The following is a 288358-nucleotide window of genomic DNA, read 5'->3' as shown; positions in this document are numbered from 1 at the left end:
GAGGTGAATGAGGTATTTGAAATACAAACGGAGATTATTTTTGTAAGGCGGCACAGCAAGTGCCCTGAGGCAGGAAGGTGCTTGATGTTTGAATGACAGCAAGGAGGCTGGTATGACTGGAGTGTTTGAACAAAGAGAAACACAAAGGAGAGAGAAGTGAAAGACGAAATCAAAGAGGCAACTGGAGGCTAGATCACGTGGGATCATGTAAGGTTAGAGTAAGAACTCTGACTTATATTTTGACCAGATTTATAATTTAAAGGGATCTCCCTGGGTGCTGTGTTGAGAATAAATCGAAAAGGGTGTGAAGAGAAGGTGGAAGACCGGTTGGGAGGCCACGGGAAGAATCCAAGCGAGCAATGACGGTAACTTGGACCAGGGTATTTGAGTGGGGGTGGTGAAAGGTGGATGGATTCTGCAAACATTTTAAATGCAAGGGTGACAGGATTCCTTGATGGATTGGATATGGGTTGTGAGAGAAAAAGAGGGGTCGAGGATGATGACCAGTGTTTTGGCCTGAGCCAAAGGATGGAGAGTGTTACCATTGACTAAGATGGGAAGACTGAGGGAGAAGTAGGAGGGTGAGGATGGCAAGTTCTCTGTCAGAAATGTGGCACACACTCTGTGAAGGCAACTGCAGAGGTCCCAGCTGGAAATACACTTTGGGAGTCGTCAGTTTATAAATAGTGTGCAACGCCCTGGGATTAAAAGAGCTCACTGAGGGAGTGAGCACAGAAAACGACACAGTCCTTTTAGTTGTTTGTATCTTCAACATCTAACTCAGCACCCAGCTTGCAATAAATATTTTTTAATTGAAGGAAAACGTTTCTACTTGTCACAAGGGGACAGTAAAAAACCCCTTATGGAGCAGCCACACACCATCCTTTCCCAGCTAGTCTCTGAGGAAGTGGTAAGCCCTCTTGTTCTATGCTCATAGCTCCCTGAAATTTTCTTTAGATCACTGATTTCAGTTTGCAGTTGTATATTTCCTTGGATGATCATTTCAGGTCTAGCTTTCCTCTCGGCCACGTGAGGAGAGAGACCCTATCTGTTCTAGCCCCTTTCCCCCAGCATCCAGCACAGTGTCTAGAAGGTAATAACTGCTCTACTCCTGCATGTCAAACAAAAAATGACCAGAAAATAATTTTTTGTATCAAGGTCATTTTATTTGGATTTACCTATTGAATGAACTCTCTTGGACTCTCGAAATCTACTTTTCATCTAATGAGGAAACATATGAAGACTTGACCTAAATCCGCCATATCAACTAGTAGCACTAAGCTGATCATGCTTCCTTCTCTGTCCGTCGGCCCATCGCAATCATCCACAGTCCCCCTCAGCCATCTTTTCACTGAGTCTGCACGAAGCCTCACGTAACCTTCCCGACCCACTGCCCCAGGTGCCCACAACCACTTGATCTGCTTGGACCTCACAATTAAACACGTCTGCTGCCTTTCATCTAAACTAAATCAAAGCAAATGACCTCAAGTCAACTTTACGCCCCCAGTGGGTTAAATCCACAAAAATAATGTGACATTTATGGGTATTAAACCTGATAAGTTAACACGATTGATTAGCACCCATGTATAGTACTCACAGTCTATCAACTGTTTGCTGTTCTTGCTTAAAGGAAGATCTTTGCTATCATTGGGCCAGCTCTCACTTAAGAGTAGTCTGCCTATGATGCTACTGCAGCAGATGCTTCTCCTCACCCTCAAATAAAACCCCACTACTTGGGGGCCAGCCCGGTGGTGCAGCCGTTAAGTTCACACGTTTCACTTCCATGGCCCAGGGTTCACCGGTTTGGATCCTTGGTGTGGACTGGACCTATGTACCGCTTGGCAAGTCATGCCGTGGCAGGCGTCCCACATATGAAGTAGAGGAAGATGGGCACGGATGTTAGCTCAGGGCCAGTCTTCCTCAGCAAAAAGAGGAGGATTGGTGACAGATGTTAGCTCAGGGCTAATCTTCCTCAAAAAAAAAAAAAAAAAAAAACCCCATTACTTAGTAAGGGTTCTTCTGTGTCTAGGTTTTGCAGTTCAGAATTTCTGTTGTGTTAGAACGTTAATACATTTCATGAAAACTGTGCTTTCTGAGATGTCTCTGTTTTCTCTAATATCATGATTATGTGTTGTGTTAGTTTTGGGGAGTTTTTGACCCCATGTAGCAAGCATAGTATAGGTCCACTGCAACCCCCAAATTACGGGATCTGTTCTAGCTTCCTCTCATTCCCAATAATTCTAACCCTGAGAAAGCAAGAAACAGGACTCGAATTTGAGTGGGGCAAATTCAAGTGTTCTGCAGGGCAGGCTCTGAGAGGCTGGGAGGATTTGACTTGAAAGTCATGTCTGGGTGGAGGATGCTTGGGGCACTTTGGGACTCTGGTCAAAGAAAAGATGACATGAAGTCCTGAATGAATGTGTGGTGGTCATTATTGCTATTTTGGCTACTACTGATTGTATGTTTGCTTTGTGCTTAATAATTGCATGTATTTTATGGTTCGATCCCTTTACCAATCCTACATACAGATACAATGATTTTTTCCCTACTTTACAGATGAGGAAACTGGACACTGAGAAGTTAGGTACTTTCACAGAGTTGTAGAAGTAGCAAATGGTATAAGCAAGATGTGAACCAGATCTCAGAATTTGTGTTCTTAACTGTTTCCCTGGGGTTTTGCTACTGAAGCTGCACCTTAGAGTACAGGATGGGGAAGACTAGAAAGACACACAAGTCCTCCTTCCCTCTTTTCACCCGAGGAGGGTCCTATACCCTTCCCCAGATAAAGTGGAAAGGCACTGAACTTTCCTGATTACTGCTGTTCCAAATACCCAGACAGCACCTGACACTCAAGTGCTCAGGAAATATTTGTGGAAGAAATTAATGACTCAGAATCTGACATTTGAAGCCATCTTCACATAGTCTTTATTTCTAGCACAAATATTTCCATAAGATTTTAAATGAGGATTTCAATGAGGTTGTTTTTTAAGAAAAGAAATGGCATTCAATGGCTAACTATGGCTCTCCCAGGTCCCGCTGCTCAGGGTGGATTCCTTGCCGAGTTCACTATCTGAGAACCCCTGTTTATCAGCTTCTGGAGAGATCCCTGTGGTCTTCATTGGAAATGGTGCTCTTCGCTTTGTTCTAAACTCCAGCATAACACACTGATGATGTTTAAACAGTTGCCTGTTCCCACCCTGGAGGAGTCTACGTGTCCTGGATGAACAAGTCAGTTCCTACAAATAGGGCTGAGGCAGAGCCTTACATTGTGCTGGTGTCAGCTGAGTCACAAGGCCATCGTGGAACTCATTGCTCTCCCAAGCTCCCAAGAGTTTAGAAATGTCCTCCATACCATTAGTTAGAGAACCTATCTGTATCTGATTACTTCCTGGTTTTGACTCGATGAATCCAACTACCAAAATCTCCTGTCCTGAGCGCAGGCTATCTTCTAACATTTCAGATAGTTTTGCTGACAGCTGATGTTTAAATGAACCTCCTAAAAATTTAGCAATATCTAGAGACATTTTTGGTTGTTACAACTGGGGGTATGCTACTAGAATCTACTGGGTAGAAATTAGAGACACTGCTAAACATCCTGCAATGCACAGGACAGCCCCTGCCACACACACACATACACACACACAAATGATCCCTCCCGAAATGTCCATTGCTGCTGTTGAGAAACCCTGCTCTGGAGTCTTACTGATATTAATATCCTGGTGACCACCATAGAGACATTGCTTGTTTTTATGGCTCTTCCTTGACTTACGATGGGGTTACGTCCCGATAAAACCACCATAATCTGGAAAAATCCTAAGTCAAAACTGCATTTAATACACCTAACGTACTGAACATCCTTTGTTAGCCTTGTCTCCCTTCAATGCGCACAGAACACTCACATGAGCCTACGGTTGGGCAAAGTCATCTAACACAAAGCCTGTCTTATAATACAGTGTTGACTTCTCATGCGATTTACTGAGTGCTGTGCTAAAAGTGAAAACAGAATGGTTGGATGGGTCCAGAAGCGTTGCAGGTGTATTGGTTGTTTACCGTCGTGACCCCAGGCCTGATGGGGAGCTGTGACTGGCTGCCTCTGCCCAGCATCACGAGAGCTCATCATCCTGCATACCGCAGTTCCAAGCATGGCTTCTGCTAAATGTGATTGCTTTCACACCATTGTAAAGTCAAAAAATTCAAAGTGGAACCATTGTGAATCAGGGACTGTCTGTATTTATCAAATTTAATTTTATTGAGATTAAAATAGCAATCCTGGTATTTATAAATGGTAGAAGAAAACATGACCATTTAACACAAATGATAGAGATTAGTTATTAAGTGCCTACTCTGTGCTAGGCATTATGTCATTAAAATTCTATGAAACAAGTAAAGTACTCTTCACAGGGTGGAAGTGGATTCAGAGAGATGTTGATAAACACACTTAAGGTCACAAAGATAGAAAAGAGCCAAGTCATGATTTGAATCCTGGCATGACTCCAAAGTTGGTGTTCTTTCCACTCTAGCTTCAGAATGATCCTTTCCCATTGGGAAGGAACGCACAGAAATAAAATCCTCAAAATTTTCAATCTTCTCCTTGAATAAATCTTCTCACTTCCTGAAATTCCAATTCCACAGCCAATCAGGCAGATGACGCCATCCCCTGACCTGCTATCCCCCACTTGCCTTCCAAATGTAACCCTCCTGCACACAGAGAAACTGGTGCAGAGGGGCCCTCCACATTGATGCTGGCGTTCTACCCTTTATGCAGCGCTCTGAAATCTTCAGTTTACTTAATCCTTTGGTAACCCTGTGAAATAGGCAGGATGGATATTTTCATGCCCCTTTTAGGGATGAGAAAACTCAAGTTTGCAAGGGTAGATTGCTAGCAGGCGTGTGGCTTGTAAAGAGCAGAAAAAGAATTAGAATCCAGATTTCGACTTCTCATTTGTGCATTTTTCTTGCACTTTGAGGCTAAACTGCCTCACTGAGCCTCCCTGTAACTCCCTCCCAGCTTGTTTGGGAGTAATCTTGTGGCATTTATCCCAAAAAATGTCAAGGGCTGCCATTTGATGTCCCATGACTGAGGCAACGCACTTTGTTTTCATTTTCTCATCTAGCGAACATTGCTGGGAAAATGTTCAGCCAGCTTCTCTCTGCTCCTTCTCAGAACATCTGTACAACTATGTCTAAATAGGTATGGACAATCTACAATTCACCTTAAAAATTGTACCATAAGGATGCATACTCTTTTACATCACTGCAAATGTTTCTTCTGTTTTCCCCAGTACCTGGCAGCCGTGAGCAACATTTCAGAGGGATCCCTCTCTTCTACTGAAACTAAAATCCTGATTCTTGTGCTATGACATATTGAGAATGACGAAGTTGGCTAAGTTCTCTTGGCTGTGGCCTCCCAGGTACAAAAGATCTTATAAGATTGCCTCTTTGGCAAAATTTTAGTTGAAATTCTCATCCACATCTTACACCAACATAAATTCTGGAAGAGTTGTGTAAAGAAATGAAACATAACTAATACCAGACAAAACTATGGGTGAATACTCATTTGATCTCCAAAACAAGAAAGATTTTATGTGTACAAAGCAGGGAAAGAATTCTCCAAGGAACAGAGCACCAAGTTTGAGAAACAAAGCCTGGGAACATTTTCTTCATCAAAACATAAGTCAAATTAAAAAGCAACCATGGAGGTAGAGACTGGAAGGGGCAGGGGGCTTCTAGGGGACCTCTGCGGTGTTCTTGAAATGGGTCTGGTTACACGGTGAATACACCACTTCTCACTGAGCTGTACCTGTATCTTATACTCATATGTATGTATGCATATATCAATGACAAGTCAAAGACAAACAGGGAGGGCAAGGGCACACATATATTTCATGAGTATGACAGATAAATGTGAAATAATAACAAAAACTCGAACAATCCAAAAGAAAATTCACCAGAGAAATAGAAATGACTAATAAACAGGGCAACATTTTAAAGTATAAGTATTTATAATAGTAAAAGCAATGCATGAGTATGACAAAAAAAATTTCAACAATACAGGATGATATAGAATAAAAATTAAGGTTACCTCATTCTTCGACTCAGTCTTGCTCCTCCAGAGGAAATCACTATCAACAGTTTCTTCATCATCCTTCCAGAAATAGTCTATGTATATTATAAGTGGAATTATACTACGACAATGCTCGTGTTGTTATCCTTCCAGAAAATTTCTATGCATAAACATACATACAAGTTTAAACCAAATAAAATCATACTGCAGTGCATATTCCATTTTTTTTTTTTCACTGAACAATGTCTCCTGGAAGTCTTTCCTTATTAGTATATGAAAATCTACCTCGTTCTTTTTCATGGCTTCACATTATTCCGGTGTATCTTTGAGCATTTGTTTAAACAATTGTCAGAAAAATTACGAGAAATAGAATTGCTGAGTTAAAAAATCAATATCCTTTACATTTTGCAGAATATTTCCAAATTGCTCTGCAAGGAGTTGGCTCCATAATACAGTTCTGTGAAAATTGTGTAACAGTGCTGCCTTCCCATACATTTACCAACACTAGGTATTATCAATCTTATCAATCTTTGACAATCTAGTTGGTTCAAAATGGCTTTTTATTTTATTTTGTTTTTTATAAAGACAATTTGTTTAGAGCAGTTTTAGGTTCATAATGAAACTGAGCGGAAGGTACAGAGATTTCCCATATACTCCCAGCCCCAACACATGCACAGCCTCTCCCATTATCAACATCACTCACCAGAACGGTACATTTTTTACCGAGGATGAACCTCCATTGACACATCATAATCACCCCAAATTCATAGTTTACCTTAGAGTTCACTCTTGGTGTTGTACATTTTATGGGTTCGGACAAATGTATATCCATCATTATAATGTCATACAGAATATTTTCACTGTCCTAAAAAGTCCTCCATACTCTATTTATCAATCTCCTCCCTAGCCCCATCCTTAGCAATCACTGAACTTTTTTTCACCCCCTTCCCAAAGCCCCAGCACATAGTTGTATATTCTAGTTGTAAGTCCTTCTGGTTCTTCTATGTGAGCCACTGCCAGAGCACGGGCTACTGACAGATGAGTGGTGTGGTTCTGCATCCGGGAACTGGAGCCAGGCTGCCCAAGAATGCGTTGAATTTTTTTTTTTTAAAGATTTTATTTTTTCCTTTTTCTCCCCAAAGCCTCCTCCCCAAAGCTCCCCAGTGCATAGTTGTATATTCTTCGTTGTGGGCCCTTCTAGTTGTGGCATGTGGGACGCTGCCTCAGCGTGGTCTGATGAGCAATACCATGTCCGCGCCCATGACTTGAACCAACGAAACACTGGGCCGCCTGCAGCGGAGCGCGTGAACTTAACCACTTGGCCACGGGGCCAGCCCCCAGAATGCGTTGAATTTTAACCCCTAGGCCATCAAGCCTGGCTCACCACTGAACTTTTTATAGTTTCCATTGTTTTGCCTCTTCTGGAATGTCATATAGTTGGAATCATACAGTCTATAGACTTCAGATTGGCATCTTTCACTTAGTAATATGCATTTAAAGTTCTTTCATGTCTTTTCATGGTTTGATAGCTCATTTATTTTTAGCATTGAATAATATTCCATTGTCTGGAAGTACCATTTATTTATCCATTCACCTACTGAAGGACATCTTGGTTGCTTTCAAGTTTTGGCAATTATGAGTAAGCTGCTATAAACATCTGTGTGCAGTTTTTTGCGTGGGCATAAGTTTTCAACTCCTTTGGGTAAACAAATACCCAATACTAAGGAGCACGACTGCTGGATCCAATGGTAAAAATGTGTTGAGTTTTGCAAGAAACTGCTGAGCTGTCTTCCAGAGTGGCTGTACCATCTTGCATTCCCACCAGCAGTGAATGAGAGTTGCTGTTGCTCCACATTCTCGTCAGCATTTGGTGTTGTCAGTATTCTGGACTTGGGCCATTCTAATAGATGCGTAGTGGTATCTCATTGTTGTTTTAATTTGTATTTCCCTGATGACATAGGATGTAGAACATCTCACATGCTTATTTGCCCTCTGTATATCTTCTTCAGTGATGTGGCTGTTAAGGTCTTTGGCCCGTCTTTTTTTTTTTTTTTATTGAGTTAATGATAGGTTACAATCTTGTGAAATTTCAGTTGTACATTAATGTTTGTCATTCGTGTTGTAGGTGCACCACTTCACCCTTTGTGCCCACCCCCGACCCCACCTTTCCCCTGGTATCCACTAAACTGTTCTTAGTCCATAATTTTAAATTCCTCATATGAGTGGAGTCATACACAGATTATCCTTCTCTGTCTGGCTTATTTCACTTAACATAATTCCCTCAAGGTCCATCCATGTTATTGCAAATGGAATGATTTTGCTCTGTTTTACAGCTGAGTAGTATTCCATTGTATATATGTACCACATCTTCTTTATCCAATCGTCGGTTGATGGGCACTTAGGTTGCTTCCATGTCTTGGCTATTGTGAATAATGCTGCAACGAACATTGGGGTGCATAGGACTTTTGTTTGGCCCATCTTTTAATTGGGTTGTTCGTTTCCTTATTATTGAGTTCCAAGAATTCTTCATATGTTTTGGATAACAGTCCTTTATGAAATGTGTCTTTTGCAAATATTTTCTGTGAGTCTGTGGCTTATCTTCCCATTCTCTTGACATTGTCTTTCACAGGGCAGAAGGTTTTTATTTTTTTATTTTTTTGCTGAGGAAGACTAGCCCTGAGCTAACATCTGTTGCCAATCTTCCTCTTTTTGCTTGAGGAAGTCTATTGCTGAGCTAACATCTGTGCCAATCTTCCTGTATTTTGTATGTGGGACACCATCACAGCTTGGCTTAATGAGCGGTGTATAGGTCTGCGCCTGGGTTCCAAACTCATGAACCCCAGGCATCTGAAGTGAAGCGTGTGAACTTAAGCACTATGCCAGCAGGACGGCCCCAGAAGATTTTGATTTTAACGAGGTCCAGTTTGTCAACTATTTCTTTCATGGGTGGTGCCTTTGGTGTTGTGTCTAAGAAGTTATCACCATACCCAAGGTCATCTAGGTCTTCTCCTGTGTCATCTTCTAGGAGTTACTTATAATTTTGCCTTTGACATTCGGGTTTGTGATCCATTTGAGTTAACTTTTGTGAAGGGTGTAAGGTCTGTGTCTAAATTCATTTGTTTTGCATGTGGATGTCCAGTTGTTCCAGCACCGTTTGTTGAAGAGATCTCTTTGCTCCATTGTATCATCTTTGCTCCTTTGTCAAAGATCAGTTGACTATGCTTATGTGGATCTATTTCTGGGCCCTCTGTTCTGTTTCGTTGATCTATTTGTCTATTCTTTCACCAGTACCACACTGTCTTGATTATTGTAGCTTATAGTAAGTCCTGAAGTTGGGTAGTGTCAGTCCTCCAACTTTGTTTTTCTCCTTCAATATTGTGTTGGCTATCCTGGGTCTTTTGCCTCTCCATATGAACTTTAGAATCAGTTTGTCTATATCCACAAAATGATGTGCCGGGGTTTTGATTGGGATTGCACTGAATCTGTAGATCAGTTTGGGAAGAATTGACATCATGACAATATTGAGTCTTCCTATCTATGAACAGGTATCTCTCCATTTATTTAGTTCTCTGACTTTGTTCATCAGCGTTTTGGAGTTTTCCTCATATTGTACATATTTTGTTAGATTTATACTTTATTTCATTTTGAGGGGTGCTAATGTAAACGGTATTGTGTTTTTAATTTCAAATTGTACCTGTTCATTGCTAGTATATAGGAAAGCAATTAACTTTTGTATATTAACTTTGTATCCTGCAATAGTGCTATAATCACGTATTCATTCCAGCAGGTTTTTTGGTCAGTTCTTCCAGATTTTCTACATAGAAAATCATGTCATGTGCAAACAAAGATCTTTGGACTTGGGCCCAGAGTTATGCCATTGTCTCACCCCCATCCCATTTTTGGGCTCAGACTGGAATCTACAGCATCTACTCCCTTGATTCTGAAGCCTTTGAACTTGGACTGAATTTCACCACTGGCTTTCCTTGTTCTCCAGCTTGCAGATGGCAGATTGTGGGACTTGGCCTCCGTAATTGCATGAGCAATTCCTGTCGTAAATCTCCTCTTATATGTCTCCATATATTCTATTGGTTCTGTTTCTCTGGAGAACCTTGACTAATACACATAGGTTATAAAGGTCATTTCACAGGATTGAGCTTTGCTCCCAGGAGCAAGAAATTGCTAAACCTCTCTTGTCCTGTTCCTAAGCAGCTTTGATTTCATTTGTAAGGAGAGTTCCATAAAGTCAATTTCCAGCTCTCTGCAGCCAGGAGACTCTTAGAGACACTCACCTCTCCTCTTGTATTTATCTGTCTCCCTTTGAGTTTTCCTGGCTCCTCAGAGCAGTGACACTAGCTGAGAAACAAAGCCGATGAATATTCCCATCAGTTCGACAGCCCATGGCCAGGTGATTGTTCTCATTTGGTCTCCGGCTCAACTCATGGTCTTCTGCCCTGCCTGGATCCAGCTGGGACTCTGATGTCCTTGATTTTACAATGCACCTCACTCCCCCTCTGGCTGTGAGTGGAGATTCTCCCATCTGCTTCTTACCCTCCTCCTACAACGTGAATATTTTCTGTAAGTTCTTGCAGCTGACCTGGGCTACCGACTCAGTCTGCCTGCCCAGCTCTGCTTCCCTGTAATCACCCCTTGGGCTCTCTTCCTTTCTCCCTACTTGGAACTCCATCTCTTTCTATCCCATCTTTTTTCCCAAGCTCTGCTGGGGCTTGCTCAAGCTGCTTTAAATTCCATGGCTTTAACTCTGCTAAGGACTCTCTCATTATCTCTCTTGATGATGATGAAGTGTCCTCCTCCAGTTTCTCAGGCCAATAGAGTAGTTTAGTGGGAAGTGGTCTGGCATGATGGGAAGGGAGGGAGCTAGGAGAGAGTAGGAGAAAGGGGAAGAGAATTGTCATTCATTGACATTAATTAATTGTGCCAGTCACCATGCTAAGGTGTTTTATATGTTATCCTTTAAACCTCCAAAACTTTGAAAATAGGTTATTGTTATCTCATTTTACTGATAGGAAAATGAAAGATCACAGGGATTAAATTACTTGACCTTAATCATTCAATAGGAAGGACTGAAATTCTGCTATGTATGAATCTAAAGCTTGTTCTCTGTTTACTATGTGAGGAAGCTGTTTCTCTTAGGCTGGATCACACATTTCTATTATGGCAGCTTAAAACCCCAGAGATGCTTTTGTTGATTTTTGTTAATTCTGTTTTTGGAACCATAGCACATTGCAAACTGATTTTTGTGAAGTTACTTAAAAACGTTCTTACATGAATGGAATTATACTGAGAATATTGCTTTCCAGCTTTAACCTTCTAGCAATTATTGTCCACTAAGACCTTAGACAGTTTTTCACCTGGGCAGTTGCAGAGACACCTGTCCCTATCCTATACTTGGTGCATTTGAGGCTTTCTTTTATCTGCGTGAGAGTCCTTTTGTTAGTTCTTACTCTTATAATTTCTTATATTTGTTTGAGGAACTTTTTTTCTTAAAAATTTTTTAAAGTTTTGAAAAGGTAATATAAAAGTGAGAATGGTATTTTGTTATAGTTTTATTTTGCATTGGCTCTAATTCTGAGCGAGGTTAAGCATTTTTTGAACATTTAAAAGCCGTTTGTATGTTGTGAGCTGTCTACTCATGTTTTGTCCGTGTTTCTAGTGGATCATTGGTCTGTTCTCATTGATTCACAGAAATTCTTCATATATTAAGGAAATTAGCCTTTATAATGTGTGCTGCAAACATTTTCCCCAATTTGTTGTTTTTACTTTGATCTTTATTTTTTTATACATACAAAACTTTCTGTCTTTATGTTGTCCAATTTATCATTCTTCTCTTTTTTGACTTCTGAGTTTTATGACATACCTAAAAAGCATTTTCTCTACCTAAAACCATAAGATCCTTTCAAATTTTCTTCTATTATTTTTAGACATTTATTGTTTATCATTATTTTGGCATGATTTTGTGATCACTTTTAAATAAATCTCTCTGCCTCCAGCTACAGGACCCCTTGAATCCAACTTTCACACTGCAGTTACAATGACGTTTAAAACGCAAGCTGAGCCCTGTTACTTTCCTCAGAAGGGTTCATGGTTCCGTAACCCGCAGAGGAAGCTCAGCTCTTTGACGTGGCTCACTCAGTGCTGTGACCATTACTTTTTCTCTCCCAGTAGATTCTTCCAGTGATCAGTCTGTTCCCTCTGACTTCCCTGACTATCCACATGATGTTCCTTCTGTCTGGCAGCTTCTGCTCTGCACCAACTCGAGCCCCGAGTCCTTGGAAAACCCTCGCTGGTTCCTCACTATCCTGCTCTGCTCTCCCCTCTTTCCCGAAGCCTGTGGGGCAAGCCTTCCCTTCCCCAGCTCCAGCACCTCGTCTGCGCCTCTGCTGTGTGTGCCTCCTGCTGTGGCCCTGGCCGGTGTGCTCACCTTTCCCACTGTCGAGGCAGGGGGCTGTGTTATTAATATTTCCACTCCCAGCACTCGCTCAGATTTTGAAACACAGCTCCAGCTCAACCGCGGTTTGCTGGAGTGGATGAGGTTGCTTGTTTTCTTTCAACACTGCTCAAAGTAGGATTAGGAACCACTTGCGTCAGAATAACTGGGGGTGTTTATTAAGATTATTGGACATTATTGGGGGGAAAATTACTGGACCCTCCCACCCCCAGACATACCAAATCAGACTCTCTAGGGAAGAGGCCAGGAATCCTCACTTTTACTAAGCCCGCAGGCGATTCCTCCTCAGCCAAAAGTTTGAAAATCACTGTTCTTGCTTAGACCTACAGATGGCTTTAAACATGACACGTGAGAATGGAGGACCACCTGGAGAAGAAAAGCAGTAAATATTAGGATAAGAGGGAAGATAAATGAGTTTAGGGTAGGTTCACAAAATTCAATATTATGCAGCTGTTAGAATTCATGAGCTAGATATATTTTCTCTTATGAAAGTTCTCCACAAGCTATTGTTACTTCAAAAAAGAAAAGCAAAAGACAAGACAGTTATGCATATGCTCAGAAAACCTTCTGGAAGTTTATACAGACAACTGGTAATAATGCTGTTCTCTAGGGAGCGAGACTGAGGGGCTGGGCAGTTGTAATTGCGCACCATTATCTCTACTCTCCTATCCGTACTGTTTGAACTTTTTCGTGTGCCTGTTTTACTTTTATAATAATATCATTTAAATTTAAAATCTTTCTTGGTGATTCACATATTGTACTAATAAACTGCTTTTCTATATCTAGCTTAAAAATGTACTAGAATATCACTTATTTTTTCCTACTTTCAAACTTGGCAAACAACTAATTCAGTGAAAGAAGCTCAGGCTCTGGAAGTCAAAAGACTGGGCTTCCTTTTTTTAAATTAAGGTGAAATTCACTTAACATAAAATTAGCCATTTTAAAGTGAACAGTTCAGTGGTGTTCAGCGCATTCACCATGTTGTTCAACCACCGTGTCTACACTTCCAAAACCTTTTTATCACTGCCAAAGGAAACCCTAGTTTTCTCTTGGAATGCAGTATTCCTGGCAGCCAATAATCAGTGTTCTATCTCTATGGATTTACTTATTCAGGACATTTCACGTAAATGGAATCATGCAATATGTGACCTTTTGTGTCTGGCTTCTTTCACTCAGTGTAATGTTTGCCAGGTTCATCCCATTGTAGCCTGCACTTCGTGCCTTTTTATTGCTGAATAAAATTCTATTGTATAGATATAAACCCTGATTTTGAGAAGAGGCTCCTCTTAGTTCTTGGCTTCAGATGGGTAATTCACTTAACCTCTCTGAGCCTCAATTTCCTGAACTCTAAAATGGGGATGGTACCAAGCATTTGGACTCTGCATCACGGAGTTCCGTGTGTAAAATGAGGGACTGCCCATGAGAGTGCCTGCTGGGTGATGAGGCTGAGTGGGAGGTGCTGGACCCCAACGCAGACCCATGGAAGTGGAGCTGGAGGGAAGGACTGCGGATCGCAGGAAGAAAGAACGGACGCTCTGGGGGTGGCTGTTTAGGCAAATTGTCAGCATCAGAGAAGTCTGGCAGAGAGGAATGCAGTGTCCCACTGATGGCTGGACCACAGCCTCGGGGCACCTAGGAATCTCTGAATTCACGAGGAGACAGCACCCTTTAGGCTTAGGGGCAGGCCTGTTGACTCAGTGGAGGTCAGGCAGGAGCTGTCATCGAAGTAGGAACTCTGCTTCCAGAGAAGCAGACTCAGAGTAGGTCACAGACATGAGGGAACAAGCAGAACTCTGCAGTTAGAAAGAGGGTCCCAGTCAGTCTGGCTCTAAGATTCGCTGATGCTGAGCGTTGAACTAGAGTTTACTCCCTGCCTTCTTGCAGGGGCAAGACTGATCCCAAAGACCCCTTCCTTGGGAAGCGCAGGGAGCCCTGGCGGTGAGGCAGGACACTTAACGTGAGCAGCATTTTACACCGAGCTTCAAGTGATATGTGGCCACGGCTCTTTCTTTTCCTCCTCGTACCTCTGTATGTTACATAGATTGTCCTTTCATAACGTCACAACAGCCAGTTCAACCAGTGAAGAGTAGGTTAGTAAAACTGGTTATTGGACAAGCAAACTCATTTAAGGATTTTTCCATTATTTAGCTATTGTTTCTAAGTATATTTATTGAATAACAAAAAGGCCTGTAATTCCTTTAGATTATTTAACGGCTTATGTAATTTAAGAATGGTAAGTATTTATATCAACCTCCCCAAATCCACAAACTCAACATCAGAAGGGGAGGCAGTGGGCTGGAGGGGCGGCAGTGACTCCGTCTTCTTGTTTAGCATCTTTGCTTCAGGAATTACTCTCTGGTCACTGGATGATGTGTGTGCAGTGGAATTTCCTGATCGAGGACAACTTTGCTTTTATGAGCATTCACTTATGGGACAGTTAATAATCCTGTACCTGCTTCCTCATTCAGCTGTGACAAGACTGCTCAGGGGACTCCGACAGAAGGCCTCTGTGCTCCTCTCTGGTTAATTACACTCTGTGCTCCCTGAGAGAGGGAGTGAGCCTTCTAACCTGACCAAGCTTGTGACCACAACCTGGACCCTTTGTCCTATTGGTGCCATGGCTCCTTCAATCATATTGTGCTTAATCAGCAGTTTGGGGTCAGACATTATTAGCATACACTACACACATAGACTTGAATTAGACACGGTCAGCTTATCTACAGATTCCCCTGAGCTCACAATCTTGGCTTTTTTTGTACTAATGCCTGAGATAACTGCATTCCCCACCTCTTAAACCTGCTCATTCTCTGAGGCTCCTGGACTCTTACAGATCGAGTATAATAATGATTACAACTACCGCTGAGCTGAACACCCTGTGTGCTAGATACATCAATCACGATAGCCATCTCTTATTGATGGCTTACCATGTGCCAGTCATGGTTCTGAACACTTTCCATGTATTATCTCGTTTAATCTTCCCAGCAATTCTATGGCTAGGTACGAGTACCAGTTCCATATTGAAGATGGTAAAACTGAGGCCCAGGGAGGTTGAGTAACTTGCCCAAGGTTATATGCCTAGTAACTATTAGGGCTAGATGGGAACCCGTGGGTCTGGTTTCTGAAGCTGCGTTCTTGACTGCTACACTCCCCTGTTCTACTTTACAAATACTGTCCACTTCACACTGAGCATCTACCACGGGCAGGAAACAATTCCTGCTGCTCGGAGAGTAGAAATGGGAATTTTTTAAAATCCCTGTCCTCATGGAACTTCCATTCTAGTTGTAGAAACAGACAATAGCAAACATAAACACATAAAATGTATAGTATGTTAGCTAGAGACAAGTGCTAAGGGGAAAACCGAAGGCAGGAGAAGTATCGGAGGAGGCCTGAAATTTCGACAGCGTCCAATCAAAAGATGTACCACATTCCGGGGAGGGGAGGCTGGTGTTGAAAGATGTCAAGCTCCAATTAATAAAATATTCCAACACAGTGTTTCATGGAAACAGACCATCTGACTCTCACATTAATCTGGGAAAGAAAAACAGATAAAAAGAGCCAAAATTATTTTTAAGTGAAGAAGGAGAGACTGGCCCAATCAGACACCAAAAGCTTCTATAGAAGGATTCCAAACAGCAGGGTATTTTTTCAGGAATACATAAATAGATAAAATAAAAACAGAGTCACATACAGAAATATCAAAAAGTCGCATTTTAACTCGATAGAAACATGATGGTCAATTCAATTTTTATTGAATTTAACTTTATTGGGACAACCAATTATCCATTTTTTTAAAAAAGATACTTACTTTATATCACTTAAAAATACATTTCAGAAGGAATAAGGAGGTAAATTTAAAATCAAAATTATAAAAGTGTTAAAATTCTTATGTGTTTGTCTAACATTGGGGAGATAAGGCCTCTTTAAAGAAGACAAATTAAGAATCATAAAGGAAAAAATGAAAAATATTAAATTGTGATAAACAAAAGACACTAAAGACTAAGAAAAATATATGCGACATATAAAACAGACAAATATACATTTAAAGAATATATTTTTTAAAAACCCATAAATCAGCAGGGAAAAAATTATCTTGAGAGGGAAAAAAAAAAGCAAAGAAAAAGAAGTCACAAAAGTCATAAACGAGAAAGTTCCAGGGCCAGCCTGGTGGTGCAGTCGTTAACTTGGCGCATTCCACTTCTTGGCGGCCTGGGATTCGCTGGTTCGGATCCTGGGTGCGGACATGGCACCGTTTGGCAAAAGCCATGCTGTGGTAGGTGTCCCATGTATAAAGTAGATGAAGATGGGCATGGATGTTAGCTCAGGGCCAGTCTTCCTCAGCGAAAAGAGGAGGATTGGCAGCAGTTAGCTCAGGGCTAATCTTCCTCAAAAAAAAAAAAAAAAGAAGAGAGACAGTTCCAATGGCCAATAAACACTTATAAATGTGTTCAATTTTGATGGCAATCAAGGAAATTAAATTTAAAACAAACCATACCATTTTACTCATCAGATTGTCAAAAATTAAAGAAACAGGGGGTTGGCCCCGTGGCCGAGTGGTTAAGTTCGCGCGCTCCGCTGCAGGCGGCCCAGTGTTTCGTTGGTTCGAATCCTGGGCACGGACATGGCACTGCTCATCAGACCACGCTGAGGCAGCGTCCCACATGCCACAACTAGAAGAACCCACAACGAAGAATACACAACTATGTACCGGGGGGCTTTGGGGAGAAAAAGGAAAAAAAAAAAAATTAAAGAAACAGTCACGTCAAGAAATACTACAGACGTGGGAAATATGCGCTCATACTGTTGGTGTAACCACGACAAAAATTTTTTTGGTCTACAGTTAAACAGTGTCTGTTAAAATTCCTAGGGGGTAAGACATTGACTCAGCAATTTAATTTCTAAGCATCTACTTAGAGAACTTGGAAATGTGCATAAGGAGTCTTAAACAAGAGCTTTTATAGTAATAATGCTTTAATCAGGCCAAGTTTGGAAAACAAACCAACACAAAATACCTAAATTTCTATCAACAAAATAATGGTCACATGATTTTAGGGAACAACCGTATTACAGAATAGTATGGTTTACTTTAAAAGAAGATTTGCCTGTCTATCTTACACATAAAGATCTCCAGGAAATATTGTTAAATAAAACAGAGTAGCTAAACAATATATACAATATAATGTCATTTTAAGAGGGAAAAGTAGCACCCAACAAAAACTAAACGAGTGTGGTTAAAGGCGTATAGAAAGGTCTAGAAGAATATGCGTTCTCTGAGACGAGGCCTGGGAGTGGAGGTTGGTCAAGAGAGCACATTTCCTTTATCCAGCTTAACACTTAAAAATGAGACTGTATTTGTGTATTAATTGTATAATTAATAAACTCATAAGTAAGAGCAATGCATACTCTTGCTAAAAAAAATGCAAACAAAATGTAAAGAAACGTATTAAATAGAAAGTGAGAGTTCCATGTGGAACTCTAGACGTAACCACTCTAAAAACCCCGCATGTGTCTCTGAAAGATATTTGTGCACATTTGAACAATTCCTTTTTGTTTTAAAGAAATAGGAAAATGTTCTAGCTCCTGATATTTTACCTTCTCAAATCTGACATCTTTTAAAAAAAGGATTTGTTCCTTTGACAACTGTCCGTTGAACACCCTTGTAGGCCAAGCCCAGCTTGAGTGTTGGGCGCTGTTCTAGGCATGCGGATCCAGCTCTTCCTTTTGTGTAAAGTTGCACTCTGTGCTTTATATCTAACCAGTACCTGGTTAATGGAAATTGAGGTGGTTCCTATTTTTCTATATAAACACATTGCTGTGATGAATGTCTTGTTCAGAACTTGGACAAACATCTTTGCACACTTGGTTAATTGTTTTCCTAGAATAAATTGCTCACAATGGAATTGCTAGACTGAAGGGAATGCACAATAAAATATGGTGCATATTTCCAGATTGCCTCCAGAAAGCTTGTAGGACCAAAGCAGGAGAATTCTTAATCCCAAATGCCCTTGACATTAGGAAAAATTATGTATCTTCTAAGTTTTTGGCAGTATGGTAGGAGGAAAATTATACGTCAGCTTTCTTAATTTGTGCGTCCATACTGATAAATGTGGTTGAGACTATTTTAAGGATTTCTTGGCCATTTATAGACTTTCGGGAGTTGCCTGTTTGTGTCCTTTGTTTTCTGTTGGAACAGTCATCTTTTTCTTATTAAACTATTGTAAAATTATTAGCCTGATGCCAAATATTTTCAGAATTCTGTCCATTGAAGTTTTGTTAGAGCTCACTTTAAAAACATGCATGGGGGGCCGGCCTGCTGGCGCAGTAGGTTGAGTGCGCACATTCTGCTTCGGTGGCCCGGGGTTCGCTGGTTTGGATCCCGGGTGCGGACACGGCACCACTTGTCAGGCCATGCTGTGGCAGGCGTTCCCACATATAAAGTAGAGGAAGATGGGCATGGATGTTAGCTCTGGGCCAGTCTTCCTCAGCAAAAAGAGGAGGATTGGCAGCAGATGTGAGCTCAGGGCTAATCTTACTCAAAAACTAAAAATTAAAATTAAAAAGTGAAAAAAAAATGCATGGTTGAGGCTGGCATGATGATGATAGGATAACAGTTAACTCTAAGGGCCTGCCTCCCAACACAGAGGTTTTCTCACTTTACCTCCAGTGCATAAAAATCAGACATAAAAAATATTAACATTTTGGTTTGGGTGAGTCGGTCATTGTTTTACTGGCTTATGGGAGCAAAGTGTAGACAATGTTATTTGCCAATATTTTAGAATGTTTCTCATGAAGCCCTTAAAAGCCACAAATTCTTGGCTAAGTCTTGCTAAGTTCTCTGAATTCCAAGGTCCTAGATATTGTAGAGCTTTGAATTAGTTAGAATTCTTTGGATTACAAGTGACAGAGAACTAAATTGAATCACTTTAGGGTAAACAGAGGCACTATCAGAAAGACCCTAGGACCTGTCACCATCTGTGGGACGGGCTGGCACGTGACTGGGGCTTAGGGTCTTGATCACTAACAGCCCCTCATCTCTCACTGGGATTCTCTCCTGTTGCAGGTCAGTCCCTCAAGCTGGCGGTGTGAATGGTGGACCAACAGCTCCTGAGCCTCACGCTCCTTGATTTCTACCACCGGAGAGGGGCCTACCCACTCCTTCTCTAGTCTTGAGTTTCAAAATGGCAGAGAAGGATTATAATTTATGAGTCAGCTTCAGTCTGGTGCCTACTGCTGGACTGTTAAAACACAGTAGCACCCATCCAAGCTGTGTGTCTGGACTGGGGAAGGACATTTCCCAGGGGAAACAGAAGAGGGATTCTGTTAACAAAAAGAAGAGGCACCTGCCACCATCCCAGTCTAGGCAACTCATATGCTCATCTTCCCACACCGATTTGTTATTTGTTTTAGTTTTCTATACCAAATGTACCTATTCATCTAGTTCAGGGAGAGCAAGTGCTGCCTGATTAGTGGCTATGTCGCAGACTGGGATGAGGAAAGTTCTGAGACCTCAGAAGAGGAGAGTGCACAAAGAAGTTAGTTATGTCTGCCATAAATATGAGAAAGGCAGGGGCAGCATTGCCTTGGGTAACCTCTGTACCTATTCAAGCTCTCTCATAAATCTAGTCAAAAGGTTAAAAAAAAGAGAAGAGCTTCATGTTTTTCCCAGAAGGATCACGAACAGTAAGAATGTGTCCTATTGAGACCTGGACCTCTTCCCATCTCCCGGCACATCAGTGTCAGTCTGCAGACAGCAGGAAACGAGACGAGGGGTGGGCATGACAGAGCCTGCACAGGTGACTTTGCATATGCTATTGTGAGCACTTGCAGAGTGAAACACAGAACAATACATTGTGCAAGATCCCGGACTCATTAACTTCATTATGTTACTTTTAAACTTTTATTCAGCACCCCTCCGTGACAGACACTGTGCTGGGCTCTGGGAATGAAAAAGAGACAAAGAAATAGCCGCTATCCTTAAGGGGCTCTTTGTTTAATAGCGATGAAACTTGAGAGATCAGGAGTGTCCAGGGGTCAAGTAGAGTGACTTGCTGATAGAAGTTTGGGTGGTGATTCAGGAGCAGAGGGCGGGCGGCTAGGTCAGACAGGGGGTTAAGGAGGGCTTCTCTGACGGGTGACACCATAGCAGTTTGGAAGGACAAGATGAAGAAACAGTAAATTGAGGAGGATGAAAGGGCATCCCAGAGGAATTCCAGAGGGACACATTAACCTTGATTTCTTCATAGTATATTTTCAATCACTTTGAATATTGTGAAGACAAAGAACAATGTCCAAGCATATAAGCGATTAAGATGATGTGATCGGAGATGGGGAGAGATTAGAAATCTAAATATGGCATCGTCAGGATTGAGGTGAGAGGTGAAGGTTCTGGAGTTTGAAACTGAGAGAATCAAGTCTGTGAGGGGGAGTCTCTGGAGGAAGAAGCAGAGTCAGTTACTGCTTGAAGACACTATTGTTGGGCTATGCAATCAGAGAAGAGAGGCAAAAAAGTAAAAGAATAAGAAGTGAATACTCTTAACCCAAATGGTTTATTTCCAGACACACACACACACACACACTTTTTAGGAATACATGTAGATGCAATGAACCCAAATATCGAAGGAAACAAGAAGGAAATGATAAACCTATCATTCGGCATGATGGTTAGCAGGGAGAGTTGAGCCCAGAGGGTGGGTGGCGGGGACCACGTGTTTATTTGTAGCAGGTTATGGAGCGGGCTCTCGTTTTTGGTCTGGGTCAGTGGTGCTCTCACAGGTATTTGTTATTTTATTCGTAATAACTCATTTACAAAAATGGATACCAAAAAACAACTAAACTCCAAAAAAACAGTTATTATGGAAGAAAGAATTTTCAAAACAGAGAACAGTAAGGAGGAAAAGACCAAAGTTACAATATGAACAAAAAAGATAAACTCTTCAAAATAAATTTAACAGAAATATGCATTCTTAGGGCCCAGGGGATTGGTGTTTGCATGTCAGCTTTGGAAGTGGTGCCATTTTTCTGGGCTCTGTAACCTCATCTGTGAATAGGAGAACCAGGTTAATGATTTTAGGCTCTCTTTCAGCGTTAATACGCCATGTCTATGGTACTTTCCCATTCAAGTCTTCAGTGAACTTGACTGTAGCATAAGCATTTCCATGGTCTCTCATTGCCTCTGGTAAATATCTTAGATAATTGTCCAGAATGTGAAAAACAAAAGAACATTGCTTTTAAAACCTGAACAGGGAAAAGAACTGTTTAAATCAGCTATCCTTGCCTTTCTCTATTTTATTTGGGGGAAATAAAGATCAGGGTTCCTGGAACTTGAGATCTCTCCTGGTGGCTAGTACGATTTGTGGTGCTTCATTCCTTCTGGCTTTATAAGAATGTACTTCTGGAAGTTATGAATATACTTCTGAAATTATAATTGAAAGTGGTTGTTGTGTGATAGAAAAACACATTTAGATTCAAAAGAACTATGTTCAAACTCTAGCTTTGCTGTTTGCGTCCATTTGACCTCATCTAAGTCAGCTAACAGTTGAACAGCAGAGTCCTGTGTTATTGTAATAATACAATCAAATTGTATATTATTTCATTATAAAGTGAGATGATAATACAATCTTTACAGGGTTGCTGTGAAAACTGAAAGGAATAATATGATGTCACTTTGTAAAATGTAAAGTGCTATAATCTGTAAACTTTTTCACTGGTAGATTATAAAAATTCTGCTTTGAAGTTTTCCTAGGCATGCATATCTTACTCAAGCAATGAAGCGCACTATTGTCTGGGCAGCCCCCGGCTGCTTGGCCCTGTAGCCCCAGAACTGAGTGTTCTGAATTTTCAGAGTAAGTCCCTCTCACTCTCTCTCTCTCTCTCTGATTTTGCTGTTAACTAGATGAGTTGATGAATTCAAATGTCTCTTCTGAATTGTCCTCTAAGAGTTTTGAAAAAGAATGCTGCTTATTTGCAAAGTTGTTACAAAATGGAAAGCCAGCATTTCTGAGAAAAGATCCTCATGTGCCTAGCATTGGCAAACAGCGGGGTCAAGACTACTGGGATTAGGGTTTCCATCATCTCCATTTCCATGGAGAGTTTTCAAACTCAAATGCCTCGGGGTTTCAGGGCCAGGCAGGTAATGCTTGACAACCCCCAGAGTGAGAACATCAACTTCCTTCTTAACTGAACAGCAATAGAAGCACGAGCAGAAGCTCACCGATAAACGTCCACTGGCACTTTGGTTGGCTGGGACAAGAGCGAGTTGGAGGTGTCACAATCAGCTCCAAATGCCTGTCTCAAGGTGGGTGGCTGCTCCCCAGTGACGGTAGATTGTTGCCAATCTGATTTTTCAGGAAGGACTAGATATCTTGATTTTTACGTTTTATTTCCCAGTTTTATTTTTATTTTTTTTTTTAAAGATTGGCACCTGAGCTAACAATTGTGGCCAATCTTTTTTTTTTTTGCTTTATCTCCCCAAATCCCTCCTGGTACATAGTTGTATATCTTAGTTGCAGGCCCTTCTAGTTGTGACATGTGGGACGCCGCCTCAACGTGGCCTGACGAGTGGTGCCATGTCCGCACCCAGGATCCGAACCAGCGAAACCCTGGGCCGCCGCCTCAGCAGAGCGCGCAAACTTAACCACTCGGCCACGGGGCCGGCCCCTATTTCCCAGTTTTAAACTGCTAGTTAACAACTCAACTTTTGACGATCTCTGTGCTGACCAACAACGTTTGTGGGGGAAAAAATGTCCTGTGCTGGCTTCCAGTGGCCGGTTAGTGATGACCGGGTTAGAGCGATGTGGTGGTGGAGCAAAACATCACATTTTTGCCATTAATAAGAACCTCTTTCACATTCCCTGTCTGTCTAGAATTCTCTCTTTCTTGTTTTGGCTCTCATAAAACTGAATCTATAATTGTCCGTTAAATGCATTTTCTTCTAGTTTTCTGGCTTTTTGTTAAAGATTGGCACCTGAGCTAACATCTGTTGCCAATCTTTGGTTTTTTTCTTCTTCTTCTCCCCAAAGCCCCCCTGTACATAGTTGTATATTCTAGTTGTGAGTGCCTCTTGTTGTGCTATGTGTGACGCCGCCTCAGCGTGGCCTGATGAGCAATGCCATGTCCGCGCCCAGGATCCGAACCGGCGAAACCCTGGGCCACCGAAGCGGAGTGTGCGAACTTAACCACCCAGCCCGGGGCCGGCCCCTAGTTTTGTTTTCTTGGCTAGAAGGTAAATTGGATCGGGCAAGAATTAGAGTTCTGAGGCCCCCAGGTCAGTGTTTCTTAAACATCAGTTCAGCTGAAGAGTCTCACAAGGTCTCACCCACAGAGATTGCAATTCCTTGAATCAAAGGTGAATCCCAGATATGCACATTTTTCTTCTACAATCTCAAGATGATCTGGTTGAAGAATAATCCCATATGACAATTTGAAAAATGTTTCCCTAAAGCCCTGGTTGTTCCACCATTATTCTCCACTGGCTAGGACCCGTGGACTATTCAGTTTGCACAAATTTCCCTAAATACATGTGCTCACTCACTCCCGGTGGGCCGGAGATAAAGAAGGCTAAGGGTTTACACAGTACTCCTCCCTGCTCCTTGACGGGGTGGCAGTGGAGGTGGGGCCGTGACAACTGGGCTCCTTAGACCCACTGTTCCAAATGATCTAGCACAGAGTGGGGAGCAATACAGGGTATTTTTTTTTCTTTATTGTTATTTTATTTTAAAAATTCCCTGTTGTGCCCGCGCAAGATTTTTTAATCTTCAGTTACAGAAGAGTAAGTCAATTTGCTTTCTTGTTTCCCTGGTTTCTGCCAAGAATTCGTGTACGATTTGAAGGCTCCTCAGCATATTAACTAACACAAAGCATTGGAGATGCAGAGAAAGTAGAGCCCTTCAGGTATGGTTCTAGTTGTTTCTGGAAAAGGCCAGTTCTGTCTGCTGTTATTTCCCAGGATTAAAATTTTTTCTTCAGTAAACTAGTGCTATTCTTTATTTCAGACTGAAAGTAATATTTGTGTAAAGCAGCAAATATTTTCATTTTATGGTAAAAAGAGATACAGTTTATTTACTTGTTTATTTATTTAGTTTTTAAAGATTGGCACCTGGGCTAACAACTGTTGCCAATCTTCCTTTTTTCTTTTTTTTTTTTAAGGATTGGCACCTGGGCTAACAACTGTTGCCAATCTTTTTTTTTTTTTTTTCTGCTTTATCTCCCCAAACCCCCGCTGTACACAGTTGTATATCTTAGTTGCAGGTCCTTCTAGTTGTGGGATGTGGGATGCCGCCTCAACGTGGCCTGACGAGCAGTGCCATGTCAGCGCCCAGGATCCGAATCCAGGGCCGCCGCAGCGGAGCGCGCAAACTTAACCACTCGGCCACGGAGCCGGCCCCTGAGATGCAGTTTAAATCTGCCAAGAATTGAAGTAATAAGTATGCAAATATGACATAACTCAGAGTAAGATACTTTGTAAAGATTCATATGGGAGATTTTACGTTACCTTTTTGCCAACAAGGAAGAAATGTTGCCAAAATTAGTCTAGCACAGTAATAAGTAATAAGGGGGAAAGTGTATTTTGACAATTAAGCATAACTTTATTTACAGAATCTTTGATTAAATGATTGTCTAACACTCCATCTTGTCATCATTGGCCAAGTCACTAATGTCCAATTTTTCATTGCTAATGGGCTACTTTGACATGGAAATTCACAGCCTTTCTTTCCATGTATGCTAGGAACTTTCACAGAAATGCTCACCTAATTCCAACAGCAGCCTGGAATGAGGGTTTTGTTCCTCATTCTACAGGGCAGGATGCCAAGCTTCGGTGAGGCTAAGCAAGTTTTTCAGAATCACAAATCAAGTCATTAGAGGAGCAGACATCAGTCCTCAGTGTTTGATTCCAAACTTAATAATTCCTGTAGCTGTGCCTTAAGAGGTGGCTGCTCTATGGTACTTTGCAGAGGGCATGTAACTTGAGATTCTGGTACTGCAATTAACAAGAACCAATAAGATTTTTGCAGTGGAAAACTCATAGAGCGGATGGAAAGTTAGAGAGCTAGGTGGGACCAGACAAAACCAAGACAGGGCTTTAAATAGCCAGGAGGACATACTCTACTTTACAATGAAAAGCTCCAAAAGTTGTTGCCATCATCTTAATTCAGTTTGCTTGCAATTCAAAGTCCCAGGGGAGAGATTCCTCTTGGCCCAACTGGAACTATGTGTCCCTTGGCTAGGGGAAGGCAGAGATCCTGAGGGCAGTAACACCAAGACTGCTTATACCTGGGAGAAATAATTCCCCCAAAGGAAATAAGGGTGCCCTTAAGAAGGGAAAATGGGTGCTAAGATATCCCCACCCCAAAAAAGTAAACAAAAGTCCACATACAATTGTCCTTCAGGACATGAACCTCACATAATACTAAGAATAGTCCTTAATTTCGCTTAGTAATCTATCATGCAGATTTCATATATGGTTTTAATCAGATCTTTCATAAATTTCTTTTATATTGAGCCATTAGCACGGACTCTCATAAAGTTTCTACCAGTAGTTTTTACATAATTACTTCATGTAAAAAATAGTATTTTAGGGGGCTGTCCCCGTGGCCGAGTGGTTAAGTTCGCGCGCTCCGCTGCAGGCGGCCCAGTGTTTCGTCAGTTCGAATCCTGGGCGCGGACATGGCACTGCTCGTCAAACCACGCTGAGGCAGCGTCCCACATGCCACAACTAGAAGGACCCACAACTAAGAATATGCAACTATGTACCGGGGGCCTTTGGGGAGAAAAAGGAAAAAAAAAATAAAATCTTTAAAAAAAAATAGTATTTTATTTCATCTAAATGACCACTTTTAAGATTCTAAGAGTGTCTGTATTCACAACGTGACAAGTAATGCCTTTTATTCACAGCTTTTGTGATTGGTAGAATGTGTTGATGTCCTCTCCTGTCCTTGGAGGTTTCTGTCATATTTCTGGTCTTCTGCATGTTCTAGTCAACGGCAACAGGGATGAGGTGGCCTGGTGACAGCTGAGGAAGATAGAGCCCCACGCATCTAAGCTGGGAAAACGCAAAACATTCTGTCCCAAGGGTGTGGCCATAAACTTCCAAATGAAACTGGTGAAGAGTGGTGATGGGAAATCTCAGATCAGGAGACACCCTTCATTTCTAGGCAGGTTGAGAGTCAATCTCGGGAAACTTCTCCCAAGGGACCCTCTAAATGCCTCCTGGGTGTACGGAAAAGTTTCCACAGATCTGTGCACTCTGACGGTGGAAATCCACCAGACCACCTCCTCCTTGATTCACCCTCTCTTCCCTTTTAGCCCTCCTAACTCGCTGATTTCCTGCATTTGGACCTGTGCCTCCGCCTTCTTCACCTGCTCTGGCTTGCTCTATAACAAGCTCCTGGCTTGGACTTTGGTCATTTGTCTGCTCTCCATTTTCCAGCTCCCAGGTCACTGTGGCCCTGGACAGGTCACTAGGTGCGCTCTGCCCTGGCGCCTGGCTGGGCTCTCCTTCAGCTGGAGGAAAATCAGACAAGGAGGAGGAGGCCAGCCTAGGGAAGCGGGGTTCCCTCCTGCTGACCCTCCGCACTCATCCTAGGGCAGGAGCTGTGTGGAGAGGAAGAGAGCAGAGCCCTGAAACGGGCCAAGGCTGGACACTCGAGAATGAAGAGCCCTGAAGCCACCAGGCTCTGCTCTGGGTCAGTGCTTCAACCTGATGGGTTATTTTATTATATTTCTCTGACTTCACTGGCTCCATTATATCTTTCCTAAGGTGCTGCAATCACAAGTTTACATAGTAATCGAGGTACAGATCAGCCGTGTTTGCGAACAAGGCTGTGCTAAATGATTGAAGATATTTATTATACTTACTTAAAATTGTCATTCTGTCTGTTCTGCTTTCTCTTGAACAGGGTGTTCTGTTTATTGTCTGTCTGTCTGTCTGTCAGATAGCTCTTGTTCCTCAGATGTCACATAATTTTCCACTCTGAATTTGTCTTTATTGCTTTGAGACAACAACAGCCCCAATCACATGGCAATACTCTGATGTTTTTAATATAAAACATGTAGAATAGTGACTGGTGAAGAAAGCAGTCCATACTTGCTAGCTGCGGTGTATTCGCTTTCTATGGCTGCATAAGAAGTTACCCCCCAAAATATCCCTTTACTATCTAATAGTTTACAGGGTAGAAGTCTGGAAGGGCTCAACGAGGTTCTCTTGCTCAGGGAATCAAAGGCCAGAATCAAAGTGATGATGAAAGACTATAACCGTAATTTATAGAGTTTGGGAAAGTTCCAGATCCTGTAACACTTTAATGAGCTGGAAGATGAGAAGCACTTTAGGCAGATCCTCTTCAGCAATAGGTTAAGTGGTTGCAAGATGGGGACAGGAACCCATAAGGAAGAAGCAAACGAGCTGCGGAAAATGAGAAAGAAAAGAGAAGACACACGGGCTGCCGAACCTACCAACTGGCACCACTGCTCAAGAACAGGGAGTCGCCAGAGCCGGCAGGTGGCTGCAAACTGAATGCAGAAAGTATGAGGGGAAAGAGCTGTGCAAGTTTCCACAGCTGCCCTGCTCACCTGCAGGATCCCTTGACAACATATTTCCTGACCTCAGATTCTCGGCAGGAAAGTGGTTTCTCTGCTGGGAATAACAAACAAGCCGTTCTCAGCAGCTCCTTGGGCACAGAGGTTTGCCTTGGAGGGGTCTGCTCTTTTCTGTATCTTGCAGAATGCCTGGAGAGGAGCACTGGATCCTCTCATGCTTCTTCCAGCTCCTGGAAAACATTAGCACTGTAATTTAGAAGTGCAACCTATTGAAAAGATATGCTGGCATTAAAAAACTTAAGGAACAATGCTGCAGAAGGCAGTTTCTGAGAAAGCCAGAATTAACTAGAATAGATTTGGCCCAGGCATGTTCTCTCATCTGAGAGGACAGAGTTTGGAATCAGGCCAAGTGACCTGGGTTACTACTGTGGCTCCCACCCTTTGAGCCATGCGAGCTTGAGCAAGTTACTTACCATCTGTAAGCCTTCGTGTCCCTTTCAATGAAATGGGGACAATAGCAGCACCTGCATACCTCGTGGGGGTGGGGTTGCTATGAAGATTAGATGAAACCCACCATCAAGAAACGTTAGCTAGAATCCTTATCCTCATCATCATGCTCTCAGAGTCTCTTCAGACCCAAACTGAACATTTTCAGAACTAATTTTTAAAAGTAGAATCTTTCTTTTGTAAATCTGATACTGAATATAAAGCTTTTTAGTTTAATGCTCAATTTTGTGTCAGTTGTATTAACTCTCCCAGCATCCTAAAATTATATCCATATTCAGGAAAAGATTGCTTATGAAATTTTCTCAGGTTAGAAATCTTTACTTGAATCTGGTAAATTCTCTTAGTATGAAGGTGGTCTGATTCAGTGGGAAGAATGCTAAATCTGACCATCAAGAAACTAGATTTTATTCGAGAATGTTGTCACTAACCAGCTGGATGGCCTCACACTAGTCCCTTAACCCTTGGTTTCCTTCCTCATCGAATTTAGTAACTAATGATGCGTTGCTGGGTAAGCAAAGAAGATTCAGAAAAAGAGAGCCTCCATTTGAACAATTGCAAGAATAATAATACCTCTGACCAAATTATGGAAGTCAGAAGAAAAAACTAGCCTGTTATAGAAGAAAATGAACCTGCTTTTTAAACATAGTGAGTTTGAGGACGGTGGTGGAGCATCTGAATGGAAATGTCTAGAAATCAGCTGGCAGTTTACAACTGGATTTCAGCAGCAAAGTGTGGGGACCTGGAATTGGCCACCCCAAGATGTGTCTCTTTGGCATCAGGATTATTTGAGGCTGATTGCTTTTGATAAACTGGGACAGGGGAGGAGGCTCTGAGGGGTGGAACTTGCTTGCCCTTTGTTAGGAGACATTTACATTGTAAAGGAAATCTCCATCTGTAAAGGTGCCTCCCTCTCTGTACCAGGCAGAAGAAAGGAGATGACCTTCTCTCTAGAAACTCTTAATCAATGCCAAAGGCAAGGACTTAAACCTGCATTTTATTGTGCTTGTCTGGTAACCTCCTGAAACTGACTTCCCACCCCCTCCCAACGGTGGCATTTCTTTAAGGATTAAGCATCTTTCCTTAGGCTAGGAACCGATTGCTGCGCTCACCTGTGACCGCCCAGCTCAAGACAATAGACTTGCCTCCTGCTAGGCCCTCTGGGACAGCAGACCCACTGCCTGCTGTGTCCATCAAGCACTGTGCTGACAGGGCAATCTTGTGACTATTGTGGGAGGGACATTTCAATCACATGTGAAACACCCTGTTTGGGGGTATATAACCATTCTGTGCACTGCACTTCTTTGGTGCCCTTTCTTCCTGTGGGAAGAAAGACCCCGGGCCATGGTTCCTCATAAAGCTTTGTTTAATTTTCTCTTGCAATTCTGTCTCATGTGAATTTAATTCGTTCTCCGGCCAGATGAACCCACATTTGGGGAGAGGAAATGTCCTCCTCTCCTACATGTATTATGTACTATTTGAAAGTTTGACAGATTCATGCAACAAAAACTGCATTTGGAATGACAAGACCTACATTGGGAAAATTACGTACGAGAAGATTTGGGTGTATAACCCCAATATCTGTCATTAACAAAAATATGCAAATTGGCAAAACAGAAAAATCTGCTTTAGGTCTTGAAAGTTTGAGGACTGCTTAAAAAAGGGTTGACTTTTTCTGTCATATAAAGAAAAAAACCATGTGTACTAGTAGTTGGCTTGTGAAATTTGGTATTTTCTGCCCACCTCCTAGGAGAATTGTCTTTGCTGAACCTATCATGCCAGCAGGGTTGTAGTAATCAGCATGAGAAGAAAGGTCAAAGAGAGGATGCAATATTTCTCAATCAGATCGTATTTCATGCAGTATTTCTCAATCATATTGTAATGTTTGTACTTTTGTAAGAGTGGCCTTTAAGGATAAACAGATTAAATTATAAACAGAGAGGAGGGAAGGTACACTTTTATATCCTAGCATTCTCCTTTCGCCATACTGGGCTACTGTTTCTAGCTTGTCCTTTTCTCCAGCAGGCTTCTTTTTCACAGGCAGGCTAGTAGAACTGGCTTTTTTTTAATCAGCAATTTTATTTTCTATTTGATCTTGCTTTTTTCTGTCAGAAGGGCTAAGATTTCCCTTTCTAAATAAACAATGCCCTTTGCCTCATCTATAGACCCAAATGTCGTGTATTTATTTCATTACGTTATCTTGGGTCTTTTAGGGAAGCCAGATTCATTCATAAATATCTGAATTAAATGTGTTGATAAATCAAGCAGTTGGGATTCAGTCCACGGTGACAAAATTTGCCAAGGGCCTCAAGGTGGATGGTACACCAAACTCTGGGCCAAGCTAATGTGGGGTTAAGTGCACATCATAATTGGGGGATTTCCTGAACTTACTTCACTTTAGGACAGGCAGGAATAATTGGTGCTCTCTTCATTTTATAAAGGTCATTACCCTTCAAGAAGAATCTGATAGTGCAAGGTGATCGGCTTGCTTTCCAAAGATTTTAATTCTGAATGGTTATATGTTTTGCTGGTGAGTTACTTTAAGTGATCAGATTGTTTTTAAATGTGTGACTGTTGTATCCACTGGAAATTTACTGCCAAGTCACATCATCTTTTTAAAATTTGAAGTATATGAACATTCAAACCAGATTTGGAGCCACCAAAGTAAAACAAAATATACTTTTGAACAATCTGTCATTTCTCAGGAAATTTAAATGGACATTTTTATGTCTCAGCAAACATCCACTCTAACAGAAATAGGAATTGAAGAATCACATATCCAATCTGAGCCAATGTGCTTATCTGCAAATATAAGAACTTTGCCATTTGAAATAAAACCAGCTTGTTTTCCTCATTTCAATGAGCACCCTTACTTATCCAATAGTACTACAGAGAATAAATGACCAAGGCCAAAAAAACAATCCCTCGTGGGATTGCCAATTTTCTAGAAAAATATTAAATATTAATTCATGAACATTAATTCTCTTTTTGAATAAGATTTCTCTGAAATTAATTGTATTACTACATGTTTGGGGTTTTTTAAGCTTTCAGATGTACATCATAATATATTTCAAATTCTGTGTAGATTACATCATGTTCCCCATCCAAAAACTAATTATAGTCCCTCCCCTCCCATGTGAGCCTAATCACCCCTTTCGCCCTCCTCCCTCCCTGCTTCCCCTATGGGGACCACCAATTCAATCTCTGTTGCAGTGTGTTTGTTTGTCGTTGCTTTTATCTTCTACTTATGAGTGAGATCACAGGGTATTTGACTTTCTGCCTCTGATTTATTTCACTCAGCAGAATACCCTCAAGGTCCATCCATGTTGTCACAAATGGCTGGATTTCATCATTTCTTATGGCTGAGTAGTATTCCATTGTGTATAAATACCACATCTTCTTTATCCATGTGTAGCCTTGGTGGGCACCTAGTTTGCTTCCGAGTCTTGGCTATTGTGTATAATGCTGCAATGAACATAGGGGGTGCATGTATCTTTATGCCTTTGTATTTTCAAGTTCTTTGGATAAATACCCAGCAGTGGAATAGCTGGATCATATGGCAGATCTATCCTTAATTTTCTGAGGAGTCTCCATACTGCTTTCCATAGTGGCTACACCAGTTTGCACTCCCACCAGCAGTGTATGAGGGTTCCCTTCTCTCCACATCCTCTCCAACATTTGTTATCTCTTGTCTTGTTGATTATAGCCATTCTGACCAGAGTGAGGTGATATCTCATTGTAGTTTTGATTTGCATTTCCCCGATAGCTAATGATGTTGAGCATCTTTTCATATGCCTGTTGGCCATCTGTGTATCTTCTTTGGAGAAATCTCTGCTCAGATCTTTTGCCCGTTTTTTAATTGGGTTGTTGGATTTTTTTGTTGTTGAGATGTATGAGTTCTTTGCGTATTTTGGATATTAACCCCTTATCTGATATGTGGTTTGAAAATATCTTTTCCCAATTGTTAGGTTGTCTTTTTGTTTTGTTGATGGTTTCCTTTGCAGTGCAGAAGCTTTTTAGTTTGATGTAGTCCCATTTGTTCATTTTTTCTTTTGTTTCCCTTGCCTGGTCAGACATGGTACTTGAATATATGCTGCCTAGGCCGATGTCAAAGAGCCTATGTTTTCTTCTAGAAGTCTCATGGTTTCGGGTCTTACATTCAAGTCTTTAATCCAAAATTGAGTTGATTTTTGTGCATGGTGTAAGGGAATGGTCTACTTTCATTCTTTTGCATGTGGCTGTACAGTTTTCCCAACACTATTTATCAAAGAGACTCTCCTTTCTCCATCATATGCTCTTGGCTCCCTTGTCAAATATTAGCTGTCCATAAATGTGTGGGTTTACTTCTGGGCTCTCGATTCAGTTCCATTGATCTGTGTGTCTGTTTTTGTGCCAGTACCGTGCTGCTTTGGTTGCTATGGCTCTGTAGTATATTTTGAAATCAGGGAGTGTGATACCTCCAGCTTTGTTCTTTTTTCTCAGGAATCCTTTGGCTATTCGGGGTCTTTTGTTGTTCCATATAAATTTTAGGATTCTTCGTTCTATTTCTGTGAAAAATCTTGTTGGAACTTTGATAGGAATTGAGTTGAACCTATAGATTGCTTTAGGAAGTATGGACATTTTAACTATGTTAATTCTTCCAATCCAAGAGCACAGAATATCTTTCCATTTGTTTGTGCCTTCTTTGATTTCTTTGAACAACATTTTATAGTTTTCTGTGCACAGGTCTTTCACCTCTTTGGTTAAGTTTACTCCTAGGTATTTTATTCTTTCTGTTGCAATTGTAAATGGGATTGTATTCTTAATTTCTCCTTCTGCTATTTCGTTGTTAGTGTATAGAAATGCAACCGATTTTTGTGTGTTGATTTTTTTATCCTGCGATTTGACTGTATTCATTTATTGTTTCTAAAAGTTTTTTAGTGGATTCTTTAGGGTTTTCTCTGTATAAAATCATGTCATCTGCAAAGAGTGACAGTTTCACTTCTTCTTTTCCAATATGGATCCCTTTTATTTCTTTTTCTTACCTGATTGCTCTGGCTAGGACTTCCAATACTATGTTAAATAAGAGTCGTGACAGTGGGCATCCTTGTCTGGTTCCTGTTCTTGGAGGGATAGGATTCAGTTTTCCTCTGTTGAGAATGATATTTGCTGTGAGTTTGTCATATATGGCCTTTATTATGTTGAGGTATTTTCCTTCTATACCCATTTTATTTAGAGTTTTTTATCATAAATGGATGCTGTATCTTGTCAAATGCTTTCTCTGCATCTATTGAGATGATCATGTGAGTTTTATTCTTCATTTTGTTAATGTGGTGTATCACGTTGATAGATTTGCGGATGTTGAACCATCCCTGCATCCCTGGAATGAAACCCACTTGCTCATGATGTATGATCTTTTTAATGTATTGTTGTATTCGATTTGCTAGTATTTTGTTGAGGATTTTTGCATTGATGTTCATCAGTGATATTGGCCTATAATTTTCTTTTTTTGTGTTGTCCTTGTCTGGTTTTGGTGTCAGGATAATGTTGGCTTCATAGAATGAGTTAGGAAGCACCGTCCCTCCTCTTCACTTTTTTGGAAGAGTTTGAGAAGGATAGGTATTAAGTCCTCTTTGAATGTTTGGTGGAATTCACCAGGGAAGCCATCTGGTCCTGGACTTTTATTTCTTGGGAGGTTTTTGACTGCTGTTTCGATCTCCTTACTGGTGATTGGTCTATTCAAATTCTCTACTTGTTCTTGGTCCAGTTTCAGAAGGTTGTATGTTTCTAAGAATTTATCCGTTTCTTCTAGATTATCCAATTTGTTAGCGTATAGCTTTTCATAGTATTCTCTTATTATCTTTTGTATTTCTGAGGTGTCCATTGTAACTTCTCCTCTTTCATTTCTGATTTTATTTATTTGAGCCTTCTCTCTTTTTTTCTTGGTGAGTCTAGCTAAGGATTTGTCAATTTTGTTTATCTTTTCAAAGAACCAGCTCTTGGTTTCATTAACTTTTTTCTACTGTTTTTTTAGTCTGTATTTTGTTTATTTCTGCTCTGATTTTTATTATTTCCTTCCTTCTTCTGATTTGGGGCTTTGTTTGTTCGTTTTTTTTCCATTACCTTTAGAGGTGCTTTTAGATAGTTTATTTGGGATTTTCTTCTTTGTTGAGATAGGCCTGAATTGCTATAAACTTCCCTCTTAGAACCACTTTTGCTGTATCCCATAGATTTTGGCGTGTTGTATTTTCATTTTCACTTGTCTCCAGGAACTTCTTGATTTCCCCTTTCATTTCTTCATTGACCCAATGGTTGTTCAGTAGCATTTTGTTTAATCTCCACATTTTTGTGGCTTTTCTGGTTTTCTTCCTGTAGTTGATTTCTAGTTTCATACCTTTGTGGTCAGAAAAGATGCATGGTATTATTTCGATCTTCTTAAATTTATTGAGACTTGTTTTGTGGCCTAATATGTGATCAATCCTGAATGTTCCATGCAATGTTCCATGGGCATTTGAAAAGAATGTGTATTCTGTGGTTTTTGGATGGAGTGTTCTGTATATATCTACTAAGTCCATCTGGTCTAATGTGTCCTTTAAGGTCAGTGTTTCCTTATTGATCTTCTGTTTGGATGATCTATCCATTGGTGAAAGTGGAGTGTTAAAGTCCCCTGCTATTGTTGTGTTACTGTCTATTTCTCCTTTTATGTCTGTTAATAATTGCTTTATATATTTAGGTGCTCCTATGTTGGGTGCATAGATATTTACAAGTGTTATATTTTCTTGTTGGATTGTTCCCTTTATCACTATGTAGTGCCCTTCTTTGTCTCTTGTTACAGTTTTTGTTTTAAAGTCTATTTTGTCTGATATAAGTATTGCTACCCTTACTTTCTTTCCTTTGTCATTTGCACAGAATATATTTTTCCATCCTTTCACTTTCAGTTTGTGAGTGACTTTAGGTCTGAAGTGTGTCTCTTGTATGCAGCATATATATGGGTCTTATGTTTTTATCCAATTGGCCACCCTATGCCTTTTGATTGGGGCATTTAGTCCATTGACATTTAAAGTAGCTATAGATAAATATGTATTTATTGCCATTTGTTACTTTTTTTTTCTGGGTGATGTAGTAGTTCTTCTTTGTTCCTGTCTTTTTCTCTTGCTCTCTTCCCTTGTGGTTTGATGACTTTCTTTAGTAATATGCTTGGTTTCTTTTGTCTTACTTATTTGCTTACTTATTATAGGTTTCTGATTTGTGATTACTGTGAGGATCCTATGTAATATTCTATGTATATAACAGTCTATATTGAGTTGATAGACTCTTTAGCTTGACCTCTTTCTAAAAGCTCTACTTTTTCACTCCCTCCTCCCACACATTTATCTTTTTGAAATCATATCTAATCTCTTGTTTAGTGTGTGTCTATCCATTACCCTCTTATCACTGAAATAGGTAACTTTAGTACATTTGTCTTTTAACCTTCATATTGTCTTCAAGGGTAGTTGATGTGCTACCTTTACTATATTTTTACCTTTACCAGTGATTTTATTGCCTGGGTTTTTTTTTTTATATATATATAATTTTTTTATCCCTATTTGTGGTCATTGCTTTCCTACTTAAATAAATCCCTTCAGCATTTCTTGTAGAACTGGTTTCTTGGTGATAAACTCCTCTAATCTTTGCTTGTCTGGGAAGCTCTTTATCTCTCCTTCCAATCTGTCCAACCTTGATGGACAGAGTATTCTTGGCTGTACGTTTTTTCCTTTTACTACTTTAAATACGTCATGCCATTCTCTTCTCGCCTGTAAGGTTTCATCTGAGAAGTCTGCTGATAGCCTTATGGGCTTTCCTTTGTATGTCACTTGTTGCCTGTCTCTTGCTACTTTTAGGATTCTCTCTTAGTCTTTAATTTTGGACATTTTAATTATAATATGTCTTGGTGTGGGCCTCGTTGGGCTTATCTTGTTTGGAGCTCTCTGCGCTTCCTGTGTTTGCATGTCTGTTTCCTTCCTTAGGTTAGGAAAATTTTCATCAATATTTCTTCAAATAAATTTTCTGTCTTTGTCTCTCTCTTCTCCTTCTAGGACACCTATAATACGAATGTTAGTGCCCTTGATATTGTCCCAGAGTTCCCTTAGACTGTTCTCATTCTGTCTAGTTGTTTTTTCTGTTCAGCTTGGATGATTTCCTCTAGTCTTTTGTCCAGCTCGCTGATCTGTTCTTTTGTATCCTCTACTCTGCCATTGAGTCCCTCTAGTGAATTTTTCATTTCCAGTATCGTATTCTTCATTTCTGATTGGTATATTTTCCAGTTATTTGCTGATGAGCTCACTGTGTACATCCAGTCTTCTCCCAGGATCTGTGAGCATCCTTATGAGATTTTGTTTGAACTCTTTGTCAGGTAGGTTGCTTATTTGTGTTTCATTTAGTCCTTTTTCTGGGGTTTTGTCCTGTTCCCTTGCTTGGAATATATTCCTTTGTCTCTTCATTATGCCTCTTTCTCTGTATTAGGTGAGTCGGCTATGTCTCCTGATCTTGGAGAAGTGGCCTTATGTAAGAGACGCCTTTATGAGGTCCAGCAGTGTGCTTCCCTGTTGTCACCAGTCCAAATGATCCAGGAGTGACCCCTTTGTGGGCTACTTGTGTCCTTCTGCTTCTGCTTTGGCAGGGTTGCTCTTACTGCAGGTACCCTGGGAGTCTAGTCTTTCCTTCCCTGGCCAGCTGTTTGTAAATCCGGTTTGGGGAGCCTCAGCACCATTGACTACAAAGTCTGACAGCACACTCCTGTTACAGTTTTCCTGTTAACTGGGGAGGTACCCAGTGTAGCTGATTGCTAGGCTCAGGGGCTTACAGTTGCTATAGGCCTCAGGCCTACAAGGCTGTTGTCAGTTCTCTTAGGAGTGCACTGAGTGGGGCTGGCCCTAGGCATGGGGGCACTCAATTGTTTCAGGCTTTGGAAGGTGGGGCTGATCCTTTTTATGGCTGTTTGTGAAGCACAGGTCTTCTGCGGCTGATAAGCCTCACCCCCCACAGGACCACACACACTGTCGACACAGTCCTGGTCGGTGCACGCTTCCCAATCTCCTGGAGCGTACCCTGCCGCCCCACTGCAGAGGTGCCCACCTCTCCACCAATGTCCCCCACAGTTCCCCTGGACCTCACACAGGCCCTGCCCCCCAGAGGCCGACATACTTGCCTGCCAGTAGAGGATAAGTGTGCCCAGTCAATGCAGTCAGACAAGTAGCCTGAAGGCTTGCTGTTGGGTGGGGCCGGTCTCTAGGGCGGCTGCCTGCCCTGGCTGAAACTGGATTAAATCTGTGCTCTAGTGGGAGTGGCAGACAGGCCAAGGGAAGAACCTCAATGGTGTCCACCGGGGTCCGTGTCAGCACGCCTGGACCAGGTCAGATCAATGGCCCCCACCAATGCCTCATTCTCCAGAGAGGTCCCTTCTCTCACTGAGGTGCCCCCAGAGCCCACCAGGTGAGTCTCTTTTCACCAAAGGTCTGTCAGCCTTCTCTCTGGTGATTTTAGGTTGCTGAGATGGATGAGTTTGTGAGTGGGCCCTTTAAGACCTGGGTCTTTTCGGCTTTCATCCGACAGCTTTTCTTGGGGTATCCTCACTGCAGTTAATAGCCAGTGAAGCCAGACAGTAAGACCCCCGTCTCAGTTGGGCTGAGTCTGAAGGATGCTTGTAGCAGTATCGGCCCCTGCTCCAGACCTCACTCCTCCAGGGAAGGCTACGTACCTTAAGGTGTCTCCTGCCTGGCCAGCTAAGTTCCGCTGCTCCCGAAGGTGGCTTTTTTCCTCTCAAGGAGGAATTTCTGCCTCTTCTGCCTTAGTCAGGACTGTCCCTTGTTGTGGGGATTCTTTTCATCCAGTTTTCAGTTTTCAATCCAGGGTAATTTTTCCAAAAATAGTTGCAACCTGGTTGTGTTCGTGGGAGGAGATGAGTTCAGAGTCTGCTCATGCTGCCATCTTGGTGAGATCTACTATGTGTTTTTCTACCACTATAATTTTGATAATTTTATATGTTTATGTTTTAAATCAAACACGTAAGTCAACTTCGTTGTTAAGCATAGAAAAGTATTTATGGTATGACCATCATGTTTATAAGCACACATGTTCACTAAAATACGTAATTTGCAATGAACCATTATTTCCCTTTTTTTTCAAAGATGGGCACCTGAGCTAACATCTGTTGCCAATCTTCCTTTCTTCTTCTTCTCCCCAAAGCCCCCAGTACGTAGTTGTATATTCTAGTTGTAGGTCCTTCTAGTTATGCCATGTGGGATGCTGCCTCAATGTGGCTTGATGAGCTGTGCCATGTCTGTGCCCAGGATCCAAACCAGCGAAACCCTGGACTCCTGAAGCGAGGCGCATGAACTTAACCACTCGGCCACGGCCACGGGGCGGTTCCTGAACTATCATGTTTGAAAAGCATTCCAGGTGATCTTATTTAGGATCAAAGTCTTCGGCATTTCCCCAAGGTCAAGAAGAAGTCGTTATCAGATAAGCTCCGAAGGATCTCAACAGATATTGGTGAGTAATTCATCTATAACTGATAAAGTATATTGCTTGCTATTTCATTGTACAGGGTCCTTTCTATTCTGAATATATATAAACCCATCACACACCAAATTTCAGATATTTAAAAAAATTCTTTCTAACTTTGTCATTTCTCCTACCATAAAAAGTGTTCAGCATGTAAGTGTATGGTATCTAAATAACTGAAGAAAAATTGACTCAAATATTTTAATCAAATCCATTAATATAGATAACCTATTCAGTGGTGTACTGGAGAGGAAACAGCATTTATAGCTCTGGGCAGGAAAAACTGCCCTGAAAAATTTGGCTGATATTGTGGTTCAAATGGTTCTTAAAATTGTGATTATCCACAAAGGCATACACCACAATGACTTACACTAAAGCCACGTCGTAGAGTGGAAAGGTACAGCTTGGTGAGTCAGTGGACCTGTTTGACTCTCATTTTGCCAAGTCTTCATGGATAAATGGAGATAATACTACTCATCTGTCAGAATTATAGAGAGGTGGTAAATAATGCACAGGAAATTGCCTGCCACATAATCAACTCACAACAGATGTGACTTTCTTTTGCTTTGAACAATAAATATAAATGGAATGTCTCCTGATTTTTCAATCCAGTAGAATTCCTTTTCATTCATTCTGCAAATATTTATTAAACAATTAGTTCAGGGTTTGGACATGAAAACAGACAGCACTCAATATATTTCAAGTATGAATATTTTTAATGCAGGGAATTAGAAGATTACACAATGGTTGGAAGGGTGGGAGAATCCAAGGTCTGTGAGGCTGTCAGTGATAGCGTCAAAGTTTCTCCAGAGCTGGCACACAAGACTCCTTGCATATTAAGCAACTGTGGGAGGCTCCGTCCAATCCCTCAGCCTGCAGGATTAACTCAGGGCAAACGTTCTTCTCTGGGAGCTCACCTGGAAGCTGCGTCAAACATCTGCTTGCAACCGCCTCCGGAAAACAACAGCCCCTTCTCTTCGAACATTTGTGCAGATGGCTCACACTGCAACAGGATTCTGGGAACCATAGTTCTCAGCGGGGTGACCTTAACGGGGTGGCAGTGATACTGAGGTAACTCCTGATAATCCAGCACACCTCCTAAGTGCAAGGCTTGGTGCTCAGTGTTGGAGGGAACACAGTGATGACTCATTTGTGGATCTTGTTCTCACGCCGCTCCCAATCTGGCAGGGGTAATAAGACACATGAATAAGAACAGTAGTTTAAGGCAGAAGACTGGAGTAGATGCAGATGCAGCAACAATGCTGAGTAATTCAGAGAAAGAGAGATGGTTTCCAGCTGGGGAAGAGAAAATCAGGGAAGGCTTCATGGAATAGGTGGACTTTAGAACCAATAAGTGAAGAACCAATAAGTTTGGAGCATAAGGAACATGGAAAACAGGGAATTCCAGGGGCTTGAAAATGACCTGAAAAGAGGCACAGAAATAGAAAAGAATGTCGTGAGCAGTGGGAACACTGAGGATTTTTTATTAAGCTGAAGAAAAGTGTTACTGAGAAGGAGCAAAATGGAGGGGAATCCCAGAAACCAGTTTTTGTTTTATCTTGGGACATCACTGCCCAATACGAGGTTGAAATCCTTTTAAGAGGAAATGGGCAGGAGTTTCAGGTTTGGAGAGGATCACAACTAGTTGCCCATGAGGGTAAATCCTTGCCACATCTCCATCATGCCGGTTTCCCTGCAGGACCCTGCCAGCCCAGGACAGGCACTGCTTCCCCTGGTGGTGCACAGGCACCTGTCCATGCCCCTTGCAGCGGTCGGTAGAAGAAACTGGGGTTAAGAAAGGATGTGCAACTGCCCAAGATCACACAGTTGATGGACTTTGAGGCTTGCGGATTTTGATTACAAAGCTAAAATTCTTTCCACATAACTGGCTGTATCCTACCCCTCCCTGCATTCCCACCAAATTTTAAAAAATTCCCTTCAACTGTTTTCTGCTTATTTTTTCTAACTATAGATCTTACCCTGAAATTCCGAGAAATAATCAGAGGGTAGTAAAATTTGCTGCAGCTGAAGATCAAACTTACGACCCAGGTTTTCCCTCGTATACGTATTACAGTAAAAATGTACAGTTTTATGTAATGAGAAGAGAAGATTTTGAAAGTTACTCTTCATTCAGTATAATATCAAAGACATGCATTCAACAAATGCCCTGGTAATGCAAATACTCTCAAACCACATCCTTTTGGTGTAAAAATGGTTCCGGGTTAAAGGTGACCACTCTGCTTAGTGGATTATCTAACTAATTTTAAAAAATCATTTAGTCTTTACTTATATAAGCATTACAGTCCCATCACCATGTTCAAGGGGAATTAATCTCCTGTCTTGTAGAAGTTTACAATCTGAAACTGTGGCCCAAAACATTTCTGACCTTATTTATCAGTATTTCCCTTCTCCTGCTGGCTCTTTTGACTTTGTGCCCCAAGATTTCTAACTTCCATGCTAGCTTCTCTACCTAAAATGCCCATCTCCATATGCCTCAATTCTACTCATTCTTTAAGTCCCAATATCATTGCTATTTTCGCCAGGAAGTCTCTGTTCATTCATTGCCCATCAGCCCTCTGAGTCCTCCTTCCTCTGATACACCCAAACCACTTATCTGAATCACTCGAGAGATGTCCACCCACAGTGTAGTTATTTGTGTACACAGTTTATCTTACCCACTGGTCCAAAAGGTGCAGGAGGGCAGGATCTGTGTTGAGCTTATTTCTGAGTGCCTTCACTCCATTTAGCAGGCTGTCTTAAAGCAGCAAGTGTTCCGTAAAGATCCATTGTGTTTGGTAGCATCCGTTTGCTCTTCCAGACCCACTCTCTACCCTTCTCTACCCGTTCTGGGCCCCAGGAAGCTGACAAGTCGGGTTTGGCCACAGGGGAGGAAGAAGGACAGTGAGGTTGGGGTATTTATCCTCCAGCTCTCTCCCCGCAACTACTAGAAGTTGGTCCTTCCCCTTAGCAAATGTCACAGTTTTTTAAGGCAGCTTCTCCCATAGCCTCAGGTTTCAGCAACTGCTCAAGCCCTTCAGTCCTTTGAGACTCAGAGATGTAATGAGCCCCAGCCCCAACAGCCCTGAGGTACTGCCCCGTCCCTTGTAGTTTTTCTACACCTGGGGTGGAGGTGAGTGCAGGCAGAAATAAGGGAGTTAGTAATAAGAAATAAGAGATTTAGATGTTTAAGGACAGGAGTTTGAAACAGAGTTCCGTAGAACAGAAATTGAACACGGCTGCTTGTTCTTCATAACCAAGGCCAAACTTGCTAAGGCAATTAGTACATCTGTCTTAAATTTACCTCCTGAGAGCATGATTAAAATAGCTCCTACTTCTTTGTCAGCAGTATCCCATTAACTCTTGTAAAGAATAAAATTAGCCTTGCTTCTTTAACTCCATTCTCTAACTCAGACTCTGTCAGACTGGACTTGTCTACAATTGGAATGAATAAATAATATAAATAGTAAATACTTAATATATCTGGTCTGAGCACTTTACTAAACAATGCATTTAATACTCACAACAACCCTGGTATGTAGGTACTATTAATTTCCCCATTTTACAGATGGGAATCTGAGGCCCAGAGGAGTTAAATAACTGGCCCAACATCACACAGCTAATACTTGACAGAACTGGGATTCAGAGGCAGTTTGGCTCAAAGTTGGCTCTTCCAATCATATTGGGGGGTAGGGTTTCAATGTATGAGTTTCGGGGGAACACAAACATTTAGTCTATAACAACAGATGAGTCCGATGCACAACCAAAATTAAGAACAGCTGCATTCTCTGTAGTGTTTGGAGTGATATAGAAGTATTCTTTCTCAATTACACAAACACTATAAAAAATTTTCATTGAAAGATTCAAACAATGTAGGAGTATACAGAGCAAAACAAATATCAACCCATTTCCATGGATCGTATGCTCTGTTATCCTATTTCAGGTATTTCTAGCACATGTTCTTACATCCACCAAGTAAAACAGTTCTGTGACATAGACTCAGGTTGCTTCAAAGGTAAGATGGTAATTCTGCCCCTTGGATTGCATCTGTCCGTTGGTGGAGGACCTTGTATCTCTGTGCCTCCTGTCCCCTCCTCGTAGATGAGATTATCCACAGTCAAAGTCCCTGCTGACTGTGGAATGGGCCGTGGGACTCTCAGTGGGTTCCTCTGAGACTTGGTCCTCACTCAGCCATTCTTGGCAGGACCTGTTGCTGTTTGTAGCTGTCTCTTTTCCCCATAGGCTACTTACAAGTTTGGCTTAAAATAACTCACCTTTTCTCTAACTTCTGCAAGGTATATTAATCAATCAGCCGAGCTCATTTTGATTTTACCAAAACTTACATTGACCACTCTACCCTGAGACTGGAGATGGAGAGAATAGGGCACATGACAGAGACAGCCACCCAGGAGCACACCCTGACTGTGCTGTGGCCTGGGTCGGGCAGCTGCCCGCCATATTGTCCTTGAAGAGTTCCCGAGCACCGTGGGAAAGGGACGGAGGCTCCTGCAGCCAGCTTAGAGACTGATCCAGAAAGGGTTCCAGGAGAGCCAGTGGGTCACCAGCGACCCACTGGATCATCCTAATTCAGTGGCTTTTGTTCTCCTATACTTCATTCATTCTACTCTGAAGGAAGTCCTTTGGTACAATTTTATAGTGTTTCTTTAACCAACAATATCTGGTCAACAAAAGAAACAAACAAACCAAGTTAACAGTCTTTCCAAGAAGTAATGAAAACGCTGAAAAGTGCTATTATGCCCCAAATAAGGTAGAAAACCTGAATAAGGGAGAGTATCCAGGCCCCATCCAGAGTCCCCAAGGTCAAGAGCCCTTCCATATCCCTGTCCAGATCCGGACTTCCCCACCTGCTCTGTACCCTGGCGGGGTCGTCTGCGTGGTGCATCATTGCCCCCAGGTGGGGACTATCATAGGGACCACAGAAGACCAGCAAGAAGAAAGACAGTGAAGTTGAAGTATCTATTCCCCTGGGTCCATTACTCTAGGGTCACCAAGGACAAGCTGCACCCATGAACCAAAAGACACAATGCCAGCTAGGTGGCCCTGCCTACACAGTTCTCTTTTTCTTCACATTTTCCCCAGAGAGTCCCTCTTCTCTCCCTTTCAGTCCTTGGGGACAGCAGAGCCCTAGTGTTCCTCGCACTGAGGTATAGCACTCTACCAGGTCATTTCTTTACATGCTGCCCGTGCCTTTGTAAATCATCCCTTCATTAACTCCTCTTCTTAAATTGCTCTATTTCAGCATGACATCTCTTTCTGCTGGGACCCACATAAAGCAAATCCAGGACATCCCTGCACTTCTCCAAAACAGTCCAACAATGCCTAGAAGCAAACTTGCATTTTAGATTATAGAAAGCAGGGAGCCTGGAAGGATAAGCAACAATATCCTCTCTCAATCCCAGAAAGATGTGCTAAGGTGGCTGTCACATACCCCGTGCTTCTAATCACATCTGAAGGAACTTCCCCCTCATGAACACCAGCCCCTGGCATGACAGCTATTTATTCCTCCCGAAACTGAACTCTCAGGTTTCAGTAACTACACTTTAGACGACCCACCAACAAATCGGTCCAGTTTCTAAATTCCCTTTTCCCATTTTATTGATGAATATATTAAAGACAAATTCACTGGTTTTTAAAAACAACAATAAAATGTTGCTCTTACCACAACAAGAAAAACCAGAATGATAAAAAAAAAATCATAACTTTTCTGGAGAGTTGAGGTAATGAGGCAACCACAGGAACTGAACTCCAGAGAGCAAGACTCCCTCTGTGAGACAAGGACACACGGACTGACTCATCCCTGGCCATAGAAGTGAGTGAGAAGACATCAGAAAAAAATTAACAAAGCCCTAAAGTCTGGGGGTACGTTAGCGTATCACTTCAGAATAACAGGAAGCGCCAGACATGGGGAAGTTTGCACTCGCTCTTGAGCCCTTCTGCACGAGCCTCCACAAGATGCTTATGGAAGAGATTACGGGCAGGGCAGGAGACCGGAGCAAGCCCCCCTCAATGGCACAAGACTGCAGTGGGGACCTGGTGACACTGAGGAACAGGAACAAAATACTACCTGCCTCCCCAGACCCTCCTCTCATAGAAAGCAAAAGCCTTAAGCTGCTGGGGAAGGGACAGCGGACATTCTTACCCCTGTGGCATCTTTTGGGGAGGGGGGGTAGGAAATCCTCCTTCTTGCCCCCAAGGAAAAAGGACAACATGCGTGAACAGATGGAGAATCTCAGAAAGGAAATGGAAACTACAAAAAACGCCAAATGGAAAAAAAATCATGATGTAAGAGATTATGAATTTGATAAGCACAGCTGAAGAAAGAATCAGTGATTTTAAAGATAGGGAGATGGAAATTATCCAAAATTAAACACTGAGATAAAAAAGAGTGAAAAAAACAGAAGTGAGCATCCAAGAGTTGTGGGACAGCAACCCATCTAACACAGGTGTAACTAGATTCCTAGAGGGAGGAGAGAGAGGGAACAGGGAAGAAGAATCATTTAAAGAGATACGGCCCAGGTTTCTGAAACTAATGATAGCTAACAAAGCACAAACCCCAAAAGAACAAAGAACCCCGAGCAGGATAAACACACACACACTCGCACACACAGACACAAGTACAACATAGTCAAAATGCCGAAAACCAAAAATAAAGAGAAAATTTTCAAGGTGACTGGGCAGGGGGCGGGTGTGGGAAATTATTACACAGAGAAGAATGACAGCAGACTTTTTGTTAGAAAATGTGTAAGCAAAAGACAGTAGAGCAACATCTTAATAATAGCGCTGAAAGATAAAAGCTTCCATCCAGGGAGAATGACTTTCAAAAATGAAAGTGAATACTATCTACATCAGTAGAGTTTGCTTTTGGCATTTACATTAAAACACTGAAAAGTGCCCCACTTGCCCCACAGTACGGCACAATGCGTACTGACATACTTGGACCCTGTGCAGTGCTGTGGGCTACTCAAGGACAAGAGACTTTTTTTTCCTCTAGTTCCAGATACAGTGCCTGGCACCCAGAATGTGCTCGATAAGTGTTTATGATTGACCAAATCAACTTAAATTTGCATCATAAGGTAGAGCATCTAAATAATCCCTATTAACAAGTATTTACAATGCCTACCATGTGCAAAGCAGCATCTGTTAAATTGGGAGTTAAAGCCATTTATTGAGATAGTCCTCTAATTTTTTAGTGTGAATAATATCTTCCTATCTTTACTACCGTTATTTCTTCTATTACTGCTACTGTAAGATGTTCTGCCTGTGTTATGCAGAACACGGGGCAGTGTGGTCTAGGGACAAAGAGGGAGAGAAAAGGCAAGATCTCTTTCTGGAACAGACTGTCAGTTTAAGAAAAGATACAGGAGGGGCCAGCCCAGTGGCGCAGCAGTTAAGTTCACAGGTTCCACTTCTGCAGCCTGGGGTTCGCCAGTTCAGATCCTGGGTGGGGACCTATGCACTGCTTGCCAAGCCATTCGTGGCAGGCGTCCCACATATAAAGTAGAGAAAGATGGGCACAGATGTTAGCTCAGGGCCACTCTTCCTCAGCAAAAAGAGGAGGATTGGCAGCAGATGTTAGCTCAAGGCTAATCTTCCTCCAAAAAAATAAAAATAAAAAGAGAAAAAAGGAAAAAAAAAGAAAAGATACAGGAAATATCTAGGCAGTCTCTACACATCTTGATGCAATAACTTTTAATTAAATTGGTAAGTTGAGATAATATCCAGCAATGTGATAGTCCTAGACGGTCGGCACTTGTGTTTCTTTTATTTGTGCTATAGGATATCTCAATTCAAACAGTTGTTCAGGCTGATGTGCTTCAGAAGCGACGCTACCGCTAGCTCCACGTAACACATGAAAAGGGGCAGGATAATAGAAATGATAAGGTAGGAAAGAGGTCAGACTTATCCACTGAAAGTGTGCATGCATCTAGGTATATGCATATACATATGTAAGCTTCAGTCTCCTTGGTGTTAATCATACATTTTTCAGTTTTATCACGTTTTGTATAAAATTAAATATTGCTGTGCATTCACATTAACGCATGATTACTACTTTAAGTAACTTTCAGGGCCAAACATTCATTCAGTGACAACATGAGTGAAGAGGTGGAGAATCTCAGAAAGGAAGTGGAAACTATAAAAAATGCCAAATGGGAAAAAACAGTGACAGTGGACTACACCACAATTGCTACTTGAGAGTAAATTTTGGTGATGCTCGTCCAGTGGTTTAGGGATTTCCAGGAATAGAAAAACATCTCAAATGTTCATGTCTGTCACAAGATGCCTTGTCCGTTTTCTCCAAACCTCCTTTTTCTTGGACATTCTTTCCGTTTTTCTGATTACACATAATAAAGATATGGGCCGTATCTCTTTAAATGATTCCTCTCCCCTGTTTTCTCGCTCTCCTCTCTCTTGGAATCTAGTTACACCTGTGTTAGACGGGTTGCTGTCTCACAGCTCTTGGATGCTCACTTCTGTTTTTTTCTGATATTATTTATCAACTCATTATGCAAAGGCAAAACAGAAGCAAGGAAGGACTGAACAACTTGCGCCATCACACGCCTAGCTATCCAAGGGATTTCCTCCGACAGGCCAGAGCATGGGCGTTAACCCTTTCAGATGGCGCCTCAGTCTCTAATGTAGACCAGCGTCAGGCCCTGGCAGAGGAGAGCCACTGAGACCGGTGTTGTTCGTCTCCCTTACGCAGGGGGAAGTCAGTCTTAGAGAGGGATAAAGTAATTTCAAGTAATAGCCAGTAACTAGCAAAACGAGGCTTTTGAACCCTGATGACCCAACTCCACAGCCATTGACCCACTGCATCTTTAACTCACTGCTTCCCCCATCAGTGCTTGAGGGCACAGTCCTTCTTACACAATGACTTTACAGAGGAAGAGAAATCCGCAGTTGCGCCAAGAATAAAAATAGCTAATATCTTCGGAACACTGACTAAGTGCCAGGAAGTGTTCTGAGTATTTTAGATGTGTCACCACCTTTGAGGCTTGGAGTTACCCTGTGAAGGAGGTGTCGCTGGAAGCACAGCACCAACATGCTCCTTTAAGCCTCACAACCAAGACCTTTGTGAAGATTGTGGGGATGTTATCTCAGGAATATGGGTCATACATGCAAATGAGCTAGAATGAGCCCCTTAACCGAGCGCACTCCTGAGGACCCGCACTGACACCCCAAATCCGTTGATCACAGAACATCCTGCCACGTCGCCTTCTACTTGGTGCGGCAGCAATAAACCTTAATCTGGTGGTTTGAGAAGACTGGAAAAATTATTTGCTTCGGCATAAAGTTAAAAAGCATGGATGTGTTGTTTTTTTTTTTAAATCACCAATTTTGGGGCTTCATAATAAAACTACACTTAGTATTTGCTTTCTTCTTCAACACACTTCGTAGTCACGTGTTTTTATTTGAAACTCTAGCTGTTGAATGCATATTGCCAAATGAAAGAGGCCAATCTGAAAAGGCCACACACTGTACGATTCCAACTATATGACGTTCTGGAAAAGGAAGACTTTGGAGACAGTAAAAGGATCAGTGGTTGCCAGGGGTTCTGAGGGAGGGACGGGGGGGGGGGGGGGTGGGGTGGGGAGGAGCAGAGGGTAAGGAAGGAGAAGGGGTAAAGAGAGAGCACAGGGGGGTAGGGCGGTGAAATCATCCTGTGTAACACTGTAATGCTGGCTGCATTGCATTATACATTCGTCAAAATCCACAGAACTTACCAAGAATGAACCCTGGTGTAAATGTGGACCTTACTTATTAATACTGCATTAATATTGGCTCATCAGCTGTAACCCGTGTACCACACTAACGCAAGATGTTAATAATAGGAGAAACTGGGGGCGAATGAGGGGACATGTGGGAATTCTCTGTACTTTCTGCTGATTTTTCTGTCAACCTGAAACTATTAAAAAATAAAGTCTATTAATGTAATATTTTATATATTTTTAATTTAATTATATATATATGCTCTCTACATGCAACAAGTATGGGAAAGAAAAAACAGTATTTACATCGTGCTCAGTGCATCACATGGTGAAATACCCCTAAATTTGGCCTCACTGGTGCTGAGGTGCAGGGCGGGCCTCCCCAGCATGTGCAGCATTGGCACATGGAGTATTCTGAGCCGAAGGCAACTGAGACCCTGCAGACTCAAGAGAAACTCTCACCTCTCCTGAAAGAATTTAAATCGAGGGCCTTGCCCATAATGAGAGCTATTATCAGAAATGACTTTTTATGACCTATCTGTACGGCAGGGCAAACCTCTAATTACTGCTCTTCTTATCGTCTGTGAGTCACTCTCCTCCTCTCTGAAGCTCCAGGCTCCTATCCCATTCCTTAGCTTGAGGTGGCATAAATACCCCATTTTACCTTTCTGCCTCTGAACCGCTCATGTATTTGAGATCTCTGACTTTCTCATGTATGTGGGGTTACTGTGTGTACCTAATAAATTGGATTTTCTCCTTTTAATGTCTTGTTAATCAGACATTTTAATTATTCTACCAGCCGTAAGAACCAAGAGAGGAAAGAGGGGGAATTCTCCCCTCTCCCACACTGGGTTTCTCAGTTAAGTTCTCGTAAACTTATTCCTAATGCACCACACTGATTCGACAGAGTTGACAACAGGAGAGGCCATATCTCATAGCAAAACTAACTAGGGGGAGTTTCCCTCTCTGTAAGGAAAACGGCAATCTAGTTGTCTGAGGGAAGTGGCTTCGTGTACTTCCCAACTGAAATCAGGAAACGTTCGTGCAACAGGACAACCTAAGTCATTGTCCCCTCAGAAGGACTGACACAGGAAAATGTCCCTGTGGCTTTACACTAGGCGTACTTGCTCTTCAACCAAAGTTTCTTCTCTCGACAGTAAGTTCTTGCAGCAGGGAAGGTCCAGGTACACTGCAAGGGCAGTCACAACAACCCATACCGGCCTGGAAGCCAAGGTGAGGGTCATTGCCGAGGGCCCCTGGTGCCCCCATGCTCCTGGGAGCATGGATGAAAGGTCTCCCAGATCAGTTAGTGGTGCCTGGCAAATGTACATACTTGGAACCTGGGGCGTCGTTAGGCCATTAGCTTATTTCACTTCTTTTCCTTTCAAAGTCTAGTTGAGTCACGAACATTATGAGATGGGAAAAAATGTCAAGGAAGGAGGTTTTGAGTATCAGTTGAGAAAAACTACACACACAGACACACACATGCGAGTAAGATTTTGTCAGGGTATACTTAAGAACCCTGGAGATGACAGGGCCTGGGCATGTGGAGGTGGGGCCAGAAGGTCAGTGGCCCTGAAAGAAGGACTAGAAAGAAATGAGAAGATCCTATTAACAAAGTTTGGTGGGTTCTTTGGTGGGAGGAGGTGGTGGGATGGATGTTGAGGGGTGGGCTAGGGACCCAGTGGAATTTTGAGATGGAGATAAACTCGTGCCCCAATAAACACACACACTATGCCTGGAGCATTTAATTGTTTCTCTAGGGTATAAACTTTAAGAATGGAATTGTTGGATCATGGGACATGCAAGTCCTCAAATTTACTAAACAAAATCAAGTTGTTTCTAATTTTGTTTCTTCTAGTCTATAGCTTGCTTTATCATATTCTTTGTGGTATATTTTGAAGAGCAGAGGTTTTTAATAAAGTCCAATTTATCAACTCTTTCTTTTATATTTAATACCTTTTGTGCCCTAAGAAACCTCTGCTTGTCCCAAATATTTTCATCTAGGAGTTTCATAGTTTTAATTTTTTATTCAGGTCTCTGATCAATTCACATTATTTTTTTTATATAGTAAAGTATTATGAGTCAAAATTCATTTTCTTCTATACAACTGGTATCTTCTATCCAGTTATTTCAGTACTACTTGTTAAAAAAATTACCATTTCTATATGAATTATGTTGATATCTTTGATAATTTTTACTGGGTAAAAATTAACTGTCTATATGTATGTAGATTTATCTCTAGTCTCTTTATTCTCTTTCATTGTTCTATATATCTATTCTTATATGAATACCTCATGTTTTCTGTTACTGTAGCTTTATAACAAACCTTGAAATCAGGCAGTATAAATTCTCCAAAACTTTGTTCTCTCTCACAATTGTTTTGGTGCATCTAGGTTTTTGTGTTTTTATATCAAATTTTGAACTGGCTTTAAATTTCTACCAAAAAAAGCCCATTAGGATTTTGACTGGGATTGAGTTGAATCCCAAGATCAATATGGGAGAAGTGACATCTTAAAAATATTGTCTTCCAATTTATGAACATGGTATATCTATCCATTTATTTGGTGACATTAATTTCTCAGCAAAGTTCTATGACTTTCAGTGTACAGGTTTTGCACACATTTTGATAAATTTATCCCTCACTATTTAATGTATTTGGAAGCTAGAGAATGGTATTTTTAACTTCAGTTTTCAGTTTTTATTGTTGACATATAGAAAAACTGTTGATTTTTGTTTATTGACCTTATTTCCTGCAACCAGCTAGATTAATTTAGTGATTCCCTAATGCAGTGCTCTCAGCTTTCATTTCTCAGGCTCCTTGTTAAATTTCTTGCTGACCTGCTGATCTGTTACTTGTTCCAACCAGTGTGATCTCAGACCAAGCCATGTTGGCCTCCCTGCATTTCTGCAGAGATCATTACTCTTTTTATCAGTACCCCTAGGCATGTGTTTTTCTGCATTCTATTCCAAATCAACTAGCCTGCTGAGGCCCTGAGGCTGCCTGTCTTCGCAGCCGGCCCCACCCTTGCAGAATTCTGTGATGTGGAGCTGATGGGGCCTGGGACACAGACTGGAGGCAGCCCCGCCTGAAACGCCACACTCCCACCATTCTTAGAGCGGTTCTGTAGTTTTTCTTCAACCAGAGCTTCTCAAGTTGTTGTCCTTGGTCAATTTCCAGAGTCTTAAAATTGTTTTTGCAAATTTTTATCTGGTTTTATTATTGTTTTTTAGGACAAGTATGTGCTAAGCTTCTCTCTGAAGAAGAGAGACTCTTGTTTCTGGCCATTCTGGAAGTCCTGCCTCCTGCAAGGCCTTTTATGACATAGTCTTTAAAGCCACACAACATCACTTCTGCCTCATTCTATTGACGAGAGCAAGTCGCGAGGCCAGCCGTATTAAGAGGATGGGGAAATAGGCCCTCCATCTTGATGGGAAGAGTGGCAAAAGTGACAGTGCTAAGTGGCAAGCATACATGGACAGAAGTACTGTTGCATTCATCTTGCCAGAATCTATCACAGTGTGAAGAGAGAGACAGGGAGAGAATAGAGAGGGATAGACAGTTGTGTGGGTATGGACACAGATGAGCGTATGGACATAGGCATACATGTAGACAATTAAGATAATGTACTTATCCTTACCCCAACACTCAGTGAGAAGCAAAGGACGTGTTGAAGAAGAGACAGGAGTAAAAGGTGTTGGTGAAACAAAGCCTCTGTTTCAGATCCAGCTTACAATCAAAGTCTTAGCAAAGCCCAAATTAAAGTAAATTTAAGTAAAACAGCCTGAGGGAAAAAAAGAATGCTTCTGAAGGAATATTGATCGCTAAAATTTCATATTCTGATTAACTAGCACATTTGGCTTTAGTCCTAATGAGGCAAAATTGTCAAAGTCTCCTGTACAGAGAAAAAGACTATTTCATCCTCCCTCATAACAACTTGAGGTAGGTAAATGCCACTAACGAGGAAGTAGAGATGAGGTTGTGGACATAGCTGACGAGCAGCGGAGGCAGGATTTAAACCCACACAGTCTGTTTCTATGGTCTATGCTGCATCCCTAACAGTCTTTTGCAACACTACTCACTGTTTGGTCCCCCTGGGACCTGACAAAGTCCCCTAATTATACCCAAGAATTTGCAGGTGTGTGTCCCACGCTCATAGCACTATTAGCTGCTGTGTCATAGCCAACATTTTCTCCACTATCCCTGCTCTGTCCTGGCTCCATGGTTACGGCCCCAGAATCCGCCCAGCGCCATGATGGCACTGGCTGTTGATGCTGGCCCTCCCTGCCGTGCTGCAGCCGCCAGCTCAGACGCAGCCACTAACACCCAGAGGAACAGTGCCACCAGCGCTGGCAAAATCTTCCGCTGCTGGCGGATGTCACACCCTGATCCAGGCCCCTCTGTCTTGCTGCCACCCCATGGCCTCAGGCAAAGGCCAGGGTAGGCAAGCGGAGCCGAGGGACAGACGCTGCTGTCTTCAGAAGTCATCCTCCTCCTGACGCGAGTACTCGTCTAGGATACACTCGAGGGCCCCCCCTCTCTTCCTGTGGGATAAATTCTTCTTCCGGAGGTAATTCAATCCAGATGCAAACAGGCTCTTGGCGGGTCTGCAACACAGTCCTCAGTCTCTTGACTCACTAGATAAGTTCAAGACATTTTATTAAGTTCTATTAAATTTAAGCTGAGATTCCCCACAATAACGTCATCCTCACAACCTAGCCGTGTTTGGCACTGCTCAACAGACACATGTCTTTGTGGGCTGGGCCAATACGTTGGCACCAAACTCCCACGTAACTAACACTATTATTCAAATCATACGAATAGCAATATAATTAAAAAGTATTTTTTCTGGTGATTCGGATTCTGATAAATTATATTTTCGTACACAGGAAAGAATAACTTTCATGAAAAACTTTAGGCTGACTTTACCTTGATATCTTGAAAAATTGGTTTTGGTATTGAAACTTGGAATACTTCATTTTGGGGAACTACCTGTTTAGTACAATTTGCTGCTTCAGTGTTTTGTTGGTCTTTTTTGAGGAAGATTAGCCCTGAGCTAAATCGGTGCCAAGCCTCCTTTTTTTTTTTTTTTTTTTTTGCTGAGGAAGATTGGCCCTGAGCTAACATCTGTGCCCATCTTCCTCTATTTTATGTTTGGGATGCCTGACACAGCATGGCTTGATAAGCGGTGCATAGGTCCACACCTGGGATCCAACCAGTGAACCCCTAGCCCCCGAAGCAGAATGTGTGAACTTAACCACTATGCCCCTTGGCCGGCCCCTCAGCATGATTTTTAATACGTTATTTTTCTTGAAGATTAAGGCATAATCTGTTGGAATAGTTTATATTAATATTTTAAAGTAAAGATGATAAGCAGAATTATGGTTTTTGTTTTCTTTTCTTGGTCATATTTCTGTGAGTGAATAAGCTATTTCTCAGGGCAAAGTGAGCTTTTTACTAATTTTTCCTAATTTTACATACACTTTTCAGGCAAAGAAAGTTTCACTTAGTACACTAGGGTTGAATGTTAGTAAGTGGCCTAGAGGAGTGAAGATCCTTTTAACAGGTTCTGGCTCTATTGAGGGCTAGAAGAAAAGCACGCAGAACTGAATACTTAGTTTTCCCTTAAATCTGAAATACTATAGCACCTGATTTTTTTAACATAATCTGTATCTGTGAAAAGACTAGCAATAGGTAAAGAATACAATTACCTGAGAATTTTATTGTTTTAATTAAAATACTTATAAAAGTTGCTTCCATATTTTCAGGGTTTTATAATAATAAAACTCATTTGATGTTGAAAATACAATAACTCAAGAACACCCACTGATGAGATGTTTCTTTTAAAAATGCAACTTACAAAGACCCCAAACCCGTTAATTGTCAAACATTAGTATATTTGCTAAGTTATCGTGTTTTAGTTCTTATGCTTTTGGAATTATTCACATAAAAAGCTATTCTTTGAGTACAAAAAAAATTGACATTGGCATTTTTACAAAACAGATAAAAGGAAGGTATAGTTGACATTTTTGCTTTGGAGTATAGGACTGTATGCAGCTATATAAATCATAATTAGGGAGTCTAGAATTTTTTTAATTTACAAAATGGTTGGAAACAATTTCCATTGTAATAAGGCAGAAAACACTGCCTATCAGGAAAGAGATTTACTTGAAAATAACAAGCTGTTGGACTCCTTGAGATTTGCATGCTTGGGCAATTCTGTTCAAATTAAGACCATCCCTTTCTACCACTCCCACTTAGTTTCATTTCTTTCATGTACACTTTAGGAGCAAGATTTTTTTATAGATGTAATGTTTTATGTGGCTTTACATAAAGTTACAACTATCTTTGTGTAAAAAGCCCTGAATCATTACATTCAAGTGTAAGCACGTCTGAATGATAAGGCTTTTGTGAAAGACAATGCAAATCAAGACTCATCATGTGAAATCTTTAAGTAAGTCATTTTAATTCTGCATCAAGTTGAGTCTTGTACAGACAGCATTTTTTTTTTAACTACATTCTGTATTTTTCCCGCAGGAAATGTTTCACATTCTAATGGTGTTTTTTTAATGAGTAGAGAGGGCTAGATTTGAGGCTTTTTGAGCGAGCTGTATTTAGTGACTTAAGTCAATGTGTAGACCAGTACCTGGCACTTACTAAATCCATGTGTGCGTTAGCTATAACCCTTCAAAATAGTGGGAGTAGATAAAACGAAGTTATGGAATTGAGTAAGAGTTATATATTCATCTCGACTGACAAATCGACAATGTTGTGACAACTCACAATAAAGCAAAATAATACATGAAGTTTAGTGGAATCTGAGGGCAAAGTTTAAATTGGGCAGAGTTTCCAAAAATCTCCATTCTAGGACTATTTGTTCTTGTTTATTGTGGTACTTTTCTCTAAAAACATTTTAGCAGGTAAAGAGTTAAGAAACATGCCTTCGATTTCTCCTATGTAAGTGGAGTGCCCAAGTTTCAGTTTGGCGAATAATCTCCCAGGACGAATCCAAAGTGCAACACTCATGCCCGCGTTAACAGGAAGATCATAGTCTCTTTTCCACTAGGTTCTCCTATCTTGATATGTCCCAGAACCCCTCAGGAGGCTTACTCATTATGAAAGACCAGCCATGCTTGCCTTTGGCTTGGTGCTGGAACCAGAACTCAGATTGCTCCTTCTCTAAGAATGATGAACTCCACAAATTCTATGAGAAGCTGGGTGTCCAGAACGTGCTGTGTCGCTTCTGCCTGTTAATGCAGCCAAAACCTGTATAATCCAGGGAAGCTCTCCACCCGTCCCAGCCTGCATTACATCATGCTACTGCTGCTTCATGGTGATGGTTGCTGCAATCAACAAGTGATTCTTCTGGGTGCATGAAAGGATAGTCGTTACTACAGCCATGAATGTTAGCATTAAAATTGGTCTCAGCCTCCACTGCGACAGTTCTTAATGTCACTCAGGCCACCACTCTGTAAGTGCAAAAGCCCCACAACTGCCAACCCCACTAAGGTGGATGACTAATTTGGGAGTGGTTCTAGTGTCTGCAACCCTGTAAACTCAAATCTATAGTTCCCTCTGACTACACACTCAGAGCAAGGATCAGCTCACCAACTCTGTCTCTTTCTACCTTCACAGAAGATTTTCCCCCAGGAGCTTCCATGCCATTCCTTGACCTAGTCAGAGTACATGGATCCATTAATTTTTTATTCTTTCTATTGTCATGCCTTCAAATTCACTAATCTTTTCTTCTGCAATGTCTAAGCTACCATTAATACTATCAATACTAATGCAAAATACTATCCAGTGTATTTTTCAACTCAGACATTGTAGTTTTCATCTCTAGAAGTTCAATTTGGCTATTTTTATTTCTTCCATGTCTACTTAACTTTTTGAACATACAGAATACAGTTGCAATAATTGTTTTAGTGCTTTTGTCTGCTAATTCTAATATGTGTGTCAGTTCTGGTTTCAGTTGATTGATTTTTCTCCTATTTTGGGATTCTATTTTCATGCTCCTTTGCATGCCTTGTAATCTTTGATTGGATGCCAGACATTGTGAATTTTATTGTGCTGAGTGCTGGATATTTTTGTGTTCCTATCAATATTCTTGAGCTTTTTTCTGGGGTACAGTTAAGATAGTAGGAAACATTTTGATCCCTTTGGGTCTTGCTTTTAAGATTTATTAAGTGGAACCAGAGTTATGCTTTGTCTTTGGCTAATTATCCCCCACTGCTGAGTCTAAACACTTCTGAACAATCTATCCTATGCCCTGTGCATGTCAAAGTTTTCCAATCTGGCTGGTCAGAACAGGAGCCTTATACCCAGCCTTATGTGAGTGTTTGTACTCTTCCCTCTAATCCTTTTGGGGGATTCTCTTGCCTCTGATAGTTTTCTCACACACATGCACTGATGAGTACTCTGCTGCATAGTCAGGGGACGCTCAGTAGATCTCTGGCTTTCTGACTCTCCTCTTTGGTACTCTGTCCTGTGACCTCTACCTGTCTTGGTCTCCCTGCATTCTCAGCTCCATCTACTTAACTCAGGGAATCTACCCAGCTCCTGGTGTTTCCCCTCTTTGCATCACAGCCTGGAAATTCTCTTAAAGCAGTGCGCTCAGGCAAATGTAGAGTTCATCTAATTTGTTTCCTGTCTTTCAGAGATAACTGTCCTATGTTGCCCAATGTCTGATGTCCTGAAAACCATATATTTCATATATATTTTTCCTTTTTTTTTGGTAGATTCAGATGGAAGGATAAATCTGGTCCCTGTTACTCAATCTTGGCTGGAAATGTAAGTCCACTTAAATTTTAAATATCAGAGAGACTTCAACAACTTTCCATCTCAGAGAAAAGCATTTGAAATGGTATTTTGAGAATGTCTAAATAAAAAAGGTTTAGAGATAGCAATATTATCGGAAGAGATGGCAATCTTAAAGCTGTGTTTGCTTGGCACATTACATAATATTGAAAAATCCACATTATATCAAATAATGAGGCAGATTATGGGGAGGCAGCTAAACCTGCTCTTGGTGCTGCCTTTGGAGTGGGGTCTCAATCTATTTTCTACTAATAAAACTCTTGCTCTTATGCAAATATCTCCTAAATCCCCACATATGTTTTATGGTTTTTATGAAAAAGTTTTTACCCACACAGAAATAAAATTCTACCCACCCCTTCTCAACAGCTCAACCCATGGGGAGGAGAATGCCTAGCAGAATATGAAAAACATAGTGGGTCTTTCTGCACTGGAACTTTGCTTAGTCTGACTGCTTCCTTGCGCATCTGGGCTGGAATGTAGGAGGGACCACAGTGTGGGATAGCCTAGGAGCAGGATAAAGTGAACATCCCTGCTGAAAATGTACGGTCACATTTGCTAGATTTATTGCACTATCCATATCTCAAGTGGATATCAAGCAGCTCCACACAGGCCAGTGTGGAGCCTGGGGGATTCTCCAGAGCAGGGTTGTAGGGAACATCAGAGAAAGACAGAGAGCTATTCTCCCTTCCACACATGAGGATGCACTGATCTAAGAAACCTCTGCTCCCCACGGGAGTTCTTACAAAGACTACTGTTTCTGGCACCTTAAAGTAGACATCATACTTTTCAAGAACTTAGAGTTGCTCACATGGAAATATATTCATCTTTTAATTTTAAAAATAACTTCACACAGATGACAGCTTTAGATGCTTCAGGGAATATAGATGTTTCTGACATGGAAGTGCCTGTGACATGGTTGGGAAGTAGTCATATATTTATTACAAGTAGTACAGGGGAAGAAAAGGTAAATAAGAGGTAAAAAAAAAAAACCCAATATAAAGAACCAATACAAGAATGACATTGCTCCTAAGGCGGATACTGTTTCATTGAGTACGTAATACTGTGAGGAATCACCCATCATTCTGATCATTATCAAATAAGTGGTAGGGAAAATAACCAGACTTTTAAGTTCAGAGGGATGTGAAATCACTAGTTGGGTTGGTTTTAAAAGGCCTCATGAAAGAAATGGAACTTGTGTTGTGCTTGATAGGATTTTAATGAACAGATTTTGAAGTTTTTTCCCTATGAGATTCATTATGACTCGTTTCCAGTTAACTTTCATTTCACAGATCCCCTTCAGAGGTAAAGGAAAGTGTCAAGAAAGGGAAGGTGGCAACAATGATAAAATTCAGCATTCCCCACAGTAGAAACTCTAAATAAAACATTACATCCTAGAGATAGCTGAATCCCAACTGCTCTGGGCTCTCCAGCTGTGAGTCCTACAAAACTGCTTCTAGACTCTTACCTCACAAGGTGGGGAAGGAGAGACATCGTTCAGAAGGCGGATCCCGTTTCATTGAGTACTTAATCATACGAGGAATCGCCCCTCACTCTGATCATTATCTGATTCAGAGAACATGACTAACAGGCAAGAGATAAGGACTTTCAAAACTGCTGTGTACGTGCATGCAAGATTGGTAGCATCATTTTTCTGCTGTCTGTAGAAGTATCTTACAGACCGCATGCTAAGAAAACTGCTGAATGTAGCACTGCTTGCCAGTGAAGCAGAGGGAGTGCGCTGTTTACTCGCTCCTCTCCCCAGGATACAGAAGAGCAACAATGGTCTGCACATGTCAAGGGAAATATTAAACAGAGCCGGTGAAAGTTCAGACTCGTGGAATTGGACAAACAAAGACAATTAAACCTATGAAGAAAGAGTGCAGTATTTCAGAGCAAAGATGAATCTGGGCAAGTGAGAGAAAGGTACGTGCAGCCAGTGAGGGAGCCGTGGAGAGCGCTTCCTCCAGTGAGAACACAGCACACGCTCCTCCACAGCGTAGCTTGTAAGTGCAGGCCAAACGCTCCCTCGGATCGGGGACCGTTTCCTGACTTGGCTCCATTGCGTCATTCAAGACATAAAGCGTAATTTCAAAATGTCTTAAACAAAGTTGGGCATTTTATTTCAGAAATTTATAGTCACCATTATACTTCCTTTGGAGAGTGAAATCTCAGGAAATCTTCTTTATTTCCTTCCCACTTCCTACAACACCTGCCTTTTAATGTCAGACTGAACTTTCTTCTCATCATGCTATCATATAAATTTATAAATTTATCCTATAAATTTTCGAATACTATGAGTGCATGAATCAAGGATTCAAAGATATTTTTCTCCCTGTAATGCCAGATCTTTGTTTTTATTTTCCAGTGTCAATCAAATATTTTTAAACGATTTCTACATAAAAAAGAAATATTGATCATTAAATCCAGGAATTCCATCTTAATTGTTTTTCCTTATAGAAATATCTACCACTAAGGAAATGAAATAACATTACTGCAGCATGCACACACAAGTGGAAGTGTCTATGTTGCATCGTGAACGCTGAGATGGATCCACGTGCCAGGGTGTGTTCCTCACGCACAGGGGACTGAAATGAAGCACCAAAGAGTCTGGTCACCACAGAAATGACCGTTGTTGAAGTCATTGTCTGTAACAGCCATGCTTGTGTTTTGCATCCTCAAAAGACAGAGGTAAATGGAAAGCACCAGGACATTATAACCACTATTCCAAATTGAAGCTGAATCCTAAACCCAAAAATGTTTCTGAAAACTTCATGTTCACTGTTCATTTGCGTATTATCAGCTTGACTGATTGCCTCCTATGTGCCAGGCACTGTGACAGAGAAGAAATTTTTAGTTAATCCTATAATAAACCCTGAATTTTATTACCCATGGTGAAAGAACCTTGGACTGGTGTCCAAATGTGGCTCTGCCTTCCCCTGGATTATGACCTTTGGAAGGTAGCTTAACTTCACCCTGGGTTTTACTTTTCTTATCTGTACACTAGATTATCTAAATTGCACTGAGGCTCTACATTTCCATGTTTTTATGAAAGATAAATTTGCCTTTATTTTGAAATCAGTGAAAGAACAGACAGTTATGGTTGAATAAAATTTGGGGACGAATTAGAAAAGTTGGTTAGGCCATGATGCTAATGAAACCACGGTCATAATTCCCTTTTTGACCGAAGTTCTAAAACAGACTCATAAAGATCCTCCTGACCAGCCTGGCAGAAAAATGCTCTGATTCAAGGTTAGGGCATGGGTGTGATAGATAAGTGACAATTCAACTAAAAGCACAAGCCCTGTTGATGATGGCACCACAATTTCACCTCTGTAGACTGAAGGACAACACTGAGATTCATTGATTAGGCTGATTTTTCATTACACAAACTAATAGGAATCTCTCTAGGAACTTGGTCAAAATTAGAGGGTAGAGGTGAAATCAGGACAAGTGCCCTTTTGGTGGTAGCTTGAAAAGGTGCTGGTAATTTGAGAATGGTGACAAAGAGAAGCTGAAGAACTGGGAGAAAGGACTTTCTCTGCTCAAAGATGGAAGGTGGCTCCTTCTGTCCTGAGCAGCTGATCATGCAGCCATTTTTAGAAGCAAACAAGGCAGAGGTACTGTGCATTACTCACAGCCAATTTTTATTTAGATCCTCAAACAAGAGACATTTATTTTGTGCCTACTGTGTACCTGGCACACTTCTAGGCAATGAGGATACAAGAAAAAGTTCCTGCTCCTCATTCTCATTGGGGAGACAGACAATACACATTAAGGAACAACTAAATGAAGTAAGTTCAGGCGGAAAGAAGGCTGTGGAAGCTGTGAAACTGTGTAAGGGGATAGAAAGCGCCAAGGAGCAGGGAGAAGGGCAGGCATGAAGCTGAGGGGTCCACAAGGTCCTCTGTGAGGAAGAGCTGTTTGAGATGAGGCGTGGATGGTGAGAAGGAGGCAACCTTGACGAGGTGTTGGGGAAATGTGTTTTGAGTAAGGAAATAGGCCAGAAATGGGACTCCAGAGTGCTCAAGGAAGAGGCAGAAAGTTCAAGAGAATGGAACTTAGGGGATAAAAAGAAACAACACCTCGTAGGTGCTCGTAGGTCCTTGGAAAGTGTTTCAACCACATTGGGAAGCTATTGAGAGTTTTAATCAGGCAAGTAACACGATTTACATGCCTTTTTTTTTTTAAAGATTGGAACCTGAGCTAACAGCTGTTGCCAATCTTCCTTTTTTTTTTTTTTCTGCTTTTTCTCCCCTAATCCCCCCAACGCATAGTTATATATCTTGGTTGTGGGTCCTTCTAGTTGTGGCATGTGGGATGCCGTGTCAAGGTGGCCTGACGAGTGGTGCCATGTCCGTGCCCAGGATCCGAACTGGCAAAACCCTGGGTCATAGAAGCTGAGTGCGTGAACTTAACCAATCAGCTACAGGGCCATCCCCACAATTTATGTTCTATAAGATTACTATGGCTGCTGTGTATAGCGTATTGTTGGGGAATGAGAAAGGAAAAAGTAAACTTTATATAGAAAAACTTCATAAAGACTTTAATAAAAAATATCAGATTTAAAAATGGGAAGCATTTGCTGTATCTCCACGTCCATCTGAATATCAGATGTCTTCAGTGAAAACTTAGTAAGGTGTATTTGTTATTTGACGGTTCTGTAATCCATGTTGTGAAAACAATCTCCAAGGGAAGGAGTAATGGTTAATAACGCCTGAAAGAGGAGCCCGGGAGGGGCGGGAGGGTAGGAAGTGGGAAAGAAGATTGATGGGAGTGGATAACCCACGGACTGGAAATCTCAGCACAAATAGGAGGTCAGTAATCAAAAACATGATTCACAGAAAAGTGCAAAACAGGAGAACCAAAATAAATAATTAAACTTCTCCTAGAAGTAGGGAATGATGACGGGAAATGGATTTGTATTTTCTCTGCTGTATGGAGACAGCATAGACATCTTTTCTTAGTTTATTTAACCTAATGGATCAAGATTTGGAGGGAGACAACTATTACTGTGCAGGGAAGTGACACATGCTAATAAACACCCAGATTTCCTCGTGACAGACTTGACCCAGCATGACGCTATGTGTGCGTGTGTGTGTGTGTCCATTTTTCACTAAACACTAAAGTGAGAGATCTTCAGGAAAACACTCTAAACAAAACAAAGTTAAAATAACACAAACTGCAAAATAATTTTCCTATAATCTTATATATTACCAAAGAAAACCACTGTTTTTAACATTTTGATTTATGCTTTCCAGTGTTTTTCTATGTATATATTTTTACAACAGGAGATTCATATTGTACATATCATTTTGTTGTCTGCTTTTATCACTTAATGTTTGCACACATAGATTACATTATGTACATTTTCTTCTTTTTCTACAATAAACCTATATTAATTGTAATTAAAGCAGTTAAATACAGTATCAAAATAAAATTGATTAACATTTTAGAGAGGAAGCTGGTAAAATGTTGTTATTTAAACAGTTAGGGGCCAGCCCATGGCTGAGTGGTTAAGTTCGTGCGCTCCTCTTTGGCGGCCCAGGGTTTTGCCAGTTCGGATCCTGGGCACGGACATGGCACCACTCAGTAAGCCATGCTGGGGCAGTGTCCCACATGCCACAACTAGAAGGACCTGCAACAAAGATATACATCTATGTACTGGGGAGCTTTGGAGAGAGGAAGGAAAAAAAAAAAAAAGAAGATTGGCAACATACGTTAGCTCAAGTGCCAATCTTTTAAAAAAATAGTTAAATTTTTAAATGTATAATTAAAAGAGGAAATGAGTTTTTCCTTCAACTTAAGTTTTATCTGAGCATCATTTTATCCACTCATTCTATGTCGATAATATCTTGTATGAATTTGGCACTATGCAATGCAGCGTGTGGAATGCAAAGGAATTAGAAAACACAGTGATTGACCCTAACCTCAAAATACTGTATGGGGGGAAAATTACATCTTATGTCAAACAAGTAGAAAACAATTCAAAGCAGCAAGTAAATCTGACAGTGTACAATATACATTCTGCAGCCCTTTCGAACAGAGACAGGCCGATCCTGTGAGAGCAAGGTTAATTTCTTCGGCCAGACACATTTGTGTGCCAGACATTGTGCCAAATACTATGAACACAAACAAGCACAAGATGAAGTCCCCAAGCTCTGGGGCTGCCCTGGCCGCTAGGGTGACCACAAGCCATGTGGAAGCATTGGGCACCTGAAATGTGGTTAGTCCACAGTGAGGTGTGCTGTAAGAATAATAAAACACACAAGATTTTGATAGTATGAAGAAGTGTAAAATATATTATTAATTTTTACATTGAAGGCATGTTTTTATTTTGAGTTCATGAAATGTGATAATATTTTAGACATATTGGACATACTGTGTTAAATAAAATACATTAAAATTAGTCTCACCTGTTTCTTTTTCATTTTTTATTGTGACTACTAGAAAATTGAAAGTTGCATATACGGCTCACATTATATTTCTATTAATCAGGGTTACTCTGGATTTTAAAAATCTGAACCAGAAAATGGCAAATTAAAGTCATACAAGACAACCTACACAAAGTGCCAAGAAATGGGAGAGGGAAGCTGTCATGGCAAGCTCCTGCAATCCACACAGATAATGGCCCCATGTTTCACTTTAATGCAGTATCTCTTAGAGTCCTTAGTTAAAGATATGCTAAAGGATAAGTTCTTCAGCTCTTGATAGCTTAATAAATAGAAGATAATTTCTTGCTCACATGAGGATCTATTGGTGATGTGGAGTTGGAGAGGGGGATGTGGTCATTCGGAAGCCCAGACTCCTGCCATCTTGTGACTCTTCCATCTTCAGTATGTGTCTTGCCAGATTTCCCTGGGGGTCAGCATCTAGCTGGGAGGCAAAGGTAGACAGAGCATGGTTTTTATGGATCAGTTCTGAAGAGAATATATCACTTCTCTCCACATTCTGTTAGCCAAAATGGAGTCACCTTTCCACTGCAAAGACAGCTGTGTGCCCAGGAGCAAAGGGAAACACGATTCACCAACAATTAGCCAGTCCCTCCGATAAGCCTAAAGTCACCTTGGATCTCAAATGTAATCTTGTCCTCAATTATCAGATGTGACTATCTACATGAGTCAAACTGATAGAACTGTTAGATAACGCCACCCCTATCTTATGGCCACGCACAGACACGACTGCTTTAGAGTCAGCAGTATTGAGCTTCAGTCGCTAAAGAAAAGCAACAGGACAAATACGGGATTCTGTGCTGAACGACACACATTTGTGATGCCAATGACTTTATCAGTGGTCGGGGGAGATGAACAACACTGGCCTTCAGAGAGGCACAGAGCAGTGTTGCGGTACAACTGAAATCACAGATTGGTTGGGGGCCTGGACTCACAGCCAGAGTGACGTCAGGAACCTGACGTGGCTGGCTCTGAACGGGGATGTGGTACAGTGACTTTATGTTGATAACCCTGTAGTTCAGACACACAAAACATCAATCATCAGGAAGCTGAAATAGCCTTCATTAAAATCATCCGAAATGATAACTCAGCTTCTCAAATCTAAGACTTATTTGAAAAATAGAGTAACAATCATTTTGCATTAAACAGCATTAGCACATCACACTTATTTTACGTCTTTGCGGTTCTAACATTGGTCATTGTTTAACTAATAAGCTAGGCAGTACTTACACTACCTAGATTATGAAGCTAATTTCTGAACACCCCAGGCCGATAGGAGCATGCCTGGGGCACTGGAGGCCAAAAGTAATGCCATCGCCACCCCAGCTTGGCCCACGTGGGGGTGGGGGGTGCATCTCATGGGCACTGAGAGGCTTCACGTCCAGAGGAACAAGTGTGTCTTGTGTGTTGGATCTTGAAGTACATTTTTCCTTTGAAGTAGTATCTAAATGTGATTTGTTGCCTAGGCTACCTGCAAAGATCTCTATAGCTCGTAATGTAGCTAAAATACAAAATTATTCATGGAGAAGTCTGGACTAGCCCGTAAACAGGATGAAATTCCTTCTCTTGGATTTGGAGGCAGCACGGTGTGGCAAGTAGCAGCTGGGGCCCATCATAACTAACTCCTAGCACTGCCAGAGGCATTAAAAAGCCAGCCAACAGAAGATGCCCGGCCCGAGGATGCACCAAGAAGGCTGCTTCTATGTCACTGCACTGCCTTCCTCTTTCTTCCACCTGAATGCAATTACCTTTGCTTACATTTGTTTCTCCAGTATTCTGAAGTGCAAGAAAATGCCATTTTGGAAAATAAAACTGGGAGTTGCTGTACCTCAGCCATCTCTGGAAGCAGTATGGGACGCCGGGTGAATCCCTTTGCGTGCATCCCCCTCACAGTAAAACAAGCCTGTTCAGGAAAAATCAAATTAACATAAACATTCAGAGTGGCCGCAATGGAAAATAAGCCTGTCGCTGAGTTGTTTTTATACCTGTGTGAAGAGAGAAGGCACTTTGCCTTGGCTACAGCCTCAGGGCTCCATAAAGAGGTCAGCGGCATTTTTCTTCTACTATGACCTTCTTCTTTTTCTTCTTCTTCTTCTTTTGAGTCACTGCATCGTACCAGCAAAATAAAGCCTCAAATGCGGGGGGGCTGGCCTGGGGCAGCGGACCACCAAAGGCACGTGCTCCTCCCCCAAAGGGTGCAATGGGTGCTGCCTGCGCCTCCCAACCCCTTGCTTCTAAGAGAAATCAGGCTAGTTCTGGCCAATGTGTGTGAGCAGACGCAGAGCGTGTGGCTCCAGGCCAAGGTGATGAGAAGGCCAGCCTGACTTCCTTGTGCTCTCTTCACTCTCGGTGGCAACCTTGGAGCCGTATACTGCAGAGGGCAGCACCACAAGATGCAAGGAGCCTAAATTCCTGAGCCACTACTTGGAAGAGTGCTGTCCAGGGGAGTTTGCTAACAAAAATTCTCCATCTTGGGTGTGGCCCGAGTGAGAAATAAATAATACAGCACAGATCTATGGGTACTGTTGTCTGGGTAGTCAGACTACCATTACTATTACACAGCACAATTGGCCAGATGGGATTGGTCTGAAGATAAATAACAAATGAATGATACCGAGAATAAATGTTTACAGGAGCTTAGGGAAAGATTGACCACTGTGGTCTGTTGGGGTCAGTGAAAGTGTACTTGAGAAGACAGGTAGCTGGGTCCTGAGAATGTATTAAAGAGAAGAAGCGGACAGAAACCTGCCAGGAGCACCAGCATAAGCAAAGGCACTGTGGCAGCACTGTGGAAGGTATGGCTATAAGGCAACAAATAGACCAGGTTGACTTGGGGGTACATTTGAAGAAGGATTTGGACAGGTTAGGAATATTCTGAAGAGAATAGAAGTGGAGCATAGACTACCATGCCACAAACCTGATCCTATTGGTCAATGGGACTCACCAAAGAATTTTGCATAGTGCCATGGCAACGTGAAAGGTGATTTTAGAAGAAGTGAGAAGATAGGAGAGCCAAAAAAAAAAAAGTTAAGGTGCTGGGAGGATGGAGCAGCAGGCAGAGAAGCACAGGACGTACTAACTCTCCGCTATTCTCAGATCTGTCCTTCCCCCTCCAAACATGGTACATGCAGGCCACGTCCGTGCCCCTTGATTGTGGGGGCAGACTTCCTTGTCTACCCAACACCCACTTTCCCCTTCTTATAGTTCAACACACAAGCTGAGTTTGTGGCAGCAGTGTGTGCTGTTCTGGAGATGGACTGTTTCAAGTCCTTTTTATCACATTCCTCTCTCCCAGGTGAAGCTAAGGACCAAGTGAGGCAGGACTGCTGAGTGAGATGTCAGGGAAGTCTGCTGAGGACTTCTGGGAAACTCTTTTCTTCACTGATAGAAACAAAGAACCGCTTAAGGAAAGAAACTTTTACTCTTCCTCCCACCCCCCACTCTTGCTTTTCAAACTGATTGTCATGGCTGAGCTGTGAAAATCAGCTTGAGACTCCCCGAACAAGGCGGAGGAACGGATGGAGAGGCACATCTTAGTGTCTTGATGACATTATTGCTGCCAAACCATGGTGATAATTCCTACCGCCAGACTTCTAGTTACATTGTCAGATAATTACATGTCTTTATAGATAAAGCCACAATTAGCTAAGTTATCTTTAGTTAGAACTAAAAGCATTCCTGACTTACAAATTCCAAAATAAATTCTTTCTCAAAAGGCATCTAACATTTTCATATGCTCCAACCCATGGTAGCCTGTCCCTGCTGATTTAACACATGGAGACGCGTCTGAATCCTGAGTAAAGAGATCTAAGCAGTCAAGCTAAGACTCTTGCAATATATGCGTATAAATATCTTAGGTCCAGATATAAAAGATACCAGATAAACAAAGAATGAAAGAGTTACCTGAAAACCCTTTAAAAGCTGCATGGAAATCAAGACATCAAAGGAAAGTATCTAACTGCAGAAGTCAAATAATTCACCAGATTACTTTCAATGACAAGAGCAGAAAGAAATGAGGCAAAGCATTCAGAAGATAGGAGGAAAGTACCATATCCACAAGATATAGTGTTATTTTGCCTTGGATTTGTAACATCCTTGACAAAAAAGAAAAGTATCTAGAATTAAAGCTTCCAAATCAGACAGCGAACATAAATTTTTCCCCAGACATAAATTTAATAAGTGATTTAAGTAAATTCAGTAGGAGTCATACTGTTTATAAAGAAATACATACATCATTGAAGAAGTAATTCATCAACCTTGTTAGCAAATATTCTATGGAGAATGCAACTGGAAAATAAATGCATAAAAATTTTTTAGAGACTTTAGTAAAATCTCTATATGTCCCAAAGAACAAAAACCAAGTTTGGAGGTGTCTCTCTAGAAAATGAGAAGTGAATGAAAGCAGAAAGTATGCTATTGTGCAAAAAGCCAATATTTTATCTTATTCCAACATCTTTCTGCTTGAGAACAACCATTCTGTCCTGAGACTATGTTTGCATTTGTGTTTTTATTCAGTGCTTTTTCTTCAGTTGAAACACCTGGCACACTGTGATTCTCAATAAATGTTTGTTGAATGAGTACTTGTGTTGAATGAATTCCTGTGGCTGCTATAGCAAATTACCACAAACTCAGTGGCTTAAAATAACAGAAATATCTTCTCTCATATTTCTGGAGGATAGACTCCAAAACTAGTGTGACTAGGCCAAAATCCAGGTGTCAGCAGGGCCACACTCCCTCCGGAGGCTCAGGGGAGAATCTGCTCCTTGCCTCTTCTAGAAGCTGGTGGCTACCAGCATTCCTTGGCTTGTGGCTGCATCACTCCAATCTTCAAGACCAACATCTTCAAATGTCTCTCTGCTCTGTGTGTCCGTGTGTCAAATCTCTCTCTGCTTCCCTTTAATAAGGACACATGAGATTGCATTTAGGACCCACCTGATACTAATAATCCGGGATAATCTCCCCATCTCCAGACCCTTAACTTAACTACATCTGCAAAGACCCTTTTTTTTCCTTACCATGTAAGGTAACATTCACAGATCCCAGGGATTAGGATGTGGATATCTTTTGGGGGGATCATTTTTTAGCTTAAGACAAAAGCATCCCAGAAAAGTGATAAGTGAAAAACAGAAGAGATGCCAAGAAAAAAGAGCACCAACAGGAGAAATAACATTCCTATTACTCATACAGATGACTGTGATCATCTTAACAGAGTTAAAGTCTCTACTTCCAGAGAAAACAAAAATTAAAGACAACTTTATTTGTTAGAATTAATGTAGTAATAAAGAAAATTTCAAAAAAACAGCCAGTGCTAATAAATAAAAATTGAAAAATTACAGCCCTTTCCTTGACTTAAGGTGAAGAATGGATCTATTAGAATTTTCGTGGGGAACGTGATCCAAAATCATCATTGCTGGGGTAATCCACTTGGGCTTTTTATGGAGTAGAAGAACAGAGAGCGAGCTGGTCTCCCTACACCAACGTCATCTTCGCAGACTTCTACAGATACAGGAGAAGAGAGAGAAGAAAAGATGGCCAGGAATTTTGACACTACAAAGGCTGACAGGAACTGTAAGCATTTTAGGAAGTTTTAAAACTCTCTCAGAATATAGAGTTATTATTCAGTGCACTGAAAAAATATATAAAGATAATTTTGAAATTCTTAGAATAACAGAAATCTAGACGATTTTGTCACTGTTATTCTTCTCCTGCTGTTTCTATATCCTGCCACTTTCTCCCAATGTATTATTGCACATTTGGGAATCCAACACAAAAGTTTAAAATTATAGGAATAATAAATCAATTCATTTTATTTTGTTGGCTTTTCTGAATATTTTCAAAACCTCTATATGCTAAGAACAAAGAAGGTGTTTACATTCATGCCTTTAAGAGTATTTACCTAAATTTCTTTTAAAGTCAATGTACATTTAAAAATTTATCCTAGAATCTTTGTCTAGTAGATATTTGTTGAAGTCAATATTTATTGAGTCAGTGTATATTTGTTGAGTGATTCAAAGAATGCATGAATGAATAGTGGCCTAGAGACACCTTGGGTGAGGTAGGTAAAGTGAGCTGATTCTCCCCAGAGTGACCTAAATGAGGAGCGGAATGTGATTGTTGCCCTTGGCTGGTGAAACTCTGGTGCCCATGGGTGATGGGGGTGGGGCTACTGTGAGCAGTCTGTGTATCCCAGAAAACCCTGCAGGAGGGTTCTCAAATCAGCCAATGAATTGAGAAGACAGAAACCTAGTGTTTCATCGATTTTTGTTTGTTGTTAAATCATGTTTGGACATGTTTTGGAGGTGAATTGTCACCGGCTTCTTCTTTGAAACTCCTCCTCCTGCTCCCTCTCTTCCTCTCCTCGTCCCTTGTCCCTGCCCTCTTTCTCATTCATCTCTTCCTCATCTTTGCCGCTGAGCGCTTCCCCATTCTGTGCCAGTCATCGGACAATTCATCATCAACAAACAAAAGTTGGAGGTGGCATGCTGAACACTTTCTGTCCTGTCACCTGCAGCTATTTTCAGGTCTTGAAAAAAGTTAGTTGAGATCACTTAGTCTTAAAACCAAGTGAACCTTTTAAAACAGGTGCTGAGACCAAATAAAAGATGAATAGGGCACAGGCCTTGGAAATCAAATATAACTGAGCAGGATCACAAAAAATTGCCCATATGGATTTAGCACTTGTGGTTGACTAAGTCGAATGCAATGGCACTCTCCTTTTTCAATGCTAGCCCAACCTTTCAAGTTCGGAGATGCCTGGGTTGGCCATGGGGGGTTATAGACTTGACAACCTTGATAATGGCGGTCCTGTGGCAAGACAGACAGAGACTGGTTCCAGTGTAATACAGCTTCATTTGCAGATTCTGCTTCCTCCACTGTGACTCTAGTTTGCCATTTTTGCCCATTATTTTCATGAACCTGGGGTTCAGCTCTGATCAACTGATAGGAGCGAGGAGCCAGTCAAATAATCACACTGTAGTGTTAATTATTGACAATATTTCTGGAGATGCACCTAGTTCTCAGGTGAACCAACAGCACCCCATCTACCTAGAAGGCCCACTAGCCTCTGGGGTATGTATAATTCCTGGGAGCTAATAGAAAAACTTTAAACTGAAGCTCCAGGTGAAAAAGGGAGGTACCTGGGCGTGTTCAGTGTTATCGTGGGTCTCTTGCCTCAATCTGCCTGTTTGTTTAGTTTGTAACTTGTAGACAATTTAAAGTAGCATTTCTCAGAGTGTATTCTATGGTACCTCACCTAAAAAAGCTCTCTCATCACCTAAATGTGGAAATTACTCACTAGATATCCTGTCTGGGAGAGTCACAACGTGTGTTAGTGTGTGGAGGCCCTGAAAGAATGGAAGGTAGTGCAAGAACATTCTGAACTTTAACCCAGAATTGCCTGGTCTGCAAGTGTGTCTCTTAACATCCATGAATTGCACTTTGGGAAGCACCGACCACGTTTTTCATAGTTATTTAACACAAATATTTCTCCTCTTCAGAGAATCACGGCAATGTACTGTAGTCATTAGATATATGAACTTTGGGTTCAATCTCCAATTCTGCTATTTACTGGATGTGTGACCTTGAGCAGATGACTTAACCTCTTTAAATGTCAGTCTTCCCATTTCTAAATTGAGTGTCCTAAGAGTACCGACCTCACAGTTTGTTGGAAGATTTAAATGATAATTTCTATAAAGTACTTAGCATGGTGCCTGCCATATAGAAAGCTCTCAAAATTTTTGTAATTATTACTATATTGCTACTATTAGAAATGGCTGTGTTGTCTACATCTTAGCTACTCATAAACATGGAGGTCATTAGCACGACTTCCCCCCGATCTTGTCATTCAGAAGCAACAGTTTTGCGCAGATAATGGCTCTCCCAACAGGCCAACTTTCACATCTGGAATCTGCTCTGAACAGGATCTACCACGATACGGTCTAAAGACGTCAGTCTGCCTTCAGGCGGACTGCAGAGACAGGTTGATCTAACCCAGTTTGATTATGTAACCTGAGAAGTTTATCTTCCTTACCTTTCTGTCCTTTCAATCCTTTCCCCTTTGTCTCTCTGTCTTTTCTTATTATGCTTTTCAGCTCCAGTCCTGCTTCGGTTAATTTCTTCATGTTCCCCTCTCTCCTTCAGCCAGCATCACCTGAACTGCTTTAGGCTTACCTGGCTACACTCTGCTAATTCATCAAGTCACCAGATATTTACTGAGTACCTAAGTGGTCCTTGAACTTACAGACCACTCTGAGCATCCAATTCCAGAATATGACTTTGGCAGAAGGCAGAATCTGAGTGTTCACATAATATGAGGAAAAAGAATGGAAAGAAAACACTTAGAGCGTCTTTGGCAAGCTACTTGATGAAAGAGCTGAAATTCAAGAAGCCTTTTGGTTGAGAGAGAGAGAGGGATTGTGAGCACAGTAGGAAAAAGCCATAGACCCAGTGGCAAAGGTTGAGTTTTTCTCCGGCTGGCACACCTCTTCCCCAACGCGCTCTCTGAAAGCTGCTGACCAAGCTTTGGCAAGGCTCATGCCCCCTCGATAAGCTGAGCCCTGTTTTATATTTAACTCAGTCCAGAGTGGGAGGGGTGGGGATGCGTTGTTTATAAGAGGAGCTGTGGCAGTATTGTCGGTCCTCTTCTCCCATCTCAGCTTCTCTTCTGGCGTCCTTATCCCACCCCCTGTTTCCGCATTCATCCTCCAGCGGCTGGTGGGACCGTCAAGGGAGAGGAAAAGACGCAAGAAAGCTGGGAGAAGCGTGGGGAAAGCGAAAACAAGCTGCCAAACCAGGGAATTCCTCCCAATTTGCAAAGGAAGTCTGCTGACGTTAGTTAAATTTAACATCCTTTTATGTCTAACATTTGACTTTGGAAACCAAAATGAACTTTGCGGAGAAAGAGGACTCTAAGAGATACTGCATCAAAGCGAAACATGTGGCCATTATCTGTGCGGTGGTGGTGGGCGTAGGACTAATAGTGGGACTGGCTGTGGGCTTGACCAGGTCGTGTGACTCCGCGGGAGACGCTGGGCAGAGCACGCCTCCGGCTCCTTCCTCTTCGAGCCCTCCGCAGGACCAGGGGGTCTGCCCTGCCAGTGAGGATGAAAGTGGAGAGTGGACAAATTTCAGGCTGCCGGACTTCATCAACCCGGTGCACTACGACCTGGAGATGAAGCCCCTGATGGAAGAGGACACGTACACGGGCAGCGTGACCATCTCCATCAACGTCAGCTCGCCCACCCGGTACCTGTGGCTGCACCTGCGGGAGACCAGGATCACCCAGCTCCCGGTGCTGCAGAGGCCCTCCGGGGAGCAGGTGCAAGTCAGGCGGTGCTTCCAGTACACACAGCAGGAGTATGTGGTGGTCGAGGCGGGAGAAGAGCTTGCGCCCAGCAGTGGGGAGAGTCTCTATGCCCTGACTATGGACTTCGCCGGCTGGCTGAACGGCTCGCTCGTGGGGTTCTATAAAACGACCTACGTGGAGGGAGGACAAGTCAAGTAAATATTTTTTCTTTATTTCTCCTAAGCTCACATAGTTGCTTTCCATTTCTTTTTTTTTTCTTTTTCCACCTGTTAGTTTTGTTGGTGTGATCTTTATCTAAACTTGGTTTCAATTCTGCCTGTTCATCTGGGAAGCAAAAATTCTTGCGCTGTTTATTTTCAAAGCCTAGCATACAACTTGAAAGTATTGAGTGAGCTGTATGGAGTCAAAAATCAGTGTCAGTCTTTTATTTCATCAGGAAAAATCATAATGTACTGTACCTTATCCTTAATAGTTACATAGACTACCTCAGTTTTTTAAAATACATGTGTTTGGTAAATTTTACTGGTGATGTTCTTGGGCTATATGGTGATGATTTTAAACTGAGCTTTAAAAATGATATTTCTCTAAATTTAAGTGAAAGTCATTAAATGTCATTTATAATTTTGTCTATTTTATTGGAGAAGAGAGACACTGAAAGATTGTGTAAAATCCACAAAACTGTCTTTGTGTCTTCATCTTGGAAGGAAGGTAGGGCTCTGTCTGTTTGTCTCGTGTGGCCAAAACCATGTTCTGCTCATAACTTTCAGTAAATACTCATTGGCCGTGCACATCAGTGGCGGAAATGGGTAAATCTTTGGGCTTATTGCCTGTCATGCAATATGCAGTGGTAATGCTAAGGCTTTTGTAACATAAAAGATGTCTTAAGTAATTAAAAACGTAAAAGTGTCTTTTCTCCCACCGTCCTCCAAGTATCTGCACAGATCCCTGTATTTCCTGAGTCCAGCAAAGGTGATTACTTGCCTTGACAGTCAGTCGGAGACTATTACTAGACCCGTGTTAAAGGCATAACCCCGGTGAACTAAAAACCCTTCACACTGGGGTGTGGCCCTGCATCAGGGAGGAAGGCTACACCTGAAGTGTCACTGAGCTTGAGACTGCTTTGACCTTTGCCTCCTTAGCTTCTCAACAGGTAAATGATTAAGAAAGCTCAGCGTCAGAAATGTTAGTCTGGGGCCAGCCCAATGACTATCTCTTTCTTGTGTTGCTTTAAGCATCTTGCAGAGCAAAGCAAATCCTTTGGCCAAAATTCTTCCTATTGTTTTTCAAAGACCCAGGGACTAAAATGAAATATTTAAATACCCCTATATCACTGTGTGGTGCACTAATTACTTGAGTAGAAAGGATAATTTGAACAAAATATTTGGCGAGATCGTGCTCACATAGATGTTGTGTCTTAATATCTGCCTGGCGATCAAACAAGCTTCTTTATTGTTTACGTATTTTTTCCTATTTATACAAATTGCAAGTGTTGAAAGCATAGAAAATTATAGAAAAGGAAAATCGAAAGAACCGATAAATAATTTCACCATCCGATGGTTGACCTCTGTTAATATGTGTTAATGTATATTCTAATATTTTTCTAGGCAATCAAGTTTGTAATCATGTCCATATACCTTTTTAACTTAATATATTATAAGCATTTCCCCTCATTGTTAAGTATTTTCAAGAATTTGATTTTAAAGATTGTGAAATATTCCATTGCATGAATGCACTGTTATTTTTTAAAACCAGTTTCCTGATGTTGGACATTTGAGTTGCTCCCAGTATTTTCTTATTATAAACCAGTCAGAAAAGAGCCTAGATGTAATTGCATCTTTAAGTGTGTAGCTGTTTATTTCCTTAGATTAGGATATATTCCTAAAAATAGAACTGCTGTGTTATTTTATTTATTTCATAAATAATACACATTCACTGCAGAAAACTTGGAAACTAGGGAAAATTATAAGAAAAAATAAAATCCATCCATAAGTCCATCACTCAAGTATAGTCATTGTTAATATTTAGGCAGATATTCTTCTAGGATTTTTTCTGGATGCAGATCAGCGGGGTGTTATGATGCTGTACGTAGTATAATAATATGCATTGTATAACATGCTTTTAAAATATATCAGCACTTTACCATGTCATTCGGTATTCTTTCACAAATGATTTAACTGATAGGTGATAATCCATTGTATGAATATGGTATAATTTATTCAACTTTTCCATTAAATATGGGCATTTAATTTGCTCTTACTTTTTTACCCATAAACACTTATAAAAATGCAATGAACGGGGCTGGCCCCGTGGCCGAGTGGTTAGGTTTGCGCGCTCTACTGCAGGCGGCCCAGTGTTTCGTTGGTTCGAACCCTGGGCGCGGACATGGCACTGCTCATCAAACCACGCTGAGGCAGCGTCCCACATGCCACAACTAGAAGGACCCACAACAAAGAATATACAACTATGTACCAGGGGGCTTTGGAGAGAAAAAATAAAATCTTTAAAAAAAAAAAATGCAGTGAACAACCTTAAAAAACTATGTATAACATTTTCTAATATATCTATAGGAAATTGGCCATAACTACATATGTACGAGCGCATACATGCTTGTGTATTTATACACACATATACATATGTATGACATGTGCGTGCGCATGAGTATGTATGTATGTGCATCTCCAAACTGACTTTCAAAAAGTATACCCCAAATTATGTTTCTACCAACAATGAAGGAAAGTACCGATTTCTCTGAGCCTCGCTGATGATAAAGTGATGTTTTAAAGTGTTTGCAATTTGGTAGAGGAAAAGGCATAATATTCTGAAGAGTATCCACCTTCAAGAGATTCTAAAAGTTCATTAGCGTAAAGTGAAAACAAGTCACATCTTCTAAATAATTATTCCCAAGCCTTTAAAACTGCTCCTTGGGTTGTGAAAATGATAGAAATTTCATCTGAGTAAAGCCATCAAACTATTTTATAAAAATTCTATATGCTGCAGGAAGGCCCAAAAAAATAGGCAACAAGCTTCCATTAATAAATTTCTGTTACATACTTTATAAGTTTAAAAAAGCACCATTTGTGAGGGCTGGCCCTGTGGCTGAGTGGTTAAAGTTCCATGTTCTTGGCTTCAGAAGCCTGGGTTCACGGGTTCAGATCCCGAGTGTGGACCTACTCCATTCATCAGCCATGCTGTGGAGGCATCCCACATACGAAGTGGAAAGACTGGCACAGATGTTAGCTCAGGCCTAATCTTACTCAAGCAAAAACAGAGGAAGATTGGCAACAGATGTTAGCTTGGGACAAATCTTCCTCACCAAAAAAAAAATTAAAAAAAAAACCACTATATGCTAATATATATATATATATTACTCACTCTTACTCTTTGGCTTATTTCACCCTACCAGTTAATTGTACTATAAAATATGTACTTGAGAGCTGACATTCTGAAACTCAGCTTTCTTAATTGTTGGTCAGAAAATACTAAGTGACAGCAAGACTGGCGAGGGAGGCCGGGGCTTGGCGAGGTTCTCCCAGAGGATTGGTGTTCCCTGCTTGGTGTGTTTTCATTGGTAGCGGTTGAGGCTCTCACGTTACACGGGAGGCTGCCAGCCCTGCACTGCTCATGCAGTGCTGGAACAGTTGTGGCACGTACTCGATAGCCTCATCTAGGCTAAATGGCATACTTCTGTTTTTCTTATTATGAAATATTTCAAGCATATGAGAAAAGTGCATTTTTGTCAAGCCTGTGAGTAACATTTTGACAGTGCAGGGCTCTGAGAGTTCTTATCCCTGGCACCCACAAAAGGCCACCAGAGTGAGTCTCTTGGTAGCAACACCATTCTTTCTTGTTATAGAGTGAGCTTCGTAATAGCTGATGTTCATACAGTTTGAAATCTCATCATAGTAATACAGTTTAGGTATGCAGCCCAAATTAGCTTCTCTGCTTTCATGTCAACTTGAACTCCAGGATGGAGTATTAGCGATTTGGGATATTGTTGTTGTTACCACAATGCAAATGAAACGTGACTGTCCTCAGTAGTAACCAAAATTACTTGATTTCTGCAAAGACAACCAGGACTTGAACTTCACAGAGAGGAGACAATTATCCAAGCTTCTTTCCCTCAAAATTCAGAGGCGAAAAGAGAGTTGGAGAAGAAGGTGGACCCGGTTTAGAATTCCCCAGCAGTAACACCCGCAGCATCATGCTGGGGACAGACCCATAGTGAAGCTGAGGAGGAAAAAGTTTGAGCAACTTAAAAGACACTTCTACTCTCCAGTCTGTTCCCTCGGGTCTGAGGAAAACCACCGAAAAGGACTGGTGCCTTTGGAAAGTCTCCCTGCCGGCACTGCCGGGCACCCCCAACCAGCACGTTGGGTAGGATTTTCAGTTGTTCTTTTCCGAAACAGAGTTCCCGTGACTCAAACCTTGAAAGCTCATAGTATTTTCTTCTCTCCGAGGTCCAGCATTTCCTCCCCACCATTTGAATTGCTCTTACACAGCATTTCCCAAAGTATGTTCCAGAGTTCTGGTTGCGTGGGATATTAATAGATATTGCCAGAGAAAAAGCAGGGGAGATATCCTGTGGCCTGATTAGTTTGGGCAATAATGTTAAATACAAAGTCATGTGGTTTTTTTAATATGGGACTTTTCAGAGACTTATATAATAAGTCCATTATGAATCTCTAAGAGACTGCCAGAGCATGTGTTGTCCAACCATATGGTAGGGTTGTGTCTCTCTTGTTCACTGCCTAGCACACAGTGAGCACTCAAATATTACTGAATAACTGTATAGAAACGTTTTCCTAGAGACTCTCATACTCCTAATGTCCTCTGGCACCTGCTGGGACAGGGAGCAATGCCACAGCCCTTTTCCTATACAGAAGTCTAACTTCCACCCATGGCATCTCCACTTTCCCACTCAGTCAGGATGGAAAATTCCCCTTGGTTCCTTTCTCCTTGTCTCATTGAAGGGAAGAGGAGTTGGCAAAATCTTTTTTTGATTTAGGAATTCCGTCTTCCTACTTTAAGGACTGAGAATCATTGGAATGGACAAGAATTATAACAAGAAGTTCAAAGAGGGACAGACGGTTTCTAGTTGGGGTTTTCTGGGTGTTTCCCGCATTGCTGGGGTTGAAGCTGAATTTAGATATAATGGTGGGATTTCAACAGGCAGAGGCAAGCAAGAAGGTAAAAGCTGGCAAAAAGGAGAGGTGCTAAGTCAGAAGAGCAGAGTGGGGAGAAGAAATTAATTTGCAGGAGAAGCTTCTATGGGAGGCTAGCTCATTCTCAGAGATGACTCTGAGAAACTTATAGGAAAGAAAAGGAAGGAAAGCTAATGAGAGCCATTATGAAGGAAAAATTAACCTGCGACTATTTAGATGTGGATGGTGAAGGAAAGAGCTAAATCCGTACGTAGGTATATGGGAGATATTGCCATGACCCAGGGAAGAGAAGATGAGGATCAGGTAAGACAGTGATTTCAGGATAGACAGACGAGGACGCAATGGAGAACATCGTTTAGAGGTAAGGTAGTCAGGGTTTGCAGATTGATTGACTATGGGGAAGGGTTGAATAAAAGTTGTAGGTCTGGGATGCCCCAGCTATCTATTCTGATAACCCACGCTTGTGACTGATGCGAATAGAAGAGAAGAATCAGCGTTAGAAGGGAAGGTCACGAGTTCGGTGTTAGATGTGTTGAATGCCGGTGAGACATCCAGGAAGAGATGTCTTGTACGCATTTGGAAAATAAGTCTGAAGCACACGTTTAGGGCTTCTGATCAAGATTTAGGAGTTAAGCGAAACAGGGCAGAAAAGAAGTGAGTGAGATGGTCTTAGTAAGTGTGTGTGTGTGTGTGTGTGTTATATTCTCACTTGCATGGCTGTGTAAACTAATTTGTAGTTTCAATCTTGAAATTCTACTTGTACGTCAGGTTATTCATTGTATTTGTAGATTGATATGTTGAGCTATCAGTGTACCCATTATCAATAAAGAACAGATTTTCTTTTTCAGTCTTGTTTACTTGCTGCAGGAGGCTTAGTAATTTCCTTTACTTTGGAAGCAAGGAAACAAAAAGAAATTTTCTTGACCCCGAATGTCTTCTCCATAGAAAAAAAGAACTTGTAAAATGAAGTTAAATCATTAACTGGTTCATTCAAATCAACATAAAGACGTGTCAGAGTCTGAATAATCTAGACGGGTTGTCTTGCACTCGTCAGTTCCCCTGCCTAATTCTGGAACTCCTAGTCTGTGCACACACTTAGCAATCATGGCAGCCTCACCTGCGTCAGAAGCCCTTTTGACGCAAAAAGCTCAAAGACTTTTTGGAAGGTTTTCATTCAGACCTTGCTGTTTATTTTGCTGGCTTAAGTTATTAAATTGCTGAACATAGCCTGAGAGTCTTCAGTGGAAGCAGTGTACCAGATGATTTATGAGATAATCAAGTAGTTTTGTTTTGTTTTTTAAATTGCCTCCAGTGAACTGGGCTGTGACTTGCGTCATCATTCCCCTCGCTCCAGCTTTAGCCAAAGTCACCTTGATCTGATAAGCTCAGAGAAGTCAGAGGGATTTCTTCCCTTTTGCAAATTAATAAGCTACATAGAATTATATTTTTAATTGGCTGGCTCTGGTAAGTGACTCATTAATGTGGCATCGAGAGGCCCCTGTGGAGAAGCGGTTTACCTCAGCACGTTTGCATGGCGTTAGAATTATTCAGAACCTACCCAGGAGTCGCCCGTGAACACATTATGCTACGAGACAGGCGTTTTCTGTTAATTTGCAGCACAGTTCATCTGATTTTAAAAAGAGGGGCCGGCCCTGTGCCTGAGTGGTTATGTTCGCACTCCGCTTCAGCAGCCCAGGGTTTCCCCAGTTCAGATCCCGGCCGCAGACATGGGTCAGGCCACGCTAAGGTGGCGTCCCACATGCCACAACAAGAAGGACCCACAACTAAAATATACAACTATGTACTGGAGGGATTTGGGGAGAAAAAGCAGAAAAAAATAAAAGATTGGCAACAGTTGTTAGCTCAGGAGCCAATCTTCAAAAAAAAGTTTTCATCACTGACTAAAACCTCCCCAAAGAAGCTGTGATCTAAAATGGTTTTGTGTTGCTGTCTCATATACCCTGCTTTCAAATTTGTATGTTTAGAAAACTTTAGTAACTTCAGATAGAATTTAGCACATGTAAATAGGGGTCTCTGAGTTATTCAGGAATTCATGAGAAAAATACTGTTACCATTCAAAAAAATGGTTATATTGCCAATAGTATTTATGCACAAAGTAATTTTGTGCCAGTACAGATATTCCTGCCTAATGAATGAATTTGAGGTCTGTAGGTAGTGAAAAGCGCTCTATCAGAAAAAAAAAGGAATGAGGTGTCTCCTAATGCCATTATGTAAGTTTCAAGGGAGTTTCAAATGCGTTGCTACATGAGATGGCCCCTTTCTCACTCCCCCAGATGTCCTTTGGTGACCAGGTTTTATGGAGGGGGACACTAACAGTCAGTGGGTTTTGTGATTTATCGAAGATCACACTTAAGGGGTTGAAGTAGGTTTAGAATCTTGGAATTTTCACTCTTAGAAGAGGATTTTCCTCATGAAATCATGTTGACTCTGCACTTCGAAAAAAAGAAAACTGCGCATTTTGCAGCCCTTCTGGTTGATGAATGCCACTTTCCCTACACCCATGTAAGTCCGGATCTCTGTCACTGAGGTGGAGTTGCCGTGATTGACATCTGCTGGGAGGACGCTGGGATGGACTGCCCAGAGCCAGCTCCAGCCCCGTTCTGTTCCATTTCCAAAGGCAAGCTCAGAGAGGCTCAGATTCAGGAAGGCAGTTTTTGCCTACAGTCAAGCACAACGTCTCTTAAAGACAGAAGGTGAGGAAAGGATGGGAAATGATTCTCTGCTGGGTGCTCAGGACTACGTATTCTAGCATAGAGCAGAGCCTGAGACAGAGTGCTTGGGAACCTACTGCTGGCTACTGCCTAAGAGGGTGGGATTCCACTCCCTCCTCACCCTCTCCTCCAACACCCAAAGGCACTCGCGCGCACACGCGCACACACACACACACAAACTCATCCTCCCAAATTAGTTGGCTGGCTTATTTTGGAGGTGTGACTAAGCTGATAACATTCTTGCAGGGAGTGGTTTTTCCTTTTTCTCTGCCTCTGGAAGAAATGAAAAACCAGAAGAATTCAGAAGAAAAAGGCAGCTGACTAAACATAGGTTGGAGCTTGGTGGAGCTTAATATAAAACCTTAGTCCCCTGGGAAAGTGTACAGGTTTCTCTATATTCTGACGTGTTTGCAATTCACTATGATCTGCATGGTGTTAGAAATTCCACTTGACCTAGTTAAACTGTTATCTTCACAAAAACTAATCAGTAATTACTCTGCTGAAGAATAAATTCTTGGCCGAGGCTTTTTTTGGGTAAATTCTTATTTTGAAATAATTTCCAACTTACAGAAAAGTTACAAGGAATACTACAAATAGTACAAGGAATTTCTAGAAGCACTTTACCAAGATGCACCAGAAATTTACGTTTTGTCCTATTCCCCCGTGTCTCTGCCTCTGTCTCTCTCTGCCTTTAGAGTACATTGAAACACTGCTTCCCTTCACCTCTTAATGTTCAGTATCTATTTCTTAATATAATAGGGACATTCTCTAACATAACCACAGTACACTTACTGAAGATCAGGAAATTTAACATTGATATAATACAATTATCTAATCCACAGCCCATAATCAAATTTCATCAATTAACCCAAAAACTTCCTTTTAAGCTATTTTTACCAAGTTGGTGTCCAGTCAGGATCCATGCATTGCCTTGAGTGTCACACCATTTAGATGCCCTTAAACTCAAAGAGCCCTTAGCCTTTCTTTGCCTTTCACGACCTTGGTGTTTTTGAAGAGTACAGTTATTTTGAGACTGTCCCTCAATTTTAGTTTGTCTGACTTTCCTCGTGATTGAAAAATGCAAGTTAAGCATGTTCGTCAGGACTTTCACAGCAGTGATGCTGTGTCCCTCTCAGGAAATCACACCAAGAGGCATGTCGTGTTGGTTTGTACCATTATTAGTGACACTATCTTCGATCGTTGCCTGATGTGGTCTCCAACAGGTTTCTCCAGTGATAAAGTGACAATTTTCTTTTTGTCAGTAATTTTCGGAGAGAGTCTTTGACACTATGCAAATGTCCCGTTCCTCGTCGGAATTTCACCCACTGGTTTTGGCATCCACGGATGACTTTCTAAATCCATCATTTCTCCCCAAATTATTGGTGGACAATCTATTGTAAAAAAGAGCTGTCCCTCTCCTATTTACTTATTCATAGTATTTTATCAGAGTCGGGATTCATGGATTCTTTTTTTATTCATTGGATTGTAGCCCCATTGTATATTTTAACGCTTCAATTCCCCCAGATGTGGCCAGTGTAGTCCTCTCATGTGGGCTCCTGGTCCTTTTGACTTGTTCTCATGATTCTTTGAGAACTTCCTTCTGTTTTGGCACAGCAAGATGTTGGAGGATCCTCTTGGACTTTTCCTGACTCAGCTCTGGAACCAGCCATTTCTCTGAGGAGTCCCGGTCCCTTTTAGTGGAGAGTGGTATTCAGGAATCATCATCTGGAGACCAGTTGTGCTCATTGGGGCAAGCTTGGCATTGTGTATAGTCCTGCTCGGCAGACAGAACTAGGAAATAGAAATCTCTGTGTGTATTTTTATGTCCATCTACCTACATGTATAAGAAAAATCATTGAATTTATACTGAACGTGCAATTACAGTTCAGTACCAAGGGTATATTCTAGTCTTCTGCCTTTACAAAGTTATAACTCTTTTCCCTAACAGTGAAAACCTGTCTTCCATTATCCCCATATTTTTTTTCATTTGCTCAAGCCTAGAATACAGAGAAAGTTGTTTCTAAATTGTCAATCCATACTACTGCAACAATACAAACCTACTTACTAGAGCTCAATATTTATTTACAGTTATTTTTGGTAAAATTTATACACCTTTATAAATTTATATACAGTTATATTTGGTAAAATTTATATACCTTTAAAATTTTGGTAAAATTTATATATAAATTTATATAGATATTCAGAAGAATTTCTTCTGAATTCTTCTAACTGTGCATTAGATTAAATGCACAAATCTAATGGGCACAATTCAGTGACTTTTGACAAATGCACACATCTTAGTTACCAACACCCCTATCAAGATACAGATTTTTTTCAATCACCCGAGAAAGTTCCCTCCTTCAGTCAACATTGCCCCCAAAGACAACCGCTTTTATGATTTTATTTTTTTCATAGATTAGTTTTCTTGGCTGAGTTTTTGACAAGTAACTTTTATATCTAGAGGGTTTTTTAAAAGAAATCTTAAAATATTTTAATTTCTCGTAGATGTGTGTTGACCTAGGGCATATTAGTTTTTAGATGGATTGATGCATGTCGTAATCCTTGAACCAAAACGAAATGCAGACTGTTACTTTGGCCTCTGCCGACCTCGCCGAACTCCTCTTTCCCCCCAGCCCCTCCGCTTCACTGTACTTCAGCCACAGTGGACACCTGTCAGGTCCTTGCTGTTCCCTCCGCTGGAACACATTTTCCTTACTGTTTCCTTACTCTGTCTGGCTTTTTCTCCTCATTCAGATCACAGCAAAGCACCCCCTACTCCAGAGCATCGCCAGCTCTCTCCCGCACCTGCTCGCCACTTTCCCTTCGGCATTCTCCATCACTTCCCCTGTTCTCTTCTCTGTAGAATTCTCACCACCTTCCGTATTTATTCGTTTATTTCCTCATCGTTATTCCCTCAGCACCTGGACTAATGCCTGGCAAATGTGTGTGTGTGTGTGTGTGTGTTTCTACCTGTGTGTGTGTGGAAGTAAGGCACTCAGTAAATATTTGTGGGGTGAGTGAGCCATCTAATAATGTGGCCTGGAGTTCCTCACGGTCTGCTTTCCTCAGTCCCCGGGAACTGTGAAGGATGAAGTACTGTCCTCACACAAGTTATTAATGAATCCCCATCGGCGCTTCTTTACTCTTCCTTTCCTTTCTTCTTTTTCCTTTGCTTAATCTTCTAAATGTACAATAATATTATCTTACTGTGAAATGACTATAGGTAAAAAGTATATATTCATTGGTTTTTTGAACAATTATTCAGAAAAAAATATTTCCACTTTGACATGATGGAAACATGAAAGATTAACATGTTAGCTTACACAAGCACATTCCTAGTTAGAGGCATAAAAGAGTGCTACTTTAAACCTGGCCAAAGCTTGCTTCCCTTGGGAGATTACACAGCACTGCCTTTGCATGGAAATGCAGCTGGGGGTTTTGTCCCTGGTGTAATATAATAGGAAAGAATGTGCCATTGGGGACAGGAGCTGGGGACTCTGGAATGTGCTCCTCTACTCTGGGACAGAACACAGCTGCTCACACTCCCAAGGACAGCTGGAAACAAGCCCTCAAGTTTGGCTTTGTGTCTATCCACTTGTTGCTCGAAGGCTTTGGGGTGGAAAGAATGCTAGCTCATCACTGGATTTATTTTTGCTCTTCTACAGGTCACGCATTTTTAGTCATGGCACCAAAATACCTGAATATTTGAAGCAGTCTCCGGATTTTCGTTTATTTATTAACCTAAAAATTCTGAGAAAGACTTTGACAATGATTTGATAGTTTTCTAGGTGGAAACTCATTTAAGAAATGCAATGCTTATAATCACATGGCTGATTTTTTTCTATGAGAATAAAAACATCAGGGCTGTCAGAAGAGGTGACATATGTTTTGTTTGTTTGTGTGTTTGTTTCTAAGGAGCATAGCAGCCGCTGATCATGAACCAACAGACGCCAGGAAATCCTTCCCTTGTTTCGATGAGCCCAACAAAAAGGCAACTTATACAATATCTATCATCCATCCCAAAGAATATGAGGCACTTTCAAATATGCCAGTGGAGGTGAGTATTTTTAAAAATTTTTTGTTCATGCAGATAGCCTGTTACAGTATCAGCTAAATTACCTGATTTGCTATGAGAGAACCCACTGAATTCTAAAATTGAATGTGCTCTAATAGCTTATTTAGAGGCTTGAAAATATACTTTGGCAATCTCTTGTATTTGAGTCCTAGAAGTCTTTACCCCAAGATATCACAGTCCAGTCAAAAAGCCCCGTTGGGTTTTCTCAGCAAGAGGAAACAGCTGGGCTCCACTTGACTGAAAGAATGCCCTCATCAGGACAAATTAATGGCCAACTAATGGAATTACAGAGTTAAAAATATTCAAGGGCCTAGTCACTGATCTTAGTTTTCAGCTGAATATAAACCGAGTTTTTAAGATAGAGCTACTGCAAAAGATCATCACTTCAATAGTGGAGTGTAGAAGCCAGCTCCAGGAACAGCATGCCCATAGATTTTCTGGTGAACGAGAAGTGCTCATTAAATGTTAAGAAAAATAGGCTAGGGGCCAGCCCTGTGGCCTAGTGGTTAAGTTTGGTGCACTCCACTTCAGCAGCCCAGGTTTGGTTCCTGGGCACGGACCTAGACCACTTGTCAGTGGCCATGCTGTGGCAGCAACCTACGTACAAAATAGAGGAAGACTGGCACAGGCATTAGCTCAAGGCAAATCTTCCTCAAGCAAAAAAAATAAAGAGTAGAATAAGTTCCGTCTGTATAATTATTAACATAAGACTCTTTCCTCTGTTATAGCTCCTCATCCCTGTAATGGGTAATGTAGTTAGCTAAAGCGTCATTATGTCAAACTTGAGGCTTAATGTACCTTATCCATTTGACATGTTAAAGGGTCTGGCTCATCCTTAGACATAATTGTCACCTACCCAGTACAGGAGGACTCCCTGCCAAAATTATATCTCCCATCTTTCTGATTCACTATCTGAAGGATCATCATTGAAATCATGCCTTTTAATTATAAATATTCCTTGAAAAAGCAAGAACAAAATAAAATGAACAAAAGCTTAACAGGGTTAAAAAGTAAACTGTCATCAGCCATCCATGCCTCGGTGTAAATTAGTTTATCCACGCTTTCTTCTGGTGTCAGGCACCTGAGCAATTGAGTTTTGACTGGAGAAGAAAGGGGAAAGGATAAACTTAAGGTATGACGCAGCAATCCAGAAGACTGGATCAGGGTAAAATGCCCTCAGAACGTCCTGGCATGGAAGGGCAAGGTGAAGGTGGGAGGAGAAAGAATGCAGACTCTACTAACTTCTGCTTGAGGCCTCCCCAGCTGACCTTGTCATTTTGCAGAGTATGCTTCTTTACCTTCTACCAGATCCAGGTAACAGTCTTGGAAGAAGGAGAATATTCTGGGTCATTAGGAGATCAAAATGAGTACTGGTAGGTTTTTATGGGGCTCCAACACTTCCACACGAGCACATGCACACACCTGCTTGCCTCGTCAACGATGTGTCCCTTCTAGTCCAGCCTCCCACTGGATCCCTTTTGAAAGCTTCCCACTGTGCTGTGACATACTGTGTGGTGGCAGGGCATGTGGACGTGTCTAAACACCAGGTAACAGGAGTTGGGCAAGTATTCATGGATGAAGTATTAGGACTGGTGATTGGCAGTGAGGAGGGCAACACTGGCATGACAGCAAACCAGATAGACGGGGTCAGTAGTTGCATCAACTAATGAAATCCTTCTCTCTCTCCATAGTAACCAAGACAGTGACCTTCCATGTAGACAACCAGAGATGGAAGAGAACCCAGCCTCCTGCTGTGCCTGGGAGAGCTATTGCCCTCCCGCACATAGTCGAGTCAGCAAATACCTGCTTAGTTCTTCCTTTGTGCGAGGCACTGAGCACTAGCCTACCCTTCATTCAGAGGGCACAGTACCCCCTCACATATTATGGTCAGGATCTTGTGTTTAATGTAGAAAGATAAGTAAACTCCTGTCCTGTTTATATCACAGTCAGAATCGTATTTCTCCCTGAGAAACCTCATGTAGTATGTAGTTCAGTCTCTCTTTCATAGTACGAAAAATAAAATGAATTTTCCTTTAGTCTTTTCAACATCACCATTTAGAGACAAAAAGAAATTTACCCCTATGCTTTGACAAAGGACTTCTGACTAGAAAGCTAGGTTTGGAGCAACCATTTGTTTGTCTTGTACGTGATCGTTCTTTTGAAAAATAAAAGGTTGTCTTTTGTTTTTCATAGAAACAAGAGTCGCTGGATAATGAATGGACTCGAACAACTTTCCAGAAGTCTGTCCCCATGAGCACATACCTGGTGTGCTTTGCTGTGCACCAGTTTGCATCCGTACAGAGAACGTCGAATCGGGGAATACCTGTGAGTCCCACTATGTTTTTAAAATTTACCAGTTGTGCTTACTTTTCTACTTTTTTTGAATCGTTCCCCCCCACACACACACACAACAGACTAGAAAAGCCCATTAGTCAACAGAGTCTGTGCGCTTGGTGATGCACTGAACAACATAGAATCGGAAGGGACACAGGTGAAAAATCAACACCCGTGACAGACATAGCAATGCATAGTCTTGAATTATTTTAAGGGGAAAATTCACTATAAATCAAAAGCTAACTGCTAAGTGTATCAGCACAAATATATTAAAATATGTGAGCATGCTCAATTTAGTAAAATAAGGTTGAGTGTTTGTGTTTGTGTGGGGTCCCAGGTAGAGACCAGGGGGAGGAGGAAACCAGAGCTAGATAAGTATGCTTTGAGTAACTGAGCACTGGGAAGTTTGTGGTGCCATTCTTACATGTAATTCAAAATAGGACAATAGCAAAGTGTCCGAAAGCATTTTTTAAAAGTGTAAGGGAAAATAAATAAGCTTATTTTTTTAATCAAGATGACTAACTCAATAATTTTCTGTTGAAAAACCAAATACTTTAATTATTTTTTTTCTCATTTTGGAGGCCCCTATTTTGCTTATGCCTCAAACACGTGCTTAAACTATTAGTTAGTCCACCTCTGTGCTACGTATTATATATATAAAACCTCATAATCTTTGCAATATAATTTTATCAGGAAGAAACCATCACTCCCACTTTACAGATGAGAGAGTTGAAACTTCATGAGTTTAAGTAATTTGCTCAAGATCACCTAGCTGGCAAGTGGTAGAGATTGAAATTCCAAATTCTTTCCAAATACTTACCATGCTAAGCCTTCTGAAATGTGATACTCTGAAAATATCTTTACGTCTTCACCAATCACTGGAGAGAAGGGATAGATCCCTCTATTTCCTGTGAAACCAGCTCTGGGGAGAACCTACCTTAATGATGGCATAGTGAGGTTGGTACTGGGATAGCCTAATCTTCAGTTTCCAACACACTGTCTATACCGTACCCAAACTATAGCAGATGGAGGGCTGTCCAAAGACCTTTGCAAAGGGGCTATGTGTCATGAGGACTCATCCAGCTTTTGTCTTTCCCTTGCCACATATGTTGCTTTGATGTGACCTTCAGTTGTGGCAAAGGGCACTACTAGTGGCTGCCAGGTAATATGAGGTGTGACAAAGAAATGCCACTGAAAAGAGAAAGTTGTTTTTTCTCTATTGTGCAGAGTGTTGTCAAAGGCATTCCTCTTGCTTCATATAGACGTGAGATCTTTAGCCCAGCTTGTTTTCTCTTCCAGTCTCATGGCAAACATGGAATCTTGTCTGAAGGTGATTTCCTCATCACCCACACTTCAGTTGCATGGATATATTTCATCATGTGCAGGTGTTTTCTGCACCGATTTTTTAAATTAATGATTATGTTCTCAACAACTTTTTCTATTTTGAGTAGAAGCACCAAAACAAAGCTGAAAACCTAACAATTCGCTAGTGATGATGTAATTTCATCAATAAAGACAGTGTAACCAACCATCAGCAGAGGACAGTGTACTTGGAGTTATTTCCTTTAGTGACAGTGAGTGAATTTCCAGTATGGCTCCATCACCCGGTCCTCTGAGCAAGGACACTGAGTTGTAAGGTAGCTCTCCTGGCTGAGTGAGTCGTGAGAGCCCGTACCAGTTAGCTGGGCTCTAATGATGGATTTTATACAAAGGATTTGGAATGACATAATGGAAAATACAGTTTGGCAAAAGATCCCCAAATGTCCTTTAAGTGATCAATGTTTCTTAAATGGTTCTTCTACCCAAACTGAGTATATAACATTTTGTCTTAAATCAGCAGAGTTTTCATCATTTGGGTGGGAAATAAAGATACTATTGTCATAATTTATTACTGTCTGATCATCTGTTTGATGAGAGAGGAACAGAAAGCCAGACTCTCTTTGGACACTTCCCAGAGACTCAGGTCAGAAGAATTCAATGAAAGTGAGACTGAACTAAATAGTGCCCCTCCCACACCCCGTCTACAGAAGACCAGTAACCAGAGCTGTCCCTCCTGCAGAACCAGTGGGCTGTTTCCTGCAAAGGTTGAACTGAACCTTACGCGAGAACTTTAAGGCATCCAATGTGAATGTCAATTCACCGTAAGTTCCACCTCTTTGGCATTTGGGAGCTTCCTGCCTGGCTCCCTACCCACTCGCTCTAAATTGAAGTCTAACTGTTGACACTCAAGCAAAATGCCCCCAGTAAGATTTCACACTCCAGAGAGAATTATAGGAACACCACCCTATTTAAATCTACTGAAATGTAACATCAGAGGAAACCCACACCAGCCTCACATCCTACATTCTTAGAGTTGAGCAGACAACCTAAGCCAAATAGGCATATGAGGAAAACAAGCAACATAAAAGAGAACATCCAAGACGAATAACCAGAAAAACACAGTGGGGGGAACAGTGAAAAGTCAGGAAACAACAGATAATTCCAAATAAAAATCCATAAAAAATTAAACATTCACACACCTACACATAACCTTTATTGCACTCGGAGAATAAAGAAGACGTGATCACCATAAAATAAAAACAGAAAGCTATGAGAAAACAATCAGAAGTTGTAGTTGGAATTTTAAAGCATAGCTTCCAAAGCCCGACCCGGCTCTGACCCTCAGGAACCTGTTCCTAATTCTTCCAAAACCAGAGCCTAGTAAGCCTGTAGCTCCAGCTCCTGCCCACTGCTTTGTGTTTTTTATCAGCTCCATGGAGATGCTTATATAGTTTAAAGTCCTCATACGTCTTGTGGGTTTTGCATTTTTATGTTGCATCGTCATTTCTGTATTTTAGGAGCAGTGGGGTACATCAAACCATCAATTTACTGCACCGTCTTGATCCAAAGTCCCTGTATTATTTTTTCAGTTAAAAAAAAATGGAGCTAGGTAGTTGTTGTGTAATACATCATTTTTCGTAGAAATTCATGAATCAAAAAACCATTCCTATACGTTCTGCTTCTAATAGTATTATTCTGGTACATTAATCATCTGTTATTCATAATCAGATTATACTGCACAATCCAAGAACCTATAATAACCTGATCAAACTTTCTTGGGTATGTTCACCCTTCTGGCAAGAGTTTCTTTATATCAATAAACACAGAATCAAGGCCTGTGTGCTTCTTAATTGTATACGTGGCGAGAACATAGCAGCTGTTAGTAGTTGAACTGCTCATTATGTTAAAAAGTCCTTATTGCTCATGAGAAAAAATTAGACTGGAGGGCCCAATCTTAAAAAATTCTTAAGAAAAAAAGTAACTGAGTTTGGAAGGTAGCTCAGAAGACTTTTAATTCTGCATATTTCCTTTTTTGAATATAAGTTGCATTGCAATTTGATTCAGTCCTGAAAAAGACAGAGTAACTTGGAGAGTTACCTGGAGTAATTTAGGAACAATTGAGGCCATCCATTGATGGAAGGATTTTTTACAACTCTGTTGGCAGGAAATCTACTCTTGAGATCTTTTTCAGGTTTAGTTGATTGGTTAAAGGTTTTAAAGTAAATGAAATCACTGAATTCTAGCCTAAAAAAAAAAAAAAAGTCCCTGAACTGTACGAAGTGTAGAGAGATTATATGACTTTCTAGTCATGTGAATTAACTTTCAAGCTATCAATAAAATGTACTTTTATTGCTCTTTCAAGAGTCATATCATGGGAAACAATATCCCCAATAAGCATGTTATTAACCTGATAATTCAGCTCAAAGTCCCTGCATTGGAATATCCTGCAGTCCATTTTCAAATCCAGAACAATGTGGATTATAAACATATTTTTAAGTTTTGAAAATTATAGGTTTAATACATATACATTATAGAAAATTTGGAAGAGAAAAAGCAAGTAGGAAAAGGAAAATTCCCCTATTTTACCATATATAAAACTGTTTTGCGTTATTAGGTTTGCGACGCCATCTGAGGTACATTTGACCTATGTCCTCAGTAACTTTGGCAGAATTTCCAGTTTTCAATAGTCTTCTAGGCACCACATTCAGGACAAGTTAAATGGCAAGAGTGATCCTGTTCCTGAGAGTGAGTGCTAATGAGGCCTTGAATTTCTTTGGAGCGTTTGACCTGTCTTTTATAAAGAAGGATGTGCAAAAAGGAGCAGTTAGCTTACTGGAGATTAGTTAGGTCTTGGCTTTCGTGATTAGAGGAGGAGTTGGGAGAACTGCTCACTAAGAGGGTGCTGGTGGAAAGTGTCAGCCACTTACTTAGTCACTCCATTTAATTATACCACAACCATGTGAATTCTAAAAACTCAGTAAAAGAAGTTTCATTGTGCCTTCTTCCAAAACAGTCTTAAAAGATGCTTCCTGAATAGTTGCACCTAGAATTGTACCTGTGAATGAACCCTCCCTACTTGCCTCGTCTTCTTACTTGTTTCCATTAGTCCACTGGGAAGGTTGGTTGAGGGCAGGAAATACGTATGGCATGGGGTTTTTTTTTGATACTTAATTTTTTTAGAGCAGTTTTAGGTTTTACACCATGGATTTTAATTTATGCATTCCCCTACATGGAAATAGTCTTATTTTAAAAAATTTCCGTTGTTTTAATACTCAGAAATATTTTTAAACTTCTTGTTTCGAAATAATTTTAGATTTAGAGAAGAGTTGCAAAGATTCAACAGAGCGTCCGCATGTAACGTTCACCCAGCTTCCCCCACTGTTAACGTCTTAAATAACCATTTATCTTACATTCGTCAAAACTAAGAAATTAATGTTTGTACAAAACTATTAACTAGACTACAGCCTTTATTTGGATTTCACAGTTTTCCCACTAATGTGCTTTTTCTGTTCCAAGATCCAATGTGGTAACATTGCATTTAGTCACAGTGTCTCCTTAATCTCGTCCAACCTGTGACATTTTCTTTCTTTCCATGTTTTTAATGATCTTGACACTTTTGAAGAGTACTGGTCAGATATTTTGTAGAATGTCCCTCAGTTTGGGTTTGTCTGATGTTTTCTCTTGATCAGACTGGGGTTTTGGGTTTGGGGGAAAAATACCATGGAGGTGAGGTACCTTACAAACTTCATATTTATATTTACTTATAAAGTTAAGTTATACAGCTTACATATAAATTTTATATTTAACCCTTAATAGAGTCTTGAATAATAAAGGCATATGTGACTTTTGTAGAAGAAAAGAAAGAGAAAGAAGAAGAACATGCATGCTTGTCTCCCTCCCGACTCCATGCCATTTCAATATGGTGTGGGGACCTGAAACAGGCCACCCCAAGATATGTCTCTTTTCAGGATTATTTGAGGCTGATTGCTTCTGATAAACTGGGACAGGGGAGGAGGCTCTGAGGGGTGGAACTTGCTTGCCCTTTGTTAGGAGACATTTACATTGTAAAGGAAATCTCCATCTGTAAAGGTGCCTCCCTCTCTGTACCAGGCAGAAGAAAGGAGATGACCTTCTCTCTAGAAACTCTTAATCAATGCCAAAGGCAAGGACTTAAACCTGCATTTTATTGTGCTTGTCTGGTAACCTCCTGAAACTGACTTCCCACCCCCTCCCAACGGTGGCATTTCTTTAAGGATTAAGCATCTGTCCTTAGGCTAGGAACCGATTGCTGCGCTCACCTGTGACCGCCCAGCTCAAGACAATAGACTTGCCTCCTGCTACGCCCTCTGAAATAGCAGACCCACTATCTGCTGTGTCCATCAAGCGCTGTGCCGACAGGGCAATCTTGTGACTATTGTGGGAGGGGCATTTCAATCATATGTGAAATATCCTGTTTGGGCATATATAACCACTCTGTGCACCCCACTTCTTTGGTGCCCTTTCTTCCTTCGGGAAGAAAGGCCCCAGGCCATGGTTCCTCATAAATCTTTGTTTAATTTTCTCTTGCAATTCTGCCTCATGTGAATTTAATTTGTCCTCCGGCCAGACGAACCCACATTTAGGTAGAGGAAAAGTCTTCCTCCCTACAATGGCTAGTCAAATGCTTAAAAAAAAAAAAATCATCTCAGTAAAGCAGGCATGTAAACTAGAAAGCCAGTTATGATTAAAAAGTGATAACAGTTCAGGGGTAATTTACTGAACTTTGTCATGGACAGAAGTGCTGAGGCTCAGCAGATAATGGAGGCGCATTAGCACCTCTACCAGAGCCCACAGAAAGGAGAGAGGGACGCAGATGGAGCCCAAGCTGAAGGTGTGGTCAGAGAGCAGGAAGGGCCTGGCAGAGGGCCAGGGAAGGTGCCAGCGGAGGGGGGATGCTTTTTTAAATCACCAAATCCAGACATCACAGGTGTTCTGCTGTTAAATGGATGCAGCATAAACTATCTGAAAGCCTCAAATAACAGACAACGTTGGTATGTTGGAAGAGTCTTTAGAGTAAAAGTATATTTGTGATGTATGGCAGATAGGGCACACCCGCAGATATGCTTTGGCTAATTACGTTGCAAGATTAATGGCTGTATCTATGTAGTCTGTGATTGCCTAGCTCACTTGATCAAAGTAATGGTCATAAAATATGATCTATGACCCTTCAAAATAAGAGTCATACATCACAGGTAACGTGCAGACTGGCCAGACAGTAAAGACAGAACATACTTCTGTGGGGTTGAGTCTCTCAGAAACAAAAGAGGAAGGGATTACTTTTATTTTGATTGAATTTACACTAACATCAATCCTAGTTAAGGGCACTGCATTCCTGTTGTTGACAACACCAGAAATACAGAGAATAAGAAAAGCAAGATTATGTTGCCTCAGAAGCATTCTGCTTAAAGGGAGTCAGCCTGCTGGCGTGGGAAATGAGAAGACACTGGCAGAACACGCACACAAAGCCTTTCTCCTCCACATTGCTCCACGTCCAGCTGCCGCACTACCTCTTCTTCCTCTTTCTCAGCCCTCTTCGCACAGCACTCTTTGCAGACATTATGTGCAGCACAAAAGTAGAGTGTGTAGACAGCAGTGGAGCAGGTCGAGAGGAAGTGCCCTTCTTGAGGGTTTTAGTGGCAGAGAATAGATGTGGTCGAAATTCTGAGGGAGGTTTGACACACTAATTAGTTTGTGAGAATCTCAGTTTACAACATGGCAGTCCTGCACAAACGTGATTTTTTTACTTCAGATGGGACAGTTTCCTTTGCTCTGTTCAGTGGCCACCAACTGGATCCTTAGTTTCACTTAACTTCTTGGAAAATGCATGTTGGTGTTCACAAAGAGGACAGGAGGGCAGTGGGCAAATGTCTCACCACTTCTGGCAAGTAACAAAAATAAAAACCAAAAACCTCAAAGAAGGTGGGGATGATAATTGAGTGAGTTCTGTTGCCTTTGGAGATGAAGATGAACACAATTTCACTTATGCAAATGAAGCAAGAACGTCATTTAGCAGTGGCTTTGAGAACAGCGAGCGAGCACTGGTCCTTCAAGGGATGGTCTTTCAGAACCCATCCTTTAAATTATTGGATCTTTCTATTGTTCCTCACTTCTAAGAAAAGATGGCCCAGGGTGGGTGCTTAAATGAATACCAAAACTAGCAATGCCTTTGGAATAATAAAGGAGGAAAGTAGGCATAATTTCTCTTCCTTTTTTCCTTTATTTTAATGATGAGTCACTGGTTCCGGTTAGGTAGATGAGCTTGAACTTACCAGACGACTATCTTTTGCTTTACTTGAGGGTTTTGAATCAGGTCTTATATTGGGCAAGTATACTTCATTTGAATTCCTCACAATCTTTTTTTTTTTTAAAGACTCCTTTTTCAGAACAGTTTTAGGTTTACAACTAGGTTGAGGGGAAGGTACAAAGATTTCTCATATACCCTCTCGTCTCCCCCACACACAGCCTCGCTCATTATCTCCCAAATAGTATGTTTTTTACCAAGGATGAAACTACATTGACATATCACAATACCCCATGTCCATAGTCACCTCCGGGTTCACACTTGGTGTTGTATATTTTATGGGTTTGGAGAAATGTACAATGATATTTACCCATCGTCATAATATACAGAGTATTTTCACTGCCCTAAAAAAATCCTCTAAGCTCTGCCTTTTCATCTCTTCCCTCCCAACCCCATTCTTGGCAGCCACTGAAATTTTTACTGTCTCCATAGTTTATCCTCTTCCAGAATGTCATATAGTTGTTGGAATCACACAGTATCTAGCCTTTTCAGATTGGCTTCTTTCACTTAGTGACATGCATTTTCGGTTCTTCCGTGTCTTTTCATGGCTTGATAGCTCATTCCTTTTTAGCACTGAATAAGACTCCAAGGTCTGGATGTATCATCATTTATTTATTCCTTCATCTACTGGAGGATATCTTGGTTTGCTTCCAAGTTTTGGCAATTATGAGTAAGCTGCTATAAACATCTCTGTGCAGGTATTTGTATGGACATGTTTTAAACTCCTTTGGGTAAATACCACAGAGCATGATTGTGGATGGTATGGTAAGAATATGTTTCTTTTGTAAGAAACTGCCAAACTGTCTTCCATGGTGGCTGTACCGTTTTTCATTTCCACCAGCAGTGTGAGAGCTCCCATCACTCCACATCCTCACCAGTATTTGGTGTTGTCAGTGTTTTGAATTTTGGCATTCTAGAAGGTGTGTAGTGGTATCTCGTTGTTTTAATTTGCATCTCCTTGATGACATATGATGTGGAGCATTTTCTCATATACTTATTTGCCATCTGTACATCTTCTTTGGTGAGCTGTCTGTTAAGGTCTTTGGCCCATTTTTTAATTTGGTTGTTTGTTTTCTTCTTGTGGAGTTTTAAGATTTCTTTGTATATTTTGCGTAACAGTCCTTTATCAGATGTGTATTTTGCAAATATTTTCTCCCAGTCTGTGGCTTGTCTTCTCATGCTCTTGACATTGCCTTTCACAAAGCAGAAGTTTTTAATGAAGTCCAGCTTACCAACTGTTTCTTTCACGGATTATGCCTTTGGTGTTTTATCTAAGAAGTCACCCTCCTATCCAAGGTCACCTAGGTTTTCTTCTGTGTTATCTTCTAGGAGTTTTACAGTTTCGAGTTTTACATTTAGGCCTGTGATCCATTTTGAGTTAATTTTTTGTGAAGGATGTAAGGTCTGTGTCTCGATTCATATTTTTGCATATGGATGTCCAGTTCTAGCACCATTTGTTGAAGAGACTATCTTTGCTCCATTGTATTGTCTTTGCTCTTTTGTCAAAGATCAGTTGGCTATATTTATGTGGGTCTATTTCTGGGCTCTCTATTGTGCTGTGTTGATCTATTTGCTTGTTCTTTTGCTAATACCACACTGTCTTGATTACCGTAGCTTTGTAGTGAGTCAGGAAGTCAGGCAGTGTCACTCCAGCATTGTTCTTCTCCGTCGACATTATGTTGGTCCTTCTCGTCGTGTGTGCTTAGAATTGGGGAAGGGGAAGTCTCTACTTGGCTTGATTTATAAATTATGTCACAGGGGCACAAAATAATTTCCTAGAGACTTAAAGAATTGATGTAGCTTATCAAGATGCCTCCCTCTAAGGAAAATTTGAATCATTTTATTTTAGACTCTGGGAGCAGAACAGTTAAAATATCAGAAGGGTAACTTGGATAGCACAAGTGGAGAGCATGAATCTAAGGGCTCTTGAGATGAGAAAAATCACATGATTCATTTCCTCAAAGACAGATTGCACAGAGATAGATATAGATAGATGACAGATAGATAGATAGATGGATAGATAGATGAGTAGGTAGGTAGATACATAGATAGATACATAGATATTAAAAAGACAATCTATATTCCAAATAGAAAAAAGTAATAACATTTAAAAAATACATTGGACACTATGCCAACCATTGTGTCTTACATTATTTCTAGTCATTGAAATCACTCAGTGAGTTATGCAGTATTATTTTCCTTTACACATGAGTCTCAGAGATGTGAGGTGATTTGTCCAAGACCACAAAGAGTGGAAATTCAGATTAGACTTACGTGGCTCTGAAGCGCGCCTTCTTTCCATTATGTCATATTTCATAGTTTTTGTGTTTTATCAAAAAAAGAATAATTTTCACTGAATGTTTGTGTTTTGTTTAATAGCTCACTATATATGTCCAGCCAGAGCAAAAGCACACAGCTGAATATGCTGCAAACATAACTAAAACTGTGTTTGATTATTTTGAAGAATACTTTGGTATGAATTATTCTCTTCCTAAATTAGGTAAGAGTCATTTTTTATTTCTTATTTTTCACATTGCCTTTGTTTTCACCTAAGTTAACTCACTTCCTCCATTTTATCATCCTTAGTTGATAGTCACCCCTAAGTCTTTTTGTTATATGCTGACAATACGTGTCCAATACTTAGTAGATGCTGAAAGATCCAGTCTGGATCCTCCAAGAATAATGTCTACACTCTGTTCTTAACCTGATTGATGTATAGTCTTTCATTTCCAAATAAAGATTAAAGTATGTGCACACAACTGCAGATGTTGATAATGAGGGAGCCAGAAATAGCAACTGAGATCAGTTGATTTCCCAATACCCACCCCGATAGCTTACATTGTCTCCCTATCATCAATGAGTTGGGAAATAATAGGGATAAATGATGCTGTCAGAGTCCCATGTGCTTCCATCTTCCCATTCTTGTACAACATTAATTCTAGATTCTCCAGAAGTTAAAATGAGACACTGGTGCTCCTTCCATAAATAATTTTTTTAATATTGGGGGCATGTTTTACTTTTAAAATAAAATAAGGTTATAATCAGAATGGTGTGACACTTCTATCAGTAGCAGAAATGCTTTATTAGTAAGCTTGAGTAGTAGTAGCAAAGACTTTAAGGGTAACACCCATATGGGTGTCTGTAGGGATGAAATTAAGGCGACAAGAAAACAAACCAACCAACAACTGACTTCTCCATTTCTGTTTCTGCCCTTACTTTGAGAAAGAATCAATGCGAAGCAACTGGAAAACCAAATTCTCTACATGGGAATGTGACTCTGAGCAAGTTTGTAGATGCCTCATTTCTCTTCAATGGAAGTGGTTCCATTTATTGATTGGTTAACAGCTGGAGAAAGAGAAAGAACTTTTCATCAAAATCAGAATAATATTTAATAAAATGTTAAGCACATTAATTTAAAAGTCTTTTTTCTCTTTATCTCACTTTTATCGCCCAAGATAACCTGGGAAGCAAAAATCTCACAAACTTATCTCCCCCGTCTCTCCCTCTCTTTCTTCCTCCCTCTGTCCTCCTACTTCTTCTTCATACTTCTATATGCATTTTCAACCCTTTCAGAATTGATTCTATCACAGACTTTCCTTAGAAATGACTTCTGCACTTATTATACCTCGCAAAATTAAATGCACTGGAGGTAGTTAATTATGATGTCAATACTCACCAAAGAAGTGAGTTTACAAAAAATTCCTTTATTTCAAAGATAGGTGCAAATTACACTTATAACATCATGGAAAATATTGGCCCTTGAGGGGAATACTTCTCTATCCTTTAAATGGTGTTCTTGTGACAAAATAACGAAACCTAAGAATGAAGATAACACAAAAAGGTCATGATGCCATAACCATGACCTCCATTTAAGATATATCCATTGTCATTCTTTTATAAAAAACGTTAAGAATCTTCATTTTAACCAGAAAGAAAGGACTTTTTCTTATGTGTTAAACGAAAATCTTATTTTCATTTACATGCCTCATTTAAATTATATGTAATAATAAAGAAATTACATTCTTATTATAGTTCATTAACTGAAGAGCTGTATTCTGTCCACTAATCAAGTCGAACATTTTCTGTTTGGGGATTTGAGATAGAACTGATCGATACTGCCTCTTCCTATCGGGTAGTATGTCTAAGTTTATTGGCCCCAGCAAATATAAGGAATCCAAAGTCTTGATAGAATCCAAGATTTTAGACTGGAAGGGAATTTAGAGAGAATATAATCAATTCCGTGTTGGTCCAACTAATTAAATACATACAAGTGAATGGTAAGCTATTCCATTAGTAGGGAATCAGGTTGACTTCAAATTGTACAGAATTAGAGAAAAAGTAGAATTTTATCTTCTCTAATATTCTGTATCCTTGGATAAAAATATATTTCTGTGCACTTAGAAGCTCTGTATTTCTAAGTCCTTATTTGAAAACTTCACTCTCTTATTCCTGACAGCTTATCCCCCAAAACAGATGCTGTGTGTTACTTAAGTGAAAATCATGAAGAAAAAAAGAGCTAATAAAAATGAAGTACAGAGAGGAACAAAAGACATAAAATTATAGCAGACTTGAAAAGAGCATTGCCATGAGTTTCCTTCTTTAGAAAAATAAAAGACACATTGATATCTGAAGCCAACAGGAAAGGTTCCATGGAAATTTTGAGCACATTAAGACTGAAAAGTTTGCACAAATACGTGATTGTTTTTCACTCCAAGAAATTATTTTTAGCCTTTTTAAAAAGCATTCATCCAAAGAACTTAATTTGGTAAGAAATGTTGTGAACAAGTGGAAAGAATGTATTTCTCACTGGATGCTCTCTTTTCCGTAGATCAAATAGCTATTCCAGATTTTGGCACTGGCGCCATGGAGAACTGGGGGCTCATCACTTACAGGGAAACGAACCTGCTTTATGACCCTGAGGAATCAGCCTCGTCAAACCAACAGAGGGTGGCCAGTGTGGTTAGCCATGAACTTGTGCATCAGGTATGGCATCTTAGCACCGATTAGCTTGTTTTGAGAAGTGGCTTAAGACCACAGGAATAATTGAAATTAATTATAACTTAGAAAATAAATAGCCCACTCAGAAAATCCTGCCTGAAAGTTTTTCTTAGTGCTAACATTTTACCATAAAGGAACTTTTAAGACACCTCGTTTTGCCTTTAGTAAATACGCAAGAGGCCTTCCTACAACTTTAAATGTTCTCAGGAATACCTAAGTAAAGGCAATAGACTGAGGAGAATTTAAGACCTTTTAAAAACCAGGAGAAATAGAGCAGGAAACAAATGCTAAGTACAATGCCTGCCACTTCTGTGTCAAGTGACAAAATTTACGAGAACAAATTACTATTGAAATTTTCTAGGCCTCTCTACCAAAGGCATGAGAATTTAACGCTCTCTTTATTGCTTGTAATTTCAGTGGTTTGGAAATATTGTGACCATGGACTGGTGGGAAGACCTGTGGCTCAATGAGGGGTTTGCATCCTTCTTTGAGTTCCTGGGAGTGAACCACGCAGAAGGAGAGTGGCAGATGGTGAGCCCTGGATGCCTAGGCTCCAGATCTGTTTTCCTCACGCAAAGCAGATGGAAGCCTTTGGGCCAGGACAATGGCCCAAGTGTGGGGCCAAGAGCACTGGTGAATTGGCACTTCCGTGGTGAGAGTGGGGTGGAGCGAGCTGGCTCCACTGAACTGTACTTGCTAAGAGCCCAGGCCCTAGAGGGCAACTGACCCCTACGATCTGAGGATATCCTTGGTAGAGTCACTCAAGAACACGTGTCAAGGCAGGAAAAAAATTTCTAGCTTAGACAATGCCAACTCTGCGTCCAAGAAAGTATCTGGAGTGCTAGCCTTTTGAAAAATGTCTAAGATTAATTTTGTACACGACTTACCTTACCTAAGTTGCTGAGATAGTTGGGTAAAGAGGTAAGAGTGCAAACTCAGTAGTGAGACTCAAGTTCAAATCATGGATGCATCATTTCCTAGCTGCATTACAGGGAAGGTGACTGTGAGCAAGTTACATCTCCTCTTTGAGTCAGTTCTCCCCTCTATGAAAGAACATTGTTCTGTATCTTGTAAGCTTAGAAGCTCCCAACACGTACATGTAATTACTATTACAGTCTTGTGTGTCCCTGAGGGGCCTGGAACAGAGGCTTCTGTGAACTCTACAGATATGCTTTTCCAAAAAGCTAGATGTGTTTTTATTTATACTTAGATAGTGTAAGTATTCTTCTCTGTTTGTGTCTATGAAAGTGTAAGCGTGTAGATGTGTGAAAGTAGAGGACAGGAGGTTCTGTACTGTGTAGACTACTGCCCTCTACTGGACAGAATAAAAAGACAATGTTGAACGCTTGAAGCCCTTGCAGTTTCCACAACCCACTTTACAAAGTGAACCAGTTAATTTGCAACAGTTGCTTCTTTAAAAATCTTAATCTACATCAGGGTTTTTCAACCATGGAACTATTGACATTTTGGGTCAGATAATTCTTTGCTGTGGAGGGTTGTCCTGTGTATTGTAGGATATTTAGCAGCATCCCTGGTCTATATCTACTAGATGCCAGTAACCCTCCTGTGCCAGTTGTCAAATAAAAATTGTCCCCACAAATTTCCAGATGTTCCCATGGGAACAAAGTTTCCTCTAGTTGAGAACCACGCATCTATGTTGAAAATGTCTGATTTCATAATTTATTGAAATTAAACTATATAAATGAAAAATTATTTTGTTCTTTATTTTCTATAAAGTAATCTGATGCCCTTCTTATATTCAGATATTATAAAAAATTACAATATTATATTGTATATATAATATATATTTAACATTTTAATATTCCAATTTCAGTTTCAAAAACATCAATTAAATTTCAGAAGAATTTAGTAAGTAGGCAGTTCTTAAATGACATTTAATCACATGATCCAACTCATTCATTCTTCATTCAGTGAACACCATAGAGGACCCAAAATTGAATAAAACACATTTCCTGCCCTTAAGGAGTTCCTGATTTAAGGTCTGCTAGGTGAAGGGGACACATAAATAAAGATACATTGTGAGAGCTTGATGAGTACCCCAATGGTGGAGCCCATTTTACAGGTGAAAATCTGCTGCCCAGGAAAGGAATATAACTTTCCACTCTCACACAGACAATTTGTAGCACAACCAAGACTAGAGTCAGATCTCCTGATGCCGAGAACAAGATTCCTTCTACTTGCCTGAACATTTTAGGAGTGCAACAATGAAAATCCAAGTCAAAATTCCCTTGATTGGCAGTCATCACTTGACAATAGTACCTTGCCTCTTATAAATGGAAATCACAAAATTGGAAAATACAAACTAACATAGCATGCTCCTTTTTTGGAAAGATTTTTCATTAAGTAAGATCAAGAGAGCTTTTGATATTTTTATAACAGAGTTAAACTTCGGAATCTAATTGATTAAGAGTCAAAATCATAATAGCAGCTGATGTGTTAGTTTTCCTTCTGTCCCAGCTATGAGGCCAAATGCTTGCCAGGCATTATCCCATTGAATCCTCTGCACGATTCTGAAATGTAGACGCCATCATTACCCCTATTTAATGGGTGAGGGAACTTGCTTAAATTTACATATTTAGAAAGTGGAAAAACTGAGCTTTAAACCAAGGAAGTCTGACCATGGAGCTAGACTTCTCAGCTGCTCTATTTTGCTGAGAAAAGCCAGGACTGGAATGAGAAGACGATGATTAGAACCAAAGCGAAAGCTAATGTCATCTTCAATCAATTATGAATCATCCAAATTCCAATGATTAGTTGATGGAAAAAAAATCTGCACATCAATTTTCGGCAAATCAACACACTTCCTCACTAATTCTTAGAATAAATCAGTGAGGTGATAGCATCGTTCCCATTGCATGGATATGGAAACAGGGCTTGGAAAGACAGCGCATGTCAAAAGTCACACAGAAGTAATAGACAGAATTCACAGATGCTTGTGTCTTCTTGGCCTGTCACATGGGGGCGAAGTCAAAGGCGTTATTTATAAATAGGAGAAGGGAATGGAATCAGTATAGACCCATCAGTGCAAAATATGACTAATTTGAACACCTAGTGCTTGTTTTAAATAGTTTGTCATTTATTTTCTGCCAATTTGTATTATATAAATGATATTTTGAAATATGAACCAGTTTAAAGGAAGTGCTGTATTTCTTTGGCTCATTCTGCCATTTCAGCTTGACCAGATCCTACTTGAAGATGTCTTACCTGTTCAAGAGGATGATTCTTTGATGTCTTCACACCCAATTGTTGTCACTGTGGCAACTCCTGCTGAAATAACATCTGTTTTTGATGGAATCTCCTATAGCAAGGTGGGGAAAATATGACATTGTTTTGAATGTCTTGCTGTTTAGTGGCTTTTCTTTGAGTAAATGCCTACAAATGGTAAGAATGGTCAGACTATGATAATGGGCTTTGGGAAACAGTGTAGAACTTGTTCCGAGTGTTGAATATTCAGTAGTTTGTGCTCTTCCGTGATATTGATCAATGCTGGTCATTGTCACGGAATAGTGAAACAGATTTTTAAAAATTTCTCTTTCCTCTTCTGTTTATAACAGCTCTCATTCTGATAATTGAATGTTTACACTTTAAGCATCAAATTTTAAATTTTTATTTGATTTTTTTAAAAAACACTAAATCTTCTTTTTCTGCCCATGTGACCAGTGAGAAATGCCATATATGTGGACACCTTTTCTAGTAGAATCCTTTAGTGCTTCCAATAAGCATTTAAATCCGACTCAGTTTGAAGGAATTACTTTTATCCATTTTAAATAAGATGACTTTGGTAGCGTGTTGTAAAAGGGGCATTTTAATCCATTATAATTTTATGAAATGTTGCTGAAAATCTATAGTGACCCAAAGTTTTGTTACCCATTTTCTCCCACAACATCTCCTGTAGCTTCTGCTCTACACGTATTCCACACCTGCCTGCAAATAATTTAGTCGTTTTCCACCTCGGCCTCTCCTGGCTTAACCACTATGTTAAGTTGCTCTAAAGCCGCTGCAAACTAATACACACATTTTGTTTTCCTGGGTGATAGCTAAAGTTGTGCTTAAGACACTATTATAGTTACTAAAGTAAATACTAGATCAAACTGGCTTAAGTAAAAAAAGCCTCCTAGACACAGAGTTTGAAATTTACAGCAGTGTATTTTTTATCTTCCCCTCTTATATTAGTCCTATGGCATTTTTTCAGGCTTTTTAAATTCATTTTCTTTCACATTGTCAATGATTCCTTTTGATCTGTCTGTTAAAATAAAAATTTCTAATCCACTGATGGTATATTCTAATAATTCACATGAGAAGTTTTTATTTATTGAATCAGTTTCTTCCTGAGTCCTACATACTTCATGGTTTAAGATACTAGGTCAGAAATAAATAAATCTTTCTAAGAGTTTAGCCTTCTACCAGGTACAAAAATAATTTATAATACTTAATAAATTATAGTAACAACTACTAACTTAAATGGTTTTTTGGTCAGTTACTTGAAAATTGATTTAAAATTTTATAAATAGGGCATTTTAGTACTAATGTTAAAATATGTGAAAAGAAAGTAGAGAGCAGAGGTATTCATCAGATTCTTCAGACTAAAGAAAACCAAATGAAATAAAACCACTTTTGAAGAGAAGGCTTGTATGCCTAAATGATACATCTATTTATGTTAAACTATCTGACTAGATAATTCCTCAACTATCTACTCCCCTCTGTGAAATATAATCATTTTTTCCAAAAGTTTATATGTTTAATAAGTAGCCAGAATTTTATCCTGAAACTACTTTCCTTATTCATCAAAGAACATGATTTTTCTGAAACTTTGTTTCTCTTTCCTTAGGAAAACCCCATCTGCTGGTTCATTTGGTGAAGTGCAATAATTATGCAAACCTCATCACTGAAACGATGACCATTTTATCAATGTCTCTTTACCTTTTAGTTGCTTTAGAATCATAGATACATGGGGGTGTGCCAAGTGGTATTTTTATCCTAAAACCATAGAGCTATAACCATGTGATTTGGTAGAATTATCTTGAAGAAATCTCACAAATATGGTCACGAAATGCCCGTCACAATAGCTATCAGTGATATTTGCTTATTCGTTTAATCTGTGACTCTTTTCCATCATAGGGAGCTTCCATTCTGAGAATGCTTGAAGACTGGATAACACCAGAGAAATTCCAAAGAGGATGTCAGGTACCATTTATTGCTTTTGATGATATTAAAAGTAAACTACGCTGATGCATGGCTGATGAGTGTTAAGATATGTGATTAATTAACGACAATTCTCTTTTTACTTTTCCTTTACTTACTCAGGGATGGATAACATAGTAAAACATAGAAGGGCGATTTCACACCTAGTTAAGTGCCTACATTTTATCAGTAATTACCATTTAGCAGAAGTTTCATGGAGAAGTTTAAACAGATTACTTAGTTATTTTTGATACTCTTTACATGTGTAGTAGTCAGCTCAGGCTGCCATAGCAAAATACCGTACACTAGGTGACTAAAACAATAGAAATCTATTTTCCGGTAGTTCTGAAGGCTGAGAAGTCAAGACCAAGACCAAGGTGCCAGCAGACCCAGCTTTTGCTGAGGGCTCCCTTCCTGGCTTGCAGATGGCTGCTTTCTCACTGAGTCCTCACATGGCAGAGAGAGAAGGAGATCTCTGGTCCCTCTTCCTATAAGGACACTGATCCCATCCTGAGGGTCCCACCCTCATGACCTCATCTAAACCTAAAGACCTGCAAGGCCTCATCTCCAAATACCATCACATTGGGCATTAGGGCTTCAGTGTATGAATTTCTGGGGAACACAATTCTGTCCATAGCAACATGATACAAAAACTTAAATCCATCAATAAAGGTCTTTCTTTACCATCTGTAAAAGGACTTTTTCCTTATTACTGGATCTGAAAATGGTTCATATAAACATTCTTATGATGACGGAGTTAATGAATAAAGAGAGGCTGCTTCCTTTCAGAAACAGAAATCACAATAAACTTTCTAAAGCATTTCACACATCCCACTTAAGCTTGTTATCCCGGTGGATGTCGCAGTGTCGTTTTTGTTCTTCTGGCAGACCTAAGCCAATTCTCTCAGGGTTTTATATCATCAGAGTGGCTACACGGTGTCCCCAAAATGGTGCTGCCTGCAGGTTGGCCCCACTGCAGCCTGGAGATGGAGCCGGAATTGTCTTCCTCCCCTTCCCTTCCGTCTGCATCCTCCTTACTGTGACCTCACAGGTAGGCAGCCTGCGCAGTGCTGTGGGCGTCTAGCCCACAAGGTAGCAAACAGGTCAAAGAAGCACCCCCGCTAAGCTTCCCAGAGGGACCCGTACAGCGATCCCCAGGACAGCGTCTGCCCCATTCCTACCGCTCTCACTGCCACCAAGGCTTCTGTGTGGCTCTACTAACGGTTCTCTTCGACCCAACACTAAAACTCCTAGGTGACTGTTCTGTGAGATATAAGACCAGGATTTAGGAAATATTTAGGGAGTACGTTAGTATATTTTACTCCTTTTGTTCATTAATAACATTCCGTGTGGACATTAGGAGGAAAGGGAGAAGCTGTGTGCCTGTTCTTACGTGTACGTTAGGACGTCACGTAACTTCTCCAGCAGCTCAAACTCACACGTCATCGTGTCTTCTCTCACTGTAAGCGCCTTTAGTAAGGAACACTGTCATCCGTACCTTTGCAGACACTCCAGTGCCTAGCAGAATGCATTCCCAAGTGTTGGGTGACCCAAAAAGTGCTCCTTGAATGAGTGAATGAATATCTATAATAAATAATATAAAATATAGAAACAAAGACAATTCCTTCTCAAACATTAACTTAAAAATCCATTTGCATAGTTTTCATTCCAGATTAAATTGTAATTGGTAAGTAACACATTCTTGGAGCCTTCAAAGCTGACTTCAAATTAAATGACTTTTCATATTACCTTTTTTAGAGAGGTACTAAAAGAGTCCTTAAAAGTGAACAGCTATTCTAATAATTCAGTAATAGTCTTGAATTTTCTTTAATCCAGTGTCTTTGCTGTAATTAATAAAAAACTCAGTCCTGACTAAAACTGATACTTCCCTAGTTAAACCTGTCTTCCTCCACTGTATCTGTGACTACGGTGGTGCTACTGACTGAACTAGAATGAACAGATAGTAACTTTCCCTGTAGTTATAATGCTATGGAATGAATTTACCAAGAAACACTGAAACACTTGCTCATTTCCTTCGATCTTCAAACACGAGCTAATATCTGAAAATAGTATATGATCAATAGAGGCCACACTCAATAAGCTCTCCAACCAATTGGAACATCCCTTCAGATAGTTCAAACATCGAACAGTATCCCCCCTCAAGTTATCATTCATGCTGTGACTGCTGCCTCTAAATGCCACAGTCTGTGACTTTGGAGTTTAAGGTCTTTCCTTTGCAAATACTAACTTTCTGCCGAAAGTGACTCTTTATTAGTTAAGCTGATGTGGCGCTAAATCTGGGCATGACCAGCTGTCTGTTCTTTCTCACACCCATCACCATCCCCTAAACCCAAACTCAGACAGCAGATGACGTGCAGAGTGAGGGAAAATAAGAGCAAAGCCATCAACTGGAGAATCTTTAAGGCTGTGCTTGTACATAAAAAAGCACAAGCGATAATAATATATGCTCATAAAATAGGAACTAAGAAATATATCCGTCCCTTCTTTTCCTTCTAGTGTCAGTAGGATCTCTGATCAGACAGGAATGGCCCAGCTGGAACATGCCCTGTCCTGGGATGCTGGTGATAGAAACCACTGTCCCTTCCTTTGGTGCTGAGCCACACCTCTAGTGAGGGCCTGCAATTGAGGGACTGAGGTCAGCGGGACATTTGGACTGCCACGACCTCCTCATGCTTATTCAAGATGAAGAGGAAATTTCTTAATATTGAATATTCAGCGGCACTAATGTAGATAAAATGAAATTAGTACCTTTTAATATGCTGTTTATATAAATGTCCAAACATCCTCTAGTTCAGGAGAAGCAAGAAACTGCAATTTAGAAAACAGTAACAATAATAACTACAGTGACGAAAACCACACAAACTGGTCCAGGATTCGGAATTCTCTTCACGGTAATTTCAGGCAAATCTCTTCACTTCTCTAGGCACCAGTTTCGTTCACCCCCAAAATGTGGGATTTGTATAAAATAATATTTAAGGTCCCTTCCAGCTCCAAGATTGCACGTTTCTAAGCTCAAGACATTGTGAATATACAGAGAAACTCTTCTAAGTTCATTTTAAGAAGATACTATCACTAGAGATTGTCATTAACAGGTACCCATAGTTATAATTATTATTATTCTGAGTATCCAGGTATTTTATTAATATAGAACAAATTGTCTGTGCAAAACTCTGGAACAAATACCTAAAATCGCTGTAGAGTATGTGCCTTTCATTTTCTCTCCCTTCCTGTGCCTGCCTTCCAGTGGCAGTGCTGAGCAGTGAACCAATCAGAACAAAGACCAAGGCAGCTTTCCAGACTGGCCTCAACTCTCTTCTAGGCCTCTTGGAGAAGTCCTGCTAGTATATAGTTTTCTCTCTCTGTGCCTGAAGAGTAATTTAGAAGATAATGTGACTTAGGTACAGTACCTACTGAAAATTATAGCAACTTGGAGTGAAAATGATATGTGCAAAGTCAACCACTGGTTATTTTCTCTGAAGGCTGAAAGAACACTTAAAAAGCTTCTATTTCTTTTCTTCTTTCCTTTCTTTCTTTCTTTCTTTCTTTTTTTTTTTTTGGTGGGGAAGATTGGCCCTGAGCTAACATCTCTTACCAATCTTCCTCTATTTTGTATGTGGGATGCTGCCATAGCACGACTTGAGGAGCAGTGTGCAGGTCTGCACCCGGGGTTCCAAACCCACAAACCCCAGGCCACCAAAACAGAGCACTCAATCTTAACCACTACGCCACCGGGCTGGCCCCAGAGGGTTCCATTTCTATCGAGGACTTTCACATTTTGAACTGGCCAATTCCAGAGAGTAACAGAGGAGTGATACAGCAGGAACTTTGGAAGGTGCCCTGGAGAACCACAAGTGGCAGCTAATTATGAAATTCAGAGAAGACTTGGAATTTTTTCTGATGATATATCACATTATATCTGAAAACTTGTATGTATAGAGATTTTGTGAACAAAATTGCTAAAGATTTGCATTTTCAAAATATTTGAAGAGTGAATCTTTAAAGTGAATAATTTCCTCAATTTATCCATCATCATCATCATCATCATTATTCAAAAGGTTGTATAAGCGTTTCTTTAGAACAGAGGTCTGTGAACTCCTGCCTGGCTGTGGGCAACCCAGTTCACTATCCATTTCTGTAAGGTCTGCCAACAAGATCACTTCTACATTCTGAAATGCCTGAAAAGAGCAAAGAAGGATATTTCACAGCATGTGAAAGTGATCTGGAATTCAACTATCAGTGTGCATAAATAACGTTTTATTGGCAGACAGCCATGCTCCTTCATTTACATCATGTCTGAGGCTCTTTGTGCTATAGAGGTGGAGCTGAGCAGTGTCACAGAGACTGACTAGCCCACAAATCTTCGCTCCGTGGCTTTTTACAGAACAGGTTTGCTGAGCCGGCTGAGAGCCAAGCTCACCTGTTTTATCTTTGCATATCACCTCAGTCACTCGTTTGTGGTGGGCTCCTCCAATGTCTGAGGTGAGAAAACACCACATCAATGAAGGGAGGGGATGCAGCCAGTCGCGAAGGAGTCAGTACCGCTAAGTGAAGATCACAGAACCGTGGATCTCTCTTCGCAGTGGATCAGAAATACCACGGACTGTTGACTGACTGCTGAACGCTTGCTTACCTTTAAGTAACTTATTGCTTGTCCTGTAAAAATTAAACTCTTCCTCCCTTGGTCACAATGCCATTAGACTAAAAAAGAGAGCTATCTCATTAATAGGAAAAAAATATTCCTTATGCTTTACAAATAAACTATTATTTGTACAGTGTTTTTATAGGTTGCAAAATGTCTTGCATACAGTGTGTCATTGATTTTTGTTCTAGGTGCACTCGCTGTATTATACATTAGAATGAAGCATGTCTAGGGGCTTAGCTTGTGTTGCGGAAGTATGAGAAAAGCAAACATCACCTTCTGAAATACTTGTTTTCTTTCACATACAGATTTACTTGGAAAAATATCAATTTAAGAATGCAAAAACTTCAGATTTTTGGGAAGCACTTGAAGAGGTAAGGAAGAGCATATCCTCAGTTACTTCTTTGTCTGATTAATACATGACTTTTCTTTATCAGATTATACTACCATTTTATTTCCCCTTACTTGTTAGTTAATTAATCGCCATGGTTTTTAGGCAAGCAATCTGCCCGTTGAAGAAGTAATGGACACCTGGACGAGACAGATGGGCTATCCGGTGCTCAATGTGAATGACAGAACAAACCTCTCACAGAAACGCTTTCTGTTGGACCCAACAGCCAATTCTTCCCAGCCACATTCTGTGCTTGGGTAAGGATCTATAATGCATTTCAGGAGAAAAGCAGAAATTTGATGGAAATACTAGTCATTTACTCAGGTCCTGCTCATCAGCATGTGAGTGATGGGTGATGGTATAAAAGCATAGTATCTTTGGGGAAACAAAGGCGTTCCCAGGGAGCTCTGTGGTCTCCAGGTTCAAAACGGAGGACTAAGCTCATGCATCCCAGTGCTACTCTTATCACTGCATAAAGGAAGAGAAGTACGAAAAGAAAGAAACTCATACGAGTAAAGAAAATAAAGAGGTGGGGCTATATGCAACATAGAATTCTAGAAGAAGAGAAGCAGAAGGAGAAATATTGACAGAAAATGAACAAACTGAGGAAGATGCAGCCAGATAAAAGGGGACTTGCAGCAGAGCTGCCCTTCCGTACCCCTAGCTAGGCGCCGGTCTCAGGGTCGGCATGCAGAGTGGAGGCACGAGTGAGAAGCGAGGCGGAAAATAGGGCAATTAATTTGAAGTCTAGACTCAGGACAACTGTGCCAGCCAGACCCCGCCCCCTTGACTTTCCCTTCAGCTACTCCCAAGCCTTCCTCTACACAGGGCTCTCAGAAGTCTAGCAACGGCCCAAGACAAAAGTCCAGAGGGCTTTTTTTTCCCTAAAGAAATTGACTAAAAAAATGGCAGCGAGCTAAGAATTTTCACTTGGTTGAGATGCCCAGAGTAAAGTAGTTCCTCATTCTGGCATTTGTGGGATGGATGGGCTAGAGCTGCCACCTCCCCCTGTGCGAGCACAGAGCTCCCAGTCCGACTTCCCAGTCAGCGGAGAAGATTCTATCAAAAACATACCTCCCTTCTCAACAGTAGAGGGATTACGTACAAGCCACCAAGAATAATCAGTTTAGTCCTTCTTTCTTAAATACGAATGGATAATCAAGGGTCAGGAGACACGTGAAAAAAAGCATAAAAGGTAAAATCCCACATGGACAAACCAAAAAACCTGTCTCTATCAGAAACGTAATTGAGGAAACAGAATATAAATTTATGAAATATATTCGCAGATCAAGAAGCTACTATACTGATTAAGAGCAGAATGTCTTTGAAAGGATAAACTGACAATACAAAAGAGCTCTGGAAGATTAAATTTTTAGTTGTCAAAAAAATTAATAAACCAACTAGAAATAAATTTGGGGAATTCTATAAAAACATAGAGCAAACACACATGGAACTGGCAAATATGAAACAGAAGACAAATATGGAACGTCTAGCACCCAACTAATAGAGAAAACAGAGAAACTTGAGGGACAAATTATGTCAGAGAAATAATAAAGGACACAAGGATTCTGATCAAAAGGCTCCAGTGAGTACACAGTACAAAGAGGAAAAAACAAAAACCAAACACATACCCAGCGACATCCTCAGGAAATTTCACAAAACGAGGCTGCATGAGTTAGCATGGCATTAGACTGCTCCACAGCAACCTTGACCCCAAGAAGAAAATGGAGCGATCATCTACAATGTTGAAGCAAAACATATTTTCAACTCCAATTCTATACCCAGGTTAAACCACGTTGGAAAGCAGAGTAAAAACATTTTCAGACATGAAACCCCAGAAAATGCTTTCCACACAGCACTTCTTAGAAAGTTACAGAGGCTGCACTCCATGGGGGGTGGAGGAGGGAGAGAGAGAAAAAATAGGAACAAATCAAAAAAAGAGGAAGACGTGGGATTCAGGAAACAGTGCGTCCAAGCTAGGAAAGCCATGAAAGGAAAAGCAAGCCACCTGTGATCCCGTAGGCTCCCAGACCATGAGTAAGAGGGAGCGAGGGGGCTAAGGTGCGTGATCCCCCGGAACAAGCCATGCTCTCTCTAGTAGATAGTGTGACTGGAGGATGGAACAACTTGAGGGTTTGGTGAAGCCCCATCAGTTGGTCAACTATAGAAAAGAAAATGAGAAAAGCCAAAATCAAAGGCTGTATATAAAAATCGTAATCCAAAACCGTAAAGCAGGTAAAATGATTTTAAGTCATTGACAGAGTCTAAGACATAGGAGTCCATTGGAGCCTTACATTAGGGGAAATTTTTATATAAGTGACTGAGGGGCCATGACATCAGACCATACAGAAGGAAATATAATTTCAATACACTTTGTGGCCAACAATATATATATAGTGTAATTTCATAAATGTTATTTATTGGCTTTTAACTTTTATAATCAACCAATGGATAACATATGTTAAAATTTTGTTATAGTGGCAGAGTAGATTGTAAATACAGTCTTAAGAGAAAAAGTAGCTGACAGAAGAAAGGAGGTGGAAGCAAGAGAAGAGGTGGAAGGAAGTGTCCGGATGCTAATTCAGTGGTGTGCGGAGCTAGCTTCTGAAGGAGGTGCTGGCCTGTGGGAAGGGTGCAGAGGGAGACTGCGGGTTTTCAACAGCAGTTTTTCTGGTTTCTTGATTAAGGATGTTTTTATTTAAAAATTGCACAAATGAAATTCTCCTGCACATTTAAACAGCAATTACAAACTAATATCAATCAAATGCTCTTGCATTTACGTCATTTATAAGAAACTTCCAAACATCACTACTTTAAATTTTATTAAATTCGATTTATAATTTCAAAATACAAACACCTAAAGATGTAGATTTATATATCTAATTTTTTAAAAACCTTCCTATACAGTTTTATGAATCTGACAAATTAAAACTCATAAATATAGTATATCAAATTTCCTGGGCATTTTCAACATATTAAAAATCAAACCCTGAGCCAGCCCTAATCGCCTAGTGGGTAAAGGTTAGCATGCTGTCCTTCAGCAGCCCGGGTCTTATTCCTGGGCGTGGAACCACATCACTCATCTGATAGTAGCCACGCTGTGGTGGTGGCTCACATAGAAGAACTATAAGGGCCTACAGCTAGAATATACAACTATGTACTGGGGCTTTGGGGAGGAAAGAAAAAGAGAGGAAGATTGGCAAGAGAAGCTAGCTCAGGGAGAATCTTTCCTAGCAAAAAAAAAAAAAAACCCTTAACTTTACAAAATCAGACTTTCCTAGACATTTAAACATGTCTACAGAGTTAAGGTGTTCTAAGTATATCATTTAAAACTACAAATCCAATATGTCATTTCTTCTAATTTGCTAGACGTTTTTGAACATTTCAAATGTTGTAAATGCTGACAAAACATGTAACACAGCCAGTGATCTCAAAACTTATCACACATGTGAACACACTTTGTACAAAAGTCTTAATACCGTATCTATTTCTATATAACTAAATAGTTCTCTTGGTATACATTTCTGGGGTGCCAACCGCTCCCAAGAGAAGAGAACAAAATCAGGATCTTGGCACGTCCAGCCCATGGGGCTGGCCACAGGAACCTGGGCATACCACTCTGGGGACATCTTCCCAGCCCCTGGTTACCCAGCTGAGCGCCCTCCTAGGCTGGATCCTGGCTAAATGTGGCAACAGGGTGCAGCACTGGTCACCTGGGTATCATTCCAGTTTAACCCATGACAATTTTTATTGTCCCTTCTTTCAAATTCTTAACACTTGGTTTGGGTAGAGAGAATTTTGCACCCACCCCTCCCTTCCAGGTGGCCTCTAATCTCCAATGAAAAGACCCTTCACCCTCTTTATCTCTCTCTTAATTGTCTCATTGACTTTATAGTCACTTATATATAAATCATCACAAGATAATTATTCAATAGCAATTAGGATAACGTGGGGAAGGAGAATTACAGATGTGAAGGAGGTGTCTCAGAATGTGTTTAATTTAATCACTATATACTGGTTCTTTTTGGCCAAGGAAGATTAGCCCTGAGCTAACATCTGTCGCCAATCTTTCTCTTTTTATTTTTGCTTGAGGAAGATTAGCCCTGAGCTAACATCTGTGCCAATCTTCCTCCACTTTATATGTGGGATGCTGCCACAGCATGGCTGACGAGTTGTGTAGGTCTGCACCTGACCCGAACCTGCGAACCCGGGCCACCAAAGTAGAGCACGCTGAACTCAGATACTAGGCCGTGGGACCGGGGCCTAAACTGGTTCTTTTATAGTTACTGTTTTATGTACGAGCAAATTAGACTGGCCATATTTAATACTGCTATTTAATAGTCTTTGGATATTAAAATGAAAAAAACATTTCTCTCTTGAGAAACAAACTTCCACAGTAATTGTTCCCTTCTGTCATACGTATCCATTGCTTCATTAAGTGAAAACATAGCCAACACTGTTTGTACACCAGTGGGGTTGGATGTTTTCAAACTTCTATTTGGTTATGGATTCCTCTCCACACGCACACAAAATTTTATAACCAAGTGTATTAAATATATCATCAGGCCTAAAATCACTTTTTAGGTTATGATAAATCTTTAAGGTGTATTCATCAAGGTTTAGAACATGGAACTAAATTGGCATTTATACTTTTCCCTAATATTTTCTTTAGTTTCTGCCTTCAGATACTGTTTTTATTTTATTTATATTCATAGGTGCATGATTTTTAGTGATCATTTATCACAGACACAATCTACTTGTTCCATTTTTGTAAAAAGAAAAAAAGAGTTATATATGCCTAGGAAAATAAACCTAGAAAACATGTGTTGAGAACATTTGCTAAAAGTCTGTAGTAGCTCCTGAACAAATAAGAGAGAAAAAGACATGTCAAAAATGATCCTTCCTTATTTTTCACTTGCTTAAAAAACTAGATCGCAACATATGCCTTCAAGTTCCCAGAAAGGAATTAATCCTTTCACCTGCTCTCTAACAAGATATATTCCTGTATGGTAGACATGCGGTCTGTTAAATTGTACTGTAAACTGAATGGCCTCCTCCCTTTTCTCACTGTTTAAATAGTCCAAGATTAGGGAATTCTTACAGACCAGAAACTTTTTATAATCCAAACGGCCCAAACATGAGTGAGTTATTGTTTGAAGACTATGGCTTCAACCATCTCTTAGAAACGGGCGAGTTTCACATCTCCACCAGTGGGCGCTCTCTGTGGGGACGGCTTACGTGTCTTTGGCAGTCCCCTCTCAGGGTAAATAGGTGGAAAAATGCAAGTAGGTGTGTTATCTTGGGAGAATAAGTCGGTTTCCTTAGTGAAACTTAGATTGGCAATATTTAATACTGCCAGAGCCTGTTATATGGTTAGACATAAAAAAAGTGAATTATACCTCTAAAAAGTGAAATCTGATACTGAATTTTAGACAACATATAAGAAACTCTATTTCATTTATGTAAGTCTCAAATCTGTTATTTTACTGAGATTAGATTAGACCCTGTGATTCTAAAACTATAAAATTTTATAGCCTCTATCCTTTTCATCTTATGATACGCTTACAGACCTTAGAGTAATGTTTTTTACGTGACCTTAGAATTATATCTTACGCCCACTTTAGGCACAGTGCAGTCCAAAGAGGGACAGTCCAAATGTGTAATCTGACTGTGCACCCAGGGCATGCAGACCCTGGGTGCCCTGCTCTCTCCGTCAGGGTGGCATTGGGAAAGGCGAGGGGCAATGAGATGTCCATCTACGTGGCAGCACCAAATCAGCAGAGCAGGGAGAGAGCGAGATGTGTAGATGGGATGTGACTTTTAAAAAATGCTTCTTTGTCTGTTGAGAAGCTACAGGGATGCTCTTAGTTTGGCTTCCCTAAAAGCAGACCCTGAGGTGAGCATTCAAGTGGAAGTGACTCTTTGGGAAGTGTTTCTAGGAGAGAGAATAGGGGAGTGAGAAGTGGGGTAAGGAGGCCCAGCAACGGTGCAATACCAAGCAGGTCCTGTAGAGGGCAACTGCCTTGTAGGGAAGTTCTGGAGAGGTGTTTCAAAGTGGTCCGAGGGCTGGGGGAAGGATTCTCATGCACATCCGTCACTGGGTAAGGGCTGCCTTCAAGAATGTTAATTCCCACGAGCTTCTGGCGTTCCTTGCTCCGGCAGCCAGAGGGCAGTCTTCTGACAGAGAGACCCAGGTGCTGGCTGTTGGCAGGGAAAACACGGTGGAATCTAGGGTGTACAAAAAGGACAAGATTCAAGGGACTAAGGGTGGAGCACCGACAACGTCTGCCACAGGACCCAAGAAACAATTTGTGTATTGGCGCCGTGAAACTGACAGCCAAAAACATCCCTCTGCAATAAAATCCTCCAAGAGCGCTAGTAAAACTCAATTCTATAAAACGTTTCCATGGCTATAAAATGAAGGATTCCTTCTTTCATGCAGATGGCAAAAATATGTTCTCCCTGAATGGCATAAATTTTATTATATCTTGAAAAGGAGAAGAACCTTTCCCCCGTTCTCAGTTAGGGACCCGAATGATCACAGATGAAGACAAACGAGGGCAAGTTTGAGCTGAAACCCAAACTCAAACACAGATTCATCTTCCGTCAGGGCTCCTGCATTTTCTGCCTGGTAGGAGATGATGTGAGAACAAACGATCAGAAAGACGTTTAAGACCCCTTTGAAGAGATTTCAAGACTAAAATGTTAAGTATGTATCATATCAATATACAAAGCTAACCTCCTCCCCCTGCTCCACAAGAAACTATTAAGAAGCTAAAGAGAACACTAAAAACCCTAAAACACGCTGCCTGATGGGTCCTCCTCCCCAGCTCGTGTGTTCACTTTGACCCTAAATAGAGATATGCTCCGTTTAAAGAGCATGCAAAGCTTTAAGGGATGACGGTGGTAGTGTAATCTCAACATGATTTCTAACGTGTTATTTCCTTCACAGCCTTTTAACATTGTCTTCTGAATTCTAAAAATGCTTTGTGTTCCTTGACAGAAGCTATGGCATATTAGAGTGTGTGCAAGTACGTGTGCGAATGCTCAACATTATCATACACTGTGTTATATGTATGCAATATCTTTATTCCAAAGCCTCAAAGCATTTTATTGAAATGATCTTCTTCATCCTTAGCTAACTTTTTGATATAAAGTTTCACATTTTCAAGATTTATAGAAATTGAAAGGAATTACGTGGCCTATTCCATCACTAAAGAATGTTGTATTAACTATATTAGTGTATACTATACACTGGATGATCACTTATGAGGAAAATGTGCTTGTCTGTTGCTTTTTAATTATTTTTATTTTGGAAATGTTTTTAATTTTTAGTAATAAAAGTTAAATTTTTCTTTTTAAAAAACTTTAGTTACACATGGAATATTCCAGTTAGATGGACTGAAGATAATGTTTCAAGTATTACAATCTACAATAGGTCAGAAACAGGAGGTAAATATCACCCATTGGTTTATTTATTCTTTGGATTAATGTACCACATTAAAGTAAGTGTAAAGAAACAACAACAACAAAGCTGGAACTTATGATGTAAATAATTTATTAATGAGTTCAAATCCTTACCTACAATAATGAGAACTTTTCTACCTTGGGATATGCTTTTTAATGATTTACCATGACTGACATGACAATAAATACCCAGATCCCAAGGAGAAGAGTGACTCACCAAATCACTGGAAGATCAAAGTCTAAGTTTCCTTCCTTCCTTCTTCTCTCCCTCCCTACCTTCTTCTTGTCCTTTTTTTCTTTGTATCAGATAAGTAAGCCATTGAATTTCTTAAAATGTTATGTGACAAGCCTGATTTTATAAATGCTGCCATTAAATTAGACCTATCATTTTTCCAAAGTAGCATGACATTAGAATCTTTAATAACTCCAAATTATCTTTTCTAAGTTGTAAGTTGTCGCCAGTAGCTCAAGGCAGTATCTGTATCTATATCTATCCATCCATCCATCTCCCTAAGTGAATTACTTGGCACTTGCTTGTATTAAAATTCAGCTGTGACTGTTCTGCTCACTGAAATTGACTGGGAACATATTTCTGTATTCTATCCTTTGATTCATCTTTTCCTTTCTTGAAAAATTTTAGAATTCTGTAAAAACCAGGAGACTTCATCACATGTCCTCTCCTCCAGATCACTGAAAAATAATAAATAAGGCAGGTTTTAGCATCTAGCCCAGAAAAATCCTACTTTTTATGCTTTTACCACTGTACTTGTTTTGTGTTTCAAAATCATTTCTTATCATTAAGACAAATGAAACTCTTCCTCACCTCGTCTCCCGAGGACTCCGTTTCAGGATAGCATTTGTCACGGACTTTCATCCCTGGCTCCTTAGGGAGAAAAGTATATCACCTGTCCTTTATTTACGTATGCCTATTTGCTCCTGCAATATTCTAAAATATTAATTAGGTATGATTCCCCCCTGGCAGGTAGATTTTTACCCTAGTTCCAGTAGTTTTTTAGAAAAAAACAGTTTGATTGAGATATAATTCACATACTATGCAATTCACCCATTTAAAGTGTACAATCCAATAGTTTTTATATTCACAGACAAGTGTAGCCACTACCACAGTCAGTTTTAGAGAATTTTAGTCACCTCAAAAAGAAACTCCATACTCTTTAGCTTTCAACGCTCTAGCCTCCCATACCCCCGCCCCTAAGCAACCACTAATCTACTTTCTGTCTGCATAGATGTGCCTATTTTGGACATTTCATATAAATGGAATGATATATGTAATATGTTGTGACTGCCTTCTTTCGCCTAGCACCGTGTTTTCAAGGTTCGTCCATGTCGTAGCGTGCATCAGGAGTTCGTTCCTTTCTATTGTCAAACTATGTTCGCATTTCTTACCCGTTCATCAGTTGATGGGCATTTGGATTGTTCCTCCCTTTTGGCTGTTACAAATAATTCCGCTATGAACATTTGTGTCCAAGTTTTTGTGTAGATCCACTAGGTTCTCTTCACCTTTGGGGTTTCTTACTTTTATTATAATTTCTTTTGTGATTTAATTTTTACTATAAACTGTACCAGCTTTGCTACTGTCAAGGTAAGACCCCATTCTGTTGCTTTTACAGCAGAATTTTCTCCTGGTCATTTATGCTAACAATTACTTTAATTGTTGTGGTCAACAATTCTCCTGAATTCTTCTAGAACTCCCAGATCAATGCCATTTTGTCTTAGTATTCTATATACAATTATGTTGTGTTCGGGTACCAAACTGTATCTTTTGTGATCTTTCTGGCCATTTTCTTACTCATAATCCCATCTACCATAGGGAAATGTGGAAGACAGAAAAAAAAAACACTTTTTAAAATGTGCGCTAGCACTGATAAAAGGCCTAATGAGGCTGGCATTCCATGGGGAGGTTTTCAGTGGATTTGATTTAACTGTTACTGCATATTTTCCCCACTGGTCACCATTGGTTAATTGAGGGTTGGAGGAATGTCTTGGCAGATGCTTGATTTGCTATTTACAAATTTAAAATCACGAATAATTCATCTCCAAGAACACAATTTACCCAGCATTTTCATGGACAGAGGTTTCCACAAAAGTGAATTTTCCAGATAACTAAAGCTTCCTCCAGTGCTTCGTAAGATAAATTTCAGGAGTTAACAATAAATGTTTTGCTTATGTGTACTACGTACTTATTAGACAGACTATTTGAATAATGAATTTAAACCTTAAATAATTAATTCTCTCAAGCAAGTATTTTCTGAGAACTAACGTATATGCCAGATACAGGGGTCGGCATGGAGATGACGCTGAGGAAAGAAAGCACAGTCCTTGCCTTGGGGCGCCCACTGTTCAGCGAGGGTGCAGATGGGTCAGCAGGCACAGGTGATACTGGGTCCTAAGTGCCTGGTGGGGGAATAGCCCAGGGTGCTCACTGGGGAAGCACCAGCCCAGAGTTGGGGGTTCAGGAAAGGGTACTAAAGACAAGGCCATCTGGGCTGAGAGCTGGGGGCTAATGGAAGAGTGTAAATGGTGATAGGACTGATCGAGTGTAGACGGGAATTGTGCCCTGGACGGAGAATGCTAGTATGACAGTGAGAGAGCGGAGGACGCACAGCAGCTCCCTACCCTTCTGTCATGATGCCGACTACACTAGTGACTTGTCTGTCTCTCCCCTCCCCAGAGAATGTTCCTTGAGGAAATGGAGCCTATTGTTCTGTGTGTGTGGTTGTTCCGCACCTCCAGCAGGTACCTAATAATTGTTTATTGAATGAATGAATGGAGAGGCTCTAATGTCTGCAGAGCTTGGATGACAAGCCTTTCTTTATCTGAAACTTCAGAATCATGACTGGTCACTTAGCCAGAAGCAAACTAGACCTCTCTTCCTACTTCAAAGTGCCTGCTCCATTTTTAGGCTCTGCAGTAAGTTCCTGTTTCCTGTTTGGGGACATCTTCGGCTCTCAGCTCAGAGCACAGATGACGAGCACGTCCTGAGTGTACTGAATGGACAGTCAGCTCAGGTTACCAGCCCTGCCTCCCTCCTCTTGGTTTCTTTGATGATTCATCTGTTAGAAATTTCCCAGCCCGTGGTGGGACTTCTCCCAAGCTCTTTTATTTACATTGTGTTGTACATGATATTTTTTAACATTAAAGAAATTAAACATGTTATTTATAACGAAAGAAGAGGACCTCTATCACAGAAGCTTCTCTGACTATTCTAGCTTATGCTGAATGGTCTCTCCTCTCACCTATAGAGGTCTACAGTATATTTTATGCAGTCGGTTTCATCCATCCTTATTCCTATTATTATTACTCTATATTTTAAACAGCATTAGTGTTATTTAGGGTTCATATGCTCTGGCTTTTCTTCTCTTCTTGAAGCAAGTAAGCTCCTTGAAGATAGAAACTACACATCATACTCCTTGTCCCCTGCCCACCCTTTTCCCAACACGATGGGACACATCTTAAGACTTACTAGAGTTTAGTGCGTCCTTGCTTAATGAAGGCTTGTTTGCCCCCAGACTGCTGTGCATTTAGGGGCTGCCTGTGTATACTTTAGTTCTGCTTCTATCTTCAGTATCAGCTATTATTTTGGCTATTGTCAGTGCACGTACATTTAGTAGCAGACCAGCTCCTTGCTTTTAATCTGATGCTTTCTAACATTTAGAAGAATTGAAGATTATCACTTGGTATCAGATAACCAATATTGCTAAAACATACTATTTTAGGACAGGCATTCCTGGACATGGAGGGTCTAGGGCGTAGGAGATGGTATGACTGTTTTCATAACTCTTTCAGATGTGAGGATGCATTCTGGATGGTTTAGATAGCCGAATTCTGACTGTTATATAAACAGGATAGTATTAAAATTTAATAGTAGTTATATTTAAATATTTCATATCAAAATAGTGATGGACATATATATTTTTTAATTTAATAACAAAGAGAGAGACTTTCTTCATTCTTTCATGATGAGCCTCATGGAACACTTGAACTTTGATTGGATCATTATGGACTCAGTTTTGCAGGTTCAGAAGCTCAGTTTCATCAGTTCAGACCTGGTCAACCAAGCTTGACAGATTTACTCACATAAATCAAACATATAAGAAGGCTAATTTGTTAATTTACACAAATAAAAATACACTGGCCTAGGTGAACCAGAATACTCATGTCAGGTAATTAGGTTCTCTCTTCCCAGGAAGAAAGTTTACTTAATAAGAATAAAGAGAGAGTTAAGGTAGATTGATTGTTTTAGAGATGTCATCAAGCTGTGATAGCCTTACATGCTGCATTAACCAGGCGAGTCTAATTATTGCATTTAGAGGCTATCAGTAATGGCTCCATACAATAAAAATTTCTTGTTCATGCAACAGTCCAATGGAAATGTTCTTGACCTGCCGTCTCTCCTATATGGCTCTCCCCAAAATATGACTTAGAAGCCCTGTCTTCTTTCTTCTTATGGCTCCACCACCCCCTGGGTCTTGGACTCCCTTGCTGGATCTTTTGCATCTGGCCAGAAGACAGAGGAAGATAATGGAGGGAGCAGGCCTAGAAGTGCATCTGTTACTTCTGCCCACATTTTTGGCCAGTTTTCAATCACATCTTGCCACCTAACTGCAAGGGAGGCTGATAAACACAGGGTAGCTGTGAGCCCAGGAGGAAAAGGGAACAGTGCAGTGAATAACTAACAAGTTTCTGCCACACACATTGTTCTCTAGAGGAGCAAATCTGTCAAAAGATCTGGAACACATGTACCGGCTCAGCTGGGCACCTGCTTCCCTGGGCAGACTGGAGACACGCTGACAGAGCTTCACTACCCAGGGCTCCTCTGCAGTTGTTTCTAATCCCCAAAACTATCACCGGTGATAATCCTACATCATGATAGTCAGGCTGCATTTTTGCAGATTCCTGTTTATTATATATTACATATTAATAGTACCTCTTTCTTTCCAGGGAGACTCTGCAGGCTAAGCTGAGATTTAGGAGGGACTCTAATTATTACTAATACAATCACTAATACTTTCTTGAATAAGGGCTTTGTTGAAAACACTACCACAAATGGATAACCAATTCATTTTACAAAGGATCATGTTAGTCTTAGTTTCATAGACTGAAATTTTCTTCCTTGACACCAAATCCTGATCGTGCATCCTACTTGAAATGTTTAGCTCTCCAAGTATAATTTGTGTGTCATTAGTCAAAAAGTACTACCCTTATATCTTTCAGCTATTTTACTATGAAGTGATGAACGAAATTTACTAAGATATAAAGTGTCATTTTATACTGAAAAATAATTTGCATAAGGATTAATGCAACAAACGTTTATATCACCAAAGAAAAATGTTTCTTTCTCTAGGAATTGTAGACTCTTACAAGCTGTCTAGTTGTCTAAAGTTAGTCATAATTATTTCTATAAAATAGTACATTAAAGAACTGTTATGAGTGCTCTGTTACTGAAATCTACTTGGGTTGAAATTAAATAGTCTCTGGATGAAATTTCAAAAAAGTAATTATCAGTCTTGTCTACCATCTAGACAAATGATAGAAGGAAAAAATAAGAATTTTCTAGAAAAAGCATCCACCCAGAAATAATTCACTTGACACTTTTATGCATAAAACTAACAAGAAACAGAACAAATCAATTTATAAATTGAGGGATAAAGTATTACGTGGCTATTAAATTTCCATTTTCATATATATAAAACAAAATTGCAGGCTGTTTGCAATATAGTTTTAAATGAAAAGGGTTGCTAACCATAAAAACAGTAAGGCTGCATTCTGTGTCTTGTGTGTTCTATGTGCATGTACACGGAAGATGCACAGACACAGAAGATAAAAACATAACGTTAACTGGTGGTGGGCAATTTTTATACTCTTCATTATACTTTTTTTGTGTTTTCCAAATACTTATTTGGAACTATAAACAACAATATGACTGCTATAATCAGAAAAAAGTTAATAGTGCATGGAGAAACAGAAGGAAACGTACACCCTTCCTTCCCTGCGCCATCTAGGAGAGGCATCGGTATTTATAGTTCTGCTTACTTCATTATGTAAGTAAACGACCCAACAGTATTTCACTTTGACAACTGTTCTGAAAGTAGCATGAACTTGGAAAGTCCATAACTACTGACTTCCTGGATCTCAGCTTCCTCATCTATAAAGTGAGAAAAATCACAGTAACTCTAGACAGGCTTAACTAGGTATATATAAAGCATACTAAAATACTGCAGCATTTAGATGGATTGCCAGGAACTTCTCAATGTTATTTATATTTGCTTCACTATTTATAGAACTGGCAGCATATCCCCTTTCATAATAATGGGGATAGCTACCATCTGCTGGACACATAAGTATGTGACCAACACTTTACCTATGTTATCTTATTTAATCTTCACAACAGCCCTGTGAGAGATTTTTATCCCTATTTCCCTCATGGAGAACTGGGACACAGAGAGGTCAAGTGATTTGGCCAAGATCACACAGCTAGTAAGTCACAGAACAAGGATTTCATCCTGGATCTGTCAGACTCAAAAGTTCATGCTCTTTCGCCTGTAACATATGGCTCTGTGCGTAGCAAGAGGCTCTCCTCCTGATACAAACATTCGAAGTGTACGGTTGCCAAAAGATTAGCTTCCTTTCAACAACTTATCCATGGGAGAATGACAAAGAATGATAAATACTACATGAGTGAGGCAAAGGTTTATAATTTGTCAAGTACCTACTCTGAAAGTTCCTAAGGAAACTTATTGTCTCGTTGAAGAGCTTACTCATATATTATGAAAAACTACTGTGTTCTGGATATCTTCCAAACCTTGCAAACACTTCCAAAATTTAAATCATCTTTCCTCCCAAACTGACTCATCTTCCTCTATTCTCTGGTGGCAACACCATTGCTCATCCAATCATGCAAGCCGTTTCCCTCCTCTTACACTCCGAGTCGGTCAGAAACCCGATTGTATTGACCTTACCTGTGATGGGTCTCTTGACTACCTCACCTCTTTTCTCTTTTCATCCTCTCCACATTAGTGTAAGCCCTCATTCTCTCTTGCCCTAGATTATTACAGTGGACTCTAGAATCTCCTTCCAATATATCCCCCGCACCACTCATCAAAATTATCTTTCTGGAAAACAGATTTGAGCATGTTGTTTCCCTGCTTAAAAATCTTCTCTATCTTACCATCTCTCAGAAATTGGATGCCTTAACATGCATATATGACTCTTCACACTGAAGCTCCAGCCCTATTTCCAGCCTCATCTTCGATTTTCCAATATCACAGTCTACATTGTCACTACATTAAACTGTTTGAAATTCCTCAAATATACTGAGTATTCCCACACCATCATCTAAATTGTATACTGTCATGTGTTGCTTAACAATGGAGATAGGTTCTGAGAAATGCATCGTTAGGCAATTTCATCATTGTGCAAACATCACAGAGTGTACTTATACAAACCTAGGTGGTATAGCCTACTACACACCTAGGCTATATGGTACTAATCTTATGGGACTGCTGTCACATAGGCGTTTCATCGCTGACCGGCATACAACTATATTGTCCACGCAAACAAGAGTATATGAATTAAAAAGCATAGGAAGAATGGGGCCAGCTTGATGACGTAGCAGTTAGGTTCGTGCCCTCCGCTTTGGTGGCCTGGGGTTCACTGCTTCTGATCCCAGGCGCAGACCTACACACCACTTAGCAAGCCATGCTGTGGCAGGCATCCCACATATAAAATCGAGGAAGGTGGGCACGGATGTTAGCTCAGGGCCAATCTTCCTCAAAATAAATTAATTAACTAAAAGTATAGGAATAACGTTCACAAACACTGGTCATGTCAGAGAATGGCTATTATTTTAAGTGAGCATTTTTTACCTAAAACTTAAATCTCTGTTCCTTTAATGCTGAGCTTCCAAAATCTAGATACTAGAGCCCTATGTAAAAACTGGATGCTACGTTAGAAAGTTAATGTGGTAAACCCATTGATGAAAAAGCATTGATATAATCAGTCGAAATAGGGCAGTGGAAGACTTTACAAAGATAAATAAAATTGGGAGAGCGAGTATGAAATAGATTATACCATCAAGAACGCTGCGTTTGGACTTCAGCTCTATGGGAAGCCCTCGGCATTTTAAAAGCATTGCTGATTCTCAAATCATTGTTTTGCTTAGCAATACCCATTTCCATCAATTCGAATGTTGGTTTTAATGAAGTATTCCTTTAAGCGTTGACCCTTCTGTCCCCTCCCCAGGCCGCAGGGAATAGTCTTTGTGGAATTAATCCATCATGAATAGAACAGTGTGGACTACCCCCAGGAGGCGGGGACTTCTGTCTTTACGTGTTGTTTTCTTTTGTTGAAGGATTGACAAGCACAGAGTTATTTTACCCATTTGGCAAGCTTCTGCCAGTAAGAAGTATAAGTCACAAATTACAGGATGCTTATTTACATTCCTTATTTCTTTTTCAGCTCATGCACTACAGTGACATTCTAAAGTTGGGCAACTAAATAAGAATTAGGCTTTGGGGCTTTGGATCCAAATCAACCTTGACTCCTTGAGCTAATATTTCTTTTCCTTTCTTTTCTTTTTACCCTCTGGGTCTAATTTCTCTGTGTTTACAGTATATGCAAACATGTTTCTCATTAGTGTCTATTTACTACCACAGGAATCACTTTGGATTCTTCTAATCCTAGTGGAAATGGCTTTCTCAAAATAAACCCAGATCATATTGGGTTTTATCGTGTAAATTATGAAGTACCAACTTGGGACTGGATAGCTACCAATCTTTCCCTCAACCACGAGGTAAGAGAGGCAATGGTTGTGAATTGTTTTATTTTTGTTCTAAGAACAGCATCTTAATGATATTAATTTTTTCAACATGCTTTAAGAATCACATTTCATACCTTTTTCTTCCTCTTCCCAGGGCTTTTCTTCTGCTGATCGTGCAAGTTTTATTGATGATGCTTTTGCTTTGGCAAGGTGGGTTTCAGAATGAGACTAGATCATTTAAAATACAGTGGATTTTGTCATAAATCTTTTTTGAATGAATTACCACAAAATTTGTTAATTAATTTTGGTTTAAAATATTCAAAGCTTCTATTTATAACATTATTGTTTTCCTTAACTCTCTTTTTAAAGATTTTATTTCTTTTTTATTTTTCCTTCTCCCCAAAGCCCCCCAGTACATAGTTGTATACTTTAGTTGTGGGTCCTTCTAGTTGCGGCATGTGGGATGCCACCTCAGCATGGCCTGATGAGCGGTGCCATGTCTGCGTCCAGGATCCGACCTGGCGAAACCCTGGGCCACCAAAGCGGAGTGAGTGAACTTAACCACTCGGCCATGGGGCTGGCCCCCTCCATAACTCTTTTTTTAAAGTTCATATGAGCCTCAAAACCAAAACACTGATATTAGCCCTTAACGTACAAAAACTCACCTACCCTATTGACTTTGAGTAGTGTTTGTAGGTATCAGAGGCCTTGGGCTGATTAGCAGTGACATTTGCAAATGCCCAAAAGTACACCTTCATCATCTGATTTAATAAAAAGAAAAACAATGTGTTTCATTAACTCAGTTCTGTGAGCCCAAGCCCATTGTAAGATTTTTATGGCTAGAGTTATCAAATCTTGTTTGGGTCTTTGGGGTAAGAAGAATGACACGTGGTGCTCTAGAACTGATCAGAATTAAGGTACCATTTAGGAAATTTCACTTTTCTTTCTTCTCATGGCCTGAAGGTAACGTACACTTAGAAGAAACGATCAACGTAGATTGGGGGCATGGAGGAGGAGCCACAGTACCACTGAGGCGTTGTTTTCAGGTAGCCTAACATCGCTGATTCAATAGGTGTTTGTTGGATCTGGCCCCTTGGTAGGACTGGGGGCTGACTTGTCTCGCTGGCTTTGTAGTCCCTCATCCTAGGTACAAGCAGTGCACAGAGAATGAGGTGCTGCTTTCTCAGGATGCCTCCAGTGGCCCCTTTGTCTGAGTTGGGTGCGCCTCTATGCGCTTCTGTATTTCCTCGCAGTATTATGTTGTCATTACTTACTAACTGACCACCTCACGCACCCAACTGTAAGTTTCATGCAGGTCGGCATGCAGCTCATGCCTAATCGTTGTATCCCCAGTTCCGGGCTGTGCCTGGCCATGGCAGGTGCTCATTGAATAGGAGCTGACTACCTGGCTGGAGGGACAGTGTATCAGCCCTAAAGGCGTGGGAGATCTATTGCACACAGACTTCCTAGAGAGTGTACTGGAAGTCAGAAAACCTTCTTGACATTTTTTAATGGGTATTTATAGGGTTAAAAACCCTATAAAAAACCTTGGGTCCAGCGTGGTGGCATAGTGGTTAAGTTTGCACTCTCCACTTCCGTGGCCTGGGGTTCACAGGTTCAGATCCTGAGTGGGACCAAATACTGGTCATAAGCCATGCTGTGGCAGCATCCCACACATAAAATAGAGGAAGATGGGCACAGATGCTAGCTCAGCGACAATCTTCCTCAAGCAAAATGGGGGAAGATTGACAACAGATGTTAGCTCGGGGCCAATCTTCCTCACAAAAAAACAAAAACAAAACAAAAACAGGCTCTCAAACCAGATTAAAGTCTTGGTTCTGTATAACCTTGTGTAAGCTTCTTAACCTCTCTCTGGCTCAATTTCCTTATTAGTAGAACAGAGGTGACCTTGTAAGACTCTTGTGCAATAAAGGAGATAACGCACATATAGCACCCAAAACATTGTCTAGCCTGTAGCGAGCACTCAACAAATTGTATTACTTCATCAAAATGCATCCACCATTGATTAGTAGCAACAAAGGAGCGTTAAGAAAAGCTCTTCTGAATTTGTCATCTAGGTCCCCTTTGTAGGTCATAGACAGTATGATTCCCTTTAGCGAATCCTCAAGTTTAATCTCCTGGATATGTAACAGACTAACCATTTTCATTGTATTACAGTCTGTCAGTCACTCATTTAATAAATATTTATTGAGCACCTACTCTGTACCAGGCAGTGTGTAGACCTGGGAAATTAAGTGGTGAAAGAAGATGATCAATATTTTAAAACATAGTACAACCATTTAGAATTTTGGGGGGGAAGACCCTCCTGTGAATGCATCATGACCTTTCCCAAAGCTTAGCATCTTGGCTGTTAGAAATTACACAGAACTGTAATATCTTTATGGTTTAATCACCATCACAATACAATGCAGACGGTTCTTTTTGCTTTAAGAAGCAAGAATCTCCTGAACAGCTCTCTCTGAGGGACTGTGTAAAAGCAGATAACTCACACAATCGAAAGACCTTCTCGCATTTGCTGAGCTCCTTGGCCACAGCCCTATGAAATTATGAAGAGCTGTGGAAAGGAAGAAAGCGAAACAAATGTGAAAACCAAAAGGACATGTACAATCACAGTACAGCAGATCTGGAAAATACCAGAGCTATCCCCTGAGCGTTGAGTTATCACCCAATTCCCGTCTGCAGCAGGAGGAAAACGGGACCCTAGGGGACCGGACTGCAGCGTGCAGGTCAGAGCCAGGTCCTGACCACTCTGAAACCTTACGGGGAAAAAGGGAGTAATGTGTCTTGAAATGGGTGCTTGTAGTAGGATTAGAATTCACACAGTTCCACTCAGGTGTTCAGAAAGAAATGTCTCTATTATGTCTAATTAGAAGGACTAAAAGGGCACATCTAAAAATAACTGTATTCTCGACTCCCCTGACCCAGATATGAAGACTTAGTACTCTTACTGCGCCAGAGGGAATACCCAGATAAGGAGAAAATACTGGAGTGAATACCTCAGACAAGGAGTAAAAATTCACCCAGGCACTTGAGTCTCCCAAGTGGTCTCAGGTCCATTACATGCCCAGCCCAGTAAAACCATCCAGGTTTCCACCCTCATTGGAAGTTTCTCCCGGCCCCTACTCAGGCGGCTTCAGGCCGGCTGCCTGCAGAGGGAACAGGTGCTGTTTCCTCTCCACTTCCCTGCGGGGAGCTCCCATGTCTCTGGTTCCTCCAGCGTGAAGGCAAGGAGAGCAGGCAGGAGAGGAGGTGAGGGGAAGAAAGAGCCTGATGTGCTGTCCACTTCCAGTCCTCTCCGAACTTCGTAGATGTCTAACACTGACTCTTCCCTGTGTGGTGTTTCCATGGGATTTTTGACACCCATGTCCATCCCATTGCCGAGAGTCTTTCTCTTGCAGCTCCCTTGAGGTGGGCAAGTGAAATCCTCTGACCCACTTCTGGTCCACAGGAAGTATTTGTGTATCCTTTGCTCCGGGATGGGCCACCCCATGCAGTCCCATCTCTTCACTCTGAGGCCAGAGCACTCACCAACCATGGTCTCTCATTCTTTAGATTTCTCGGGGTATCAGACACCAGGCCAGTATGCCCCCAAACTCCAGGATACACAGGTAGATCTCTTCAGGTGATCCCATTAAAGCCCCTTTTCCTAGTCTTAATGTGAGGGGAAAAGCCTCTGCAGCCCTGCCGTCCCCTGTGAGGGGAGAGCATTCACAGTGCTCTCCGAAAACCCTCTCTGAACCGTCTCTCTCCCCTCAGCATCTGCAACCCCTGCCATAGGCTGGAGGTGTGTTATCAGCTAAGGCTCACCAAAACCCGTTCCTGACCATGTTGGCCCCAATTTGGTGGGCCTGCATCTTACTTTAGAGTGGAGGCCAAGGGGCCTGGTATGGGGGTCTCACCAAAACTGAGACAGAAAGAATCCTTTTTTGTCTACCTGTTATGGCAGGTTTTTTCCTTTTCAATAGCTTATATTGAGCTCTGCAGCCCACTGTGTGCTAAAGCCAGAAGAGGGGTGGGGAATAGCATAAGGGAAAGCAGAATGTGCAGCCCAGCAGGCCCAGGGTGGGGGCAGGAGTCCCTGGGGGAGGGAAGAATGGCACCTAAGCTGCCCTGTCTTTTTGCTCCATCCTCTCACCTTCCGGTGCTGTATCAGACAATGTTCCACTGCTATTCGTAGGGTTTTCATGGCCAATTTTTGGGCAAGCAAGTGGCCGTGTCCAAACCCTGGCTGTGGCAGGGACAGTGCCGATATTAACCACCAGAGCACCAGGGCTGGCTTCAAGGAGCATTGGCTCCAATGATATCCAAGGTGAGGACCAGGCTAGCAAATAAAGGCCACCAAGTGAACCTCAGCCCCGTCACAACTACAGACCTCTGGGTACACCAGGTCTACCACTGTATAGGGGTTTGCAGAGGTGACCAGAACACAACACAGGACTGGATAAGGAACTTTTCCCACCCTCTCGCGGACTGCCCCGTAAAAGAAGGGAGAAGTAGGGGAAGGGAGAGAGACGCCAAAAGGGCTCTAGTTGAGCAAAGAGACTGTCATAAGCCAGAATTCGGAATTTAATTGGCAAGTTAACATTGAGAGACCAAACACATGGGAACTTTCCAGAACTCTTCGTACCATCTAAAGGCTTTGCTGAAGAATGCGAGCACACGGGGTCAGTTCCATCCACCTAGCACCTCTCTCGGATGTCCTACTGTCCCCCTCAAGACCCAAGTTTGATGAGACGCTGTGCATCGCTCTCTAAGAAGGACAATGTAGTCTTTCCAGATCACACCCAGATGCAGAAACAAACCTTTTGTTACAAGATTCCCCGACCTCCTGGTGCCTTAGCCAAGACAGGAGAGCAAGAATTCCCTCATAGGACCTCTGTCCTCTTCTTCTCCCTCGAGTTTGGTGGCAACTTTCTTGACGTTGTAGCCTCCATCCTCTCTACACGATTGATTATAAGAAAATTCTATAATTTAAGTCCCTTGGGCTTGGCTCTTATTATATAAATGGAAGATTTTTGAGTGAGGAAAATCCTCAACCGCGTCTGGCTTTCAGAACTGCTTTTTGTCTATGGACTTAACAAATGGAGTTTGAGACTCAGTTGAGTAAGAATGCTGTCTTGGGTTGGGTTTCCTAGAAGCAGAGTCTGAAATGGGGCTTCTTGTACTGTGGTTTTTGAGAGAGTACTCTCTTGAAATAGAGGGTGTGAGAAGCAGGATGGGCCTGGGGAAAAGGCTGAGCAACCACATAGTCTCGGCTGGAGTCTAGCTTTGCCAGATTCCACTGGGAAGCCACGAATTGTATCACAGAGTGGGTCCAACTTGAGGGAAGCAGGCTGGTCTGTTGCATTCTTGAATCAGACAATTAATGGCCGGGGGAGGGGTTGCATAACCTCTTAGGCAAGTTGAATGTGTTTGACCAAGGGCTGCTCTCTGAAGAAGGTGGCAGCTAGGAGTCAACACAGCACTTGTAAGGAGATCTGGGAAGGGCATCCTTGATGTCTTTGTTCTAAAAACCAGTTCTTCACATATGGTCCCAGCAGTATCAATGGTGCCTCGGAACTTGTGAGAAATGCAAATTCTTAGGTCCTACTCTAGACCTGCTGAATCAGAAACTCTAGGAGTGGGGTCCCAGAGTGTGTGATTTAACAAGCTGTCCAGGTGTTGCTAATATATGCTCAAATTTGAGAATCATGGTTCTGAATGATACCTACCACTGGTTCAGTGGGTGGGAGGTTCAGACTAACATGATTTGTGGCAATTGAAAAGTACATCTGCTTAATTCTCAAAATATGATTCCTATAATATTACCAGCAAAAATTCACTCCTGGTCCTGTGTTCTGACCATATTACTCAGACTTAAAGAAAATAAGTGGTAGCAAAATAGAACTACTGCATAGCTATCAACCGTGTTGGAAAAACAAGGCACTAGGACATGATATTGAGTTTTCAACATTTGAATATATAGTAGTATTTCATCAAGGCCTCTAACCATTGAATCCTCGATTCACTCCGTATTTCTACTTATGCTACCCAATTGGCCAGTTCTTCTGGCACTTCTAACTAAGACCCACTCCTTCTAGTGTTCTCACCTACCAAAAATGTGCAGCCCACTTGGTTGCTGACTAAATTATCTGTCATTCTTCCCGAATTTTCATTAGCCTCTTTGTTAACTTGATCCTCAGAGCAACAACTATTCTTCATGCGCATTCTAAGAAAATACGGACTGGACAGAGTTGTTGCTTTATCCACCTGGGAAAACGGAGAATCATTAAAATGAGAAAATTCTCTAGTTTCAGACGTCAACACAAAATTCTGCAATTTTTACTTAGCAAACAAACATTCTCAACAAAACACTCCATTTCTCAATATTATTTATACTCTTATTAAGGGAGACTGAATGCTCCAAAATATAAATCCTTCTAAATGCGATCAGGAACTGAGAAAATAGGAGAAATCAGCTCTTTGAACTGAAAACAAACTCTGCACCGTATCTCATTAGTGCAAATCATATGATGCCAAAGGGTTTTATTCTTATCTATCTCTCCAACACTAGTCACCCTCTAGTCAAACTCTTAGGGGAGAAGTCAAGATGTAATTAAACTATTCTTCACTCACAAAGTGACCTCAAACATAATAGCACTCAATGCATCAGTATTACTAATCCAATAATTTAAAATTTATTTTCTAATTTAAACTTTTAAAATGTAATGTGGAAAGACAGGATTCCTGTCTAAGATTCTTTCCAAAATCTAGGCTAAAATTTGAAGCATAACAGATTTCTGAAATATTATTTCAAAAAGTTCTGGAATCCCTCCTAAGGGGGAAGAATTGTGTTCTTTAAACTTTGAAATGTCAATAGCAACTTCAAATTTTCTGAAGGAACAAAAGCCATTTTTATTTATTAATATTGTTGGGAAATGTACAAATAAGGAAATGTTTTAATGGGAAATATAAGTTCAATGAGATGTTTTAAGCATTCGTGAGTCATGAGTACTGTTGTGCACCTTTCCTCTTCATATCAAATATAAATAATTTCAATAAGATATACTTATAATGGTGCACTTTTATGTTATAATCAGCTTGTGAACCTAAAATTTAAAAGTTTTTATTAATCAATATTTAACATGTAGCTAAATGGCTTTTGTTTTATCTGCAATTTTGCCACAGCGATTTTTCAAATGTACATCTTAATGTTCTGTCTTCCCCTTTACTATTGAATGGATGGAATCACATCGTTGTGAACAAATTACTTTGATTGGCCCTCAACAGTAAATGCATTTTCTTAATTGTTTAATAGAAGGATTCTCATTAACATCGAATTCTATGATCTCCATATTAGTGCTTTCAGTCAAATGGAAACTAGTCTATGGTTTTTAATCAACTGTGGGTGTTTTTTTCTTTTTTAGAGCTCAACTTCTAGACTATAAAGTGGCTCTGAACTTGACCAGATATCTCAAAATGGAACAGGACTATTTACCATGGCAGAGAGTCATTTCAGCTATAACCTATATCATCAGCATGTTTGAAGATGATAACGAAGTATACCCTTTGATTGAGGTGATGTTGATGCTATGTCCTCTGAAAGCAAATGTTCAGCCATTAGCAGATTAGGAAGATTTCTGAGAGAAGGAGTTCCTGGGAGATGCAAAAGCATCTGTGCCTGCCAAGAGAAATCGAAACAAAGCACAATGACTTGACTAGTCAAAGCAAAGGAATGCTATCTATTTTTTTTTCAACTTCAAATGTATCAGTATTTCTGGTTCAGTATACCACTTAAAGGTAAATTTAGTGTTAGAATATGATAATTAATATTTATTACAAATAGACAGCATTTTAAACTATAGGTACTAACAAATCCTATTTTTAATGAATTTGCCTATGTTAACACAAGTTTCTTCTTACCAAAATGTATTTCCTTGTTCTTTCTGCTGTTATTTCCATGTTGAGATTTTATTATAAGATAGTCATTCTAAATACTTTATTTTGTGATTTCTATAGCACTTTGCAGGTCACTTGTAATTTTAAACAAATTCTGGATTCAAATCTCTATCTCTTCCACTTACTAAGTCAAAGAACTTAGACAAATGATTTAATATTTGTGAGTCTTAATTTCCTTTGTACAGTAGGAACGTCAGCACTTGGCTGTCTGTGGTAATGAGACATGAGGATCATTTAATATAAACATCCTTTGTAAATCCTCAGGCAATATACAAGTATTAGTTATCGTTAGTATTATTTCATCAAATCTGAGCAATCTTCTTAGTGCAGTATGTCAGATGTTACTCTATTTATTACAGATGTTAAGTCAGAAGTGGAGGTTAAAAGAGGCTCACCCAAAGTTTTATAAGACATTAGAGAATGATCCAGTATGTCCTTATTTTCAGGACTAAAGCAAAATTGCAATGTGATAAGAACTGAACACATCACTTTCCTAAGCACAGGCTCCAGACTCTCTGAACTAATAGGAAAAAAGATTGCAACAGGGGCTGTAGATTATAATAAATGGGAGGTGGTTGATAAATAGTAAATATCACTCATTGTATACGGTGCTTTTATTTCAGGACTACTTCCAAGGTCAAGTGAAGCCCCTTGCCGATTCTCTGGGATGGACTGACACTGGAGACCACGTCACAAAGTTATTTCCTACCTTTTTAAAACTAATATTCCTTTAATATCTGTGTGTTTTAAGATGTGTTGAAAAGTGCTCCAGGTCCCAGCTTTGTGTGTGTCTGTTTTCTCAGGTTGCTCCGTGCCTCTGTGCTAGGGCTCGCGTGCAGGATGCAAGATAGAGAAGCCTTGGGCAATGCTTCCCAGTTATTTCAGGAGTGGCTGAGCGGGACTGCAAGGTAACTCTTCACCCTGTTTTCAGTCCTAGGAGAATTTAAACTGAGAAAAGAGAAATTAAAATCTCTGAAACACTGTTTCTTCTTCTAGGCTTCCTGTAAATCTCAGGCTTCTGGTATATCGGTACGGAATGCAGACCTCTGGCAATGAGACTTCGTGGAACTATACTCTTGATCAATACCAGGAAACTTCACTAGCTCAAGAAAAAGAAAAACTGCTATATGGGTTAGCATCAGTGAGGAATGTTACTCTTTTGTCAAGGTAAATTGGAGCTTTCTTCCTACTTATATGAAAGGTATTTGATGATTTATGTTTCAGTCTCTGTAAGATGCTAATTAAACTATGACATATTTCCAAGAAAATCTATTAAAAATTATTTTCCCTGTAAGAAACAAAATGTCCATGTAAGAGTGGCTTAAACAATAAAGAAACGTAACCTCATGTGAAAAAATTCTGGAGGGAGGCAGTTTTCAGTGGTGTGCACGAGTTCAACATTTTCGTCGAGGACCTAGGCTCTTTCTCTTTCTGTTCTGCCATCCTCAACATGGTGGATGTCTCACAATTTCCAGAGCTGAAGACATTTTGTCTTCACATAAAGATGTTCAATGGAGGAAGGACAGGAGCAAAAGAGCTCCTCTTCGTAAGGCTCTGTCTTTTATGCTAAGAGTCAACTATCTCCACTTCCCCTCATAATCCAGACCTGGGTCACACTTGATCATTCTGGGTCATACTCCGATCTACCACTTGATCATTTGCTGACTGGGATGAACTTGAATTCCTTTGGTGATTTGGACCAGTCATGATTCGGAGGCTGGGGTAGGAGTCTACTTTCCCTAGGATCAAGGAAACCCTGACTCAAACCCAGAACAAAACTGGTCCCTGTCCATGGAGGAGTGTCTGCCACAATATGCAAACACACAGAGAAAATGTATTTACATTCCACTCAGAAGGTGCAAAGACTGCTTGAAGCCCATCTGTGAATCTTCTCCCACTCCATGCCTATGCCCCAAATCATCTAGCTTCTGCCTTAATTCATTTTTTGCTTAGTTATGGTTTCCGAGCTATTTACATTTAACCAACACTTATGATGTCCTTTCTATATAGTTTGTGGCAATAAAGATGAATAAGACGTGACATCTCTCCTTGGGAAACTTATAGGTTTGTGGGAGGGGCAGAAAGTAAATAGTAACTCACAATGCAATAACCAATTTGGAAGGATTACCAGAAGCAGTTTGATTTTACCTGGCAGGGCCAACAATACACCTTCATCATCTTGCCTCAGGGCTGTATGTCAGTTTTCCTGCTTGCTGCCCTAAGACAGTCTATCAAGAACTTGATCATCTTGACATTCCACAAAACATCACATCGATCCATTACTTTGACAGCACTGTGCTGATTGTATCCAATGAGAAAATTAGCAAGTACTTAGATGCCTTGCTAATACTCTTGTGAACTAGAGAGTAAAAGATAAATTGCGCAAAAATTCAGGGGCCCACCACTCCAGTGCAGTCTGGAAGTTCAATGGTCTAGAGCATGTCAAGATATTCACTCTAGGTACAGCCGTGGCATAAATTTAATAAAAATCTATTGACTTGGTCACTTAATTTATCTTGGACTTATTTGCATTGTAGTATAATTATAGACAACTAATCTAATCTTACATTAGAAGATTGTTTCTTACAATCTAGGGAAGAGCAAATAAGACAACTGTTATCCTATAGAAAGTAAGAATATACATACTTTCCCTTAATTTACTGGCTCCTTTAGCGCAGTGGGGTAACAGGTAAGTGGGTAAAATGCTTCTATTTGATAAATGCAATGAATATTTTCAAAGTTAAAATTGTTTTTATTGTTTTTAGTACTTCCAAAATATTTCCATTTTTAAATGTTCCTGTAGTTTACATTTCATTAGTCCTCAGAATCATAGGTTGTTCTCTACCAACGGTTAAATATTTTAGGAAATTTTAAATTGTGTCTTATCATTTATCATATTTAATTAACTTTGTCAGCTGGTGCCTCAAGAATTGAATTACTGGAATGAAAATTACTACTGGAATTTAGCTAAGGGTGAACACTGAAAGTTCATTTTGAATTGTCTTTCTGTTTGACTTCTCTTAGGTATTTGGATTTGCTCAAGGACTCAAGCGTTATTAAAACTCAGGATGTGTTCACAGTCATCCGATATATCTCATATAACAGCTATGGGAAGAGCATGGCCTGGAACTGGATACAGCTCAACTGGGACTATCTGGTCAACAGGTGGGCTGATCAGATAATGGTTTGTTGTTCTCTTTGTTTGATACCATCTACAAGTTCTTTCTTTTTCTCTTTGCTTTGCTTTCTCTGACACGTATACAGTATCTGAAATGGCTATTATCAGAGGTAAAGTATTATGGTATTTTCCTTCTTGGGAAGCAATATGCTAGTTAATTTTTGGTGTAATTCCTGTTCTGGAAAGTGTCGTTTCCAAGTGATGTATAGAATTCTGAGATCTGCAGAGACGCCTAAATCGCATTATTTTTAATTTGGTTAAAACAAGTTAATACAATTCTGCCTGTTGTGCTAGTACCTACCCTAAGCCCAGGCACATATTTAGTTCTCAATTAATGTTTAATGAAAACTAAATGAGAATTCCTGGACCTGGGCTCAAATTAGAGCCCTGTTATCTTACTGAGCTTATATGGATGAGAACTTTTGTCTCTTCTGATCAGATAATTAAACTTTAGGTATTTTGAAAAGTTCGTAAAAGAAAACTATTTCCCAGGCAATAGCAGTTTTAAAATTGAAAATGGCAAGGCCAAGAGAAGAGCAAATCCATGAAAGAGAGTTCCCCAAATTTCTTATCTCTTCAACCCCATTTAGAAGAAATATTGCTATTCTTGGTCCTGATCTTCTAAATGTAATGCTTGTTTCCATTAAAAAGATATTTCTTTGAAAGAGTATAAAATAGAACATAGATTATATGTCCCAAGTAAATGTGTAAATATTGATCAAAACGTCTTTACCATCTGTAATCCCCACACCAGGAAATAGCCTCTGTCATCCCCTCCTAAGCGCTCGTCTCCCCATCAGCACCGCCCAGTTGACAACGATGGCCTGCCTTATCAGAAATACTCACTGCAATGATAACTGCTTTCTGTTCTCTTTCCTGCCCTACAATTCACCAGAGTGCCATTCCGTTCATTCACATTTCTCATCCTTTTGAGATCCAGATATATCTCTAGCTCTCAACCAAGACACCCTACATTGTTTTTGCCTATTTGTAATAAATGTTTGCCTTTCCTATTCTTGCAACAATTCAGTGTAACTGTTCATCCATCTTTATGAAGATTGATAGGCACTCACATGTGTGTGTGTGTGTGATGTTTTGTTCGTGTGTGTATAATTGTTTCAATGAAATGCTTAGTTTAGAATTAATAAATCTACCTATTGAGAACCTATTGTTGCCCAGCAGAAACGATTCACATTATTCAAGATAATACCTTCCCTTATGAAAGATATATGCCTAATGACCTTTATGCATATTTTGTTTTACTTGAAAAGACTATAAAACATTTTTTTGGTATTTGCTGCAAGAAACCTATGGAGATGAATAGTGCTTACTTCTGAATTATTGTGAGAAGATAAGTAAATAATGTTCATTTTGTATAATAAAATGGCTATTACCTTATTGTTTATTAAATAGAGTATTTCTCAAGGCCTATTTGAATGGCTCTTGAAATGCACTTTTCATTTGTAAAAATTAGTTCATTGTCATATGTCTTAAAAAATTAAGAAGTAAAGGGCTGGCCCGGTGGTATAGTGGTTAGGTTCACGCACTCCACTTTGGCCGCCTGGGGTTCACTGGTTTGGATCCCAGACATGGACCAATGCACCACTCATCAAGTCATGCTGTGGCAGGTGCCCCACTTATAAAATAGAGGAAGATGGGCACAGATGTTAGCTCAGGGCCAATCTTCCTCAAAAAAAAAAAAAATTAAGAAGTAGAAAAAAACAGATGTTATCTTGGCATAAAAGTCATAAACATCAGGCCTTAAAATAAATCTGTTAGATCTAATACTGAATTTTTTTCAAGAAAAATAAATTGATAAACTATTTCCAGTGGTAGTTCCAAAACCCTTGTCCAAGTCTTTTAATATTTCTTCATAGTCTAATGATCTATTTCTCATGAGGTATTATTTCAAATAGCCTCAAACATAAAATTGCATAATAACCACATGTCAGGCACACCAAAAAAACACCCAATATTAACTATGATTAGTTTAAATAAATAGAATTTACCCATTAAAACTGTATAAGACAAATTAAACAGAAATGAGCCAAGCTTTATCCGAATATTTCCAAACCCTTGAATGTGTTCCAGATTTCCGAATGAGCGGTTTTACTGCCTCCATTTCTGAATAATTTATTGTCATCCTAAAATACTTAAGCTGCTTTTTTACAAAGGTGTTGTCATGTGATTTTTATGACAACTCATGGCTACACCACTAATGTTCTTTCCAGTTTGAGACTTAACCACAAAGTTCCAAACATGCTTCAGAAATTATTCTTTGCTTTTTTGTTTATTCCACTAAACCCTTCGATGAAACTGTTACACTGAGTGTACTCAATAAGTCAGTAGTGTGGGGTGATAAAGTTAGATTTTAATTTATGACTACGGATGAAAAATTAAGTCAATGGGACATGACTGAGACCATTTAAACACTACTTCATAAACAAAATAATTTAATAAGCACTTCATTAAAAGTTTGTGTGCATCAAAATAATTTCTTTTGGATAACGTAATAATTCTTATGAAACTATTAAGTCCAAGAAAATGATTCATATAATTATTTTTCAAAATATTTCATATAATTAAGCCCTTATTTTCATTTTAAAAGTAATCAGTAAGATAAATATACATCATATTTCCTCTTAAATGCTGCACTTGATATAATATTGGTTCTTGGGATGAACATATTTTGTTCTTACATTTTTCTAGTATTTATATGGGTATTGCAGTCTCTATTCAATCTATTCATTGCTAGTTCCCAAATATATCTTTCAATTTTTAGTCACTAAGAACAAAACGGAAGAGGAATATTGTAGAAATTCTAGAAGGTCACTGAGAAACATTGTTTTCTTGCCTGTAATTAGCAAACTTTCTTTGACTCTATAGAATATCATTATAGCAACTTAGTGTGATTTCCTTTTTTAAATTCCCATTTTCTCCTTATAAAATGGGTATGTACTGTTTTGCACAAAATACAGATAAGCAAAAATAAAGATAAGAAATGACTCATAATCCCACAACCTAGAAATAACTCCTGTTGTCACATTACTGTTTTTCCCCGAGTCATTTTTCTGTTTATGTATTTATTTATAGAAATGGGACCTTGTTATACATTTTGTTTTATAACCTGATTTTTTTCACATCGCCTTGTGTTGAGGATGTCTTTTCATGACGTTCAGTGTACTTCTTCAATGTTATTTTTCATGCTCATTCATGTTTCAGCATACAGGTGCATCTTATTTAGCCAATCTCCATCTGTTGGATAATAGAATTGTTCTGAACTTTCCACTATAAAAATAATGTAGTGACGAACATCTTTGAAACTGGATCTCTTTGTTCTTTTTGAATGTCCTTGACATTTCCATAGGATACAAATAATACTAGGAGTAATACTGCTGTGTTAAAGGATGTGTTCACTTTTAGGATTTCTGGTGAATGTTGCAGAAATGCCCTCCAGAAAAAATTTCACTAATAACTTTGTCTATTTTTCCAACCCTTGCCCATACTTAGTGTTGCCATTTTTAAGATCCTTGTCAATGCAATAGATGAAAACTACTGTCTCATTTTAAATTATAAGTCTTTCATCCAATAAATACTGTGGTGCATCTACTGTGTGGTAGGCACTATGCTTGGCATTAAGATACAACAATAAGGAGAAACAGATCTGGTTCTCTGTCCTCATGGAGCTTAGAAGTCTAGTGATGGAGACCAATATTAAGTAAAGAATCACACATGTACATGTACACGTACAACTGTAATAACCACTAATAGAAGAGGTTCAGAGCACGATGAAAGAGGGTCACGGGGGCACTGACCAAGTCAAGAGAAGTTGGGAGTAAAGGCTTCCCCTAAGGAAGCAATGGCTGAGTTCTGAAGGAGGGGTAGGCATCAACTACGTGAACAAGAAGTGAAGCATTCCTGGCTGAATGCCTACGATCAGAAAAGCAGAAAGATAAGGATCTAGCTTTGCAGGTTCACTTAAGATTTGGGCTTTTGTTCTATGAGCAATGATAAGTCACTAAAGGGTTTTAAGTAAGAAAGTGAAAGGATCAATTTTACTTGGAAAAGAAAGCTCTGGTGGTAAGGTAAAGCATAGACCTAGATGGGGGTCAGAGAGAATTTGAGAAAAGCAGTTAGAGAGCTATTGCCGTAGTCCCAGCAAATGAGAGTGGTGGATTGGACTATGGATGTGACAGTAAAGATGAAGAGATAAGAACAACAATTAGAACTTGGTGGTAGATTAGAAATGGGAGACGAAAGTGAGGTGACAAGAATAATGCCTGGATCCCTAGAAAAGATAAAGTTTGCAGAAGGAGAACAGTGAGTTCAGTTTGGTATATATGATGCCTCTGAGTCTCTTTTGAGATGTTAAAATGGAAATTCTTTCAAGGAGGTTATAGTCCCTTGTCAAATGCTACTTAAGCTTTGAGTAAATCAAAGACTAAAAAAATGCCCATTAGATTTATTGACATAAAAGTTACTGGTAACTACTAGAAAGTTTTCCACTAGAGTGATGGGGGCAGAACCCAAATTGAAGCAAATCAATAGATGAGTCAGTCATGAGGAGATGGAGACAAGAAATGTAGAGAAATCTCTTGAAAAGTTTGGCTATGAATGGGGAAGTGGGAGAAAGGATATTAGGAGGGAAAATGTCAGATCAAGGCGAGGATTTCTTTCTTTTTTTATATGCAAGATATTTTAAATATCTTTAGCATATTTAAAAGTTAATGAGAAAGATTCAGTGAAGAATGAGAAGTTTAATGTGAGACAGAAAAAAAGATTTTTTTTTAAGTAAAGTTTTTAGTAAAGTGAAGAGAAATAGAAACCAAAGCGCAGGTAATAGGAGGAAAATAAGTATATTTGTGTGTTTGTAAGCTAAAAGGTGTTGGAGCTACTGTGTATTTTCTCTGTGAATTCGAGGCAAGGTCATATTTGTGGAGAGGAAGGGAAGAGGGGGAGAGTGTTTGGAGATGGTAAGAGAGTGAAAACACTTGAAAAAGGCAATTCAAAGAGGAAGAGAACGAGTTGGTCAGGGGAATGTGGAGGATTGTCAGCGTGGAGGGCCCACTTAAGATTGATATCCATGAATTTATAGTGAAAGAATACGGGGAAAGTTGGGTGACCTCCCCTGACAGACCTTGGCCACTTGGTACAAACACAGAGAAAATGGGCAGGTAATTTCATCCAAGAGTCACGGAGTTATGCCAGACACAAATTATTAAAAATAAGGAAGTTTAGGGCTTGCAAATGTGATTGAAAATGGTAGACCATGGGATCTAAACTATATAAGGAAATAAGTGAAAGAAAAGGGAAACCTGATGGTCCAGGAGAAAGTAGGGGTGGGGATGATCAATGGGCCAGAAATCCAGATAAAGTCAAAGAATGGTCATAGTGGAAACTGAAAGGTAAGTTATGTCATGGAGGGGGCATAAATTAATAGTTTTAGAGGCACAGTACTTGTGGATGGTCACAAGGTATGCCCACAGGAATTAGCGGCAGAGGTAGAATGGAGAAAATGTCATTGGACATGAGGAGGTCGAGAAACTACAGGAGCTACGATGTTCTATGGGTCATCCATGTGGCCCTTGAAATCACAGCTGGAGTAGAGAGGAACACTAGGAGTCAGGCGCCAAAGTGTATCATAAATGAGAACAGGGAGAATAACCGGAAGGAACAGAGGTTTTCAGAGAGTGGAGGAAGAAAGGCCTGGAAGCAGCCATGGGGGGCATGAGCACCCTCACTCCACTTCTGACCTGGTGTTACAAAGGATGTGGGAAAATAAAAATTTTCCAAATGAGAAGTAATATTCCCTATAAAGGGATAGTTCCAGAGAGCTAGGTGGACGGGTTCGAGAATTGGAGAAATCTAGGAGGCTGAGTCAGAGGCAAGGAAGTATACACATTACCGGGAGAGAATTGAGAGTAGATGCCTCAGAGGCTTACATTTTGGATAAGGACTGAAGACATGAGGGATGAAAGGACATGGAATAGTCAACGTAATCTGTGAAATAGTGAGCACTGGACCTAGCACACTGAAGATCATGGTTAATTATTAGAACATTGCAACTTTTTCCCATTGGTACATTTTCTTTCTATTTCTTCTGTAACTCCTGATTCATTCCTTTGTTAATTTCATGTTGGCATATTTCTCCATCTTACCAATTCATCAGGCTTCTTTCTATAGTGAAAATATTTGCTCTTTATTACAACTAAATAATACATTTTGACTTTTAATTTTATGGCAGTTCTTTTTTTAGTCTAAAACTTTTAAAAATATGTATGCAACAAACTATCACTTTTTATCCTTGTGGCTTCTGCTTGTGTTGTGTGATAATTTTTAAATGTCAAGTTTCTCCTCCTGCTCGTTTATTACTTCTTTATGTAGCAACATATTTTCTTTTATTCCTCCCCAACATTCCAACAGATCATATTATACCTAATTTTTTTATGTTTGTTTTCTTTCACTATGATTAGTTGTGATGAGCTTTTTACCTGTATCACAATCCTTTGGTCTGTAAGGAAATTTCTGATTCTTGCTCTTTAAGAGATAAGATGCAAAAGGGACAGGAATAGAACAGCATCTCTAAAATCCACTTTGCACTTGGCTTCAAGTGCCTTTGCTTAGCCAGGCTGATATATACCATAACCCAAATATGCAAGTAGCTAATAAAGCTTTTTGAAAGCAGAAAAAATAGCCTATATGCACATTTCTGTCCCTGCAGGAAGATGCATAGAGTATTAGTTAAGACAGAGGGGATGCAGCCGCTCTGCTGTAACAGAAACACAGAAAAGCAGCCACGTAACGGACATAAGTATAATTTCTCACTCAGGTTAGGCTCCTCAAAGGAGCATTCCAGCTTATGAGGGTGTTCTGCTCCATGAGGCCTAGGACCTTATCCCGTCTGTGTGGTTGAAATTTGGAGGAAGGGAGACAAAAACAGGAAGTCTACGCAAGCAGTTTCCCTGTATTCACAGAAGGAGCCAGAAGTTGAACCTAGCACTTCTGCTCCTGTTCCATCCGTAGGAACTGGGTCCCCGTCTGCACCCAGCTGTGAGGGACTCTAGCTGGGTTCTCCTGTGTGTGGGAAGAAAGGAGGACAGATTTGGGGAATACAACAAGCATCTGCCACAGCTGGGAAAGGGGTGTGAAACTTACAAGAAGAAGTGCAGAATTTACTAAGAATGTCTCCTGGATAGAATTAGTTCAAATTAAATGTGTTTATTTGCTTACTTTGAAAATTACTTTTTAAAAAAACCCACAAAATAAAATGTATGCATCTAGAGAAAAGATGTAAAGTTCTGGGTACTTATACTACCCTCAACTTCTCTTCAGATACACGATCAATGACAGATACCTTGGCAGAATCGTCACGATAGCAGAGCCATTCAACACGGAGCTACAGCTCTGGCAGGTATGAAGATAAATTTCTCTATTTGTTTGTCTATTTGTCTAGGAAGAAACAGAGTTAAACTTCTTTTTAAAAAAAGTAGAAATGGCATTTTCTCTATTCAGCTCACAGAAGACAAGGATAAAAAATAATTCTTATATCTAATTAAATATGCACCTACTTTTTTATAAACTGAAAAAAAAAATAAAAATAACCAAGAAACAAAGTTTCAAATCTGAGAAAAGGAAGGCCTTGGGCAGCTTGGAAGGTGCCACGCGTCCACCCCATTTACCAGCGCAGTGTCTCCTCTCTCCTGGTAAATGTAACTCTGGAATAAGCTGGTTGAGATTTGATTCCTTTCAGAATTCATAGTCTTGGAGTTTCAAAACTAAACCCAAATCTTTCAGGTTTCAAAGATCTCAATTGCCAGGGAGGAAAAATGTCCATTAATGTAGACACATAGAGATTGTATGAATTTTCAATGTATCTGTATTAGATGTTGGAATGTTAACATTCTTCTGTGTCTTAAGAAACAAACTAATTCTTATTTTTGTAAATAGCAGATGATACAATGGTTGAGTTTGGTGGAGGGCTTCGGAGGGAAAGGGTAGTCTAGAACCAATTGTAACAGAGACTTTTTATGAGTCCATAATAAGTGAACTGAAAGTATATTAAAATACTCCAGACTCCTGGAGTTAAAGGCTAAGCAAAGCCATCATTCCACAGACCAGATTTTTCCAGGAACAGCTTGGGGAATGCACAGAAAATAGAGAAATGAGCAGAAGCAGATATGGACATGCCAGCTGCTAGTTTGTGGCCCTCCTTCCCCAGTATGTCAGAGCCTCAAGGCTTGACATGCTCCGGGCATCCAAAAGTCCTGGGTCATCATCGCCAATCTGAGGGACGGGCTGAAACGAAATGATGCCCCGAGAGATGTATCTCAGTGTCGCGCAGTGACACTGAATGTCCAGGGAAGAAGAAAACAAATTCAGTTTGAAAATGAAATTCTTGAAGAATTATTGGGCTTAAAATGACTTTCTTATTTCCTTCTCTTTTATAGATGGAGAGCTTTTTCAAAAAATATCCAGAAGCTGGAGCAGGAGAACAACCGAGGGAGCAAGTGTTGGAAACAGTCAGAAACAACATCGAGTGGCTAAAACAAAATAGAGATGCCATAAAACAATGGTTTCTTGATTTATCTAGGAATGGTTAATGTGTTCAAACATCGTATTTTAATTTTGTGAATCTATTGTTCTCCTATTAAGCAGTTGGTGGCCTAATTTACCAGCTATGGAGGAAGCGTTATGCATAGATACTGCTGTTGCTAAGCATTGTGTTTACTCATGTGTCTTGCAAAGCTTTCAAACAATTCCTCTTTGTTTATGAAGGAAGATACTCATAGAGTAGTTAATGTACTCAGGGATTTCTTCTAAGTGTACTTCATAGAAGATTCTTTACAAACTGAAGAGAAGTTAATAGCCATTTTAATGTCTTTAAATGTCATACTTTGTGTCTTAAATCTGTGAAAATAGAACAATTTGGTCTTAGCTGTACATTTTTAGTACCAAAGAAACGGGACTTAATCTTCTCTCCTGACTGATTTTTAAAGTTTAAATACCAGTACTTGAGGGACCAATCTTACCATCTTAATCTTTATTTTATTATTTAGAATTACACAGATTTAATATCATTTTATTCACATATGTCTTACTCCTTTAAATCCTACCAAAGCAACCCGGACTTAAATTTTACTCAAGGATAGCATGAATTAGCCAAAGAAATGGCTGACTGTTGCCTTTGCTCTTATAAAATCAACAAGAGAACTCTCCTCTCCTTTTAAAAATAAAATTGAATGATTACTTGAAAAAAATATATTGTTTCCCAGTGTCACTTTACTCTTGAATACCAATGACTGCAGTGTTCCCCAGATGACCGAGCATGATGCAGGTATCATTCAGGAACCCAGCCTTCTTCATGCTTGCTACTCTCTCATCTGGTTCCATTCCTTACAAAGCTCCTTCAAATATGCTATGAAATTAGAGGCAAGATAGTGCTTAACTCCGCTCCGTGGATTTTAAAGAAAAAAGGCTAAATAATTGGAAACTGGTCTGGAAAGAGAGAAGGCTGATTATTCCATAAAACTAAATGGAATTAGAATTTAGCTTTGACCTCACCTAGCAATCTAAGTGTGAAATGAGGAAACCCATGGATGTCTCCAGCATGACTCTGCATATCTGATGATCTGTCTTCTTATAGAGAACTTTTACGTATAAACCCTTAGATCCCAATCCGTATAAAGTAGCACTGATCAAATTTATATTCGCGACTTGATTAAAGACGTCAATTTCGTCGAAGCTGGTGGCAAGAAGATGTTGAATATGGCTCTTGATGCCTAGCAGATCCACAATATAAGTCCAATAGGCCTAAAAAATGGTAAATTACTCTATTCCAATCCGCTAGATTATCTAGAAAATCTATATTTGGAAACTTCAGAAGAATAAGATAATTTGAAATCAGTGTGCTGATAATGGAAGCACTTGGGAACAACTGAAATCTTAGCTTTGACTTTATTTACACAATAATGTGCCCTAAGCAAGTACTGTCAAACCTTATACGCTCTCCTATTGCTGTCTCTCAATTAGCGCTTCTCAATCCACACAGCGGAACTGGCACATTCAAATAGAAGCTGGGAAAAAAATAGTAATAAAAAAGAAAAAATTTCCAGACCAAAACTTGAAAAATATTATTCTAAATTTCTTCAGAAGAAAAAGCATAGTAACACCATAAATCACTAGGAAAAACCCACCATCCTCACGGGGATTACCACCCTAACTTCAAGCTGACCACAATCAAAGCCAGCCGTTTATGGGCTGGCCTGGTGGCGCAGCGGTTAAGTGCGCATGTTCCACTTCGGCGGCCTGGGATTCCCTGGTTCGGATCCTGGGTGTGGACATGGCACTGCTTGGCAAGCCATGCTGTGGCAGGCATCCCACATATAAAGTGGAGGAAGATGGGCATGGATGTGAGCTCAGGGCTAGTCTTCCGCAAAAAAAAAAAAAAAACAAAAAGAAAAACAGTCCTTGAAGTCTCTGTATTGTTTCAAGTGGACAGATAAGGAAGTGAGATGGTTTATCCTTCTGCTTTCTGTAATAAGTAAGTTTTTAAAAGAAAAATATGTTTGAGGGGGATGGTAAACAAAACAGATTCAACATGCCTACAAGTCATTCTGTTTCATTCCATGTCTTTCTGTTTCATTCCATTTTAAGCACTAAAACTGAGAATGAATTGCTTAGTTCTCTTTACCCCACATGAAAAGGAGCTGTGCACGCTTTGTCATTTAGCTCCACTAGCCCATCAGGCCCTTCTCCAACAGTATCTGACTTTTAAAAGGCTGATGGCCAATATATAGGTCTATACCAAGAAGAGTTTACTACTGTGCTTGTTTGGTTTTGTCACAATTTTCACAGGGGAAAAAAAACAGTATGTTGTTTCCAAAATTAAACCACAGAAAAAGCATCAACTATAAAGAATTAGCTGGAAGAAGTGATCAGCAAGGTCATGTAGGACGAAGCAGGGCCGGCATCACTGCTTCCCTCTAGGCATCCTGGATTCCAGATCATTGCTATGCACCCACATCAATCTAAACTAGGAGTTTAAACAATAAACCATGAACGTAAAACTGATGGCAGAGGGTGGTCTGAGAAGCAGCGAGACAGAGCTGGGTTAAAATAGTGGTATTCCTGCCCTTTACCCTCCATGTTCGTGAAGTTAGCCCCAAAACAGATAAATGCAAGGTGGGAGCAAAAATCTGGAACAGTAATTCTCAAAGGGGCTCGGGAATAAGGAGGGTACAGAAGGATGGAGAGTAGAATTACCCATGGAACTTTCTAAAACGTTGCCTAAGAATAAGAATAATAATGGCAAACTTTTTTTTTTTAACAAGCACTGTTTTAAACAGCAGCACCTTGCATATGTTAATTTCTATATTTAAACTCTACAAAAGCCCCATAAAGTAGTTGTTGTTGTTATCCCTAGTTTACAGATGGAGAAACTGAGACAGAGAAGTTACAGAACTTGCCCAAGGCCATAATAGTTTATCCAGCACCAGCCAGGACTTGAACCCTGGCAGTTTATCACCAGAATTTATGTTGGTAACCACTATGTTAGAGTAGAAACACATGCTTTAAAATGCAAGTGACCTGGGTTTGAATTTCAACAGCTTGATAGTTGAGTGCCCTTAATCTCTCTATTGTTCAGTTTCCTCATCTATAAAGTGGAGATAAAAAATAATTACTAGCTCAGGCCAGCCCCAGTGACCTAGTGGTTAAGTTTGGCAGGCTCTGCTTCAAGTGCCTGGGTTCGGTTCCCAGGTGTGGACCTACATCAGGGAATGTTAGCTCAGGGCAAATCTTCCATAGCAAAAATAATAATAATAAAAAATAATTATTACCTCGATGTGTTCTTGTAAGGATTAAATGCAAAAATGCATGTATGGGAAATAAAAATTAATAACATTAGCTGCTGTTATTGTTACTATAATGATATCTCCCAATCCCCACTTAAGATACTAGTTTGGAGAATATAAGAAACAGATTCAGGAGTGACTAAACCTAAGCAACAGAAGGCACTAAGGATGAGCAATGTCAGATTACGTTATTGTTCAGAAATAGTCACTGCCCCTCCCTGGGGGAGAATTCCATTATTTCACCCCATTGAAGTCTAGCATGGGTATATGACTTGCTTTGCCTAGTGAAATATGAGTGAAAGTGAGGTAGGTTGATTTCAGGCGGAAATGTCCAGAGCCAGCACGTGGTTTGCCATGCTCTCCATTTTTCTTCTGTCACTGGATCCAGCACTTTTCCAGATAGAGGCTGCTCTATTAGCCTGAATTCCAGAATGAAAACAATACGGAACAGAACTTAGCCAGCACATAGTGTACCTACATTGTGAGTGAGAGATACTCTTTGTGATTGTAGATCACTGATATTTTGAGGTTGTCTGCTTCCTCAGCATCATCTAGCCTAACCTAACATAAGCACTAAGCTAACATGGAGCTCTACTATAGTTATTTATTTCTAGTTCTTTCTCCTCCTCCTCCTTCTATCAAGGGTTAAAAAACTTTTCTGCCTGCCTATTTTTGTAAGACTGGCAAGCTAAAAATAGTTTTTACATTTTTAAATGGTTGAAAAAATCAAAAGAAGAATAATAGTTTATGGCATGTGAAAATTATATGAAATTGAAATGTCAATGTCCTTAAATAAAGTTTTATTGGAACACAGCCGCACACATTCATTTGAGTATTGATTATGGCTGCTCTTCTGCTACAAGAGCAGTACTGAGTGTTTGCAAGAGAGATCTTATAGCCCACAAAGCCTAAAATTATTACCATCTGGGTCCTTTACAGAAAAAGTTTGCCAGCCTCTGCTTGGCCTCATCTTTACTCCTTCCCTCCTTTTGCATTCAATTTCTTTCCCTTTTTCTCTCTTCTTCTATACTCTACCCCAGGGTTTCTCAACCTCAGCACTGTTGGCTTCGGGGGCCTGTTAATACTTGGTTGTGGAGGGCGACTCTGCACATGCTAGAATCTTGAGCAGCATCCCTGGCCTCTATCCTCTAGTTGCCAGTAGCACCTTCCCTGACCAAAAATGGTCTCCAGACATTGCTAAATGTCCTCTGGGAGGCCAAATCGCCCCAGTTCAGAATCACTGCCTAACCTGAGAATCACTTAAACTTGTGAATAGATGCTATAGGCATTCTTCAGCCACCCTACTGATAATTGAGGAGGATGCTGCTGACTTAAAGCAATCCTGCCTGAGGTTATAGAAACTGAAGAAACATTGAGAGTGAAAAGAAGCTTGGGAAAGGAATGATAATAAGGAGAATACTGGATAAGGTCTTCCATCCTTCCTTCTTTCCTTGCTTCATTCATTCATTCAAATAACTAATATTTACAAAACATCTGTTATATGACAGGCCTTGTTTTAGGTACTAGTTGTCCTAGATTCAGGAGTGGATTAAGAAAAGAATTTGAGGAAAAATTGAGTCAGAGAGGTAATGCAGTAGGATGAGACAAAGGGGCAAGGAGCATGTGAGGAGGCATTGACTAACTTCAGCAATTGACAGCACTTTGACTGGATGTTCTACTATAAATCTCTTAAATATTCATATGCGTTACATACACAAATAAAATGTTTATGACCTCACAGTACTTTAGATCATCTAATTTAACGAGGTGCTAGATATTGTCTACTGTTACTGAGCCACCATTTCTATCACCTCTCATGTCCCTGTTGTCCTGTATGGCCAGGCTGGGATGCTAACAACTGCACTTCCCAGGTTTCCACATGATTTAGGTTCTAGCAATCATATGCACTTGTATGAGATTTGGAAGGAAAAGAGAGAAAGATTATAAGAGAACTCTTCCTTTCCAGGACAATGCTGGGGAAAGCAGTTTCTGGGGCAGACGTGAGCTGGCAGCCTCGGAGTTCCATGTCTTTGTGTATTTACCATCTCTGTGGGGCAGGGAAGCTCTGAGGTGACATTAGAAGTTTCCTGACTTCTGGATGACAGCAATTTCTGAGCTCTGGTTCAGAAAGGCAGTGATATACAACCTTGAAACCGGAAAGCTAGCACTGACCCTCTCACTTCTATTTCTCCAGCCCTTTTAATGATGTGTAAGTGCCTAATTCCCTGAATTAAATCCTTTTCTGCTTCGAATATCTAGAGAATTTCCTGAACTGACCGCTGAATGATACAAAATGGAACTACAGATTTTGTTTTGGTTTATATTTTCATTTTACCCACTGCTCCTTTCCCGCTCATTGTCCTTAGCAGATAAAAAGCTGCAGGCTGGGTCCTTTGCTTAGAACGGACTCATGGACTGGATTGACCCTCAGAGAGTGCACTCTGGCTCTGACAATTTTTAGGATATGAGAGAAATTATGATAGGCAGTATTTGGAACACATTATTCCCTGTGGCAAAGGAAAAGGAGCTGGAGTAGTGTGTTTCCCTTTTGTGTTGGGATAAGTAGGCACATTGGAATGCACCACTGATAAACCATCAAACTTCATTTCCCTTGCTCCTCAGATGTTAAACATCAAGTTACCAAATGATCCAGTAATTCCACTCCTAAGAATATATCCAAGAGAACTGAAAATATATGTCCACACAAAAACTCATTCGTGTATGTTCATAGAATCATTATTCATAATAACCAAGTAGTGGAAATAACCCAAATGTCCATCACCTCATGAATGGATAAGCAAAAGGTGGTGTACCCATACAATGGAATACTATTCGACCATAAAAAGGAATGAAGTAATGATACTACTTTAACATGGACAAACCTTGAAAACATTATGCTAAGTTAAAGAAGCTGGTCACAAAAGGCCACACATTGTATAATTAGTTATATGAAATGTCCTGAATAGGCAAATCTATAGAGACAGAAAGTAGGTAAGTGGTTGCCAGAGGCTCGGGAAGAGGATATGGGAAGTGACAGCTAATGCTTTTCCTTTGAGGTGATGAAAATGTTCCAATATTAGGTCATCATGATGGTTGCACAGCTCCGTGAATATTCTGAAACCAGCTAAATTGTAATACCTTAAAAGAGTGAATTTTGTGGCATATGAATTATATCTCAATAAAGCTATTATTAAAAAAAGCTGCCTTCCGCCTTTGGAGCCACACTCAGCGAACTCACAGGGCAGTACTGGCTCATGAGGAAGACTCATGTCCTCTGAATGGACAGTGACAATTTTCCTTCTGCCAAGGTGCAGAAGTTTGTCTCCTCAAAACTGTTTCTTCTTCCAATTTCAAGAATTTCCATTGTTAATTCCAAAAGATCCTTATGTTTTCATTCAAAGATGAAGCTGGTTCTTAAGTTGCATTTTTCATCATCAGAACTTCATGGGATCTTGATAGAACTAAAAATCACAGTGCCTCCTTCCCCCACCTCCCAGCCTCCCACCGTAGTCCCCCATCCCCGCAATCACAGTGGTAAGCTCAGGAGTGACCACTTGACCCAAGCAGAACAAATTACTGTGTATTCTGAGGCTACCATATATAGATGTTAGAGAGGAGAAGTCCTCTTTCTGTCGGGGTTGCTATGCTAGCAGATTCCTGGGGCTGTTTTCTCCCTATGGAAAGAAACCAAGCAGAAATAAGCAGAGCTAAAAGAGTATGGATACAGAGTACTGACAACATTATTTAAACCCCTCAATCTAGCTGCCTATCTACAGGCATCCCCTTGATAGGCTCATTGAAATACAAGAGCCTATAAATCTTCTCTACATTTAAACCAGGTTAAATCGAATTTCTCTCACTTTCAATGAAAAGAACCCCAATACAATGTTCCTTCACAATCTCCCCCTCAAAAACTATACAACTAGGGGAGAATGTTATGGAAAATAAATTTTTAAGGCTAATAGAAAGAGTGAACAATTGTTACTGGATGGAAGAAAAGAAGGAAAAAATTAAAGAAGAAAGGGAAAAAGAAAAGAAGAATAATTAAGGGAGGGAAGGACAGAGGAATGGAGCATTTTAGTTGAAAAAGAAGGGAAGACAAGACAATTGTCGTAAATGTGATCACATAGCAGCATGAGACTGGAAGGAATCTTCTGTTTTCCAACATTCCTGCAGGAGAAAAAGATAGGCAATGTTTTTTTCTCCATTGGAAAACTAAGAGATGGAAAAATGAACTAATAGCCCTAGTAAATGAGACCAATGTCATATTCATGATCATCAAAACAAGGAAAATCAAACATCGAACTTCCAGGGTCAAGTGAAAAACAGTAAAAGAACTCCCCTATCTCCACCTCCCCCCCAAATAAATTGGGAATAGATACTGAGGGGAGAAGCTAAACGACATGAAGAAAAAAATCTCTTTGATGAAGCAGGATCAAGCACATAGCCTAAAAGATATTGTCTGTGAATTTAACCATGTGTCATATTACATTATGTATTTTAAAATGCCTAGAGAGAATTTTAACTTTTATGAAGGTATCAATTTAATTTTTAAAATAATCTTTAGAGTATGTTACTTTATGAGAAAAAAAAAAAAGATTGTCCATTGCAAAGCCTCATTCTGTATCTTTGAATCCTCATTGTTTTATGTAATGATACAGGCTTGTCTAATTAAAAGCATATGATCTTATAATTTAAGGAAGGGTATGGCCCAGAGGTGGGGATGAGGGCAATTTTAGAGAATACTCATAAGTCTTTTCTTGTTTTCTATACACGTAACTTACATAGTCAGTTTTCCTCCCAACCAAAAAGTTGCTGTCTTTATTTTTCTCAGTCTAATACTTCCTTTCTTGCTTCAAAAATGATAATTATTAAAAGTGAATGCCCCTAACAGACATACATAGGACACTGCACCCAACAACAGTTTAATACAGTGTAATTCTTCTCAAGTGCACAGGCAACATTCTTCAGGATTGGCCATATGTTAGGCCAGAAAACAAGCTTCAATAAATGTAAAGGAATTGAAATCAGACAAAGTGTGTTCTCCAACCACAATGGAATTATATTAGAAATCAAAAACAAAGTAAATTTGGGGAATTCATAAGAATGCAGAAATTAAACAACACACTCCTACATAACCAATGGCTGAAAGGAGAAAGTAAAAGAGAAATTAGAAAATACTTTGAGGTGAATGAAAGCAAAAACACAGCACACCAAACTTAAAAGATGCAGCGCAAGCAGTTTTTGGAGGGAAACTTCATAACTGTGAACATCTACATTAAAAAGACGAAAGCTTTCAAATCCACAACCTAAGCTTTCACCTTGGGAAACTAGAAAAAGAGAGTAAACTAAACCCAGAGCAATTAGAGGAAAGGAAATAGTAAGGAACAGAGTAGAAATAAGTGAAATAGAGAATCAAAAAATAATGGAAGAAATCAATGGAACAAAAAATTGGTTCTTTGAAAAGAACAAAAAAAATTAACAAACTTTTAGCTAGACTGACCAAGAAAAAAGTGAGAAGATAAATTATCAAAATCAAGAATGAAAAAGGGGCCATCACTCCAATCGTACAAAGGTAAAAAAGATTATAAGAGAATACTATGCACAACTGCGCGCCAACAAACTAGATAACTTCAATGAAATGAACAAATTCCTGGAAAAACATAATCTATCAAAATGACTCAAGGAGAAATAGACAATCTGAATAGACTTATAACAAGCAAAGAGATTGATTTAGTAATAAAAATCTTCCCACCAAGAAAAGGCCAGGACCAGACGGCTTCCTTAGTGAATTCTACCAAACATTTAAAGAAAAATTAGCACCAATCCTTCACAAACCCTTGCAAAAATTAGAAGAGGAGGGAACACTTTCCAATTCATTCTACGAGGTCATTATTATTTTCTGCTACCAAAACCAGGCAAAGACATCAAACAAAAATAACCCCAAAACTACAGACCAATATCCTTTTTGAATATAGATACAAAGATCCTCAACAAAATACTAGCAAACCAAATTCAGCAACACAGAAAAAAGATTAAAGACCATGATAAATGCCAAATGGAATTTATCCAGGAATGCAAGGTTATTTTGACATATAAAAATCAATTAATGTAATATACTACGTTAACAGAATAAGGACAAAACACAATGATCATCCCCTTGTATGCAGAAGAAGCATTTAACAAAATCCAACACCCTTTCATGATAAGACATTCAACAAGCTGGGAATTGAAGGGAACTTCCTCAACCTGGCATCTGTGTCTGTCCTCAAAGAACACCTATGAAACACCAACAACTATCATCATACTTATAGGTAAAAGACTGAAGGCTTTCCCCCTGAGATCAGGAACAGGACAAGGACGCTCTCTCTTGCCAATTTCCTTAACATTGTACCGGAAATCTAGTGAGGGCAATTAGATAAGGAAAAGAAATGAAAGGCACTCAGGCTGGAAAGGAAAAAGTAAAATGATATCCATTATCAGAGGATACGATCTTGTGTAAAGAAAATCCTAAGGAATACAGACACACTCACACACACACACACACACACACAATTAGAACTAAGTTCAGCAAGGTTGCAGGATATAAGATGAATATACAAAAATCAACTGTAGTTTTATACACTAGCAATGAAAAATCTGAAAATGAAGTTAAAATCAATTCTATTCCAAAACCATCTAAAAAAAATAAAGTACTTATGAACAAATTTAATAAAACAACTCCAAGACTAGTACACCTAAAACTATAAAACATTGTTGAAAAAAATTAAATCTTCAAATAAATGGAAAGACATCTCAGGTTCATAGGTTGGAAGACTTAATATTGTTAAAATGGTAATACTCCCCAAATTGATCCACAGAGTCAACAGTATCCCTATGAAATCCCAGCTTGCCTCTTTGCAGAAATTGACAACCTGATCATAAAATTCACATGGAAATACCAGGGACACAGAATGGACAAAAGAATCTTTAAAAATAAGAACAAAATTGTAGAACTCATATTTCTTAATTTTAAAATTTACTACACAGCTAGAGTAATCAGTACAATGTGGTATTTCCATAAAGATAGAAATATAGATAAATGGAATAGAATTGAGTCCAGAAATAAATTCTTAAATTTATGGTCCTTTGATTTTTGACAAGGGTGCCAAGAAAACTCAACAGGGAAAAATAGTCTTTTCAACAAATGATGCCGGGATAACTGGAAATCTACATGCAAAAAATTGAAGTTGGATCCCTTTCTTGTACCATATAAAAAAATTAACTCAAAATGAATCACAGACTTAAGAGCTAAAACTATAAAACTCCTAGAAGAAAACATAAACTCCTAGAAGAAAACATAGGAGTAAATCTTTGTGACCTTGGATTAGGCAATGATTTCTTAGATATGACACCAAAAGCACGAAGAACAAAAGAAAAAATAGATAAATTAGACTACGTCAAAATTAAAAAATTTTGTGCTGCAAATAATACTATCAAGAAAATGAAAAGACAACGCACATAATGGAAGAAAATATTTGCAAATTGTATATCTGATTAGGGACTGGTGTGCAGAATTTATAAAGAACTCTTACAACTCAACAGTAAAAAGAGGGACCGGCCCCGTGGCCCAGTGGTTAAGTTCGCATGCTCTGCTGCAGTGGCCCAGGGTTTCGCTGGTTCGGATCTTGGGCTCGGACATGCCACATTGAGGCGGCGTCCCACATGCCACAACTAGAAGAACCTGCAACTAAGATATACAACTATGTACCAGGGGGATTAGGGGAGATAAAGCAGAAAAAAAAAAAGATTGGCAACAGTTGTTAGCTCAGGTACCAATCTTTAAACAAAAAAAATAATAATAATAATAAAAAGACAAATAACCCTAGTGAAAAATAGGCAAAAGATTTGAATAGACATTTCTAGAAAGATATACAGATATCCAATAAGTACATGAAAAGATGCTTGATATTACTAGCCGTTAGTAAAATGCAAATTAAAACCATGTTAAGATACTACTTCACACCCACTAGGATAGGAAAAATAAAAAAGACAGACAGTAACAACTGTTGGCAAGGCTATGGAGAAATTGGAACCTTCATACGTTGCTGGTGGGAATGTAAAATGGAGCAGCTGCTTTCGGAAACAGTTTGGCAGTTCTTCAAAATATTAGACATAGAGTTATTATATGACCCAGCAATTTTATTCCTAGGTATATATCCAAGAGGAATAAAACAATATGCCCAAGCAAAAAATTGTACACAAATATTCCTAGCAGCATTATTCATAATAGTCTAAAAATGGAAACAACCCAAATGACGAACAGATTAAAAAATATGGCATATCCATAAATGGAATATTATTGAAAAGGAATAAAGATCTGATACATGCTACAACCTAGACGAATCTTGAAAATTACTTCATTGTATACTTTAAATGGATGAATTTTGTGGTATGTGAAACATGTCTCAATAAAGATGTTTTTAAAAATCAACCAGAAATTGAAAAAAAGAGAGAAAGAATGCCCCCAAATACACAAAATCACAATAAAAAGATACCATTTTTCACCTGTCAAATCAACCAAAATTAAGGAGATTGGTAAAATCCACTGTTGATGAGCGGATGGGGGAAGGGCCCTCCCACCGCTCCTGTCAGCAGTGTGGATTGGAAGAGTCTTTTGAATGGGAATTTGGCAACATATATTACAATTTTAAGTTTGCTTTTCTTTTGACCCAGCAATATAATTTCTAGAGGTTTATCCTGTAGATCCTGCACAAAGATTCACATAACATACAAGGATGAAAGGATTTTCACTGCTTAGCTCCTGAAAGTTAAAAAGCCTATGCCAGTCCTTAAACTTGTTAAATAAACTACGAAGTTCCCATACACTGAAATAAGATACCAGCATAAGGGATTCATGCCCCTATACTCTACCTTCTCTCTTGTCATGGGTAGGCTCCTAGCTGAGGCCAATACACTAGGTCCCATCTTTATTCAACTTCATGAAGCATTGCACTAGAAGGCCTAGGTTCTCTTTCTTACATCATCAGTGTTTCCTTCTCTACTGAATTCTTTACATCTGCAGAGAACCATGTCATTATTTCCTCAAAAATAAAAAATAAAGAGAGAGAATCTATTGACTCCATTTCTCTTTCCAGATCTTTCCTTCTTCTATTTATTGCGAAACTTCTTTAAAGAGTTGTCTATGCTAACCATTTTAGAGGAGAATTTAGCAGAAACTATCAGATTTTAAATGGGTGTGCCATCAGACCTAGCAATTCCACCATTAGGTATCCCTTTTAGATAAATCCTTATGCATGTGTGCCTAGAGAGAGTCATTTATTCATTCAACCAATATTATAGAGCTTTCGTTAAGTCCAAGATCTGTGCTAGAAACTGGCACAGTTTCTTTTATCAGAGAATAAAAGACAAAAACAAAAATAAAACAAAGAATTGTCCAGCTCATCTACAATTTCTCCCTTGAGCCCATTCTAACTGGGCTTTCATCCCCACTACTCCACTAAACCTGTGCTTATTGAGGTCACCTTGCTAAATTAAATAGTCAATTCTTAAAAATTCTACAGAAAGCCAAAATAATAGTGTCCAAGTATACAGCAAATTGATATCTGATTTAATCTAAAGTTAAATTTTAGAATATCTACACAAATTAAATGGACTATATTCTTCAGATTATCTCTCAAAGGGTATCGGGGCACATATGTATGGTGATGGATGGAAACCAGACTTTTAGCGGTGAAGACGACGCAGTCTATACAGAAGCTAAATATAATGACATACGTCTGAAATTTATATAAGGTTATAAACCAATGTGATCTCAATAAAACAAAATAATATTTTCGACTGAATTTTGATGTTTTATCAAAATAGGAGTGAGTTTGAATACAAATTTTCTCTCTTGCTTCTTTAACAGTCAGATGAACTGAGGGAAATGTTGACATATTCTTATAAAAGTTGAGAAGGTCTCAATAGAACTCTACTCCAGAAGTAGAAGCATTGTGCAAAGGTAAGATTTTCCCAGATAAATAATTTTGCATGTCTCTATTCCAACACATAAGCTGATTACTAAGGTCCGTAAATGACAGGATGTAGAGCACAGCTTTGGTTGTTTTAGCCTGTAGAAGATTCCAAGAAACTACTGCCAAGCTTCCTCCTCAGCCATCTCCCCTTGGGGGGAAAAAATAAAACAACTCTTAATAAAGTATCGTAAAATCCATAACTTTAATCAATATATCTTTGCAAGTAACACTTCAAGCTAAATTGAAGATGTCTTATAATTGGAAGGATCTACGTCAACATTCTAACCATGATTACCCCTGAGTGGTGTAATTGATTCCTATCCAAGGAATTAAAGATCTAGGTCTAAGGATCAATAAAAGCTCAAGCAAATGTATGTTCTTAAAAGATTTACCCACAGTATGATAATAAGGACAATTCACGCTCTGATCTTTCAGAAAAGTCCAAACTCAAAGTTTATGAAGAAGGACACTAGAAAAATTTTAGACAAAATGCCTAATAAACTAACAGATGTATAATTTGAGGTAAGTAAAGGTCTGTGCTTTTTTTTCTTTCAAATGTAAAGTGATAGACTATACTCTGGATCCAGCTGGGATCAGTCCATGACTGCGCATCACGTATCAAAGTTTAGCTTAAACTTTCAAATCAAATGTGCGGTCATAAAAGGAGAGGAGAACAGAACCACATGGGATCTACAACATTTAGAGCAGTGGCCTTGGTTTATAAAACTCAGAAGAGGTCAACGGGGATCTGATCTTCTAACTTTGTTCACCAAATTCATGCTTCACAGAACTGTGCCCCACAAACTACCCTAAATCCTAGTTCTGACTCTCATGCTTAGATTTTCTCACAGGGGTATTTTTATTTTCATATTTCATGTTGGTATTGGCGGGAGAAGTTTCTTTATTTTGAGGCAATAAGGAATACGAGATCAGATGTGGACGCTCTGATTTCACACGATGCCTCACAGATATGGCCATAGCTCTAGTTGTGCCTTGTGTTGTTAACTCCAGTCTTTTTCAAACCAGACAATGAGTTCCTAGGAAACTTCTCTGGCGAGAATCCTTCCTTTTGTTCCTCCCCAAATCTTAGAGTCAAACTTATTCCCAACTTCTAATGTGTCTGTCAATGTGCAGGCACCTTTCAACAGAGCAAAAGTACTGGCCTTTCTCTGCCCCTTACTCACTTCTCCCCTCATATTTAGGAGCAAGAACTGAGCATAGATGGGTCAGTCTCTGCTTCTTTCCTCTTCCAGGAATCTGCCTGTTGAGAACGCATATGTTCTGATCTGTTTTCAGCAATAAAGCAAACTTAGCAATAAAGGTTCCCTGTGGGATAGGGGAAGTGGGCATGAAGGTACCCAGGGGTCTTTGGCAGAGTGCTGAGCCTACCAAATTCTTTGGGTTCATTACTATTACTGTGCACCTAAGCTATGTCCTCAACCTAGTATTTCTCTGCAGTGACTCCTCATTTATCTCTCACTTGGCTGAGAATTGAGTTAAGGGAAAGGAGGCATATAAATTATTAACACACTGAAACTCAACCCCATCTGGAGTCCCTCCCAGGGTTGCACAAAGCTATATTTGTCCTGCCACATCAGTTAACCAATGTACTACATGGGGTTTTTAGATAAAGGCAGGATTGTCTGGTAGACAAGCATTATTTAAAAATATTCCTAATTTTCCATTATTGGTCTCTGAAGAGACATCTTTAAATATATACTTTTAAATAAAAATAAATTGTTAGCTTTCAATTGATATTTTAATAACAGAATTTAGCTTTAAACAGTGATTTGAAGAGTTGGCAAAGTCCTAACAGAATTAGAGCTCAAATTTTATCTTGAGGGATGAGTAACGTAGAGCTAGATGACACAACAAAGGGGGAAAAGAGGCTGGATACTCAAGGGTGGCCCACCGTGGTGACAGGCAAATCTGAATCGATGTCGGATGGCCCAGAATGTGCAGTCTTGAGAGTTAACTGAGGCTTTTCTCCTATAGGCAATTAAGGAACCGGTTGAGAGTTTAGCTAAGGGCTCCATGGTGATGCAGCCTCAGCATCCATTTCGTTTGGCCAGGTGGCCTGCAGGGAGCCTAAACTGACACCAGCCCCTCACGCAAGCACACGCCCTAGACAACAGCCGTGGAATCACAGCAGATTTAACTTCCTGCTGGGACTTCCCCAACAGCCCTGTGATCAACAGCCTCCCCTCGCTCCCAGGATTGTCCCCTACTGCAGCACTTAGATGAGACCCCCACGGAGCTTACAAAACCTGGCTCTTTGGGTTTGAACCGACCAATCAGGTCTTAGCCTGGGAACCCCAGAGCACTCTCCGCACTGACCTTAACAAAGGCATGTGCCCCAGGTCCTACCTCTCTGCCTGCACCCTGCCTTGACCCCCCATGTGGTCCCCAAGAGGTGTGTCACATACTTCCTCCAGGACCTGTGAGTAGTAGACTCCTCCAGTTCAGTTTCTCTTGTGGTCTGTTGTCCAACCGAGACTCACCATCTGGCACCCGGTGCTCCACTTAACAAGTGTTAGTTTAACAAAATCATAACAGGACCGCTAAAAATTTTTGAATAGAGAAATAATATACTGAAAATAATTCGAAATACTGATATGACTCTTTTTAAACGCAAAGTGGATAGAAGTAGCAAGAGAATCGAGTACAATTCAGCAGGAAGTCTGAAGTGATGAGAGCCTCAACAAACTGCCTTCCTTCCAGGTACCACCAAGTTTTTTTTTTTTTTTTTTAGTCCATAATTTTATTTATTTATTTTTTTCTTTTCTTTTTTTTTTTTATTAATGTTATGATAGATTACAACCTTGTGAGATTTCAGTTGTACATTTTTGTTAGTCATGTTGTGGGTACACCACTTCCCCCTCCGTACCCTCCCCCCACCCCCCCTTTTCCCTGGTAACCACCGATCAGATCTCCTTCTCAATATACTAATTTCCACCTATGAGTGGAGTCATATAGAGTTCGTCTTTCTCTGACTGACTTATTTCGCTTAACATAATGCCCTCGAGGTCCATCCACATTGTTGTGAATGGGCCAATTTCGTCTTTTTTTATGGCTGAGTAGTATTCCATTGTGTATATATACCACATCTTCTTTATCCAATCATCAGTTTCTGGGCATGTAGGCTGGTTCCACGTCTTGGCTATTGTAAATAATGCTGCGATGAACATAGGGGTGCAACGGACTCTTGAGATATCTGATATCAGGTTCTTAGGATAGATACCCAGTAATGGGATGGCTGGGTCATAGGGTATTTCTATTTTTAACTTTTTGAGAAATCTCCATACTGTTTTCCATAGTGGCTGTACCAGTTTGCATTCCCACCAACAGTGTATGAGGGTTCCTCTTTCTCCACAACCTCTCCAACATTTGTCGTTCTTGGTTTTGGATGTTTTTGCCAATCTAACGGGGGTAAGGTGATATCTTAGTGTAGTTTTGATTTGCATTTCCCTGATGATTAGCGATGATGAACATCTTTTCATGTGTCTATTGGCCATATTCATATCTTCTTTTGAGAAATGTCTGTTCATGTCCTCTGCCCATTTTTTGATCGGGTTGTTTGTTTTTTTGTTGTTAAGCAGTGTGAGTTCTTTGTATATTATGGAGATTAACCCTTTGTCGGATAAGTGGCTTGTAAATATTTTTTCCCAATTAGTGAGCTGTTTTTTTGTTTCAATCCTGTTTTCCCTTGCCTTGAAGAAGCTCTTTAGTCTGATGAAGTCCCATTTGTTTATTCTTTCTATTGTTTCCCTCAACTGAGGAGTTACAGTGTCCGAAAAGATTCTTTTGAAACTGATGTCAAAGAGTGTACTGCCTATATTCTCTTCCAAAAGACTTATTGTCTCAGGCCTAATCTTTAGGTCTTTGATCCATTTTGAGTTTATTTTGGTGTGTGGTGAAAAAGAATGGTCAATTTTCAATCTTTTGCATGTGGCTGTCCAGTTTTCCCAGCACCATTTGTTGAAGAGACTTTCTTTTCTCCATTGTAGGCCCTCTGCTCCTTTGTCGAAGATTAGCTGTCCATAGATGTGTGGTTTTATCTCTGGGCTTTCAATTCTGTTCCATTGATCTGTGGACCTGTTTTTGTACCAGTACCATGCTGTTTTGATCACTGTAGCTTTGTAGTATGTTTTGAAATCGGGGATTGTGATTCCGCCGGCTTTGTTTTTCTTGCTCAGGATTGCTTTAGCAATTCGCGGTCTTTTGTTGCCCCATATGAATTTTAGGATTGTTTGTTCAATTTCTGTGAAGAATGTTCTTGGGATTCTGATTGGGATAGCATTGAATCTGTATATTGCTTTAGGTAGTATGGACATTTTAACTATGTTTATTCTTCCAATCCATGTGCAAGGAATGTTTTTCCATCTCTTTATGTCATCGCCTATTTCTTTCAAGAAAGTCTTGTAGTTTTCATTGTATAGATCCTTCACTTCCTTGGTTAAGTTTATCCCAAGGTATTTTATTCTTTTCGTTGCGATTGTGAATGGGATAGAGTTCTTGAGTTCTTTTTCTGTTAGTTTATTGTTAGTGTATAGAAATGCTACTGATTTATGCACGTTAATTTTATACCCTGCTACTTTGCTGTAGTTGTTGATTATTTCTAATAGTTTTTCTGTGGATTCTTTGGGGTTTTCTATGTATAAGATCATGTCGTCTGCAAACAACGAGAGTTTTACTTCTTCGTTACCTATTTGGATTCCTTTTATTTCTTTTTCCTGCCGAATTGCTCTGGCCAGCACCTCCAGAACTATGTTGAATAGGAGTGGTGAAAGTGGGCACCCTTGTCTTGTTCCTGTCCTCAGAGGGATGGCTTTCAGCTTTTGTCCATTGAGTATGATGTTGGCTGTGGGTCTATCATATATGGCCTTTATTATGTTGAGGTACTTTCCTTCTATACCCATTTTACTGAGGGTTTTTATCATAAATGGGTGTTGGATCTTGTCGAATGCTTTCTCTGCATCTATTGAGATGATCATGTGGTTTTTGGTTTTCATTTTGTTGATGTAGTGTATCACGTTGATTGACTTGCGGATGTTGAACCATCCCTGTGTCCCTGGTATAAATCCCACTTGATCATGGTGTATAATCTTTTTGATGTATTGCTGTAATCGGTTTGCCAAAATTTTTTTGAGGATTTTTGCATCTATGTTCATCAGTGATATCGGCCTGTAGTTCTCCTTCTTTGTGTTGTCCTCAGGTACCACCAAGTTTAAAGTAAAACCTATGATTAGTCTCCACTTGGCCACCTACTGGCCACTCCTCAATCCACCACAATATGATTTCTGAAATGTTTCTTACCAGAGGAGTGTTGACCTCTTAATCGCTAAGTCAATGGGCATGTTTTCATCTCTTATCTTATCTGAACAATCGTTAACAACCAAGATAACGGATCATTCCTTCTGTGTTCATTTGCTAAAGCTGCCTGACAAAGTCCTACAAACTGGGGGGCTGAAACAACGGAAATTTATTGTCTCACAGCTCTGGAGGCTGGAAATCTGAAATCAAGGTGTGGGCAGGGTTGTTTACTTTTGAGGATTCTGGAGGAAGGATCCAGTCTGAGCCTCTCTCCTTGTCTCAGATGGCTGTCTTCATGTTCACGTGGTGCTCTCTCTGTGTATGTAACTGTGTCCAAATTTCCCTTTTTCATAAGGACACCACTGACATTGGACTAGGGCCCACCCTAATGACCTCACTTCAACTTGATTCTGTAAAGACTCTATCTCCAAATAAGGTCACGTTCTGAAATATTGGGGGTTAGAACTTAAATATATGAATGGGGGGGAGGGGGGAGGCACAATTCAAACCTTAACACCCCCCCTTCTTGAAATTTTCCTCTCCTGGCTTCCATAGGGCACTGTCTCTCAAACATCTCTGACCACTCATTCTCATTCTCTTTTTCTGGTTTCTCTTCCTCCACTCATCCCTTAAATGTTGATGCTTCCCAGGATTCTGAGCTCCTTCTTTCTGTCTTTTATTCTACATGCTACCCCTAGGGCTCCATGCCTGCATGACTTTAAGTGTCATATATATAGGGACACCTCCAAAACCTGTATCTGAAGTCCAGTCTCTTCCCTGTGCTCTATCTAGACTTATATAGTCATTCCTTCATTCAATAAATGTTTATTGAGTGCTTATATGAGTTACACATTGTTCTACACAGTGGGCAAAATAGACAATGTCTCTGCTCACATTGACTTAGCATTCTGGTGGAGGGGAGGCAAAACCTAATAAATAGATGATGTCAGATAGTGATGAGCTATATTAAGCAAACAAAAGAAAAGAAAGGGGATAGGGTGAAGAATGGTATTTTAGACAGCGTGGACAGTGACCTCCAAAAGCCAAATGGACATCCCCACCCAGATAACCCACAAGCGCTTCAAACTTTGTCAAATATCAGTCCAAAATGAAGCTTGTCCACAACCTCTGCTAATCTGTTCTTCCTGTATTCCTGATCCTGGTCAATGTCACAACCACTCTCTCCGAAACCCCTGAGTCACTTATCTTATATCCAATTAATGTCACTAAATCTTATCAATCTATCAATCCTATCTCCTAACTATTTCTCAAATACATCTTTTCTATCCCCACATTCACTACCTTCGTATTTCCCAGTTCTTACCTAGCCTATCACAACAGCCTCTCTCTACCCTGCTACACTACTACCAGAGGATTCTTTCTTAATGAAAATTTGAGCATACTGTTCTCTAGCTCCAACAATCTGTCCCCTCCACCCTGTTTTAAGATTAGACTTCAAAGCACTCAGCTTGGAACTCACAACTCACCAGGATCTGCATCCCCTCCAGCTTTATCCCTCATTGGCAAGCCATTGCCCTCCAAGTTCCAAAAGTGAACTACTCATAAATGATCAAACACTGTTCCTGCCCAGAATGCTCTCCCTAGACTTTGTCACTTGGAAAATACTTATGTCGCCTCTGTGATGGGGTCCCTTACTCTCCCTCTGGAATTATCTATTCCATCCTTTTGTTCCAACAAGACTATGACACTTATACCCCATTACCACCATCTGTCTCCACTTAGGAAACTGTTAGCTTCTTAAGGGCAGTGTCCTGTCAGTTGCCTCTTTGCAACTCCAGTATCTACATGGTACCTAGGACACAGTAAACATTCAGTAACTGAAACTACAAAACTCTGATGAAAGACATCAAAGAAGATCCAAATAAATGGAGAGAGATTCCATGTTCATGGGTTGGCAGACTTAATATTGTTAAGATGTCACTTATTCCCAACTTGATCTATAGATTTAACATAATCACAATCAAAACCCCAGCGAGCTGTTTTATAGATATCAATAAACTGATTCTCAAGATTACATGGAAAAGCAAAAGACCTGGAATAGCCAACATGACACCAAAGTAGAAGAACAAAGTTGAAGGACTAACACTGCCTGACTTCAAAACTTACTATAAAGATGCAGTGATCAACACAGCATGGTACTGGTGAAAGAATAAACACACAGATCAATGAAACAGAACAGAAAGCCCAGAAATAGACTACACAAATACAGTCAACTGATCTTTGACAAAGGAGCAAAGACAACTCAAAGGACAGTCTTTGTAATAAATGATGCTGGAACTCCTGGACATCATATACAAAAAAAAAAGAAAAGCGAATGTAGTCATAGACTTAAACCTTTCACAAAAATTAACTCAACGTGGATCATAGGCCAAAATGTAAAATGTAAAACTACAAAACTTCTGGAAGAAAATATAGAAGACTTCAGGTTTGGTGATGAGTTTTTATATACAACATCAAAAGCACAATCCATGAAAATAATTTGATAATTAGACTTTATTAAAATTAAAAATTTCTGTGTGAAAGACACTGTTAAGTAAATGAAAAGATAAGCCACAGACTGGGAAAAAACTATTTGCAAAACACTTATCTGACAAAGGTCTTGTATCCAAAATATACAAAGAACTCAAGAATCAGCAATGTGAAAAAAAAAGGTCTAATTTAAAAATGGGCAAAAGACACTATGTATATTTTACCACAATAAAAAAATACATTTATATCTACCTCTATATCTATATCCGTATTCTATATCTAGTACCCCCTAGGCTTGTTCACAAGTTTTTATTCTCTTTCTTCTTTTGGATCCAGGGTGGAATTGCATTTCCCCACACCAATGACTCATACTTGGTTATTTGATGTGGTTAGATCAATGAAATGTAAGTGTAAGTATCATGTGTCATTCTTAAGGAAAAGCTTCAAGAGCCAGTAGAATTACAATGTATTCTCTTTTCCTTCTGGCACAGCAGCTGACCAAGTTCTAGATAACGGTTGCTCCATCTGCCTAGTTTAAGAAGTAAGAACATTGATGATTTGAAGTAGAGCCTTCAGCCATACCCAAACATACCTTTAACATGAGCAAGAAATAAACCTCTGCCACTTTAAATGAAAAATAAAATCTGAATAACAGTTCACTAATGAAAATATACAGATAGAAAATAAGTATATGAAAAGATGTTCAAGATCATTTGTAATTAAGGTACTGAGAATTAAATGAGATATCACTACAAAACTATTAAAATGGCTAAAATCTAAAAAAATTGGCAATATCAACTGCTGATGAAGATGCAGAGAAATAGAAACTCTCATTTATTGCTTCTGGAAATGCAAAACCACATAGCTACATTGGAAGACAATTTGGCAGTTTCTAACAAAGCTAACTATACTCTTACCACAGGAGCCAGCAACTGTCCTCCTAGGTATTCACCAGCTGACCTGAAAATTTGCGTCCATTCAAAAACTTGCACATGAGTGTTTATAGCTGCTTTATGCATAATAGCCCCAAACTGAAAGCAACCAAGATGTCTTTCAATAGGTGAATGGTAAAACAAACTATGGTACATCCATACAATGGAATATTATTCAGCAATAAAAAGAAATGAGCTATCAACCCACATAAAGACATGAATGAATCTTAAATGCATGTTACTACATAAAAGAAACCAACTTGAAAAGCTACATGCTGTATGATCCCAGTTACATAACATTCTGGAAAGCAAAACCATAGAGACAGTAAAAAGATCAACAGCTGCCAGGAGCTCAAGGCTGGGGATGGGGAGGGGTGAATCAGTGAAGCACAGAGGATTCTTTTTAGAGCAGTGAAACCATTCCATATCATACTGTCCTGGCAGATACATGACACTACATTTGTCAAAACCCATAGAATTCTACAGCACAAAAAATAAACATTAATGTGTGCAAATTAGAAAAAAATTCATTGAGGAGGTCGGGGATTCCAGATCAAATACAGAATGTGACCAAAAAATCTAACCTATTACAAGTTTATTTACAAACCTCAGTGAACAGGGTGGAGGGAAATGTGCTGACCTAGGTAACTATGAAAATGAGTGGAGTCTGTAAGACCAAGTGCAGAAGAAACCATACTTAGGCACTGTACTTTGGCTGATAAAGTTGTTTCCCATGGGAGTTCTGATTAACAATTCTCACACCACCATACGTGTTTGGTGGAATTTAACAGTTAAGCAAACGGATGGCAGATGGTGGGAGCTAGGTTTCGCACTGTTGGAATAGGAGGTTCAGATAAGCAAGGGAAGGGGGTTTGCTAGAATGATAGATGTAGTGATGGACCAGAGCTTGAGGCATCGGTATGAACCCATGTTTAGCTTAATAGAGATACAGATGGTTACATATATAGAGATATTTATAGAAATGTGTATATAAAGGTTAGTAGAAGCACACATATTTTCTTGTTCTATCAGCTAACAAAGACTAGAAGCAACAACACCCCAGTAATATTGAGCACATTTACCATCTATATCTTGGTTTCTAATACCATTCTGCAATAAAAGAAACTAGGATTCCTTGGAAAAATGTCTGATTCTAGAACTGGAGCAGGAAATAGACACTGAGCCTGGAACATCTTATAGCGCCACAAGTAAGGGAGTACCTACTTACAAAACAAAACAAAAAAACTCAGAATCATGAGGTATGTCAAAGGACTCAGGAGCCAGCGGAAAGAGCTCCCAATAGCCAAAGCTGGACTAATTTGATAAATGAAGTAATATTGAATTAAAACCCAAAGTACAAAATAAATATCCACAAGTCCACACTGATATAAATAAATGATTAAATAAATTAGTGAGAGAGAGCAAACAAACGTGCAGAAGTCCTAATAATTGATGTAGATAATCCGTTCTCAAGTTGGTGAAGCATAGCTCCCTCCTCCTTAAATGCCAGCTAAGTTCAATGACTTCCCTCCACAGGGTATAGTGTTTAAAGGGAGAAAAAAGGCAACTTTAAAGTGGAAAACCCGACAAACACTGCCTCAGCCAGGCGCTCCAGGTCGACATCAAGGACAAACCACACGGATAGTATGTACCCTTGACAGGATGCAATGAGGCCGCACTTCACCCTGGTGCTCATCCTCCCCGAGCCCGTAACCCCAGTCTAATCATGAGAAAAGCAGCAGACGATTGAGGGATGTTCTACAAAACACCTGACTGGTACTCAAAACTGTCAAGGTTATCAGAAACAATGAAAGTATGAGAAATTTTTACAACCAAGAGGAGCCTAAGTACACGTAACGATTAAACGTAATGTGGCATCCTGGATAGGATCCTGGAACAGAAGAACATCGGACAAAAACGAAGGAAACCTGAATAGAGTACGGAATTTATCCAATAAAATTGAAATTCAAGAACTATTTATCAAATATAGGAATGATTCCTTAACATACCTTGTCTTGCTAAACTTCTTCCAGTGTGAATTAGAAAGAGGACAGGCTTCAGCATCAACCGGACCAGATCTGATGTCAGCTTCACCCTTTGATAGCTGCTGGACCCTGAACGAGTTCCTGTTCATGACTCTAGGCCTGTTTCCTCATTTTAAAAAGGTGCTAATGCCCGCTTCCGAAGACTTTTGTAAGGTGTACATAAAACACGTAGCAGAGTAGTTGGCACACAGCAGGAACTCAATAAATGTTAGCATTTGTCCCCTTTGCAAGTTACAATGAGACTTAGAAGTCAAAAGGGGCAGGTCTTGTATATTATGTACAAAGCTGAATGTTTATTTTAAGTCTCATGTCGTGGATTAATACTTTGCCCTCTGACACTTAAGGGATGGGTATCACTTGTCAGAAATTAAAATATTTTGAACGCAATTGCCTTTGATAAGGGATAAAGCCTCTATCAGCTGTTAGAACTTTTCATAAATCTTCACCCTGTACTCATTCAGTATTTGCTTATTTGAGATCTAATTATATCCTGCCTATTTGAAAAGTCCTTTCTGAATATCCTTTATTTTATTAAAAAGAGACTAGGTGAAAGGGAACAACCATTTAATTCACTATCATGGTTAATAAGAAAAGCGATAGACACAATGCATTTTGGTCATGAATTATGCTTTAATAAAATGTGGGTTTTCTTTCTAACTGCAAAAACGAAACTCAGTCACGGGGACCAAAAACACCCCAGGCCTACATACTGTGCTGAAATACGAAAGCATAAGCCAAAAGGAAGAATGCCTCCATTTCGTATTCGGGTTCCAACAACAAAACATCAAACAGAACTGATAGGAACCAAACAATAATAACAGAGAAAAGAACTGTTAGTAGAGAAAAATGCATCAAAATGTGAATAGCAAAGCAATGCAATTTCCAGTTCCTTACTGGCTGTGGAAAATAGCTTTCTTTTCAATAGATTACTGCCCACGTACGAAGAATTAAGAGCAGCCTCTAGTGGCAGGTTAAGGATTTTACAAAGTGGCCTTACAGAAACCAAAACTCCTATTTCTTTTATACTCTGTCCAAGGAACCTGAAGAAGCTCAGAGCCAAACTTGCTAATCAACTTTAGCAAATATGCATAATTGCACCCCACCCTGAGTGTTCTTAATACTTATATTTTATTTGTATTCTTTTCTATATGTAGTCTTAAAAACCACCTCAAATCTTTTGTAGACAGGCGATTAACAGAATGGGCTCTTCTCTGAACGATGGGCGGGGGGGGGGGGGGGGGGACGACAGGGGGAGGGGGGCGGGGGACGGGGGGAGGGGGGCGGGGTTGGGGAGGGGAGGAGGGGAGGTTGGCGGGGTTGGGGTGGGAGGTAGGCGGGGTTGGGAGGGGTTGATGAACAGAAGTCCAGCTGTCACTTAGCCTTTTCTATCTCCCCCAATCAGGAGTGACCGAAAATAGAAATACTGTGAGGAAAACAGAAATATCTCCTCCATCTGAGATACAATGAATTTTCCTGAATCTCATTTCATCCTCTCAAAAGGGGCCGCTTTCTCCGAAAGGGGAAGAAAAAGGCTGGGAATATACCAAGGAAATGTTTTCTTCTGTTATGCCCCTGCCTTCCTCCTTCATCTGAACTCTAACATGCTCATCCAAACCCTTGGTTTCTCGCCACTTATGAAATTAGAAATGAATGAATAAATAAAACGTCCTTCGCCATCAATGACTGCTACAAAGACACTGACGTTCCCTTTGGACAAAGCTCCACGAGCGGCGCTGGGACGCCGGGCGGCCTGCAGAGCGGGCTCCGTCCCTTCGGGGCGAGCCGCGCTCCCACTCCCCGGGCTCCGGGAACGCCCAGGGGCCGCATGTTCTCAGTTTCCACGAAGGACAGCGCCCGGGAGCTGGAGAAAGTCCTGAGAGCTGTCACATACCTGGGGACTCAGAGTAGGACACTAGACTCTCCAGGAGAGGCCGCGCCCGGAGTTCCACCTATCAGCGCCTCGCTCGGCTTCCGCTCGGCTCCGCCCCGCGGGAACGCGTGCAGCCGGGAGGCCGCCGCCCCGGCGCTGGCGCGCCCTCCCCGCGCTCCCGAGCCTCGGGTGCCCCGCCTCGCCGCTCCGTGCCCGCGGGTCCCGGCGCTCTCCCCGCGCTCCCGAGCCACGGGTGCCCGCCTCGCCGCTCCGTGCCCGCGGGTCCCGGCGCTCTCCCCGCGCTCCCGAGCCACGGGTGCCCGCCTCGCCGCTCCGTGCCCGCGGGTCCCGGCGCGCTCCCCGCGCTCCCGAGCCTCGGCTGCCCGCCTCGTCGCTCCGTGCCCGCGGGCGCCGGCGCGCTCCCCGCAGAGGACGCCACTCAGGACCCTCGCAGGCTCCGGCGGCTGGTTCCGGGAGGGCCAGGGGGAAGCCTCGGTAAGGGCGAGAGGTGCCCGAAACCCGGCGCCGCCCTCACGGCGCCCTGGGAGCAGCCAGGGCGCAGGCGGCCGGCGCGGACGGGGCGCGAGCAGGGCTCCCCTCCCGGGACTCGGTCCCGTCTCCAGGGAGATGCTGCTAAGTGTGCCTTCCTGGAGGGAGGAGGGCGGAAACAAACCTTCTGAAACCTTGCCGGGCCCCTTACTCCCGGGATTTCCTCCTGAAATCACTGCAAGGGAGAGTGAATCAGAAGACAGTATTACCTTCTTTCACATAATTAATATAATCATTTAATTTTTTTGAGTTTCGCAGCTTGTCTTTCACAGGTGCTTTCAAATAAATTAATCTAGAATCTATTTTATTATATTTTATTTATTAAAAATTTCTGCCTCCTCATAGGAGTGTTGCAATGATGAATTAATATTTGCTAAGCGCTTGGAAGGTGAAAACTACATAAAACTTGATGGAATTACTCTTATTATGGATACAGAAAAACAATAACTTGATGGGATTGGTAACCTGTGCCATCTGCTATGTTAACCGAAATTGTATTTTAAAAAGGCTTTGCCTATTCAGGCAAAATGGTCGAGTACAAAAATAATTATCCAGGTAATTCAAATTCCCCAGAAAATGGAATCCCGGTTTGAAGGAAAAGCAAGTCTCCTGACCGATCTTGTTTTGTTTTGCTCTGTTGTTATTGCCACATTTAAATTAATCAGTTGTATAAATGTAATCACCTAGACAGCTTTTCAATTTTAATTTCTCCCTCCTCTGATTTAAAATGAATTATTTTAAGGCCAAGTCTGCATCAACAAATTGAGAATTAATGCTCTTCCTCTCACGGCTGCCCCAGTGTTTTACTTTATATTCCGGTATTGTAATAGAAACTTAAATAAAACTCCAAATAATTTCAGATTTTTAAATATCTGTATCATTAGTTATACACCATTTCTGACTAGTTGGAATAGGACTGATAATGTCTAATTTTTCTGAGGAATATGGTAACCAGAGCAAAGATAGGCATTACATCCAGAGTTAGATTTCCAGTTAAACTTATTTCCACCATAACACACTTTTGATTATTAGGGTAATTGCTCTAATCCCCCCTCTTTACTTCACTGCTGTCAACATGGCCATAGCCCTCAAAATAACATGGTACCAAATGCATTTCAAAGGTAATCTGAAGAGTTTTAGAAATAAGTTATATTTTCTTTTCTTTTTTTTTTTGAGGAAGATCAGTCCTGAGCTAACATCCGCTGCCAGTCCTCCTCTTTTTGCTGAGGAAGAGTGGCCCTGAGCTAACATCCGTGCCCATCTTCCTCCACTTTACATGTGGGACCCTGCTGCAGCATGGCTTGCCAAGCGGTGCCATGTCCGCACCCGGGATCCAAACCGGTGAACCCCAGCCACCCGAAATGGAACGTGCACATTTAACCGTTGTGCCACTGGGCCGGCCCCTAGAAATGCTATATTTTCAATGCAGGGTTTTTAAATGTAGTGTTCGGAAATGTCCAGCAAGCAGCTCTAATCAATTATTATGAAACTTCCCTATATTTAAGCACAGAAAACATTAAAATTTAAGTATCATAAAAGTAGGCCAGACCATCAACCTATTCGTCCTCATCACCTATATCACTCATTAAATTACTCAGTGCAGCAAGGCCAAAAAGTGAAGTAATATTGTGAATTCACTAGAGGGAGCAGTTCTTTTTAGTAAATTAGTATTACTCAGCTCTATATATGTAGTAGTCCGAGAGCGGATCTGGACATGTAACACAACTTGAGGATAAGAATATGCGGAATTCAGGAGAGATCTCAGCAAAGGTGTACCATGGCATGAAGAGTTGGTTCGGGGTTTTCTTAAAGCATCTGAGGAGGAAAGAGGCCTTGAAAACAAGACAGCCTAAGTCCAAGGTGGTAATACTCAAGCTGAACATCTATCAGCGCAGCCGTTTCGTTTTTCACACATTTGTACTTTTAGACAAGAAATTACTGCCTAGAAAATTGGCACTGCATCTAATCCATTAAAAGTTCAACAACAATCACAGTACTCAAGTATCTGGTATAAATGCAAATAAACTCCGCATTCAACTGAAGAAAGATACTTATTCTAATTAGCAACCTAAGTGACATGTTCAAACCTATTCACATTTCTGCTATACGTTTCTATTTTTCAGCTGTTTGTGACAACCTCAACAATTCATTTATATTTGTATCTTATTTGATATACTTCATACTTGAGATTTTAGCCAGGAAAACATTTTTGAAGCAAAAATTAATATGGAATTAATCTTGTATTTATACAATTGTTCCTAATTGTTTTGATTACCTGTTAAATGTTAATGTTGAATGATATAAATTTGGCTCTTCCTTGAAAACGAAATCAACTTTGAGTTATTATCATTGAATTAATGCCAAATTTAATAATACCAAAGATGCTAAATTTTTTCAAATAATAATTTTTATTTTATTTGTGAAGTAATTCATTCAATACCTGTTTAGTGAATTTCTACATGGTACTTGATACTGTTAGGATCTAAGGACACAAAGATAAAAAAAGATCCAGTTTATCTCATAATTTAATGATTCTTTTAAAATAAAATTTTCCTCAATAATTTAATTTGTGTTTTAAAAAACAATATATTTAAAAAGTTTCCTCAAATCCTCTACTGAAAAGAATGATGTTTCTCCTTTTTTTTCTTTTATCACTGGGAAACGAGCATAAGAGCTCAGAGTTTAAAGAAAAGTTTTAGAGTCTTTCAATATATGAGACGTGTTTAAAATATAAATTGTTAATTCTGGCAGCTCCAAGTCAAGTATTTACTACTATTTATTTGTATGTGGATAGACCAGACGTCCTCCAAATGAATTCCCCAAACTCTTTTCCCTAAAAGGCTTCTCAAAAAAATGCAATACTCGTGCTATTGAATTGATGGTTTTGATCTTGTTTTTACTTAAGAATGAAGAAAGAGGATACCGATGAATCCCTGGTAACGGTCAGTGTATTTCACACTGAATCTTCCTGCTTTCCCATCACACCATCTAAAATAGTATATATTTCTACAGTGTTATAATGCACTGAATTAACCATAGGCTTCCATGAGTTATAATAATGTATCAAAGTGTCTATGAAGTTATGTGCTAAAATATGAAGAAGCATATCCTTTGTTACACTGATAGTGTCATTTCAAATGCTATTATGCTATGAATTAAATTGTAAATATCAGAGCCACAAAGGAGGAAACCATAATTGAAATATATTAAGGCTAAGGATTACACAAGTTGAAGACAGATTAATTGTCTTTGAAGTCAAACACTGTGAAAACTCACTTGAAGCTATGACTTAAAAAAAGGAATATTGAACTTTCGTAAATATTCTATATACCAATAACAAAGAGATACTTTGATATTGGCATATAATTTATAGACACAGTTGTGAAAATAGAAATCCATTCATTCTACATTTTAAAATTTGTTTTCTTTTCAAATTCTATGAGGCTAGCTCCCATTATAGAAAATAAGTACATAGTGATAAAAACTTATATTCCATATTCACAGATATTCTGGCAATGTTTTACTTTGTATATGATACAAAGTCCTTAAAACTAAACCTTCAAACATAGTTAAACAATGGCTTTAGAGTTAAAAAGCCCTCAGCCTTTGTAAGAAGGGAACTAAATACATTAATTTTTCAGTATTTTAAATATTTAACATTGTAACACATTAATAGTCATCCAATATGAAAAGTGGGTACCATTATCAGAAATATACTTTCTTATAAATTTTCCATATTCTATACCCAGACCAATTCAGTTTTTAAAGAAACTGAATTTAATTGCAGTATATGTTGAAAATTAGAGTTCTCCATTCTTCTTAATGATAATTAAGATTGCCTCATTTTACCACAAGTAAAATGAATTTATGTCTATTTGGAAAGCATTGGCCCTTGACTTTTTGTGTATTTGCAGTTTATAAATGTTAATCCCAGTGGATCCTAGGGACTAGTGAAGTGTCATAGGCTAGGAACAGATTTTGTAAGAAGTGAAAAAAGCAGACATTTCCCCTCAGATGTAAAGCAAAGAGCTTAAGAACTTTAAACTACAATTCAAAAATCTTGACATGTTAACTAGCATTTTGAAAGGCAAGTATCCATGTTCAAATGTTGACGTATTTATAAATACTTTGCCTTATATATTTCTCTGCTTAATCTATACTGGTAATATAAAATAAAAATAATGATGATAGAAAAGTAACTCAGGAGGCTTAGTGTGGAGGAGCAATGATAAGAAGAGATCTTCAACATGAGATTTTTCTAACACAGCAGTTTAAGAACGAGCTTCTACATTCTTGGGGAAGAGCTCGGAACACTGAGCCTGTGTAATGTCAAAAAAATGTTTACTTCAGACTTAAGGTTGGCATTTAAATATATGTTATTCCAGTGAATATATGATTACTGTCTTAATAAATTTGAGAAATGAAACTACTTTTAAAAAATATTTCACAATTATCAGTATCTTCATTTCAAAGCACAGTAGATAATGGATCAATGTTTGTATAAAATTCATATATGCTCTATGTAAATATTAATCCCAATTTATAGATGGTAAAACTGAGATAAGATTCTTTGATAACTTCAGAGACAAACTGGTAAAAGACTATGGTTTTGTTTTCCACGTTTCTGTTTAAAAACATATTATTACATTAGACAAAATTATCTAATAAATAAAGTGTTGCAGATATAGTGTTGTTTTTAGAATTGTAAATATTATCCTAAAAACAATTCCTAAGTTATTTTTTTCCTTTTTGGTATGAAGATTAGCCCTGAGCTAACATCTGTGCCAGTCTTCTTCCATTTTGTATGTGGGATGCCTCCACACCATGGCCAATGAGTGGAGTAGGTCTGCATCCAGCTGCCAAGATGGAGCTCACAAAATTTGAACCACTCGGCCACGGGCCCAGCCCCTCTTCTGTGTGGTTTTATTTTTATTATTCAAGAAAAAATGATTATTTCTAAGAGACTCCCAAATTGTCAGTATTACCTTGGGAATTGGGTTAAGCAATTCTGTCATCAACAATTATATGACTTTGCTTAGCTGATTGAAAGCTTACCACTTACATGTATGGCACATAATGGACCTTCTAGATGAGCCTCAAACTGTAGATAATGAAATGATTCCCAGGGAGAAAATGACTTCTGCTTGCCTTCTTTGTACTTTGTGGTGTGCAAGTTGACTTTAAATCTTATAAATCATTCTCACCCACAATGTTCTGCTTTAAATGAGGCCAAAGCTGAATTTTAGCTTCAGAAAAATATATCTATCCCAGAAAAGACTTTTTTTAATCTTCAGACCAAATAAAGAGAATCAGAGCTATCTTCCCTCTGTAGTTGTCTTTCTGCTTTGTTTCTAGATGCTCATGTAATTGGAAAAACACTAATTACATTCCATGGATCCGCAAGATGTCCACTGTGTCACCTATGGTGAAACTTCTTCAAGACTTTGGAGGTTTGTGTAAAGGAGTTCCTATAAGTCTGCCATTTATTGCAGGTAACTGAATAAATGTATCTTAGATCAGACTGGAAATCAGCCTTGAAGCCATTTTGCAAGGTTTATCCAACATCCTAGTCCAGGATCTTTGTGTACTACATTTTTTATAGGTGATAATCTAGCCTGTGTTTCAACTGTTCCTCTGAGGAAACCATTCTTTAGTTAAGGAATTGCAAGCATCAAAAAAATGCTTCCACAGGTTTAGTTAAAATCTGCCATTCTATAACTTTCAGCCTTTGGTTCTTTTTCTCCTCTTTGAAGGAACACAGGGTATGCAGGATGTGCCTATGATGTATTTCTTGTGTTACTGCTTTTATTTGTACAGAAGCCATGTGACCCCTTAAGTCTACTCAAGGTTAAAAAAATCACCAGTTGTTCTTATATGCTTTTCATGTTCTTTTTTATTGTCTTCACTATCTTGATAGTCCTTTAGTGCTCTCAATGTCTTTGCCAATGTCTTTCAAAGTATATGATTCAAAATGTATACAATATCTTAAATTGATATGTCTAGAAGTGGACTATTAGCATAGTTGATATGGAATCTTTATTTAATTGATGCAGGTGAAAAAGTAACATTTTTAAGCAGTCATTTCATACTGTTTCCTCATACTGAGACTGTAGCTCACTGCATTAGTTATCCGTTGCCGCACTAAAAATTACCCCAAAACTTAGTGGCTGAAAACAAGAACAAACATTTATTATCTTACACTATTTCTGTGGCTCAGGAATTTGAGAGTTGCTTAGCTGGGAGACCCTGGTTTGGTGTCTCTTATGAGGTTATAGTTAAAATCTCAGCTAGGACAACAATCCTCTGAAAGCTTTGCTGGGGCTGGAGGATCTGTTTCTAAGATAGCTCATACACATGGCTGTCAAGTTCACGCTGGCTCAGTTCCTTACCACATGGACCTGTCCTTAGGGTTGCTTGAATGTTCTCATGACATGACATCTGACTTCCCCCAGACTGAGTGATCCAGGAGGGAGCAAGACAGAAGCCACAATATCTTTTGTGTCCTAGCCTTGGAAGTCACACATTGTCATTTCCGCAATGTACTATTGGTTACACAGGTCCGCCATACCCAGTGTGGGAGAGGACTACACAGGGGCATGAATACCAGGAGGCAGGGACTATTTGGGGGCCATGTTGAAGCCTGGAACTAGAGTCCATCTTCTACCCTTCAATGACTAATCTCCCTCCTACATTTAAAGTATACTCACACCTTCTCAAGGCCACCAAAACTCTCATCCCATCACAGCATCATCTCGAAGTCTAGAATCTTGTCATCTCAACTAGGTCCAGATGTGGATAAGGTCTTTGGGGTGCGGTTCTTTGAGTATAGATCCTTGAGAACAGTTCCTTAATCCTACGACCCATGAGCTAAAGAGGTAAGATAACTACCCCCTCTTCCTCGCACACGCACGCAACATGCAATGGTAGGGCAGGAATAGGATAACCACTACAGATGTTCCTGTTCAATGAGTGGAAAGCAAGAGGAATACAGGAGTCCCTGGTCTGTGGTACTTCTGTAATTTAGCTAGTAAAATATGGGAAGTTCTTTCTCCAGAGCTCATTCCTACTGCTTCCTGGGAATGATTTTCCATGACTCTTGGCTCCAACCTTTGGGATCTTGGTTCTGCCTTGTGAGTCAACTTATTTTTCCATGAAAGGTAGCATAGGTTTGTGTGCAGTTTTCTCAGTCTGGTTCTTGTCTGTACAAGTTTGGAGGTCCAAAGCCCTCTTTTCCTTTTATCTCTTTTCTTTTCGGTTCAAGCTGCTGATGTTTCTAACAATTAAATACTCTTAAAAACTTTGTGGGTCTCCCATGAATCTTCCTGTGGTTTATCCTATTATACAAAAGCCACATTTATAAATCTGTTTAAGATGAACTCTTCTCTATTTAGAGTTTCTGCTGAGATGATTGAGGGACAGTACCTTTCAGCATCCTTGAAGCCCTAGTGTCTGGTTGAATGGCTCTCTGAGGCACAACCTTAGATCTTTCTAAGGTCTTAAAGATTTTACAACCATCCCCTCAGCTTCATTTTTTTGCCATGATTGCCTGGCAGTGCTTGCAGTCGATCTTTGCCCAGAAGCCATTTCTTTATTTTAGCATTATTTCCCATCTTGAGAGGCTGGAAATTTTCAAGGCCAACAGGTTCTGGCTTCTTTTGGTTTAACAATCCTTCCTTTAGCTTGTCTCCCCCCCCCCCTTACATTTTACTATAAACAGCAAGAAGAAATCAAGCAGCGCCTTCAACAGTCAGACTGAAAATCCCTGAACCAGATCACCCATTTTATTAGATACATTTTCTAGCTCCCACATCACTGCAGATGACAGTGTTGCTCAACTTTCTGCCACCATATTAAAACTATCCTTTCCCCAAGTTTCCAATAACTTTTTCCTCAACAGCAGCCTCCTCAAAGGCCATCAGGCTTATAATAGTAGTTTGCGCAAGACATTTTCAGCTTTCACTAACACGCTCTTGAACGTCCTTTCAGTTTCTGCCACTGCCTAACTCCAATGCCTCTCCCACATTTTTAGGACTTCTTATGGCAGCAACCCACTTCCAGATATATTATCTATTAATGTGTAGCAAATTTCCAGAAAACATAGTGGTTCAAAGCAGCAATAGACATTTATTATCTCAGTTTCTGCGAGCCAGGAATTTGGGGGCAGCTTAGCTAAGTGGTCCTGACTCAGGGTCTTTCATGAGGTTGGATTCAAGACATTGGCTGAGGTTATAACCATCTAAAACTTTGACTGGGGCTGTAGGTTCTGATTCAGAGATGCTCCCTCATGTGGCTGGAAAGTTCAGGCTGGCTGTTGGCAGCCAGTCTCAGTTGCTTACCACACGGACCTCTTCACATAACTACCTGGGTGTCTTCATGATGTGGCAGCTACTTCCCCCCAGAGAGAGTGATCCAAAAGAAAACAAGGCAAGAGCTTCTGTATCTTTTATGCCCTAAACTTGGAAGTCACACATGATCATTCCACAATATCCTATTAGCTACATAGGTTAACCTTATTCATTGTGAGAGGGGACTACAAGAAGATGTGAATTTTAAGAGCCTGAAATCATGAAGGTTGGCTACCACATCCCCTAAAATCCCCGATAATTTAATTTTTAGGCATTTCTATTAAGCCAGCTTTATCTCCTTTGGTGTTTGTTGGTTTTTTAAACCTAAAAATTAGTCATATCTATCGTTAAATTCCAATTATAATTATGTCATATCAACAACCCTCTCCAGCTTTGAATTATTGATGTCTGCTATATTATAGAATTTTAAAAATCCAATTTATTGATAAAAATCTTGCTAAACATTTGTGTATCTAGATCTATTCATACTTTTAAAGTTGACAAAATAAGTACATATATCTTGACCTGCACCATTATAGAAATGACACATACATTAAATTTATTTCCTGTCAAGTACAAATAGAGGTCCAATTCTCCCATGCACTACGCTAATATAGTATCTTAAAAAGTGGGCAGCTCCAGCTTCATTGGAAACTCTATTATATTTTGAAATATTGATTAATTAGACAGATAAAACCCTCAAGAAGTGAGTACTGATGATTACAATGTTTTAAATTTTCTAATTTGGAAGTTGAAACATAACTTAATTACTAGGTCTATACACAAAATATCAGCCTTTGGTGAAATTACGAGGTAGGATAAATTCATTATCCTTTGCCCACTAAACTTCTTAAAAATAGAAATAATATTTTTGTCATTGTTTTTGCTTTCTCCCGTCAGACTTAGCAAGATGCCCTATGCCAAGTAGCTTCTTAACAAATATTTTTAATTGGTGGAATGGTTAATAAATAATTGACAGATTATGAATTCCCGTCCCCCAATGTTTTTAGTACCAAATTTTTCTTGTCACTAGGGACACCGTACTGGCACCCTACGGAAGTCAGTCCCCAGTGTTCCAAGATGGGAATATTTTTCAATCTCCCTCTATCCAATCAAAATTTGACTTTTTTTTTTGACGACGGTTGGCCCCGAGCTAACATCTGTGCCCATCTTCCTCTATTTTATATGTGAGATGCCTGCCACAGCATGGGTTGATAAGTGACGCGTAGGTCCGCACCCGAGATCCAAACCAGCGAACCCCCGGCTGCCAAAGCAGAGTGTAAGAATTTAATCACTACACCACCAGGCTGGCCCAAAATTTGACTATTTTTGATGAGGAAGAAGTTGGACGACCTAATAAATTTCAAGGACCTGTTGAAGTCAATGCCTTAATCCATATTGAGGCATCTAATGGTGTGGATTTTCTGATACAGTTGACAAATAAACAAAAAGATTTTGGCAAGCTTTTGGCTACCTTACAAACCATAATAAGCTGCCATCAACTTGACCTCTGAGTAAGCTCAATCTTGGTGGAACATGTCAGTTGGTGCATTCTCTACCAGGAAAACCTGAACTTCCTGATGTTAGATTCCCAAACTATATTTCTCACTATCTGCCTTGCCATAATTCCTTTTCTTGTTCTCCCAAGTTAAGAAATGGCATTTCCCTATTTTTGCTAATGGTCTCATCATTCAGTCACTCACAGAAACTCAACAACTTGAAGTTTATCTGAATTTGTCCTTTCCCTAAAGCCTCTCATCCAATGTAGTCTTCTGGCTTTTTCAGCTCTATCTCCTTTTTGATCTCTACAATACCCCAGTTTAAACCTTTTAGTTTACTTCTCATTACAGTTTGGTCATCCATTTTTGCTACATTAACTTACTAAAACACAGCATCTATTCATTCATTACACTGCTCAAAGATGTCACTCCCATCTATTCAGTGCCTATACAATGAACTCCAAACTTCTTACTCTAGCTGTCAATGTCTGCCACAATCCAACGACAATTTAGCTTTCTAGCCTTATCTTCCACTTCCCCGCACTGAATTACTCTTGGTTCACCAAACTCATCTACCATCTACCATCAAGTCTTCATTGTGCTTTTTCCTTTGCCTGAAATGTTTCCCCTCCACATCTACTAAAACCCTGTCCACCTCCCTAAGCCAAAATCAAAAAGAATCTCAACTATGATGTCTTGACTTTCCCAGCCAGAAGTATTCTTACTCTTTTCTGAAAGTCCAAGGTACTTTGCACCACTCCTCAGGCACCTACTGAATTCTAACTTAGGTTTCTGTCATATGTCTACATGATTTATCTCTTCTTATGTATTTTAAGCTTCCTGAGAACATAGAACATTGTATCATTCCATGTGTAGTAGTTAGCACGTCTGCTTTACTCAGAGGTCGTTCTTCCTGAGTTGGAAGCATCATGGAATGAGTTGGTTTGGGGACAGTAGGTTAAGCAAAAAGCCGTTGGAGGTCAAACAATCCCAGATTTAAGTTCAGTTTTACCAGTTTCTAGTTGGATGATCTTGGACAAATTAATTAATCTCTTGGCATTTTAGTTTCTTCATTTGTAAAATTAGAATAGCAGTGACTATTTCACAGACTTGTTGTCATAATTAAATGAGGCGCTGGGTCTAAAACGTTTATCTTAATAAATAATTATTATCTTCCTATCCTTTATTATTTCTAGCACAGAGTCTTGCAATAGTGTTCAATGACTTTTTGTTAAATAAACGAATTGTTTACAGAACAAAAACGTATTATGGACTATATTTTAAATATACATGTATATTTGACAATTTAAAAAAAACATTGGAAGGGTATAGAAGACAATAAAAAATGGAAGAGCAAAGTGAGGAGCCAAGAGATTACATTTTTTTTTTAAAGTGAGAAGAAGAAATTTAATTTTTGACAAACTTATAGTCTTAACTCTACAAAATATGTTGGGAATTCCTTGCAATTTTCTAACGGGAAAAATCTAATTACCTATTATTAATTCTAAGAGTTCACATCTTAAATTACAAATAAAAATGTTTAAATGTTTAAATAGCTTATAGGAGTCCCAGTCAGGCTCCAGATTCTCAGCCACTGGGGAATTTCTCTGCTGGACCACCCAGTGAGAAAGTGAAAAGTTGGTACCTTTGCCAGTGTGGAAGTTTCTTCCAAAGAGAGCTGCAAGCTGTTGTAACCATTTTCTCCCAGGAAGACTAGGGGCGAAAAAAAAACACATGAGAAATTATTGGACGAACAATACTTGTCCAAGTTTCAAAGTAGTAATCAAAGATGGAATTAATGCCTTTTACACCATAGCGCTCTCAAACTTAAGTTTGTTTACATGGATTTGGGCTGACTTGTTTCAGTCCGCTTCTTTGGAGGACAAAAATTTATAGGAATAAAGCTAGAATTTCAAGGCAAGTCACGCTACTTAGTTATAGTTTGATTTGGATTTTTTGTTCATTTTTTTATAATCTTTCCCAAAATGTCTTTAGAAACAAGTCACTCAAACAGTAATACTGAAATAGCATTTGCATTTGAAAGCTTATTTCAAGTTTCTTGTGATAACCTTGCAATATGAAAGCAAAAGAGACATCCACATGGTGGTTAAACCTGGAGAAAGTAGGGAAAGGTGCACAGAATAATAGTCTTTGCTCATAACTTTCCCATTTTGTAAAGACTAATATTTAACATCTTTTATCTTAAAGGTATTATCTCATCTATAATTAGGAACAGTCTGAAAATCTAGTTTCTTGGACTAATGCAGAACAGATGTTTGTGAAAGTGCCTGAAATATAATAGACATTCAATAAATATTATTGTGTTGGCAAAAAAGCTTAACAGGTGTGTGTGTGTGTTTGTGTGCACAACTCCCCTTCTCTACCTCTTCAATATTTCCCAGGCAGTGCTAGCAAAGGGCCACCAGAAGATGAGATTTTTCTCTTTACACTGGAGCCTCTGAGGAGACCAAAAGACTATCTCAAATCATGGTTCCAAAAGCACTTTCTTCTGCTCCCCCCAGGAAAGATTATTTGTGGGCGTGGAAAAGGGGATACACTTTGGAAGCAAGAACTCTTTTGGTTGCAAGTAACAGAAACCCAGTTTGAACTACCTTGGGCAAATCAGAAACTACATTGACCTGAGCAGCAAAATATCAGTAAGGGTGTGGGTTTAACTGGACCTCCAGGGTCACAGGAACAGGGACACCGCCAGGACTCTCTCTCCATCCAGCTCTCATTTGTGCTTCTCTCTGAGCCAGCTTTCTACTGAGACTGCAACCTTCTGCCCTGGAGAATGTGGCTTTTGACGTCCCATCTCTTCATCATAAAAGGATCTACTTCTCTTCTCTAAATCCCATTTGAAAATTCCCAGGGAGGGGCTGAAGGGCGCGCCTAGGTCATATGCATCCTCTCGTGAACAGAGACCAACTCTGTAATTGGCAGCCTCCATTAAAGCAATATGTTTTGAGCAAAGAGAAGAGCAGAGCCTCCAAAAGGAAGGCAGTTCTGTTTCCAGAACGAGAGTGGTGCTGGGCAGACAAAAGAAGTATTCTTAGAATTATACTTGCAAAAATCAGAGTTCTATATATTAAATATGAAATAAAAATATTTTTTCAGTTGCTTATTATTTTCTATAAATGTATTTCTCTTCCTCTTTCTTCTGTCTCAGCTGTCTTTCTTACACAGTGCCACTAAGTCCTATCCTTTCCATCCTTCAAATGTGTGCTGAACATTCACGTCCTTGGATTTCTGGTAAAACATGGTGAAATGAACACATTTGTTTATCGTTGTTTTCCCCCGAATGCCACTAAAATGGCAGCAAAAAGAGGGAAAAAAAGAATAAGACTCTAAGTGCAAAGAATAAGCGGAGATATTATAATAGAAGAAAAGTGACAAAAACTTTTGGAAGATAGGAGGTAGACATACAATGTATTAGTCATCTATTGCAATGTAACAAATTACTCCAAAATGTAGCATCTTAAAGCAGTAAATATTTCTTATCTCACATAGTTTTGGGGGTCAGGAATCTGCAGGCAGCTCAGGTTGCAGGCCAGCTGGGGGCCAGGGCCGCATCATTTGATGAGCTGGAGAATCCGCTCCCAAAATCACTCGTCGGGCTGGCAGGAGGCTTCAGTTCCTCACCATGAAGCTGTTCCTGAAAGCCTAACTACAATGGGAAAAATTATAACGAAAGGACAGACACCACCCTAGGTTATCAATGTAACATCACTAAATATTGCATAAGTGGGCGCTGTGTGCCTAGAACACCACATCACTTCTGTGATATTCCTGAATATCATAGAAGATATGTAACCTGAATCTAATCACATAAAAATATCACAGACACACACACACAAAACAAGTTGAGAAACATTCTAAAAAATAACTGGCCTATAATCTTCAAAAGTGTGAAGTTCATGGAAGTGTGTTATGTATTTGATATGGCCATGGGAGCACAAGGGAGGGGCTCCTGACCCACTCCAACGCCAACATGTCAGAGAGGCCTTTTCCAGAGTAGAGATGTCAAACCTCAGCTATAGAGTTAGCCTCAAAAGGCGACAGTGGGAAGGAGAGGCAAGAGAGGAGGAGCAGGTCGTAATGTACAAGACCAAGGACAAATCACTTGATCATACGCCAACTGTAGTGTGTGTGTGTATTCGTTATCATCAGCATGAGTTTGCTCCTTTTCCTATCATATCTAAAAATGGCACATTTCGAAACATCTTCAGGAGTTGGATCTATTCCTTTAGTCTAAGAAATGTGCCTTGAAACACATGTGAAAAAGAACTTTCCCTGTGATTGGCTCAGTCCCTATAATCATCATTTTTCAAACACTATTCATTTCATAAACTAGGCAATATCACTTTCATAGCACTTTCAATATATCTTCCTCTTATTTTATGAATGGCATTTTCTAATCATAGCAAAGTGATACTGAAGACCAGCAATTCCTTCCCAGCAGCAGTTTGTTTAGTGGTTGGGAGAACAAACCCCTCCTCAGATTGTGCCTGATTTGAGCCCCATTCTTGGCCTGCGTCTGCCACTCATTGACCAGGCAGCCTGAGGCAAGCGACTTCTGAGCAGCAGTTTTCTCACCTGTGAAGGAAATAATAGCAGCTACTTTCCAGGGTTGTTATGAGAACTGATTGTGATAATGTATGAAAAGCACTTAGCACAGTACTCATAGAAAGTGCTAGGTAGATCGTCTTCTGCATCACTCTATAGTCGTATTTAGAAAAGTCTACACATAAAGTAAGGTCAAAATAAAACGACAAAAATATATTTAGAGTGCTGCAAAAATAACATTGGCCTATTGTTTTATGAGTGTGTAGATAAATTTTTGAAATGACAACTACAGTTCCTGAGCCAATCAAAGATAACGTTACGTACCCATCACATTTTATAAGTTCCGGGTCATCCTCCCCCAGGAGTTTTCGAGTCCCCAGCCACCTAGCTCTCCCTGGAGTGCCTTCTGAGGAGCAGCAAGGCCAGGACTAGCGATTCCCCAGTTGAGACAGGATCTCCGGAACTCTGTAGGCACTGCAAAACCCCCTTTCCTGTCGCTCCCCACCTCTCCAGGCCCTGCATTTACTTACTTGCTTGTCCATACATGATTTGTTTGTTCATTTACTTCGCATAATAAGGTGAAACTTTTTTTGTGGTATACAGTAGGAATTATTGAATGCTTCACAGTTGTCTCATCAAAGGTAATGCCACTCTTCCCATTGTTCAGTGACGTGAGTTACTGCTTACGGTAGCAATTGGAAAATGGGAGTGGATGGGATGGTGATCTAAGGAATATTTTGTTACCAATAAATTAATCAAAAATATTTCAGGCTTATTGGGCAACGATTAGCAGAAAAAAAGACAACTATGGTTTTTTGGTCTCTACTTCAATCAAAGTCTGATTGGATTAATAACTTTTTGCTGTTGTTTTTGGGTTGACAAATGTTTTTAACTTCTTAGTTTCCTTGTCTCTAACCATAAAAATGAAAAACAACGTTGTTCATAAGTATATTTTAATGAACTATATTTTACTGTATATTGTGAATAGTGAAATTGCTAAAAGTGTAAAATAATTGTGAGAATTGGAGATCATAATCTCTTATCTAGTAAAATGATCCTAGGTTCTGACTATCGTGAGCTGGAAACCTCTATCTTCTATGTGCCCCCCCACCATACACATCTCCTTTCTGTCTTCCTCACCAGACACATTCCCCAAGCTATATATTTTTTAAAATCTTTATTTTAATAAAGATATATTAAGAAACATTAAAATTCACCCAGTATCTTATGAACCTGATCATCATCCTAATAATGATGAATGATGTGATTTATTTTCCTAAAAATGCTCTCACATAGCAAAGATGATGGTAGTGATAATAAAAAAGATTAAGATGAAATTTCTGCTATGGAATTCTTTTACATGTCTGATTTGTTGAGAAAAAGATTAGAAATTAATTAGCATTAATCTGAGATTTAATTCTTGCCAATTCAATAGATTTGAATGTCTTGGACTTTGATTTTTGTGAACTGAGGCTTTAATTTACTGTTTAACCAACAGGCATTTATTGAACATCTACTACATATTTCAGATAATGCACCAAGCTCCCACAAGAAGCTTAAAAGAATGGCCCCCAAAATCTTAACTCATATTAAAACATCCCACATGGTGATTGACAAAGGGGTAAAATAGACAAAAAGCAGTTTTCAGGTGTAAGAACAATGAGTGCCCAGAAATAAAACTTAAGATGTAAAAAGGAAAAGAGTTGTGAGATTTAGAATTCTCTCTGAAAGAGATGTTGGAAGAAGTCAGAAAGGAAAAGGAATCGAAGAAGGGTGGAAATGGGGCTGTTCTTCTGTGGAGGAAGACGTCTTTATACCAAGTTCTAATCTGAAAGAGCTTCAGGATGACAGCGAAGGTGCTTTCTAACAATATAAGGAAGAAAAAATTACCTTAAAATACCAGCGAGCCAATAAAAATAGGATATGGCACAAGAAAAATAAGTACCTCTATATGGAAAGATGCAGAAAGGAGCTCACATCAGCATGTGAACTCTACACAGGACTATGTGTTCTCTTGGAACACGCAATTTTGACAGCGTGTACAAGTTCATATGTGTACCATAGGTGGTAGTTTCAGGAGGAGCAGGAACTTCAAAGTTGAGAATAGTAAACTAAACCAAGATTTACCACTTTGATGCTCATAATGCCACGGGTAATGTGCAGGTGGGGGGGGGGGAAGCAGTGGGCCCACTGACCCTACGGGGATACCCGGTGCGCAATGGGGCTTTATTAAAGAATGTACACCATCCTCTCTTGCTATGAAAAAGTAGTTTCAGATACTGCGTGCTCTGCTTATTGGCCCTGGCACCTTCATTGTTCAAACAAGCACTCATATTTGTGAATTCAAATGGCTTACATGTAGACTCTTGATCAGAGAAAACAACTTTTCCTATCTGGGAGAGTAAACACTAAAAACAATCTGAAGCCTGAATTCAAAAGAGGGGACAAGCAGAGAATAATCTAGGAGCAGCCAGAATTCTGGGAGGAGCCTTCTGAGGTGGGGGAAGTGAAAAAAGAAAAGGGGGGAAGAGAAAAAGGCTGGAAATAAAGAGAAAGGAAAGAAGAGGGGTGTGGAGAGAGAGAGAGATGTAAATTTCTCTGGTCCACGAAGCTGTGTTGATAGCACTTCCTAATCCCCTGTCCTTTGACAAAGCATTGCATGTGAATGCAGGGTCCAGCGGAGACGTGGGGTTGCCAGGCTGCTCCAGCCACTGTGGACTCATCCTCTCTCCACCTCCACTGTGGCACCCCACCCAGATTCCTTTCTTGTCACACTTGTTTCCAGTCACCCAAGCCCTCTAGTCTATGACCTCTTGGTCAAACCGTCTGTTACCCAGGACACAAATAGATTGAGGGTGTCAGATAACATGATAATTTGGTGGGGGGAAGACAGTTTGAGTGAGTGCTGCAATACCCTTTATAACACCCCTTGTCCCAACCATCCCCACCTTTCAAAGTAAATGCTCTTTCCGCACCCATGTTTCTGTCTCTAAGTCACTGGAGGATAAATGGGGTGTGATTCATACCTCTTTTTATTTGTTTGCTTTGATGTGTTCACTCTCTCTCGGGAGCTAACTGGTAGAACACGTGAAGCAGTTCCATTTTCTTGGCCAAGTGAGGTAACACAAATTGGGGCAATGACAAACTTGGGCTGCAATGCTCTATGGGAAGGATATAGAGTATTGTGTGCCCTGAAGTTAGAGCAGCGTGACACTACATAAAGTGATGAACATCCTGTAACCACATCTTGAACTCAAAGTCATTTCTCCTGGAATGGACCAATGTCCAACCAAGACACATACACAGTCCTCATCACATGCCTGATGCCTGCTGAGTCCCTGGAAAGCCTTGTTCTGAGCACGTCCCTGTTGCTACCCTCCACCCCCAGACAGAAATTCCCACGACCCATATGCAGACTGTGAACACACCGAAGGGGATGCAGTGGCCGCTGAAGAAGCTAAGACAAGCCCATGAGAGTAAGGGAACGACGGTGAGCTCACACCAGACACGCACACCACCACAGCCACTTTCTCACACCCTCAGTACAAAGTTTGGGGGAAAGTTCTCAGTAAGAGCTATGATGCTTCAATGAACTGGTCAGAGGTAGGCTCCAAGGGGGCGAAGAGCGAGATCGCTACAAAAACTACTTACTGAGAGGCCATTATGGGCCAGGCACTGCATTTCAAGTATAGCAGCTATTTTCCATAGAAATAAACCAATCTTCTCAAAAAGTACAAGAATTGTTCTGCACATTGGTTGGCAATTCCTGAAAGCTCCATGTAACATCACATCTTTCTGTGCTTGCACCCACTTTATCTCTTTTCTTGAAAGGGGGAGAGGGGAAGGGAGAGGTTAGACAGAGGGAAAGAGACAGAGATGCAGAAACGGAATCACCTTTCCATTCATGCATCTGCTGAGCACCCAGAGTTGCAAATGTTACCAGGTGAGGGCACAAGAACTCAGGAGGTGGCCTATCTTGAATTCCTTCTCCAGCTCTGTTACCTTTCTGTAAGTTCTGTATATTTGACTGGGCAAGTGGGTCTAGCACCTAGGTCAGGGCTGAAGCATCATTGTTACTTATGTTAAAGAAACAAACAGATCAGAGTCTCAGAGTCGGAAAGAGGCAGGGCCCCGGTGAGATGCTATCGGAGCCTGGGGTTTCAGCGCGATGGCGGGCCAGGGCCGGCGCGTGGTCTCAGGGGTAAGTTGCGGGGCTCCTGCTGCAGTCGCCACCCACCCAGCCCTGCCTCCCAGGTCCCACCCGGAGCGCCAAGGCGGGCGGCCAATCCCTGGAGTCGATCGCTCAGCCTGGGTTCTCGACCCCGTGGGCAGCGTCTCCTAGGGCTGCAGCTGCTCCCGCTAACCTTTGTAAGAGACGAAAAGCTGTTCCAGACCTTTCTGTGTACCTCAGTGTGACAAGAAAGGAAATTCGCTTGTGTTAAAAGGCCTTAACATCAGGCTACAAAAGGGGAAAGGTGGATCCGACAAGCCCCATCCCTCCCGCCCCGCAGCCGACCTCAGCCGCCAGCAGCAGGATGGTCCTTGGTTTGTGGCTGCCAGAAGTGTCGGTGCTGGTGCCGGGCCGGGGACACGGCCGGGCAGCTCGAGGCGCAGAGCTCGCTATAGGCGCGCTCTCCCAGCTCGGATAGATGATTCATTTTTATATGTAACGTTTTACCCCACTCTATAGCTCCGGCCGGTTAATGTTCAACCTCAGGGCATGGAGAGGGCTCGAGGGAAGCAGGCAGGGCGGACCCATTCAAGGTATATGGCGGCCCGGGAGTGACGGCGCGGAGCCCGAGAGGGTGAGAAGGGACGCGGCAGGCCTCCAGAGGCCGGCGCCGGAGCGCATAGCAGCGGCCGACGGGGCCCAGCACGCGGCAGGGAGGCACCGCGGCGAGGCCGGGCAGGCGGGGCCCCGACCGCCCACGACGCCGCCGCCCGGGGCCGGAGCGGCGCGTGTGGGGGCGCGGGGGACGCGGGGCGAGGGCGGGCCCGGCGCCTGGCTGGACCCCGAGGGCCCCCGACTGGCCCCGGCCTCCGGCTTCGATGCTCGCCTGGGGCTGCGGCCGGAGGTGGGCGCGCGGCGGCAGCTGCGGCTTAGATTCCGGGTTCGTTATCCGGAGGGACGTGCCCACACCGGGGGAGGGACCCGAGAGGGGTCCCCGGAGGTGCGTGGGTTGCCTTCTGGGCCGCGGCATCTCCGGGGGCCTCTGAAAATACCGTCGGGATAATACGAGGCAGCACGTCTTGCCACCGCCCTTCTCCCATGTCGCCGGCCAAAAATTGAGCATGAAGACAGAGCAGCTGTTCTGGTCAATGACAGCGCAGCGCCCGGCTGTGCCGGAGCCTTGGTTCGGGCGGCCAGGGAGGCCCAAGGCCAAGGCGCTCTTGGGGGCACGTTCAGGTGGCGCGGCGGCTCCTCGGGTCCTTCTACGAGCTGGGCCTTGTGGCCCCCGGAATCTAGGAGTCCAAAAGGTCCTGCTCAGCTGTCCAGACTGCCGTCTCCTGGCGCTGGGCGGTGACAGGCGGCCGGGCTGCGCCGGCAGAGGAGGCTCCGGGCTGGGCGGGAGCTTCGCTCCAGGAGCTGCAGCCCAGCCTTCGCAGGAGGGATTTTTTTTTTTTTCTGTCGAGAAGCAGACAACAAGGCCCCGCCTCATCAGATAAGAGCGGCTCCTAAGATTTCACGGGTTTTAAGCAGGGCCCGGAGGCGCTGAGGTCAGGAGAGCCCTGTGAAGGAACACCGCCCCGGGCCCAGCGTGCGCACAAGAAGGGTTTTACTTCACTTTCTTTTGTTTGATATTCTATTATTTTCTAACAAAGTGACCTGTCATCTGTAACCTTGGGCCCTGGCAGGCAAAGCCCCTTCCTTGGCACTCGGGTCGGCGCGCAGGGTCCCCGCGTCTGTGCCCAGCCGCGCCCCCCCGCGCGTGCGCGCACGGGGCGCGGTGACTCCGTGGGAGACTCGCCGTCCACCAGGCGCAGGCGGCCGCGTGAAGTGACGCCAGGAAAGGCCCTGCCGGTCCACCCCGGAGGACGAAGAAAGATGCCATCGAGCTTCAACCGGGTGCAGCAACCCCACCCAGACACTGGCCAGGAGCAGCAGAGTTGAGGCGGCTGTTGACGCAAGCAGAGCGGGGGAAAGCGCCCAGGAACTGCGTTGCCACTAGTCTGGGTTCCAAGTCACATTCGGTATGCTGCGCCACCGCCTTCTCAGGGACAGCAGAGACGGTTCTAGGTCTCATCTCCCGAGAACCAAAAGGATAAAGATTCCTGCCTAGGACTGCGTGCGAGGGGATCCCGCGCTGCTGCAAACTGTCAGCGGAGGCAGAAAGGCTTTGTTGCTTCTGGACCGAGGAAACATGGGTAGAGGCAGGCTGGAGCTCTACGGGAGCCACCTCAAGCCTTAGTCCTGGCACCTCAGGTCCCAGCATCCGCGGGCCACTTTCTAAGTCAAAAGAACAGGGGGAAACAAACAAAAACTTTGGTGTGGATAAAGAAAACAGGAGACAGAATAGATAGGAGGAGAGGGACGGGGCGGGGGGGGGGCGGGGGAGTTGCTGGGAGGAGACCAACATTTTTGCAGGAAGAATAAGAGGACTAGGTCTGGAAAGATCCATCAACGTCAGGGGGTGCAGACACACGCCCTGCGCGGGGAGGCCCCTAGAAGCCTGAACTTCTGCTAGCCTTTCTGAGAAGAAAAAAATGCAGTCCCCCACACAAACCCCCAAAGTAAACACCTTCACCATATAGACTCTTAAATGTTTTAAATGTTATAAAAAAAAAAAAAAAAGGAATTTAGTTGGTTCTTTTAGCCATTCTCTGGCTGAGTAACTTAAGCCTCAAGTTATCTCCTGTTTTCCACAACTGCCACTGAACTGTTAACAACGCATTGTTACAACAGGAGTGGCAATGATTTTTAAAGGTAATTAAGTAGAATTAAATACGTCTTCAATGGGATATTTTATTTCCTGCAGGCCTTCTCTAATCTGCAAACAAAATCTAAAAATCATCATTGACATAAAATGCATGAAATACTCAGCACAGGAGTGAATGAAGTTTTGCATCCCAAACACAGTAAATTCTGGTTTCTATCTTTCCAGATAGGAAGTCAACAATGAGAAGGCCTCCCTGGGGTGGGGGGTGGGGGCCAAGGGTGATAAATAAACTTTTAAGATTAGAGTAAAATTTCCCTGGTTTCCTCTGCTAAAATCTGAAAAGGTGACTCAGTTATGTGTTTACAATCGGGCTTCCACGTAACCCATTGTTATTTTAGAAATCTCATCCTTAATTATCATTTTCTCAAATTCAGCAAAAATGCCATTGTCAAATGAGGGAGGCTGGGGGGAGGAAAGATAGTTTTTTAAAAAATTCCTTCTGAAAATCTGCTGCAAGAAAATTTTCCCCTTTTCTTCGAGACCTCTCTTCCCCCGGTCAGCCACGCTTCTTGCTGTGCGGTGCGCTTAGATTAACTGCAGCTTGCTGGGGGTTTTATAAGGCAATCAATAGGGACTCTATATTCATAAAGACCTCTGATCTGATTACACCCTCTTCATTTTTTTTTCTTCTTTAAAAAATGTAAATCGGCCAGCCGGGGACTCCCAGTGTGGCCCGCGTCGACGGCGGGCGGCCGGAGGCTGGGGATCCCGGCGACGGCGGCGAGGGCGCCCGTGGATTAGGATGTGGATTGCGGGACAGACCTTTCTTAGGTCACATTCGCGACAGGGGTTGGGGCGAAGGGTCGAGATCATGCCAGGTTTTTATGGACTCGCCTTAAAAGAGCTCGCCGCTCTTCACAGGGTTAATTTATGGGGCTTTCGAGGAATATTGGAACTTTTAAGACGCTCTTTATTTTTTTCCCATTAATTTTTTTGGTTATACTCCTAAAGGGACTCCCGGGTTTCAGCACCTCGCAGGAAGAGGGTGGGGGCGGGGAAAAAGCAGGGCCGGGAGGCGAAGGGGAGAATGTGCCTCCTAATCAAACCGCCTGCGCCTGCCTGGCACGGTTTTTAAAATTAAATTTCTAACCAAGTCGTGGACAGTAAACTTCAGATCTGGGAACTGGGAGGAAGCTGACACAAACGTGGGCTATCCACACCTTTCCCCAGGTCTCCACCCGTTTGAATTGAATGAAGGGTTTGGGGCCCCGGAAATTTAAAAAAGTGTAAAAACCGAGGACAGGCCGGAGGCAGGGTTAGAGTAGCAGGTGAGGCCGGGCTGGGGGAGCAGAAAGCCCCCAGACCGCGGGCGGTCGGCGCGGGGCGCCCGCTCCAGGCCCGGCCCCGGGCGCGCGGACGTGGGCGGCGAGGGCGAGCCTGCGGCCTGGGCTCCGGGGGCCCGACCTCTCGCTCGCCATCTTTGATCCCACGCCGAGGAGGTTGGTGTTCATGCTATAGATTACCTTAAATGTTTCTTTAAGCACTTTAATACACAACTAGCTCAGAAATCATTAAGAGACCTAGAGAAGGAGAAAAAATACCCTCACACTCACCGGTAATAAGTGTTGACATGCAGCAAAAATCGATTGAGTGGAACCGAGGTGGTAGCAGTAGCGATGGCTGGAGGGGGGACCGGCGTGGAAGCGGGAGGGGCGAGGGGACCGACTCCACTGGCTCGGGAGTTAGGCGTCTCTCACATAAAGGGGAAAAGGGTTGGGGAAAGGGGCCGGCAGGCGAGTGGGGATGGGTGTGAGGAGGAAGGTGGGTGAGGAGGGTAATTTTCCTTCTGGAAGTCCAGGGAAAGGAGCTGAGGTGGGAGAAGGGGCCTCTCCTCAGTCCCGAGTCTCCGCCCCCAGCCCGCACCACTCAAGTTGGGGAAGTGACAACTCTGTCCAAACCTCGACTTCCATTTTGTTCCTGCACATTGATTTCCTCGAGATAGAGCTCTATTTCAGCAAGCAAACTAGGCCAAGACCTGTCTCCTGTCCCGGCACTCCCAGTCGCTCCAGGACCCGCTGGAGACGCAAATCCTCCCAGCAGGTCTCGTTAGCGCGTCCAGCGCCCCATCCCCAAGTCCCCTTTCCGCGTCGCCTGCCTCCCTCCCTCGGCCGCCGCCCCTCCCCCCCTACCAGGCGGAGACCCGGTAAGGCCCGGAGGGTCGGGCCCGCGGCTCCAGAAGCCAAAGTCCGCCCGTGGGGACCGCTTTCCTCTCCACTGCTCTCAAGTGAACAACAAGGACGGAGGTGACCCTCGTCCAAAGGGCTTTTATCTGCCCCCCACTGCCGCGTGATCCCTCTGCAGGTTGGAGGCAGAGCTTAAAAAAAGAAAGAAAGAAAGTTAATGTGCATTGAGCGCTGATCTTAAATCGGGGACACTATCTGCGATCTCTTTAAGCGGCAGCAGCACTTCTATGCAGAACAAAGACTCAGTGTCTGAGCTCCAAAAGCGTATAGGTAAAGTTTCAGTCAGATAAAAGCAACCGAAGCGCAAAAACACAGGTTTTCTCGGCTCCAGAAAACCGGCAGCTCCTTTTGGCTCCCGAATCCCCAGGGTGGTGTTTGTCCTCACCCACTGCGGAGGGGGGAGGGTGTGACCACACTAGCAAAGGACCTCAGAATTCCCCCCGCCCCCCCGCCCCCCCGACGTCAACTCCCCTAGCGTCACTGTGATGAATTCTTTGGGACTAACTCGTATTTGGTACCATTTGTTACGAAATTAAATTTCACGTTAAAAAAAAAAAAGGCTGAAAACCACCAGCAAAGGAAGAGCAGGCGCTTAAAGTTCCTTTAAACACTCACACCGACCTCATTCCCCGGTTAGATGTCAGAGGATGGGAGGGAGAGCCAGGGCTGTAATTCATCTTGATTTGCTTCATTGTCCCGCAGTTTGCAAACTATAATCCTGTATAATTTCAGGAACAAGCAGGTTTAGAATTAATGGGTCAATATTATTTAAAACAAAACACGGGGAGCGTGACCTTTGCCTCAACTACATATTGCTCGACAAGACTCAGGAAACTCCACTCTAACCTCTCAACCCCTGGGCTCTTTGGGAAACTAAAGGGCTGTAGTTATTAGAAATGGTCTTTGTTTCTTTTAATGTCTAGAAAGGATTTGGAAATAGTAATGCAATATAACATGAAGAATCTCTCTACTTAAGCCTGAAAGATAAACGTGGAGGCCCAAATATTTTGAACTGGAGGTGTTTCCTTGTAAACTTATTATAGATGTATTCCTCTTGAGAGGAATGTATATAAATGTACATGTGTACTTACAGACTTTTCCAGGGCAATTTACTGGAGGCACAGCCCCCCCTCCCCCAAACAGAAGTAAACTTGAGCGTCATTCCAAGCTGGCCTACTTTCTAAATTTCTTTTTCCTTTCTTCTTTGTCTCTTATATGATTTGCTAGCAATAATGGAATCCTCTGGGGTTAAGCCAAAGAAAAATCTGGGAGACAAGACCAGACTTTGCAACCTTTTTTTTCTGGCGGTGTCTTTTTTTTTTTAGTTTCTGATGAATGACTATAATTTATTTCTACCAAATTTAAATAAGTACTGCTGCCTTGTGTGTTTAACTAGGCAGGCAGAGGAAACTGGTTTGTTTAGGAGGTAGTGCCTGAGAAACCCTGGCCAGGCGACAGAGGAGGGCAGAAAGAATCCAGACCGATTTGTATGCAGTATATTTTACTCCCATGAAATAAAACACATTTTTTCATATTTGCTGAAAAGTAAAACAATAATATTGTACGAAATGTTATACACAGGGTAGGTTGTACATAGCAGTTTCAGAAACATCATTGCATCCACCAGAGAAACTATTCTAAAACTGATATTCACACATTTTTTATAATAATAATATGTTAGAAACATACAGTGTGGCATTTAGTATATACATTCCTTTGCTCGCAAGCGAAAAATCCTAATCGCTTCTGTATAACATGCTTTATTTTAAAGCCTAACCTTTAAAAACACTGTTGTGATATTACTAACAACTGCTTTTTATAAAATTAATTTGACATTTCGATATATATACATCCTTTCAGTCATTTTAATGTTAACAATGCTAAACTTAAAAAATAACAAGCTTATAGTAATGTTAAAATGTCATATCCAGTCAAACATTTGTGTGTGTCCTTGCAACTGCTGGAAATACTTTTAGTGAAAGATGTCAGACACTGAGGAAATTCCTTTGAAATCAAAGGAGCGCTCTCTTTAATTCAGTGGTTTCCTTTTTCTCTCTATAGCTTCTCTTTCTCCCCCTTTCTTTAGTGCCCACGACCTTCTAGCGTCATTCTCAGTCTTTCAAGGGCAGCGGCCCCATCCCGCACGGTCCCAGGATCCCAGCGCCGCGGGCGCCTCACACAGGCCGGTCCACCGCGTACTGGCAAGCGCTCAGGTTGGATGCCGGGTTCTGCACGCTGGCGTAGCCGAAGCTGGAGTGCTGCTTGGCTTTCAGTCTCAGGCTGGCCAGGCTCGAGTTACACGTGTCCCTATAAACGTACGGTGGAGTCGGCGGCGCGTAAGGACAGGCGGGCGTCGGCACCGCGGAATTCAGCGACGGGCTGCTCAGGTTGTTCAAGTTATTCAGGCTGTTGAGGCTGGAGCCCGGGACGCCGGTGACCGCTGAGGGCACCATGCTGGAGGACATGCTCATGGACGAGATGGAGTTGGGCGGGGAGAACATGCTCTGAGACGACAGGGGGTTGACGTTCATAGAGTTGAAGAAAGGGAAGCTCTTGGTGGACAGGGAGGCCGACGTGAGGCCCTTGGCGGCCCAGTTGTTGTACGAATAGCCCGGGTACATGTCGTCGTAGGGTTGCATCAGCCCGTTGAACTGCGGCCCAAAGCCGTTCTTGCAGAGCTCGGCCTGCTGGTTGCGCTCCCGCTTTCTCCATTTGGCGCGGCGATTCTTGAACCAAACCTAGGGGTGGCGAGCAAGGAAGCAAACGAAAGCCACAGATCAGATTAGCAAAACCTTGATCCTGGAAAGCACCAGAGGCCACCCCTCTCTCTCTGACACACACACACGCACACACACACGCACACACACGCACACCCTCGCCGCCACAACTGTCCCCACCTCCCACCGCCCGGCGCCCCGCGCTGCCGGAGCCCGCACGCAGTCCCCAGCCCGGAGTCCCCACCAGGCGAGGGAGGCCTGGCCGGCTCAGGCCTGCGCGCCCGGGCTCGGAGCTGCGCCACAAACCCCAGCCCAACGGCTGGCGGCCTGCGGGCGGCTTGTTTACTAACCCAGGCCCTTCCCGGGGTCCAAAAACACTTACTGCAAAATAAACGCGGGGCAGCGGACTTTCCCCACCCTTCCTCGGCCGCCTTGCAAACCTGCTTCCACTCCAAAGCCACAGACTCAGGGATGAGGACTAAGGGGCGAGAGGGCACCAGGGGCCCGCTGTCTCCCAACAGCTCCTCCCTCCCTTCTCAGCCCTCCACTGTCGCCCCCCACTCCATGGAAGATGCGCCCTCAACAGGCGCCGGGGCCGCGACCCCCTTCCTCGCCCAGCGAAATAACCAAATAAAAAGCAAGAGACCACCTCCCCAACAGCTCATTAAATCCACCAGCTTGGCACGTAAATCTCCAGGAACCCTGAACCGGTCGCTCTGCAGCCTCCTGCCTTCGCGCCGCTCCTTCCCCGTCTCCGTCCACCCCAGGCCCGCGCCCGGCGCTGCTCCGCCCGGGCCCAGGCCGGTTGCTAGGCTTTGCAGGCAACCGCCCAGCCCGGCCAGCCCCCACCCGCGGCCGGTGGCCCCGCCACAACCCCGCTCTCAATCCACATCGGGCCGCCGGTCGCCCCAGACGGCGGCTTTTGTGTATTGGAGAGAAGCCTGGCCCGAGATTTCCGAGCTGACTCCGGTGATGTTTCACATTACACATCTCAGCCGGACCCAGCCGCCTAATCCGCTTTTTGCCTTTTCCCTTTCATTCTCCATTTCCTTTTTATCCCCCTGCGTCTTTGTACCCGACTACTATAAAAAGCACGCCTCACTCCCACTTGGCTGGAGAAGCAGCGGGCCTGGAAGGAGGCAGCCAGTGGGAGGGAGCGAGAGCCCAGCGCGGCGGCGGCGGCGGCGGCGGGGACTTTGGAGGGACTTCGGAGAAGCCGGAGGGGTGGCGGAGGGCTATTCCAAAGGATTCCAGGGAACCCACAGATTGCGTTATTTTCATTACTTGCCATTTCTCCCTTAGGCCGTCTAAACTTTGGCCAGACAAGAAGAGTACGTGCGAGGCCGGTTCCCGACGCGCAGGAGAGCTAACGAAAGGCTGACCTTGCGCAAAACTACGGGGCCCGAGCCGGAGCGTTAGCTCTGAGCAGTTAAACTAAAACCATCTCCTACTTCATCCCGGCTCTTTTATCCACCAGCATAGCCTCATACTCTACACAAATGCCAGAGAGTGCCTTCCTTCCCTCTGCTTTGGGAGGGCATTTTGGTCTTTGTTCTTTTTCATCATTATTGTTACACACTGTTTTCTTCTTTGTGCTTTCTCTGCTCTAACTAGGAGCTCTATTTTTCTATCCAGAGCATTTGTTTTTCTACAGCAAGCCCTCTGGATCCTGCTGTGTGTGTTTTCGGCTTCCAGAATCCTAACAAACTTGGAGTTTCCACTGACTAGCACAAACCAGGATGTTGCTCCTGGGTAATTAAGTTCATTTTTGCTAATGCATAGAGCACAGATTGGCTACAAAGGTAAGCTCTTTCTTTGATAAAACTATTATAATTGGGAGAAGGGTGTAAGAATCTCCTGAGAAAAGATAAACCAAACCGAAAAGTCTTTTTTCTTTTTCCTTCTAAGAGGACTAGGAAGACAGTAGTGTGTATTAAAATTGCTTCCAGAGATCACAAAATCAGGGGGTAGGGTGTGGGAAAGACCTGAATGGCCGACAATCCACAAAGCCGGTGTGAGGAGGAGGAGACGAGTAGAGAAAAGGCCGGGCCAGGACGGGCGCGAAAGCTTCTCAGGGAAGGCCAACCCTTGCATGTCTCTGGCGGGTTTTCCTTGTTAAGGCGCACAGGTTGGAGCCTGTTCTCGGTTTCTGGCCTGGTAGGGATTTTATTAGCGCTCGTCTGGCGACTGCAAGCCGGGAACACAATGCCCTGCGCAGGGGAATGCCACGCGGCCCAGTTGGGGAGGGCGCTGGGCGGCGGGGCCGGGAGCGGTGCCGCTCCGGGCGCTTGCGCCAGGCCCACGGCCGGCCTCGGAAGGGGGAGCTGTAACCTCGCAACCGGGGCCGCCGGGAGGCCGCCTGCCTGCGCTAAGACACCCGCCCGCGCCCTCTGGGCCGGCGCTGCCTTCCACACTCCTCCTGCGCTGCAAGCCTGCATCTCTACACCACCCCCCTGTAGCCCCCTCAGGCTCCGTGCCGGCTCCTACCCGGACTCGGGCTTCCGTAAGGTTGGTCCACACGGCGATTTCTTCGCGCGTGGACATGTCCGGGTAGCGGTTCCTCTGGAAAGTGGCCTCCAGTTCCTGCAGCTGCTGGCTGGTGAAGTGAGTTCGCTGCCGCCGTTGCCGCTTCTTCTTGGACGGGTCTTCGGCGCCCACGTCCTCATTCTTTCCCTGCTGGCTCTTCTCTTTCTCTGAAAACGAAACACACCAAGATTCCGATCAGCGTGCCCACCTGCAACCCGGAGTTCCAACCGGACCCGCGGCGCAGGCCGGGACGAGCAGGGCGCCTGTGCCGGCGGAGAGCGAGCGGCGGCGCGGGGCGCGCAGCCGGCAGCGTGGGTGTGCGCGCCCCGTCTCCCCCTCCCCCGGAGCCGCACGCGTTATTTACATGTTTATCTCACTGCGACGGCACGCTCATTTTTATAGCCTGTGCTTTCAAGGATATTTACACGCCTCTGCCCAGACACGCCAAATCTCTGGGGACACACACGCGCGCGCGTTTTGCAGCGCCCCGGGAAGAAAACTCAGATTTCGATGCGGTGTCGCAAGGCTAGAAAAGGTGGACTTCGGGGTTCGGTTAAGCACCCAAGTTCCTCCGCCCTTTAGAAAAACCACCTCTTCTTCTGAGGCGTAGTTTTAGAAATATTTTTCTAACAAGCGGAGCTTCTCGGGAGCTGAAAACCAAGAAGAGACCAAGGACCGGGTGGGGGATAGGGGGGTGGCCTCTGAACGTCCCTGAATGGAGATGCTCGGATTTTTGTGATCCAGGAAACAGAAGGGAGGCCAGGGTAGGAATAGGGAGGGCCGAAGAATGGCCCACGCCGTCTGCGCCATCCCAGCCAGCGGTTGAGGTAGAGCGTAAGGGACCCTGGCTCCGGAAGTTCTGCGGGGAGAGAGCTGGACGACCACTCCCACCACGCCTCCCCGAGGAGGGGCCGACTTCCTTGGGGGCCAGAAGGGTCGAGCGGCGCGAGGCGGCGGGGCGGGGGTATCCACGGGCCGGCGGCGCCTTACCTGCGGCCTCGGGGCTGGAGGTGTCTGAGATGGTGTGCACCTCCAGCCTGTGCTTGGAAGAGTCCAGCGAGCGTGTCTGACCGGGAGCCAGGACCGAAGCCATAGCCAGCGGCTGGGGATGGTGACAGGAGGAGGACGAGGAGGCAGCCGACAGCTTGGTCCCTGCGGCTCGGTGCTCCAAGTGCAGCGGGCCTTTCATGCAGCTCATGGACGAAGGAGCGCGCCGCCCTGCGAGGCCCCAGCTGCCGCCCCGCCGAACCCCGCCGCCTGCTCCGCGTTGCGCTCTAGGCGCGGAGTGTCGCCGCCGTGGCCGCCGCGGGCAGAGCCAGGGACACAACCCCTGCCGGGTCCTGCAGCCGAGCGGGCCCAGTCTCCTTCGGAAGGCTCGAGCGAAAGGGTCCGGCGGCCGCGAGTCAGCGGGCGAACGGAGACATGGGGATGTGGGCAGGAAGGCACAGCGCCGAGCGTCTTTGGGGAGCAGATTTCCAAGCTCCGAAGCGAAACAAGAGTGGGCAAAGACCCCTTTCTTCCCTCCCTCCCTCCCCACGTACCCCTCCAATGAGGAAAGCTAACGCCGACCGCGTCTGCCCGCCCCCCGCGCCGCAGCCCTGACAGCGAAGTGTCAAGAGTGACAGGGACAGGTAGCTGATATTAGATCCCCCGCGGCGGCGGCGGCGGCGGCGGCGTGGGCCTCGGGTCGCCCCCTCCGCGGCGCGCACACGCGCAGCCCTCGGGCCGTCGAGCTCCGGCCGGGCCTCGCCGCAGCTCAGCTCCTGGCACCCGGGCGAGCGACGGACCAGCTCTGCGGCTCCGCGCTTCCCTGTTGGCCCAACATCTTAAAACCAGAGGCGGGCTTCCTGGTGCCGAGACGTCACTCGGCCGCGGCCCGCCCCGGCCCTCCCCGCCTCCGCCTCCGCCCTCACCCTCCGCCGGGCGGGAGTGGCGTGGCTCGGCACCAATCAGGAGGCCCCGAGCGGCGGCGGAGAGACAGTCCCGTCTGCACCTATCAGCGCTGCGGGGCCGGGCTATACCTCGGGGCGCCTACTGAGTCTACCGGGCCAGCTCCCGGGAATTCTGCTCCAGCCGGGCCAAAGACGATCCGGCTTTTAGTTCGGGCTGGGAGGTGGAAAGCTGAGGCTGGGAGTAAAAGGTTCGGCAGAAAGGAGAGAGGAAAGGTCGAGGGCTAAAAGGTACAAGAATCAACACCTCCCCCGCTCCCCCCCTCACTCCCCCCCCCCCACCACCGCTTGTGTCTCACTACATCCATTTCCAATTGAGAGGTGTTTTTCTCCCCCTGTATGGAAAGGAGACGTGCTACTTAAAACCAGAACATCTAAAAAACACCAACAAATCACCTCTCCGATCTTAAATTTTCCAAACAGCCTGTCAAGTGAACGCAGCGCTAATCTGAAGAAGCTTTACTTTAATTGCAAAGAAGACAGAGCCCCGAGAAGGCAGGCTAATAAATTAGAAATTGAGAAGCAAATGGGTCCGTCAAAAGAAAATTACCTTGACTTTAAACGAACAACTGTTTGGTGGTTCACTCTGGATTTATACAAGAATAAAAAGTCGCCTCAGATCACGTTCTCTGTAATGCTTATTAGTCCCCAGACAGAAAATACACAATAGAATAGAAACCCTAACCCAGCATTTTCAAAATGCTGAAAGCTTATACATTCTACTTAACGTTGATTAAGACACATATCCTAGATCTTTCAAATTCCTTGTACTCTGTATTAAGCTCATCCTAACCCGAGGGAGAGCCACGCTTTAAATTCGACTCTCTTGTTTACTTTATTATCAATCAGATTCAAATCCATAAAGCCTGTAGAATCAACAACCTTGAGCTAATTATATATAAAATATGCTTTAATGAATTTCCATACAATTAAGAGTGTTGCCAAATAACCAATTTCAAGGATAATTTTTAAGTCATTTTCTTGTCCTAGGGAGCTCAAGGCTGTCTCGAATCATTAAAGTCCAAGCGGGCAGGGTGTGCAGGAAGAGCAAAGCCTAGGAGAGCAGGCAGCTAGGAAATGCAAAGCCTTGTGCATTTATAGGAAACAAGGAGAAACCACCTTTGGGGACATGCAACTCTTTACAGCGCTATTTCCAAAGAAATTTAGTTTCCAAAGAAATTAAAGAAAGAAGTTCAAACATATCCAAAATAAGTCTTGAAAGTCCTTTGTCCTCCAGCTTAGGTCAGCCAGGGAGCACAAACTAATCTCCGCCGGGTTTCTGCATTGGCGATGGCTTTATTGTGGAGTTAGTGTTATCATCCCTCAATGTGTATTTGTTTGACATTACAGTCAATGATTTGCAACGCCAGTATGAGGTGTCTTCAGAAAACCCCCTCCTTGTCCTTGTTCACAAGATTGGGAAACATTCAGTCTGGGGCAGGGTGGTTGAAGCTGACCACAGATATGTTTGTAACCTATGTGTCTCTCCTTTGCCCTGCTCTCTCCCCACCAAATCCTATCTACAACTCCTCCCCCATTTTAGACATGCTTGAGAGCAGAGCAAGGAACCAAATGAGACTTGTTCTTCAGTCTTTCCCCACAAGTGTCACCCCACTTTAAGAAGAATTTAGCTATGAAGGGAAACTTTCTTTGTAGTAAGCTTTAAATCGGTATCACTGTTTTTGACCTTTTATTCGACTTTACCCCATTCCACACTTACACACACCTGCTCAGAGCAGAACACGTCCCCATGAGACAGGTCTGCATTAGCTGAGGCTCACACATCCAGCTATATTAGGTCCTGCAATCTTATCACTAAATTATACATATTACACCAGCAGCCTGTTGGTAAAGAAGGTTAAATTAATTTACATTCTGCTCATTATCTAGTGCTTAAATGACGCATTTTATCCCTGAGATTTGGCGGAGAAGCTTCGTCTCAGACCCCACAGTGTTTCACCGAAGACAATGCTCTTACATTTGTAGTGGTTTTTAATCTGATAAGACTCTAATTTGCTTAAGTCTCTTAAATAAGGGTTTTAAATGTTTCTAGCTGTTTTCTTATTGAATTTCCTCTAATTCGCCCAAGATCATAAAGTATATGTGTAAAGTAAATATTTCCTCCCATTGCACTGCCAGCCAATGACCTATAACGAAGTCAATATGAATCCAGCTCTTTTCTGCCCAATGTGTTTACTAATCATATTCCAGCTTCTCCTTTTAAACCTCAGCATAGCTTCGATCCCCACAATACCAAACTCTTAAAGCCTCATTTCAGGAAGAAACTCCATCACAGCAAGGAATGAGTGCTTCACCATAGTGAGCGTACCTTTTTCCTTGTTTCTTCAAGGTTCAAACTCCAGAGCTGCAATTTTTGATGGTGGCTCAGGGTTTCAAAACTCCTTGCTAGGGAGAGCTGAGAAGCTCCACAGAGCCATACAGATTTTTAAGCCCATCTTTCATTAAACCCACAGAATTTTGATTTAAGCTCGTGGCTCTGCTAGACTAACAGAACTTTCATTATGGCAAATACCCTCTATGGAGGACCTAACCCAGCCTCCAAAGTGAGTGAAAAACCCAAGGACAAGTGACAGCTTCCCATAGAGCTAAAGTGTGGGAGATTTTGGAGGTGCTGGTCATCTTCAGGCAGCCTAAAAGGCTAGAAAGACAAGGAATCTTAAATTGAGTCAATCCATTGCAAAGCCAAGTGGAGAATAAAGACAATTATCTGGAGAACCAAAGTAAAAACAAAACCGTATCTCCCTCTCTCTCTCTCTCTCATCTATCTGTAGATATACACATCCAGAATATATCCTCCCCACCACCAACTCTCTAAACAACTGAGCCAGTGAGGCATTTCTTTGCATCTTTCCAGCCAGAGTCCCACTCTTTTCTAATCAACTAATGACTTCACACACTGTGAGATTGAGTGACACCCTGCCCAGGCCCAACGGGGTTCACTCCACAGGTGGTAGGAGGACACTAACATAAAAAGTCTACATGGGGAAAAGCAAGTGTGTAGTGGGGAGATGAGAAACGCTTTTCAATGAAATTGCGGTGGTGGGCAATTTTGGAGATTTAATCTACAAAAAAACTTGTGGGTTTACAGGTATAGAAAGTACTGACAAGGAAGGAGTTGGAAGTAAAGAAATCTCATGTATTTTGTGGGGTCAGCACTACGGTCACCTTCCCGTCCCCCCCACATACCCATACACTCTTTCGTTGTAGAATTACTATGACTTCAGCCTCCATCACAGAAATTTTCACTCCGGAGAAAGTCACCGTGGTCGGTTCAGGGAAGCTGAAGGGGCTGCAGGGCTTCGTGGGGGGGAGGAAATGAAGCCCAGCGCCAGTTTGGGTTGTCCAGTCCGAAGACACCAGTGATCCTCTCAATTGGGTTTTCTTGCTTATTCTTTCAATGAAAGACCCTTGAGGAGGGAAATGCGTGACACGGGGTCAGGCGTGTTTCGAGCTGGTATTTCCACCGATTACCAGTCTTAAAGTCTTATTCAATTTCACACTCCTTAGTGTTAGTTGCGCGAAGCCCCTCTGGCCATCTCGGCGAGATTGGTTGGACTGCGCGGCCAAACTCGCGGTTGCGGCGGCCCGGGTGTGGACTGGGACCCAATCAAGCGATCCACGACTTCTGGAAAACATCTGTCCTCAAAGCTCACCTGGAAGATGGCTCAGTTAGATGTCTCCGTGGGCTGTCAGGCCGTAGAGGGATGGGAGTCTTGCTCCGGTCCAGACTAGCTCAAGGACGAGGCCGCCCGGATTCAGCTCGGAGACACGTGACAGGCGTGAGTGTGTGCGCGTGTGGGTGTAAGGCGCAGAGGTCAGAGGGAGACCTTGCACCCTGCCCAAGAGGTGGCCTTTCCTCCCCGCCTTCCTCTGCCAGGCTTTTCTCTTCACACAAATCAAGCTGGAAAGGGCCCCCTTGCCGCTCCATCACCCTAGCCATGAAGCCGAAGCACCCAGAAATTAACGGCTTCCCTGTGGCTGATTTTTCCCACCATTCCCTAAGTGGAATAAACAAGTGCTACTTTGTAAAAAGGGGCGGATTCTTTTCTGAATCAGATGTCTGTAGATGTACTGCGCAGCACCCATCCTCTCTGGATCCCTGCAAATGGTACCCATATTTCTGTCCCACACACTCAACCACTTGAGGTTTGGGGTAACTGGCTGGGGAAGGGGGGTCGAGTGGCGGGGGAGATACCCAGCTCCCACGGGCAGGTGAAGAGAAGAGCGAAGGATTAGAGGAGGCGAGGAGGAGGGGGCTGCTGAAATCGCTAGACCCACAGGCTGTAATGTCTCTTTTCATTAGCATGCTAACGCTACAGGTTTCTCAGGTGCTCATTTAATCTTGGAACGCAACTCGTCGTGTTAAGTAAAATAAAGAGAATGATATAAGTGCGTGTTGGGTGTAGGGGAAAGAGAGAGAGAAAGAAAGAGAGAAATGAGAATGAGATAAACAGCAGTATCCACGTCCAGAGAGAGAAAAGTGGGAAGAGACTGACTAAAGTCACTTAAAACAAAACACCCAACAATTGGATTAAAACGCTCTTCTATTTCTTCCTCTCCAGCCCATGTCCGTCTCCCTTTTCTATTTCTCTTGCTCTCCCTTCTTTCTGTCTTCCCTCTCCCAGATATGCTGGTGGCTAACATTCAGCATTAGTTGTCATGGTGACCATAAATCACATAAATCCAAAAATACCCACCTATAATCTGAGATGAAGCTTTTATTTCCCTAGCGAAATAATATTTTAAAAGCTGTCAGCTGACCAAAAAAAAAAAAAAAAAAAGAAGAAGAAAAGAAAGAAACCCACCTCATTGTAGTAACCCAAGTAATATATTACTTCTAAAGGTTTAAATTAAAATGTCAGCCTGTTTAAAAACACGCTAGGAGAATCTTGGGCACTCTTCGTGTCAGATCCGCGCAACGACTCCGTCACTCCCGATCGGTCTTCAACACATAGGCACAATTTTGTGTGCTCTCTCTCCTAATAATTTCGTCCCTCCCCTTCCAGCTACCTTGCTCCTGCAGGCTCTCTGTCTTGGGTTGTAAAAGGAGTCTGCACCTGGATCAGAAAGGAGCTGAGCCTTTGACTGAGCCTTTTAAGCACCTTATGTGTTGGTCCGCCATAAACCACTTCCCCAAATGAAAGATGGGGGCTTTGGACGAAAAGATGCTGGTTAGGGCCACGGGGCGGGGGCGGCTGAGAGGGGGACTTCCTGGAGGGGTTGAGAAGAAAGAAACGCAGAGAGAAGGACCGATGGGAGGAAGACGGGGTGGAGGAGACCTGAGCTAGGCGCCAGGGTCCGTGGCTAAGTCTAGCCCGGGAAAGGTCCGTGTGTGTTTCCACTCCTGCCTTGCTCTCCTGAGAGGAAACGTTCCCATTTGGAGACCCTGGTGGCGGGGCAGGGGGGCGCAGTTGGGCCTTTTGTCTTCTACCTCGGGCTTGTTGTCTTTTGCCTATCTTTGGATTACAGGGTATTCGCCTAGATGAAGAGCCATTAATTACCCATTCAGTCAATATTAGGAAGACGACAAAGCTTTTTACATAGGATTAAGAAGACATCAGATTGTTCCATTAGTATATTCCTGCTCACGAATAAGCTTTCGTTATACATTCCCTTTTCCCCGGAGCCGCCCTAACGACCGCCGCATATATTAACAGCGGGCGGTGCCGCATCACAGCCCAACCGGCCTCGGGAAACTCCGAGCGCGCGCCGGCAGCACGAGGGCCGCGACCTGCAGGACCGCCTCTGCAGCTCTGCAGGCGAGGACCGCAGGGATGGCCTGCCTGGGGCCACTGGTGCAATGCCCAGGGTTGGGGAAAATCCCACAAAACAGAGAGGCCGTTTCTGCCAATAAGCTGAAGATTGGCGGGGGTAGGGGCAAAAAAGAACACGGAAACCCCTCCGTAGTCAGCTCCCCTCCCCCTTTGCCTGGTCCTCGGACCCCGCGCCCCCCGCAGGCCCGCGTCCCCCGCCTGCGCACGGAGAGCGCCCCACCCTCTCCAACGTGCTCTCCTGCCCACAGCGCCGGCCCAGCGCTGCCCCCGCAGCCCGGGTGGAGGTCGCCAGAGACGCCTGGGCCGCTCTGCCGGTGTCCTCTTCAGCCCGAAAGTCGCTTTTTAGGGCAGAGGGAAACCGGCTTATTTGCTTTCAGAGGGTATATTAGGAATCCACACAGTGCTCGGTAAACATTTGCTGATTGAAAGAGCGAGGGGTCTGAGACCGCCGAGGCGTCAGGTTTAGCCCGGGTCCTGTGACGAAGACCCGGCCCGAGCGACTGCCGCGTGGAGGCCGTGTGTCGTGTGTAGCGCTGGGGGCGTCGCAAGGGGCCGTGGAGTGCCCCTCCCAAGAAAAGGAAATCTGTGCCCACCAGGGACCTTGGTCGAACACTTTCAGCCCATTCACGTTGACAAAGCTATTTAAAAATTAATGGCGTTGCTGGGGGAGGCCTGGCGGAGGTGCCCGCCCCAGGTCTGGTCGCTCAGGCCAGATCGGGCACCACTGGACAGCAGCTCAGGCCGATTTCACCCCGGAATTCAGAGCCAACGCCTCGAATCTTAAAGGCTTACTGCCAGGGGAGGATCAGTCCTGAAAGTCAAGACCATTTTTTGAATTCTGCAAAACGGAGGCTCCTCTGGGGACATCCAAAGTAAGGAAAAGCCAGGGGCCTCCGTTCAAGGGGAATGTTCTCAGGGGACCTCCTCCCTTTCTTTCTCAACTTGCTAACTCTTCTTCCACCCGTTTGCAATGCCTAGCCGTTCCTCTCTCCACCCTCTCTCAAACCCCTGGCCGTAGGCGTCTCCAGGCGACCGCCGGCCCTAGCCCATTTCGGTTCCAGCCAGGCTGGGTGAGCCCAGTGGGTATTCCGGAAGGGAGGCAGAGCGCAGGTCTCCCAAGGCTCGCCCCTGCCCGCTCAGAGACCGTTCTCAGTCTTCAGCCCGGACACCGTGTTTTCGGGGGGCTAAGAGAGGGTAGTGCTAATAATCGAATATCACGGTCCCTTTTTGAAAATCGTATGTCACTGTAAACATGTTTTCTTTTTAAAAGCAAGTAACTATTTTAAAAAATCTCTTTCTTTTAAAAGTAGGCTGTGGCCAGGAATTTGCATATTCCGCACGTTAAATTTACTTATATTCAGTAAAGGAGACTCCAGCAGACTTCTTTCAGCGAGTCTATAGCTTTGCCCACTCATATTTGACATTTTGGGTCTACCAGATCCCTAAAAGCCAACAAAATCTAGATCTTCAGCATTTCTTCCTATCACATGCCTCTTCTTAATTAATGGCATTAAACATGTTTGGGCAGCAATTTTCTTCTTCGGTCCAAAAGGTAGAAAACAGGCTATTGGCGGCGGAGGGGAAGAGCCTTTCACGTGCGCTAAAATAATCCCGGCCTGAAAGTAATAGTTAAGAAAACAATCGTTCATTATCTCTAGCTCTTTATTTATTTGCTAATTATCAAGGCGAACGCCCAGGGGCGCCTGTCCGGACTGCGACAGGAGCAGACAGGACTCCCTGCCTCTCCACCGCTTCTTGCCCACGCGCTAGGGCCCAGCCCACCTCAGGCCTCTCCTCGAAGGAGGCCCACCTCGCCAGCTCGCACGGAGGCCACCTGTCCTCAAACACCATTCCCGGGGTCAAGGAACCCCGGGTGGGGGCAGGGGTAGGCGGAGACATTTTGCATCTCTCCAGCTGCCAGCGAGAACTGTCAGCCTCGCTGGCGGCGGCCAGCCCGCCCCGTGCGAAGCGCGATCGGGGAGCTCCCCTAGTCTGGCTGGAGCCTGGGCTGAACCCGCACAAAGCGTGTTCCGCAGGAGTCACTGCTGCTCTTGATTTTTAACCATATCCCAAACATACTCCGGTCTAATAATTTATTTTTACGACCGATTATCAAACAGAAGAAGAATTTAACACAGTCTTAATGACAGAAATCACCCGACGTTATCTCTGCATGGCCCTATTTAACCCCATGGGGTTAATCCGGGACAAGTGAGCGTTTAACTGACCCAGCAGGAGGACTCGCGGTCCTGTGTAGTGTCGAAGCCGGTCTGCCTCAGACCACTTTATACGTTTCAGCAAACGATGCTTTTCTCTCAGATTCGCCGGGAAGGCCGAATGCAAAGCCTTTGTTTTCTTCTTAGTAATACCGTTTATTTACCTGGAGGGGTCCCCAATTCGCCCCCCTCCAGCACACAGGACGTTTGTATCCTTACACTTTGATCCGGAAAGAGAGGGTTAGGGGCCGAGGGCTGTGGGGGGCTTTATCTGTCTCCTCCCGCTATCAAACGTCAACAACCTCCTAAGGCCGGTACTTGTTTATTAAGGCACCTGGAAAACCCGGAGATCGAAGGGACAGTAAATTTGAGTTTCTTCATGGATTCTAAGGGAAAGCTTGTTCCTTCATCCCTACACACGCGCGCGCGCGCACACACACACACACACACTACTGAAGGACCTTTCAATTCAGCAAAGGCCTGAGCAATGGGTTGGACACGTTTTAACTTTTACACATCCTGCAGACTTTGAGCAGCAATGTCCCTTGACTCGTCCAGATTGAAACCAGCCAATCAAGCAACGACATGGCCAAAACCCACGGCCCTGCAACCAGCACAACAGGTAGGTTCGCGTCGACAGGGGCACACACGCCATTCCACCCTCGGCTGCTGCGCACAGTGCTGCCCTCAGGCTCTGCGGGCTGCTGGCAGCTCCTCCGCCTCCCGTGCCCGGCGAACCTTCGCCGCCACCAGTCCGCCGCGCTCGCCTTCCGCGGTACACCCCGCACCCACAGGCCTGGGCGGGGCGCGGCTGGCAGCTGCCGCGGCCGCGCGCGCCCTTGGCGGTCCTGCACGCAGAGGGACGCGGCGAGCGACAGAGGTCGCTGTTGGACCACTTTTCCACGCCAGCCAGAGGCACCGAGGTAGGTTGGGGTGTGCGTAGGCGATCAGGCCACACCGGGAGAGCGAGAAAGAGCGAGAGGCAGAGGGAGAGGTGTTGGGTCTCAGGAGTGCTGTATAATTTGGGGAAAGGAATGAACGTCCCCGGGACGGCTTCTTCCCGTGCCACCCAGAGGCCAAGTGTCTAAGTTCAAGGAGCAGGCGCGGCCCGGTCTGGGGCCTCGCCTGCGCGCTCCTGAGCCGAGGCCTACAGGCGGGAGGCGGGCGGGAGGCGGGCGGGAGGCGCGCGGCCTGCGCTCCGCTCCCGGCCTTACCATTGGCGCCGGGATGCTGCAGCGGGAAGAGCTTGCTGCTGGCCGCCTCTTTCCGGCTCTCGGGAGAGTCGGTGAACTCGACCTTTTTGATTTCGGAGTCTTTGGAGAAGAGGCATTCAACGGCGGCCGGCTGCACGCCTGGGGGGCCCGCGCCCGCCGCACGTGCGGAGACGGAGCGGCCCCGGACCGCCGCGGAAAGGAGCAGGGGCGGGGGCGGGGGAGGCAGGACCGGGGAGAAAGAGGGACAGAGAGCAAAAGACCCAGTTAGGGGAAGAGCAGAGGGCACTCCGGTCTCCCGGACTCTGGCAATCCGGCGCAGGGCGGCGTATTCCCTTCGCGCCTCCCTGCCTGCTGCGGCTCCCGCCGGGACAAGTGGGCCCGGGACTTTGCGACGCGCCGAGCAGCTCCCTCCCCATCCACAGCCCCCGCGGGGCGAGGCCGCCGGCAGCCTGGGTCTGGTCTCCTTCCTGCCCAAGCTAGCCCCTCCGGGAAGCGCCCCTCGCCGCGGGCCGGGGCCCTCTCGCCTCCCTCGCGTGGCGCGGCCTCCTGTCGGGGGATCTAGGCGGGAGAAGCGAGTCTTACCTAATTGCACACAGGCCGACACCAGCTTGCGGCAGTTGGTCTCCATCCCCCGTTATCTGCAAAACAGAAGAGAAGAGGGCTGTGAGGAGCGGGCCGGCGAGCGCAGGGTCGGAGGCGGCTACCTGCGGGGCGGACGGCCGCCACTCCAGATGCCCGCGCCTCCTCCGGGCGCGTTTCAGACGGGTTCTAACCTGACGGCCTCTGCTGCCACTCTCCTCCGCACCCTTGCCCCTGGCCCAAAACCTCCGAAGGTTTGCCGAGAGAGGGTTTCTCTCCAGAGCTGCAGCGAATGGGTCCAGGGGCTCTTGGCCGCTGAAGCCACAGTGTTCTGGGGACCCGGGCTGTGAAATCACTCACAAAGGTGTCTGTGTCAGGGGTGAAAAGCCAGTCTGAACACGAAGGCAACCTTTGCAGATGCAAGATTAGGGCGTGGTGGGCAGGACCTTTCTCTTTGGGGAGCTGTGTGCGAAGGCCACCATTCAGCATAGTGCTTGTTCGTTAGTTGGAGCTCAGTAAAGATTAGTAGAATGTCAGAGTCAACTTGTTCCTGTCCTAGACTGCGGTTCCCCTCGATTTTCTGTCATTCTGAAACGAAAAGGACTCCAAGGCTCTCGGCCTGGGGTGTTCCAGGAGCGCGCTGGCTTCGGGCCTCTCATCCACCAGGAGCCACTTTTCCATATTTAGCCACACTTTTCCCTGGAGATCTTCAGCCGGCCATTTATTTACCCTAAAGTATGATTTAAGATCGCAGAGGAGGGAAGCGAGGTGGACTGAGCGAGACCGAGGAGAGCAGGGCAAACGTGCCCGGAAGGTTTCCTGCCCGCCGAGGACGGAGAAATGGCTCTGAGGGAACGGCTCCCCCAGGGTCCTTCTCCTCCCCCTTCTCTTCCCCGGCAAACCAAAGCTTTTTCAAATTTCCAACCACAATGCAGCGAGCCAAGCGTTCAACTCGCGCCCCACCTCTCCGCCACAGGCAATCCGGGAGAGGTGGGTGGTGAGGGGCTCTGCCAGGGTGGGTGGAAGAGCCGCGGCTGCCTTAAAGACAGAAGAAAAGAAAGAAGGGCCTTTCGATCTCGGGGCCGGCCTCGCTCCACGCTGACCAGGGTACGCCGGCGGCGGGCGGGCGCCCTGCGCCCCGGGCCAGGGCCGGGGTGGGGGCGGGCGTTGGCCCCTGGGCCTAGGGGCAGAGGCGGAGCAGGGAGCTGCGGGTCTGGCTCTGGCCTGAATCGCGGTTCCCCAGTCCTCGGCCCCTCCTGGTAGGAGCCGGCCCCCGGGGGCCTCTGGCCAAGGTCGCTGCCTAGAGGAGGGACTGCCCCGCGCGGCGGCGTGGGGATCCAAGTGTGGGGACGGCCAGGCGGCTCCCCCACCCGGTAGCGGGGACGCGGGCGGGGGCTCTGCCGATCCTTGCAGACCCCGGGGCCCAGAAGTCGCAGTTTGGCGGCTCCAGATTTAGTGATTCTGCAGTAAAATCACAGGATTAGTCCCTGATTGAGATGTCTGTTCGTGAGATATTACAAAATTCATTATCACAGCTTTCTACTAACTCGATATGAAGTAACACAGATGGGATTTTATTAGTCCAGACTTCAAATGTTTACTTATGATAATTTCAGGGGAAATTTGCATGTCATCATCATTTCGATAATCTTTTTTTTTTTTTTTTAATGTCTGAACTGGCTGCATTATTAGCCGGTAACCAGAGCATTGCAGATGGTAACTGCAAATATTTTTATTTTTTAAAAGAATGAAATATACAAAAGAAAAAGATTGGGTCGCTCAGGGTAAAGTCAGTCAATTATTACACATTCTCGCCCAACTCCCAAGCTTCAGTGCTGAAGACCAAACAAAGCAATACAAAACAAATCTTCAAGAACTCCGCTCTGAGCACTGAAAAGAAGGTCCAGGCGTGTTCCTTAGCTCCCTCCTAGTGTCCTTGTGACTGAGGGATTTATTTTGCAGTCAAAATGAGCCCTGAGACTTGCATTTTTTTGCTCCATATAATGACCAGGCCTACGAGACGAATTGAGTCTGATTAACTGGAGAAGATAATTTTTTTAAAAGAGACCTCCACTTCCCGCCTACTGATCCTTAAACTTGCCCTGTCAAGACAAGTCTGACAAGACAAATTTGGCTGCCGGACTTGGGGACTGGCTTCGATGGGTAATCTCACAAATTAAGATGCACAACTTTTCTTGATGGGAAGTTGTTCTCACCCCCAAAGTTCATGTCCGGTTGGACTGTATATGCCAGGCACTCTTGTTTTGGCCAAGTTGAGTTTACTATTGTGAGCACGATAAAAAGAGGTAGACAGCTAACAGAGCACACTGAACCGCCCTGGCCACGGCAGGCAGGCCAGCCCTAAGCAATAAAACGATTTGCTTAAAAATGATTTCTGATGATTGCCCTAAGATGAAATTGCAGGAAAAATATAATTTTAATAATTCCAAATCCTTGCACATTTCCCCTCTTTCCATTCACTTTGTTACTCCATAAAAAAATCTTTAAAGGAAAGTTTAAAAATAAACAGCATGAGAACATATGTTTTAAATGAACTAAATTGGTGCGATTAGCCAGTAAATTAATCTGCAGTGGGTGTTCATTTAAGGAAATTAAAATACTGCTTAACACAGTTCTGTATTTTACCAGTTTAAGCCTTCTTTTAAACCAATTAATATTGATGCTTTCGGAACACTTGAAGACAAACGTGCTCAACTTGAGGAACAAAGCACCTGAATAATTTAAGTGTAGTTTTGCTGAGGTAAAGTAAAACATTGCGTAAATGAACTAGCTATTTAATTTTTAGGGAAAGTTTGATTACTGGAACCTTGTATGCTTATTTTATGTTCCATCAACAAAAATCCTCAATTTATTTTGCTTAAGTGCTTTGTTTCCTTGACATAATTGGTACTTGAATTTTAGCTGAATTTCCTCCAAGATGATATTAAAACCATCTTTAATTCTTATTAATGACCTACAAAGGATACAAAGGAAATCTCTCTAAATCAGATGAATTTTTCAAAAAAACTTTCAGAATGTATGAATTCTTACATTATTTTAATTTCTAGGAGTAAAAATGTTTTCCCTCTTAGTTTACTTTGGTAACACATAACATTCACACAAAAAAGAGTAAAAATCACACTACCCTATGATGGTTTGATCTCTAAATTGCTTAGGAAAGTAAAGGCATTAAGTCGGAATAAAAAGAAAAAGGTATTTCTCAGATTTAGAATCATAATATTTTTTCTTATTGGACAGCTGGGGAATTATCCTGTCCCCTGCACCCATTTAAAATGTATCCCCTGAAGTGCAAGATTGGAGTTGATGGTGATCAATTTAAAGGATTTATAATCCAAAGTAATTGTGTGAGCTTGGCATCCAGGCCCGGCTTCCAGGTAATTCGCTTGGGCCTGAGAGGTCACTAACTGCCAGTTAAGATGGAATCTTTTTTCCAATTGGTAACAATGGGAAGGGGGCTAATCTTCCAGTAGCTGAAACTTTGTACCCGGCCCTTTATCTTGAGAATGCTAATCCTCGGCCTGAGGATTTGTCCCTGTAGTGTTGGCACCGAGATTTAAGGGAAGATACCTCGTTTTAAATGCCAGCCATGGTCTCGCTTCCCACTCGACTTCAGCACCCCATAGATTGTTAGTGTCTGTGACTGGGGACGAAAGGAACAGAGCTTTGCAAGATCTGTTTGCCAACTGCGTTACCTCGGGGGAAAGGCAGCCCCAACAGCCACAAATCACCTACGGTGAAGATTCCCCAAAGTGGAACAAATTTCCAAACTCGCATTATTTCACATCCCTGCGGGAAGAGACGGCCTCCACTTACCGGCTCCCGGGAGAGAGCTGCTGTCTCCGCGTCCCAGCGCTTCCCGGGGAGATTTCCAGCGAGCCGAGGCGCCGGCTGCACCGCAAGCGCCCGAAAGCCGGGCCGAGAGGACTGCGGGGCTCCCGGGGGTGCCAAGTGCCGAGGGCGTCCACTGGTGCGCGGTGGCCTCCGGAATCTAGCCGTCACTGGCAGTTTCTTTCTGCTCCTCTCCAGCTTTCTCGCTCGGTCTCGCACTCTCTCTCCCCTCCCTCGCTCTCATCCCTCTCTCTTCGCTCAGCTCCGACTCCGTGTGGGGAGTGACGTGACGTCAGCAGAGATTCCACCAAACTCCACTGCACAGTGGCGGGCGGGCGGGCTGGCGGCCGAGCCCCGCTTCGCGGCGGGACATCAAGGAGCAGCACCGCGCTTGGGCGGGCGCGGGGGGCAAGGCAGGGGCCACGGGGAGCGAGGCAGGGCAGAGGGGTGGATGCGGCGGGCCGAGGAGTCGGGAACCAGGGAAGAGCCCGGAAGGGCGAAAGCAGGAGAGGGAGCCGGGCAGGGCACTGAGAGAGGAGCCGCCGAGCGGCAGGCGCACGCACTCCCACTGTGGAAAAGAGGACGAGAAGGGAGGATGGGATGGAGGCGAAGGGAGAGGAATCTGCGCCAGACCGGGAGCTCTAATAAATCAGAGGGGGCGTGCCAGGGCGCCGAACTGTACTTCTGGGGAGCAAACCAGGACTGACAGAGGGGAAGGGACAGGGAAAGTGACCCAAGACCTGGAACAAAGAACAGGATGCATGGGTTTGTTTGGGGCGAGGCATGTGGGGTGTATGACTGTGCCTGCGTGTGACCTTTCAGGCCTGCAGAGTTGAAGGAAGAGGTCACAGAAACGAGGAGTTTCGAGGCGGGGATGGGGGCTGTGAGGGCCCCACGTGAGGCTGGAGGGAAGGTGGGCGTAGTGGGAGTGAGAGGGGATGACTGAGGAGAAATTTGGAAAAGTGGGGTGAGGGGAGGGGGCAGAAGATGGGAGGGCGACAGCAGTCAGCAAGCGAGCGAGACTAGTTAGCGGGGAAGGCCGGGCTGCTTGGCCCATCACAGCCGGCCTGGACGCGGCGCCCGAGGTCAAGGCGAGGGGACCAGGCACGCTCCACCCGGGGGCCGCGCGCAGGTGGGCCCGCCGGGCCCCGACCGCTGTACACCAAGGGATTGTGCTGGACAAGGCTCCGGCCTCAGAGTCTAGAATTTCCTCTGCTGTACCTACACTCAACAAGTTCACCCCGGGTCACGGATATCTCATTTTTTAAAATGACGAGGTTAAGGTTCCTGGCGAGCATGGTATTAAATTGCAAGGGATGGGAGTGGGGGTGGGAAGGGAAGCTACCCTCAAATCCACATTTGCTCCTACAAATCGAAGAACATGTGAAGTTTGAGGGGTCGTTTCCACTCGAAAAGGGTGCCCTACTTCTAAATCCTAGTTTTCCGATTTCTTGACTCCAGCGAGGCCGTGTATTTTGGTAGCGAGCAGGATATTTTTGCCTTTGGGTGGAAGGACTATAAATATGATTCTCTTGGAAGGCCAGGTGAAAAGGCTTCTGCTAGGCATATTGGGCAAAGTTCTTTCAATCTCAAGGGCGTCCTGTTAATGTAGGATTTTGGAAAGTGTCGGAGAAGAGCCATGGCTCCCGGTTTGGTTTTCCCACCAATATTAATTCCTGCATGAGAGCAGGACTCAGCCAGGCCTGCCACTAAGTACCCTCCCCTTTGGTCCTCAATAGACAATTAAGTTCCCTCTAAAAGTTGTATTGCTCTTCTTAAATCAACATACCAATTCTCACAATTTTAAGAAAATATAATGACTTTTTGGGAGGACCTGTGTGAAATATATACATATAAAGAGCCTGGTGTTAAAATAGCCCAGGTGATCCCATAGGTGCTGGGCCTTCCTCATATTTGGGGGCTGTCTGGAACATGGTATGTGTTTTCTTGAATTACTCCGTGTTTTGAATTCATTTGAGTTAGCAGTAAAAACAGGCAAACAAACTTGCTCAATTTGTTTTGAGTGCTAAATCCCTTCACTTTGAAATAGCTAACAGTCGACAGATGGACTCATTTTATGGAAAGAGTTGGCCTCTTCAGCTACAGAGAAAACTGACGAGAGGTCTACATTTTTAAGCCATTTCCAACGTCCACATAACATCCGTGAAAACTCAAACTTTCTCTCTTTCCCCGGTGGAAATTCAAGACAGTTTTATTTAAGGGGAGAGAAATGAGGGGAGAATGCCCACGTGCTGTTTTATTTTTATTTCCCCTCTGTCTCTGAAAATTTTTATCTCTGATTTCTGAAATCTGGCTGAGGCAAAAAAAAAAAAAAAAAAAAGGCAAATTTCTTCAACAAGTCCCAGTACTGAAATCTAAAGTCACAGCAAACCAGAAAATGTGGTCCCGGAAAGACGTTTTCACCTCTGCCTGTCAACGATTTTTGCTGCCTCCCCAGCCCCCTGACTAATGGGTAAATGTCCTCCCTCCCTTTTTCCCTTTGATTTTATAGAGATTAAGAAACGCTCATAGCAGAACGGCCTCGCCTTCGTCTGGTGGCGAGGATGGGGAATCTCACGAAAAAGTGGGAAAAGAGTGAGAAGATCAGAGACAGGAAGACTCAGAGACGCGCGGAGAGACAAGGGAAGAGAAAAGGGCAGCGCTGCAGAGACGCGCAAATCTGCGCGTGCACCCCCCTCCCCCCTCCAGGACTCTGAGGTTTGCAACCCAGGGCTGGGATGAAGGGGCTGCGGGAAGCTCTCGTTCCCCTCGCCCCCCTTCTGTCTGGAGTCTCGCCCGCCCCGCCGGGGGCTGGTTAACCCCAGTCCCGGCCGCCGCAGACACCGCGCTGAGCTTTTGGGTCCTCGCCTCGCCCAGCGCCAGTGCAGCTGAAGTGAGCAGCTGGTGGGAAATGCAAATGACTCCTGGAGAAATAGAAGATACAGAATGATTCTCATTCCCTCCTCGAGTGTGTGGAAGGAACTGGACATACGTTTCACGCTCCTAATCCTTCTTTTACATTTTTAGTCATACTCCTATTAAACAACTAATTAATGCCCAGAACCACCGGGGAATACATTAGGCATGCAGCGGACAGGCAGGGTGCTGGGGGGCTGCAAACCACCGAGCCGATTTAAGACGTGGATTTTAGGTTTTTCCCTCGTCAGAGCAGAAATGGAAGAGTGGGCCGTGGCGATTGTATTTAGATTCCGATTACTTCAAATTAGAAGGGGGCGGAGGGAGCGTCCAAGCAAAGCAAGCAATTCCCTGCCCTGCAGATGTAAACAAGATTGTAGCATCAAAGGTACCAGCTCCTGAAGGGCCAGAGCGCCTGCCCTGGGAGCCGGGGGTGGGGAGACACTGGCCTTATGTATCTGTGCATTTCAAGGATGTTACACTTTTACGTAAACAACTCCGGTGCGGATCTCCTGCTAATCCCTAGTGAGACTCACTGTTCTAGAATATCTTAGAAAACATTTCCCGGAAGTATACGTCTTTTTTCCTTTTCCAAAATTTTGAACTATGTCTAAGAATAATAACCCTCCGGTAAACCCTCCAGTAAACCTGTGCACAGACCATTTCCCCCAGCCGTATCTTCTGTCTTTTCTGTTATATATTTAATGTATGGGGGACAGAGGGAATTAACCCCCCCCCCTCAATTAGCATAGGAAGAGTGGTGCTGGCTAAATGGGGTCAGAGACATTTTAGTGAGATTCTGAATTACATCCTTTCCTCTAATATTTTGAAGCAAGTGACAGAACTGCTAGAAGCAGCATTAAATTGTGAAACTCAGGGAGGACGTAAAGTTCTGTGATCAAAGTGGGGCAAAGCCGAGGACAAATGTGGGGTGACCTCCAATTCACTCTCACGCAGGAGTCAGGATTGGGGAAAGGTACAGTATTATTCTCGAGCCGCCGTGACGTGGGCAGCGTGCTAGCATTTAGTCTTCACTCTGGATTATGATCCTAGCCCTGGCAAGCAATTTCCCCAGCTCCTTATCTGACAACAAGCGAGTATGTAAATACCAATGGCTGGAGATGTTTAAGTGCCTCAAACATTATTGATTTGTTGGCTGTTCTAAATTTTCTTCCCAGTTCAGATCTTGTTTCCGAATTGTCTATTCAGGCGGTTTGATCCGTACCTCTGATACTAAAACAAAACAATAATTTTTTTAAAGGTATTTAAGATGAACCAATTGATTTGCATATAAATTAAAATTACGATGCTTTGCCTATTCCGGTATTTTATAATCATTTAGAAATTAGTACTTAACCACTTGAGCTAAAAGAATATATAAATGTCTGTATTGATTCACTAATGAATTACCTAATTAAAACGTCCCGGGGATGTTGGGCTCTGGAAAGATTGTTAAATCAAGACATATTAGGGGAGGGATGAATCCTGGAAGGGTAACAGACCAAGGTCTGGAACTCAGAACGGAGTTTCCGGGGATTCGGAGATTTAATTTTGGAGCACTGGTTCTTGTCTGTTGTTAATGATTTTGTGCTTGTTTGTAAATAAATGAAGTGGAGGGAGCGCTCCGGTGGCCGCGGTCGCTCAGGCCCTTTGCTCTGGCAGGGACCTTCCAACTCTAACCCAGAAGCTCTAAATTTGGGGAGCAGCTGGGCCAGCCCCGGAGGTGTGTGTCCCCGCCGGCGGCCTGGCCAGCCGCCCCCTCTCCTCCTGCCCGGCGAGCTGGCTGGGCGAGCGGCGGCAGCGCTCGTTCTCCGCGCGATCCGAGAGCTGGAACTGGAGCCGACATTTAATAGATATGCTAACTGAGCACTTACCTTCGTCCTGAGAATAGGAATAAAAGGTAGCTCTTCTTAAGAGAGGCGGCGCAAAGGCACGCTAGGAGTTCAGAAAAGACCGGCGGCGGGAAATCTGTAGCCTGGGGGCTCGCCAACATCCCCTTTCATTTCAAGCACTTATTGATTTGCTGTTGTCATCTTTGGCGACGCAGAAGGACACTTGAAAGAATTTCTGATGGAGCTCTGATGTGAGAAAGGAGGTGACCTACCCAGACTCTCACCAAATTCTTAATTACCACATCAACTGCTTTTTTTTTTTTTTTTTATCCCCCACCCTACCTCCTTCCCCCATAGCAACTAAGGTTGCTTATTCTTAACTTTTAATTATTCAGAAACTTCCTTACCTCTCATTGGCTTCCCCTTTGCCGCTGTTTTCTTTTGGAATCTTCCCCCCTCTTTCCCATGGTTGGGTCTGTATATTGATCCCTCTGACCTTTGGCACATCTGGGCCTTCTGAAATCTCTCAATCTTTTTAGATTTGAGGATGGAAGGCTCCACTCTCTCCACTATGTGCACACACTCAGAGATATGAAGACTCACACAGACTGCCCTCAAACCCTGGGGATCTAACAGTTGTTCCCTTTTCAGTTCATCTCCTGAAATCCGAAATGCCTGCCTGATTTTAACTTGGATACCACTCTCCCTTGCCCATTCCTTTTTCAAAGCAGTTTGAACACATGTGCAAATGTGCCCACACATCTCCACCTACATTCTTTGCCAAAATGTAAATAAAGAGGAAGTAATGCAGTAGATTGGTATATAGATTGCATCAGGAATTACAATCCCCAATTTCAGGATTCCTCAGTCAACTCTGGCTATCATCTACAATGAGTCATTCCAAGCAGGAGGCCCATAGGAACTTGCACTATGGGACGACAAGGGAAGACACAGTAAAAAGCAGAATAATTTCAGGATCATTTTATTAGAATGCAAATTATGTTTCTGGGTTTTGTTTGTAACTGCCTAGTTTTAGTAGATGCAGACTTAGACAGGAAAAAATATGTCACCATGGTTATTGGTATTAGAGAGGAGAAATAGTTTGTGCTCACCAGTGAAAACAAGATATTCCCCCACCCCACCAGGTCTACAACTTTCAGGGGTTTACCCTCATTAATAATAGGGGAAAGAATAAGATACAACTGCTTTACATATTTTATGTACATTGACCAATCTGAGTTTCCATTAAAAGTAGCTATACAGAATTTCTTTTAACTTCTGATAGCAACTTTGGGAGTAAGGCTATAGAGACACACTAACCTGGGTAAACCCCTTGAGTTGACCATTCCTGTAAGGTCAGGAGTATCATATCGGTTTTGCATGGTCTTTTTGGGTGGTCTGCTGGGGTTTGCAAGTCCTTACTAGACCTGACACGGTCGTTTGGGTCTACATTCATTGTAGGCAAGTTCAGTTGCTATGCTGACTTTAAAATAACCTTTAACGCCAGCATCATCTTGCTTTTCAAATAACAAAAATCTTTAGTTTAATATACAAAGCTCCCTGTTTTCAATTCCTTGAGAACTTCCATTTTAATTTTTGCGAGTAGTAGTAATTTGTATTCCTATTTGAATTCCTTTTGCTTTTGGGGGGAGTGGGTTTGTTCCTCTGTCACCATCATGACAAAACAAAAAAACCTAAAACCTAAGCTCTTTCTCTTATATAACAATTGGTACTTGGAATGCTTCTGACTTAGTCCATTGTCACCCTACAAACCTACCTTGCTAACTTTCTTGGAATTTCTAGCAAGAGTTTGCAGCAACTGGAACAACTTCTCTCTGGGAAGATATTCCCTTTGCTGGGCTCTCAGCTTCTGGAGAAAAGGACTTGAAAGCAATGAAGGAGGAAGGAGACACTGGAGGTTGTCACCCACTTCCGCTGAGACAAGCTGCAGTTCAGTGAAGGAACCGAGGCAGTAGTCAGACCTCCCCTGGAGGTTCTCTTTAAGTGCAGCACTGACTTTTCCACTACGGGATCCCAAGGTACCTGGTGCGTGTGTTGATTCCCCGTTGTGCCCTTTACTATGTGGTTTCATAGAATGTGGCTGGTTCAATGATGTTTTGTAGCTGTAGCTCTCCTACTTACCGTAATCTCAACGTTTAGTTTTGACGCGTTTAGGAGAGAGCTGCTGTGTTAGTAAGCTGTAGCATACAGAACAGGTGGGACAAGTGGGGACTTACCAGAACTCAAATTCAGACATGCTTAAATGGCTTTGACTGTGTGAAAAGTCTGGCAGTGCTGCTGGCTCCCCCAGCTTTCTACTCTAAACTTCATGTGGACCATGAGAGAAAGCCTCTGGCTAATGAGGTATGATCATGTCTGGGCTTAAGAAATAATAGCATTTGTGCTGAGAACAAAGTGAAGTCAGGAAACCTGGTTGTATACACCGTGGTTCTGGTAATTTGAATGACTAACAATGGTAATAACTAATATTTATAGAATACTCAGTTTATTTAGCCATTGTGCTAAACATTTCTGTATTGATCATCACATTTATTACTTATACCAACATTTTAAGGTAGGTACTGTCATCTTACAAAGGAGGACAGTGAGGTTGGGAGTGATTATGGCATTGGCCCAAGGTCACCCAGCTGCAGAGAGCACAAGCTTCTAACCATTGGAGTACAGAGCAAGTAAGTTCCTTCAGGTCACAGAGGCAGTAATTGGCAGTGAGAATTTGAATCTAGGTTTGTTTGACTCCAAAGTCTCAAATATTAATTGGTACACTAAACTTGTGGTGAACGTAACTGGAGGACCAGCATCCTCCGGGAGAAGAAAATATAGAGCTTTTGTGTGGAACGTTTCAAAAACACAAAGGGAAGTGCAGAGACAAGAAAAGAAAATATATTAGCCGGGGGGTGAAGAAAGTCAGAAATGCTTTAAGTGCTAGAGAGGAGGACAGGAGAAATGATTGAATTAAAGAAAGCAGAAAACCCGATCTCCAGTATATATCCTGGCAGGGCATTCCAGGAAGAGAAGGATAAATTCAGAGATATTTCTGAGTAATAGGAAAATTAATTTTCAGATTGTCAGGTCGACCTGAGTCTAATTAATATAAGATCTCAGGAATCCATTTTATAAGAACTCTTTTCCCAAAGATTCCAAGGGAGAATCAAATGTACAAATTAAGGTTTGAGTAGTTTTATCCTAGAAGAAAAGTGAGTAAGGACTGAGTAATAAGAACATCCGTGTTACAGGAACATGCAAGTTGAGTGGAGAGTGAAATCTAGAAGAACCTGTTAGGAATCTGGTTACTGTGCTGTCCCATGTTAGGCTCAAAGGAGAAATGAGATTTTACCTATCATTACCTACCTCTGTCTAGTTTGCACTTTAATATCTCTATTACTGTAGTAAAGTCATTTGAAATTTTAAGTGAAGTGATTTCCTGTGCTGAAAGAGAAATTTTGGGTGGAGGGATGTCAGGAGACAAATGAAGGGGAGAGATGATGATCCCAAGGACACAGTCTGTGGGGAGCAACACTGGACCATATCCTAATTGGTGGTAGAATGTTAGCCAGGAGAGAATACCAGAGAGCCTTCTACAAAGTCCGTTTAATCACAACAGGCCAGTTACTGAGCCCAAAGGTCATTCCCAATTCAAGTTTGTTCCATTGTTGAAAATAATCCAAAATTGACTGCATTGTGGCCTTTTCCAGAAAAAAACAGATAAATATAAGTGTGTATGGCTTCCCAGTTTTCCGAAACATAGGAGAAGAAGCAGTGGAAGAATCAATCCAGTTTCTTGGGAAAAGTTCTGTTATTTCTTTGTGCTTTGTGTAGAGTAAGGTGACCTAAGGAATGGGTACATATAAAGAAAAATAGTAAGCGAGTTCATTTCAAGGGGGATCTCAACTTGTGTTGTTATAGGAACCCAAACTATCTCTTCCGGAATGCTGTGGTATTTTCAAAAGTAGAGTTTGAGGGCATAGAGTCTTATTTTCTATTTCCATCATTTGGGTCTCATAGTTAGTATTTTTCTAAATGGGAGAGAGAAATTAGGATCCATAGGATGTAAGGACTGGAAAGGATCCTGAAAGTGCCCCCCTCCTCAGTCTATGTCTAAACTACTTCCAGAAAGATAGCCAACCACATTTTCAGCAAAGAGCCCCCTAAGGACTCTAGGTAATGCTTTCTGACGCTTCATAATTTCACATGTACACCGTATATCTGTGTATTGATTGAACTCCAGTTCCTGAAGAGACTGATGGCATGTCAAGATCTCCAATTAATAGAAGACATTTCTTCCAGAGTCCTCCAAATATTTCCTGTCTTTTAACATCAAAAAACTATATGAAAATCTTATTAGCATCATTTAACAGATGGAAATCTGTGTCATAGAGACTTTTAGGGAGTTGTCCCCAGTTGCGTAGCATGCCACTGGAAGAGCTAAATTAAAAACAGTCTAAAAATTCTATGTTCAAGTCTTTCCTAGCAGACACTTCACTCCTCGGGGCTAGTTGTTGTTGTTCTGTGTGAGTAAAGTACATGTTTGGTTGTAACCCTATCTGTCCTTCTGTTTGTCTGCCTGTGCGTAGTTCATCTTTTAATCCATCAATTTATCTCCTTGCTTGTTTTCTAATACACCATGGGGTAACGAATGTTGATGAAATTTCACCCTTACCACGAGTGCTCCTTGAGTAGATTGAGGTGGTTGTCACATCTTTCAAACGTCACAGGGAACTACCAGTACTGCTACTGTTGAAGTGCCGTGACTTTGTTGTTATTTGGAAACTGTACACAGACCACACCTTCTGTCGTGAGGGGACCACCTCCACTTATTAGCACTTTTGATATTTATGCTACCTTTTGGGAGGATGTTGACATTTTGTTCATATCACTCTTGAGGTTGTAACAACTGCCTTTTGGTTTGGATGTGTGTTTTCTCACAGGTGTGTTCGGTTTGTTTCTCAAGTAGTCTGACTTCAAGAAACTGAAGTCACTGATTTACTGAAAAATGTTTAAATTCCCTGAAAGAAAATGTTGGAGTAATCTTGGAACCAGTATGACTTCCCATGCATTGTCCCTATCCGAGTATAAACGTTCTTTCTTTTTTTCAAATTTACATACTCTAAAATTTCTTGATAAGTTCTTTTTCTTGAATGTAATTTATGAGTCAAAAGCAATAGGATTCTAACTCATCTTCTTTTTTGATATTTGCTGTCTTTATTCTCCCCTGAATTATCTCTTCTATTCTCTCAGAGATGCATTCATTGAGTGTTTTCATTCTTTTCCTCTCCCACCAGAGAGCAACTGTGAATTGTCTGGGGTACGCTGCCGCCTTGCAGTTCTTTATCCTTTTTGCCACAGATGACAACTCATCCCTCTTTTCCTCAAGCATTGAAGTCATTTTACTGGTTTCTGATTTACAAAAATCAAGTAGGATCTACAAAAGTCAGTAAAAATAAAAAACAATGCTTTTCATCTTGAAATATTTATTTGTTGTTTTCTTATATTTTTAGAAAGAATACACAAATCATACCCTTTCCTCATCCTCCACCCTCTCCAAATCCACAAGAATGTGTTGAAGAGAGAGAAAAAATCAAGAGGGGAAAAGGAATGACTGAGCTAAAATGAGAAAAAAGCAGAGGCGGGGGCTGGGATTGTGGTCCGACAAGACGATGCAGTGAATTTGCTGGAGTCATTTTGCGGTAATTTGTTAAACTGAGTTCTGGATGGTGGAAATAATATACCTAGATCTTTAATGGGCGTAAGCTCAGTTAAAAAAGAAAGACTAACTGGATCTTTTAATTATATGCAAATGATCACAGAAAAAGGAAAGAAAAGACAGATGGTTAAACTGATGTGGTAGGGCGCAGGCTTGGGGGAAGATGAGAGAATAATAGTAGAATGGTTTGCACATTGACTTTAGGGGACTGTCTTTTGAGTCTTTTGTTTCCCAGATTGAACTTAAATAATATTACATTTTAAAATTGAAAATTTACTTCTAATTACAGGTGAAATTAACTTCTTACCACCCCAGACATTTTGTTACAATCTTTTGTATTGTAAGGAATGTAGTGATTTAGTTTAAATGTTGCTATCTTAGTTTTTCCATTAAACATATCTTTTGGAAGTTTGAAAACACTGGGAAAGTACATTATTTCACTGAAGAGCTGTAGCCCAATCAGTGAGCTGGCCCCCACCTCAGAGAGCTCCCAAGGTTTGAAGGAAGGCAACGGTGAGGATTTGGACCAGGTTCAAGGCTGCTCTCACTGGTTTTACTAGCAAACCAGTGAACCTGAATCTCCCACAGGTAAGGATATTTATGAGAACTCCTCAAAGAGGATACAGCTATCCCAGAAGTTCCAAGTTTGGTGCTCACACAGCCCATGTGGAATGAGGAGTCAGTCAGGACCGAGGAGCTGGAGCTGAGGTGCTGAGGTAAAAGTGTGGACCCCCAGGGTCCCCTCTATTATCATGGACAGGAGTCCTTGCTGACCCTGGGAACCTCCTTCTCTGTTCTGTTGATTACTGGGTCACTGGCCTGTGCCGGCCTGGCTGTGCCTTATAGACCTTGAAAGACAAACACACGATATGCGGAGTTCAAGAGTAGGGAGAAAAGAACAAAAATCAACATTTTTTTGTGAAATTAAGAAAAATAATAATTATCTGTAAGGAAGGATGAATTACTGATTGGGATAAAATTCATTGATTTTCCTTGATTCATTATGTCGAATTTCTTACCTCAGGTTAAAGCAGAGATCTGAAAACGGTGGAACCATATAGACCTACCCTTCAAACGAGGTCCCAAGAGCACTGTGAGACAACAGCCGCGTGTTTTCACCGCTGTCAGGTTCCAGCGGAGAAACGTTACTGTTGAGCGGAAAAGCTTCTCACTGTTTTGGAAGTCGCTGACTGTGGTTTTCATTATTATTTTGAACAATGGATTTTGTTTTTGAGGTCTTTATTCTTGTCAGAATATTTTTCTTTATATTTGTGTGCATACCTATAAAAAAAAGCTTATGACAAATAAGCTGTCATAAAACATTTAAGAAAGCTAAGCCAGATCACTCCACCCTACTTAGAAGTGGAATGATTAAACTTGACGATAGCGTTTTTGTTTCATTTAATTTTTAGCCCTTTTTAATTAAAAAGGACAGTTTAAAATAGATACATAATTATGAAATGTTCCCTCTGTCTATACTCTGTGTTCTATATAGAGAGAAATGAATGTATGTTTAAATATTCCCCATAGGAGGCCCATGTAAAGCATTGTGATTTTAGACCACGCTATATAAATGTGTGTATAAATATTTATGCACGTATATACACACATTATATATCAACATTTCCTGTAAATTCTATCTGCTTATAATTTGCCAACAAAAACAAATAAGAAATAGGATAAATAATAATCAAAATGGGAAAACTCTCTGATTCATTTAGAGAACTCAAGGATGAATTCCTTAAACACTTCCACTTTATTTATCAAAGATGTTGTCGCTTCCCTGGCGAGCTCCCATAGTTCTTGTTTAAGATCTAGCACAAAATTTAACTGCACACTTAATTCAGTATAGGACAAGAATTAAAATGTGAAAGCAATGCTTGCTATTTTCACAGAGCGTCCTCTGAAGTGTTGATGAATGGTCAAAGAACAGGCCATCCAGCAGACTCCGCCTGCCTCTCCTCATTCCACTGTCCTCCTCATTCATAGACGTGATTGTCCTGTAATGGTAACAGCTAGTTAGAATATATTTAATAAAGGACTGCCTCTTAATTTAAATAAGAGTGAACTCCCCATGGTAAGATTCTTAGTAACGATCATGAGGGAGCTTTTTATTTTTCCTCCTCAAGAATGCCTTGGTACAGGTACACATAATTGAAAAAGTCTATGACTTTATCTGAAGCTGACTCTTCTTTGGAATAACCTTAGTGAGAGTTAGTGAAAACCTCCTTGTCTCAGGCCAATTAAGACAATAAGTGACATGGTCTTGGGAAGAGTATAAAATGATATGTTGAAACATTTTTAGATGATGTATCATTTGCCAGTTCCAACCACTAGATCGTTTTGACCCTGGTAAGGTAAAAATAATCCCTTTTCATTCATCCTAATACTCTAGGTCAGAGGACGTGGCTAATTACTCTATTGTATTGAAACTGTACTGAAAATATAACAAATTTAGGACTTACGGAAAATTTTATTTCTCCCTATCAATATAATGTTCCATATGAATCTGAACTGTTGTGGATTATATTCAGCATCTTTTGCTACTTGCTTTTATATCTTATTTATAGGAAAAGAAACTGGAAATCTGGTTTGTTGCACTCTGTCATAACAGAAAGAAAACTCCTAAGTGATTTGGTTATAGCTTGTTAAGCAGGTTATCCCGTGTAAAACAAAAAGAGAAACCAAAACACGCCAGGTAGAGGAATGACCAGGCACACTAGTGAAAGTCTAAATTAAAGAGTGTTTTAAAAGAAAGGCAGTTTTATTTTGCTCAAGTATCCCTGTGGTGACCTGGGCCGGCTCCTGAGTGCTGCCTCCTCGGGTAATACTGCTGTTCCTGCTTCATTTTTGCAAGAGGGAAGAAAGAAATATGTAAGTAAGCCAATAGAGACAAATAAATGAACACAATGGACAGCTCTGAGAGCTCATTTGAACTAGTCAAAACTTCTAATCAATTGTCCATATTTTTATTGTTTTCAGGATAGTTTTAATATTAATGCAGTGTCAAAATAAAAATCATCAAAATAAACCATATGCTTCCATACGCTGTTTAGTCAAAGATTTAAAGATCTCAATCAGCAAGTTCTGTAATTTTACCAATAATCTTGAGAAGTAAGGAATGAGTGTAATTATTTCCATTATAAAGATGAAGAACATGGAATTAGCTAAGTTTCTGAATGATTACCTAGACTGCTTGCATGATTATTGCGTGCAGTACATATATGTAAGCTTTTGGAGGCCGTGGGCTAAATAGTATTCATCTTCATGTTCCTTGCACGATTCCTTATATCAATAATTGCTATTTGTTGAATAGAAGAAGAGGTGGATCAAATTGACAAACTGTCCTTGTGATGAAAGTAATCAGAACTAAAAATGGCCTATCTGGCAACTTTGATAATAATAACTATGTCAGACTGAACTGTGGTTCATTTTTTTTTTAATGCTTCACTCAAGTCAAATTGTCCATCACAGGTCTATTCTGTGGGTCCCCCGATACATCTTATCTATTGGTTAATGGCTCTTTACCAAGCAGTACTGTGGGACTCTTTTATGTTCCTTTCTTTAAAATTATTTTGCAGTTAAATATTTCATTAATTCAGACTAATGCTTCTCCCATTCTCAAGACTGAAGTAATAAGGTTCTATTTTCAGAAACATACGTTTGGGTGATAATCATAGCTCGTGTGTAATGAGTATGCTACAATAAGTAATTTTTTACGTCGGAGCTATTATTGTCCCCATTTTGCTGATGAGAAAATTAAGACTTAAAGAGGGACAGTAACTTTCCTGTGTTATCACAAAAAGAGAGAGAGAGAGCAAACGGCCATAAACTGGGATGCAAACCTGGGCCTGTCTGACTCCGGAGCCCGAATGTTCACACTCACTTTTATCTGCCTCTGTTAGTGAAGAGTATCATCCTAGCACATGCACTTTGGGGGTACTTCACAATTACAGTGAGGAGCCATAGGGATATTTTCCTGGTTACAAGCTGTGGGAAAGGCTTGGGCATGAAAAAAGTCATCAAATATTAGCAAAAAAGAAGATTTCTTACAGAAAACATTCATTATACATCTTGATATCTTGGGGACAGGGGAAGTGGTCACAATAAGTGAGCTTTGGGAAGACGAACGTGACAATGGAATAGTCTTCTCGTTCTTAAGAATATGCACTTAGTCTGTCATTATTTTATTGAAGTCAGTCGTGGCTGCAGAGCAAAGTGAGATTCCAGCTTTCAGTCCGGCTTTGGTGAGAAACGGCGAGTCTATGCAGCGCTGTGTCCAGTCCTTGCGTGCATTTCTAGGCGTCTGATGACATTCCTCTTCCGAGTCAGCTGAGGGGGCCTCGTTCATTTCAACGGACTTCAGAACTTGCTTCTCCACTCCCACCCCCTGATCTCCTGTCGTCTTTGTGCTCATATTAAAATATTCTTTGAAATACAATCTATAGTTAAAGACAAAATAATTGAAAGGCTTCTTCAGGTAACATTTTGATATGAATAATTTTAGTTTAATCAATGAACAACTGTAAATGACAAGTTCCTTGCCTGGAAGGATTATCAAGAGGGGAAAGAAAAGTGGAAAGCAGGTGAAAAGTGAACTTCAAACACTTTACATAAAGGTGTAAAGTCAGGTCTGTTTACTTTTACCTGGGCGGGGGACACAGAAGGAAACAACACATGCAGGCAGCTTCTGCTAAATGCCTTCCATACTTCCTTGAGCTGGGTCCCCACACTTTTCCCATAGACTATGTACTCTTATGGTTTTCCCATCTTCCACATGAGCAAACAGGTTCTGGAAGGGTAAGTGACTTGTTCAAGATCTCATGGAGCAGAGATCAATCTTTCTCTTCCAGCACAGTGTCTCCTAGCGTAGACGAAGTCAGATGTACCTGGTGGCAACTGGAAAGCTCTGCTTCAGATTAGCTACACCAGGTTTCTTTCTTCTTTCCCTCCTCCTTTTTCTTCTTTCCAGTAGGATAGCCTTTGTATAAAACAATCTAATTTTGTGAGGGCTTGTTGATTTTAGCATCACTGAGAGGTCCTGGGGTTGTTTTAGTTAATGCAATGGCTTATTTATTGATGCACTGAGGCCTCTTCCTTTTCTGGCAAAAAGAAGGCATTCAGCAGTGTTTGCTGAGTGAAAGACTAGCTGTGATAACATTACTTTTGTCTGTTTTCTAACTGTGTGCATGCTGGGCTTTAAAATATGCATGGAATGTTCTGTAGAATCATAAGATGTTGAGTTGGAAGAGTATTCAAAGAACATCCAAGCAACCTCTTATTTACAGATAAGAAAATGGAGGCCCTGCAAGGATAAATGAATCATCCAAGATCACATGTCTGATTGTTGACATTGTTGGCACAGGTACCTGGTGTTCTTTTCTGGTGTGTTCTTCAAGGCATCACTCTACAACCTCCATTTTAGTATTTTTCACGATGAAGTGAGGAGGTAGGGTTCTAAAACAGTGTACTACTCCATTATATCTTCCCATTTTTCTCAATTGTTCTTCTGATGGAGTATAGTAGGTTGGATGTTGGTCCTCCAAAATATATATCCCCATTGTAATAGCTGGAACCTGTGAATGTCAACTTATTTGGAAAAAGGGTCTTTGCAGATATAATTGTTAAGGATCTTGAGATGAGGAGATCATCCTGGATTATCTGGGTGGACCGTAAGTCCTGTGACAACGGTCTTTGTAACAGAAAAGCGGAAGGAGATTTGAGACCGACAGAAGAGGCAAAGATATAGAAGGGAAGATGATGTGAAGACCACGTGAAGATGGAGGCAGAGATTGGAGTGGTGTGGCCACAAGCCAAGGAAGCCAAGGAATGTAGACAACCACCAGAAGCTGGAAGAAGCAAGGAAGGACTCCTTCCTAGAGTCTCTGGAGGGACTGTGGCCCTGCCATCACCTTGATTTCTGACTTCATGTTTCCAAAACTGTGAGAAAATACATTTCTGTTGTTTTAAGCCAGCCACTCTGTGATAATTTGTTATAGCAGCCACAGGCAACTACATGGGGCAGGAACTGGCGTTATGTATATAACATCAAAGAAGTGATGCCCTTTCTATGGTTCCTGACTTCACAGACTCTAAGGGAGAGTGGGTGCTGCTGGTGGGAGTGCACAGCTGAAGAGCTTCAGGGGCAGATGAGTGCTTTTGTTGTGATATACACAGGCAATAATGACCTTTTGGCAAGTGACAGAGTTGGGAATATCAGGTCAAATAAGGTGAAGGAGAAAGAGAGGGACAGACCGTTCCCTGTCTTGGACTCAAACTCTTTCATTTGGTGCCCTCACACTGCTTCCTGGGGACCCTGAGCCCTTCTCACCAAGCCACTCACCCTGAGAACTCGCTTCTCCTTCTTCTAACCCCTCTCCAGCCTCTGTCTCATTTCCTCAGAGCATTTTTCCTAGGGCCGACCTCCACCTCCCAATCAATATGTTGCAAGGAGGTAAAGGCTGGTTGTAACTCATTGTTACCCTGTTTTAATAACACTTATCTTTTACAACTGGTTTTGGATGCTTTAACCTGAGGAGAGAAGTCAGGGGGGAATTTCATGCAGGCTCCACATCAGCCTAAGGGGGAGACATTTTGGAGAGAGAGGAACTTTCCTTCTGTCCTTCCTGTCACATCCCATTAAGGCCAGCCCAGTTCATGAGCAGCGGTTTCAATTGGAAGTAGAAACCTTAAATCTGAAAGAACAGAAACTCTTCCATCTAGGCTAGACTTTCTCAAGAATTTCTATCAATAATATACTGCTGCTTTGCCTCCTGGTGAGCCTTCTACTTGCACATGACTTTCTTTTCTCTCATTCAATTACTTAAGCTTTCTGTGCCTCAGTTTCCCTATCAATAAAATGGAGATAATAATGGTACTTTCCTCATAGGCTTGTTGTGAGGATTAAATGAGTTTATCTGGATGAAGCTTTTAGAGCAGTGCCTGACACCTAGTTAGAACTCAATGAATGTTAGCTATTCTTATTTCTTAGGGTGAAACACCTCCTCTGACTCCAGGCTTCTTATCCCTAGGTACTCCCAACCTTTTGACCAATTCTTTACTCGTCCTGGTGATGCGTTTGCCTAGTGGCAGCCATTATTCCAATTCCCTTGATTGTGGGGAGCTCTTCTATTAAAAGTCCCGAGCATGAGGGGATTCAGTGTCTGTCTTTCACTCTCCACTCAGAGAAGTGGAGGCAGTGACCTAGGTAAGTGTGTCTGCCACATGGTCTCAAGCCTTCCCTCAGGTGGGCTGCTCTGAAGACTAGACTGCGGGTGGGGAGTGAACAAGCCCCTTTGGGTTCTCTCAGTAAGCTGAGTCCTCTAATCTAGTCTGTATCAGTAATAACATTGATATTTTTGTTCAATAGCTGACTCTTTGGTCTGACTCCTTATTGGTTCAATGCCCACATTGAGGTCCCTCAAAAACACCAACGTGATTATTATTGTCAGGAAAAACTTAAGCCAGGGTGGATGGAGTCTGTTGGAGGAAAAAAATGTGTCTAAGTAGGTGCTTCAAATATTTTCTGGCGTTTGAAGGCAGAGTTTGAGGCTGAGGACACACGCTCCCCTCTACCTCCAATTCATCTGTTGAACAAACTTGTTCTCTTGTCTTTCTAAAACTTTCTAAGTCACTCAGTAATGAAAGAACACTGGAAGTCACTCCTTCTTCACACCCATGTGCACTCCTGAAAGAGGCCTTTAAGGGTGCACCAACAATTGCAGGCTGTGGAATGAGAAAAATTGTGCAAGGGAGGGATCTTAAACAGGTGATTTTTGTTCCTGAGCAAGAAAAATGAAAACTCAGCAAACAAATTCAAGAATCAAGACAAAGATCTAAAAGATGAACTGGGAACATGAACTATATAAGAATGAACATAAAGTCCTCTCGATACTCTGGCAATTGCACTGGTCCTGTGGCGAGACGGAGGGAGGAAATACTCCTAGAGGAAAGTGTTTGTGCTAGTGGAAATAGGAACACCTTGCATCTGTGTATTACTTTGTGCTGCACAAAGTGCCCTCATATCTGTTTCCATATATGATTTTTACACGGATCCTATGGTGTTTGTAGGAGATTTTTCTCCCCTTATTTATAGATACGGAAAAAAAGGGCACTCTGGAAGGTAAAATAATCATCTGACCAACAGCTGGTCACATGATGGGTGTCTGATCCAATAAGATATGAAAGTTCTGTATCTTTTATCGCACAACCATTTCTACCACTTTTGGTAATGGTTGGAATGATACTTAAGCTACTTTATCTTTTTTAGTATCTTAAGGAATATGAATCTGCCTTTCAAATTATGACATTGAAAAAAATCTTTCATTGTCTACCATTTTGGAAACACATGAATTCATCTACCAGTGTCTGAATTCAGGGGACTTAGTTTCACAGGTTTATTAATGGGAGATTTGGCTTTGCTCATCAATAGTGACTCAGAATAAGAGGACTGTCTCTCTAGATGGACTCAAGGATGTAATAAAGGATGGTTTCGTTGATAAGGGTAGATGATGTATGACTAGGAACAGAAAAATTCAAGCCCTAAAATGAGTTAGCTGGGTTTTACCACAAAAACAATCTTATTCTTAGGATTTACACCAGAACCCTTAGATGTGGGTTGATAAAGAAATTAACATGGTCCTTTAAGTACAAATATATATGTATTTTAGAAAGTAATCATCAATTCTTACCTTGCTGGCACTTGTCCTCCCTGTTGGTAAGTGAATGTCACCAGTAGGTTGTGCTGGAACTTCACCTATCAAGGTATGTTTTGCCCACTTACTATTTGGCAAATGTCTTCTTGCTTGCTCATTAGGGCAAAGCTCCAGAAGACACTGTATTCTGTGGTTGTGGTTGGCAGTATCTCACAAGGGTTTTCTGAATCTTTCCTTGGTGAAGCTATTTGACAGTCTATCTCCCTACTTCCCAGGTATTTTTCATTTCTGGATTTCTTTGTCTTAGCTTTCTGGTCTCTACTAGGGAGTTAGGAGCAACCCAGCTCTCTGGCTGGCTTATTGGGGCATGTTTCTTGGTCTTATTCCTATAAGCTCTATTTCCTAGAGCTGAGTTTCCTAGTAGCTGAGGAAACCTAGAGTTTCCTCCCCTACCCCTTTCATATTACATTAAGCTAACTCCCCTAGTCGGTGGGTCTGTAATTGACTCTGCATATTACCATTACAGGAACTCCTCAAGCATTTCTTTCTTCTATCAGCTCAGATGAGATGGCTCTTGACCACTACCTATACTGGCCTTAAGTTTTTGTTGTTATTGAATAGTTCTTCTTTTGCCACTGTCAGAGGTGAAGTGGATGGCTCTTTTCCTGCTGAAAAAGGAAGCTGCTGCTGCTTCTCTGGTTTTTTCTAGGTCTACTTATTTTCTTCATCTGACACAATCCTCTGTTGCTCGAATTACAGTCCTTTACTTGTGTGGTATCTTTCATTCATGTCATCTTTAATAGTAAGTCCAATAAGGTCTAGTGGGTTATTACCACAATAATAGAATAGCAATCAAAGGAATTGATAAGATTGTTGTAATTGTCAACAAATGTAATAACTTTTTAACTGGTGCATTTGGTAGAGACATCACAGTATTCTGTGGAGATCAAATAAGCAAATAGATAGTACTAAGAAAAGAATAAAAAGTAAAAGTGAACTATTATAAACTGTGATTATTTCAGATTAGAGTAAATCAGGTTCTATGCAGGCATTGATTCTTTGTGAAACATGGCAATTCAGGAAGCTCACTTCTTCAGATTCATCCTGGGACATTATTTTGCTATCAGGGCTTAGAGGTCTAGATGTCCTTTAATGTCACTTTCTATTTCTTCTTCGGTAATAGAATTCTTGAATTTTAGCCAGGCAAATGGCTGCCTAGAATAGAAACTATAATTCCCAGCTTCCCTTGCAGCTAGGTTTGCCATATGACTGAATTCTGGCCAATGGTTTGTAAATGGTAGTATGTGAAAATTTTCCAGCAAGTTTTGTTAAAGGAAGATGGTGTATTCTTCTCCTTATCTTTTTACTTTCCAGGTGGCTGGGGGGCAGAAATGATGGTTGGAGATAGAGTGATTATCTTGGTCTAGGAGGTAAATTTAAGAATAGAGGCCATCTTCTCACAAACAAAATACAAGCAGTTTGGTCCTTGACAACCTGGGGAGCCATATCAACATTGCCCTCTCAACTTGATCTTTATCTTGAGAGAAAAACAAGCATTTTTGTTTAAGCCACTCTTATTTTGAGATTTCTCTTATTTGCAACTAGTCATAATATTAGCTATGGAGCTTACATGGGCGTAGTGGGTTGAATTATGTCCCCCAGAAAGATATATCCAAGTCCTATCTCCAGTACCTGTGAATGTGGCCTTATTTGAAAGTGGGGTCTTTATAGATATAATTAAGTTAGGGATCTTGAGATAAGATCATTTTGGATTCAGGATGGGCCCTAAATCCAATGAGGTGTCCTTATAAGAGAAAGGAGAGGGAGACTCGAGACACAGGGAAGAAAGCCATGCAAAGAGCGAGGCAGAGACTGGAGTGCTGCTGCCCCAGGCCAAGGAAGGCCGGGAGCCACCAGAAGCTGGAAGAGGCCAGGAAGGATTCTCCCCTAAGGTCGGTGACATCGGACTCCGGACCTCCAGAGCTGTGAGGGAATACATGCCTGTCACTTTAAGTCTCCAAGTTTGTAGCGTTCCTTATGCAGCCCTGGAAATTAATACAAAGGAAAGCTCTTATGTTTTTAAATGAACGAATAGGAGATTCATCTAAATCATAAAATGATCATTTAAACACACTCTTGATGACTTCTTCTTGGGCACCATGTTTTTGCCAGGCTGGGAAGAAGTCATTAATACCATTAATCTGTCATTTAGGAAAAAGTCATTTTCTCCCAGGGTGTATTTATCTTGCTGGAATTCTTCACAGGACCAATCCTGTTAGCATATCAGAAATCCATTGTACCCATATGGAGGTATAAGTTTCTCTCTGAAGATTTATCAACTGGCTAATGTTCATCAATGAAGATCAAACTAACAGATTTTGCCTAAAAAATGATACTGCCTTTCCTGGGCAAATGGATGACAAGTTTCATGTTTTTCGGAAGGAACTCAGGTTCCACAGTAACAAAAACAACAGTTAGGTTTGGCAATAAAAGAGAATGATTACAAACACCATTTATCAATTTTGCAGAGTAGCATGCACTGTATTAAAAATCAGTTATTAAAAGAAACAGGGCAGCTGAGTATTGAGATGGCAATATAAGGATACTGAACTGATTTACCCCCGGTACTTACCACTAGTATTACCACTAGCATAGCAGTAGATACTAGATTTACCACTACTGTTACCACCTTAGTTAGGTGACTGCTTTGTGTGTGTGTGTGATTTACAAATATGTGCTTTATTTTCAGAAACATTTCATTAAACGATTCCACCAACTAGAGACTCAGAAGCTTGTGAGCATATGATTCTCAAAACGTCTCCTGGGGAGCTCTCATTAACTGGGTGAATTGGATCTTGGCACTCTTCCTCGCCTCCTCTCCCCACTTTGAAATACCTGAATGGCTTCCCATTGCACTTAGAAAAATAGTCCAGCCTTGAGGCCCTAACCACATGGCTCAGCCTCTCAGCCCACCCTGGGCCGCAGGTGGCCTTTCTGCAGTTCCTTAACGTGTCGGACTCTCCGTCTGGGCACCTTCGCGCCTGCTGCTCCCTCTGCCTGGAACACTCTTTCCCGGCTCTTTGTGTGTGAACTGCTATTTATCCTTCAGGTCTCAGCTCCCTTATAGTGTCCTTAGGCCTTTCCTTCACGTGCTTATGGTAATTTATAATACTTGTGTTTACTCTTTAAATAGTCTTTGTTTACTTGTTTAAGGTGCGCTCTTTGTTCCCTAATCTCCCTAAAAGAAGGGCATGTGGCTCAGTGCTCTCTACCTGCCCTGCACGTAGCACGGTACCTGGGACGTATCAGGCACGCAGCAAACATGTGTCGAATGAATGAATTAAAATAACATTTGTAGTAAGGGTACTGGATATACCTTAATAGCTCAAAAAGCGACTTTAGCCTAACTAAGGGAAGAAATGAAGTTACACTAAGGAAAGTCTAGGTTGATGGTGAAAGAAGTGTTTCTCAATCCTGGTGAGTCATTAAAATCACCTAAGAAGCTGTAGTAGAATGATGATGTCCAGACCCGGCTCCAGAAGTTCTGATTTATTTGGTCAGAGATGTAGCCTGAACATCAGTATTTTTATAAATTCTGATTCTGATATGCAGCCAGGATAGAAAACCAGTGATGCAGATTCCGGGTGGTAACTAATAATAGAATATAATCTTTTCTTCTGATATCATCTTTTATTTTATTGTTATTAATAATTTCATTCTAAGTATTATGAACAGAGATGGCAATGATAGGAAGTAAGAAAGATAAAAATATAAATTATAATATTTTGCAAGCTGTCGTGACATAAATATCTGCAGCATATTTTGTGTAGTGAAATATTAAATGCCTTTCCACAAAGTGAATTATATTGAGTAAACAGCAGTATACTTTTGGATTAAAAGAGAGTAACTTTTGTGACCGTTCTGATAAGCAGTGATGTAAGCCTAAATTCTGGGAAAACAAGAAAGTGTGTCAGAAAGTGCTACCTTATCTTTGTTACTTATACAAGAACTCGTCTCAGTTGGAGAAGGAATGCCCACATTTCCATCTTCCCATAAATAAAGGCTAAGGCATTCCTACACAGGAAGATGTTACTGTGTAGGAATTTCTTAGCTTGATCTGCACAAATGTTCTTGAGGAATAAACACCATGGTTAGGTAGGAAACATGCTGCGGGAGAAGGGAGCAGCTTGTTGTGCTGGAGAAATGTGAATGAAGATGGTTCTGACTGCCCCAAGCCTGTGTGGGTGCCCTTGTCTCCCACGCTCCTGCTGCAGCTGGCCTACACTTCCATTATAGCAATTATCTAATTGTTTTGTACTTGTATCTGTATGTCTTGCCACTGGCCTATAAGCTCCTTGAGGTCAGAATGATACTGTTAATTTCCTTTGATATCCCCAATACTTTACATACTTCTTGGCACATGGTGGGCACCCAACTGCAATATCTGAATGAATGGACTTCGGAGTCTGATACACTTGATTTGTGTTAGCACTCCGGCTCGGTCCTAACTGTGACTTTAGGAAAGTTCCTTTATCTCTAGGGATGGTTATGTCTTCATCTGTAAACTAGAGATAATCTGTTAAATTAATGATGAGACTGCTTACCTTGGCCAGGGATGGTAGAGCAAGTCATTGGCCTAATCTCTTCCTATACCCATTCCCTTCGCCCTGTAACTTCTCACTAGATGCACTTCTCCTCCTCTTTACTGGGCTCAGTCATGTGGCTTGCTTTGATCTGTGGGATGTTAGCTGATGTGACACAGGCAGGGGCTGGGAAGGTGCTCGTGCTGTTGGGCTGCCATCTTGCACCTATGCCATTGATAGGAGAAGAACCTCCCTTAGGTAGCTGCTGCTCCTTCCGTCTCAGCTCCGTGATTAATACACGTGGAGCTGACTAGAGCCCAGCCTGCAGCAAGGAGCTAAGCCCAGTGGGACCCACAGCAGGGAGCAGAGCCACCTCAGCAGCCGTAGCCTGAAGCAAAACTGCCCCAGGCGACTGGCAAATATGTGAGTGCGAATTAACTGCTGCTCGTCATACGCCACTGAGATTCTGTAGTTGTGTTCTGCAGGAATAGTTAACTACTGTACCAAGGTTTCCCAGAAAGTAGACAGATTGAGGCAAAAGCTTATGTGCTGCTCCTTTAAAATAAAGAGATGTAACAAAGGAGTGCATCCTGGGGAAATAGGAGTGAGGAGAAAGAGCAGTGATGAAGAACAAATACGAAGGGGTGTCGCCAAGCCTGCTTCTACTTGGCATACCGACTTTCTCATGGCACTATCTTCATCGGGATGACGAAGGGAAAATAATTTATCTACTGTTTCCTAGTCTCCATTGGTCAAAGCCTTACTCCATGGGTATCAATTCCCCTTCACTTCCGGTTGCTCCTGTGTGGGTGATGAACAAGTCTCCGGCATCTCGTCCTCCAAGGCAGCAGGGCTGCTACAGGATGAGAGGGGAGAGGTGAACAGGCATGGGAGATGAGGAGCTGTGGGTGGTACTGAGGCGCCGTGAGCCCCGTGGCTGGGAGGAACCCCTGCAGAGATGGTCACCAAGGTGGCAGCTGGAGCTGAGTAAGTGGCTAAAAGTCCCAGAGGCAGTTGATGCTCAGAGCCTCAGAGGTGACACAGAAGAGGTGGCTGGTATGGTGCTTTAATTAATGGTAGCTATTATTATTAATGTCCTTTGGGGGAACGGATTCAAATCTATTTCAGTTTTAAAGACAATTCATGAAGAACCAGGTCTTTATGTTTTGCTGTTTTCAAAAGTGAAACTTTGACTTGCAACGTTAGAAGCAAGTGAGTACCCGTTATTTTTCTCTCTCTTCTTTCCCTTTTAGGTATTCCATTTCTTTGCTTTGCAACATCTTTAGCATGTTATATTATTTTGTAAATATGTTTCTACATAAGGTCACTGGAGGTTCTGAGAGGTTTCCTAAGTGAAGTAAAATCCTGATGTTTATATTATACTGTAACTGCAAAATGAAATAATTGCCAAATAAAGAAAATAAGACTTTTGAGTGATCTTGGAAATTTAATGCTTTCTTTATTATCCTTGTAATTTTAGTAGAGGTGAAATTTAGGATAGAGGTCTGAGATGATGAATTTTATAGGCAATTTCTTAAGAGCACTGGTTTTGATGAATTTATAACCAGATCTGTTAGTGGAGTCATAATAACAGGGAATGTGATAATAAAACTAGGAAGAAGCAAAAAGAAAATATTTGTGGTAAGGAACAAATTGATAAGCAAAGCTTTTTAGACTGAATGTTCTTGCTGCTAAGACAGACCTAATTTAGTGTTTCTTTCTCAGCAGCGGGGGTTTATATGGAGAAGGCATTGAAATACTAAAATCTGAATACATACGACTGAAGACAAAGATGCCTACTTCTGGAAAAAATTAAGCCAACAGTAGTGCTATGGGGCTGATTAACTAAAGACCAGAACTTAAATAAGCCTAGAGTACACGGGAGAAAATAAAAGAACTTAAGTGCCAGATGGATCTTTGACCTATATTGCTGGTGACACACCAGTGTCTTAAAATGCCCCACCCCACATCATACTTGCCGACTGTCACCAAAAAACAAGTGGGGCGTGAGAGTGTTACATCTTGTACACCAGAGGATGAAGGTAATGCTGATTTACTGACATTTACAGATAATATAGCCCATGGAGTTCTTGAATGAAATGCTGAAGTTAATCCTCTTGATGTGGTGCACCTCATTAGAATTTTGGATGAGAGAGCTCAAGGCTAAAGCAAAGTTTTGGGCACTAAATTAATATCATTTTCTAAAATTTCTTAAAAATGAATAACCTAAAAAAGGAAAATGGAACTTGACATGGGACACATTCTTTGGGGCTTCTTTTGAATAGAAATTCTTTGCTAGCAGCCATGTAAGAAACAGTTAGATAAAGTGGACTTTTTTCCGTGCTGAAAACTATAGATATTTACAATTATTTGAATCCTTTTCTAAAAAAATCTGAATAGATCTTAAAATGTCCTTTGCTTTTATGTTTATTCTGACTCACCACTAATGCCATTAGTAATTTAAGCCCTGGTGAGGCTGGGATTCCAGAGCTCTGAGAAGGTAACTTGTAAAGAGCTGGTGTGTAGAGGTCGTTAGCTGACTCAGTGGGAGTACCAGGAGGGGCCTGAACCATCCTGAGCTCAGCAGCCCCCCTTGTGAAAATGTCATAGTGATGCCGACAGAATGGCCCCTTGTGTCCCCTGCCAAGCAAGCAGTCGTCTGGGCCGGCTGCTCAGGCTGGGCTTCCAGGAGCTGGGGCTGGGTGTGTGGGAGCCACTGTCCTGAGGTTGCAGGGCATGAAGCTGGAGGACACTGGGGTCAAAGGTGGAGGAGGAAGTGCAGGAACTGGGAAAGCCTCCAGCGGAGGGAGCGGACAGAGAATGGAAATGGGGAGCTGTCGAGGACTGATGGGTGTGGGTCAGCTACCAGGCAAAACGGAGTGAGCAGGTTGGGGAGGTGGGGGGCTTGAAAAAGTTTGTGGAGGCTGGACGACTGTGGCTAAGCCTGCCTCAGACAGGCGGGGCCCGTCAAGCAGGCGTTTACACGCTGGAAAGTTTATAGGCTGCAAAGAGAAGGACGAGGCTGGTCCCTCAGGAGGACACTCCTGGCTTATGAATCTGCAACACGACTCATGGACAGCCCATCCAGGGAGAACCTTCTTTTCAATGCAGCGAAGACAAAGGTGAAAAAAGAGGTTGTGCAGGTTTTCACATTCCAGCTCTAAAGTTTGTGACTTTTAGGGATATTTTGTTCCATGCCCTGTGTGCTCCTGTGAATGCTTGCTCTGGTGGCCCATGGTGCTCTCTGGTTAGGAGAGGGCGCAAAGAGAGCAGCAAGTGGGAACGTCAGGAAGAGCGGAGAACGAGACTGCCCCCACAGTGACCGCTGCGGACACTGCTGATGCCAACGCTATTGTTGGGGACAGGCCACATATGCTGGAATCTACCCCCACTTTAAAAAATGTGTAGATGTTTAAGGGCATTTCATTTCAGAACAAAAATATGCGGTGTGAAGCTAAGATATTACGGACTTTAGTGATTTGTTACATCGCCTGAAAGGTCTTTCTTTCCTTTTCGAGTCAGTTGAAGGCCTATGTGGATACAGGGGTGATATTCAAGACCCTCAGCAGCCACTGTGGCTGGGCACAGGCCATTGGGAGAGCCCGGCTACGGTGCTGCAGCAGCCTGGGCCCCTGCTTGGCCGCTGCTGGGACGGGGTGGCGGGGGCAGGAGCGCCCCGGGCACGAGGGGCGCGGGGTGGGAGAGCTCGCGCGGGCTCGGCGCACCAACTCTTCACCTGTCAATGTGGAAGCATGTGCCTTTTGTGCCAGGCGGTCAGCCCACGCGCTGGGTATCAGTGCCACCTATCGAACCGGCTCGCTGGTTCTCAGCCTCTATCACTTTAATGACGTCCCTCAGCTCTTCAGAACTGCACTTGGCTGGTCTGTTTATGTTCCCATTTCCACGACCTGGGCTGTTTTTGTTGACTTCCGAAAGTTAGGTTCCCCCACGCCTTTCCCCCAAAGCGCTCACATTGAGAAACTCACTCAACCTGTGGCCTGCAAGGCTCCAGATTCCTTACTTACTCTCCTTTTTGGGGTCAGTCACATTAACTCCTTGTATTTACAGAGAATTGAAAATCGAACATATCCAAAATGTTTTGAGACCTTCAGATAGTTGTCAGGAGCCAGATATAAAAAAGGGACTTCTTTTCAAACTCAAATTCTTCTAGCAGCGTCTAGCTCCCCACGGAATGGCTGTGCAGGGAGGAGCCGAGGGAGCGCTAACTGCCAACATGTGTTTTTGTTGAAATGCATTTGCTAATGTAAACAACTCCTGCCTGCCTGTGGCACCCAAGACTGTCACGTGAGGCTTGCATGACGCTCGGAGAATGCTGCTCTCACAAAGATTACTACATGTAAATCTGTAGCTCATGTTTCCCCGCGCACATGTGTCTCATGCAATTAAGGAGAAAGGGAACACATTTACATTAGGCCAGCACTCTGAAAACTTCAGCGTTTGATCACGAGAAGCAGAAGGGAGAAAAATCAATGAAAAATGGGGGGGGGGAGACTCAGAAAAAATGAATTAAAGAAGTTCTTTTTCTTCTAAATCTTTTAGTTTGAATTTATTTACTGTACTCCTTTTTTTTCCCCCCGAATGCAAAGTCTGTTTTTCAAGTAGCTTATCTTTTCTAATGTTAGGAAATGAAACGGTCCAGGAGCTGCGATCATAGCTCTTTGACTAACAAAATATTCCAAGGCCTGGTTCTCAGACCTGAGCATGTGCCAGAATCACCTGGGAGCTTTCTAAAACCCAGCCTGCTGGGCCACACCCCCAGAGGTTTTGCTTTAGTAGATGTGAGGTGGGGCCTGAGAATTTGCATCTTGAACAAGTTCCAGGATAATGCTACTGCTGCTGGTCTCCAGGGCCACGTTTTGAGAAGCACTGAGGGGCAGAGGTTCTCAGCCTCAGCCGGCCGCACAGCAGCATCACCTGGAGAGCCGTGAAGGAAACCTCAAGCTGGGGCTCCACCCCCAGAGTTTCTGGTGTAATTAGACTGTGGAGGCTCCCAGGGACTTGGCCATGTTTACAAACTTTTCGGGTGATTCTCATGTCCGGCCGGTGCTGAGACCCACAGCCTAAAGATTAATCACTAGTATGGGATTGGTTGTGGGCTGATTTTTGGCTGAATGTTAAATGATTTTGAATCTAGGAGTAACTTTTGCCTTCTGCACATAACCAGCTCAACTTTTTAGGAACTGTTAAATTTGGTGGAAGCCAAACATTTAAAAAAGAAGTGTTAACACATTAATATAACAATTAGCAGCTACTTTAAAAGGAAGAGAGAAGGGCTGAGCTGGGAGTCTTACCACCTTTCCTTACGTCACACCCTCCACCCCACCCTCCTCTCCAGCCTCTGAACCTTCTTCCTTTTGTCCAACCTTTTATTCCAAGGTCAGTTGGCTGACTGCTGGAGCTCCCTCCAGATAATAGGTGGTTTAAACAGAGAAAGCTCTGAGTGGGGCCCCAAGAGGGCTCGAGGGTGCCCCCTGGAGGTGGAGTGATTTATTTTACAGGGTGCTGGTCTGGGCATCAGATGACCAGAGTTTAGATTCTTACCGCTTTCTCAGTCTGATAGCTCTGTGATCTTAAGAAAATCACTTAATCCTGTTAAACTTCACTTTCCTTAATGGTAAAATATGGATAACATCTACTTCTTGTGAGTTTGTTTCAAGGATTAAACAAGATGGCAGGGGTAGGCCATCTTCCTCGTTGGCCGCTGACACCAGAATGCCTAGGAATGCCAGCTCAGAAGGCACTCGGTGAGTTTTGGTCAAAGTAAAACAAACTTTGTAGAGTATTAAATAAAGAGAAGAATTACCCTGAGCGAGCATGCTTTCTAGCCTCAAGCTCTCTCTGTGCTTCTCACGCACTTTGGCTTCTATCGGTCTCTGGCCTATTTTCAGCTCTACGAGCATAGTGTATTTACAACAGATGATGAAAGCAGGAGTTGGGGTGGATCCATTCCTCCCTGTTGGAGTAAACATCAGATTATTATCCCAGTTCATTTCTAAAATACTCTTTCAATAAAGAATGCAAAATATAGCCTTGCTGATACTATTCTCACTGTTCCTTTTCCAGAACTTCAGAGGTAGTTCTTTCTTTCAGCTGAGAAAGAGTTGTTAGCTGAAGTTAGGAACTGAAGCCCTGGGTTCTGTTTATTCCTAACAGTACTGTGGTACCTCATGCTTTATAAATAACCTTTATTGACTTAACCTTGGCACGCCTCAGGTTACTGATTATAATTATGCTGAAATAACATCTTTCATCCTTCTAATAATAATTTCTCTGTTTTGTTATAAACTTGGACTGATATAGCCGAATTGAGGTGGGAGTGAAGATGTCCCATTTGTCAAATTACGTGATTGTAAGAGTGGAAGTAAACCAGATTTGGCCCTAAGAGCAAGAGCCTTCATATGCTTGGCAAAGAATCTTCGTTGACTATTTCAGTTGACAAGTTTTTTCCCCCAGTTTTATTGAGAAATAATTGACACACCTCATGTATAAATTTGAGGTGTACAGCATGATAGTTTGATTTACATATATTGTGAAATGATTATCCAAATAGGCTCAGCTAACATCCATCTTCTCATATAGGTACAATAAAAAGAAAAGAAAAAAGGAAAAAAAATTTCTCCTTGCAATGTGAACTCTAGGATCTATTCTCTTAACAACTTTCGTAGATGTCACACAGCAGTGTTAGCCGTAGTCACCGTGCTGTGCGTTACATCCCTAGCACTTATTCATCTTACAACTGGAAGTTTGTACCTTCTGACCACCTTCCATGTCCTCCTCCACCGGCCTCCGCCTCTGGTAATCACAAGAGTCTGATCTCTGCTTCTATGAGGTTTTTTCAGATTCCACATGTAAGTGAGATTATACAGTATTTATCTTTCTCTGTCTGACTTTTTTCACTGAGCATAATGCCTTCAAGTTCCACCCATGTTGTGGCAAATGGTAGCATTTCCTATGTTTTTGTGGCTGAATAATATTCCATTGTGTGTATATATATATATATATACACCACATTTTCTTTGTCCATTCATCCACTGATAAACACTTAGGTTGCTTCTGTGTCTTGGCTATTGTGAATAATGCTGCTATGAATATGCAGATGTCTGTTCGAGTTAGTGCTTTTATTTCCTTTGCATATATTCCCAGAAGTGGAATTGCTAGATCATATGGAGTCTATTTTTCATTTTTTGAGGAACCTCCATGCTGTTTTCCATGGTGGCTGGATGAATTTACAATCCTACCAACAGTGCACAAGGGTTTCCTTTTCTCCAAATCTTCGCCAACACTTGTTGTTTCTTGCCTTTTTGAGAATAGCCATTCTGACAGCTGTGAGGTGATGCCTCACTGTGGTTTTGATTTGCATTTCCCTGATGGCATATAAAGTTTTACCATGGCATATAAAGTTCCTGGGTTAATAGTGCTTGTACAATGTTATAAGAGCCAAGAGGATGGGCATATGCATACTTAAGAAATATATGGAAAATCTTCCTTATAATCTTATTTATAAACTTGATTTTATGAGGTAAGTTGTGTGTTGATGCCCTTTGAGCAAAGCTGACATGTTTAATAGTTTTTGCTGAATAGTCAATATCAAATGAGAAATGATTATATCATAAATACTTAACTTTTTCACACAGAGTATTTATTTTTGAAAAGATAGAGCATTTCTATTATTATATAGATATTGCTATGACGAGATATTTTCCTGTGTTGATACCAACAAACCCTCCAAAAGATTAGCTTTGAAACAAAAGTCAAGATTTACAAAATGATTAGAAAGTTCTAGTTTTCCCAAAGCAGGAAATGTCCGAGAAAGTTCCTTTGCTCTACCCTCACCCCCCGGCCTGGATTTCACAGGCAACAGCTTTCTTGCAGTTGTAAAGTTCGTCTTCAAATATAAACCGAGGTCCTGGGCTCCATTACTGTTGCTGGCCAGAAAACTAGAGTCAGTGTTATCTCTAAGTTTGTGAAATTCAGAAAAACAGCTCTGTGGTGGCAGGGCTAGAATTTTATAGCCTGGGTAAGGAATGCCATTGAAGTTGTCAGACTCATAAACTTAAAATGTTTAGATCTTTTGGAGGGAGGGAGCACGGTGGGATGGTGGAAGGAAAGAACTCCAAGTCTTCAGGACAATGTTGTGTTCCTAAGACTCACCCATTTTCACAACTTCAGATCTGCGTCTTCCTGCCTCAGCTTCTCCACCTACGTAATGGATAATTGTGAGAATTAACAAACCTTTGCTTAAGGTCTTTGCTTAGATGTCGCTTTCTCTTGGGAAGCCCTCTTTGAACCTCTGAGTTTTGGTTTGGTGCCTCATTTCTGGAAACCCACCCCCATGCCTGGCCCAAAACTCTCTGCTTACTAACCACCCGCTGTTACATTTGCCTCTTCAGTTCTCTTTCTACTCCACTCCACTGCCCCAGCCCCCACCCACCATCATAAACTCTGGTCTAAAGCTGGCTTTTCACTGTAATCATTTCAGCTTCCAGCCTGTGTCTAGGTAGTGGATACTCAGTAAATGCTTATTCACTGAATAGGAAAGGAAAGAACAGACATTCTCCTCCGGGCTCAAGGACAAGTCTATATGATGTGATTGTGGCAAGATTACATGTTTCTTTCGCGTGTGTATGTGTGTGTGGGTGGCAAGTAATACAGCCTTATTAGCATGGCTCAAGAAGAAAAGAGAAGGTCATGTTGGTGAATGATTCTTAACAGCCGAAATGATTCATAGAGGTATGTACGCTTGGCACATGTTCGTGGCAGGAGTGATGGGCAGGGCACAGCTGCTGTGAGAGGCTTTCTCCCTGCTAGACGGACAGCTTATACCCACAAAAGGAGGGATACTCCCTCCTGCTCTACATTCAGATAGGGACGCACCATGTGACTGTGAAGCCGCTGGACAACCCAGACTACTTTAAGTTCGTTGTGCCAGCCAGTCAATAATGCTAAAGTTTGTTGAGCACTTATGATATCTTGACACTTTTCCAAGTACTTACATGATAAAATCAATTAATCCTGAGAATCGGGATTATTATGGTTCTCATTCTAGAGATTTTCAAGGCACAAAGGAGTGAGGTAAATTGCCCAAGTTCACCTAATCAGAGACCAGAGGCGTGCTCAGGCTCCGGCAGCGCACAGCCGTCCCACAGCCCTGCCTCCCGGGAGACTGTGCTCTCGGCCGCGCAGCCGGGAGGGACCGTTGTTATATCAACCAGTAAACCAGGCCGTCAGTCGACACTTCGGACTGCAGCTTGGGGCTGCGGAGTCATCAAAACAAGGATGTCAACGCCCTGCCCTGAGAGTCTTGCAATCACGCAAGTCAGGTGCATTCTTAAAATACATTTCCAGACAGGGTACAATCATATGCTATGTTCATGGCACAGTGGGTGCTATTCTTCGCAGACACTGGAATCGTTCCTGCCCTCCTGGGGGTGAGTTCTCAGGAAGAAGGCAGTCTGTGACCTGCATGTATCGCTGACCTGAAGTGATCCGAATTGTTGAGCACCTTACGCATCACTTCTGCTCTTTTGAGGAAAAAGGGTTCAGGCAGGGTTGGCTTGATCACTCCTAAAGGAGAAGAGGATTTTTTGTGCACCTGAGAAAAGGATCAAAATGGTAGTGATGCTATAATCCTAATAACAGCAACCATGAAAGCTAACATTTGTTGACACTTACGTGCCATGCGCTGTTCTAATATTTATCTACTTACTGGCTCTCTATGCATATTAACTCATTTCTTCCTCACAATAACACTGCAAGGTAGGTACTGTTCTTATTTATATCTTGCAGATGATAAAACTGGTGCAGAGAGATAAAGCAACTTTGGGAGCAAAAGGCACAGTCTAGGCTTTTATTTATTTTGCCTGAGCAGTCATAGCGTTCTTACTCTGTGCCAGAGACTGCCTCAAATGCTTTACATATATTAACACATTTAATTCTCATAACACACCCATTTCACACATGGGGAAACTGAGGCAGAGCAAGATTAAGTAATTGTTGAGAGCACACAATTAGTCCTTCTAACCAGCAGTCTGTTTGATGTGAAGCCTGATCTCATAACCATTCTGCCCTACAGCCTCTGCTTGGCTTTCTCTCTTGACTTACCCAAGACTGCCTGGATTTTGTTATCTGAAAAACGACATCATAACAATAATATCATTCGTGCAGGATTAAATGCAATGGTTTACGTGAAGCATTAGCTCATGGCCCAGAGCACTGTAAAGTTCAACTCATGTTAACTTAGAACGTTACCAGAATTTATAAATTTTTATTTACTTTGGAATTAGAACTGGGTTCAAATATTTATTTTTCACTTATTAGCTGGGTAGCTTGGGCAATGCACTTAACGTTTCTGTGCCTCGGTGTCCTTCCCTGTGAAGTGGAGGAAATAAGAATATCTCCCTCAGAGGATCCTTGTGAAGATGCAGTAAATAATCTATTTAAAGAGTAGAGCTCTGTGGCAAGTGCTCAATTCATGTCTACATCTGTTATTAGGAGAAGTAAGGGAAGGGAGTTGGGAGGGACACAAAGAACCTTTACTATGGAAACTTCATGACGTAATTAAATATGGGTGCCTCGAATGGCACGTCCAAGAGAGGGGGCAAGAGCAGCTTGCCAGGATGACCTGAGCCCCTGCAGGCATCTCCCCACAGAGCTGGGGAGCCCGTGCTCAGGAGCCAACCAGCCTCGGGTTCTCGTCTACACTCTGCGTGGCTCAGGCAGATTCTTTAATCACTCTAAGCCTTTGATTCCTCATCTGTGCAATGGGATGATATCAGTGATGGGGTTCTTAAGAGGATTAACCAAGATGTTGTATGTAACTCACTTGGCACAGTGGCTGGCAAATAAGAAACTCCCAGTAAAAGGTAACCATCAGTGTTACTAGAAGTTGTCATGGAAGGCAGAAAACACAGCCTCATGACTTACACAATCATGGAACCATTTCTGACTAACACATGGACTACTCCCAGTTCCTAAGGAGTTTTATTTTGAGCTTATGCCATTTACTGTCCTTGCCACAGCTTGGCCTTATAGTCATAGAGTCAGGGGAACTTGGAACTGGGAAAATAATTGGGAAAGTAGGACAAGATCATAGAGACTGTTTAATTGGGATGTTCACTTTAATAAATCAGAAAAATGAGATCAAAAGCATTTAAGGAACTTAAAGATCAGAAAGCTGAGTTCTGGTCAGTAAGACCAGAACCCATGTCTTCTTGTTCCTATACTGAAAAATCTCCATTGAATAGGCAGATTTCTTAGTGATTTCAGTTTTATATTGGCGTGGTGAGGAGTGGGTGCTAGCTGCGGTCCTAACCACGTAAAAGGCTTAATATACTGATTGAAGAATTAAGTAGAGTGCGATTTAATGAATTTCTATTTATGAAGGACTCATGATTCTCCAAATGAAAGTCTTACATGTGCATGTGCTGCTTTACAAAATATGGTTAGAACAAATGGACACGCCTCACTCAAGACGTGCAGGAGACAACGAAATTGCAAAAATACAAAAATAAACACAAAACCCCAAAACTCAGCAGAAACTATTTCAAAGAAGCATGAGACTCCCATAGGTATGAATGCTATTCTTCCAAGCTCAGGAAAAAAGTTATATATTATCAAATGAAATATATCACTAGAAATTTCTTAGTAAGTGTTCCTACATGCGAAATTTGTATCTTACTTGTGTGTGTTTTCTTAATTCATAGAAGATTTTATCAATGAGGCAAGTTGATTCTTCCCATTTTTAAGATCATAATTCAAAAATGGAGACTTGAGTAGATGATATATGAAATTATCTGGATTAGAGAAGTGTCATCTACCAGATAATTGCTAAATCTAGAATTTGTTTCACTGTTTGAAATAAATCTCAGTTTTTACACCCAAACTATTAATATTTAGGTTGCAGAGAAATCCCATGGTGTATTGCACAGTGAAAGGACAAGTAATATGAGGGCAGATAAGAAAAAGTTCCGTTTCAAAGTCCAACTCAAAATTGAAGCCATAATCTCCAATGTCCTCTTAGAGTAATCCTTTATAGCTTAAATACCATAATTGTTTAATTGATCAATATATATTTTGTACTGATAAACCAAAATGTTTCTATGTTTCAAGGTAAAATCTGATAATTTATACCATTTAGGATTATGTTTGACGGCAAAGAAGAAAAAACACTTCAAAAGAGAAGTGGCTCAGCAAGATAAAAACTGATTTTTCTCTCAAATAAAAGAAATGTCAATGTAGTCAGCGTCGAGTGCGGCCCCCAGGTGTCATGGGGGCCAGATTCCTATCAGCCTGCCTTACCCTCTGTCAGGGATCAGTCTCTGTTTATTAAAATCCATTCCTCTTCTTCTCCCACAGTAATGGAACTGTAGCTGAGCTGTGGCTGGCCAACAGGCCCTGAATTTCCTGGTCTTCCTTGTAGCTGGATGTGACCATGTGATGAAGCTCTTGTTGATGGAATGTGAGGAGAAATGAGGTAGACAGCTTCCTCCTCACTTGCCTAAGAGGACATCTCTGATTCTGGTCTTCTACACTTTCCGCATTTCGGCTTTGGCTGGATGGTGACAGCTAGAGTGACCTTGGAAGCCACACAACAATGATGACAGTCACCACAAGCCTGAGTCCTTGAATGACTGGAGCTACACTGCCCACTGCCTGGAGCCCTCACTTTGACCCATTACACAAGATAGAAGTAATCTGTTTTCCAAGTCACCAAGGCTGGATTTTCTTTGTTACTGCAGCTTAGTCTATTTACCTAAGATATCACCCTAGGCATGATTTACATTCTCAGAGTCTCCTCATGGTCCACCTCCTAGTTGAGCCATCTGTGCGAGACAGCTCTAGTCATCATTTCCATATTGCAAATCAGGAAGAGGAAAGGCAGAAGGACAAAGGGTGCTCCCATCTGGATCAGCTCCGTTAGACCTGTAAACCATAGACAGGTTTCCTGGAAATGAGCCACTTAACCTCTCAGTGGGCAAAACTTCGTCACACAGTCACACCTAGCTGTAAGGAGGTAGGGAAACAATCTGTAATATTGGGGGAACAGTAGGCCTAACTAAAAATCAGAGGTCTGTTCCCAGGAAGGATATCAAGCGTAAGTAGCTTCCAAGCTCTGCCACAGATGCCTTTTTCGTTTTCCAGTGAAAAGGCAAAAGGTAAAGATTATAAGCACCCCAGCGATCAGATAGTCTTAATTACTTGACTCTGAAAAGGATCAATGGGCGATATAATTCTTCTTCTTATTAGAAATGACACCCTTTGTGGTGACTGCTGTGTGTGTGTGTGTGTGTGACAGCACATGTATTTAGGGGAAGGGAGATGATGGTGTTTGGCAGTGGTAATAAAGCTGACAAGACCCGTGCTCTAGAATGATGCTTTTTGTTCTAAGGGGAAAATACCGTTCTTCCAGGATTCGGAGAATGTCATCTTTCTTCCAGAGTTGGAGATGTTACAGATGTTGCAGCTTACCCTTGGGAGATGTCCTGCCAAGGGGATCTTACTCAGTTAATGAAATATGTTTCTGGATAGCTGTTTGTAGTGTTACGTCGTAGAGGAGTTTCTCTAGGAGATTCTCTCTTCTTCTGCAATTTATATTGTTAATCCCTCAAATAAACTCAGTTTAGGGATTTTCTAACCGGCTTCCAGACCCATATTTAATGTTGCCATATACAAGATGTTTGACAACGCCCTGACAATGTAACATACTACTTGATGGTATGTATACACGCTCTGGACAGTGCTGAGAACCTCAAATTTCTTGTCACATGGAATTTTTTTTTTTTTTTTGGTATCTTTGCTGTGAGTAATATTAATCCAAATAAATTCCATGCATCCATTTGATACCACTTTGATTAGAACTGGGAGTGATTCATTTTAACCTCAGATTCAGTGCCTCCTCCCTTTATGAATGTAGTGACTGCTTAGGATAGGTAAACGGAGAGAGAATTGAGAAATACCTTCTGAACCATCACTTTCAAACTATCGTTAAAGTAGACAATAACACCACCATCATTGTTTCACATCTCAAGTATTAAAGTGATAAAATATTCTTAGCATGCCAAGAAGTTCATGATTTCTCAAATAGGAGGCAGAGACCTCTTATTTCTCATGAATTGATATTTACCTATTAAGTAGGTAATGTTTCTCTCAGTTACAAATTCTTACACTTGTCTTAAGAGCAATTGCTAAAAAATATCAGTGACCTATTCGTGAGGCCAATCACTTTGGAGCAGAGCCTTTGGAAGCAGTTTTTGAGCTGGTGGCTCCCACTCTGAGGGGTGGCCCGTGACTTAGTGCTTCAGAAATGGGGTTGCATTTCAGGTGGAACAGGAGTGTCATAATTATAGCAAAGTGCTAGGAAATAGTTGCAACTGAGTTGAGGGAAGAAGAGGAAGCCTGGTCAGACATGACTCTTCAGGGTTGGCTCTGTGGCAGAAATAGCTGGCCGTCCCCTGATATCTGCTCTCCCTTGATTCTATGGTAGCAGAATATTTAACTGAGCCTCCCATGTAACTAGGTGTGCACACGCGACAGAGTTCTAGCCAATAAGGTATTAACAAGAGTGCTGTGTGCAACTTCTAGATTGTGTCCTTAAAGGGAGAGGATGTGCCTTTTCCCTCTTTTCTTCCTCTCTCTGCTGGCTGCAATGTGGTGGGAGGACTGGAGTTGGAACAGCTGTGATTGAGCAACAAGCTAGCAGGAGCCTGGGTTCCGGGTACCATGGAACTGCCACACCTGCTGGACTGCTTGCACTGACACTTGAGAGAGAAATAAACTTCCCTCTTGCTTAAGAGACTATTATTGGGGTTGGCCTGGTGGTGTAGTGGTTAAGTTTGTGTGCTCTTCTTCGGCGGCCTGGGGTTCAGAGGATTTGGATCCTGGGCACAGACCTACACACTGCTTGTCAAGCCATGCTGTGGCAGCATCCCACATACAAAATAGAGGAAGGTTGGCACAGATATTAGCTCGGGGACAATCTTCCTCAAGAAAAAAAGAGGAATATTGGCAATGGATGTTAGCTCAGGGCCAATCTCCCTCACCAAAAAAAAAAAGACTATTATTTTAGATCTGTCTATTATAAAAACCAAACCGAGGTATCATGAATACAGGGGCAATCTCCAAGCCTTGTGGTCCAGCACCAGATTCGATAACTTTTAGTACAGCTGAGCTTACTCCCCTCCTCCTCCTCATCACCACCATAGACTTCCACTGGGGAGGCATCTCTTCCTGGTCAGTTGTGGGTCAAGCTGAATCCTAGTCTACACCCATATTTTTCTCCTGCTAACCAGGGGAAAACCTTCCTAGGTTTTTGGAGAGAATGAGCTGATTTACAAGGTAAAAATCTTTGGTATAGAGTGGATTTCACAATTACTTTCAAGACTGATTTTTCTCTCCCCATGATCCCTGGAGTCTCTTTTAGTCTACGGTAGAAAGTGCTGACCTCCAAAATCTCTAGCGTCTTTAAAGAAGATGCTCTGCTCCCACTCTCATTATTCAAAGCTTATTCTTTCTCAGCATGAGATCTAGCATGGTGAAGAAGCTTCTCTAGTTACTTAGCAGGACGTTGGGGGCATAAGAAATCAAATTTATTTGCATCACATCTTTGTGATGCATGGCTCTCTGATCCTTAATTTTCCCAGTCGGATTGGGATAGTAATATTTTCCCTGAGTGCCTAATATACTGACTCTGTGATGAACTCTTAGGTGCATGGAGACCATGAGGATGCAAGTGTCTGGCAGTCCATTAAACCCTCTGTCACTGTGAGCTGGGGTGAATCTCCGTGACTTTGCTCTGGCAGGGCCTCTGGTGAAGGTGTTTTGTTAATTCTCAACCATGGCTGTGAACCTGGATCACATTTCCACTGTGGCTCTCAGCAGATCTCTCAATAATTTGTACGTGTTCACACTCTTCCCTAGGTAATCCTCTCCCTCCTGTCCCCCGAACAGGTATCTAGATAATTTCTTGAAGATACTTAGTTTTTTCCATAGAAGGTGATCTTACAGGCTCGGGTCTCCAGAAGGAGAAACGTTAATCCAACGGCACATAAGAATAGGACAGTCCTTTCTGGAGAAGAGTGACCTCCCTTTGAAGGCAAACATCTGTTCCCCCTGGAGGAGGAGCTGGTGTTGGTTGCTCCTTCTCGTCTGCATCTTTCTGTCTTCCTCTTCGCTAGCACTTGCTACCCTGTCTTGTCATTACGGGTTCACCCTGAAGAGCAGTGGGGGCCGGGCCTTGCTGACCTCTGCACCCAGTACCCAGTACCATGCCAGGATATGGTCATTTCTCCTTACTTGTATGTGGAATGAATGAATGAATGCAGGTAAATTGCTACATTGAAAGGACAGGCAGTACATCAGTGATAAAATACAAATTAGTGTTTGGACTGCCTGGGCCCTGAGTCAGTCTCACCCGTATAGCTGAAGCTGAGACCTTGGGGGTTTAGCTCCATAGGATAGACATATGGGTTAGAGAAAAAAGTAAATGGAATGAGTTAGTGACCTCGGAGCAGGAAATACGGCATGGAAGACAGAGGTAGACGTCTGTGGAAAAGCGTTTGCGAGCTTGCAGCAGGTCTGGTGCTGGGTCAGGCTCGCTGCTGCGGCTCTGGGAAATATCTCCTTCAGAACCATGCACTCCAGGCTCTGTAAATAAATCACGGAGAATTATTTATTCCTGCTGTGTCTTTAGGCATTTTTTTCACCACCATATAAGACGAGCAGACTCCTTTAGAGTAAGACATTCGTATCTTTCTCAAATGTTTTAACAAGTGATCATCTCAGAAGCATTACTTTTTTTAACCAGGCAAAACTGAGGATGTCTTATCTATTATAAATTGCTTTTGGGATAATAACGTTGTTCTGTCACTTCCTTTATTTGATGACTCTTCACAGTAAGTAGACAAAGAATGTTGAGGTGCCAAGTCATAAAAGTAGAACCCTCTCAAGCAGGGAGCTCTGTGGGTACGTAAAAGTGAACTGCCAGGGGAAGCATTCGTTACCGATGACGTCCTAGCAGAATCAGAGAAAACATATTTTTTGCTACTTTAATTTTACTCTCCCCTCCCCCAAGTTCAACAATGTCACCAGGTTGAAAAACACCGGGAGAGAAAGATTAATCATTAGTAAAAATACACCTCCGGCCCCTCCCCCGGCTTTCTGAAATTTGAGTGAGTAAAAAATACATAGCATTTAATCAGAGTGGTTGATTTTTTTCCATTAGCGTACAATCCCTGTTTCCTTTCTCTGATGCCTTTTGAAGGGGGAAAAGGTGATTTTTTGGCTCCGCTCACGTCTAGTCAACCCTCATCCCCTCCCTCTCCCTTTTCAATCTCTAGGGTGTCTTTTGGAGAAAAATCCACCCCCACACAGCGTTCTGGCATTCATTATTTTCTGTACTTTTAGATACGATTGGTTTCAGAAACCGATCTCAGAGTATGACTCAGTCATGTTAGAAAGGGCTGTACTGAATCTTTTTAGATCTTTCTCTGGGCTTACATACAAGCTTCCAAGTGGAGGTTGAGGCGGTGTTCCTTTCTCTGTAGGTTTTACTGTGCCAATTTTTCAATAGCTGGTCATCTCAGTTGGCTAAACCAGGGCACCTGAATGGTGTAAGTCCCTCCCTGACTTCTTTCTTTCCTTTGTTCCGGACCTTTCTTCCCTTTCTCTCTTCCTCCTTTCCTTCCTCAAGTACCCTCCCTGCTTCAGATTCTTAGTGCTTGGTTAGGTGCTAGGAATACAAAAACTCATCAGGAGACACCCCAGGCCTCAGGGAACTCCTAGTTATTCTAAACTGCGGGTTCCCTGGCAGGAGGGTGAGTGTCCTCATGGGTGAAATAGTGCCCAGGAAGGAAGACCAGGGAAAGCCCTACTGACAGGGTGGAGATAGGAGGTTCCCTCTAGAAGGTAGGAGAACCTGAGTCTGTACTGAATTTTCTACACAGATCCAGAAGGGGTGGGATGGGAAAGACACTCTATGTAGAGGAAGAAGCGGACTCAAAGATGAAAAGCAAACAAGGAGTTTGGGGAAACGCAAGCTGGAAATACACATGGAGATTGGCCAGAGATGGAGAAGGTCTTGTGAGGCCTGCTGAGGAGTTTAGACTTTAGGATATAGACATCGGTGCCATTGGTGATTTTGGGAAGTGGAGGGACGTGACTGGTTGGAGTGCTAAAACAGAAGAGGAGAGGGAAGAGAGGAAACGGAAGGAGGCAAAAGAAAGAAGTATTGCCATAGTCCAGGGAGAAAGATTATAAAGACCTCAACAAAGGTGAAGGGCAAAAGACGAAAAGGAGTGGGTGAACCTGAGGCACAGCTGGGGTCCACTGGACGGATGGGTGATTAGATGTGAGCAATGAGGGAGCAATATGTGTCTCTAAGTTTAGCCACTGAGTCAGACTATATTATGAAGCTCATGAACCATCTTGCCAGGAGAAGCTGGTGTTGGAAACAAGAACCAGGAAAGCTAGTTAAATCAACACAAATATTCTGAGATGCTGGTGGGGAAGAATCTCAAAACTCTAACAGAAAAGAAAACAACGACTTAGGAGCTGATTAGTAGAAGAACTGGTAAAAAAAAAATACATATAAAGCTAGTACAGTACATAGGAATGGAATTATTGATTGGGTGTTAGAGTTAAAATAATGATATGGTTGAATTTTATTGATATATTTCTAAAACGTTTTTGGAAGCCTAGGAAACTTTATGCCCTACCTCCTCTAAATTAAATAAATTGCACATTATGTATTTCCTTTTTCTTTTGCAGTTTCAATGGTTGGAAAACAGCTTGGCTATATCATCTTTAAACTTCATTTCAGTGGCAAAGAGAGCTCTTCATTTACAAAATACCTTGTGATTATTGAAGCCACAGAAACGCAGCCAGCATTGTTACATGGTCCATAGCTGAGGACCCACAAATGATTCTTAAAAAGCTCCAAAGAATTTGGGATTTTACCACCTCTGGGGTTTCATTCAGTCTGGAGCAATCATCTGATGAATTTGGCGTCTCTCCAGGGGACTGGTTACCAAATTGCACCGGGTTCATGCTGAACTAGCAGTTATTTCACAAGGATTTTCACTACTGCTTATCTGCGTGTGTGGAATTCCTGGTCAGGGGTTGTTTTTCTGAGCTGGTTAGCTGAGCAAGATTACAAATTGACTGTGGTGTGAACAGAAACCTATTTACCGCGCAGACCTCCCTAGCCACTTTTCTGGATAAATTCTCAAGTCATCCAATAATCTTTTCCTATTCTTACAAACAAACAAAAGTCTTGTCTATAGAGTATTTTCCTTTTTAGGTTTCAGGCTGTGAAGTAAAAAGTTGGACTGCCTTGAAATATTTGGAAAGTTTAAATTTCCTTCTAGAAATTAATCATAGGATTAAAACACTACCAGAATGAATTTTAGTTGACCTATAAATAGAAGATATAAGAAGTACTAAAAATTCATTTACATACCCAAGAAAAACAGATCTACCCGAATTATGATTTTGAGTTTTGTTAAATTAGGTAGGATTTCTAAAGATTATGTTCACAGAATTTTTGGTTTTTTAGTTCACAGACCTCCTTTTATATTAAACATTAATATGAATTAAATGTTAGTTAACCATGGAAACTCTAATGATTTTCTTTTTTTGGCAAACATAGACACAAGGTTTATTTCTTAGACTGTATTATTAATTTTGTGTCATCACAGAAGGTAGCCCAGTTTTATTTCGAGATTGGTTTATTTTCCCTGGACATTCGGGATGAATAGCTCAGCATAACAAATTATTCTATATGCTCTAGTTTCAAGCGTTTAAAGTGGAATCCAAGTTTTAGCATCAGGAACCAATTAAATGATAGTTAGATCTGACTGAAAAATTAATGGTCCAGAACAGAAACTGTGTAGTATTTTTTTTTTTTTTTTAGTTTTTTCCCCCAGCATTTCTGTTTTAAATAAAAATCTGGATGGTTCCCGGTAAAATACAAAGTGTCATTTTTTTTTAAACCAATTGAATATAAATGGAGCCACACCCCGTTTTAAAAGTCACTTAATGATGATTGCATTCTTAGTTGGCTATTAAACACAAGGTGTTAATCAGCCTTCACGAGCTGTTAAGGCTTTGGCCGGAAAACTCAAAGCACTGGGGGCGATGAAGGAGCTACTGTGACTCTTTACAGTGAGCATGAGCTGCTTTTTGTAGTTAGGTCATCTCGCATGACTGCGGTAGCATTTAAATTTTGCCGTAGAAATCAGTCAGACTCGAGTTAATATTTTGTACTAATGATAAGTCAGTCAGGAGAGAAAAATGTCCATGTTTAGCCCACTGACTTAAACCTGGTTACTGTGCCTTGACAGAACGTGGGGGCCTTGGCTGATAGCTCGCGGAGGGTTCAGGCTCCAGCCTTGGCGGCTGCTTCCAGCGCTGTGCGCCGACAGCCCGTAGGTACCTTTAATCTGGCCCTAATTCAAACCCATCAGTAGTCACTTAGACTGCTGTACTAACTCTGTCAGTCTTTTTGCCAAAAAAGATTTCATGGGTAGCAGTATCAGAAGCATTTTTGTAATTAAATTATTGTCGCTTTACTGGAAAATCTCCTTACATTTGCAAAGGCTGAATTTGTTCAATCTCCCGGCCCCCGCTCCTCGTCCCCACTTGACTTGCAGTCGACGGAGGCACGTCTGGCTGTGTGTCTTTCCAGCCTAATGGCCTCCTTACCGCAATATTCATTTTGGTTGGGTTACTCTAGCCATCATTTTCCAGAGACAGTCAAAATCCCTCAATGATGACAGAAGTCATTTGATCACGGGGAACAAGATATAAAAAGAGCAACGATAATTTCTTTACGACCTTTTTACGGGTTTTTAGGAGGAGAGTTTCTGCGATAAGAATACAGTCTGTGTTTCCAACTTGAGATATATCATTTTAACATTTTTCCTGAGAGAATTCAAGGAGCATCCTCACTGCATGCAAAGCACCCTTTCCCAGACTGCCACTCTGAGTTCCTATGGATCCGATCACTTCTCACAGTAGGGATGTAATTCTGTGCTTACATATCTGTCCCTTCCCCAACATCTTAACATCATTGGGCCCTGTTGCATTGTGATATCTGCCTCGGTGAGGATGGCCTGGCCCATCACAGATGCTCATAGTGTACGCATGTTAATGAGTGGTAGTAGTAGTAGTATTTTTTTCCGGAAAGAGAGAAAATACTCTTTCTGGTCCTCGACTCCTGTGCTTGAAGATCGTTTCTTGACCTTACTCAGCTCTGCCCCCTGCCGCGGGGAAGCTGATCCCAGCAGGCTGCATTTCTCAGGCTCCCACGCAGCTATCTTCCTTCTGGGTTTGGGCAACAGGAGGCAGTGGCCGGAGACCGAAGGGCGGGAGGAAGGGAGCACTCAGAGTGTTTCTCTGCTCACTCTGCGCTCAGTGGCTGCACCACCTTTGTGACCCCAGCCCATGCTGGACAGGCTGAGGTGATCCCAGCTTCTTTTGGGTGACACTGTTCTCTGGGCTCTGATAATGCTGCCTCCCTCTTTAGTTCTCCAGCATAGGGAGTGGCTTCCTGCTTTTGCTAATTTTGGGCTGGCTTCACCGTCTGCAGTTTGTTTTCTCAGCAGTTCCATCACCTGTGTAATGCATTCCTTGCATTAAATTCCCTCCGTTTTCAATACTTACAGTGTGTTCAGTACTGTACTGTGATGCAAAGTTTAAATTTTCCTTCCTAACCTCAAACCTGCTTAATAAAGAACGAATTGCCATGTACTCTAGAGGCACATAGTTACTTGGGATCTCTACGTGGTTACCTGGGATCTTTACTCACATTGCAGAGTCTACAAAATGGGCCTCCACTGAGGGGAGAGTCAGGGGTTCTTTTGGAGATCGGCTGTCCCCAGTTCCTGAAAACGCCCAATCCTTAGACGTTGCTGTGGTATCTTTGCTTTTGACCTCCTTCTTGGAATTATTGCAGCATTTTAGGACACGTCCTTCCTCCTTGGTGTGTAGGGACATCCCCGGTGGACCTCAGAAATCTGGCAGGGCAGGAGCAGGGCTGTGGTATCCAGAGCGACTGAGAGAGGCTCTCATTTATGGAGAAAGGACAGGGATTCTGACCGTGGTAATGTCGTCTGACCCATTTCTGAAGGTGGGAAAGGCCTGGATCTGTTTTAATTGTGTGTCTTTTAATTTTTACCATTCTCTAGCTGGATAGCTACTGGGATAAACAAATTGAGTAGCCAAATTCTCTTAGATGGCACTCACGAATTCTGACACTAAAATCCCTTCACGTTTTCACAGTGAGCTGAAAATTAATTCCAACTTACATAGGTTCTTTCTCTCTCTTCTTCACAACCCTTCTTTGATCGTCCTTCACTGGGCAATGGGAAAGAAAAGGAATCTGGCTGACATCGAATTATGAATATTGGTTTAAGTTCTTAACTAGCTTGCATTTCACGTGCACAGCTGACCTGCAAAGCTGCTGGATTTCCCAATGGTTTTCAGATCTATAAGAAGGAGGGTTTTCAGGGCGGCTCTCTGTCCTTTCTCCTATGGGTTTGGCCGTGCAGCCAGGCAATGGCCAATGGTCAGCTGCCTATTGTTGGCAAGGGAGTCCTCTAATGTCTTGGCATGCACAAATTAGTACAACGTAAAATTTCAGTAACAAGTCTGATTTTTACCATACAGCATCCTGTTTAGTCAGCACAGTAAAATGCTTTTGGGGGAGAAAACTGTTATCTGTGTTTTATTGGGCTAAATAGAAGAAAAATTTACCTAACTGGACTAGTACTTGTTTCCATGGGAATTCCAGAACTTTAGAGCTAGAAAGGATCTTAAAAATCTTCTGATGCATTTTTTTTTATTTTGCACATAAGAAAACTCAGGCTCAGGCAGGTTATGAATAGATGGTTAGTGGCAGAATGGAGATTAAAATCTGGAATGATTTTCATCTGGTTACCTTTTAACAAAACTTATTACCTGTCAGTTTACACAGCTTAGCTCTCAAGCCTGATTTTCTTTCTTATATCTTGACCTTAAACCTATTAGATCTGGCCCAGATACATTTTGGAAGACAGTCAAAGCGCACAGTGCACATAGAGTTTGAAGACCTGTTATAGGGCGTGGATGTACTTGACGCCGGGAAGGAGTGAAGAAGCGCAAAGGCAACAGGGACCAGTTTTGAGTCTCTGCTCTTTGCCAGACATGGTGAAGACCTGATGCACGCTTTAGGTGGAGCGGAGATGGTACGTGTGATCAATGAAGGCGGGGAGTGTGCGAAAGATGGGAGCTACTGGGCGATGCGTAAATGAAGCAGGATTGCTCTGAAGAAAAATGACTGCATTTCATAGGAATAACCAAAGCAAGCAGTGGCCACATCCATTGTCCCTCATCTTGTCGAATGGTGACCGAGGTGCTGGGGAGGAATGTTAACTCCTAGGCTGTGCAAACACTCTGGTGTGCACACTTTCTCCAGCACTTAATATTATAGCAATTATCTTCATATCCGCTAACCTGATAATCTTCTCATTAGTGTACGGTAGTTTCTTATATCTGTAAGGAAACAAACAAATATTTGAGATATAAGCTACTGCCATGGTTTCAAAGCAGATTTTTTTTTATGTTTTAAAAAATCTAGAATGTTATCTCGTTGGACAGGGAAACTGTTTATGGTTAAACTTTCCCGTCTTTCTACGCTACAGGCTTCAATTAGGTATTCTATTCTCATTCAATAAAAGCTCTTCACTGAAAATCAATGTCATTATGTTGTAATGAGTTTCATATCTACTGACCTTACCTGGATTTTGGAGGGTGAGTTGACTGTGAAAGATTCAGTACCTCTTTATCCTTCTCCTAATTGAGACATTTACTCATTAAATTTTCATTTTATCCTTTTTGCTATATTTCAAAAATTCCAAAGATAAAGATTTTGAAAGATGAGAAATTAGAAATGCCTGAAAGTGTTTCTTTAAGTTTAAAACTACAGCTAGTCAAATGAGAAAGACATAATGTACACTTTTTTGTCTTTATTTCGACTGGTTATAACCAGATCGGATTGAAATTGGGTATTCAAAGTTTCATCCCGAGGCAAATTTCTATAGTTGAGTTATAAGCCCCTGAAAAACGGGGTTTATGATGAAAATGTTCAAAGACTTTCAACTTTAGGACAAGGCGCAACTATAATTTTACAGGCATTAGGCACCTAAAATAACTTTGTATGAAGATTACTTTGGGATTTGTCACCCATTTTGTAGAAAATGCTTAATGTTGAACTATATTTTATGCACACAAAAAGACTTATTTCATAAGACAAGGAGCTCAAGGATTTTCATTCCAATATTCAACAACGCTATTACTAAAGGGCCCTCTCCTCCTACTCTCATAATTGAGTGATCTTAAGTGATATTTAAAGGAAAATATCATTCTGCTAAACTTATATGTAAAGATGATATGTGATAGAGCAATTTAAAATTTTCAAGTAGAATGTATTCCAGCCATATATTTGGTTTGTCGTAAACCAAATTGTTGGATCATAATAATGTCTTAATATTCTGTTCTATAGCAGCAAAGAAAATGAGTTTATTTTTGTTTGTGTATAACAATAGCTGAAGTGCTTATATTTGAGCATCCTGGTTGAGAAGTTTACTGCTTCTTAGCTAGAGTGTTATAATAGCCTCTTTATTTCCAGTCTTCCCTGTGACTTTACTGGCAGGTGAGTCTCATGCTCATATCATCTTGAGAATTGCCAATTTCTTGTTAATTAGGTACCGACCACTCACCCTGTCCCACGCCAGGCCATAAAAATTGCTCTTGCCTACATTCTGGTTTTACCCTTAAATTTCCCAGCTATAGTGGAATACTTCTCGTGTCTGTGCTTTCCTGCTCTCATGCTTTGGTTCACATTCTTTCCTCAGTGTGAGGCAACCTCTCTCCAACTTATCAAAATTCCACACCAGATGCTACTTCCTTCATGGGTCATTTTTCAACGTCTTCCAACAGAATGGATGAAAATCAGCCTTTCTTAGATCGCCCAACTGGCCTTGGAATCTGAATATTTCATTTGGTCAGAGGCCATACTTCGTATGATTTCAATTCTCTTAAATTTGTTGAGATTTGTCTTATGGCCCAGAATATAATCTATTGTGGCTTAAAAAAATGTGTATTCTACTGTTGTTGGGTGGAATTAGTTGATAGTGTTGTTCAAATCTTTTCAACCCTTACTGCTTTTTTGTCTACTAATTCTATAACTCACTGAGAGAGGATTTTTGAAATTTCTAACGATACTTGTGGATCTTTCTTCTTCTTTTTTCTAAATACACGATTTTAACCTGTGTGTTTAAGGCTCTGTAATTAAGTGCCTACACATTTAATGTTGTTATGTCTTCTTGGTAAATTTTAATCTTTTATCATTGTTGAACGCTCCCCTTTCTGCTGGTAATATTCCTTGTACTAAAATCTACCTTGTCTTCTAGTATAACTGCTCCAGCATTCTTTTGATTAGTGTTTGCACAGCTCTTCTTATCCTTCTACTTTTAATAAGTGTGGTTCTTTTAGATTGCATATTGTTGGGTCTTGCTTTTTAAGATCCGAATCCAATATGGCAATCTCCACCTTTTATTTGTAAGGTGTAGATTATTTGCATTGAATGCAGTTGTTAATGTGATTGCACTTAAATCTACCATCTTGCCTTTTGTATTCTATTGTTCCTATCTGTTCTTTTTCTCTTTTCTTTCGTATTTAGTATTTTTATGATTCCATTTTAACATAAATAATAGCTTATTACTTATACTTCCTTTTTGTTTTAGAGGTTGCTCTAAGGTTTGCTATTGATATCTCTTACTAATCAAAGTGTACCTTTCAATATCATGCTACTTCACATGTAGTGTAAGAACCTTATAACAGTGTACGATTATTTTCTTCCTCCTGTTACTTTGTGCTATTGTTAGAAATTTTTATTTCTGCTCATGTTGTAAATCCCAGAATGCATGGCTACTGTTTTTGCATTAGTCAATTATCTTTTAAAACAATTAAAAATAGGAAAAAAATATTGTTCCTATTTACCCTAGTTCTTCCTGTTTGGGCTCTCCTCATTTCCTTGAGTAGACACAAACGTCTGCCTGCTGTGACCAGTAGCATGTGTCTTTGCCTGGGAGTGGAGGTAGAGTTTCTTGTCCTCCCCCACCCGTAGATGGCTTTTACCTCTGTTCCCCTCCCTCTCCCCCAAGAGCAGTGGATCTTTGCCTGGGAGGAAGGCTGCCTGCTCCTCTCCCGAGGCTGAGCCTTGGCTTCATGTGAGAGAAGGATCTGAGACGCAGGCAGGGCTTTCTGCCCATGCTTCGCCGAGGAGCGCTCTCTCAGCTCTCCTGTCCTGCCCCAGTCTTTCTCCTGAGCAGCCAGTTGAGGCACGTGGAAAAAAGCTGGAGAGTGAATGTGTTCTCCCTTTGGCTCTGGACTTCCCAGAGGCTAAATTGTCCTTTTAGCACACTCTCAGCCTTTAAAAATGTGTAAAGATGTCAGTGTTCTCATCCCCTTCACCGCCAGCTACTCTCTGCCTCCTGTACTCGGCCAAAGATGAAACCGTTCACGTGTCCCATTTCTCTTCAGAGGGCTTATCACTCTTTCAAACTAGTTCACCTGATTGTCCTGTGACCTTGTGATTTCAGCTGTCTCCTGGCTTCAAGAAGAGTTATGAATTTTTAGGCTATCTGTTATTTTTTTCTTGTTGTTTAAGTAGGAGTGATGTTCTTTTGTGGCTTTTCAACCCTAAGAGGAGTGGAACTCCATGTCGTGTGATTTTTAGTCTTTGAGTATGGAGTAGGAGTAAGCTTTCCTGGCAAACATAAAGTACTATTATAAAAAATAGAGATTCCTAGCATGGGTATTTTAATATTGGTTTGTATTGAGAGGTTGGAATTGATGCCCTATTCTATGAGCACTGGAATGCAAAGCATAGCCTTATAGTTGCAAAACAATTAACTTTGTTGTAATGTTGTTTTCCTTTAAATTAAAAGACTATATCTGGAACCTGTTGTAACTACATTTCAAGTCAATGAGAATTAAACCTGTTAATGTCAGGGAGGGCTTGATATGTTGTCACTTACATTTATTTAACACTTCCAATTCATTTTAATGGGATAGGAAATACTTGAAATTCGGAGCAGCACTTTGCTGCTTAAGTGATGTTTGGTGATGAATTGTAATGCTTATATGAGAACAGGGATTTCTCCCAAGTGCTGGAATTTGGTTTCCCACTTTCCTCTGTGTGAAAGAACATTGTTCATTGTGGTAAGCTGAAAAATGGCCCCCTAAAGGACAGTCATGTCTTAATCCCCAGAACCTGTAAATGTTACATTTTTGGAAAAAGGGCCTTTGCAGATGTGATTAGTTAAGGATCTTGAGATGAGGAGATTATCCTGGATTATCTGAGTGGGCCCTACATGCCATCATGAATGTCCTTATGATGGAAGTGGAGGGACATTAGACACACAGAAGAGAAGGCGGTATGAAGACCGAGGTAGAGATGGGAGCAGGTGGCACTGCGCACGAATGCTGGCAACCTCCAGAAGCTAGAAAAGGCCAGGGACCCTCCCTAAAGCATCCAGAGGGAGTGTGGCCCTGCTGACATCTTGATTTCAGCCCAGTGACACTGATTTCAGATTTTCGATTTCCAGAACTGTAAGAGAATACACGTCTGTTGCTGTAAGCCACGAAGTTTGTGGTTGTTTCTTACAGCAGCCATAGGAAACTAATACAATTATCTCGGTGTTGTCTCAACAGAGAGAATTTTAACTTGTTCCCATCTTATTATTTGTTTATTTATTTATTTTTTTGGTTAGGAAGATTTGCCCTGAGCAAACATCTGCGCCAATCTTCCTCTATTTTGTACGTGGGTCGCTGCCACCCCATGGCTTCATGAGAAGAGTATAGGTTTACACCCGGGATCCAACCCTGTGAACCCTGGGCTGCTGAAGCTGAGCACATGAACTTAAACACTGTGCCACTGGGCCAGCCCCCCATCTTACTATCTGAAATATCGTTTGATAAAAGTTAGTTGTGTGGAGTATGTATTTACTATAATCTACACTAAAAATTGCCATGATCTTTTTTTTTTTGCTTTAACTTAGCTTAATTTTTTACTAATAAAGCAAAAGGGAAAATTATACTTGACCTAGGATGGCATTGCACACATTATGGATTACTTGTATGAGTGATGAGTTGACAGATTTTTGGATGCTTCTCAACTCAATAATCCTGATTTGAATTATATTAATGGTGGTATATGCATATATTTGAGTCCCTAAATAAAAATGCCTCAAAGGGCTTCAACTGTCCATTGTTGATCGTCAAACAACTTGATACTCTTTCTGGGGTGTCCTGAGCTTCCCCACAGGTGCAGGGTTGGGTCTGTTCACATTTTCGGGGGTCTTCTAATCAGTTCATAAGATCCATTCATTGGATAGAAGACAGAAGTATTTGATTTTGCAGAGAGTCCAATGAAAATAAAAGAATAAATGGAACTCTCTAGAAATATATCAACTGTTTGCCTAAGAACATGATGGATTTACTATATTTTTATTCTTTCAGACTTACATATGTCCCCACTATAATTTCTATCCCTTTTACCCTGCTTTATTTGGTGCATGGTACTTATCTTCTGGCACACTATCTAACTAATTTACATTGTATCCATTGTTTATCTGTCTTCTCCAACTAGAATATAAGATCCAAGAGGGCAGGATCTTTCTTTTGTTCAATGATGTATTCCAAGTGCCTAGAACAATGTCTGGCACATAGGAGGTACTCAGTATATCTTTGGTAGAGAGTGAAGAAATGACTGACTATACAGAATCTAAAGAGGTCAGTAGTTTCATCCCAGATAGGTGTTAGTTGTGATAAATACTAAACCCTTTTAAGAATTTTAAGGAGAATAAGAAAGTACTTCTTTAATCATCTACTTTAGAGTTAAAAAAAAATGCTCCTTGCCCCCAGTGTCTCCTGACAAACTAAAACACTTAAAAGGACTTGGTTGCCTATGGGATCCCACGATCTGACCTTTGCCTACCTGTGTGACCCCACCCCCGCCCGAACTCTTGCCAGACCTCGCTTGGGCTTCAGCTACCCCAGCCTTCTTCCCGATGCCTTTTTCCACCTTAGGTGTTGCCCTTTGCCATCCCTTGGCCTTGATCCCAGCTGCTCTGTCTCCAGATTTCTCATGGCTGGCCCTATCACAGCCTTTCGCCTCAGGTCAGATAGCACCTCTCCAGAGAAGACTTCTATGATTTTTTAAGCCTGGAGTTCTCAACTTGGGGTGATTTTGTACCCCAGGGGACATTGGGCCATATCTGGAGACAATTTCGTTTGTCACAGCTTGGGAGGAGGCGTTGTGCTACTGACATCTAATAGCAAAGGCCAGGGATGCTGCTGAATATCCTACAATGCACATCACAGACCCCCCACAACAAAGAATTGTCTGGCCCAAGAGGTCAAGAATGCCAAGATTGGGAAACCCTAGGGTAAAGCAGTCCCCTTCCTAACACTTGTCACTTTCTTGACATCAATGTCTCACTTCCTCATAGTACTTGCTGAGAGTCGAAATTACTTTGTTGATTTGTTTACTTTTTTGTTTTTTTCTTTACAGTCTCTCTGCCCCACTAGAATGCAAGTTCCAGGAAAGCAAAGTCCTTGTCTATTGTTCATACAGTGTTGCCAGTGCCTGGGCCTGGCACCTAGTAGACATCAGTTATATATTGCCTAGACAAATGAATAAATGAGCGTAAACCCACTATGCTGCTCCCCCTCCACTTCCCACATTATTGCTGTTACTTAACCAGGTGTCTTTTTGTTTTGACCAAAATTTTGAAATGGTTTTACTTTTCAGCTTGGGTCTCCTTTCCCTATAATTATAACTATTTTCATTACCATCTCTGGAAGTCATATCGTGTCTAGTTAAAAATCACAAGAATCTAAAATCAGAATACTTGGTTCAACAGCCCTTTATCACTTAGCAGTTCTGTGAGAATCTATTTGGAGAAGTTGCTTTATATTCACGGTCCTCGTGTTTCCAAACCCTTCACGGGAGGGTAGTACTCACACCTCCTCCAAGAGCTGCTTTGAAGACGAAATGCATGATGCACAGGAAGCACACATAGATTTATTATTATTATCTTATTGTGTTCAAACACACATAACATGAAGTTTACCATTCCCACCACTTTTAAGAAGTACAATCACATTTTGTGCAATTCCTATTATTTTTATCCTCTGAACCCCTGTTTGATTACTCAGGCTTCTCTTTGCGTGTGGCTCCTACGCAATCATAGCATTCAACTCTTCCTGCGGGCGTTGGATATAGTCAGATTGCCCCTGATTCTGAGATGTATGTATCATAGACGTCATTGCTCAGCGCCTCTGCAAGCTTAATGGTGCACATTTGTTCATTGTATCGGTTGCGTTATCTGCCCTGTAGTCAGCTCTCCGTAAGTGCTTTCCCAACAACGGAACGGGAACCTTGGCACACGTTCTGCTCCTGACTGTGTGCTGAAGAAGCACATCCACTGTAAGTATGTGCGAAACCCTCGCCACCTTCAACTTGATGGTACGAGTCACAGTCAATGGATATCTGGTTTTTTAATTCTAAAAGAGAGGCTTAATAACACGTCATGAAGGTAAAGATCTGATTATAGAGATTAGAAGAATAGAAATTAGGTTTTGTAGCAATTGAGTAACCATTAACAAGACTTCAAACACCTTGAAAGAATCCTTAGAATACCAAGGTTTAAGACAAGATCTAGGTATGGGCTGAGGATTTTTCCCAAGGAAAAAAAATTCTACTCACTTAATTAAGAAACTTTAAAAAATTGTCAGTACAACTATTTAAATATCATCTCTCAGGGTTCTAAAATAAATTACATGAGAAAATTAGTGCTGAGGGTTAAGAAGAAATGAAGGTGTTTCTTAACAATCGTGTTTGGATTATATTCGAAATGCAATTCTAATCACTCTTTAATTTTAAAAAGGTTGATGGTCGATTAGTGACCTTTCATGAAAGCTTTTCAAGAGGCTAGATTTTTGGGGGCACATTGATGAAGGGAAATTTTGCCATGTAAATCCTACAGCCTTTGTTCATGAAAACTTCTCCTGAAGTAACTGAAGGGCTAGACATTCACTCACCTAAACGGGAATTTTAAAAATGAGTGTGCGCAGGCTGGCAAGACAATTTTACCCATGCAGGTTTGTTGCAACCTCAGAACATGGGTATGGAACGTTAAGAAAAAGCCCCACGAGGCTGAGCACATGCAGCTTCCTCCGGGGAAATGAGTAGTTTGGTGAGAAAGTAGGGAAACCCAGCTGACACTTTGCCCAAGGATCCACAGGACTCTGGTGGCCAATCCTGCCGGGAACCCAGGTCATCTGAGCCCAGGCCAGTGGCATTTCCTTGCCCCCTGTCCCTTGTCACCACTTACCAGGCTTCTTGAAGATGCTGAAGAACAGATATCTTTCCTTCCAGCCTGCAGGTGCTCCACCTTTCTTGTGCAGTGTGCATGTGTGATGGGGCACACATGGAAGAAGAAGATACTCTGGTCTATCTCTTGAGCCTTTTTGTGTGCATTTCTTCAGTTCAGTTGCCTTGATCTGTGGGAGAATTTCATGAGCTAAAAAATCTGTCAGCGTTTCCATTTACCAAGTCACTATTCGATCGTTTTATAATCTAACCATTCCAAATTGCCCTCAACTGAAACATGGCACATGTGTTGCAACCCCAGATGCAATTTTTTAATTGAAAAGGGTTGGTGATTTTTGATTTACGTGTAAAAATAACAACTCACAATTCCCATGATTCAGATCTTTAGCATGATTCTCCGATAATTTACTGTCAGTCAGGACCACATGATACCACTGCTTTCTACAAAGCCAGTAAATGTCATGGGTTGAAGGCGGGTGAGAGTCTGGGAGAAATCTTCCAAATGCGGTTTGGTTTATATTTCTGTTCAGCATTTCATAGGCAGATCTGAGACTCAAGTGGTATAGGGTTATGTGATGGGAAAATGAGGACCAGTTTGTTGTCAAAATAGGGAAGAAAAAAATGATTTAAGAATGTGAAATGCAGATGGCAAAATAAGAACTCACATTTCTTGGCATTATTGGCCGAACATTCGTTTAAGGATAGGCCTGGACCCGTACAGAAATAGGACACAGGAAAGGTTTGTTCTCAGCTCTTCTCTCCTTCCCCATTCCAACATTTTTTTATGTTCCTTTCTTCTCTTTCCCATCCTCCCTTGTTTTCTACATCCCCAGTGATGTCATGTCCAAGTCACTAGCATTAAGGAGTTTCTTTTTTTAACTCTGTGTGGAGCGAAGGATTTCAAGAATATTGTTGGTATGTCTCACCATATATTCAACAGTCTTAGCACCTACGGATAAGACAAACCCTGCTTAAGGTTACCACTTGTTGAAAATGAAACCATCATTTCATTTTCTCTAGCTTCCAACCCCAATAATAAGAGAAAAAGATAGTCATGAAACATATAAAAGTCTGTGAAATTAACAGAGTAACTGAATTTTGCACTGAAAAATGGTATCATTAGCTATATTTAAAATGCAACTGAGCATAGCATTTATAAGGATGGAAACCAGCAATTAAATAAATGATTTAAAATATTTTAAGCACAGTTGTCAATCTTGGGTACCTTACAATAGAAATATAACAGGGACAGACTAAAAAGTTTTTCCCTTACTTTTTAAATAACCTGGAACAGTTTTTACAGAATTTGGGATAATGGCATGAATATTTTGAGTTAAAAAAGTATTAATATGGATTCTATCTTCTCTCTCTTTCCTTGCCTACCTTTGGAGTGTGGACTGTCTAAAAGGAATGCTCAAAACGGAGGAAAGGTAAGATGGTAGTTGTGATTCTCCACCCGTGAAGCCATCTGCCCTAATAAGTGAAGTTGGTGCCATTGACAGGAACGAGAACTGTGCTAGCAGCAGCTTTCTTGGGGAGGCTGAAAGCTTTCTAAAGGGATTTTTTTTTTTTCTTAAATACTACAGATATTTCTAGAAGATCAGTTAAAAATTATCACTCATGTAAAAGTTCACATTTAAGAAAAGTCATTCATTTGGATTAGTAAAATTTCTTTTACTGATTCAATTATTTCGTAGCTAGATGCCCACTCACTGTGTTGTTGTAAAACAAATACTTTAAAAATGTCAGTTAGATACATGTCTATATTTTATTCTCAGTCTCACTCTGTCCCCTCTTTAGTGAATAAAGCATAATTAAGTTTCCATCGAAGTGGTAAGTGGAAAAGATTAGCCATGGTCGATCTTATGTACCTACGTCTGCCAGTGTTTTTCCTGGTTCTTGTGGCATCATGCCTTTGAGAGGCCATTTCTTTAGATTTCATTTCATGGCTGCCTTGGTGACTATTTTCCAGGATAATACATTCTTGAGTTTCCTATGGGCTCCCCAATGAAATGCCACTTTGTAATGAGCCTTTCTTTGGTCACTGCACTGTTCTCTAAGGCCTGCAGACGGCTGGCTGATGCAACTTCATTAAACTACAGCAACTGACCTGAGGTGCTAAAGCTCTGTTTGAAATTTATGGGTGTACTTGTCTTTGAGTTATTTATTTTTCAAGGATGGTGGGTTACACCTCCCATGACTGCCTGGCCATTTTTGATGAGTCAGAATTAGTCTGGATTGGTACCCCCAAAGAAAAGTCTGGTTTCTCTGCACACAGTGAAAAGTGAATATGGTACTTAATCTGAAATGTCTTTTAGTCAACACAACATGCTTCTAGTCTTCGTTTCTGCACAATTCTTTGGGTGTGCATTTAGACAATAAAAGCTTATTTTAATATTATGTAAATAAAAGACAATTATGCTTATTTCACAAAATTTATATAGTCTTGTTTATGAGACATTTGGAATATCTGTCACCACATTCCTCCACTAATAGTAAAAATGGATGGTTGATTCTATAAGGAGTTTAAATTAACTCAATTTTCACATATTTTAGGTAAAGGGGGTTTTCTTTTAATTCTGTCTAGGGGAATTTATCACCACAAACGAAGAGAAATTACAAGGGTTTGTGAGTGAGTTATATAGCTTGACCTATGTCATGGTATGATGCATATAAAATCTGAAAACTCTGCATGCTCCAAGTCTAGTGGGTTTGTAAGCCCCAATCCCAGCGGACCAGTAAGCGAGCTTCAGTTTCCCTTTGCAGCAGATCCATGTGTTTTGGAGCAGTGCTACCAAGGGGACAACATAACTGTCATGCACAAGTAGGACATGCAAGTGGTTATGGCGTGATTCTCGAGACTTGAGCCTGGGACTAGACTTGATGTTGATTGCTCCTGTACCACCGAAGGAGTGACTCCAGTAGCCATTGGAACTCCTCTCAATGGTAGCCAAAAATCATTGCAGCGCCAGGGGTGGGGTTATTTCAACTGGATGCACAATCGAGGTAGCTGTGATGCCTACAGCTGCCCATAAAGGTATCAGGAGCGGGGAGAATGCTCTGATTTTCCAGTGCCTTTCCTTTTTATAACTGCAAGAATGAGAAGAAGGATTGGCCTTGTAGTGATGGCACGCTTAACTGTTCGGAGTATGAGGAATGCTATAGAGTCAAGAGGGGATGCTACTTGGCCTTTCCCCCTAGAGCTGAGCAAACTCCAATGTAGACCTATTTAAGAGGATATGGGGCATTATTAAGACTTTAAAATAAATCTCTATACTTACAAACAATTACCTCTTTCCAGGATGCCAAGAAAGATGTCGATCCAGATTTCCTTGGAGTCTATGAAACTTCCATCCTTTTGGCATTTTTGGAAGATGGATGGATTTCTTTATGCCTCCTGAATGTTCTTTGGTTTGCAATTGACACTATCCCCAGCACTTCTGCTGTCTTTCAGGCAGCATTAGATCTTGGTTCTTTATTTTTTTGTGCTGTAGGGCAGAAATGCACTCACATGAGGGTGTATAGCCGGTAGGGAAAGAAGCTGGCTCTCTCAGTAAGCAGTGTCTCTCTCTTGATGTTGTCTTCCTTCATCTGATAACCAGATTTGGCAGTAGGTTAGGGTGGGTAGAAGTGCAGGTTTCTGTTGCTACCTCCAAGTCTCTTCCATATGGACTGGAGAAACTACTTCAAAGCTCTAGATCTTGTCAGATTTCCATCGAGGCTGCAGAACAAATTTATTATTATTATTATTATTTTGCTGAGGAAGATTTGCACTGAGCTAACATCTGTTGCCAATTTCCTCTCTTTTTTTTTTGAGGAAGATTGGCCCTGAGCTAACATCTGCTGCCAATCCTCCTCTTTTTGCTGAGGAAGATTGGCCCTGAGCTAACATCTGTGCCCATCTTCCTCTACTTTATATGTGGGACGCCTACCATAGTATGGCTTGCCAAGCGGTGCCATGTCCATACCCAGGATCCAAACTGGTGAACCCCGGGCTGCTGAAGTGGAACGTGCAAAATTAACCACTGCAGCCCACCAGGCCGGCACCTGACAAATCCCATCTGAGGACCATTCTACAAAAATATCTGATCAGGATTCCAGCAGTCCTCAAAATTGCCAAGGTCATCAAAAACAAGGAAATTCTGAAAAACTGTCACAGCCAAGAGGAGTCTAAAGAGACATGAGGACAAAATGTCATGTGGTGTCCTGTACAGGATCCTGAAAAAAGGGCAATCAGGTAAAAACTAAGAAAATCTGAATAAAGTACCGTATGGAGATTAGTTAATGCTCATGTTTTAATACTGGTTCATTAATTAAAACAAATATACCATACTAACGTAAGATGTTGGTAATAGGTAAAACAGGGTGTGAGCTCTATGGGAATTGTCTGTACTATTTTTGCAATTTTTCTATAAAGCTAAAACTATCCTAAAATAAAGTTTATTAAAAAGAAACTATAGGAAAACAGATAAAATCGTCCCATTCACAACAACATGGATGGACCTTGAGGGTATTACGTTAAGCAAAATAAGCCAGACAGAAAAAAACAAACACGGTATGATTTCACTCATAGGTTGAAGAAAAACTAACACATGGACAAAGAGAACAGATTAGTGGTTACCAGAGGGGAACGGGCTTGGGGGTTGGGCACAAGGGGTAAAGGGGCACACTTATATGGTGACTGACAAATAATAATGTACAACTGAAATTTCACAATGTAATAAACTATTATGACCTCAATAAAACTAAAAAAGTATATATAAAAAATAAATAAAATAAAAAATAAAAAAAAATTATAGGGACCAGCCCCATGCACTAATGGTTAAGTTCGGTGTGTCCTGCTTTGGCAGCTGGGTTCAGTTTCCAGGCGTGGACCTGCACCACTAGTCAGCCATGCTGAGGTGGTGACATATAATGTAGAGGAAGATGGGCACAGACTTTAGCTCAGGGCCAGTCTTCCTCAGCAAAAAGAAGAGGATTGGCAGCAGATGTTATATCAGGGCTAATCTCAAAAAAATCTCAAAAAAAAAGGGATTTGTCTGATGTTCTTTTTATGATCAGACTAGGTCTATGGGTTTTTGGGATGATGACTACAGAGTAAAAGTGCCATTTTCATCACATTACATCAAGGATACAGACTATCAACAGGACTTATCACTGTTGATATTAACCTTCATCACCTGGTTGAGATGGAGTTTGTCAGGTTTCTCCACTGTAACATTACTCATTTTTTCTCTTTTTTATACTATACTCTTTGGGAGAAAGTCACTATACACAGCCCATCTAGAGGAATTTATCACCACAAAATAAGAGAAATTACAAGGATTTCGGGTGATTTATAGAGCTTAATCCACATCATGGTATGATGCAGAAATGGGGAGTATGCTCCACCTCCTTCAGGGTAGAGTATCTGCATAAATTATTTGAAATTCTTTTGCTGGGAGATCTGTTCATTCTCCCTATTTATTTACTTATTTGATCATTTGTTTATGTCAGTATATACTCATGGATATTTATTTTCAGCTTTAGGTTATAATTCAATATTACTTTATTTTTTTTCTTGACTTGTTCTAGCCATTGGGAGCTCTTTCACTTGGCTCCTGTTTCTGTTTGACACACCCCTATGTCTGTGTTTTTCTTATTTTGAGCACTTCCTTACTGTTTAGCACTATAAGATGCCCCAGGCTCATTTTTTATATTTTCTGCTCCAGTCCTAGAATCAGCCATCTCGCTAAGGAGCCCTGGTCAGACCAGTTTTTAAAAAACTGTTTTGGCACTGTCTCTAAGTCTTCCCCTGTGTTTGGTGTATGCAACTAGGTTAATGCTTTTTGCTTGGTTGACATTGAAACAGAATTTTTTTTTAAATATAAAGAAGTTCAAACATATGTATAGGGTAATGAACACCCATTTAGCCATTATCCAGCTTCAACAATATCACCTTGGGGTCCATCTTATTTTACCTACATCCTGATCCATTTCTTCTTACATCCCAGTATCATATCATCTCATATATAAATATTTCAGCATTATCGTTAAATAATAGTAACTTCAAGAAATATAACAAAGATAAAAGAAACAGCAACAATTTTGTTGATGATAGATTAAAAGTGGTAACAGTTATCTGACCCTTCTCCATTATGTGGTGGGGTCTCTGTCCCCTCCCCTTGAATTTGGGCAGTCTCTGGGGCTACAATATGGCAGGAGAGATGCTGTACTCATTTTAGGGCTCAGATGTGAAGATCTTTCACTTCCTGTCTCTTGGAACACTTTTTCTGGAAGCCTTAAATTTCATATAAGAAATTCAACTACCTTGAGACAGTGTGATGGAGAGGCATGTGTAAGTACCCCAGTCAACAGTCCCAGCCGAGCTCAGGCTTCTAGTCTTTTCTGCCAAGGCACTGGACATGTGAGTGAAGCCATCTTGGACCATTCAGAAGAGCTCATCTGCCACCTCAGTGAACAATATGTGGAGCAGACAAATTGTCCAGCCTAGCCCTGCCAGATTTCCTAACTCAAAAAATTATGAGATATAATAAAATGGTTATTGTTTTATCCACTAAGTTTTGAGGTAGTTTGTTAGGCAGCAATAGGTAACTGAAAGAGTAGACTTTTAAAATTTGCATTCCCAGTCATTCCTTTTGAGCATCATGTCTCCAGGGAGTGTGACTTATCCTCCCCTTTGAAGATCTTTTTGAAATTGTGTTGATCCATTTGCCAAATAAATTGTTTTGAGTATTTCTTGCCTTTGTTCGTAATACAATTTATTTAATTATACATCTATATAATTTAAATTTTAATAATGACTGTCTCAAAATTTCTGAAAATTTAACTGTTGGCTTTCCCAAACTGGTATAAGCTGGCTTCAGCACATTACTGATTGACAGTCTTTTCTTGATCAGTTTGTGCTGATTTTACCTCAATTCTCAGCTCTGATAAAACAGTTACATTGCCTGGCTTTGGAGTTACAGTTGAGTTAAAATTTTGGCTTTGTGCCTTAGTGGTGTGACCTTGGGTAAGTTACTTAATGTCTAATCCTGTTGCCTCGTATGCAAAATGAGGATAATCATACTTACCCTAAAAGATTGTTGTGGAGGACTGAATATGAGGAGACGTGAACAGAACTTTCTACATTGTCAGCTCTAATATTATTAAAATTATTTGGTTTTCTTGAAAAGAGCAATGAACTCATTTTGGCAGTAGTGCTATTAAAATTCACAGCAATAAAAAGAAAGCCAGACTTTCTTGGGAGGTGAGATTAGGGAGATTTTTCTGTCCTGCGTCCTTGGTTTTGCCATATGGTGGGCTCTGGGCTTTAATGTTTACAGAGAGGTGTGGTGGGTGTGGAGTGAGGCCGTGGGAAGGCTTGTGCATATCTGAAAAAGGATGCCAGCAGAAAGAACCACCAACTTTCCTAACAGAATTCTTGACATACTCATCCTCCTGTGAGGTGCTTGCGAAAGTATTATGTGGCCCACCATGTGCAGACTGGCAAACTGAAGATGAAAGAGGTTACAACTTGCCCCAGGATCCTAGTAGAAGGGCCGGAAAAAGAATGGCAGTAATATGCTACACAGCTTTTTGTTAATGGATTCACTCCAATATCCAGGCCACGCGGGTTCTTTAATTTCCCCCGAACCATATCCTTAAATGAGGCCAATTTCAGGCAGAGACACTAATCCAGCCCCGAGGTGGAATAATTCCTTCTTAGTACCCTCCTTTGATGTGTAGCTGATATGCAACTGAGTGCCAACATATGTTTGTACAAATACATTGGCAAATGTAAGCAGCCTACTGCTAATTACTACACCCTGAACCCCATGTGAAGTGTGAATGATGCCTCAAGGAATTTGAATCTAAGAAAATAATATATATATTTTTTCAAATGTTAGCAAAAATGGGTTAACTTCTTTGTGGTTGAAACTGGAAGCCACTCAAGAATTATCTTGTCTTCTCAAATCTTTGGCAATAATGTTTTTACTTAATAAATTCAGGTCAAACAGTTGCTAGCAGAGATTGAAGCATTTTAGAAACTTTTACTATGAAAAAGGGCAGCTTAAATGTGAAAAACTAAGGTTACCTAATATTTTAAAAATGAAAATAAGAACAATTCAGTTTAATACTGACTCTATACAAAAAATAGAGAATGATATAGACGAGAGTTCACCAAGTAAAAACCATTTATGGGCAGGTAACGAAGTTATAGGTTGAAAACATAAAGAGGAGGGAATGCAGTGGGAACTTCAGAATGGCCTGCCCTACCCAAAGATGTTCCAGTTCAAATCATTTCTGAGTACTCTGCTGGCCTAGCAGAATCGAGGCCAGATCAGGCCTTTGTCCTCAATATGGTGACCCTTGATTTCAATATTGTTAGTTAAAAAGACAGTGCTTTTATCATTTTACTACATATTTAAAACTAAAACATTATTTTTAACTTGAATTTTATGAATACATTGCTTACATTAACTTTGCTCGTGTTAACAGTTGATTGTTTTAATTAGCTCTCAAATGGTATTTTCGCTTTTAACAGTGGATATATAGAATTATTCTGTTGATCAGCTTCTGAATGTTTCAAATTTCAAATATAGAAATATCATAAGAATACTTCCTTCTTAAGAATATGAAATGTCTGCATCCCGTGGAGCTATGGAAAACTGTCAGAAATTAGACTGGATCCCGAAGGGCAGAAAGATGAGCTACAGGGGCGGCTAATTCTGTTTCTGCAATGAACTGTCGTTTTTGCTGGTCGATTGGTAAGATAGGAAAATTAGAATGTTTGATCCTTGTGCTTAAGTGGAAGGGACCTGCAGCGATGCAATTTGATTATCCTTAAATCCAGGTATTTGAATTAAAATTTTAAAATTTGGTTTAGTTGTAAGGAAGATATCCAAGCCAAAAATATAGAGAAACAAAAGCAGTTTTATTTTTTAAAAAATGTATACAAACTAGTAGAATAACTTCCATTAATTAATCAGCTAATTAACCAACAGTAATTTGATAAAAATCATGGTTTTGTTTCTTAGGAGACCTATATCAGTGAAAAGAAATGATGGATTTGTCATTAGTATTTAAATGTTTGTATTTGTATAGTTGTTTCTAAATTTCCTTAGTGTACTTGAACGTAGATTTTCCTCTTAAATGTTTTAAGTAGTTTCCTGAAGTTTTAGTCTAAACTTCCCTTTCTCTGTGGGCAAGGATAGTTAAATACAACTATGTATGTGAACGTACTTGGTAAGTTGTACACATTTAAAATCTTGTGAATGATACCGCCGCCGCCTTGGAAATCTTTAGATGGCATCCCGTTCTCTGACTCTCATCTCTTATTTTTCCAGCTCTGTTGCTCCAGTACACCCACTGCAGCAATTCCTCAATGTCATGGAGACCTCCAGTCCATTGGCCCCACATGCCCTATCCATCAGTTCCCCCATCCTCATTTCCTTTCTTGTCCAGCCTAATGTCATGGTCCATCATTATCATCACTCCCTTGCTAATGCCCTAAACTCCCTTGCCCCTCTTTTCTTCCTTCCCATTTGACTGGCAAACACTCAACCCTGATTGAACCCAACCATCCCCTTTCCTTGAACACTGTTTGGGGAAAACCATTCGCACAGTGCAGCTGACTTATACAATTTTAGATTCTTGATCTCAAACTTCAGATGGGCTCAAGCACAACTTAGAAATTCTTTGATTTTTCCCTCTTGTTGTTGGGTCAAAATTTTACACCCTGTGGCTCTGATTTGAAAAAAAAAAAAAGTGGCTTATTTATTTTCTATAACTGATGTGATCTCCCCCTCTCAGGTCTCACCTACCTATTAGCAGAGGCAAAAGCTGGGAGATGAGGCCGTGGGGTAGGGAGACTTAGATTTAAAGTTTCATTACTAGGCTCGCCAGTTCCAGGCCCATTGCTTTGGGTAACACTTGGACTTTGCTTCCAAATCTCCTCCCCCTCTTTGGCGCCTCTTCATGATGGTGTTTGGATATATGGAACAGCTTGCTGGATTTTATGATAAAGGGCAAGGAGACTTCAGACTCATGAATAAACTCTAGAACTCTGCTGCCTTTGCCGGGCAGGAGGGATGTCTCACCTGATTGGCCTTAGGCCCTTTGTGCTGGTAACCGCTGAGGTACATCTAATCCCCTCTGGCCTTTTGGAGGTCTTGTGTATGCGCAGGTTTCTGAAATCTGTACTCTCAGCCTATGATCTGATTGTACAGATCTCATGCTTTGCGGTCTCTTTTTTCTGGTGCCAGGTCTTCTCTGGTCAAGCAGCCCTCTCAGCACCTTTTATCTCCACACGTCTTTCACGTAAGCTTTAGGCAGCCTGTAACAGCATGTGCGCTGTTGGTTCCATGCACACTGGACGTGGTGCTGAGACAAATGAGGGACTTTCTGCTAGTGGTTTGCGCCTCTTTTGGGCTCTGCCCAATGAAGCGGGCTGCTAGCTTTAGTGTTCTTGAGGGCCACCCCACCTATCTAGAATGTTCCCACCCCCTACAATTGAGATTCGATGCTGAGAGGGCGGGAAGACAGAGGCCTTGCTCTACCTTTTCCTCTCCTTTCCCGCATCCTTCCAGGGCTGGTTTCAGCCGGCTTCTCTTCCCACGCCGCAGGGACTTTGCCTGTGCTGCATCTTGAGTTTGCTCTACTGATAATAAACTTGACAGTCAGGTCAGCCAGACTGGCTTTTGATACATTATTGGGAGTTTAAGGAAGTGAGAAAATCCTTTTTCTCCTGACGAGACTGTTTTTCAAATTTAGGTATTGCTGGGAATTCAACTAAACATTGGTTGCTTTCTTTCTATTCCTGTAATAATTGTTTTAATCTCCACCCTCCTACGCCCCCTGACACCTACTCTGTGCCTCTCTTGTAGATGGATGCCTCTGAGTAAAGAGATGGTCACGTTCACGGAAAGGCAAAAGAGAAAAGCGCATTAATATATATCAAAAATTGTTATCCTAGTTACACTACTAAGTTTACTTTTCTGCTCTGCAAGATGACTGTTTTATCCGTCTAACCGGTCCTCAGAGCTCTCATTACCCTTCCCCTCTTCCCTACCCGGTTCTCAGCAGAAGATCCCATCTCATCTATCACTGAGAAAAATTAGTCATCAGAGCACTCTCACTGCTGGGTCTATAAATAACCTGCGTCTCTTTCTTTCTTAGAGAAAAGACGGGAAGAGAGTCAATTCTTCCGCCAAAGGCCCCTCCCTCCCACTTTGCTTGGGATCCCATTCCCTATTGACTTTTTGAACACTTTGGTCCTTCCTTTATCTTTTACATTGTGAACATCTCTCTTTCTATTGAATTATTCTCATTGGTATAAAAATATTCTATAATATCCCTCTTCTTAAAGAAAAAAACCCCAAACCCCGCTAACCCCATATCTCCCCAACCCCTAATTGACTGCTTGATTTCTCTGCCACCCTTCCTGGCCACGTTACCTAAAGAAGTGGTCTACCTATGCCTTCACCTTTTCTCACCTTCGATTCAGTTTTCAACCCACTCCAATCTGGCTCGCATCTCTACCACTTTGCTCATGCCAAATTCAGTGTATCCGTTTCTATTCTCACCTTACTCAGCTCTCCAGCAGCGTTCAGCGCAGCTGATGATTTCCTTTTTTTTGGAAACATTTTCCCATCTTAGCTTCCGTGATATCACACTCTTCTGGCTTTCTTGTCTCATTAGCAATTCGCTCTCAGTCTCCTTTACTTGTTCTTCCTCGGACCCAACTTTAAATGCTGCAAATCCACAGGGCTTGATCCAGCCTTCACTCCCTTTTATATTTCTCCCCGAGGTGATCTCCCCCAACATCATGACTTTAAATACCATATATGCTAGAATTTTTCACATTTGTTATCTTCTCCTCAGATTTCCCTGAGCTATAGCCTCAAATATTCACATTATCTTCTTGATATCTCTATTTGGAGGCACTGTAGGCATCTTAAACTTAACATGGCTAACACAACTATTCATTTATTTTTCATTAGTTTTTTTTTTGTCTTCCAATTTTATCTAAAAATAATTGACAAACATTATTGCATAAGTTTAAGGTATACAGCATGTTGATTTGATTTACACGTATTGTGAAATGATTACCAAAACAGGTTTAGTCAACATCCATCATCATATAGAGACAATAAAAAGAAAAGAACAAAACTTTCTCCTTGTGATGAGAACTCATAGGATCTACTCTCTTAACTTTCTATGTATCACACAGCTCTGTTAGCTATAGTCACCATGCTATACATTAGATCTCTAGTACTTATTTACCTTGTAACTGGAAGTTTGTACCTTTTTAACACCTTCCTCCATTTTGCCCTCTGATAATCACAGATCTGACCTCTTTTCTGTGAGTTTGATGTTTTGTTTTGTTTTTTCAGATTGCATATACAGGTGAGATCCGCTTACACAGTTATGCATTTCAATCCCCCACCCCTCAGTAACCCTCTTCAGTCTTCTGCATCTCAGTAATAGTGCCTTCATCCTCTGGATCCTTCTTCTAGAAATCTGGTCATCTTTCTGCATCCCCCAGCTACAGCTTCTCAGTCTCTTGCAGATTTCCTTTTCTTGGTGCATTCTGGAGGTAGTGGCATTTTGTCTTAGCATCAACTCTCTTTTCATTTGCATGTTTCTCCCTAATCAATTGCATCTGCTCCTATGGCTCCATGGTCTTTATGTGTTGATGAATTTCTGCATTCCATTTCTAACCCAAGATTTGCTTCTGAAATCAAGGCCCTTATATTTAAATACTTAGTCACTATCTTCATTATGATGTTTCACAGGAAATTTCAAGTTAATCTCTCCAGAATGGAATTTCCTGCATTTCCCTGGTAATCTGTGCTTCCTTATTGGCTCCCTCCTCAGTCAGTGATACTAGCACCTAATAGAGTCACAAGCTAGCATCTTAGGTACCATTTTTGATAAGTCGTCCCTTTAGCATTCACATTCAGTCCGTCAGAAGGCTCTGTCTCAAATTCTAAAATATATCACAAATTAGTCAACTCATCTCCCTCTCTTATGAGACCACACAGAACAGGCCTTTCTAATTTCTTGCTTGGTCTAGTCAACCAATCTCCTCATTTTCACTTTTGCTCACTTCCATTTCATTCTTCAAGATGCCAGAGTGATTTCTAAGAAAGTAAATAGGATCATGTCATTCTCCTGTTTAAAGCCATTTATTTTTGTATTACACTTCATAAATCTGCAATCATCTTGTTTATTCATTTGTTTGTCTGCCGTGATTATAATCCTCCGCTGGAATTTATGCTCCATGTAAGCAAAGCCACATCTCCTTATTGCTGTTTCTCAAGCACTGTGCACAGTGCTTGATAATAGTAGACACATGATGGAAAATGACAAAGGGAACCAATTATCAGCATAAATGTCTAGTCACCGTGAATTCCAAAATAATGTGGTTCATGTTTTTTACTGAAATAACATTTTAGAGGACTTAGGCTGAGAAATTTCAGTAAATAAGCCTATGTATGGAATTCTGTTTTTTAGCCATATTTTCAAGGGGTTGTGAACAGAGTCACAGGAGTAAGCGCCTAGTACCTGTTACTCTCTGTGTAGCCTCTGCCTTGCTCAAGCAAGTTCAGGACCTCAGCCAGGTCATTTGGAAAAAATGAGTTCTAAACAGGTCGGACACAAGTTGTAGATATTCATGAAGCGACTTTTGTCTTTCTGACTTACGAGGCTTTGACATGATACTACAATTTCTATAAAACCAAAGAGGAGGCATCTATTTCACAAAACAGGGTACGGCCAAGTCACTTGGTAAGAAAATGATTGTATTTATTTACTCATTCATTTATTTATTTGTTTTTAGAATACCAGTTACTAGTAAAATAAGCCGACCCCCTCGCACGCCCCCCGAAGAAACCTATCAAGACCAACAAACCCGTATATTGCAGTACTTTCTAAAGGTTGACAGGAAAAGTGGCTTAATGTTTTTCAGATTAATATTTCTTGATTTCTCTCATTTGTCAACTGACTCTCGGTCTTATCTTCTCTGGAGAAAGAGCAGCCTGTGTCTTGTTTTTTTACACATCATCAATTTGAATACGTTCACATTAGTTGCCAGTGTGAAAGATTGAGATGGGGGGTTTAAGAATAAGACAACGGTAGTGTACAAAGAGATTTGAAATAAACCTACAGATCAGTTCAAAAAATATATTTTAGCAGTGGCAGGGGTGGGAGCAGGATGGGGAGTGGGGCTGAGAAGCTTCAGGGCATAGGGTTAAGGCCTGTCTTCACTCACCTATCTCGTATAGCCAGCGAAGCGCTTTCTTGGGGATCTCAGAGTAGCATGGCAGGAATGCACATACTCAGAATTAGCGGAGAGAGCACTTAAATGGTAAAATGCATGAATTATTCGTATACAGGGAATTGCAAACACTAGGTAACACGGTGCCAGTCAACCTTAGAACCCTACTTTTGGTGTGGACAGCTCGGGTAAACTCGATAGTGACTTAGCAAATCTAAGCATGTCGTTTTGTTCTCATTATCTTCATGTCATGAATTTGATGGTTAATTGTGTAGTTAACTCCTGGCTGGCTACAGAGGCATCCCATTCTCCAGATGCAATCCTATATAAAATGAATCTTACCAGGCTGTAAAAGGAAAAGTTGTATATAACGTTAATTTTTGTAAATTGAATCACATCCTAAATGTAATAGGACTAAGAGAAAACACATCTAAAAACAAGAAAGAAAACATGTAAAGAATTCTTTTCATATAAGAGTAATATCTCCTCCATCAACTTACTGTCCATATTTGTGTTAGGAAGGAGCAAGTTGTGGTAGAAAGAACACAAAGCTTAGTCTCGAGGGATCTGGGTTCTAATTCTTGTCCCAAGTGTCATTGGTTGTGTGACATCAAGCAACCTCCGAACATTGCAAGGTCACTTTTTCCATCGTTGAAGGAGTTGAACTAGGTGATGCCCAAGAATTTCTCCAGCTCCAGAATTTTATGTTTTATTTTCCAAATTTGGATATTCATTGATTGCATGAGGCTTCATGATTGCACAGCTCTATTATGTAACCAAGGCGACTGAGTGCAAAGTTAACGCTAATCCCCAGGACTAATTTACAGCTATCGAAAATTGCAGTGCATTGATTACCATCTTTTCAACCTGAAAAAGATAATGAAACTTCCAGAATCTCTTGATTAACTGTAGAGATTAGTTTTTGTTTTTGGAGAATCTGGGCCTAGGTATGGTATCAATATGCATGCCCATAGATTTAGATTTACTGGTGAGATAAAGAATGGCTTCAAAGTCATGGAATTCCTCTGATATAGTTGAAGGAATAATAAGTGTATAAAGACGTATTTTGAATTTTGGTCCTATCTTTTATTAGCTGTGTGACGCTACTTAAATCACTTCATTTCTCTGACACTCATTTTTTTGCATCTTTAAGACCGTGATAACACCTGTTTTGGATGCATTGCAAGGTGACCGTGGGTTAAAATAGTTATTTATATGAGAATTCCCTTTGAAAATTGCAAAACGAAAAACATTTTAAAGATTGTAGTTTAATTTTATGCAGAGATAAATTATTTCCAACTGCTAGTTTCAGGAAGGGAGCAATAATATTTTGTGAACATCTGTCTGGGATGGAGAGCATGCTGCCCTAGTGGGAACTCATGTACAGGCAGCATCATTCTGATCTCACAGGAAAGAGCAAGACCACCCTGCTTACTGCAGGATCCAGCAGCAGAGGAGGAGAACGTCTGAACAATACTGTACAGCACTCTGCTCTCTTCTCAGAAGTGATCTA

General features: G+C 41.6%; 3 protein-coding genes and 2 long non-coding RNA genes across 9 annotated transcripts; 1 reads left to right on the top strand and 4 right to left on the bottom strand.

The window, feature by feature from the left end:
• Positions 1–50565: 50565 nt before the first annotated feature.
• LOC139081851 (uncharacterized) lies at positions 50566–58904 on the bottom strand. The gene is made up of 2 exons (XR_011537295.1): positions 55750–58904; positions 50566–53445 (listed from the first exon to the last, which is right to left on the bottom strand). It is a non-coding gene; the product is annotated as an uncharacterized lncRNA (long non-coding RNA).
• Positions 58905–72651: 13747 nt separating this feature from the next.
• On the top strand, positions 72652–147235 carry ENPEP (glutamyl aminopeptidase). Its single transcript, XM_008516585.2, has 20 exons — positions 72652–73576; positions 85192–85333; positions 87545–87676; positions 97725–97845; positions 100174–100328; positions 100761–100874; positions 103538–103672; positions 105483–105548; positions 110514–110579; positions 110702–110853; positions 117969–118048; positions 126736–126872; positions 126994–127049; positions 134267–134417; positions 135422–135495; positions 135602–135706; positions 135795–135965; positions 137823–137963; positions 145309–145387; positions 146424–147235. The coding sequence occupies exons 1-20, from the start codon at positions 72960–72962 to the stop codon at positions 146574–146576; spliced, it is 2847 nt and encodes a 948-aa protein (XP_008514807.1). The 5' UTR covers positions 72652–72959; the 3' UTR covers positions 146577–147235.
• Positions 98409–103740, bottom strand: LOC139081850 (uncharacterized). Its single transcript, XR_011537294.1, has 2 exons — positions 103569–103740; positions 98409–98690 (listed from the first exon to the last, which is right to left on the bottom strand). It is a non-coding gene; the product is annotated as an uncharacterized lncRNA (long non-coding RNA).
• LOC139081875 (ribosomal large subunit pseudouridine synthase B-like) lies at positions 116592–191115 on the bottom strand. The gene is made up of 4 exons (XM_070609413.1): positions 191105–191115; positions 184533–184600; positions 172516–173218; positions 116592–116824 (listed from the first exon to the last, which is right to left on the bottom strand). The coding sequence occupies exons 1-3, from the start codon at positions 191113–191115 to the stop codon at positions 172524–172526; spliced, it is 774 nt and encodes a 257-aa protein (XP_070465514.1). The 3' UTR covers positions 116592–116824; positions 172516–172523.
• Positions 191116–198058: 6943 nt separating this feature from the next.
• Positions 198059–217994, bottom strand: PITX2 (paired like homeodomain 2). 5 transcript variants are annotated; one of them, XM_070609385.1, is made up of 5 exons: positions 217405–217991; positions 213574–213629; positions 212992–213129; positions 201779–201984; positions 198059–199312 (listed from the first exon to the last, which is right to left on the bottom strand). In XM_070609385.1, the coding sequence occupies exons 2-5, from the start codon at positions 213617–213619 to the stop codon at positions 198749–198751; spliced, it is 954 nt and encodes a 317-aa protein (XP_070465486.1). In that variant the 5' UTR covers positions 213620–213629; positions 217405–217991; the 3' UTR covers positions 198059–198748. The 5 variants fall into 5 exon arrangements, with proteins under 5 accessions (XP_070465486.1, XP_070465487.1, XP_008514806.1 ...); XM_070609386.1 differs by lacking the exon at positions 217405–217991 and adding an exon at positions 213765–214801; XM_008516584.2 differs by lacking the exon at positions 212992–213129 and having other exon boundaries at positions 217405–217994.
• Positions 217995–288358: the final 70364 nt, after the last annotated feature.

The sequence above is a fragment of the Equus przewalskii genome, chromosome 2 (assembly GCF_037783145.1).
Source record: "Equus przewalskii isolate Varuska chromosome 2, EquPr2, whole genome shotgun sequence".
Lineage (NCBI taxonomy): Eukaryota > Metazoa > Chordata > Mammalia > Perissodactyla > Equidae > Equus > Equus przewalskii.
Note: the sequence above shows the minus strand (reverse complement) of the source record. Positions and strands in the feature narration are given on the sequence as shown.

What these genes read in the sequence shown, in the direction of transcription:
- ENPEP (XM_008516585.2), top strand. Translation starts at nt 72,960, where the DNA reads ATGAACTTTGCGGAGAAAGAGGACTCTAAGAGATACTGCATCAAAGCG. An exon ending in GCCATGAACTTGTGCATCAG is followed by an intron (nt 100,329 to 100,760) that starts GTATGGCATCTT and finishes TTGTAATTTCAG; the next exon opens with TGGTTTGGAAATATTGTGAC. An exon ending in TTTGGGAAGCACTTGAAGAG is followed by an intron (nt 110,580 to 110,701) that starts GTAAGGAAGAGC and finishes CATGGTTTTTAG; the next exon opens with GCAAGCAATCTGCCCGTTGA.
- LOC139081875 (XM_070609413.1), bottom strand. An exon ending in AAACTTCCACACTGGCAAAG is followed by an intron (nt 173,219 to 184,532) that starts GTACCAACTTTT and finishes TCTCCCTTGCAG; the next exon opens with TGATTTCAGGAGGAAATCCC.
- PITX2 (XM_008516583.2), bottom strand. Translation starts at nt 203,015, where the DNA reads ATGAGCTGCATGAAAGGCCCGCTGCACTTGGAGCACCGAGCCGCAGGG. An exon ending in CTCCAGCCCCGAGGCCGCAG is followed by an intron (nt 201,985 to 202,807) that starts GTAAGGCGCCGC and finishes TTTCGTTTTCAG; the next exon opens with AGAAAGAGAAGAGCCAGCAG. An exon ending in TTACGGAAGCCCGAGTCCGG is followed by an intron (nt 199,313 to 201,778) that starts GTAGGAGCCGGC and finishes CGCCACCCCTAG; the next exon opens with GTTTGGTTCAAGAATCGCCG.